We start from the raw sequence: 288,358 nt of genomic DNA, 5'->3' as shown, positions 1-288,358 counted from the left end.
CTGGGCAGAAAGTTAAGGAACCAGAGTCTGACTATTGGTCCAGAGAGACAAATTGCTTTGGAGTTAAAAAATTTTCTGTCAGGAGAAAACTCCACACACAGTGGAAAACAAGGACTTTGCAAGAACATGCACACACACATAAAAAAGCCCCAAACCAAACCAAACAAACCCTCAATGCCAATTTCTTATATGCTACAGTGGCATTCACCTTCCACTGTGAGAATAGGCAGCTCTTTAGTCCACAAAATCTCCCTTGAAATCTTTTGATCTTCGTGCATCTTTCATGGAAAAAAAAATACACAAGCGGAGTAGTTCCTGCCAAATTATTATCCTCTAGTGTTTGCTGTCTTAACCATGAAACATCAGAAAAGCAAAATCAGCAGCTGTAGGTGTTAAAAGACATATTTTAGGAACAGAATGCTACATTGAGGAAAGACATTGCCTTTCACTTCCAAAAGACACCTCATCATTACACAGGTACAATACTGCAAACACTTACCTGTAGGAATCAAAATTCAGCTACCAGCAGAAAAAGAACTGACAAGCTTAAACAGTAAGCCATAGTCAACACAGGTTGAGAGAAATTCCATCACCAAAGACCAGACAAAGCCTGGTGATATTCCACCATGAAGATTAATTAGCATGTCTCCAGCTCCAAGATAAAGATGGGCCTCGGAATAATGTTATCAATTCATGTTGAAACCCTTTGTTTACTTCCCCCCGTGTAAATCCCTGTTATAGAAAATATTAACTAATTGTACAACCCAGCTGAAACTTGTATAATCCCCTAGTTAACATATGTTACCATAATCCGTCCTCATTAGCATGTCCTGCCTACAAAACCCTTAAATTGCAAGTCACGTGTTCAATAAAGGATTCCAGTCTCTAACCCCAGACTGTAGTCTGTAGACTCCCACCTTACCCTGTCATACTCCCCTCCACTATGTACCTTGTATTGCCCTGTACTTTACCAAGCTCTTCAAATGAGCACTTGACCACTCACAAAATGCTAGTGAAGGGCTCTGTAGCACCAAGAGGAGCCAATATTTGTCCTTGCTTGCAGAAACAGCATAAGGCTTCTAACCAATTTAATTGGCACTTAAACTCTGAAAGATTCCCAGCTGCATTCTTATTTGTGGAAATTTAATATGTACATTTTTATATAATGACTGGAGGACCAAACTGATGCTTTGACTTCAAAGTCCTCCAGAAATGTGAGCCTCTCAAATCAAAAAAGTAGCTATAGAAGCAGGTTTCAGGAACACACTGAGATTGAACCCAACAAAGTCCATGAAAAGACTTAATTTTTTAATTAATGTATTTAGGATCAAACTTTGAATCAAGTTTGCTGATTTCACCCTGGGAATTTCTGATGTGATTAATTATATACAGGCAGATGTGAAACTTGATTTTTGTACAAGTTTCTGGGATAAGGAAGAATGAATTCACAGCTGAAAGCTGCAATCTTACTATCAGCTCTGAGGATACTAAAACAGCAGAGCCGATGGTTCCCTATCCTGTCCATGGCTTGCTTCTGGCTATATCTTGATTTATATCAACATTTGTGAAGCATTATTAATGTCACAAGAGGCAGACCTGTCAAATAGAATAACACTCTTGGCAAATTTGCTCCCACCTACTTTCCTTTTCAGGTTCATCAGATCTGGCATTTGTGTCTGTCATTACCCAACCATAGATACAAAACATAAGAAAAACACATTGTCATTAATTACAGAGGCAAACAAGAATATTTAAGCAGAAGGAGGTTGGGTAAAAGCACAAATACTTTATATGAGCCCACTGAACTCATCTTTTAACTCCCATCACAGCTGAAAGCAGAATGCAGTGCTTTTGTATTACATTGAAAAGGCAAGGTAAGTAGCAGAAAATGGTTTGTATCCTAATATTATTCCCTCTGCAAATCAATACTCCCATATATGGTTTCAGACACTATCCAGGGGAGATGCAGGGAGTCCCCCAGGGGAAGCTACACACATGCAGTAATGTTTGCAAGGTCAAGACCCCGTTCTTTTAACATATTCCACCAAGGTTAATGTGCTATTCAACAAGGTCCAACACAAGGCCTGTGAGTCACTGGAGTAGTCCTCAAACTCCAGCTGCACAGAAAAACACATTTAAGACTACAGATGCACTAACTTGTTATAGCAATATATGTCTATTAGCACAAAAAATATAACGTTCCCTTTCTTAGGGAGGGTGGGGGTTTAGTGAAAAACTCAGATTCGTAACTTCAAGTAACCTGTAAGTACTACATTTGCAAAAAAAGCTGGAAGATCTGAACTTATATGGATAATTATCTGGGATATTTTTAGAGGCACAGCCATGTGCTAGAATGTTGAATTCTGGGCCACCTTGAACTTGTATAAACCTGTTTTGCTGGGGGTGTTTCATCATGGCAGAGATGGTGCTTTCTATTCTTAGTAGTTCCCTTCCTATAAGAACTTCAAAAACAAATTTATCAATTGATTTTAACTGCACTGCAATTAGATATTGATTTATTGGCACACAAGGGTAGTTATAGACCTGAAATAAAGAAAATACCTTTCCATGCAACTAAGCTGAAGCAGGAAATCTGTGACCAGATACCATAACATGGAAACCTATGCTCTGCTTTTTCATGTTTAGACAGCAACAAGATAGAAGCTCTAGATTAAAAAAAAAATTATTATTTTGCTATAGAGAGACGTCAGATACAGTTCCCTCAAAGAGAAAAAAAATTGAGACAAAGTAAATGAGTCATAAGGCCATGATTTCATTTGGAAGAGGTCACGCAAGATTAGTACCCTGGGTTGCTCAAAGCTAAAATTTAACTATCATAACTGTGAGTAGCAGATTTGAAAAGGATGAATGGGTGAGAAAGCGCAGGAGGGGGTTCCTTTCATTTTCTCTGCTTTTGGGAAGAAGAATATGTGAGAAGAATACAAATCTCCTGATTCATACCTATCTATTTAGTCATACCTCTGTTGTGCTGGTTACCTATTCTGCAGACATTCTCTGTTGTATAAATAAGGTGCATTGCCTCAGGGCTTAATATAGTATGTCTTTATACCTTTGTTTTTCTAGTTTTGTTTCTAATCCCTGATCATTCTGCACTTTCCTTCACATACTTTATAATGCAGCTAAAAAATTTTGCAACACAAAAACTTTATGCTATTCACCAGGACTTTCCAACCAAGAATTGCTGGATTTTTAACCAGTGGATGGCATCCATTTCCTAGACAAAAATACTCATCTCTTTATCTTTTATCATGTTTTAGAGCAAAAATATTTTCACTAAATGAAATCTAAGAAGAAATACAGAGATAAAGATACTTTCTAAAATATATATATTGTGTGGACAGAGGCTTATTTCCAAAACTACTTCACAAAACGATCATTTGAAATTTCTCAATGCACACCTGGGTTTTCTTTGGGGGGAAAAAAAAGTAGGAAAGAAGGCAGCATTGCATCTTGACTAATATAGAACAGTATGTTTTTAAACAAAAAATTTTAACAGTTTTTCTCATTTGAACAACCAGTTTAACTAGATGTATTGGCCTGGCTACAGTTTTTGATGTAAAAGCACCATTTTGAAATAGACTAAAATATATACAATGCTATAAATTGAAGCAAGCTTCAAAGAAAATATTGGGGAGGGCCATACAGAAAAAAAAGTCACAACTTCCTTGCAGGGATTTCTAATCTCTTTGCATACATTATTTAAAGCTTTGCAAAACACTAGTCTGCAGTGCTGAATAATAATTTTGCATGTACTACTTCAAATATTCCTTCTTCTATTTGCTTTTGTTTTAATTTTTGATTTGCTGGCAGTTCTAAGTAAAAAGGAAAATTATATACATTTATTTAACCTAAAGTGCAGAAGTTACCATAACATTGGTATTTTTACCCTTCTACCTATTCATACTGCAGGAATGCAGAAGAAATCTGACAATTTACATTCTCAGACTCTCAGTCAAGAACTCATTAGTGATATGTGATTTGACAAGGAAGTGGTTTAACAGTGTTAAGTGATTGCATGTGCATTAACTTTTACATTTCAAGTCAAGGGTACAATAACCTTATCTGATGTGGGTTTGAACTTATTAGTTGTGATTGGTGCAGAAGGGCAACGCTGGTGTACTTCACCTCACACAGATACCAAGGTTTCTTTACTCCAGTGTGCTCTATTCTTTTAACCTTGACCAGAAAATAGTTTAAAAAGCCATAATAATTTGCTTCTGGAAAATACAGCTTTTTTTTTCCTCTAGTAAAAACATGGGGGAAAGGTATTGCTTTTATTTTTCACATTTTAATGGTACCTCAAAATGGCTATTGTATAAATATTATCAACCCATACTTTTCCAAAGCAAACAGACAAAATTCAGAAGCAGTTATTGAAGGGAAATTTCCCCTAGCTTCATTGGGATATTTGTCCAAGTACAAGTAAACAAGCATTATTTAGAATTTAGCTCAGTAAACATTCACCCAATAACTAGACAGACCTGTTTCCAGTGCCAGGTTTATGGAGCACAATAACACGCTGATAAATAGTATCATCATGTTCTTGGTTCTACCCAGTTAAAAGGAAAAATTAATACAGTACTAATCTGAAGATGAGTTCCTTGGCTGGGAGACAGACATAAATCCTCCTGTCTCCTACGAGTCCTGCACAGTTACAGTCTGCTAGAAATGGAAGCAAGAGTAGCCCTCTAAACATCTGTGGTAGTCAACACAGACCCTTACAGTGATTACCTGACTTCAGATGGAGTAGCTCTGAAACCAATGAAGCTTCCAACATTATCCCTTAGAGAGGCACATGTCAAAAACTTGGCCAGACTGTTACAGCATCATCAGCATTCAAGGGAATGGATGCTTTTCCACTGAGTGAAAACCAAAATCTCAGACTTAAAGAAACACTCCTCTCTCTTCATCTGGTCACTTATCCGTCTAACCCTTTGCTAGCTGCCAAGCTGCTATTTCCAGATGCTCTTCATGGAAAAACAAACAAACAAAAAACACCAAAACACCTCTGTTGTGTTTGTCTGGCTTCTTGGATGTGCTTAATGATGTCTACAGAAACTGCCTATGCACTAGGCATAGGCACTCATCACACCTCAGTCTGTTTATGTCCATTACATGCAAACCTAGTCATCTTTTACTGCATTTCTGATTCTTGAGGGAGAAGGATAAACACCGTTTTTAGTTGAGGATTTTTTGCATTATTTATATTTTTTTCCCAAACAAATTGCTCTCCCTCATGGCTAGCACACTTGATCTTTGGGTCTATCTCAAAGAACATTCTTTGATATATCATCTTGGTTAGAGGCATTCATCTCTCTGCCTGTTTTGCATCCTGATTTTAAAAATAAAAGGCTTGTCTATTCTTTTAATTCTCTTAACATTAATTCAAGTCTGTGTCAAACATGAATCATTGACAGATTAAAGTAAATCTGTCACAGCGAGATTACCATGAGCATAAAACGTTGCTCAGCAGGTGCTGTTTTCCTTTGCTGTGGGCTCAGATGAAACTACAGGATTACAAAGATAGGTTTGGCTTGGTACAAGATGCAGAGCCACTTTCATTTGTTCAATGCAAACTACTGGGGAAAAACATGAAGTCATATTTAATGTTTCTCATAATTCATTTAAATTCTATATAAAAATCCTATGTCTTTCTGAGGTTTGAGAAGCTTTGTTGAAGATTGTAGGGCATAGGGTAGAAAGGCCTACAGAGGGTTTCTGTAATATTGAAATGAAACTGAAATATACCAATTCACTCTGACCTGCAGTATCACCCAGGAAATATTTTAGCTTAATGAAAGAGTAGCAATATCTTTAATTTATTTGACAGAATAAAAGAACAAAATTTCAATAAAATAAAAATATGAGTGACATTAAGTAAAATTTAACCAGGCATTAAGTATTAAGGAAACTTGAAGTTTAAGGCTTTCAGCAAAAAAGTTATGAAATAAATTTTGAACCACAAAAAGGAAACAATTATGAGATACCCTACCATATTTTTTGTTTAATAAACACCAAAGTTCCCTATTTAGTCTTTTCAAACAACATGAATCCTTCTTTGTGCAGGTTTTGGTGTGGGGTTTGGGGTTTTTTTAATTACTTCTAGGTAAGATTGTTGAAATCAGCAGAAATAGACTCAACAATGAGTTGAAAATTAATTCAATCTGCTGGGATTTCAAAGTAAACTAATCAAGAAAGCTCTGAAAATGGTACTCTAGTGCACTGGAACAGCCTCATCTCTTATATCCCATTATACATCTACTCTCAAACTGCCTCTGACAAAATCATTTACATTCACAGGAATTATTAATATAGTCAGATCAAGAAACTTCACAGGCCAGCAGCAATCTTCATTATCAGCCGATCTATTTCATGCTTCCAGCAACATGTCAGGTCATTTTGACGCTAACTGTAAACTACCAGTCCAGGGCTAACAGCTTTTGACACTGGAGCTGAGTCAGGATTAAAGGGCTTTTGGTGGCACTCATTTGCATCTGCAATTTGCTCTATGGTAGCTTCTTTTCACAGAGAAAATATCATTGGATACATTTAACCTTCCTCCACTCCTGATGCAAAGAAAAGAAATCAGAGATGTTATAACTCAGTTTAACTCTAATCCATACAAAATAAGGAGAAAAAAAATCCATTCTAAATACAACCTATACAAAGTTTCCTTTGCTCTGAATTTGCAGAGTGTAATACGATAAAAGCCAATTCTTATCATCATCAAACCATACATTGATAAGAAATGTACCATTGGACAAAGATATTAGACTTGTGACTGAACTCTGCCATTTACATGATTGTTTCCTTGCACTTTTTTAACTGACTCTGGTACAGGACAAGACCGTTTTCAGAAAGAATGGCCTCGTGTCACAATAAACTGTGACTGTTCATTAATTGCTTGGGTCATTATGAAGGATTCCCTGTGCTGCTAAAAGACAAACCTGCATAGACTGACCTGATTTTGTCAGCTGACTATAAGAAAAAAGAAATTCAAGTTAACAACTTATTTTGAAACGTTACCTTCATTTAAAAATGTGTTTTCCCCTATTTTATTTGTGCCAAGGAATGGAGAACATGTCTAATTTATGTTTATCAAAAAAATACAGATAGTTATTTTTTACAGCTGCTTAATGTGTTTAGGATAATTATGTATTGTAGTACCAATACCATTTAATACCAAGGGAATTGAAAGAACTACTAAGAACATCAAAAGATAAACTGTAATCATTGGCTATAAACAAAGACCTTTTCCCCTCATACCCTTAGAGACTATTCTAGTTTCGTGAGCTTTTTCTTTCCATTTTCTCACATCATAATTTTCTACTTTTCTAAATACATATAAATTTTCAAAGATGTTGAGTCTCAGCATGACACTTCTCAAAATACAGAAGTTTTGTGGAAACTATCAGGCAGGGAGCAAAGGTCTTATTTTTTCTGATCAAACTCAGTAGCAGACCTCTCACTAACTTCTCAAATGATCAAGCTCTATTTTCTTACTTTTTTGTCAATCTGAGTGGTAGACTGATCCAAGCAGCAGAGTTGTTAGCACCATATGGTTCCTTGAATAATACAGCACATTCACTTTAAAGTTATTATTTTCAGCAACATATTTAGACCCAAATTCTTAAACAAATATGCATAGACTGTCCTCATCCTGCTATTGTGTCCATTTTCTTACTTATTTTTTCACTAAGGACTTATAACACAAATTTTTGCAAGACTTATTTCTCTAGATGAAAATCTGAATCCATTAAACCCCAAGTCTTTAGGATTTGGAATTCTCAATTTGTGAGAATGTGTTCTGATGAAAAAATATGCTGAGTTACACTTATAGAAGTGGGAAACAAATATATCAAGTCACATTTATACTTAATCAAAATAGACATATTTTGGTTTCTAAATGGCAAATACTAAGAGTATTCTCTACTCCACTTTATTTTATAGCCCATTCCATCCCATATGAATATAAAACTCAGTACTCAAACTAATGTAAAATATGAACAAAGGACATGCAATGGAAAATGAGAGCAATAGCATACTTAGTTTTTCTTGCACAATATTTGATTAAGTAAAAATTTCCTAGATAATTTTGATATTTTGTAATCACTTAATATACTCTGATTTATTCCATTGTTCCAAAATTTATATATCTAGAAACTTTTAGATTGTAAAAATAGCATGCTACCTAAATCAAACAATGATATTTGCTAATTTGACTTGTCTTAATAGCATTTCTCTGCCCTAACTTTGGAGGAATGCTGGACCTTCATAAGGCAATTCCTCTAAGAGAGAACATGTTTCCATAGGGGATCAGGGAAAGAGAAGATATTCTTTGGACCTTCTCAACTGATCAAATCAGTAATTTGGTGACCCAGATAACACTCTATATAAATGTGTCACCTATTAAGTGTGTCACCTAGTTGCATCAGAACTGTATTGACTGTAGTGAATACTGTCACAGTCAACAAAAAACAAGTAAAAACACCCAGGAAACGTCACATTAATCTGGTCTTACTTTAGGCTACTTTGAAAAAAAGGAATTGACACAAAGAAATATTCTTCTAGACAAATTCAAACCACCACTGCTTGAAAACATGGAAGACACAGAAGGTCAAAGAAGGGCAACAAAGTGTGACTATATAATTACAACATAATTCTGTTCTTGCTTTGTGTTAGATAAGATCAAATGCTACCTTGAATTAGACATGAAAGGTGTCACATGCAGGTGACAACAAACAGAGATGCTTTGTCATATAGACCAATAATACTTATCATAATTTTGGCTCTTAAAGTTGCTTATTTAAAGTCCAAATGTAGCCAAAAGACAGCCCTCACCTGAGGTGGCCACAGGGGCCCTGGCTCTGTGCTAACTCCCAAACGAAGCCTCACTGTTGGGTGAGTGTCTCATTTGCCATAGGAAATTACAGCTGCCCTGGGGTTCACTGGGATTGTGTGGCATAAGAAGGGGACTGGTTAGCAAAGAGCACCCAGATTCCACTGTTTCCTTAGCTGCAGGAAGGGCACTTCAAGCCTGAGAGACAGAAACCTGACACCAACGTGGATAATTTCTTTCGCAGTCAAAAGTTTTGATGGAAAGTAGAGGATAACAAATTCATAGGAATTAATAATTTAAAACCTAGGATGCTGTGAATTCTCTTCTTCAGCTGCTGGATGCTATAGCTTTCTGTATACTCAGAGCATTTCTTTTTAAATTCAGATTACATATTTCCACTAGGGTCCAGATTCTGAAGTGCTTATTCAGAAATTGGTTTAGGTAAAAGTCCTATTCAAGCTGCTGGGAATTTTATTTCAATTGAGACTGCATAAATATTGAGTGCAGACCTCTGCATTTCACCCTCTAGAGTAATAGACTGTGTAAACTAGAAAAAAAAATAATTGGAGGGTCTAGTAAGGAACTCTGCTCTTTTAAGTAACTAATATTATTTTTATGAAAACAGTAATCATTGGGATACTTATGACAATTACTGTCAGAGAAAAATATTAGAGAATACCTTTTTAATTTCTAAATACCTTGAAATTGAAATCTTAACTCATAAGACTGTCTTGCTGTTGTATCAACACTGTCCACTCTATAGCCTTATACTATCATATTTGTGGATAATCCAGTTCAGTATTGCTGTATTTCTGAAATTCACATAAAAACATTGATAGACTATAGTGCTAAAAATTTCAGCCTCAGATACATATGCAAACAGCTACACCAGTGATGAAATGTAATGTGCCAAGTCCATTTGATTTCCTTGAAAAATAATCTGTGGCTGGAACAGTACCTGCATCCAAAGCTGCTGAGCCCCAGCATAACACAGACATTAAAAAAAAATTCTCAGTTTACCTACAGACTGACTTATAATACTCATTGTTATGCACAGATTGTTATATATTCAGGATTAGTTCAGCAGAAAAAGTCCACAAATTTTGGGTCTTTAATCTCATTTATCCCTTTGTGGTAAAACAGAAAATCAAAATGTCCTTAAGTTCCCATCCATCTGCATCCAGGAAGAGAGTAACCACACACTCACGAGCAGGTGTGGACTGGGAGGTGTTGCTGCAGTCATCCTCTCTCCAGGTCACTGGAAGAGATTTAGATTCTCTTCCCAGCTCTGCCAGAGATTGCTGTGACACCTTGGGCAAGTCACATAGGACTCATTCCTGCCTGCTCGAACTTTTTCACATATCTCCAGATGTTCCCTTATCCATAAAGCACAGTAATATTGGGTGCCATAGACCAGGGCTGTGAGGCTTCACTGACTTGATCTTTGTAAAGTCTCTTCAATATTTTCATTTATGCCTTCAAGAGACATTATAGAAATACACATTATGGAGTCACAGATTAGTATGAATTAATATTCAAAATAAAGTCTTTCAGGAAATAGTAATGTGGCCTCCTGGTACTCCGACATGTTCCATGCTATGTGCACAAGTGTTAGAAAAATGGCCAAGTTATACACAAGTTACTCACATGGGTAGCAACTTCTTGTCTTTAGCAGAGTTATTAGTACAAGATACTTATCAAGGCTATAAAATATCAGTCTGACTCTCCATGTACTAGCACACAGTAAGTTATTCAAATTGAAAGTAAAGTATAATACAAAGTTTTCTACTTACATAAAGCATAGTACCTCTGGCAAACTGTTCAGAAGTAGGTGGAGGATGATTGTTCTAGATATATAAAGGGTATGAAACTCAGGGACATATGTTGCCCCACGCTTTAATAACACATAGCACTTTAGAGAACAAGACCTTGAATATGAAGATTTCTCCTTAATGTTCAAAATTCTCATCAATAACTTTTTCTCCATTCATTTTTTCTTATAAATTATGATCTTGTCTCTCTTTATAGAAATTTTTAGAAAGCTTCTGCAGACATAGAAAATTGAAATTAAAAGAGAAGTTGTTTCCATTGATTTCCATAAAAGAATGACAACATTCATTTCAAATTAACTTGAATTTAATATTTGCTTATCAACTACAGAAATATTGTTGAAATGTATAAATTACTTTTATATTAAGCCAGTTCAAAGCTTTAAATTTAATCATGGAGTAATATACTTTACCTCCATACTAGCTATCTAAAAATTCTACAGAAAAACTTGCCCCAAGAGGAGAACAAGGGAACAGCATGAACAAGAAGCTCACAGTTTGGCCTGGAGCCTCTTAGTTCTCTGATAGTCCATCTTACCAAATCCTCAGTTGCATCACACACAATCTGTATACTCTCCATTCTGCTTCGTATCTACCCAGCCCAGAGCAGAGAAGCAGCATTCCTCCCATCTCAAAGGGGATTTCTACTCTCACAGAGACCTGTGCTGCTCCTGACCTAGACATGTCTGATGGAAGTTGTGTTTGAATTAAGCAACTCTGCTTACCATAAGCAAAGCTGAACTTCCTTCTACACATGCTCATTCTTTAAATGTTAAATCAGGGAACATTTTCCAAACTCATTGCGAGGCTTTTTGGTTCCCACATATAATTTATCTTGAAATTAGTCAAAATATAAATAAATGTCAGCATAAGGGCAGGGATGTAAACATTCATAGGACTGCTGTCACAGTGTCCTCTCAGCAGTTGTTTAACTGTCTGCAGTCACTAATCAGGCTGAGTGAGTGGGGGTGCCCTAAGGAGCTTGGTGTGATTGTTCAAAGGGTTGAGAAACTTGTCAAACAGCATTACATCATCAGAAAAAAATAAGTAAGCAGTCAGTGCAATTTTACAAGGCAAAACCCATAATTCCCAGATCTCAGATGTAAGACTGTGCCTCTTTTATCCTCAAGATTTGGGAATACAGACAAGCACAGATTTTGAATGGTATCTCATTACACAGTTAAATCTGGGATCAGACATTAACAAGAGGATTGCTTTGTGTAAATCTTTGAACTAAATTAGTCTTTTTTCCTCAGATCCAAATATTATAAACTATTCAAAGATTTTTATTAACATATAAACACAAGTTGCTAGCACAGTGCCACATCATATTTTAAAGATCATTTCATAGCTATTGCAATTGTAAGAAATGTTGCTTGTTTGCTTTGTGGAAAGGATGAGCTTGAAAAACCTTCCTGCTGTAAGTACAATAGCTGTAATTTTTTTCTGTATCTTTCATTGATCCATGGGGACAAGTAAAAGAAAGCTATTTTAAAAAGACAATGTGACCAAACATATGTTTGCTTTTTTAATTCCATCAATAAGTCAGAAATTTCAATAATTTTCCTTAACAAGAAATGCCTACTTTCCAGCTGGAAAGTACTTTTACCATTCAGATTGTTCGGTTCCAATAACTACATATTTTTCAGGCCTGCATATTCCTTCACAGACATGTTTACCCAAACAATATTGAGGCTACCTGTGCATGCACATTTGAGACTGAAACCACTAACTGTTAAGGAACAGAACCAAAACCAAATTTTCTCAGGTCTTCATAAAGGATGTATATGGTAAAGCAGTAGTCAAAATCATTTCCACTCAACAGGATTCTTTAAAACTCATTCAAAAAATATTCACGCAAATAACTGCTTAGTAAAATATTCTCCCCACTGTTGAGATCACCACAGCATAGAAAGCAGAACCATCACAAAGATGTTCACAATGACATCAGCTGTGTTCTGGGAGAAGCTGGGCATGGGCTGGAGAGCACCAGAATATCATTTTGTTCAGTCATCCCTTTTCTGCTCCTCCCCAGTTCACTATGCTGTAGGCCATCACAAAATTTTGTACTACTTTTGTGACCTGAGACAAAAAGTATAATGTTATCAGAATCAATGAATGAAGAAATACCAGCAGATTTGATTATTGAGCTAAGTATTTTGAAGCATTAGTATTTTACAAGATGTCAGAACATTGCTGACATGAGGTGGAACAAAGGGAGCAATCTATTGTAACAAGCACTTGTTTGGATGTTCTTGCTTATTTTTCAGCAGTACTCTAGTTCACCTTCCCTTGAAAGCATTGCAAGTGTTTGAAGGAATGTTAGCATTCAAAAATACAGCACAAAGATGTCTGATTCTAAAGCAAATGGTAATTCCCTAAAATCATAGCCTTGAAGCATTTCAACTCCAACTCTTCCTCAGGCAATTACATAATTTTTATTTAGTTTAACAATAACTCCATTATGCCTTTTTCTGGTTCATTAAGCAGAAAAAGACTAATCACAGGCTGTATAGACCTGAACTAAAGTTTCCCCAGATATGGACTCCGTCTCAAAAACAGAACACGAAACCTATTTGACAAGAGATTTCCTTCAGGCTACTCAGCACTAGCCTCCCCTAAACATTTAATGACTGACATCATCACCTTGGCTCATTTTAACAGTCTGAACGCTTAAGGACCTGACAGTTTGTGACAGGACCTCAAGTTGGCCTTAGGTTTCAATTAGACCTGCCTGTACTTTCTAACTTAACAGCAGATAGCGAAAAAGCTTCTAAATTCTGAATAGCAAGATGTTTTTAAAATATATTTTCAGGTCCACAAAAGCCAAGGTGATTGGGCTGGACAGAGCAAGGCTAAAGTGACTAGGGACCAGAAGAAGAAGAGATTTATCTGCAGGCATTTTGTGTCTCTGGGCTGGTTCCAGGCACTCTCCCCCTTTACAGCAAACTGCCCAGACCCTCATGCATCCCCTCCAGAGCTGCAGTTCCCATCTCCTGTCAGCTCCTTGCTGACACCTCCCTGCTGATAACAGTGGGCCAAGTGCTTCCCCTACCCAAGGCCATTCCTCAGCCACCCATATCTCCTGAAACTAAGGCAACAGCTGGGAGAAAAAATGCATAACATGGTGATGTGCACTTGCCCACTGAACTGGCCCCCAGAAGGGAAGCAGCAGCTGCAAGGGCTGCTCAGCTCCACATCCCAGGTCATCACCAAGGCTCCCTTGGCACCAGGTTCTCCAGGAGAGGGAATCACTCAGCAGCCCTCTGCTCTAAAGCTCACCTTTCTAACTGTATTGAGGCAATCCCAAAACTTAATGCAGAATCAAAGTGATACTAAAGTCTTTCACAGCAATACACTTTTTTTTCTCTTATTCACTCTGCAGTGCACCCACATGTTTTCCAGCAGCATAAAGCAGATAAAAAGCATAATCTTTTTATCCTTCAAATAAAGCTAGTTGTTGCCATCTAATTGCAATAATAAAAGTCTGAAGGTTTCAGACCAGACCACACTACACAGATGGATGATCTTTCTTTACTGTATATTTTCAAGCATTAATAGTATCATTTGCATGCAAAAGAAATCAAATTTTGATTTTGCAGAGGCCACTAAGGATTAATTTAATGATTTGGATAGAGTTTAGGCTGCTTTGCAAGGGGAGTGAAGGTTAAAAGGTACATCTTGTTAAATATTTAAAATCTTCAGCATTTTTGGTGCAGAGCCAACTGATTTGAAATCCACTGTTCTGTTACTTATACAGCAAAGTTTTAGCTTGCTTAAAATTTATACTTCTGATCTATAAATTCTGAGGAGTTGTACATGACTGACTTTTTATGTAGTGATTTATAGTAACATTTTAAACCTTCACTTGATGCATTTTTAACATCCTTATCAAATGCCCCAAGACTTCATATTCCCATTGAGAAGACTCTCTCTCCAGTAATATCTTTTCCTTTTCAGTTCAAGATAGAGCCACAGCCATAACAAAATGGAACTGTTTTACAGCTCATTCCAGCAGTTCACATTAAAAAAATGCATAACTTCTTATTGGTAAATAAGCATTTTTGGAGTGCTGTATACATTGATTAGTTGACATGTGGTATTCCCCTCACACACTGTCAAAACACAGAGCCAGTCCATATGCACAAAGTTTTTGGCAGCAAAACATGCTTTGCACTGCATCAACTTTCTTTTCCTATCAGATGAATTCTCCTTTGACTCTAAATGATACATTACAGAGAATCTGTCAAAACAAAATTAAACTGAGTCATCTGTGTAAATATCTCTGTAGGACATCTTTAGTTTAAAAGGAATGTAAAAGTTATACACACAAGCTATAAGTACAAGCAAAACCATGCAACGATTGCATAAAAGGAATATCAAGAATATTTGGTCATTCAAGAAAATCATTGAAAGGACAACAGCCCAAAAAGAAAAGCTGCCTGCTACAGCTGCTTTGCACCACAGACAGGCATTGCCTTAATGCCCACTATCGATGCTCATGTACTCCAGGTGCATACATCTGCTTTTTGCTCAGTAAGTCTTAACTGTTTTCAAGTGGCACCTTTCTTTTTCCTTTATATCTCAGGGAATTTTTTAGACCTTGAGGTTTTCATGACTTTGTATTTAGAGGGTGGAGGTTTGAAATAAGCTAAAAATTCTATGATTTAGTCTACTATGCTTTCATCTTTGTGCAGAGGCTCAAGATAGTTCTCTTCTGACAACATGTAGCTCTGTGATGCACTTGGGAGTTCTCCCTTCTCCATTCAATAGGTGAACAACGCAGAGCACCATTCTGAGTTCTGATGAACTACTTGTGGGGGAATGTGTCTCTTCTGCAAAAACATCATAAACACACAAACAGAATCTGTCCCTTAGAACATATTACTCTATGTAATTTAAAACAAATGAAGAGTTTCAAATTTTTCACAATTCCAAGGTAAGATTTCACTCTCAGATATTTCAGAGAATCCATCTGGGTGCATACCTACCTCTTCTAAAAGTAGCTCTCTGGTCTTTCCACCCCCAAAGCAGCATAAAAATATACTGTCATATGAAACTGAAGTATGAGTACATAGGATTGTATATATTATGGTGAATATTCTATGTGTAACACTATATATTTAATATATAATAATAATAAATTAATGCTAGCGTGATCTTAAACATTGATCAAGATCAACAGAGCATTTGAAATTTACTATTAAATTCTGTGGCACCATAAGTCCATGTAAAATCTCAAATACTGACTTCCATAAATTTCTGCTCACAGCAGCAATCAAACATCAAGGGGAGCAACCATCCCTCTATGGCTGAAACACACTGGGAGCCATGTCTGTGGCATATACTGAAATGGAAGAACAACAATTCTTTGGAGTAATCTTTAAAATCCATCAGCAATTAAGATCATTGAACTTTAATATTTTCTTCTGACTATAACTTCAGTTTTACTTCTGGTAATATATTCTGGGGAGACTTTTACAAAAAAGGTTTTGATTATGAAGTTTATCATAACAAGGAAATTCAGGACACAACTACAGTAATTAATTAATAAAATTAATTTTAAATAGTTTTCAGTTCTTTGTTGAAAAGATACTGTTATACTATATGTTTCCTCCTTCTAAAGCAATTGATTTTGATTCTGTCTGTTCATTACAAGGCATATTTCTAGAATTATTACTCAAAAAATTAAAATCAAGATTCTTACAAAACCAAGCACCCAAATTATTGCCAGAATTTGAATCAGCTACAATATGCTGTATGTTATAACTTGATGAAATCCATGAGCCAGAAACTGCAACAAATAGAATCACAAGTTGAGTCACAAGAGAAGGCTGAAGTAAGTGGTTTCAGAATCATTTGCTTTCAAAAAAAGTTAAGCCTACTTCTAATTTCCTGACTGAAGTCATTGTGATTTGTAGATGGATAGCAGAGTTGGCTTGTAAAGCCATGGTGATTTGTAGATAGATGGCAGATCTGGCTTGATATTAAATACATCAGGGAGGAAATTAGGTTGGAAAAATCAGTGACTGGTTATGAATACTAAAAATCAAAATAAAACTTTTGGGGAATAGAGACATGAGACAAGTTTCCAAAACTGAACTATTATGAACTTCTGGACCTAGAGTTGTTTTCACTTAAACGGCCAGAGAAATATGTCTGCTCCTTTCTTTGGCAGAGGCAGCTGCAATGCCCACTGCTTGTTTAAATTCATTTCAACTCTACAATTCCTTTAAAATATAAATTCACTTTAAAGAATAAACAGATTTAAATAAATTAGATCTGACAGTCATTGTAGCAATGGACAGCAGGAGCAGTCTTGTTCATAACAAGTAGAGTTTAGCAGATGCAGTAAAACTTACTATCAGATCAGTAGCATCAGAAAAATATGAAACAAGCAGAACCCCAAAATACCCATCAAACTACTTCATGTACACAAAAGCAAAGTATTACTGCGTTGTGTTGAGACTGCCAGAAACATGTCAGCACACCTAGAAATGTTTTGTACTACTTGTTCTAGTCTAAGTTTGGTTATCACTACCTTGATTTTTAAGTGCCATTTGTGGTCAGCAACAAGTAGAGCTGCACTCACCTGATCCTACAAGGCACACACAGTGAACCAGAGTTTGTACTCAGGAGCTAAAACTGTGACTGGCTCCAGGAGCATAAGTCCTACCTTTACTCTGAATTGTCCTTGCCTGCTTTAGAAAATGTAGTAAAACCATCTTAACCACTGGTAACAAATACTTGAGACATAAGGATGTGATTAAGCCTCTAGCAGCAAATTAGACTCAAAATTAGTGGGGGAAAACCCTTCACTTCCTCCCTCACCAAGTGTTTTTCACATAAGCTGAAGCTTCTCTCTTTTAAACTCAGTATTCTGAATATTCATTCCCTCCTCCAAAGTTTAAAACTCTTGCTGCTTCAAAATCTGCTGAATTGAGAGAACTCCAAATTTAAACAACTTCAGATCACTTCCAGTAATTAAAAATCATAAAAGGAATCAAAATTACATCTCTCAATTCTGCGTTACTCAACTTCTCTAAATGTAGAAGCTCATTGCAAAAATTGTACACACCGTGACAAGGATTCAGAATCACTGAGAGTTCAGTTACATGTGAAAACGCATAACAATGTTAGCAACTGAGAAGGAAAAGAGAAATCTGTCACATTTTTAATATTGTGTCTATATTCAGCATTTGCATTTCATTTCAGTTGCAAAACAATGTTTTGCAAATTTGTTTTTAAGTAACTGTATTCTGTTAAAAAATGCTCAAAAGTCTGTATCAATTATCATGAATGCAATTCTGCCTCCATGAGAACACAGAAGCATCTATGATGGGAATGACTAAAAATACTCAAAAATATTTACCAAGTTCAATTAAATGTTGATTTGAAAAGCATAATATAATAAAATGTCATAAAGATCAAGACCTGCTGCTTCTATAAAATAATCCTTCCATAAAAATGTGGTTTTACTGTTCTGCAAGACATAGATCAGTGTCTCCATGCCAGATAACAGCTGCCCATTTAACATCACTTGTTTATATAAAAAGATTTTGTCACACTTTCGAATTCCTTTGATAATGTCCAAGGATATTTTCTTCAACAGAAATTGATTAGCAAATCTGTCCGATTCATACAATCACATCATCAGCTCAGGAGATCAGTGTTTTTTATAGTCTTCTACCATAATGTTCAAAAAAAAAAGTAGCTAAGCCAGAAGTGGACCAGACATGGTAGAACTTCATGTTCGTCAGTAACTTCCAGAAACTCTAAGTCTTAAGAAAACCAAGTAGATACACAGGTAAATCCCATACAATTAAGCTGCACAATAGTTAATATCCCACACTTATGTGATAAATTCTCTTGGTCCTGCTCCTGAATCTATGTATAAAAAGAAGTATAGAAAGACAGCAGAGTAAATTCAAACTTCCTGATTCCAACATTCCTTGTGTAAATAAAAGTAGTCATCAAAGGGAAACTGACTCAAGTCTAATATGACAAAAATATAAGAGATTCCATTTCCACCACTAACAGCTTCAGCATTAACTCAATAAAATCAGATTACCAGATAACTTAGTACCTAAGAGGCTGGAACACTGAGAAGCAATGAATCAGGATAGCTTGGGCCTTGCTAAACCTCTTCTTTTTTTATGTTTTCTTTATAGAATGATGAAAATGATAAAGAAATGCTTTAAAACACTTGCCTGGAAGACATCTCAAGCACTGTTGGGCCCCACTGTCAGTCCTGGCAGGTTTCTGTTCTGTGAGTCTCCATCACTGCCATTCCACAACCTACAAAGGCAATCATTTCCCGTGTCAAAACTGTCTGGTTTTGTACACTAACAGGATTTACCCCCACTCCATGTCAGCTTTTCTTGCAGCAATTCAAGATGATTATTTCCTGTCCTTTTCACTATGACAATGGAGAATGGCTCGTTCCCTTCTGCTTTTCAGAAGCATTTTGTCTTTGAAGACATGTCCCACTTGAGTCTTTCCCAATTCATTTAGTTTTTATTTGTAAGGCTTTTATTTCTATATACCAAATAGTTCTCTATGCTTGTCTTTTCTGTAGTATCTCCCCTTTTGACTGTATCTGTCTGGTATTGCAGTGTGCAAACAGCATCACCGCAGCTGAGACTGCTCAGTCCCTCAGAAAGGTCACCTGCACATCTGGCAGGGTGCCTTTCTGCTCCCAGTCTCACAGCCTTATCTGGATCATGTTTCCCTAGGCTACCTGTGATAACTCCTTCCAGACACGGCAAAACTAGCAAGTTTGCCTTTTCAGACAAACTAGAGCCATGTTCAGGTCATGATCCATTGGAAGCCCACCACTGTCTCCTGCAGAACTTGGTAGCCAGCTGTTCCTTCTTTCCATCCCACAGAGCATAACCATCAGACTTCATTCATCACCTTCACAGTATTTCTCCAATATTTCAGCATAATTTTTGGACCCTATTTCCATCCTCCAACACATCCAAATTCTGTCCCAGATGTGCTCCAGATTTAAAAACTATCCTCTAGCTCATTCATTTAAAAAATAAACAAATGCACACAGAAAATAATCAGACTCGAGACAAATAACTGAACAGCATTGTTCACTATTGCCTTCTATTTTGATTCTGAATCACCAAGCATCTCTGTGAATGTGAATCTCCAAGCAGGTTTACACCTGCCTGCCGTAACTTCAACTACATTGTGCTTCCCTAGGGTATTCTGAAATTATTTTTCTAACAAGATCCGCTACATCATTCAAACTGGTTGGTTTTTTTATTTTTTCAATTGGGCCAGTCTTTCACAAATAGTATTTTAGGAGTTTTTTGTAACAGTTGAAAACTATCTTTGTGAACTACCCTGATTCCTTTACTACACATTTTGAAGTCTTTTGTCTGTCTCTGAAGATAAGGTTGTTTCCACTCTGAAAGAGAAGAACCTTTCCAGAGATCACAGACTATCATTTCTTGGCTGTTCTCATTCAAACTACTTCTGACTTTAACACTAATCGGCCAAAATTTATCTAGTAGGTACAATCAAGTCTACAAATGTATCTTTCCCCAAATCTTTCTTCTCTATTATAAAGTTAAACAAGAGGCACCATTTGACTTAAAGAATCAGATTGATTTCCTCATTTCGCAGCTCAGCCACTTAAACCTCCCCCTCATGACAATCACATGACTTGGGGTTACCCTCTCCACTGCTTCCCAACAGCTTAACCCTGGTCTTAACATTTTGGCAGTTCACAGCAAACCATCACACCAATCACAACATCCCTCTTCTTTTTGGCTGTCACCCAAAGCTCATTATCTTAGGTTTTGTGTCTTCCTTGACTTCTGCCTTGGAATTAAAAATTTTAAGATTTGATACACAAAGCAGTGCCTCTTTCCTTGCAGGACTCTTCCTTGTTTTCAAGATTTGCCTTTGTTGATTAAGTTCTTCAAGTATTAGTATACTAGTCATATAAATTCAGAAAACTGAAAATTCTCTACTTTCTATAGGCCTAACAAAGCCATCAAAGGTGATCTGAAAATGAAACTGCTGTCATTCTGTGTCACTTCTTTGAGCTTGTCATAAAAAAATATATAAGATTTCTGATTTTTGACTCTGGTCAAGAGGCAACATCACTTTCAGATTCTTATTAACGTTGCCCCATGGCCCTTAATTTCAAGCTCTGCACTGATGTAAGGAAGCTTATGTATGTTGGTGTAAATTCCAAGATGAACCAAGGGATGTTGCTCCACCAGAAGAGCAAACAAAAACAAGGGTATAAGATGAAGCACTATCGCGTTACCTGGTTCTTTGCTACTTCTTTCTGCTTGCCTTATGAATGAAAGAAAAATGGAATAACACACAGAAAGGGGACAAAATTACAAGAAACTCAGTGGTCACAACCCCCAAATATCACATACATTATAATATTCCACTGAAACTTACACCCTCATGATGCTATTTATACCACTTCTGCATTTAGTCAATCACTGTAGGAATTCATTAAATTCCTTTCTTGTTAAAAACAGGAAGGATAAAAAATTTTATATTCAAGAATTATTTATTTTGTGAAACACTAATAGATATTTACTAGATATTAGGTTACTCACTTAAAAAAAGAAAAATGTATTTTCATAATACTTTCATATTAAAGGCATATAAAAAGATCTATTGACAGTAAGTAGTTAGGACAAAAATATTGATTCTGCACACCATGAGCAAGTTTACCCTCCTACTGCATTACACTTCCACAAGGCCTGTGAAGGCATATGCCATAGGCTCTGGGCAAAAACTCTTGGCAAGTAATTTTTCTTTTGTTTATTTTTAAGAAAAGATAATGAAACAGTTATACTATTGGTTGAAATAACACTTTCACCTGGTTCAGAGACCCTACAGATGGAGCTAAGATGGATGTCAGACTTTTACTAGAAACTCATGGACAGAAAACCCCAAAAGGTTGAGAGCAGAAAGTTTTCTTTTCAGAAATTGTTAAGTTCAAGACAGGAGTACCACCCCCACACATTTCCAGATCTGAAAAGCCTTAAATAAACTTATGTGTCAGCCTTCGTATCTTGCAATAGAAATACTTTAAAGTAAAATTCTTGTCCTTCATTGACTTGACTCAAATAAAATTTTGAAGAGTCACAGCTTTTTTAAATTTAGCTTCTGCCACAAAATTCTCTACAATATTTCTAAGTCCATTAATTCTATAGGAAAGAACCACAGTATATGCAAATATATAGCAAAACAACAGCATTTGAAATAAAATGCAGATGAAAAAAGAAGAATAAAAAAGAATAATTTTGAAGCAAAATAACCCTGAAAGTCTGCAGATAGATAGGGCAAATGAAAAATGAGGCCAAACTTTCTCCATACTTGTATTTCCATTCAAGTCAGAGGGGGTTTTTTTTGTTGTTTTTTTTTTATAATAGGATCATTATTTCCTCATGTATGGCTTTTGACTTACACAGGAAACTGGCCTGGGGCTGATAGAGAATATTTAAGCATGAGGCTGAAGAGCAAAGGCTCCAGTTGCCCCAGGAAGGCCCCTGAACAGGCCCTGCCTGGCAGAAACACCTCAGAAATACCCCCAAAGCCCAGACACAGCACAGCCCCCTCAGTGCTGGGCAAAAGCACTTTGAGAAGTTTTCAAATTCTGTTTCTCATGGCATTATATTTGCTTCTCAACCAGGAGAGAAGGCCACCATCATCCTTTTCACATTGCTTTACTGGGGGGTTTGTGAGTTGTTTTTTTAAGTAATCATATAAAAAGATAGTACACAGGTTATTTAACAAAAGAAGCAGCTCTATTACAGTGACCGCTCAGCAGCTAAAGAGTGCAGAGTCCACATTACCTTTCTGCTTCTTGTCCTGCTTTGATTAAAAGCTACAACTCCTAAATCTGCTCATGAAAACCAGAGTAAACCAACACTGCTAACTTGAGCTAATTAAGCCAATCTAATTTTCACCAGCTGCGGGTATAGCCTCAATAATTTTTACTCCTTTAAATAATCAGAGAAATAACTCTTGTATATACATATATTTATCACCCACTGTGTCTATATTCCATGGCATCAAGTTGTTTTATGAAATCCATATTTTTGTATTATTCTGTTACCATCACTAAAAATGAAAAGTATGATCACTATTTCCCTGTCTGCTTAAAAGCCCATTTAGACAGGTAGACTTCCTGAGCAGAAAGATAATTCATCTAGTAAAACTATTAATTTATTTTCATCTTGCTCTACCCCATGAAAGACAATGTGTGAATCCTATGTACAAACTGATATTTTTTCAGCACCATCACAGCTGGCACTGTGCTATTTTAACCACACCCCTCATGGGGTAGAGTTGTTTCCCAGCGTGCCATTATGAAACAAAACAAGATTATGTTACTGAAATCAGTTTCTGTGAAACAGAAAACATTTTGTATTCAGTGATCTGAAGAACGTGGCAGTTTATGAGCACTACAGCCTGCTGTGGCTTGTTCTATCACTGCTTCAAAATTACAATTACTGCCCATCAAAACAGAAACCTGCAGGAGCCTGGAATCTCTACAATGTCTCATGTCAAGTACTTTATGGAGCACTTTGCAGTACTTTGGGGTTTTGATATTTTCCAAGTCAGGTGTTTATGTCAATAGTTTTGCCTCCTAATTACTCAACATTTCCCTTACCTGGGTAGGTCATAAGGGTTAGCGGCTTTATCTGACCTGATTACGGGATCAGTAACACGTTTCTGAAACTGAGTCAGGATGACCTTTACAAAGAACCTTGGTATTTCACAAGTGGATTTCTCCAGTTCAGAGGCCCACAGCAGCATCTAGAATAGAAGAAAATTGAGAAGCTGTCATTCTTTTGAAGTTTCACAGAAAACCTACTTCCTTGATTTCCTACTACAACAACTCAGTGGGGTGACTTGTCTTCCTGTCACCAGCCTGTTCCATTCTTGCCCCTCTTCTATCTCACAATTGCAGTGCGTCCTCAATTCTTCCAACAGCAGCACTGCTGTCCCCAGCAGTCAGGCAGCTTTCAGTACACCACGCACTCTGGCACAAGATCCAAGACTCACAAGAAAAGGACGCAGCAAAGGAAGGAGGTGAGGGTTCTTCTCAAAGACAAGCAGAACTGAAGTGTCACACTGTGGCTGGAAAAGAAACATCTCAAAGTTCTGCAAATCACTGTATGGAAGGACCAGGGACAATAAGCTGAAGCAGTGCTTTAACAAAAGGTTGCACTCAGGAAGAATTTCGTGCCTTTTTTAGGTAGGAGGTGTAACTTCCTTGTGACCAGGTGAGCCATAGATAGGGCAAATTACACCTTTCATCTCTGAATTTGTTACTTTCTTTTCCACTTACGTCAGCTCACCGCTCCTGCTTCTGCATATTTGCATTTAAATCCTATGGTTTTCAAGCTTTCAGTTTTATAACATTCAGTATTTCATAACTGAGAAAATGTCTATATGTCAAAATGTGAGGATTTTGTGAGTAGGTCAGCTTTTAGTTTACATGAAAAAGGAAAAAGCCTACAGAGAAAAGCTGAAAAGAAAAAGCCCTAAAAAGCTCAAAAACTCCATTAGAAATAACAGGCTTCTTGAACATCCTATAAGTTACAGGCTTGATTTTGTGATATTTAGTAATTTTGTTTGTCAGTGGGTACAGTTTCCCTGCATAGTCTTCTGCCTCATTTCTAGCTCACCCAGCTGCATGACAAAAGGCAGATTCAATGCAGCAAAACCACAAATTGTTTGCAGTTTCTTTCCTGTCCTACCCTCCTTTCTATTTTTGAGCCTTAACTGCTTCAGATGCAAGCTTGTGATACTTTTACACGCTCTTCCTAGTACCATGAAAATAGTGTTATAAGTCACAAATAATTGGCACTTTGATCAGAAACAAACAAGATACAGTCATACCCCCATGTTCTTCCAGAATGAGAAAATAACAAATAAATATTTAAACAAATATTTAAATAAAGACTTTGCAATCATAATAAATGTTCTGTTGTTTCTGTGATGAGAACACATACTTGACGGGATATTCACTTCATGAAGAGTAGAGGGTATGTCCTGCCCAGGACTGAAGGACCTGCTGGACTTTCCCTGCCAGCTTTCATTTTACGACCTTTACAGAACAGAGGCTCCTGAGTGTTTCAGGAAGTTTCAGCTACTAAAACTATGAAACATTTTCTCCCATTCCCCTAGATACAAGGATATACCAATGATATTGCTTGTTAAAGCCACTGGAATCCTCTCTTTATATGAGAAATGTTAATTCTTCTCAAAATTATACTTTACATGCAAATGAGTTTTCACAGCAGAGCTCATTAATGAGGATGCTCTTTTCTTTTTTTTCCTTCAGCAGTTACTGTCAATTGCAAAGTTTCTGAAATTACAGTTGACAGTAATTTTGTGGTTTTATTCCTAAAATTTTATATTGGCTATACGCTGTTTTGGCAGTCATAAAGTATGGGTTCAGGTTTTATAATCTCTTTGTAATCACTGACTATTAAAGTCATGATAGTTGTATTCAAAACAAGTCTATCCACACGTGCACTGCATGCATGATTCTGCAAATTCTCCTTTGATAAATCTTGGTCCACCTGTGTGTGGAATAACTACTGCTTTGGAAGAGGTATGCTCAGTTCTCCAGAAATGTCATCACCTCTGTAATGATTCGGAGGATCAGCTCTGTAATGTCGTTCTGCACCCTGGTCCATCACAGCACTAATGGGCTCCACCTGATAATTGCTGGGTCTTCAGGCTAAAGGCTCCTTATTGCTTTCCTTTCAGCTCATTCCTTTCCTATGCCTGGATCCACTTTTGTGCAGAATAGAATCATTTATGTTTGGAGCTCATTCCCCTATGTTTTATTACCTACCACCTTGATAGCACCCAGGTCATTCTTGGTGCCACAAAACAAGAGATAATAATGCATCATATTAATTTTCTTTGGTAAAACACAAAATTGATCTCACTCAGAGATACAATGATGTGTCCCTGAACAGTGGAAATCATGTGGCTTTGGTTAGGTAAATTCTACCAAAGACAGCCAATTAGTTCAAGATCTATTTGTGGGAAGAATGCTTTTAATCACAGCTTTTAGAAGCCTAAACTATGGTGTTAAATAATACAGAGAGACAAAGCAATATCGATTGCAGCAGTGCTGCATTTAAGAAAACATTAATCCATTTGAGCATCTGAAGGTCATTTTACATTGTTCTGTACTATGCTACTGTATTCATGTTGGTTTGCCTGTTCAGAATTTCCCTTCCCAGTGCCTGACAATAACTACTCTTCCTTTAGTCAGTGGGATGAGACATGTTAACATCCAGCTCAGATTGTCTGCACTATGGGTGGAATTCACAGACATTCTTCTTTCATCATTTGATGAGGTCTTGGTATGATCCATGGGGTTTCAGTAACAACAAAATAGAGGATAAAAAAAGAAAACAAGAAAGCAAACCACTTTCACATGGTGAAAATCAGCAGCAGCTTTGATTCAGTGAAGTTCAGCAGTGCTGTTACAGACCAGCAGTAGGGAAGATCAGAGCAGGAAAAGAGTCGCTTAGTAAAATATACCTATTTTCAAAACAGCTAAGCTTTATAAATTCTGTTACAAATAGACACAAACTTAATTGAAGTTTTCTCCAAATCCTAACTAAGTCTAGTCAAAAATTAGAGGATTTCTTCTAGAATGTCATCTGAGATTTGGGTCTGTAATCAACTGACTCACGAAGATAGAAGACATTTGTCACTTTAGGTTTTTCAAAATACTTAATTTAGATGTGACCACTTTGGTATTTAATACCAAAATAAAAAGAGCTGAAAGAACCCTAAGAAGACATCCCATTTATGCCCCAAAACTTGATACAAGGTCAAGCATAACTATGCTATCCATGCAAGATATTTGTCTAACCTCTAATTAAAATTCTGCAGTTAAGAACATTTCATAGCCTCCACATGGAGCCTTTTTTTGTTCTTAAATATCCATATAATTAACACATTTTTACTTAATCTAAATCAGCTTTTCTTAAAATTAAGGTAATCGTTCCCTTTTTCATAGCCTTTTAATTCTTAGAAACTATGGAAACTTCCTCCACCAGCCTCTCTTTCTGTGCTAAACAAATACAGTACCTTAACTCTGTCTTGTCAAGCACTTTGTAAACTTGAATGTATTGTGTGGTGTGTTTTATATGTATATTTAGTATCAATCCTGAAATTATCAGTCCAGTAGTGTGTTATGATCTTGCTGAAACAAAACATCATAATATTCAATGGAAATTTTTATTACTTAGCTATGTTGCTGCAAAAACCTGCAAATAACTGGCATTTCTGAGTCAGTATTTTCCAGCTGAAAAAAAAAAAAGGACCAGAAGAAAATAAAATCCACAGGGTTTTCTCTCTATTGGCAAGATTTGAAAGGCCCAAGCCTATCCTCAGATATAGATTATTTACTAAAATTAGGTATTATTTGTTGCAAGCATTAGAAGTTTGGCCTTGTATCAGGCAATAATCAATTTAGATTCATATGTTGCCAAAATTGTTTGCACTAACAGTCCTAGATCCTGGTTTCACTAGTACTAAACCACAGTGCTTTCTGGAAGAAATTACCTTTTTTTTTCCTAACCAAACTCTTACAAAAGACTGCATTGCTTCAAAAACAGTTTGTAGGATTGCCCTCCATTTCAAATTATTTAGTCATTTCTTTTACCTAAACCAAAGGGGTTTTGACCAAAACAAAGGCCTGTCCTCAAAGAGTTTCTTTCACCAACCTGAATTCTGACTACTAGAATTTTACCAAGACAAAGCCCACCTTCTGGTCTATTATGCCACAAACCCTACATTTATTTGTTACCCTCTTTTTTTGTGGATTCTGAGAGAAAAACAGAGGAACTCAACAATTTCAGTTGAATTGGCTCAATGTACAGAAAAATCTGGAACACTTTTTATAAATTATTTGCAAACCCTTTTCGAGTAGCAAGGAGGTTAACAGCAGTCAGTGTGTTGGTCAAGAACAAACATCAAATCAATCCAGTTTCCTTTCAAGACAGACTGTGTGAACAGGAAGGAAGCAGTAGGTGTCATGTTCCTTGGTTTTAGTAAAGCTTTTGACAGTTTTGCACGACATTCTCATAGGGAAGCTTTAGAAATATGATGCAAGTGAAATTACTATTAGAAGGATGTAAAATAAAGTAGATAAGTGACACAGAGCCAAGAGGGACTGCAAGTAACATTGACAAGCAGGATTAGGGTTTGAAATAATCTTGACAGAGGAAAAAAGATGACAGAATTGCAAAGTGACAAATACAAGTTGCTATATGTGGGCAAGGGAGGTGATCTGTGAGAATCTGAGGGCCTGCCTAGGCAACCGTGTTGCAGGGAATAGTCTGGGAGCTGCTGCAAGTTCATAAACCGAAGGGAAGTCAATAACACCACAAGGAAGTATCAAAATAAACAAAATCTTCAAAACACATGACCTGGGATTCCTCCCACCTAACCTGACAAAATTAATAGTTGGCTGTCTACACTACTCATGAAAGTTCTCATCATTTTAAAGACCCTACGGAGATCTTACAAAAAAAGTGATGATGCCTTTCTTTACCTGAAGCAGCAGTTTCAATGGGGCAATCCTGTTTCTTTTCCCTGACTTTGAGAGTTCTTCAATCACTTGGAAATGTATCACTTGTACAAGTGACAGAAACTCTTTCAATATTTATTTAGGCATCCCCATTTTTATCATCATTATCAAGTTCGGAGTAATAAAAAAATGGATCACAGAGCTAATAAAATAAAATGGCTTTGTTGTTTGTCTAAGTTGGTCATAAAACCTGACCAAGTAAATTAGGCCCTAGATATGAAGTAATTAAGTAAAAAACTTGATGTCCTGTTTGCCATTAAAAGTGATCAAGGTAAAAAAGAAACCTTGTGTCTTGTCAGGTTAGGAGACAAAGGTTAAAATTCACACTTTTCTTGCAAAGATTATGTAGCTCCTTTGACCTATTATGTAAAGTGAACCAATTTAAGTGAAAAAGCACTTAAAAATTTAGTATGGGTCAGACTCTCAGATCTTTTTTGCTCCTCATTTGCCATATTTCAGTCACCTTCCTTTTAAATCTGATCTTCTCAAGTGGGTCAGATAAAATATATATGTTACACTCAAGTTTCTGTGGGCTGATCCAGCATGACTCTAAATCAACAAGTCTGAGTCACTGTCTATGCAATCCCTTTCAACATTTCTTTACAGGGCCAGGAAAGTAGTGCAGAAAGCCAGAAACTGGAGTTTTGAACTCCAGAGGTAATGCCTTTATTCTTAGCTTCTTCTGAAGAAGAAAGGGGCATCCCTAAGGGTGCTCAGGGGGGAATGCACGTGGCTCTGGTCACGTTTGCCTGAAGTCACAAAAATCTGCTGATGGCCTACGGCTCAGATTCCCTGCTTATTCTTTTCTAGCTCCCCCTGATTTATCAGAGCATGACTTCAACTTGGCTGTCCACTAAGGCAGGGAGCAGGAACACTTTTAGAGGTGGGGCTCAAATATGTGATCGCTAAAGGAAAAAATTGAAATGATATCTGAAGAGTGAGGTTCAGCAGGACAATCCTTCATTCACACCCACTGAGCTGGAGTAACCAGAGTTTCACAAAACCAAAACCCCTGCCCAGGGCACCATGGGCTGTTGGACTAAGACACTTGAACAATGCGAGGTTGCCGCTCGTCAGTCATCCCAACAAACCTTTGCAGCCCACTTAGCTTTTTTAATAGATTTGCAAGTATGATTTGGCTCTTTGCTGAATATTCCCAATACAGAGAAAAAGTAAAATCTCTTTTTTTTTTCTTTCAAATTACAGCCTGTTTTTTCTTGATACAGAAATGAATGGCTCATATTGTATGGCATGACTGTACCATCTCTCCATGCTAAGTGGTGTCTCACTCTTGAAACACTGTTGAACTCACAGTATCAGTACCTTGGCAAAGAAGCAGAATTTAGCTCTTAATCAAGATATTTTCAAAAACACCAGGCCAAAAAAACAGTCCCCACATAGACAATGGATAAGTACTATCCTGTTCATAGCTACTTTGATCTCTGGAAGCCACATAAATTGTCAGGTGGTGTAACTTGGTTAAATAATTATATCTAAGTGACTTGGCCTAAAACTCAAATAATAGCAGTTCCACAGTTATTTTCAGCTGCTAGAAAAACTGACTGTCAATGACAGTTGTCTTACTCTACTGCATTTGAATGAAGCCCCCAGTAAGTAAAAAAAAAAAATACAAAAAATAAAAATTTACTCCATTATTTCCTCCAGAAAGCTCTGGGGTTTTAATGTTTGCTGATGCTACACATTTAATCAAATAGAATTTGGTGATGGAAAGGATGAAAAATTTTGTAAACTCTGTTGACATTTTGCAGTTGGTGGGGAGGATACTTCAATAAAATCAGATTCAAGCACTGGAAATCAATGAAGAATGCGAGCAGAATGAAAATGCTACATTGCAGTGAAGTACCTCTGATTTCTATTGAAAGTAGAAGAGGGATCATTATTCTGAGCATGATACTGTTATACCACAACTTCATCCACCACGGTCTCCTCAAGGTGGCCTTTGACTTGCTTTCAATTTGTGCAGGTGAAATATTTCCCTGCAAGGACCAAATGAATGTCACAGAAGACCTCAGAAGTACAGAGCGGAAACATTTTTTAGGTTAGAACAGAATAGTGAAAGGTAAAAGAACTTTCAAAAAAATTCCAGTGCTCAACACAAAAACACAGTATATATTTCTCCAAGCAAGATTTTTATGCTGTGACAATCTTGCGGTCTCAGTAGGGCAACCGGATGTAGTCACAATACCAGGGCAAAAAGTACCACCTCAAGTCTTCCATACCCTGCAAGAGTAGTTTCCACTGTCTGGGACAGGGTCATACACACTTGGTTACAATGGAAGAAGCGTGACAATTGCCTAGTTCCTAACATGATTTCTGGTGATCAACCTGCATGCAGCAACAAGAGCACAAACTTCTGCTCCCTTTGTTGGTGAAGGGCAGGGTACCACTAAGGCAGCAGTTGTTATTACTGGAATCAAACTGAAAGAGAAAAAAAATGGAATGCTAACAAATAAAAATATTTACATCAAACAAAAATGAGGCAAAAAGAGACAATTTCCTTCTACTTTATGATGCCCCAGAGGCTGACAAAGTGGATAGTTCTCCATGCCACAAGAGGATGTATTGGCAGCAAAAGTCAGCTTGTAAGTATGAAACATCAAAAGGAACAACAGTTTCCTGTTAAAACTGCCAGGAAGAATTTCATCCTTTTAGTATTTCACATTGAACAAACAAAATTAATAAAAGAATCAGAAAACCAAAATCTTTTTATTCTGTAAAAAAGACTGCAGCCACCATTGTTTTGCTGTGCCTTAATGTTTTGCTCCCACTTTTTTAAAAGGTACATTTTATTGAAATAATAATTGAAATAGAAATAATAGACATATCTCTGCTGATGGACTATGCAAGAAGGAGCACCTTTCCCTGTACTTTATTATTTTTGACACGTTATTGTATGAGGTTTGTAAAAGGATCTTCATCCTTTTGCACTACTTTCAAAGCTGGGCTATATTTCAGGTGTCATACCAGGTTTCAAGTGAGCTACTTAAATGTTTAATAACAGAAAAAAGTTTCATCTACTTTGAATAAAAAAAGAATCAGATTCACAGCAATACATAAAATACTGAGTTTGCAAGCATAAATAAACTAAAATATGTACCCAAAAGCTAACAAGATCTTCCTTTAATTCAAGCATGCAAGAACTTGCATGTGAACCATACTATTTCACTCTTACCTAAAAGAAAGGCCTCCCAACAATATTCAATTGCCATTTAATCTACACTAGAATGATCAAAAATCAAACAGGGCTATCATACAATCAAGTATGAAAAAGTAATATTTTTGTTTCTATGAGCAAGTTTAAGCCACCTACCTTGTGGCTTCGTCCAGAGCTGTCTCACCTTTTCTGCAGAGCACTAACAATTTTTCCCAAATTCCACTATTCTGTATTTCCTTAGAAGTTTATTAACCCATTGGAAGGTTGAATACCTCTTTTTTACAAAGGAAACACCCAACACTGCCTGTTACACAAATTCTTGTGAAATTTAAAGTGTCAGTCATACTCAGGCAGCTGGAGAACACACGTACAGAGATCAGCCATGCCAGTGACTTTGTGGTGATAAAGGTGTCATGCAAATGAGCCTCTCAATCCCAGGCTCATGAACCAAACAGCAGTTAAATGGTCTATGTTGTAAATACTGTAGTATATAATATTCTTCCTATGACTGACAAGGGGTTTAAAATGTAAGGGTTATTCAGTTTTCATTTCAGTGGAATCCAGCTAGTACCAAAATAACTGTACTAAACCTTCCTTGTTGAAACTGCACTCTCTTTAAAACAGTCTTACATAAGAACCTCTGAAAACAATCCATTGAAGCATGAGCCATGACCCAGCACCATGTGCTTCCCTCCACTTCTATTATATTTCCAGCTTACATCAATGAGAAAACTAAGTCTGATACCAGTCATTTAAAAAATACACACCACTTGGTGATACTTGACTGAGTCAGGTTCTTCTAACAGTAATTTTTGTGCAAGTTCACATAGACTTTACTAACTGAAGCAGTTATTCTGGATTTCTAACTGTTCAGCTGAGAGCTAAATTTGACCAAATTCTCAGCAGGACTCTTAATAGAATTGCACCCTTTTTGCTAGATGCAGGATCAAAACCAAATGTGTTAGAACATAACCCTGGAGATGGAAAATCTTTCCCTTCAAAATTAAGTAAATACTGTAGTATTTCCCCTATATCCACTATAAATCATGGATACTTTGTGTCCCTTAAGAAAGATTGGATAGATTCAAATCTGCTAACAGTGCATCAGACACCATTCTTACCATATTGTTGTTCTCAAAGGACCTGTCAAATGATTCTTAGAGAATATTTTCTAAAGCCAAATTTACCTCAGGGACTATAGTTTTCTGTCAACACATTACATAATTTGTTTTCAGAACTATCCTATTCAAGGGCAGAACCAGAGCATATGCTGTAGCACACCTCCCCCATGTACTGCTTCTACTGCTCCTTCCAGTCGGTGGCTTTCACAGAAATTAATTTAGCAAGTATATAGTAAAAATCTGGATAAAATAAGATTTTACTGGATTTGGGCCAAATTACTAGATATAGCACTGCTTTATCCCTATTCAGTAACTTACACATACTTGACAGTCAGTATTATACTTTCACCTGTCTAGAATTTATGAAAGCCAAAACTTAAAAAGTTTTTACATGTGAAGTGTCTGAGGTCTGCCTGATTCCTGCCCCAAACACATTTCTAAGTATTACAGTTACAAATACCTGTCTGTTAGTTTACATGAAAGGGAAGGAAAAAAACACTTCATAATTGCAATATTTTTTTCTTGCATTCTAGAAAACCAATATGCAAATTTTACATTGAAAATGTAAGTCTTGAAATTCAAATAGCTATACATGAAAACATGGTCTTTGTCCATGTCATCAAATGGCATGTTGTCTTGTATTTGACCATTCTCATGCCCACATATTCTCATTGTACAATACCTTGTCCATGCAGAAAAAGCACAAATGTCCAGTCCTGGGCACATCTATTAGTCCAACAGAAAGCTTGGTAGATGTCATAGCATGTCCTGATGAACTTACACTTAATTGCCTGCTTCCTTTCCTCCCTCACAATTTCCATCATACAGATAAAACCCTCTAATCCTTGTACTTCAGTCGTACCTGTCATAGTAGAACAAATGTATTTCCTAAACAGCTGGTTACCAGCTTGCAATGGTGATAAACAACTGAAGAACACACCAAAACTTTCTGAGTACTACTGAGGGCACTTGCTGTCACACCATTTCTGTAGTCAAAACTTTTTTCTTCTTCTTTGAGATGACTCTTCCACATCAAGCATCCCAACAAGTCCCCCAGGTTATGAGGACCACAACCCTGGATCCCTTCACAGGAGAACCAACATGGGCGCTGCTGCACACAGGGAGGAGCCAGGGGCTGCCAAAGCCCTCAATCCTCTCTCCTTAAAACCTGCCTATTGCATTCCATCACTTACACATTCTCTACACGACATACCTGTGTACAAAATTGAAGTCATCACAATCAAGTGCATTGCATAATTAAGCTACAAACCATAAAAACCACTTACAGCATTTACAGTAATACTTTGGGTCTCAAAAATTGACCAGCAATGATTTACTGGAGTTGTCACCACCCTACCCATCTCCCTGTAAGCTGCCTCTTTTGCAAGCTTATTATTGAAATATCACCAGTTTCTTACTCTAACCTATGCAACAGGTTTATCTCATTATAACTTTCTACAGCTGGCTTCAGAGCCAATGTTTCTGTCAGAAAAGGCACTGACAGAAACAGTCTCTTGGTTAGAGAAAAAAAAATCTTTATTCAGTATTTCTTCACAAATAAGATGACTTTCTATCTTACTCATTCTGTTTTCTCACTGAGGAAGCCTAGGGAAAGCACTTGTAAACATTACTGACATATGGAAACTTTGGTTTCTGTTTTGGGGATTCTTTTGCTTTGGAGAAGGTGTTGTTTGGGAGGTTATTTTGTTTTGAAGCGAGGCACATTTGGTTTTTAATTTTTAGGCTGATAGCCTTTGTCACTGCTTTTCATAGTTAAATGTTTAATTTGATCATAGTAATAGGAGAAAATGGCCAGTTGCAGCTGAGTGTTGGGCTGTCACAAATGTTGGTTTCTAACATGGCAGTGAGCATGATGACTGCTTTCCATTCCTCAACAGAAATTTGACTTGAACATGCCTTAGTCCCATTATAAGAACTTGTTTATAAACTACTGAGAGTTCGTAATTATTGGGATTTTATTTGGGTTTTTCTGTGAAGCAGTCCTTCCTTTGAGATAACAGGATGCTCAAAAAGAATTTAATTCTCCACAGCTCAATAGGTGCAGCAGAGGGAACTTTGTTCTGCTGTAGCTTTGCATTTTGAACCACACAGTGTGAAGCAAACTTAATTACCAGCTTACATGCCCTCTGCTTGGATTTCTTTTACAAATGGACAAAGGCTGGGGGGCAGTTGTCCTTGCCATCCTACAAGGAAGGAGAAAGGCTGGGGGGCAGTTGTCCTTGCCATCCCACAAGTCAAAAAAAAAGGTAATCTTTTGGTTCACTTATTGGAAACTAAAGTGTATTTACTCTTAACTTTTTAGTTCTCTTTTCCCCCCTTCCCCTAATATGAAAAAACACCTTAAATCATGCCATACATGTAATGTATTTTATTTATTCATTTAGTAAAAAAAAAAAAATACATCAGCTGTTCTTTAAATTTTAGAAAGGAAAAAAAAGAAAAATGTCTAGGCCAGTTTTGAAAATATTGTTATATTCAGAGATATTATTACCACACTCCTCTTCAGATCCTTAATCCATCAAAACTCTCATTGTGTTGGGACACACATAGCTTGATTGCATAATTTACATACCCATCATGACCATTTCTAACCAATTCTTTAGTCTCATTCCCAGTTTGGTGTGTCTGTCATGGTTAGGTGCTGGTAATGACAGCCAACCTGAATGGATACAAGGCACCATTTCCTGCTTTTACATCCCCTTAGGGGTAATTCTGATCAGAGTGAATTAAATAATGACTTGTATTATAACACCTATACTTCAGAAGGGAAAAGTGCAACACAACAAAAATGTCCTAACTATTTAATGTGAAGTTCTAACATGGAAACATTTTGCAGTGATCTGTTACTCTGCATTAACAGATTCCTTTACTGTGACCACTTATACTGGTTAGAGTTCCAGTCATACTGCTAAGTTTGCCTTTCTATCACATTATTATCGTTCTTCTATTTCTAGGAAAATTTTAATGCTGGATATGGGGGGTTAGGGATAGGTTTTGGGATTTATGTGCAACAACAAAATCCTTTACATAGCCACCCTTTTTCAGTTTTTCATGTTCTGATTTAAAGAGACTGTACCTGAGTTATTTTACAGTTTGGGGTGAAAAGGAGTTAATTCGCTTCTTGCATTTTAAATTTAACCATTGAATCCATTTACACTACGAGCATTGCATCATCATTTGAGACATTTTTTTAAAAATAGCTCTTAAATTTTGCCAGTTTTCTAGCATCCCTTACTCTGCTTATCTTTGCATATTTAAATCTGCAGAGTCATGTATTGGCTATTGCCATACCCATCAATCTCAGGATTCATGGGGCCCCTGAGAGCGTTGGCTATTTATTCCACACAAGGATTTTTTTTCAGGTCTTACGGGGAATTACTATCAATAGTACTAGGGGATTCAAGATGATTCCATGGAAGTGGCATAAATATGATATGTCAAAGGTGGGCTCGGCTTTATAAACATTCTGAGACTGGTATGTACACATTTCACAGTCTGAAGAATTTATAATTTTCAGTTTTCTTCTGCCAACATGAATTTTCAAGGTCGCAGTTATGACAGCACCTTTGAAAGAAATAGGTGGTGGACCATTTACCTTCAGAAGAATATAAAACATCCAGAACATTCAGTGCAGAAGAGATGAAAGGGTCTTTCAGCACTGGAACAAACTCCTCTGGGAAGTGGTCATGGTCCCAAGCCTATTAGCACTCAATGAGCATTTAGACAATGCTCTTAATACATTGTTTATTATGTTGCCCTGTGTAGACTCAGTGATCCTCATGGGCCCCTTACAACCAAGGATATTCTGTGATTCTATGAATAGATCACTGCTACTTTGGGCTTTATATGCAAATAAAGTAACATAAACTGAAAGTTAATATTCTGTTTCTGGATAACTTGTCAGATTGCACAAACCAGACAGTCAGAAAGGAAAAAACCAAAACAATAAAAAAGCCAAAGCAATCAAAAAACATCCCACACAAATCATGAAACCACACCAAAGCAGAAATTACTCAGAGATTTTCCTAAATTATTAAAGAGTAAACCTGTAAATAGTCTAGTTATGCATTGTTCATGGCAGAAGTACCTCAGCATATTTGAAAGATGCAATCCTACGTGGCTATGGACTCACAGTGGTGTTTCTGTTGGGTTATTTGGTTAGGGGTTTTTTTAATCCTTTCTTAAAGGTTTTGTTTCCTGGTTCAAACACAAGTCATTTTTTGAAATTGAGTTTATGGATAGCAGCTCAATGACTAGGCATGGCTAGGAAGTATTTTGGCATATATAAGCAGCAAGAGTAGGCAAAAAAATAGCATTGACATAAATGTGACATATGACACAAGTATAAATTGGATCAAACGAAAAATATGATAAAAATAGCTGAATACCTGACAGTGTCCTGAGATACAGGGTAAAGAGATCATCTAGACCCTCTGCATAAAACTAGACAAACTCAAGAAAAATCTAGGGATAGCAGGGAAGAGATAAATTAATCAACTTCTTAGACCCTCTTTTCATGTCTAGTATTTTTAATTCAGCCTTTTCCCCAGAAACAATCTGAAAATGGGTTTCCTGTTTCCAATCAGTTATAATTATTTGATTATACTATATTTCTACTTAAATGAACTATTTGGAGTGAAGCTGATGTAATGCCAGTCAGAATAGGATGGGATTCCTAGAGCTGAAAACATGTAATGCTGTATTTCTCTAATGCCACATTTCAGGATTCGTGACTTGGGCTCAGGAAAAAAAAACAAACAACAAATAAACAAAACCACCCTCAGAATTAATACTTTTAAGTCAAATGAAAGCATTCTTAAATGTTAAAGCATTAGATTTAATGAACTTCTTAAGCTACTTAAAATTTCTTTTATGACATTCTCTTCAGAGCTACAGACAAATGCCAAATAATGAACTATAGCATTGGAGAAAGGGATTAGTTGGGAATGACTTGAAACAGTTCAAATTCTATTCAGATAAAGACTTAGGGAAGGAAAGTATGACTTTATAAGCATATGGTGAAGAACTATTTAATAGGGGTACTTGCTTATAGGTGTACACAGATGAACCTGGAAAAACTTCCTGAAAACTTTTCACCATATTTTAGAAAAAAAAAAAAAGAAGAACATTCTGTAGTTGCACAGGCAAAGCCTTTTTGAATGCAATTGCTCATCATCCTTCCAAGGCATGGTTTTCAGGAAAGGATAAGCAATCAGTAACTACCAGCAACTTTCTGGAAGCCCCAACATAGAGATTCTCTGGGAGCTATGTAATACTGCCAGAAATTCTAACAGTCTGGCAAGAAAATCTAATTAGTAGAGCAGTATTGCAGTAGATCATAGTGCTATATATTTGGCCAGAAACATAACATAGAAGGCAAGAACTCAAAATGGATCTCAATAGGAGTAAGCAAAACTTTTTGTTTAGATTTCCAAAGGGTAAGTGCAGAAATATAAGCCTTGTGATTAACTCTTTTGAGTGACAATATCATATGAGAGAACACTATATTTCAATACTATAACTTGCAAATACCCATATTATATGAGTGAATATTTTAAAATACAAACATTCCCAAATTTTAGTCCTTAAATATATCACAAATACACTTAAATAATTTCAGAATTTGAAAAAATAATTCTCATTATTAATAGGATGGTCTAAATCTAATGTTCACCAACCTTTTACATTCATTACTTCAGAAAGAACTTTAAAAACAGATTATGTGGTCTCTGCCTTGTAACAGTTTCTGCATAATGCCCTTGTTCTGCAGGGAATTTCATTAGCATGTGCCCTGATCTTGTCCTCCAAACCCTCATTGCTTTAGACAAGCATGGATTTAATTGAGAGAAAACCAAGCTGTGACTTTGGCTCAGGTGTGAAGACTGTTTCCCTCAGCAAATTAAATTCAATGTAATGATTGAGCTTTCTTTTCCTTACTGCCTGTTTATGAGAGATTTAATACTGCATATTAATTAATATGTTGGGCTGTCTTACTACGATGCTGTTTTCCCATCATTTTGTGAGAGATTGATGCACAGATAAAACTGACTGTTTAATGTACTGTAGGATGACTAACACCTTGAGGATGGATCACAAGGTTATTGCATCAATTTTCACATGACTTCTACTTTAAACCATGGCAACAAATGGTAACCCCTGCTGATACTACACTGCATCAGGCCAAGCCCTAAGGCATTACAGCAGAGGTTTCTGCAGAAGGGCCTAACTGTCTCCTGTCCTCCACACTGGTGGGGAGTCTGAAAGCACCATCTTCCTACACATATCCATTCACACCCAACAAGTAATGCCTATTTGTCAGCAGTACCTACCCAAAGATTTAGAGGTTACAGACTCAAAGAAAACTCAATTTGTGGTACCTCCAACCCCAGAATAAAGTAAACAGGTACAAAGCAGCTCTCCCCCTTTGAAAAACTGAGAAAGAATACAGCCCACTGGAGATATTGCCCCAGTGGAAAGGATGTGAGAAGCCTGAAAAACAGGGGGACACTTCCTCTATGGAAAAAGTTTCAGTAGCATAGAATCTGAACTTCCAAGCCTGACCTACCCAAGATACACTTTACAGTCACTAAATGTAAACAACTCCAATATGATGATTCCATACATGTACAGACACACATACAACCCCCCCAAATTCATGACTCAAAGGTAGAGTGCTGTTTTTCATTTCCAATCACGTGGAGTGAAGCAGTATAATCTTTCTGCTGGAAATGCAAGCAGCAGTTATGCCTGCATGCAAATCCTGTTTATCATTACTGGCATCAAGATTATGGGCACATAAATTTCCTTTAATAATACTTTTTCATCAAAGATCAATAAGCAGCCAGTAGCAAATCACCAAAAAAGAACAAATTTATATAATTGACTTGCTATATTACATTCAGGAAATCATTCTAAAATTTCCTGTGCAGCATACAAAGTCTCAATTCTAAGGAATTTAGTAAATGACAAGAATTTAAACACAATTAGCTGTAGTAAATTTACTGAACCTTTTATCTCTGAAGACTGAACCCAACACATTATTTATATTTTAAGATTTTCAGTCCATAGACCATATTGTTAAGCATGTTAGAGTCAAGAAGGTAGAGCCGGCTATTGATAAGATCACTATACATTAAATGGATTTATAATGCTATGAAATTATACCCCAGAATAGAGATTTGTACTAAATGGTAAGAAAAAAAGAAAATTCATTAAGCAGCCTGTTTTGCCACCCACTGGGTCATAAATTCACAATCTAAGGGACATATTGTTAACTGGTGTCTGGGAAAAGCATCTCCTATTCTGTCCTGTGTGCTCACTTTGCATCAATTATTGATAAACAATCAGTGGTGTCAGAAATACTGCTACGTGTGTCATACCTTTTGTGAAGAATAGTCTTATAAAAAGAAGGGGGACTGAAAAGCACTAAGTTCTAGAGAGAATGGAAATGGCAACCTGGAAAAGCCTCAGGCTGGGTTGCTGCAAACCAAGCCCTCAAAACTGTGCCTTGCCCTGAGGGACTCAGAATAACCCACACAGGTCACAGATGTGCTGTTAAAGACTGAGGCTTAAATGTACCCAGCCAGTTTTAATGCAAGTCTTCAAATTGTTTGTTTTGTAGGGTTAATTTAAACCAAATGTTAAATTTAAAAGTCTACATATTTCTGGTCCAGAAACCTGTAGTAAAATAGAAGTCTTCCAGGAGAAACTGAAAGACGCTAAGAATGAAACAAATTCAGTGTATCAAATAAAATAATGTATCTTCTCTTCTGAGCCAACACCAAGAAGCAAACATAAACTGTATAGTCTTAAGTGCTTGAAGTGATAGTAAATCTGATCATAACAAGAAAGACTGCTAAAAAACTCAAGTACGTTTCTTCCCCATTCCTCCCTGCACTTTTGATATACGCATTTTGCTTTTGCTATTTTGTAACTCTGTCCTTCAGAAACAGGGATGGGGGGGGGGAGGGAGAAAGTCAGGTTTTTATTTAGTTTGGGGGGCTTGTTTGCAGTTTTGGATTTTTGGGGGGAGCAGCAGGGGAGAAAAGGCTTTTTGCATTTGATTTGCCTCATTTTTCTCAATTCCCAAAAAGATGTTTGTGTCCATCAAATGATGTTCCTAAGAAGCTTTCCAAGAGCTACAGCTCTCACTGCCCTCAGTGAACAAAATCCTCATTGAATAGAACTGTCCTTAAAAATCCCAAAGACAACCAATCCACACAAAAACACTAACCCAAATACCCCTGCCCCCAAAAAACCCTCCAAACAAAACAACAAATACCAACAAGCTAACAAAGACACGCCACAACTAAGAGGCCCTTGGCCATGGGCAGCAGCAGCCATATTAATCTGGTATTTCTTCATGAAAACTGACTTGAATTATTCTGCCAATACCAGTAGCTCATTCACAGCTTTCTAAATTAAAAATACTAGTTTGCCTTAGATGAAAATCTACCTTTATGCTTCAGCCAAAGTTGGTAGGAGCTCCTTACAAGACAACAGTACTCCTGCACATTCGAGTCCAACTGCTCCTCCTCTCAGGTTAATGCCCTACACTATGCAAAAGGCTGTTTGCAGTCCTAGAAACAGGAACAGCACAGAAGTTGTCTGGAGTGACCTTAACCATGCACCTCCATTATTCAGAATTCTCGAGTTTCATTGACACTCAGCCTTGATGATGCATTGGAATGCATTTTAAACTTTGTGAGACTGCTGCAGGGCTTTAAATGTATTTTTAGACATGTATCAATAAACACAAAAATCATACTCACTGTATATACAATTGCATACAATATTTTTTAGTGCTCTACATCCTTAAATTAATAATCTTTCTCAAACTTCTTAGCCCTTGAACAAGGTATTCTATCTGGGAATAATGGAAATTACAAAGCAAGAGATCAGATACTTTCTCTCTGAGATTTCCTGAAAAGCCCCAAATGACTGAACTGAAGGACAGCAGAGGAAACTAAAGACAAGGAAAGCAAGAAAGTCTGTGAATCAATAATAGACTGTTTCACTCAGAAGTACACTGAAGAGACTGCTCTTAGGTCATAAGCCTGGGCAGATTTTTGAACACCCTACTCTTTGGAGAATTTAGCCTTTTGGCTTTCCCCGTTCTGTGTAAAAGTTATCCAGCTGCCAAGACTGTGAGATGGTACCTCAATCAATATGTGCTTTAAATATTTCTGGCAGGCACTCAGCACTCTGCTCTGGTTGACAATCTAATTTAATTTTTTTTCCAGAATTTTCTTGCTATTGAATGTTTTATAGGCAAAAATATTTATGGAAGGTTAGTATTCTGGTATGAGGCTCATTTTTTAAAACATTTCCAAAACATTTCACATTTCCACGTCATTTTCACAATCTAGAAATTACTTAGGAACAAGTTACTTTTTTTCCTCCATTGCTGTTAGGAAGAATTAATACTTTTTCAAATGCAAGTTTTATTTACATATAAAATGTACTAAACTGTTTTACAATAAATAAAAATAGCATACTTTTGAGAAATTAAAGATTTTTTTTATCATTAAGAGCCCAGAAGAGATATCAGCCCTTGTTCAAGCCCGCAAAATGTAAAATTTAGTCTGGTCTTAAATAGCTAAGGATCCTTTTTGTTTTCTCCAGAGTGGACGAACACCTGTGTATTTATAAAAGGCAAAGGGAGGTGTTTAACAGGTTCCATTAAGCAGCACAAGTTTACACTTCATTTGGAAGAGGTGAATGACAACCAAAGCTCATGTAATTCCCCTCTGGATTAACCAATGGATGACCAAGGCCAGTGGTGTTTCACTAATCCCAGGAACATAACCAGTATCAACGCTTTGTTTTAAAGTATTTATCTTATTAAACACATTTTTTTTTACTCTTTAGGTAGGTGGAAAGCTTCAGGTCATGATTTAGTAAAGCATTTAAATGGGTATGTGATTCCTAAGATATTCAGTGTAACTGATAAAACACCCTTAAAATGAAACATACTTTCACATACCAGAAGGCTTTCCTGCCTCTGTTCTCAGTGCTCTTTACATATCAAGTTTCTGGTTTGCAATATTTTCAAGGAATTGTATGGCAGTTATCAATGCACACTAGTTTAATGGCACGTTCTATGATAACAGATAATGTTGGATGCTTAAACGTTTACATCTCTATATATTTTCAATCTTTTCTCCCCTTTTTTGTCAATATTGTTTCTGTATACCATTTTCATGGCAGAGAACTGCTGAGCCACAAGAAACTGATGGGAACAAATAATTACTACAGGAAAAAATGAGGGTAAGTGCCTAAAATGGGAAGACTGTAAGCATTTGAGTTTTAATAGAGCTAGGAGCATTTCAAAAATACTTGTCAGGATTTGGAGCTTAGTGTGCTGCTGTCCAAGGAAAGCAAGCTGCTCCAGGGAGTCTGGGACCAGCCATTTCTTTTAGGCCACAGGCAACCACCTTCTTCAAAAACATCCTTTCTGCAGAATTATAGCTTTGGTTTAAAACCTCAGTCACAAAAGTATCTGAGTACAAGTCACGTTTACATTTTTAAGAAGGATCCAATGCAGGACAGTTTCAAAAAGTGCTATTAAAACTGAAGGCACACAGGATGCAGGTTTTGCTGACTGACTGTACTTCATTACCACTGAAAATTGCATATCAGCTTCCTCACCCTATTTTGGGACCTGTAGGAACAACGGAGATGCACAGGCAGGTGGGATTTCTCTTCCTTTATTATAAACCTGACTTTATCATCCTGTTTAACTGGTGCTCTCAGCTAGTGTTTATTGCTCAAATTCCTAATTTTATATAACCTCAGGGATGCTGGTTAAAAGTGTTTCCACCAAAGGCTTAAAAATCATGCCAGTGGACAGTTAGTGAAATGAGTAACTACTTTAGTGTTAAAAAAACTCAAAACGTAACTTACTTAAAACACAGGATTAGATTCCCTGTTCAGTCATTGAACCCTCCTCTTAGGACAAAAAACACAACTATACTGAAGCCTCTCCATCACAAAGAGGCCAACATCACCTCGAGGAAAGGACAGTGCTGGTATAGAAGCAGATGGCTCCTGTTTGACCAACAGAGACATGATTCAGCACCTGTCCCTGGGCAGAAGAAACTCATTTGGCAGAGTGCTGCAGTAGAGCCTTGAACAGGCTTGTAAAGCCACCCTCCCCATCAGAGAGCAGCTCCTCTGCAATGCAGCTGCTCTCCAAGGGTGCAAACTGGTGCCAAATTGCCTAAGGCCAGATTCATAGCTAAGATTCAGTGTGCATTTGTTTGATTTATTTCGTTTTCCATTACTTGCTGCTCTTTTTTCCAGACAGCAACCTATGATGTTAATAGGAAATGCCTTGTTAAATGCTGTTTAACACTATGAATGCACCCATAGGATCTATTTTGCCTATTGTAAAGTGGTGCTGTAAACCTTCTAAATATATACCTTGGCTATTAAAAAAACTTTCTTAATAGATTACAGATGAACTAGTCTGCCCAGGTTCCAGAAGGAAGTATAGGGAAATAGTGAATATGCATTTATGAACATTTTCTACAAAGGAGCAGCTAATTCCATGTAGTTCAATGCCTCCAAAATGGAAGTGCTTAAAACAAAGAAGTACAAGAGTCTTTATGATGCTGAAGTCCTTGAGGAATGTGGAGTTGGAAATAGATGGTGTTTAAGGTCCCTTGCAATGCTAGACATTCTATGGACCAGGTTGAGACAGACCATTCCACAAGCTGCTCAGTACCCAACAGCATGCGCAGCATGGCTTATGTAGATGTGACAAGGATTCATGTCTATAAACACTCTGTTGCACGTTAAAGCACTTGCAGAGGTACACCCTATCTGTCATTATTGGAGGATATCTATAGTTCTTGTCTAGTTCACTGCAGGATTTGTCTTCTATGCAAAAGGACTTCGTGTGGCTGCTAATTTTGAGTATCTGAGAAATACTAAGTGTTGCTGCAGGTGTTCACAAGACTCATTCCTCAAACCTGCTCTCCAGAAAAGGAATAACTGCAGACATAACTATTTCCCCTCTCTCTTTTCTTGCCAACAGCAAAAGCAAATAAGAGCACACTTGCCTCAAGCATTTGTCAGTGTTATCTGAAATTCTTTAGTTGAAACTGAATTTGCTTCAAAAATTTTATGTAGTAACATTGACTATTTTATTGATAATCAACTAAAATAATAATGCTGTAAGTAAAAAAAACACTCTCTAAAAATTAACACAGATGCTTTTCCAACCTAATTGTAACCATTTAGAATAAAAATATGTCTTTTACTACAGAATTACTACAGAATTACTACACAAAGAATGAGAAAGTATTTTAGTAACATTTTTGCACATCAGATGTCAAAATCACATGTAAAACAGTGGCAAGGAAAACTTATATTTTGCATTTGAAGTCAAACACTGCAACAAGAACAGGAGACCTTGGGATTAGTTGCTGTTGTTTCAAGGCTGACTGTGAGTCAAATCATGGCTTTGTTTCTTGCCTGTCAGAAACACTTTTGTTTCTGTTTTCAGTGATATTTTGGTTTCTTTCACTTCTTGTTTTCTTTGTCCACTGTGTGTACATAGACTTAATACCTATTCTGTACTTGGTCAGTAAAAGCCTGAATCTACATTGCACTCCAGGAGTTTCACTGCCTTCTGCAAGTGCCCCTTGGTTAGGTCAGCATTAAAACCACAACAGGATTTGAATCTCTTTTCTCTGTGAAAGACCAGCTCCAAACTGTTATTTTTACTTTTTGCTCATTATATTTTACTGCTGAAAACTAAGATGAAATCTATCATTCTTCTACTAAACCCACAAGAATGGGATTTTAGCAACTGCTACCCCGTAATAATAGCCTATCAAAAAAGCAAAACCAAACAAAACCAACCCTTCTAAATAGCTATCTACATAGACTAGTCCAAGACCTAGAAATACAGAAGGTGCATGCAAGACCATAAAACTCTATGGGATTTCCTGGCAGAGGACATTTTTTTCCATCACAACAAAACGGAGCCATCCCAACACCAGAAGCTACTTTTTCAAATAAAAAACATAAATAACATGTCTTTCATGTTCCCCTGTGTAAAATATTGTTAATGGCACCCTTGCAAACAGTCTGAGATTCAGAAGGAAAAAGCCCTGCCCAGTGCCAATCAGGACCAGGAATGCTGCTAAGTAACCAAGTCATCCACCATTTACTGCACATTCTTATTTAAAAAGAGAGATGGGGCCATAAACTTATTTCACTGAAAGTCTTCCCTTTTCACTAAGGAGATACAGAAAAGGGGAGCAATGTGATTTCTCTACTCTACAACAAAAGCAATTCATGAAACAGGAGAGGCTACCTGTAACTTTCATACAACTCAGGCTATCCATGAGATGTACAGAAGTTGAGTGCTGTCTGCCCTACAGGGCTACAGGTTACAAGTAAAGGGGATCTTTAATGGCTGGCAGGTTATCACTGGTTAAGCTGGGTGACCTAAATCTCAAACCCCAAGCATCAAGAAGAATGTTATTTACCAGAGTGATATCATTCTCTCAATACTCCTGTTTCTCCAGTTATTAAAAGGTTCACCATAGGACAAATTCAGGATATTCCCTTAGATTAATGAATATCCACAGGAAAAAAATATGATAATTTTAATGCACATCTCTGTAGCAAGGATGATATTCTCCATCAGGATAAATGCAGTGAGGTTAAAGCTGTGCCAGAAGGGAATCGACACTCCCAGTGTCTATCTTACTGCAAATCAGAGATTGTGTAGAAGCAAGTTCTGCTCAATTACTGTACTGGTTGTATTCTGGCAAATTACTCAACAATCCAATAAAACTGAAAAGCAATGCACACCACAAGCTATACATGACAGCTTATACTCAAATTGTTTATCAACAATTATAAGAATCTACAGAACAAAACAAAAAGTTTTTAAAGATTACAGCTGAAGTCTTGAAAGCACATACTGAAAATGTTATGGTTTGCAATGAGTCAAAACAATGTTTTAGCAAAACCACAAATTATTTATAACAATGGGTAAAGTGTATCATTAATAATAACCACAGTTCCACATATGGATTGAACTCTCTCAGCCAGAGGATCACAGCCTTTTACTGTCTGTATTCATGGCACAAACCCACTGACTGCATAAGTGGGCTTCCATTCTAGAAAACCCTGAACAAATAATTGATTGCAAGGCTCATGTTTGTCCTCAGCTGTACCAATTACTTTTGTGCATGACATCAGCTAAGCTGTTAGCTTGTCTGCATTCTCCTCAGTACAGGCATGTGCTCTTAGGAACTTGTTACAACATCCCAGAATTTTTGAATTGTTACAAAGGAAATAATGAACTAAGTTAAAAATAATAAACCAGGTAAAGGTAGACCACAGTCTGCCACAGAGAATCCTTAGGCCCTGTGGTGACCTGACATGTTGAATCCCAAAGAGTTTTGCACAGAGCTCTTTCATTGACATCACCAGGAAGTAAAACCAAAAACTGGGGAAAAGAAAAAAAAATTAAAAATGCTTCCAGATGTAATTTACTCCTAATTCTTTCTTAAACTTAGTTGTCTAAAACTAGACAAAGTGAAAAGTGTGGAACAACCAGTGTCTCAGTAAAGGTTGCTCCACTGACAGGGCGCAAAGTTTCTCCCTACATTTAATTATGAACTATAATTGCTCGAAAAAATACATGCTTCAAACAAAACAGAAAATAATGCAAAATAGGCCAAAGATATTTGTAATATTGTATTAACAAATTAATAGTAGTTTTCTTCCTCCCCCCAATGTATTTATGCTTCTAACAGCATAATTACAAAATGTGATAACCAGTTCAAAAGTAATTGAACAAGGAATGTTAATCTGCATAGTAAGAGCTCTCTCCCAGCACTTCTAGATCAAACAGATGCAGGACCACACTTCCATAAGAGTCCAGGGGGTTATATTCAAAGGCTCAGCACCCCCAGCTGTGGACAGACAGATTTTCAATATGCCAAGGTCATATTTAGACACTCATTGCCAGATGCACAAGAAGCAGCTGCCCCCCTTTGCCCTGGCAGTGCCACAGAGATCAGGACACTGTGCACACAAAACACTGAGCTCTTGAATACGGTCACTTTGTTTTGGTGCCTAAAATGGGGATAAGCTTCTGAAGGAAGTCTGGCTCACATTGTGGATAATGACTTTTCTTTTAAAAATCTGGTCCATAGAGCATTTTTTGGATTTCTGACAAGAACGTCCTTTCTCATCTAAATCCAGACAGACCAAGCGGGCGACCTGCTGTGCATAGTTACATGGAAGCTGAAAGCTTATTGCTCTATCTGAAGTGTGTACTGGCCAAGAATTCTAACTATAAATGAATACCTAGTTTTTCCTCTTCAGTATATTTGTAAAATTCTCAGGTCTCTCTGTCATTCTAGAAGGGGTTATGTGGCACTACAGAAACACCTGACAGCCTTTACAAATGAGCTGTGATATCACATTACTGCATTACTACCAGTACCAAAGACTCCAGCTGATATTGAGTCCTAGTACACTAATTGCAGCTCATCGAATATTGAGACAGACTCACATGCACAAACATTTATTAGTAAGGTCTATAGCTAATGACATACATTTTCTCTAATGATTCCAGTTATTTCGGTGAAAAAAATTTACAAGAAAATGACAAATTAAAATTGGATCTCTGTCCAGTAGTCAGTTGGGGGGATGTAAGTATCCGACCCTAGGCATCCTCACCAGTGCAGCAGGTTGTGCGCCACAGTAGTTATCTCGTTTTCATTAGGACCTGATCAAATTCCCAACAGGTTGCTCTTGCTTATGATGCTGCTTGCACTGACTGGAGCACACATTAATCAGGGGCAGGAGCTGCAGTGAATCTGTAACCTTTACACATGTGTAAAATTGAGTCGCCTGCTGCAAACCAAGTGCTACCACCAACTGCCAGGCAAAAGGGGTGGGCAAGGGAGAGAAATCTCTTGCTGGCAGTGATTACTTCCCGTGAGAATCATACCTTGTGTTGTTGTGTAGACACACCTGAAGCGCCATTTAGAGCAAAGATTAGGCAAAATGGACCTTTTGCTCATCTTCTCCCTGTACCAGAAGCTATGGAAAAGGCAACACTGAATGGCTATCACTTGTATTGTCAGAATTAATAGTGCATACTAATGTTTTCTTCATCAAGAAATTCACCTTTTTGGAATAACTGTGCATAAATTTAGGGATCTGTAACAAAGAACAAACATCACTGATCCTCAGAGAACGTTTGACTCAGTTATTTGCTGTGAAATCACAGGAACTTCAGATAAGCCCGAAGGGTAATTCACTTTGAAAAAAGGTGCTGAGCCCCTGGGCAACACATGGTGCACACGTTTAGAGAGATCAGGGAAAATGAGGTACCACTTGCAAAACTTTTGAAGCAGGCACTTGTTCCTGATTTTTATGGAAATGGTTCTTGACTTGCAGGAAAGGCAGCTTGCCAGAGCATAAAGCAAGGGGTCTGTACTCCCCGGCTTAGACAGACAGCCTCTATCCAAGGAGTTTACAGGGGGGTTGCTGTGTTTGTACAGTACCTGGCTACAATAGAGTGCAAGTCAATAACTTATGCTCCTTGGCAATATTGAAAAATGGGGAGTACATTTCTCTGCCATGTCACAGAGTATGTCATGTACTTTCCTCACTCCTCCACTCATCTCCTGAGAGTGGTAAAACTCAGAGATTAAACAGTATTCACTCCCACTCTCCTGTAAGGATGGTTTAACTTTTCAATAGGCTACTACTGTTTCTCCTTCTTCGTTACTCCCCATGTTGGTGTGAAAATGTTCTTGCAGACATCCACTCCCTCAGAGGGAAACAGCACCCCAGGCACCAGCATCCTTCAAGGGTTCCTACCTTGGTCCTACACAAAAGGACAGGCAAAGCCAACCACCCCCTTGCCCTCCCAAGACATCCAGGGGTCAAGAGCTTTGAGCCTGCTGACTGGGTTAAATCCTCAGGCACAAGGACACTGGCATTATGCAAGAGACAGGCATTCAATGAGGAAGGAGCAGTTAGTCCTCGGTAAGGAAGCATTGGTTCAGGAACAGCTCACTTCTGAGGACGTCCCCTGCAACTCCCTAAAACCCTTACTTCAGTCTCTTGACCCTTTCTGCTCTCCCTGTCACATGGCCAACACCATCCTTCTCTTCTGGAAAATGGAATCAAGGCAGAGGCGGCTCCACAAACCACCCTGTACTGAAAGAACATCTGAACTGATCATCCCCTGTGGTTCAGCAGCTTCTGTGGTGATGAGGTCTTCTGTCTTCTAGGCTGGAATGGGGGAACCTGAAGGCACAGCCTTATGTGCCATCTCAGCATCCCAGGGCAATCCCACAGCAACCTCTCCCTTTCAGCCAGCTACAACCTTCCTTCTATACTTGCCACGCTTTTTAAAATCACTGAAAAAAAAAAAAAAAGGAAGTGAAAAAGTGACATTTTCTTCTTTTCATTTCAAAGCAAACATGTCTTCCTGCCCACACAGACAGGAAGGAGAGAAAAGGAGAACCAGGCCCTGGAAAGGCAGGGACAACAAGGCACAAGGTGAGGGAGACACTGTCTCACCCAGGATGCACACCAGAAGCTGCTTCGGCAGCCTCAGCAGAGCCCAGGCTCTCTGGCACAGATTCCTATGTTATTTGGAGCAAAATACCTTTAATCTCTTTGCCTTCAGTCCTCTTCAGTAAAATAAGGGAGCACAGTGCTGTGCAGCATTAGACAGGTCAGATTCTGGTCTCAGCAGAGGGGGCTCAGCCATGAATATCCCAATAACAGGAATTACACTGGGCTCCTTTTTTCAAGTTTCCCAATCACCTTCCAAAAAGCCCATCATATATTATTTGAGAAGCAGCGAGGCAGGTGTAACAGCAGGCCTGCTACACTAACAGTGATAAAACCCCAGGCTTCCCCTGCGAGTAAGTCAGCCATCATCAGCATAAGAGATTTTTTTTCCTCATCTTGTTGTAATGTTTTCAAATTACCTTAACACACCAACTGGCATGACAATGTTCTAAAATTACCATAACTGTTACTATAAAAATGCTAGAAGATATTACTCCTCTTTTTCATCTTTTTTTTTTTAGCCCAAATAGAATGGAAAAGGAGTAATAGCATTAGAAAAAAGGGGCAAACAAACAATTGGAGACTGACAAAAAGAATGTTAATATCTTAAATTACTAAATCCTATTTTCATTTCTGTAATTTTGTAAAACACTTATTTCTTTGATTTGGTGATGTTCTGTAAATATAATCTATGTATTTGGCCTGGGACAGCTCTAATTGTGACACAGAGAAGTCCATTTTGATTTCAAAGCCATACCAACAACTGACTTCTATGGTGCTCCTCTCTGTTTACCCCAGTGTGACCGACTCTAGACCCTGACTTTTGAATTGTTTGTGGAGAATCAAATGTAGCCCTTATTACTCTTGAGAATAGACATGATAGTAAAGTGGGTACTCAAATGATGCAAAGTGTCTCTTCGATAATGCTGTTTATGAGGCTGCATTGTGTTCGGTTCATAATGGATCGCTTCAACCCTGGTTCAGCACTGGGCAAGAGTTCCTGGAGAATGCAACAAAGGTGATGCATAGAATAGCTATGCTACTGAAACAAAATCACTTTGAAGAGGAGAAAACATCCAGGTGGAGAAGATGAAACGGCAACAATTACACAGTGTTTTTGTGAAAGATATCCAAAACAGACAGGGATCTCTAGAAAACAGAAGGAACTTATGTCAACAATGCTTTTAAGAAAAGCTAGCAGAAGTAAACCTTTGTTCTAGGACCAAGATGTTTTGCAGGACCATTACCTCTGCCAGGCTCCTCACCCCCTTCATTTTTAATTAGCTCTTTTCTTAGCTATGCTCAGTTCCATTTCCTCTGTAATAGCTGTCTTTACTGCTGTCCTCATACCAGAAACGTTAGCAGGCAATCAGTGCTCTTGGAACAGGGACTTGGATGACAAAGGCACAAAGAAGCAGATTTACCGGCCAGGCTTCTCTTGCCTTTGGGCAGTAAACTGATCTGGTAAGCGGGGTCTGGTCAAAATAGATCAACAGACACATCTACCTGTTACTAAGTATCTGTCTACAGGTAAAGGCAGAACCAGCTCAGAGTAACAGGGCAAAATGCTTGAACATGTATTGTTTTAAAAGCAAATGTAATTCCACAAGCAGAACTCAAGTTACCAGAGCCACAAGATTAGGTTTTGGTATAGTTCCATAACAGTTTTCATTTTCATAAAGTAATTCATAGCTTCCAGCACTACCTCTCGGTCCAGAACCTAAGCTCTAGTTTCTTTCTATCTGAATAAATAAATCAACCCTCTTCCTTATCTTCTTTTCATTGTACTCCAAAACTGTTCAATTTCTCAAAGGGTTGATCCTAGGGATTTTGTTTCCATTTCCTCAAGTTCCCTGAAATATTCCATAATGCTGTAGTTTTATCTCCCCAGCTAAGATTGTCTGCCCTCTCCCAAAGAAATTTTTAGCTAGTAGCAAGAATTCTGTAGTAGCCAAGAAGAGTATGCCAATATGATAGAAGCAGACAGTAATTAGCATGCAGACATTTTTGCTCTTCTCATTCCATTGAGGAGATACTTGTTACAAGTTACAGATTTTGTGGTGTTCTTTTTCACAGATCACTCACTTCCACTGTTGCTTCTCATAAGGATCATGGGAGAGGGAGTTAAGAACCACCACCTTCTTTTTACCTCTAACAAAGTGCACCATTTCTGAATGCAGTCACATGCACAAGCAACTGGACCCATTTCTTTCTCTTCGAGCTGTTCTTCCATACGGTTCCCTACCGTGGTTATCTATAAATACTGTAGCAGACACGGTCATGAAAAAAAGCACACAGAAATTCCCAAATACTTAAGCTTAGATCACTAAGCCATTTCTCCAGGATTACCTTATTTATGACATATTTCTTTGCTTTCTGGCCCCTACTAATCCCAGGAGTTACTAAAATATGCAAAAATTATTACCAATTTCTCAGCATTCAGTATTTTTGAATATTAACTATAGGTTCAGTTTAATTCTATTTTTATCTGCACTAGTCTGCCCATATCTAATGGCTTGGTTATACTCCAAAAAAACTCTTTCTAATTTTAGCATAGGGATTGCAGCTCACTCTTCTCATTTATAAGTGTTTTGAGGTCTCAACAGTACAGTTTTTTCTCTCTTCCATCTTAGTAAGGAAAGGTATATTTTGCTTTAAACTGTTTAATTAATAAACGTTTTGTAATATATTTGGCAGTAACAACTTCCCCAAAATTATGATCTTCCAATTATGCACCTTAAGTTGTAATGACAGAAGACCAATTCAGTTGCTGCAAAATTAACAACACCAACATCAAAAGGCTGTCTCCCTGAGCCTGTTTACTCTTGTCTACTGATTTAGAATTCTTATCAAGAGCATGATAAATTATTAAGATGTATGACAACAAAGACTCCTCCTTGAGTGATGCCACAAAGGCATTCTTCTAATGCTAGAGTTCTTCTCACCAAAGCAATTGAAGGAAGATGAAGCAGGGTGCCATATCAGATTCCTTTCCAGAAGAAGTGTGCTCAAGGCCTTCCAAGGAAAGAGGAGAGCCAGTCAAGAGAGAACACTGAATCTATGGCATTTCACCCCACCACACTCACCAACTTGCATTCAAATAGTGATTGTGGAAACTGATGAAGACAAAAGTTATAGTCCAATATTCTGTTGGCAAAGTACAGTCACTGCCATTTACTTTGTCTTCATGATAGTCCCTGGCAGGCTGTCCTTCCCAGCAACACCACAAGCAATTTAAATGCCTTTTCAGGTAAGTTTGGAGAGCAGTGCAAAAATAAACCACAAGCAAGCCGTTTCAAACCAAGAGTTAAAGCAACAGTAACTATACTTAATTCCTATTCATTGACAGCTCCCCTTGTGGCAGCAGGAAGTAGCCAGTAGGGATTCACTGCTCAGATACAGGGACACACAAAACAGATTAGCTGCTTAGTTGTCAGCTGAGATCCTAGAATGGTTTGCATTGGAAAGGACCTCAAAAATTATCTATTTGCAAAACCCCTGCAATGGGTAGGGATGCCACCCCCTAGATCAGGTTGCTCAAAGCCCCATCAAGCCTTGTCTTGAACACTTCCAGAAACAAGGAGCGCACAACCTCTCTGTACAAGCTGTTCCAATGCCTCACCACCCTCATAGTAAAGAGTTTCTTCTTAGTATCTATCTAAACCTACCTCCTTTCAGTTTAAAGCCATTCCTCTATATCCTACCACCACACACCTTTGTAAAAAGTCCCTGGTTTGGCCTACTTTAGGTACTCAAAGGCCATAAGGTCTCCGCAAAATCTTCTCTTCTCCAGGCTGAACAACCCCAGCTCCCTCAGTCTCCTTAGTAAAGGTGCCTCAGCCCCCTGATCAGCTTCATGCTTTCTCTGGATTCACCCCATCAGGTCTATGTCCTTTTTTCAAACCCCAGACCTGGGCACATGACTCCAGATGGGGTCTCATCAGAGCAGAGTAGAGGGACAGAAGCCCCTCCCTTGACCTACTGGCCATTCTGCTTTTGATGCAGCCCAAGATACAGCTGGCTTTCTGGGCTGCAAGTGCACAATGATAACAAATTTCACTGAAGGGTTGGATTTGCTTACTGGAATAGAGCTGATAAACCTTTAGGATGAGGACATGGACACAGTGACTGAACTTGAATAGTAATTTGCTAATGAAGAGACCTACAGAATGTAAGCAAACAAAAGTTTCAGACCACTGAACTAGTCTGTACTGAACTTGCACTAACAGCAAGTTTTCAGCCCACAGGACTTTCTTAATTTTCTTTTTGTCCTTCAGACTTCGATCCTCTTCTAGATTACTGTATATATTTGATCATTTTTATGCATGTTCCAGTCATACCTTTTCCAACAATATTTTGAAATTGTTTATACTGGGGAGGCAGACCTTGGTGCTGACTGCAGGAAAAGTGAAAATTCAAAATCTACTTCTAAATCAGTCTAAACATTCACAATTTATTCATTTCTTCATTTTCTTATCTCTCAATATACACAATGCTCATGTATTTGGGATTCTCTATTACATTCCCCTCCATATCCTTTTAAATGGTACCCTTCCAAATATTTTTCTGCTAACCAAAAGTATAAAATTTAGTGCATTCCCTTTGTCTGTCCCCTTGCCAATGTACAATACTGCTTTCACCTACCATTGGTGACCTAATTCTGATTGTATACTATTTATTTTCCTTCTCCCATCATGTACCACTTGTTTTTTCATTTTAAGTTTTGTTCAAGAATTACAAGCCATTTCAGAGTCAGACAGAGAAGGCTGTGCTAGTTAAGTGACTAAATACTGTACTTTTCTAAAATGACTAATTTATTTAACTTGCATTAAGTACCTGTTCTGTGCTGCAGTTAAATAAACACCCTGAATGACAATCTGGTTATCAGAGTTAAAAACCTTTCAGATTTCACTCCTGCAAATCTCTCTTCTGATCTTACTAGAGGAATGATTGGACTGCTTGAGAGCATGCCCCACAAGCCTCGATCTTGCAAAGTGATGACTCATTAATTTCCCCAATTTAATGAGAGTTCAAATTTTTGGATGGTTACAGACCCAAGCTCAAAACCAAAAATTTGGGTGATAAGTGTCCAGTGAATATCCACTGAACAGAGGAGCCATAGAGAACAGGAAGGTTGAAGAGTTTACAGAAGAATAGGTAAAAGGACAGGAAAACTGGAGAAAAATAACTTGGACATAAATCTTTAAACATCTAAAAATCCAAACCAGCAGCCATTGCATATGTTGAATAAATGAGCCATTTTTCTTACTCAAATAATCACAGCAGCATGCATTTTGGTTCCTGTTTGAAGAGATTAAAGCAGCAATCATAATATTAGACTCAGTAAACAACTGGTGAACCTGTATTAGTATTCTGCATCTTTTATTACTTAACTCTTTGGAATAGCAATTAGCTTTCAGTTTAATTGACCAAATAAAGTTGGTAGAATGACAAAACTGAGGCACTTTATTGATCATAGTTTTTAATGCAAACTGAGGACTGCTGAGGTAGCAGAACTGTCTACAATAGGTTACAGCATACAGCGATAAACTTCCCATCTCCTATCAAGCCTTCAGCGTGCTGTTCACTACACAGTCTTTATCTTCACATGCTGACACATGTAATCTAACATTCTCACTTTGCCACAGTAGAAGCAATTGCTTGACAATTTGATTATGGTTTCCTGTCAGCTCATACACAAAATATTCTTGGAGCTTTCAAGAATTGCAAAATATTTTGATTTTACAATGATAATAATCTTGTGGGGAAAACATCATTTAAGATATTGATTTCTGATAGGAAACCTGCTCCAGATCTGCATGCTGAAACTGCTCTGAACATCTAGAAGCAGATATGCTGCACACGAGAAGAGAGGCAGAAATGACAGTAAGGTGCAAATAACAGAGGGAGAGGGTCAATGAAATGAAAGCAGTTACTGTCTGACAGCTGTACTCCTCCCTGTGTGAAACGAGTGGATGGTCCCTCTCTGGACTGTGGGAGACAGGCATCCTCCCTACAAAATTCCAGACAGCCTGAGTACAGAGGCCAAATCCTAAAAGGACATCTTTATGTCTGAAAATGGCTTTGGCAAATCCTGAGTGAGCTTCATGGGCAGAGGGAACATCAGAAGACATGGTTGGTTGGTGCCTTTTTAGTTACATCATTGAGGCAATTGACAACTCCACAGCAAATGCTGTCAGTTTAGTGCACTGGGTTTGTTTTTCCGGACAATGTGTTAAACAGCTCTTCTTATGCAGGTTGCAGTCAAAGAGCTCATGCCTAAGTGAGGTGTTGGGGCCAAACCTGAACTGATGCCACCTCTGCATTCCCCCTGACCTGCGGTGGTTTGATATTAAATTGGCCCTCTTCACAGATTTATATTAAACACCAAATGCCAGTGCATCAAGGTGATACCTAACACTAGGCAGCAAAGTCTCAGTCAAGCTACTTTGGCCCTGGCCACGTCCTAAAAGCTCAGTGTTCCCACAGACCTCTTGGAAGAAGCCAGAGATGCCATGTGGGCTGTGATAACAAAGCCACCAGAGCAGCTGCACCACACTTGGTAAACTAAACCCATGCAGTTCAGTTTGTTGTCTTCAAATAAAATTTCAAGAAACATTTTTGCAACAAAAGAACACACGATTTCAAGTGATACCGAGGCCTACATACTGAGGAAAAAATTGTGTGAAAGTTTTAAAGACCAGCTTCTTTCACCATATGGCTTGGATTCCTACCTCAATGTGAAGCAAATGGAAGACAGACATCCAAAGAGTTGATGGCTGTTGAGCATATGTGAAAGCATTATCCTAAAAGCCAAATTGGCTTATCACAACAAAATCAGAAGAGATCTTTTACTTCCTTAAAATATAAAGTGCCATGGTTTTGTTTTGGGGTTTTTTTTTGGTTTAAATTGCTACTTTCATCCAGATATCAAAATACATTTTCTTTTCATTTTTCTTGCTGCCGTTGTCCCTGAGGTATGACAGTTACATGAAAGAGAACAAGGGAATAACTACAAAGGGAGTGACACAAGACAGGGCAGTCTCAGATATCTAGAATCAGACTGAAAAGCAAGGACATTAAAATGGAAGAGACATCACTGGAAATAATCCTATTAGTGAAACTGCATGACTAACAGTAAGTTATACACACCCAGGAACATATGTGCATCTCCAGAACACAATCAATCACTTCACCTGGAATTCAGCCACTCAGCACTACAATATTCACACATACAAGCTGTTAGCTATCATTAATCAAAAACCTTTTAACTAATTACTTAAACTTTTAAACAATGATTTTATGAATTTACACTAAATTACCAAATCGTAATCATATCTTATTTTATCAAAAGATACTCAGCTAATATTTTACACTCTGACAAATGCCAGACAATTTTGATATGTCACAAGAGGCAAATATGTCAAATTAGACACCCAGTACTGTGAATACACTCGTGTGTGTGTGAAGAGCTGTGACAAGATAGGGAAGTCTCAGAAGAGACTGAGAGCCACATGGACTTCAGCAGACTGACTGTAATTCCCTTACATCTAAGGGCATCACCAGAAGTCTCCAGATAGAAAACCAAACATAAGGCAATCTTTACTTACTTTACAGTACCACTGAAGTCAGTTAACTGTTGAACAGGAGGAAGAACTTAGGAAATTATACTTGATGATTTCCTTCTTCCACCAAATAGAAAGGTATAGAAAACTTCTCTCAACCTTGCTAAAAGATACTGTTTAACCTATGGTAGTACAATTTAAAAAGAAATTTCGTTTTAACCAGTTGATTCCACTGTTGTGCTGTAGTCAGTCTTGCCAAGAGTGTTAAAATACCATTACTATTTTCAGATAAAATTTTGGCAAAAAAAACCCAAAAAATATGACAGCCTGCTTGAGAAGAGAGTATGAACTAGTAAAGCCAAGTACTTTGACAAAGGGAGTCAGGTTAGATTAGTCAAACTTATGGTTCTTTACAAAAAAATAGTAATTATGTATACATTTGATAACTAATGCTGACTTACACATACAAAAAGAATGAAAATTGAAATGAAATGCTCAGCAAAACACAGCTCAGCTTTTTTAAATTACATAAAATTTTTCGACCTTAAAGTGATCAAAATTTAAGCTGAAGTGCTTTTAGATGGTGTCTAAAGGCTGAGGAGACTCCTTTTCTTTCCTAGCTTAAGTTTTTGGTGACCAATATAGCATTTCTTACAACCTTTTCAGAAAAGATACAATAGCTGATGCTGCCCTGCCCAGCATTGTAGATATGAAGCTGTAATAAAACACCTCTGGAATATTTTTCTTCCAGAATTCTGTTTCCATTACTATGCAGGTACCATTGCCAGAAACTGCAAGGAAGCCGTGAACTGAGAGGCATGGAAACCACATTGTTGGTCCTTTGTGGTCCAATCTAATAAAGATTGACAACATATAGAGCCTTGTCTTTTTGGTTGAGTCCCTGAAGCACATAATTTGTTTTATAAATGAAGAAAATAAATTTTTATAATTGCAGCAGGCATGGAATATAGATGCCTCTTTTTCTGTGCTAATAATTAAAAATAAAATTATCAAGGATGTGGTAGGCCTGACATTAAGTCACTTTAATGACACATGAAATATAAAATAAGTCTTCAATAAAGGTCTCCAAAGAGAAAAGGGCAACACCAGTAAATAAAGAAGGATTATCATGCTGGGACGAACTTAAAATGAGATTGTATTCATATACAATGCAATTTACTTTGACAGTAATTTTCTGTATTTTCCCTGCTATTGAAGATAAGTTTTTGAGCAAGAACTTTTCTCTTTGCAAAGCCATTCTCTTTGATCTAAAGTCATATAATCCCATTAAGTCATGTGTTAATGGCTTCACCATTTATTACATAAGAAAAGTTTTCATGATGTCATTGACTTGTAATTTAGATCCCCACTGCAGGGTCAGGTAACTGAAAGTGTTTTAAGGAACTGAACTGCAGTGTGCCTTGACAAAAGTCATTGCTTTCCAAATTTTGGAGGATATTTTGTTTAAATAGAGAACAAAAAAAATGTGAGGAAAGGCACAAGCAATTCAACAGGTGTATATGCTTTTATGTGGATGCTATAGAGACTTATTTCAAATGCCCATTTTTAGTCTCTGCAAGGCTGTGTAACTTTAAGTCAGGATTGGTTCTCTTTTTCCTGCCTCATTATTCAGAGTAGTTAAGCACAGTTATGAAAGTATTCACAGTGTTTTAATTCAAAAAAGTTTGAGGAAATACTTGGTTCTTGGCATTCACTATATATCAGAGTTCTTTTTCTGCTAAGGAGCTCTGTTCCTTTGTGGTGGGTATTATCTGGCTTACTGTCATGTCAACAGCATGTGCAAGTACAGTTCTGCCTAAAAAACCCTCAATGTGAGCAGGCAGGGGGAGGATGTGTCCTTCTCCTGACTGCTGTGCAAGGACAGACCCTATGAACAAGGGAGAGAATTGATCTTCCTCAGAAGGGGCAGGGGTTGCTCCAGGCCACAATACCCCCAGGTGAGATGTGAGTCCAGGCAACGTTGTGCCATCAGCCCCAACTGCTGCACCAAGAAAGTGACCTGACCCCAAACCATAGACAAGGTGCTTCTTCCCCACCTGCCACAGGAAAGGGATGTGCTAATATTGCTCCTCATGTTCCTGAGGAACACTAAGACAGGTGGGTGACCTACAGCAGGAGAAGAACACCCATGTTCATTGAGTCCTACAGACAGATGAGTGCTGGCAGGAATCCTAAGGTTCTCAATCTCAGGAGAACCACATTCCTTCAAGGAACATTTCTGGTCCCAAAGTTTTGGATGCTATTGGAAATCAAATATAATTTCATAAAGACTAATAAAAAAAGAGAAACTAACAATATAGAAAGGTCAATAATAATGAGACAGTGGAATGACAATACAGAACATATCAGGTTGAAGAACCATTCCAACAGATTCACCGCTCCAGAAGAGATGCTCACAGTTAGGTGTTTGAGTATATTTAAAGATAGAAAAGTTACTTATGGTGATTGAAACACTACAGCTCTTAGCACAATTTTATAAAAACCATGCATTGTTCCATAAGGTCAGAATATTTTGTTTTCCTTCCCAGTTACCACACTCAAAGCCGCACTTAATTGATTGTTGCTATATGCAGGTTGTCTTTTGCCTTCCAGATGTTATCCAATATAGATATAAACCAGCTCCAAGACACAAATAGCTTGACACCATTATTTCTCCTTTTTACAGGGTCATAAAATATACCTATCAAACTCTCTTGCTAGAACATGAGTGTGCAGAGCTCTTATCCTGACCTCTTATGATTAGACCCCATGACTTGTTTTATAAGTACATACAGCTATAAAACCATTCTTTGTTTGTACATTAGTTGTAGCATTTCATGTCCTCTCCTACTACACATCTGCAGCTGAAACCAATTAAAGCACTGGACCAAATTAGTTGTCTTCATTGCCAGTGTTGTGGCATTGAAAAAATTCAGCTGTGAAGCTGCATAGATTACAATTCAGTCCCTTCTCAGTCAGTTCTCTGCACAGACAAACTAATGCTCAGCTTCTGAGCACAGTTATGCTGAACACCTCCTATGAGCAGGGCTAACTGATGCTGCGGAGAAATGAACCACAAAGCTCTAACTGAATTTTTGATTGCCATCATTGAAATTCTTGAACTGATTTCAAACAAGCAGCCTTAAGTGTGAGCAAGAGTTGACTCCATTAACTACCTTATCTTTGGATTCTATACATCCTCAATAGAGCAGATTAGAGTTCACTTTAAACTTCTGCCCAAAATAAAAGTCCATAAAAACATATGCAATTAAAATCAATTATTTCAATCTCATAGAACTTAAATGTGAATGATGGACACAATTTCAGAATTCTTATTCTATCCCAAAAAAATTAATACGGTGAAGGCAGAGAGTTAACAAAAACATTTCCAGAGATTGTTTCTGAATTGCCATGAATGGTTATTAATTTTAGTTCCTGTCCTTTGACCTTCAGGGAACTCAAATCACTCCAAAAAGAATAACGAAGTACAGGTGTGAAACTAGTCAGGCATCACTGAGACCCCTGGCCAGAAAACACAGACACTATTTGGCACTCTAGGAAGACCTTGTTTACAGCACTGTAGGAAGGCAGACGTCAATGTACACTCAGGCTCTAATCTGAAACCTTTGGATATACTTAAGGGAAGTCAATAGAGCCTAAAAAAACCAATTATCATATTTTCACAAAGTTATGATGCACTAGTTAAAGAAGAAGACGCTGTGAATCTGTATGCTCCTGCCTTATAACAGCCTCAGAGAAAAGGTAAAAGCCCTGCACAAACCAAGGTCAGAGGTTTTACCTCCTTGGCTGCCCAGCTCTCCAGAAGGCCAGCCCATTCCTACATCTACCAGCTTCAAGCCTTGCTAGCAGCAGTCTCTGGCCTTTACAGCACTAGTGCTCTGCGTTCATTTACACACACCCTTTTCTCACTCTAAAACCTGTTAGTGCAGTCTTCTGGAATAAGTTCGTCTTTATTATTTTTCCCCTTACTATTGTCATTTACAAACCATGCAGATGCAGAACAGCCCTTTTGAGGAGGGCTGTTTTAGCAATTGCATTGGCTCATGGTGTGCATACATAAAAATCAGGAGAAGCAGGAGCACGTCTATCTTTATTTTAATGTTATTATTCTCTGTATAGTTTTACAAATTGCTTCCCTCTATTGGCAACAATTTATGCCAAAAAAAAAAAGGCAGCATCTCTCAAATCATAGCAACACTGACTTTTCCACTTTACCAGTGTGCTCTCATATTCTTATAAGGTAAAATTAGTATAAGTGGCAGCATATTTCCACAAGGCACAGCAATGAAGCTGTCATATCAGGAAAGCTGGTTTGTCTCACTAAAAAAAAAAATTAAAAAAAAAATTGCAGAGAATACAAGCCACAGAAGGCTTTTGCTGAGAAACCATCTGCTTTAACTATCAGACCGTTTCTTGCTCACTATCTTATGTTAGTGCAGGGTAAGGACTATGAAGGATTTCTCCCCTTGTCAAGCAATCTCCTTGCACAAAAGCCTGAGCTTGAGAAAGCTTAGGTATCCTTGCTTACAGCACCCATGATTTACAAAACAATCTTAAAGACAGAAAAGTCCCAGAAAAGTGATGATGAGAAATCTTCCCCTTGGCACTGAAAGCAGGAGTGACTAGTTGGAGGGGCAGAGACCAAGTGCCATCACCTGAGGTCAGAACCACCTCTGCAATTCAGGAGTCCAGAATTTCTCACAACTTATCCAGCCTGATAGTGCTCCTGTGTCAGGGGACTACCAATTTGAAAATAGTTATTGACCCACTATTCTTTCTGAGTCCAAGTGAAAAAACAAAGCAGACAAGCAAGGAATAGCAGAAATTGCTATTTAATAGTCACAGTCCTATCAAGAACTGTTCACCTACTCCTTTTGCTCTCTCCTTGCTGCTGTGCATTTCCCTACCACTTACAAACCCTGCTGCAATAACTGTCCTCCTATAAGAAATTCCCCTGGGGCCTTGCACTGTCTTCCACTAGCCTCCTTCAGTAGCCTGCATTTCATTTGTTTTATTTCTCCATGGCAACAAAATGGATTTTTTTTTTAAATCCCAAACCAAGTTTATGCCATTCTATTCAGTTGGTGTCTGTCCAGCAGCCAGTGTGAAGTGAGTTGGTGACCACTTCCAGTTTGCAACAATAAATACATTATCCAGTTGGCATCCATGCTTGTCACATCACTCTAAGTAATTCAGCTAAACTCTAGTAAACACCAGATATTAAAGGCTGCTCTGTGAGGTTATTGCGGCAGTGAGGAAGAGCTCAACCAAATAATACTTGTTTCCTGAATGCAGCATCTACATCTATCTTTCAGGCTTCAGCTTGCCTGGATATATCAAGAAATGGTTGGGGAAGGGGCATCTGACCTTCTATTGACTACATCTTCAGTGCAGAAGGCCCTGGTGTAAAGGCAGCAATCTTGCACACTTACCACAACTGCTAATATTGCCTGATGGAGCCACTCAGTTTATTTTTGGTAAGGCAGCAAGACCAGAACTGTACTTAAATAACAATGTGCTGGGAGGGTGCTGGTATTTCCCTGCTGCTGAATGGTACTGACGCAAAAAGAGCTGAGCAACCTGTGTCAGTCCCACCCTGCCATGTGGCCACTTCCACTAGTGGTGATATCTGCACACCAACTGTCAAATCCCCCCCTTTCCACAGGGAGCATAGAAAGGGATTTCATACTGTGTTTCCATTAAATACAAAAGCTCAGGAGTAACTCAAACTGTCAGGACTTATTCTGAATCAATTTTCCTTGTAATAAATAGAAGTACAGTTTTCTCATGGTTGAACAAAATGACATGCACACAGTGAAAAAGAAATTAAAGCTGCTGAGCCATTAGATGTCTCAATTATATGCATAAATATTCAGATTTTAGTGGTGAAAGGTGTGAGCATTAGTAATTAATATTAGATGTTGCCAGTAAAGATTGAGCTTAGTTTCGAAAAACTGGTTGACCTCCTCATGCTTCATATCATTGCATATGAGACCATTTTTGCATTACACATTTAAGTGTTCACATACAGCATCCTGTTTCTGATGAATACAGCAGACAGAAGGGGTATTTCTTACAGTGATTTCCATACAGGTTTGAGAAGTCTGGAGCAGGGAAGAAGGAATTTAAACAACTAGCTGCTGACAAGTTGGCTTATACCATAATTACTATCATAAATTATTTTTACCTGAATATTCTGCTCTGTATTTCAGTTGTGAAAGGATGACAGTTTTAACTTTTTTTGATTAAACATTTGAACTAGTTAGCATATAATTTACATATCAGGCAGTGTAATTCCTAATCCAGTTTCCACTATGGCTTCTGGAGAATTAGGGAAAAAATACTTAACATCTGTTCCCCAAGTGACAACTTTTGGCTGCTAAGCATGTAGCCCACAGTAGCAGATCATGTGCTGGACAACTTCTGGGGGAAAGGCGGTGGTATCCTCTCCTACTAACTGCTGCTAATGCTAACAGTAGTAACCATGTTATTCTCTTGCATACTGCTTGTTTCTATTTCCAGCAGAAAGCAGTAGACCTGTTTAATGTAATGTTTGATTCATCCCAGGTGCTGGTGGGTGGATAGCCATATCCTTCCTTATCTTCTCCATGACACAACCTGCTGTGGAGCCCACAGCAGCACATATCAACCCTTCATGGCCTCTGTACCAGTGACCAGAGCAACTATGGACTCTTCCTCTTTTACGCAGCTCATGGTCTCAGCACATTGAAGGAGCACCATTTGGGAAGAAGGAAAAAGCAGCAGGCCGGGAGAATTCCATAACAGCCACAGATGTGTCTAGCTGTCAGTGCACTAGTACCAGGAATCACCCCGACCCCATAGAAGAGAAAGAGCAGCAAAGGAGTAGGTCCCAGTCCGTTGAATGCTGCAGCATTCCTGTGTCCAAGTGGGGCAGGCAAAGCAAGAGCAGACTGCTTCCCCAGCTGTCCTCACACCTCCCTGGCACTTCCAGACCTACCTAGTGCCTGTTTTTCCACAGCACTGTTGCCAAGTCTTCTTCAGGTAAAGGTGATGGTGACACACAGGGCACTTACGAATATGCAAGCTATGAAAAGCAGTTAATTTGCATCGGCCATTCAAAGCTGACACCAATGCTTTAGCAACCTGGCTGCTCAAGCCTTTCCTCTCCCCCCTTTCCTGAAACATCAGATCATCCTTAAGTGGGGGGGGAAATGAGATTCTTTTCATGAAAGCACAAATAAAAGTGATTTTTCTTTGATATATGAAAACATTTTAAATATGAGAAAATTGCATTAAACACACTTGACTATATTTACTAAATTATTAATCTAACAAAAGCCAAGCAAAAAAAACATACATTCTGGAGATACTGCATTTTTTATTAATTAGCTGAAAAGAAAGAAATCTCCTTGTAACTTTCTCTAAGACCAACTATTGCTTAGGAATGAGGAGCTCTAAAAAAAGAAAGACAAATTGCTTTACAATTAGAATAACTTGTAATTCATCAGGTATGTGAGCTAACAAATATATTAATATTACTGTTTCTACTCATATTCCTTGTAAAAGCCTACCCATGGTGCATTCTACAAAGGAATCACACTAGGCTTTATGCCACACAAAACAGGCCCCACAGCTGAACTAGATCCTAAGGTTCAGAAAATTTAGAGGTTGTACTTGGGAATACAATAGTTCCTTACAGAAAGGCTGTTTCTAACTGCTTGCCTCAGAAATACAGTGCCAAAATAAGGCTTGCTTTACCTCTTGAATAAGGCCATGGTTTCACTAGCTGACAGGCAGTCATTCAGCATACTACACCACCCAGCACTCGGCACTGGCCTCCAGTCTGGCTCAGGCCCTTTGGCTGGGCAAAAGGCTTGGCTGTTTCTCTCTTCAGCTGTGACACACCCACAGAATCTGCCTGGGGAGGCAGGCATGGCCTTTCCCAAGTGGTGAGGCAATACTCATCAGGATGTGTAACTGGGCCATGAGCCTTCATCCTTGTACAGAGTTTCCAGTGAAAGGAAGCGTTGACCCAAAAGGAAGGCCAGTCACCCTACAGGTCTCTAGCAATTCCTCTGACTCCTGCCATGAAGCCACAGGTAGGAACTAGGTTTATAACTCTGTCCCATTCCTGGTTTACAAAGAGGTTTACTACAGTTTCTTACATAGCGGCCTACCAAATACCACTGCTAAAAGCAACTAATAACAGACAAGGCCCTTCTATTCCTTCCCAAAAGAAAAGTCACATTCAAGAGTCCAGTAGTCCTGGAACATAACTCTTTTTTTGGCTTCTTTTTTTTTGTAGAATGTTGAAAAAAGTACGGTAGAAGCTCATTTAATTTCTGTAATACATAGATGCTTACCTCCCATCATTCAAGTCCCTCTTGGAGAGGGATCCCAAGCTGGCCCTGCTCTGAACTAGTGGTTTGAATAGCATTGCCACATTCGCAGCATTAGCTATGGAAGCCATGTTAAACTCAGAATGTCCTGCAATATTCTTAGGATCTGTTTTCTGGTAACACTATAATATTACTGAGCCAGTTATTATGTGTCAGTCAAAAAAACACAGCTAACATTACATGACTTGGTAAACAGATTCAAAACCAGGAATCTGTTTGCACACAAAAGTCTATAGACAATAGATGACCTGATTGTCCTGTAAGATTTTGCTTGCTTCTGAAGTTGTCTACTAGAAATGTTATTTATACATTTTTTGCTTCTTTCCTTTTGCCTTTGTCATTAGCTAAACCTTTTTCAGCTCAAAAGTATAAACAAGACTTTTTGACAGAGACAACTGCCAATGGCAGGTGATAGTTGGTATGATTCAAACCCAGCTCACTCCCAGCTGACAGGCATGGCAGCAGATCCACAGCTCGGGACAAGGAGGCAGCAGCATTCCCTCCCCAGTTGTTTCCTGCCTGTGTGCAGAGCAGCTTTGCAGGTTGCCAGGGCCTGCCCATGTTCTCATACTGCTATTCCACCCAACTACAGACAGGAACAAGGGCTGATGCTGCAACTCAGAGGATGGGCTGTATCACCCCTGCAGTAGAAGCAAGTCAAACCTGTCCTTTTAATATCAACACTGTTGTACTAACTTGTACCAGTCAGAGATGGGCCTTGCCTTCATTTCCACAAAAATACTTTGGAGAAATTTTTATGAAAAATTTTGTTGCTGGTATAATAATAAATAACAGGCTTCTCCCTGAACAACACCTCTATAGCATATGCAAGTGGTATTTGTTTGCCTACAACACAAACCAAACACTAGCTGAAGACCAAACTCCCCATTGCTTAAGGAAGGGAGGGAAAAGGCAAGTTTGACTTTAGCTTTTAGAATTAATACCAGTTCTGAAGTGCCACTTAGCAAGATATAAGTTTCCTCTAAACTTATTGTCAGCTCTTTCCTTCTATAATTCTTATATCCATAAGGGTATAAGCTTGGACACTTCCACATTAAGCCTGGAAACTTATCTGTTCAGTCTTTTCTTTTTTGACCTTTATGGGCATAGCTACATAAATGATATAATAGAAGTCTTTATTTTAAAAGCTTTTTCTCATTAGTGTCTGCTCTCAGTTCTATAAATCACTGCGCTATACATATGATTGTGCCCTGCCATAAAACTCCTAGTACAGAATGGACAAATGAAGCTGTTACAAACCAATAATAAGTGACATTTCTAACCCATACATTTTGAGAACTTTTTAATTACATATTTGCTAAGATTTCTGATTAAACGAAAATTGCTTTCAACAGCACACAATAAATCACATCACAGAATTATTCACATTGTACCCAAATGTAGACAAATGATTTGTTTGCCACCTTTGGGACTGAAGTCCATCTTCCATTAAGAAAGTAGTAAATTAAAAGAAAGTACTTCTAGATACTCTAATAACTCCAAATCTTTCCTATGTCTTGGACACAGGACTGAAAGGGATACTAAGCAAGTTTGTAGATTACACAAAACTCAGCGGAGCTGTTGACTCCATAGGAGACAGGGAGGTCCTGCACAGAGACCTCAACAAATTAGAGGACTGGGCAATCACCAACTATATGAAGTTAAGCAAGTGGAAGTGAGATATTCTGCACCTGGGATGGGGCAACTCTGGATGTACAGACAGACTGGGGAATGAGATGCTGGAAAGAACTGGGGATTCTGGTTGATGGCAAGTTGAACATGAGTCAGCAGTGCCATGGCAACCAGGAGGGCCAGCTGGGGTATGCCAGGCAAAGAATCACCAGCCCATTGATGAAGGAGATTGTCCCACTCTTCTCTACACTGGGGTAACCTCACCTTGAGTACTACATGCAGTTTTGGTCACTGCAATATAAAAAAGATATTAAGCCATTAGAGAACATCCAAAAGAGGTCAATGAAGATTGTGAAGGGCCTTGAGAGGAAGCATGTGAGGGCTGAGGGCACTTGGTCTGTTCAGCCTGGAGAAGAGGAAACTGAAGGGAGACCTCATTGCAGTTACAACTTCCTCAGGAGGGGAAGAGCAGGGGCAAGTACTGACCTCTTCTCTGTGGTGACCAGTAACAGGAACCAAGAGAACAGCCTGACGTTGTGTCAGAGGAGGTTTAGGTTGGATACTATACTAGAAAAAGATTCTTCACCCAGAAGACGGTTGGCACTGAAACAGGCTCCCCAGAGCAGTGGTCACAGCACCAAGGCTGACAGTTCAAGACAGTGCTCTCAGGCACGGTCCTGCACAGGCCCAGGAGCTGGACTCTGTCCTTGTGGGTCCCTTCCAACTCTGCACATTCTGGGACTCTTACTTGTTGTTCTATTTCTCACTTATGCAGCAAGGGAGTTTTGCTGCAATTTCTTTAGGTAAAAGATGACTCCCCAGCAGGTCTATGCATAGCACTACCTGCCACTGACAGTGCTCTAGCTGGGGCTTGGTATCAGAGCACCTGTACAGTTAGAAAGACTGCAGTTTGTGGTCAAATTTTCTCCTAATGAAAGTATTACAACAAAATAATCAGAAATTATCCTGTTAAAGAACACAGATAATTAAGAAATAAAGTATCCAGTGACTTATTTTCTTCATCTGTCCAGGCTTTGTTTCTGTAAGAAGTGACTTTTTGACTTTTCTCACTGTCTCAAGCCATACAAGTCCTATTTCCCACCTATTTCCAATAAACATTTCAATGACTCTGAAACCAGTTTCTAGAAATATCTAGACATGAAGAAAAATTGCTTGATTTACAAGTATTTTATGGAAAATCCAGAATTAATGAACACAACATTGAAATATCCTTTTGTACTGATCTAAAATAAGTCACATTTTATCCTTTTATCACCTGGAACATGCAAATACCTGTATTAAGTGTAGTTCCGGCCACTTTTGCACTCGTGGGTCTTTATATTTCATCGCAATAAAAAGATATGGTCATTGCCAACTAAAGAATAGGAACTAGTAACTCATGGGGGAAAGTCAACTGTCTTTAGTGCTTTTTATATATACAACAGCTCCTTCTGTGAGGGTCCTGTGGCTGTATCTCAGTACTTTGGAATATAATGTTGCTCAACTGTTCTGCAATTCCTCAAGACACAATTTAGAGTTTTCTTCTAGGACAAGGAGTTCTCTACTGTCTAACAGATTACAAGAAGAACAATAGACTTATAAAATATAAAAAGTAGTGCTTGCTCAGCATTAATTTACACTTTAAAAGCCCTCTTAGTACCACACTTTTGAGATTTTACTATCCCTGTGACAGCCTAGTTAGCCTAACACTTCCTTTGGGAGATAGGAAATCTGGGAAACAGTGTAACTCTTCGAGTAACAGAGGAGGAGACATCTGCAAAACAGAGAACATTGGGTTTAGAGAGGTTATTGGACAAAAAATGACTATCAGTACAATGGGAGCAACCACAAAGCTGAGCTATAGCATGCTGACTTGCTGGAATGGAAGAGTTTCAATGTTCATTAACATTTCACAAATGCCACTGTTCATACAATTGCTGTGTGCAAAACAGCTGTTTTCCTGCATCATGGCCTATACCCTTCAGACAGCTAAGCTCCCTTCTACTCTTAAGTTTATGCATGAATTCTAGGGAAGAAAAGATGCCGTAAACAACTCAAATTCACTTCTCCAGCCAAAACCAGAGTAAATTCCTGGTTTATCTTCGCTCTATTGAGTGAAGGTTCAGTTTGCCATAGCTCTACCCTGGCAAGTTGCCATTGGAAAATATAAAGCCAAAAAGAAAACAGAGATATTTGCCTGACTTGAAACTTCAGAGGACAGCTACACCAAGGCAACTACATTTCAGGACAAAACCCCAGAATGAAGTTGCTAAATTGATCATGCTAAACAGGTACTTTGAAATCGTGGAAACCATTATTTTTAAACTCTCCTGCTGTTGGTTTCATGTCTTCCTAGGGGAATCACACCACAAAGGAATTTTAATTAGACACTTGTCCTTTACTCAACACCCTGTCTTCAAGCTGAATGGCAGGAAACAATCAATGCTTTGATGAATAAACTGTCAATCAAACCATATTGCTATGGTTTTTTATTCCCATATTTGGTTTCCCCGAGCTTCCTCAGCCAGAGGAGCACTGTGAAAGAATACTCCTGTTATTAACCCTTTCTGCCCTGCACTGTCAGGAATGGGATGATTAATCCATTTTCCATCTACCCTTAGCACCACTGATCAAAATTGATTCTCACAACAGTAATCTTTTGTTTTAGTCCCTAGCTCTGCCCCTGAAGACACCCTGTCAAAAACATTTTTCAAATAATTCTTTTTCTACTGAGCTATTTCAAGCATGAAAAGTGCTAATCATACAGACCCATTTTGCAATATAAAACATTCAATTAAGCTGCACCAACATTAATGATGATTACTAAAGATCAAATTGAAGGCCAACCAGAAATGACTTATCTATGCTCAGGTCTGGTGACCCCTCCATTCTTTGCTTGGAAATGTGAATGAAGAGATAATCAAACACAACAGACATATGTTTACTTTTTTTTTTTTAAGCAATCAGACTGTCACAGGCAGAAAAGCCCTGACAAGTTGTTGCATGACTTTCTCAGCATCCATGGCTCAAAAAATCTTGTGTTTGTAATCAAACCAGTGCATAGAGCTGTAGCTCTACCTGTCATCATGGCTCAAAGAAAAGTAATGAGCAGCATGCAACTGTTACTCCCAGGATGTATTCCACAGATGCTGGAAAACCCTCTGACTGACACACTCTGATTTACAGTTGTTGGACTCCTCACAGGGCAGAAAGACAAATGTATAAGTAAGACATCAGAGAACTACTTTAATGTTTGTCTTATATTTTCATAGAAAAACCACTATGACATTCTTAAGACTTTAGCCTGAAATATTTCTATCACTTATTATAAGATGCATAACTTGAAAATTATTTTTCCTCCCCTCATAGGTTTTGTTGGAGGGGCAGATGGAAAAGGATAAATACACTGATGAGAAGAATCTCATTTTAATGGATTGACAAAGACAGTTTTGCAGATGATGGTATGACTAAACTTATTCATTTTTAATCATAATATATTAACCTGTGGTGGAGAAGGCCAAAGTTAGCAATGCATTTAAGGAAGTCTTTAAATCAAAACAGACAAACAGCCACACTACTGGCAACTGCCATCAGATCATTAGGATGCTTGGAACTAAGCATTTTTAGACTGTATTCTTAACATCTTCAGAGCAGAAAAGCAAGAAATCCAGAATATATAACATATCATACAAATACATTCTATCATCTCAGAATTCTGAACTCCTCGGGGGGGGGGGGGGGGGGGGGGGGGCGGGAGAAAAGAAAGAAAATTCTACATTCCTCTGGAGTGAAGGCTGTGGGTTTAAATTTAGGATTTTCACTTGTAGTGAGTGTTATTTGAGTGGGATGGTCACACAGTGTGGCTTACAGGAAAACATCCCAGCCTGAACAGCTACCATTGAGTCCCAGCACAGTACGCAGAACAAGGATTTTGACCCAGTTCTGGCACAATTGTTGTTTATAGCTCAACCTTTCCTGGTTTTACCTCTTTCTCTTCCCAATGCATTTATCTTTTTTAGGGTTTTTTTGTTTTCATTAACAATTCTGTTCTAGACATGCTGCAAGGGACTCTTCCTGATGAAGTGAATGATTTTACCCACACTGGGTGCATTTTAAACCCTGGAAGAGTCAGATAGTAAAGAGACAGATCTCCTGCAAATGCCATCATAGCAACAAAAGCAGTGCTGCTGCAGACAGAAACTGTCCCTTGAGAAGAGAAAGCAGGAGAGAGGATAGTAGATTTGGTTTGTTTTTCCTAAGGGTCAGGTACTGGAAACCTGCACACTGTGCCACACAGCACACACAGACAGGAACCAGGAGGTACGCAAATAAGTGCGCCTATTCACAATCCAACTGCTGAACTGTCAAAGGATTGCCTCCAAAGCCGTATTATCCAGCAGCACAAACAACAGGTGGTTTTGTGGAGCTTCAGGATTACCCACTTAATCTTCTTAAAGAATGAAATAGAACAGCCATAGAGGGCTCTGTAGAGGAAGATCACAAAGTTCATCAGCTGAGATGTGATTATAAGAGAGCTAATCAGTTTAGCCACAAAATAGATCATACGACTTGTTCTTTGGAAAGCTCCTCAGCTTCTTCAGAGATCCTTTTTCTCCCCTTTCCCTGTCCTTGTCCCCCTTCTGTTTACTCCCTTTTGTCCATATATACAGATCAATATGCTGTGTTAAATATTTCATTTCAACCTAGGAAAAACAAGTATTTATTAAAAAAAAATACTTCCTACATACCAGTAGCTTTCCAATGCAATACAGCAAGAGCCTTAAAAATCTAGGAAAGTATCACTCCAAAATTGTAAATTTTATTTGTATTTCTCAAACGTATTTGCATCTCTGTTCACTGCGTTGCTCTACTCAGTTTTCAAAAGAAAGCAGCTCCAGGATTTACACAGCAGCCAGTGTCATGAAAGCATCAAGATGCCACACATCTGCATGCCTAGTCCAGCCAGAACTCAGTCCAAAGAAAGCAGGTACAGTACTCGTACTATTAATAGGCAAAGCACTGTTAACAACTTCTCTCCTTGTCAAGATTTCTGCAGGAGCTCCACTCTCCTACCAGGGAATAACTTGACACATTGCCAGAAGCTAATTTCAGATCCTCAAGGCCACCCAGTAGTATGCTCCTCCACAGAAAGCCATTTCTTTTGCTATGCTATAAGCAACCTTTAGCTATAAACAGAATCACACCTAGTGGACAAATGAAAGTGAAAACCTTCTTGACTTCTATTTTCTGTATTTCAGCCTCAATCCCAAACTGCAGTTCCAGCGAACTTTCTCTTAAGATTACCAAAACAGAAATAGTAATAGCTGCAGGATTTATTCTCTGAACACACACTTGTGTGGGGTATAGATTAAAACCACAAGTTCATTTCACTTACCAGTCAGCAAACAATCAGCTTTCAGTAACTCCTCCAGCTAGTCAGGCTTCACAGCTATATCCAGAAGTTAAAACAGTTTAGACTCCAAAAACTACATAACTTGACCCCTGAAAAACTTCTTTACTTTCTAAAGCCTATTCTTAAAATCTTTAACTCAGCCTTGAAGGTTCCCTGATATTACTTGGGAAATGGCCTGATTGGCCACAGCACGATCACCTCCACCTGCACATTGAGTGAGTCAACCAGCTGCCAGACTTTGGGTCTTGTTATTTCCTGAGCTAAATGTCTTTGACACCTGGGCTTGTTTCCATGTCAAAGTATGTACATACATTAAGTCCCTACTTTAGAGGAAATGCTAATAATTCGTTTGTTGCCCTATGCTTATTTTCTGTTCTTTTCACACTTGCATTCACTGACTCAATATAATGAAGATCTGTAAGAAAGCGGTAAAACTGATGAGATATATTGGTGAGCACTCTGGACTCTGATCACAAGGTCATGAGTTCGAGTCTAAGTGGAGACTGTACCAGGCAGTTAAAGCCTCCCTGCCATCTGATCTGGTCAGATCTCGGATGCTCAGCAGGGTCAGCCCCGGTTAGTACCGGGTGCTGTAGACAGTCCTGAGGACTTCACTGTCACTGTCCAAGCTCGCTCGGCCATGGCAGATGAACCTTGGGACTTAAATGGTGGGGCCAGTTCTGCGCACGCTGAGCCTCACCTAAAAAATGCACTGTGCAGGCTCGAAGGGCACACCCCCACCCGGGGAGAGCCCTTCCCCAAATCTTTGTTTGCGAAGTTTGGCCATACATACATACATACATATTGATAAGTCTGTGTAAATCCAAATATCACAGAGGATAGCAAGGAATATAAATACTTTTAACTTGCAGAGTAAAAGTTTAACTTTCATTTATTTTTATTTTATTTTTAGCCATCTCTGAGTTTGGTTTAAGTTTAAAGTTGTAGAAGGCTTCTCTATTTGCTACTTCATAAAATTTATCTTATAAAAACATTTTAAATAGTTAATAAAATTTAACCATTGGGACCAATTTAAGATAATCCACCAAACTGTTCAGCTGCTTTCCCTGGATCTACGTTTTTCCCAGCAGCTGGTCCTCTGGTTCCAGGATCATGAAGGAGCATCACAATGGTGTCAGTGTGCTCTGTGTGCAATCAGATTTTGCATGTGAAGGTTAAGAAATTATCTGATAGAGATCTTCAATAACACTTCTACACACAAGGGAAAAACCTGTGTGGAAACCACCTCTTTAATAACTCAAAGTAATTTTTTTAAAAGTGCAACATTTAAAGTGCACCATGGTACTTTTCTTTACACAGATCTAGCAACAACTTGACTCTGGACCACTACACTATAACAACTATGTCTGGCAGGTCTTTTTAGGTTTCCTAACTTTTCCCATTCTAAGAAGATTTACAAACAGTACTGCATGCATTTTCTTCTGTCCTAGTTCAAGAAAGTACTTGCACAGGTTCTTCAGCCCATCTACCCCCAGGAAAGCATGCAAACATGTGTATTGTGTATTAGTGCTCTCCCAAAAATATTTCCTTGAGTCAGGACTTCATCGAGGTTCATAGCAGATGGCTTTCAATCATATATTTTTATACATATATTTCTTATACATATATTTATTTATGACTGAGATGACATAACTCTATATTAGGTCCCATTAACAGGCTCTTTGTCACCTCAGAGTGGCATTAGCCTGAGAAAAGCTGCAACATCAACTCATTCTCCTAATGTCATTGAGAAATTCAAAGGAACTCTAAATATGAGAATATTGTTTATGTGGTTATGCAGAGTATTCTACTTGCTGGATATTATTTCTGAGATTAAATTAAAACCATAAAAACTTTGTCATGCATTCCTATAGTCTCCTTAGGCAGGGCTTTATGACCTGCTCCGATGGTATTTTACTTGCATAGAAAAAAAAAGCAAGTAAACTTGCCTAACTAGGCAGCCAGACTTATGCTATTTTTTTTCAGTGAGCTGTTCAATAAAAAGCCATAAGAGAAACTGAATCTGTAGTCTTTATTGAAAAACAAAACCAGTAGCTGTCTAAAAATGTTCAGTGTTACAGGAATTGTATGAAGGGAACTAAAAACTGTGTTCAAAACTACTTCTCTTTAATATACACCATATTCTAGATTGCCTGTCAATTTGAGGAACACTGCAGATATGGATGCAGCCAGTGCATATGCCAGCTTTCTAAATAAAACCTGTCAACTTCATTTTCAAGGGTCTGTTTTCCATGTCTGCCTTCTCAAGCTAACCTCTCTCAGCACTCTACTGTAAATTAAAAAACAAAGTTTAAGGAATGTTGCTGTTGCTAAAGAGTGAAGAAAATGATACAGATTTTTAATGACTTTCACTGCCACAGGCATGGACTTAGGAAGAGTTGTGGGGATGTGCCACACTCTGCAGCTCCTGGGCCTGGGTAGTGGTGTGCTCTGCACCTCACTGCTCCATAAACCAACCACGTCACATTGCAGCTATTTCAGCCCTGACACCTACATTATTTCAGCTCCCATCACTGGCCTCAAACTGTGCTTTGGCAATGGCCCCCACTATAAATTTTCTCTTATAGCTGAAATTATGAATTCTTTGAAACCAATGACAAAAATCATTATGAATTTTTAGGATTTTTCCACTCAGCTACAAGGGGTCAGTTTGCATTTGTGAGTCATGTTTTCTACTGATTAGTTGAAAAGTCTCTTTTCTCCTTCTGTAGAGACCTACAAAGAAAGTTCTGGAATAGATAAAGTAGCTAGCTAATAGTAAAGTAGTTGGTTCATTTACTTCAAAGCCCATTTGAGTTCCTACTGTTCTCACAGTAATGTCGATACAAATTAATACAGATTCGCTACTTCTCTGAGCTCCTCCACCTATCTCCATTGGCTCCTCACTGATGTAGTTTCAGAAGTTGCTTAGGACAAGGTTTACCTTTCTGACCCATGGGTGCCTAACACATGGACACCCCTCTGTGTTAGGAACTCCAGTTACAGCAATAATTCCACTTGGAAGTAGTAAGTCTGAAAGTGTACAGGCTAATGGGCCATTTTCACCTCACGTCTGTGAGATCCACCAGCTCAGTGGCAATAAAGGACCATACCAGCCATTCTCTGCCAGTTAATGTGTTCTTGGTTTGGTATATTAGAGTGACAATCTCACAGGTAACTGCAGGATTTATGCAGAGGGCTTTGGATCTAATACAGAAGTCATGAACTCAACCTTACTCGGGTGGAACCCAGCAAACAGTGTAGCCCAGGGTGATGTGTTGATGGTAATCTGCATTACTAAGCCAGTAAGTGGCTTGCAGCAGTTAGAAGGTTTTCACAGTATTTATCTTAAGACCTTGATGTAATGAATTGCAATACTGGAAGTTAATAAGCTTAGGTACTTGGATCATGATTTCTAGACCTTTCTAAGTAAAGGAGGGTCAATCTTCAATCTGATCAGTGGCAAATAGAAATATGTGTGCCTTAAATACAACAGTAGAACATCAAGATAAGACTGCTGGATCATTCCTTGACAGAGATGCTGTGCAAATAAGGCTTAAATTCATACCACAAGAAGCTAAACAGTTAAATTACAGTATTAGCTTCTTAAATTAAATACTTTGTTAAAGGAATAAAACAGGATAGAATCAATTTTTATTGCTCTATCATGCCACTAAACCAATTGCAGTTGTAATAAAATTAGGGATCCCATTTCATTTAAAGCAAGGAAAGTAATTTTATTTACTTTTTTCAGTCACACCCCCACACAAATGCATGCACAGAGCAATCAGCTGCTGCACCTGTTAGCTTGCTGATTAAATACTTTGCCACTTAACGCTGCACTAATTAAAGAGAATTGAAGCTGCTTGTGCATCAGCTAACATGGCATTAACTTTAACTGAAATCCCTGTGCTCCACTCATTCCTCGTCTGCCGAGCTGGGAGGAGGAATACCCTTTTTGCTTTTCTCAGCCAGTAATTCTAACTGATCATGCTCAGCTGTTGAGGTTTTTTTGGACAATAACTTTTGATAGTTGTACTAAGATAATAAAATTTCCTTGTATTTGCAGTCTTGGTAGCTTTGTGACCCACAAGTGCTCAACATGTGCACAGTGGAAGTGCAGCAGTGAAAATGGGGAACAGTTCAACACCACAGGTCAAGCTACTGTCTGATACCCATCAGTGGTGTTGGAGGGCAGGACCTGATTTTCTAACTGTTCAAAGTGTTTGCTTGTCAAAATAATGATTAATTGTTAGAACTTGCTCAAAGTCCCAGCAACTGTATGTCTGTTAATTTGTGAAAACCAGAGCTATGTTTTCAAGGGGTTTTTTTTGTTTGTTTGTCTTATTTGGTTTTAAGACACAAATTCTATAGCCTAAAATTTTAGAGACTAATTAAAAAGTTTTCCAAGTCTTTACAATTGAAAAGTCCTTATTTCTAAGCCAATATCAGAATTCTGCAGAGTTTGACTTACTAATTTCAAATTTTGTTACCAAAGCAGAATTATAGCCCAGGGAAAACATGTAGACCAGGAAAAGCCTTCTCATTCCAAAGCTGACTATGCTAAACATATGCAGTTGTTCTCTCCTCTCCAAATGCAATGCCTTGTACTGACAAATGAGGTCTAGATTGATTAGCTGTGTAGGTGTGTGTCTGTGTTTGTAGTTCATGAAGCAGATAAATTAATCTAAACTGACACTTAGACTATACATGTTTCACCATCACGTTTTTTGGAATATAATCAAACAGATGGTGCATGATCATCACAATATAGTCACAGGTTCCCAGAAGGAGTTAACAATTCCTTTTTTACAATGGCAACTCAACATATATCGTAACTAAGGCTGTATCACCCTTTTCCCTATAAATTATGATTTTGGAGGGTTTATGAAGTAACCATAAAAATTCATACGAGCTAGAAAATTTGTCTGAAACCAAGAACTCCATGTTTGTTGAGAAATGTCCAGCAAGTTATCCCATCATCATAAAACTTTCAATTTTTAAATTCTCCCCATGCACTCTGTAAACTGGGGGGGGAGGAAAGGGAGCGCTCCTAAAAGTAAATAATTTCTTTAAAGAAGGTAAATACTCCATATTTTTATGCCAAATTTCAAAGCATTTTGGTATATGCCAAACAGGTTTTTATTATACTTCAGCATGTTATAACTTAACAAAAGCTGAAAAGCTCAAAATCATGAAAAATACTCTTTCCTGGTCAAAGCATGTTTTAAGTGTCTCAGAGAGAATTTAGACTCCAGATACCAGTCTTTTAAAATATCCACACAGACTGTGCACCCCAAAGTTTGGGTTCTTCATGCTATTTGTTAGTTTCAAATATTTTGGTCTCTGGCAATTGAATAATTAAAATCATCAATAATAAAAACAATGGGAGTTCATAAGCACACACCTTTGCAGATGCTGTCATGCTGTAGAAGCATAATCTTGCTTCCACTACAAGATGAGTTTACTCCCCTTTTGTTTCACCTCCCTTTCACAGACGTAAACAGAAGCAAAACAAGGTCTAGAGAAGGAAAGTAGGAGTCTTTCCTTGAGCTTGAAATTTCTGATCACTCTTGCAAAATTCTGTTTGGAGTTTTTTGAGGGGTTAGAGCAAGAAAGTACATACAGAAACATATACACATGCCTTTTGTTACTATACTTTGTTTTTAAAATATCAGTCATGCCCTTCTCAACATCTTTCCATGCCCCCCTCTGTACTTCACTCCAGTTCATCAACCCATAGCATACACTGTTATCTCTAGAATTTTGGGCCCTATGCAAGGCAAGATGTATAGGGCCAAAACTAACTCAAAACTTGCTCTCCTTACTTCCATAAGCTAAGCTGTATTTTATTTCTTTCCAGAAGAGCTGCAGGTTAGACAGCAGATGAGAGAGAAAACAAAACCACGCAGCATTTCAGAACTGCCTCCCCTATCACTGCACTTTCTGCTATCTCTCCAGTTTTCATCTCCTTCCTGTTCCTTGTCATTTTTCTTATGGTTGGGTGTGGGTTTTATCTGCCTGAGTCTGTAAAATGCGGCTTCTCTGTAAAATTCTTCAGTCATCCATGTGAACAATTCTCTGTGTACATTGTGTACATAGGCCTTTGGTAGAAAGGCACACAATGGCATGGCTGCACTAGCATCGTGCCAGTCCCAGGCAAGCACAGCCCAAACAGGTCCCCTGAACTGCTCAGGAGCAGTGCTGCCAATGCCAACCTCGGAGTGCCCGCACAGCGGCTCAGCTTAGGGACCTGGGGCAGCAGCAGGAAATCACTGAGGGCGGGTGAATTGTAGCAAATTCTCTTGACTGCAGAACAAAATTACCTGCAGTGGGAGGCCTGGGACACGTCACTAGCTCTACTGAGACACAGCTCAACACTGCCATGCAGCCTACAGCTGACTCACTGTGCTTTGCCTGGATAAAATACAGGCTTGCCACCAACAGCCTCTCTGCAGGCAGCGATCAGGAACGCAAGTGGCACAAAAGCCATAGGAATGTAGAGGCAGAACTAACTGGTCCATAAATGGACAAAATTGAGGTAAAACAATCACCACGGTCTTATGGCCTTGGCCTCCTGCTGTCCTAAGACCCCAGGAGGCCACAGAGCTAAATTAGTGCAGCAGAGGCAAGTGACCGGCTGTGCCCTGGATCGTGTATTACATACCCACAGCAGCCCCGGGACTCAGCGCTGCTCCCTGCTCTGACTTCTGCACACCTGAACATCAAGGTGATCCACGACTGTTCCTCTATGGCAAGTTATGGTTGGGCTGTACTAAAACAGAGGTCAAAAGGAGGATTCTGAGGATGTGTTTAATACAAAATAAAAGTTATAGGCACCTCAGTCTAGAAAAAAAGCCTGACATCTGTTGCAAAATAACATTAATTAGATATTACTTTAAATGATGGATTCTGGCCCATTCCCATGTGAACAGCTGGCAAATGTACTATTATAATCAGATTGGATTTGGAGGGTTAGGGGTGTTGGGGGGTTTTGATCAAGATACTTTATTATAATTATAGTCTATTAAGACTGTTGCTTGTTGTCTGCATGAACTATACCGAATGTCTCATGTTCCCTTGAATAGTACTTCTCTTGAATATAAAACAGTGGCGTTAGAGGTAAAAAAAGTCCCCAAATACTTTAATAAAGCCATTTGAAAATGCAGGTTTAATTTGCACTCTTTGTGATCATTTAAGTGATGAAAGACATTTGTCCACAACATTCTTGTTTATTCAGACGGTTGATTTCTACATGATCACGATTTCTTTTGTTTTCCTCACTCAGCATATGTTCCATGTCTTCTAAACTGTATACCTGTAAGTAGCATCCCAGGTTGTTTAGATTAGAGAGTTTCGTACATACTGTGCTCTTTTTCTGAACAAATTTGCCTGGAACGCTTTCGGGCTGACATTAATGAGATAAGGCAATATACAACAGAGACATGCTATACTACTTAGAATCATCTTTCAGCTTAAATATATGCAAGTCTGGATTGATTTTTCTTCATTTAATATGGGTCCATACCTATCTATGATGTTAGTGATGGTCACTGATTATTTTACTCACAAATTTTAAACAAAGTTTTCCCTTGATTTTTCCCATGGCAAAGAAAGAAAAATCTGTTTCCTTCGCATACAGAGGGAAAAGCTTGGTTCAGCAGATCCTAAATGTTAATATTGCAAGTATACTGCAGGTCTTGGTGGTTCCTTGCATACATGGCTGTAGGATAGAATCAGAAAATTCAGGGTAAATGTTTCTAAAACCAGACCAGAAATAGTTCACTTTATATGCTCAGTGCTTTTCCAGTGAAATCAAGAGAAACTATTTGCACCATTGGCAGTAGAATTTATTCTTAAATATAATATTCCAGAAAAAAATAGAATTTAAAATCAGGGTAAGATTGATTTTGATTACAAACCCTTTGTGGGCAAAGACTGCCTTTTTACAGAGTACCCAAGAATGCACTGAACTCAGTCACTGCTCCAAGTTTTAGGCACAAAGGGGAATAAGACAACAACGCCTATTACATGATATCTAGCAATGTCCTTGCTGGCACCTTGAATATGGACTACATATTGCTTGAACCCCTTAAAAGAGGTGAAACACCAAGAGGCCTGGTTTTGTGGGTCTATCATGCATGTCATTTATTTATTTTTAAGATTCTTACTTTGACAATTGTGATTTGTCACTGTGTAAAATACAGGAAATGTCATTTATTTAAAAAGGCTATATTTAACACTCAGAGAAACTGCATTCAAATGCAAGTAAGATTGTGACAAGCCACGAAATTGTTAAATTACAAATAATGCCAAATGAACTTCTTAGTCAGAGAAATTAAAGGTTTCAAAGCGAATGAAACCTTTGCCTCCTTCCCATGTAGCACAGCAGTATAGATCTGGTGGCAGGCTGAACAGCTGGTAGTTTGCTATGCCATTAGTAAAGACAGAAATGTTTCTTTTTACTCTCTCTTTCTATGGAAATTATCTTCAATTTTATTATAATACAGTGCAAGTACCCAGTTTATTCTTAGCAGAATGTCTCTTCAGTCATATTGTGAAAGTAATTGTATCAAAGGGAATCTGAAGTCTCACTAGTAAGAATAATATCTTACTTTTACGCAGATCATTTTGGCCAGAAGGGTTCTGGTCACTCTTGCAAACCATTGCCAGGATCCTGTTTTCAGACAATTAAGGCAGTTCTCAGGCCCAGCACTTGGCTTGCTTGTATGTCCAGAGCCTGGACAGAAGCATCCTGGCAGGTCAGCACAGATGAAGAAACCATTGTGATGAAAGTCACATCCTGTCCATGAATCTGAGATCTGAAATTCACTTTTATCTTTGCAAAATGCTTACTTCTCATTGTACCCATCTCCCAGTGTCTCCTGGAAAAACATCTCAGCTTCTTGTTATTTCTGTGGAAATCTTTGGTTTTCTTGTGGAACTGGGATGGTTTCAGCCTCTGCAAGCTTCTTCTCTGTGTGTGGCTGTTAAACCTATGAAAGGACACTGGAGAAGACAGAAGGATAGACTCTTGGCTCAGGGAAGGCAAGCTTTCTTAGGACAATTTGTACCCAAAGTTCATGGATCCTTTTTCTGATTTGAGTCAAGTATGTCTGGATCTGTTGTCTTTCAGCAGCAGAGGGAAATTTGGGCACCCTGGTGTGGCAGTAAAACTCCCTCAGGTGCATTCCTTTAGGCTTTATCACTTCCATTTTATACAACTGTAGTCTGCTAAATGCAAGTATTTCTGTCTGGCTCTGATAACTCTAAACCTTAATAAAATGCACTATTATGTGGCAATTTTGCTTACTTCCACAGAGTATTCTACTATGCTAAAATACTTGCTGCTGTCACCAGTGAAGCAGTATAATGACCTTAGAATCTTAGGATGATGCTTAGAGTCTTTGAAAGGGAAAAATATAAATTAGTAAATTGTGATGTAATTATAATTTTCTGTATATTAAAAGAATGGTAGCTTCAGCAGGCTGCAACTCTGTTTTAGTAGCAAGTAATTATTAAAGGTATTCTGATATTAACTGTAAGACTCTGAGAATATTTTTCAAAAGCAGGACTTGGGATTTCAAAGAACTCTGCCCTATGGAGCAAGGTACACCTTTCAGTCTGGGAAAGGAACAGGAAATATATAGAAGGGCCAAGAACTGAGATGTAAAGTTGCATGATGTAAAGATGCGAGATGGGCCATCAGACCAAACACTGACAAAATGTTCCAAACTGGCCTGAAGTAAAACAGAAAGGGCAGAGAGAAAACAGACTTTTGAGGAAACAAACAAACAAACAAACAAACAAGTTAGAAGAGCAAAAATGTAAACAAGCAAGTTCTAAGGTAAAGGATGCACATGAAAAACAAGGCAATAGGTGTGTGTCTGCACACACACGTGGGTAGGCACGCAACCTCCTTTGCAGCCAGCATCACTGAGGGGAAAAGTAAGCCCCTTCTATGAAGAAAAACATCTCTCTTCCACCAGGTTGGCTTTGATCATTTATTCAATTTTCTGGCTAGAAACAAATAATTTGGCCACAATATACTGTCAAGAGAAGTAACATCTGTTATGGAAGACAAATTGGCAAGGACTACATAAAAGTGGGATTTAAATAATGGTTGTTTTCCTCAAAATTTAGACTATTTCTAATTTTTTTCTAACTACAGATGTAATTAAATAGTTCATATAAATTCAGGCCGCACTCTGCTTTTATTCCTGGGCTTGAACTTTAGCTATAAACAGTTATATCTGAACATACATTCTGATGAGAATTAGGCCTAAATTGCACTCTGCAAAATTCTCCTCCAGACTGGTGAGATTCAGAGTTGGAGCTTTGTTTGTCTTAATTTTATATTTGTTTTTCACCCTGATAAATTCTGTGGACTTGCTTTACATTTTTCTTTACATCCTTACAAAGAAAACCCTTGTACAAAGTTTAATCCCAGATAGCAGCTTATTTTCTTGTTCTAAATTTACTTGTCACATTGCCCTGTATTCACAGTCCTATTTCTATTCCTAATTTTCACCAGAAGTATATAAGCCAAAAGTGTGATAAATACACTTACATATGCTGTATTTCTCTTGATTGTGCCATGGAAAAATACTTTACAGTGTAATAAAAACAAGTGCATATATGGTAGGAAGCATTAAAATGTAGGATCAGTCACTATGTTTTGAAGAAGCACTTCCCATTCCATCCTGTGTGGGCCTATATTTATTCTAATAACTAACACATCAGGAAAGTGGTTCCAGTTCTGTATATTCCTGATCTTGACACCTTTACTGCAGCAGTGTAGTGTGAACAACATAGGCAGCAACACAAATTATCTTTTGTATGCATTCTATTAATATATGAAAGGGATTTTGGTGCAGGCAGCAACCCTGGTATTGATGTTCATGAATGTCCAAAACTTTAGTTTATGTTACCAAACCTCAAAGATGAAATTAAAGTCACAGCATATATGTGTACTGGTGGAAATAATTTATGTCCTTCCCTTAGTTTTTCTCTTGGCCTCCTCCCTATTTTATAAACTTCAACAATGAACTGACACAATGAATCTTTCTTTTTTCTTTTTTTTTTTCTTTTTTTTTTTTTTGGTAAGCTACAACTGTTTTGAATTCAGCTCATTGTATTATTACCCAGAGGAGTAGCCATCTTCCTGTCCCTTCATATTCCTCAAGTGAGATTTTCATCCAAGGGAACCTTACCACTTGCTATAGTGTAATTTAGAATTTTTGTCACAAGTGGGCATGTTGGTGGTGCTTCTAGTAAGCCAAGACATAGCAATGTCAATCAGTGCACTCTGTAGCTTTACAAGAGGTTTTGCTTACCACAATTTGTTGGTAAATAAGTAGGAAGCATAAAAAATGTACCAACACATTTTGGCAACTAAAGAAAGCCAAGGTTTGCCAGGTCATATTCATTCTTCCCCATGGGAAACTCACACTGAGTGGGACACACTAGACAGTGGGCTCACATCTGAGGGCAGAGCCACATAAACAAGTCCCTCTAGCTCTGCCTGCACGAGAAGCTGAAGCTGGGCAGCTTTCTCAGTTCCAGGGGTCCTCCAGAATGGGTGCCACCAGCAGAGACATAGGAGCCTTTCACCACTATCACTTGAAGGAGCACTGTTGAGATTTCATTTGATGTGAAATTGCCCCTGACTGATGGAGAGGTAAGCACCTCCTGCTTTGGTATTTCTCATCTAAAAGTTTTTGCAACTTTTTTGTCTTGCAGAACTGTTGAAAGTATCAGGTTTCATCCTAATTTGAAGGTGAGGTACTACCAAATTATAACTATGTTTCCATGGAAGTTTCAGTTTCAGACACAGGGGAGGAGCAGAGAGGGAACGGTAAATTGCTGCAGCGAACGAGCACAAGAACTGCCTGTGCTTTTCTGTTTTGCCTCTTACTGCCATATATATATGCATCTCATGTTTTACTAAAGCAGACCACCTTTTTTAATGAGAATTATATACACAGTTTATTCCAGTGCCAGACTAATGCAGATTTTACACTCAGTGTTGAAAGACAAAGGTTTCCATTTTGCATGTAATTAATTTAGAGAAATAAAGCAGAAGAGTCAGGAATGTCCTACAATGCCTGCAAGGGGGCACTTGCCCAGCCTGGCTACGAACCCTGTTATGTTCGAGGCACATCCAACCAAGAGTGTTGCAAGCATTACTAGAAAACAAGGGCTGGCAAAGCCCACTCAAAGCTCTCTGCAGTTCACTGATTCACAAGGCAGAAAGGAGACCGTATAAACAGCTCCTGGAAACTGTGCCACTGAGCCACCAGGAAAGGCAGCCTCTTCTGAGACAGGATCTGCCACAGCATGACTGTTTCATCAGGAACATGGCTAGAGCCTGGGGAAGAGAGAAGGGGTGGGCAGCTGGCACACGGCATCACTCCAACTTCCTCCTCACTAAGCTTCAGGAAGGCAGTACTGGTCAAACAGGGCCCTCCAAGGGCTGATTAGTAAGTATTCGCCTGCCAAGAGAGCAGCACAGCATTTATAAAAGCAAAGCTGCCAGCCGGGTAGGCAATGAGCAAGAACCTTGGGGGGCACCCAGGCCAAGAAAGGGGGCTGCCCCAGCCCCTCTACCAGACAGAGACCCTATTTGGCAAGCCATGAACAAAAGTCATGCCAAGATCACAGAATCACTGAATCAATTAGGTTGGAAAAGACCTCTGAGGTCATAGAGTCCAACCTTTGACCCAACACTACCTCCTCTACTAGACTATCACACCAAGTGCCACATCCAGTCTCTTCTTAAGCACCTCTGGGGACAGTGACTCTACAACCTCCCTTGGCTGCCCATTCCAGTGTTTCAGCTCCAGCAGGGACACTCCTGCTACTTTCTCCCAGTAAAGAAGTCTATGAGAAGAAGTCTCAGAGTCCCAAGAGAATCTTTCAGGAGCAATCTCAGAGTCTGTGTGGGGAGGTGGTGGCTGTGCTGCTGGGCACAGCCCAACTTCTGGAGGAAACAAAGCCAAGGTCCCAGGGACAGTGGGAGCTCATGGCATTGTCTGCAAGTGTGGGACTGTTAAACATAACAGTATCCAGGTGAAATTTCAATTCAGATAAATTAAATTATCGCTGGATTTACACTCAGATACAGAATTAACTTTTCTTTCTCTGCCAAATTGTTCTGTGATATTTGTGAGTTGTTGTGGCCCAGACCAGAAGCAGATGAAATGATTTCTGCCTTGGAAAGGAGAGTGGGTTTTTTTCATTCTCTCTCTCTTTTTTTTTTTCTTTTTAGCTCACAAAGCAGCTAAAATTGAAATCTAGAAGTAGTGATTTAACATTATTAACTACTTTGTACACAATTAAAGCAATAATTTATAAGACTGAAGTGCTGTTATGGTATCCTCCATTGTTTCTAACAGTGCTTGTAGAGGGGTGACCATCAGCTCAGGGCTGGGATGAGTAAATTTATTATGAATCTATTATACTCTAAAAGAAAGAGCAGGGGGATTATTCTCCAGCTGGAGACTTTTGTTTCTCTTGTTGAAGGATTTTTGCCTTCTTTATTGTTTCTTTTCTTGTAGATTTGCTGCTGTAACCCTTGGTATTCAATGGATCACATTGAGCAGGTAACATAAAGGGCATGCTTCTATTTATTTTTAAAGACAGTAAGCTATGTACTGTCTACATGAAATTGCTAGATACTATGTTATTGAAAACATTTTAAAAGTGTGTGCTTAATTTCTTTATAGAAAAAACCAAATCAGATAAAATTATTAGAAAAGAAAAATGCTGTGCACCAAGCTTCTGTTTGTAACCTGCAAAATGTGGGTAGTTTGTTCTACCTTGTGATTTTCTTTTAGGATAAGTGGGCAGCTGTTAAATTGAATAGGCCTTTTCAGACACCATTTATACATTGGACCAAAGTCTTTAAAAAAAAAAAAAAAAACAAAACTGTTTCACTAGATATACCAATACAAATAGAATAAAAATAAAGAAAACCTGGAACTATAATTAAGCATTGTAAAGATTTCTGAATTTCTCCTATGAACACCTCCATGGAAGAAAAAGAAAAAATGTTTGATGCAGGAATACTAAATTACAGACTACCCTTTTCTCTGATGGAAAACAAGAGAGTGTGACTGCCTGAGTTGTGCTTCTTACTGGCTCTCATAGCATTGATTCCTTTTGGCACTGTCTATCTAGAACACAATTAAGTTGTTCAATCTTCATCATTATGCTACCTGCCAAGCTTTGTACTGCCTGAATTGCACAACTTTATTTGGAAAGAATTAAAAATTTTCTACTATAAAGGGTGCAAGTGTTTGATGCCCAGGTTTCAGAGTATGTGGCTGTTCTGTCATTTATCAGAGTATAAAGAAGACATTGTTGTTCCATGTGCTGTGTATAAGAACTCATGAAAACATGTGAGAGGCATAACAAAGTGTAGATTGTGATTTTTTGCTTTTAAAGTCTGCACTCATGTTCAGATAAATTTTTCATTAATATGGCTCCAACCATCCAATTTTTCTCTTAGTCCTCAGATAGTTATTAAGACAGAAGTTAGCATATGGATGTGGAAGAGTCCTAGCTCCTTTACTTCATAACATCTTGCAGATATCAAAGCCAACAGGAGATTTTAGCCATGTCTGTTTTAAAAATTACTCAGAATTAGGTTACTTGCACTCTCAGCAGATGAAGTCATTGCTCACCGATGGAGGTACACGGACAGTAACAAACAGGTGCGCCTCTAACAGAGAGCAGATAAGCTGGTGATATGAAACACTGGCTGGGATTTACAGCATTTGCTGCTGTCTTGATCCTATTGCACGAGTTATGAGATAAGGAGTACTCTGCAATTCAATTTTAAGAAAAGAGCAGTATGCCTGAAGAATAATCGAGGAGACTGGACAACTATAAATAGGAAATCTCTAAGTGACATATACTGCAAGCATGCCCCTGGCTAGAGCAGTCACTGTCAGAACTTTATTTCCACAGATAACTACAGAAGGTGCAATGTAAAGCAACAAAAATGTGCTTTTAATTGATCCTGATTAGAGGAGGGAACCAAGCTCCAGTGTAAGTAATGATGACAGTGTGAGCATTGCAGTAAAGAGGAAGTATTTTTGCAAGGCTGATAGAGAACTGAGACCAGCATTTACCAGTGTTTCCCAACTGACACTGTTGATCCAATGATCTGAGACAGTATCTTTCTAAAAACCCTGCCCATTTAAATCCTTAGAACATCCACACTAGAACAACACTACTAGCCTTTTGCATATACATATATAAATATACAAATAACTCCATTTTAAAGGCTTGTATTGACAAGCAGATTTTTAGTATATTTCTTAAGGCTTTTAGCACAGTAATGATCATGACATTAGAGAGGAGGGGTATGACAGAAAGGAGATATTTTCTAGCTCACTTACCATGAATAATGATCAATCGTTATTTATGACCACTCAAGGAGCATGTTTAAGTTAGACCTACCTTTTAGCAAGGATAGATGTGACTATCAAACTGTTCCATTTACTCGCAGTTAAAACTACAGGAACATCACCTAAAATGAAGGTACTTAGTGTTCAAAACCAACCCAAAGAATGAAGGCAGCTTAAGAAATTATCCGTAGACTGCATTCATATCACATTTCTCAATTTCTGAAAACCTTCATAACCCCCAAAAGCCACAGCCAAAAACAAAGTACCCCATTTGGAAGATTACTGTGCATGTTCCCCAAAACACAAATTGCAAAATTTAAGGTGAGGAGTGAGGTGGGCTTGTACAGCCTTGAGAAAACATACCTCCCCACAAGGAATAAGCTTTCACAAGGCACAAGTTCAACCTGCACTAAATCCCAACACTGTGTTTGGCAAGACATGCCTGCACTGAGAACAGGCACCCACATGGCAGCAAAGAACTTCCCAAAGGTGTCCCAGCTTCCCACCCCAGGCCAGATTCACCTTCCTCACTCAACAGGGCCCATGACTTCTGGAAGGACAAAGAACATGCCCGGCCCTGCAGCAACAGAGGGCTTCTGCCAGCCAGGATTTAGGAGCAGGACTGGAGAGGGAAACAGTGTTGCTGCTGACTCAGCACTCGCCGGTGCCATAGGCCACTCCAGCACAGAAGGCAGCAGTGACCGCGGGCAGCAGAATTAGGATCTGGCAGAGGAAGAATAAGGGTCATTAAAACACTTGCAGGAAAAAAAATCAGCCTTGCAAGTTTCAAAACTGCTGTAGTAAGTAGAAATGCATAAAATAAATGTTATTGTAAAATATATCATTCTGGGTTTTCTTTTTATAACAAGCTTTATTTTTGCAAAATTGATACTCAGTTTTATGAGATATTTACAGCTCTTATGAGCAATATTCCTGCTTTCCTTACTGCTTTGGTGTTAGAACTTGACAAACACCTTCAGATGTGCCGATCTTTATCATCAACTGCAGCTACATTAAAAAATTAGAGGAAAAAGGTGTTGGCTCACCTGTTTGTAAGAGCCATCCATTACAATATGTGGAGAATTGGGCTGCGCACAAACTCTAATCACAATAAGTAAGAGATAAAAATATTTACCATTGCCAAAACCAAACAAAAGAAAAACATCAAATCAGGGACTCTCCTTTTTATTATTTATTTATTTGTTGTAAAACAGCTGTGGTGATTCTACTCTGCAGGCACCAAACTCCATACCCATGAAACCAATTAGCATAGTCACTGTTCATTATTCAAACCTATGCCCTCCAATTTACACTATCCATATGCTGGGCTTATTTTGCATAGCATAAGATGCCAGAGAAAGGTGCCAGATCACTAATACATAAAAATTACAGATACTGCAGTGGCTCAGCTGACAGGCAGGACTGCTTCCAGGATGGAGCTCTGGACCAGTCTGTCACAAAATTCACCCTGCCCATATGAATACTTTAAATCACTTTTTTTCCCAGGCTGAAATTTGATTTGAGTAATGTGAAGGGGCAGAAGGGGAAGGATTTTCCATAACTGATTTTGGTTGTGACAGTGCAGATTTGTAGGGGAGGTATTAAAAGAGATCACTCTAACAGTCTGAAGGGAATGTGTGTGTGTGCAAACATGCATCTATCACAGAAATAACTCTTATAATAAGACATAAAATACTTTTCCACACCAATCCTCTACTCTGTGCTACAAACCCACAGTATATAACATATGAGAGACATATGATTTCGTCTACACATCAAGGCATTGCAGAGGTGCTGCTGAGGCTCAGTCTGACAAGAGAAATCCAGGTTTCCCCCAAGAGCTGAGGAGGGAAAGCATCTCCCTGTTTTAAGACTCTTAGACACTGATGCATGAGAAACTTCACCAGCATCAGTAAGGACATGGATCATTTCAAGGCTGATACAGGAGGCAGCAGTGAGACTTTTTAGTGTTTGGAGGAAGGAACATGTCTTCCCTGTTTAAGCTCTTAGTGGCTTACAGAAACTCTCTCCATGAGAAGAGAAAGTCATCAAAAACGTTCCAGCCACACACAGAGTGTCTTAGTCTGGATGAATGCCCAGCCTCTTCTCCACCAGGACACAGCCTGCTGCAAGGCAAAATAGGGCTTTAGGAGCCTCTACTTTCCCCACCCCAGGTGAATTTGAGGCTCTGACAGTTCTCTGCCCCAGTCTTTCCAGCTGAGCTTGCCTCCTCTCCTCTACCGCAACACTGGGTGCTTTCTGCACACCCTCATATACAGACACGACAGTACTATCTAAGGAAAAGCTCACTTCTGCCTATGACAGCAGAAAAATTCAGCAAAAGTTTAAATTCCCAGGATGAGTGGAACATAGAGAGAAATTTCTGAAAACAAAAGCAAAAGTGGTTCCTACTAAGGAAGAAAAAGTAATGGTGCAGGGGCTATATGAACTGCTCACCATGCTTTGGAGTTCATTACAGAGCCCATCCAGCAGGGAACATCCATCAAACAGGTTATGTGAAAGGTGGAAGCATGATTAGCACCTGAACAGCTATAAGGGAGAGATGGTCCTCTGTGAGGGCAGGAATTCAGGTGTGCAGCCTCCTTCATCTTCATTATCCCATAACAACCACATGGAGCTATAAAAGGAAGATCCTCCTGCCGAGACCAACCATGGATGCAAACATAACTGTCTACAGAAATTAGCAAGGCAAATAGATCAGCAGAGTCTTATTGAAGCTTTTGCCTGCCACAGCTTTCCTAGTAGAAATCAAACACTGAGTGAAAGAGAAGAAAAAAAACCTGTTGCACCTTCCCTGTCAGTGAGTCATGTGCAATTCAGCCTGTAAATAGTTGAGCTAATTCACAACTGTTGCATTTATAAATGCCACTGAAGTGCCAAAGGGAATGCAGAAATCCAGAGCCATGCATTGCCCTGATCGGTAAGAACAATGTTACCAGCCCCTGCTCCTCCTCTGCCAGAGGCTGCTGGGCTAATACAGCTGATAAGTGTAATTCAGAAGGCCAGCTGTCAAAACAGATGAAGTGCATGTTTTCTTTCCAGCCTTACAATGCAAATCAGTACATCCTGTCAAAAAATTTCAGGTTTTCTTCTTGTACCTGAATGAAAAATGTGCCGGTTCTTAAGACTTGCAAAGTCATATTCTCTTTATGCACAGGCCAGTGAGGGCAGCTAGCTACACTCTGAGCCTTGCCATCGTGCTCCATGCCAGATCCAGAGCACGCAGGCAGAGGCTGCATCAGACACAGTTTTGTTGAACAGACATGTCTGCCACGAACTGCACAAATAGCATAAGTTCCTTTTGTGTACATTGCTGAATTCCAGAGAAAAATGGAAAACTCTTGCTTGTTACTAATTGGGAAAGTATTAAGACTGTATTCAGAAGGAATAAAAAAAAAAACCACATGTATTTTTACATCTTGTGACCTTGTCGAAAAGCCATTGTCATCTGCTTTAGTGCACCCACAAAAACATCCCTCATGTCTTGCCCCTGGCATGAGAATCGCATCACTTCAGAAAATATATTTAACATTATAGGAGTTTAAGCCTATGCTGAAACCTTTTAAAAATGTCACATACAGCTCTTCAAAGTTCCAATCCCAGAGCCTTCCTGAGGATAATGGAGAAGTTAAATCAACTTTACTCTGGGATTACCTTGCCCCTGAAAGTCTTCCCTTGGTCAGAAGTAATTTATTAGAAGATTACCTCCATTAAAAACAATTCTCTATCCTCTTCAGAAGCATTTCCTTCTAAAGAGTAAAGAGCTTATGCTAGACTTGGTAAAGCTGGTTAATCAGAAGGACATCTCTGTTAATTTCTCAAATGTTCTTTACAAAGTGCTGGCAATGCAGGCAGTTTGCTCAGGTGTGTGGCCAACCATCCTGTCCATTTTTCCTCCACTTATTTCAGACACAAATTCAGTCTCCACCAAAGCTGTGCACATCATACTGCTTTTAATAATGTCTCTGACATGTTAGTGGTAGGTGACCTATCTCATTAACAGCAACTGCTCTCAGTCTGTGTATTACTGATTTACAGTACAACAGCTGGAGCAATCTTTACATAGCTGTATTGCACAGTCAACAATGCAACATAGAAAAGTGTTAATGAGTTTGTAAAGTATGGTAGCACACAGGGTCAATGACATATGTATTATCTTTAAAAGCAGATTAATCTGACCTTGCTATAACAGGTGGCTCTGTCAGTAGAAATATGTAAAATCCCTATCTGTTAGCCTAGCCTATGATATAGAGTAAGCAAAAAGAGTTTAAGTACTAAGTTTTCTGTTCCAAGAAAACTGCTTTAGAGAATGCATATTTGAGTCTGAAAGGGTGGAGATACATTTCAATCTGTTTAAATTATATCTGTTTCTTGCTCAAGAACAAAAAATTGTGAAAACAGCATTGGTCTTAGCTCAAGGGGAAGCTTGCCAAGGAAAGGTTTGTCAGGCATATACGTAGCTGTGCTCTATTTCTGGGTACCCTGTGCACTCTACTGCTGCTCTGTGCAACTGGCTCTCTAGGCTCCTCTGGGAGCTGGAGAGTAATGCCTGCACATGGGCAGAAAGGGAATACCCCCCAGTGGGAGAAGGATCAGGCTCCCTGCCCAAACCCACAGGTCCCCACAAACTCTTACTCCAACAAGAACCCCTTAGACGATGAGAAATCAGCCAAGAATGTAAAATGTTAATTCAAATAATTTGATGGTAAGCAGACTGGATTTTAGCTGCATTGCTTTAAAAAAATAACAAATAAAAAGGGATCATAAAAGTGTCACTTCAGATTTCACATGCAGAAGTAGAGCTGGGTTTCATCAATGATGCCCTGAGATAAGGAGCACTAGAATAGAGGTTTTCCTCTTTTCTGACATCCCTTCTGCTATCTGGTGTTATGAGCTATATCACTGCAAAATCTCTCTGGCATTTCAGAAGCACGTTGTACCTGCCCTCCTCTCTCCCCACCCTCTCAATACCCTGTCATTTACAAAAAGAAGGATTTTGATTAATGAGTTCTTCCTGCCAAAAAGATAGCCTCACAAGAAGCAGAACAAAAATAGGTTAAATTGTATGGAGCCCTTAAATATAATCCTTCTGCACAAAAATCTCCAATTAGTAGCCAGGCATACTTGCTTATGAGTCATTAATGAATACTTCTATATGCTGAACATTCATCTTTCCGTTTGTGACACCGCCTCCAAGGCTGACCCCCTGTCATCTCATCAAAAGGATCAAGGTTTTAAATGAGGTATTAGCAATTTCTTAAATAGCTTTTCTTAACAGCAGGGTAAAACTATTGAACCATGACTACTCAGTCATAGACAACTATTGAAATCCCAACACATCATCTCCACCATCCTTCAGCAGCTGAAGGCAGGAATGCCACGTGTTTCACCATATATAGCATTCCTGTATAAGACTGCAGGATTTATGTTTATTTAGACCACTCAGCAAAGCCTCTGTGGGCAGTTCGTGCACTCACGTGGAGATTTGCTGGTACAAACAGAAGAAAAGCAAAGTTCTGTACAACAGCACCAGGAGGAACTCACATGGAATTCACTTCATCTTTTAAAATTCAGGTTGATTCTACCAGGTAAACAGAAACTTAATTGGTATATCCTTTACGCTGCTATTATTTTAACTAGCCCTAAAACTGCCTTTTTAATTATCTACAATTTACTCTGTATTTTAAAGTGAGGTAGTTACAAAATTGGGGCAAATCATTTTTTTAAACTTACTGAAGCATGCTGATAGCAAATGCAAATGCTGATAACATTTGGTTCTTGGACAACATCATTACCAACAATAGCAGTGAGTATCACAAGAGTAGTGAGCAAGGGGTTTGAATAACATTTGCAAGTGGTGAAGCAGTTTCTGCTCTCAGCCCTTCCCTGCACAGACAGGATAAACCTTCCTTTTTCCCCACCCCCAAGGCAGCAGTACCAGCACTACTCATCTGACTTGCCTTCCTCCCCAAGGCCCTGTGCATCCACAATATGTTTGCTACTGCTTGGTATCAGATAAGCTTAAAAGCACCAAATCACAGAATCACAGAATCTGCCGGGTTGGAAGGAACCTGCTCCCAGATTTGGCATGGCAAGGCCACCCATGGCATGGTCCATCCCTGGCCTTGTTCTGGTGCTGGACACAATTCCTATCCCCTCCACAAGGCTTCCAGGTTTAAGTCCAACACATCAGGAGCTGTGACATGACAAGGTGGCTTCTCCTGGGGACATGAGCCACTGTTCACCTTCCCCTCTGAATAATCAGGATTTTACTGCAATCTGGTTCACCCAAAAATGAAGCACTAAGATTCAGGTACATTCAGCTGCCCTTGCTGTCTAACAAATGAATGCTGTCAAAAGAAATCCAGTTCTTGTTATTTTGAGGCATGGATGAGGTCATTGTATGACGATTGTTCCTTAGGGGGGCAGGGGGAAAGAGGAAATTTTTGTGGTAGATTGCTCCTTTTAGATATAAGAAGCTATGTAAGGCAGAGGATGTTAAAAAAAAAGAATTGAAGAATGTGCAGAAGAGGCTCACAGACATTATTTTAGGCTGGAGGAAATACCTCACAGTGAGAAATCTGAACAGCTCGATCTGTTTATCTTATCAAGAAGAAGACTGAGTGCTGAGTTGATTACAACAGATAAGCACCTTGTGGGGAGAAAACACCAGGCACTAAAGGGACATTTAATCTAGCAGAAAAAAGCGTAACAAGGACTGAAGGTTGAAAGCTGAAGGCAGATTAATTCAAACTAAAAATCAAGTACATATTTTTAATAATTAATTCAGTGAGCTATTGAGCCTGATAGCAAACAGGGAGAAATGGAATGCTGAAATAGAAAGAAAAGGTTTGACTGAACAATCTCATTCTGGCCTGGCACTCCAAATTTCAGAGTAGGATGGAAAACTGGGAAGCATTCTGGTTAAAAAAAAAAAAAGTGAAATTCATACCTCTTGTCAAAATCAGACAACTTCATTCACCTGCGCTTTTTTCCTTTCTTCCACTGGTCAGTGAAAGGGGTATTGCAAATTTTGTTAATTCAGAATATTTCAACAGCTAAATCATTCATGTATTTCAGTGCACATTTGTACTATAACTCATATCCAGAAGTCACATCCAGATAACATATTAAAAAGGACTGGGAAGTACAATTCTTTTCATATACTTCGTCAGGGAATATATTTATATTTATATATACACACACAACTATTTCATAGCAACAGAAGAATAAAGCCAAAGAACTAGAAGCAACCAGACAAAGGAAGGTTTTAAGAGTCATTAGACATGACAGCTCAAAGGAGCAAGCAGAGAGGCAGCGTTCTCCTCTGGAGCACTCTGAGATGCACCCCTTTGGCCCTTCCCACCTGCCACAGGGACCCAGCCCATCTCACATTGTGGACACGACATCTTGGCTGGGGTGAGCAAGGAGTCTTACACCAAAGTGTCACACAAAGGTGCAAAGGGAGCCTGATCTCAGCCAGGTCAATACAGCTTGGGGATTTCTTACTCGTCTCACTGGCCGTTTCTTCAGCAGGCAATTGGACAAGACTTCTGGAGGAAACATTTTGGTTATGTGAAAGCAATATTTCTGTGCATTTTTAGTTCCAAATTGCTATAACTGCTGAAAAAACAGCACTGAAAAATAAAGCCTGTATAAAAATTGACTGTTTTTCTGTAGCAATCCCTGTTGTGCTATGGGGAGCTATAAAGCTACCAATATTTACCCTGGGGTTTATTCTTCTATTTACTGTAGATTTCAGTTAAAGCTATTGCTCTGGTAACCCTCATGCCAGTTAGTGTGATCTCAATATATCACTGTACATTTCTTTAAAACACATACATCCTACAAAGAATGCAAAGAGTATCATAGAAACTACTGTTTTTAACTAGGAATTGCATTTACTTGAATAAAATATAATAAATTAAATTCTGCTCAGTTTTAACAACATAATCCAATAGACATTAGTACTATTACATTCATGTAAAGGATTACAGGATTTCACAAAGTATGAAAAAGTCTTAATATTTACTAAAGAAACAAGATAATTATCTACATTGTGATCATCCATCACTTCTTCAACAAATAAAACAGGTAGTTTAGATACTAGCTACAACTTTGCCCAGTTGGACAACCGGGTGGGTGAAGAAGCCTTATTTTGGGGAACAAAACACTGCAATCTCCCAACTCTCTATTGGGATTCCTGATCATTTTCAAGAAGGAAATTGTGTACCATGCACCAGAAATACATATTGGGTCACTGCTCTAAATAACAGCCAGAAATCTTCAGGAATCACCAGAAAACATTTGATTAACACTGGGTGAGCACTGAATTATAAGACATATGATTATCTCAGAAGAAAACTGCAAACAGTGTAGGTACTGTAAAATAGTCTATGCAGTGCAAAGATCTTTTAAGTGTTTGGGCTTTTAGTACCTACACTAAATGCTCTTTACTAATCAGCTTAAACAATGATTTGAAATTCCTATGGACAACAAGTCCTTTGAGGTCACAGAGGACCAGGGAACTTGCACTGATGGGCTACCTCAGCTGAAAGACACCCACAGAAGAAGAGAAGCTTCTACACCCATTCTGTAACATAACAAAATTTAATCTGAAAAACAAGATTTAAAGTAAACAGAAAATCAGATATTTAGGCAATTAAGCGCATATAGGGTGAACACACGGAGCAGGCTAAAATAGAGCAAGCCATTCCGCTGGCCACTGTGTTATGGGAGCAAAAAGCACATACTGAAGACAGCTCAACTTGTCTGCAATACCATCTCATGTATTTAATACAAAAATTATGAGCTAGTTAAGAGAAGTCCAGAGATGCAGCAAGTGTAGGATTGCAGGCAGAGAAACCAGCAGGTCTCAGTAAAGAGTTGGGCAGGGAAGTAGATGTTTCTATTCTACAGGCTTGGTCTCATTTGATAAGATAGGTGAAAAGGCGAGACAAGAAAGGGTTGCATCAATGATAAATTACCCACAGAAAAATCATTACCAGCTTTCAGATATGCAAAACATAGGTAGAAGTCTGGCATAATGAATTCCAGCATTACTCAGTTCAATTCCATCTGTAGTTCTGCCTGTCATCTCATTTCCATAGAATGGAAAATACAAGAGAAAATAGACCTAAAAGAAAAAAAAAAGACAGAATAAACTGCCTTGAGCTGAGGAAGAGTGAATGGAGGAAGCAAATAGCAGTACCTTGAGAGGTGGAAGCTCCCAGGAACCCGAGCATCACTCAGAAATGCTTTTCAGGGTAACAGTTCACATGAAAGATAGGTATTAATCATGGACTCAGAAAGCAGCATGAAAAAAGATCATGAAGGTGCAAAAGAAGAGTTTTAGGACGAGTAGTTTTGGCCAGTGAAAGCAGTTGTGCAGCATGGGTGCTGCCTGCAGCCTAGTGGTAGGGTAAGCAGGATGGCTTGGGGCATCCCGGGACCCTGCAGAAGGGAGGGCACAGGATGGGGACCAGGACAGCCTCTTGTAGCCCTGCCTGCTGTGATTCACCACTTCTGCTGAGGCACAGTTGCTCCAAGGAGCAGAGGGAAAGCAAAACAAGCAGGCTAGTGCTCAAGTCTGTGGAATCATTCTCTTAACCGTCACTTAGGTGACTTCCTAATCACTGCATAAGCAGCTTTTTTTTATCAGACCACTATTCTGACAGGTGGCAGTTAAATGTCTCCCTAACACCCAATCCTGTCAGATCTCGGGAGCTCAGCAGGGTCAGCCCCGGTTAGTACTTGGATGGGAATACCGGGGACTGTAGGATCTAGTCCTGAGGACTTCCCTGTCACCGTCCAGGCTCACTCAGCCGTGGCAGATGAACCTGAGGAGCAAAGGGTGGGGCCAGTTCTGCGCACGCTCTGTCTCACCTAAAAAATCCACGGTGCAGGCTCAAAGGGTTCACCCATATGGAGAGAGCCCTTCCCAAATCTTCAGTCACGAAGCCAAGCCATGATGATTCTAACAGGTGGTTTGCTTATCTCCTCTCAACTTCAACTTAATCTGTAAAAAAAACTCATGATGCTGAAGTCTCGATAGTCATTGCAAACACAGTTGGGTTTTGCCTATCTATACTATTAATACATTGCTGATGGGTAAGATTGAGTCAGATTTATGATTAAGATAATTGGTCATGCAATTAATGATGAAATTATCTGACACATGCATCAGTAGTGCAGCAAGGTTCCTGTGGAGGCTGATGGGAGTTATACTTTTGACTTCAGTGACCACAGAGCGAGACTAATGCTGACCAATTCAGAGTTTTCTACCTTAAGGCTTTTTTAATGCCATGAACAGCATGCTGTATTCTTGGTAGCATATCTTGGAGGCTACCTGTTGGCATGGCTTAATTATCCAGTATCAGTTTTCAACTATGAGCATATGAATTCTGACATGGCTGTTGGAAGTGTAACAGCTCTTTTCCCAAAATGTACATGCATTCTCTGGAGTCCTTAGGCACAATTTTTCTTCTCCATCATGGTAAAATGAGACCTCTTTACTGGCTTTAGTAGTGACATTGTAATTCATAAACTATCCTTTCAGTTGGGGCTGAAAGGCATTGTAATGATGAAAAATACTTCCCTGAAAAAACAGATTCTGCTTGCTGAGGCACTGCCTGACAGCTTCAACACTCAAGAATCAAAATGTTAAAGATATTCCAAGTCAAAGAAAGTTTATGGTAATAATGTATAGCCTGGTATATACAGAGAGAAGTCATTGTCTTTAGTGTGATAAAAGGACTCTCAGACTTCATTTTCTTTTAGTCTTTTCATGCATCTTATTACATCTGCCCTGCATCTACAGTGACAGAAGACTGTTTTTCAGCAAGCCTCCCTGGCTGCAGTCCTGGACCTCAGAGCATATCCCAGTGTTCCCAAAGCCAGTACTCTCCTCTGCTTATAATGAGAAAGATGGTATTGGTAGTAGCAGGCTATGGAGAAAACTGCTCTTCTAGAGAATAGCTTCCTAATTCTATTAGATTTTCATTATGTTTCCATTTTAAAATGTCCAAATGATAAACTCATAAAAATACATAATGAAAACAGTCAGACCATTAACTACAGTCAAGTGCAATGCCACTATAATAAAACTTGCAGGTGCTTCTGCAATCAGCAAATCGACATGATCCAGATTAACCCAGGAAGAAGCGATTCTTTGAAACCTTTTACTCTTGCTTCCAAATATTTAGAAAATATGTGTTTAATGCAGCAAATTATGTTTCTTTATGTTGTTGTTTTCCAGAACTGGAAGCTGTGACAGCAGTCTGCATTTCATAAGGCATGGCTTCCAACTTGCAAAACCTATTTGCAACAGGAAATATGCTCTACGTAGTCCAAATGTTCTGAGGACATCAAACATATTTGTATAAACATGCTGTATCATAATTGAGAGACTTGCTAGTGCTTGGGATTTAGACAGCACTTTACAGCTTCAAGGTGCTGTATAAACATTTAACTTATTTATTAATTAAATTTTCTAACTAGGGACATAACCTAGATTTAGTTAGAAGAAAGCCGTGGATGAGAGGAGGTTGGGTAAACAAGTTTATCATATTTATGTAAAAGACCATACAGAGTCTTCTTAGAAGTCCTTCCTCACTAAAACAAAAAGGTAAAACATCTCAAGAGCTTCTAATCCCTTTGGGGAAATGAATGGGCAGCTCAATGATGGCCAGCTTGGACCATGAGGCTGAGGGTTTCAAATGTATTCGTCATGGATTTCCCCACATTCTCACAGACAGGAAACGACACTTTGCATTGGATTCAGTAGAACCTCAATGAATATTTTTTTAAAAACTCTTCCTGTAACTCAGCCATGTCCTTCCCTAGTCCATAAACTAGAGCACTGTGAACAAGCAGCCTTAGTAGCCCTGCTCTGGCTTCTGGGTTTTATTACCACACTAGGGTATCTTTTCCAAGACTCAGTAGTTATGACCTAGATTTACAAAAATATTTAGATTCGTAATTCCTATTAGCTGCTTAACATTCTGTGACATCAACAGCCTCATTGTCCATCTCCAGAAGGGTTTTTGGTAAGAACCACTTACTTCTCAACTGATCTTTGCCCAAATTTCAAAATTACTCTGAGTCAAACTCAGTGCAACTAAAACCATCTGTCCTCTATGAGCTTATATTCTGACAACAGAGGAGAGTAAAACTCTCTCATGTGATATAGGAGTGTTTCTGCAACTTATTACTCTTTCATTGGCACATAGTAAATTGAGCTCTGGCAATAGTAATACTACTGGGAAATAAAGATAATTAAGAAACATAAAGCATGCCACTCTTCTTGAACCCAGTTGGAATCTTGGTTTTCTGTGTCTCATTGTAGGATTATGAGCCTAGTTTTAAGTTTGTATTCTCATAATTTTACATAATTGACCATTTGCAATCTTTTATAATCTAAAATGTCTAATAACTATGCACAGAAAGTGAGCCCTTTCCATAATATTTATAAATATTTCATATGAACTGGAGTTAATACAATTTATTTATAATGCATGGGAGTCTGCAGTGGGTTTATAAAAATAATGTGTGTTAACATGCAGTCATGATTTAATAATCAGAGACTAATTTCTAAAATACATATGGAGAGTAGCTGGTTCCAGTAATCGGCAATAGAATTGAGAAGTGCAGATACAGACAGATGATTGAGGTATGTTAGCACACCATACAGGGTGGAGCAAAGATGACCTTGACACAGACTTCATCTTATATGTCCCTTTTTGTTTTTCAGTATTTCCAGTGTCCTCCAGGACAAAACTGGAATAGCTTCTCCAGGCTGCTGGAGTAATTCCATAGTTCTGCTAACAATCACTATGCTAGAGGATGACATCAGATATACTATGTAACCACGGTGCAATAACACCATCCAAGGATTCCCACCTTCTCTGAAAGCTGCCAAGAAGCCATAAAGCTACAGGAACCAATAACCATCTATTAACTAAATGATTCAAAACTGTTAAAAGGGAAGAGAAGTTCTCTGTCTGTTCAGCAGTGAATGCATCTCTCATCTGATACACCAAAGTAGCTTAAGCAATTCCCACAACACTTTAGAGATCTCCATGGCAGATGGAAGTGAAGAAGACTGTCTGCAGAAAACTGGTGAAGTTATTGCATTGACTGGAGAACACACATACACCTGAATGGACCTTCTGGTTTTGATGTGTGGTGAATAAAGGATGCATAAATAAGCAAGTGGATGCATGTGATGGTGCTAGTAAGACCACAGCTGCAACAAAATAACTACACACAAGTTATCCTAGAGAGCCCCACAAGAAGTAAAGAGACTTTCCTTGTTAATGTCATTTTTGACACACATCTCTAGTCATTTCCCATGCTCTTTTAGAAGACTGTGGATGAAAAACCACAGAACAGCAATTGTTTGGGCGGCTAGATATTCATTTCTTCATTTTGGGGAGGGGAGAGGACTTAACACCCACAGCCCATGAGACTTCTACTGCAGTCATGCACATGCTTCCTCCCTGCAGTTCCAGCTGCGCATTGTTTGTTATTCTTTATGAGACTAATCATTCTTTCTATGATGGCCCAGTGACAAAATTACTCTAAAGGTATTTCTCCATATTTTTTCCACTAGTCAGCATCAATAAACTGTGAAATGGATTAAAAAGCAATATTTCTAATTGTTTTCTTTTAAAATAAATGCCATGTTGTTCATGTTAAGAAATCCTTATCTTTTGAATTCTCAGACTGCTCAGCTGAGCAAAATGGGGTCTTAAAACTTTAAAAAACCAACCAAACAACAACCACAAACAGAAAAAAAAAAACAAAAACAAAAACAAACAAAACCCCCTAGTTCAGATCCCTACCTTAAATAGAATTTTTTAAACAAGAATCTGAATGGAGTAAGCAGCTGTTTTAGGGCAACTGGACCAAGTTTCTCAGAAGTAAATGAATGTTCAGACAGCAACTTATGACATGACTAAATATTTCAATTTCCAATTGTAAAAGACTTTGTATTATCTGCCTGATAACTTACATGTTTATTTACGCAAGAATGCAATTACAAAGACAAAAGAACCCTTAAGAACTAATAAGACATTATTCCCCTAAGCAAAGTTACTTACAAGCTTTAACAGCTGCAGTTCTAAGTTGTACTGCCTTGACTCTCCCAGGAGTATTTAGCACACCCTTCCTGCTGGCTTCCCTGCCCCAGTTTGCCTGCTGCTGATGCCCATTATGGAAGGGTCCAGCAGGGTTATTGAAGACTCCAATCAGGGCAGCACATTTATATTTCCTGTAAAAATATCACTTAGATCCATGCCAATAAATAACTACAAATATAAATAATATATCATGATTCTCTATAAAAACACATTTTTTAAAAGTTTCAATGTGTTGAGCACACAATGTTTCTCCTGGATATAATCCATGATTTCAGCAATCAGGTGAGGAATATGAAAAATGAGAACAAGTATTTTAGTTTATAACCTTGCATAAGTGACTTGACTATACTCTTTGTGCTCTACTGCTTCAACCTCTGACTGCACGTTCCCCATATAATTTTAATTACCTTCTGTTTAGGAAAAAATAGGGAGGCACTGCAAACTGGAAAGTCAGAAGGATATACATAGCCAGTATTCCAGTTACAGCTTTAGCTGATGTTGACTCTGATCTGCATGAAATGCTGGGCAGGACTGGAAACCGATGGCCAGATTCCTTAGTGGGGCAGATGCTAATCTCAAAACTTGCTTTCCCAGCTCTCAGTCCTCAAGAACCCAGCCCCAGATCTGCAAACAAAGCTTCTGAAATCAAAGAGCAAAAGAGGGTAGATGGTCCAAAGGACGCAAGACAGGCATCTTTGAAAGACTCAAATCTGAACTCTGAACCGGCTGAAAGCAGTTTTAGCTTTAGCATGAACTACAATATGGATGCTGGATGCATCCTCTTGGCATTTAACTTCTGAGTTCGAAAACTTTTCTTTCTAATCCCTTTTATGTGTTTGTGCATAAGTCTGAAAAAATTAATTCTGTAAAAATAGTTTATTTCAGAGATACTTTGTACCTTCTCTTTTATCAGTAGACCATCTTCATTGCCCAGCTTTCTGCTTTTAACAAACCCCTGGTTCAGCTTGATCCAGTTTTGCTTTTCTGGAATTACTTGTCTATTGTTCAGAGTCTTTTTTAAGATCTATTTTATAAGAGAAACCTCCAGGTTCACATCTTTTTCTCTCTGTACATGCCTTTTTGGCATAGTACAGTGAGTTCCCATGCCCTCAAGTCCTGAAATCAGTCCTTGGACCCCTCAAAATGTTCAGACTCAGAGGAGGGCATGTGTGATGTTTAATATAATGCCTTTTCAGATCATGTGTAAAGGAAATGAGGAAAAGGGGATTAGGAAAAGAACTGCTTACTTTCAGGAACCTTATTCTTAAAAGCCCTAGAGAAACAGAGCTTTAAAAACAAGCAAAATCTCCCGAGATGCTCTGCCCTGCGGTCTGAGCTCACAAGCCTGACAGGGGTCCATCTTTTAGATGGGTCTGATCTCCCTCTGCCTTCTCTCTTCTTCATCTCTTACTCATGCCCATTGCCAGACACTTGCATTCGTTGCTCTATGGCCTTCTCCACTTTTCTTGCCCAGAAAGACAACCCTGTCCCAATGGAAGAGGCACTGCTGAGAGCCCCAGACAGTTCTCCCTCCCTCTCTAACCACAGACACCGTGGACCCAGCAGAAGCCCCACCAGCTCTCCTCAGACTGCTTTCAACACACAGAACACACCACCACTAAGAGAAATGATGCATCCATATGATAATAATTTCACCTGGGAGAAGCATTTTCCCTCCTGCTCTTTTTTTAAACCCCTTTCAGGTGGAAACCTTACCAATGCATGGAAAACAGAGCTCCCCAAGGTGTCTGAGCAGCTGCAGCAGCCTGGGTAATCAGTGTTCAGGATGAAGTGCCAGGGCCCTACTCAGGTAACCTACCACACTTTTAATGCCATAGAATACAATCATAATGATGTATATGTGAATAAATTTGTAAGTATTACTGATCAAACTTCAGATCAATAGATGTTTTACATACCAGAGTAAACATAAACTTCAGAGCCAGCTTAAGCTTTTAATCATTTGATTCATTTGTTGACTCATTCGTCTTTCTATAATCTGATCTATTGGTCTGGTTCTCCAACATAAAAACCATTACTGCAGCAAATGTCGCCATTTTAATTTGTAACCGGTGTTCCAGACACCTCGCATAAAATATTATTTTAATCCCTTAAAAGGAGAAGAGGAATTTTTCCATAATTAATTGGACAGTCTTGCACATTAAATATAGCAATAAATGTTGTGCAATGCAGGTGAAATTTAAAATATAAATAAATAGTGTTGGCTACAGGAATGTGAATATCCTGATATTTATGTTTAGTCAGTACACAAGTCTGCTAAAGAAAGCTAACAACTAGCATCATCCTGGCCCTGACGTGTCCCTCCACTACTGCGAGGCTGAAGGAGTTATACATCTGTGTGAAAAAGAGAACTAGGAAATAAAGCCAACACCTCTTTCAAATGTGGCTTAAGAGCCGTAGTGGAGCCCAACTCTAAGCCATAAGGCTCCCAACTGCATTCTCGCTGACTCAGGTCTCTTACATGCAATGAATCCTTGTCTATCTAATCCCCTCAGACCAGGGAGCCCTGATAACTTGCTCAGACCAAGCACCTACTTTTCTGTGTTTGAACCATCATGGTGAAATTCCTACTCTGTTACACAAGAGCTGGACTTTTTTTTTTTTTTTTTTTTGGCAAAAAGGCCAGCTGTATGCCAGAAAGACTTAGACATCTTTAAAAAACCTAAAGCATTCACATCATGTTAAACATTGTAAGGACACAGTGTCACGACCTGAATTCACTTTACTACTTCAAATATTCAGAGTGGATAAAAAAACAAAAATAATTCCAGATACAGTAAAAGGAGTTCTGCTAACTCTAGTGACTATGAGAAACCTTCCTCACAAGCTTAGGCTTGTTTTTTTTACAGCTGATGCACACGCAATGATTACTCGTACATTCATCACACTCCAAACTTTCTGAGGTTAACATAGAGGCTTCTGGATTAACAGGTGAGGGCTTGCCCAATGGCTGGGCTTTACACTAATCTTCATCACTTCTAAAAAGCTAATCAGCAGTGTATGGCCACAGTGTCAGTGGGAGGCACTCCACTTGGAATGCTCCTGGAGACCCCAGACACATTTCTCCACCTCCCTTCAGCCTTGGGGACCTCCTTGGGTATGCACAACCCTGCTGCAAAACAGGTGGGTGGCCAGAGGCTGCAGCAGGCAGCGTGGATGGGAAGAACTCAGTAAGGCTGAATGAGCACACACCTGCATTTATCAGCTGAGTCAAGGATATGTAGTTTTTAGCAGTAAAATACTCCTATGATTAAAATAATTATTTTCCCTGTAAAAAGGATTAAGACTGCAAATTAATACTTTTGACTGCTATTTGAATATACATGGAGAGACCTTTCTCTAGTACAACATCACAGGGAAGATCTTCACTTACAAGGTATTCAGTTACTCATCTGACAGGACCAATTCATCTGTTTTTCGCTGCCATGACTAGTGCTTCAAGTTAAGAATGATGTTTAGCTTTGTTTTACAAGTAAATAGCTGAACTATTGTTAGCATGAGCTTGTACCATAACAGCTTCCTCTGGAAAGTCAAGGTATTATTTTCAGGGTAAAAACCATAAGGCTCTTAAAGTAGTTTTAAAATGTGCACATGGGCTTAGAACATCTAAAATCATACTAAATAAGACAGTACTTTGAAAGAATTTTTATAAGTTTACAACTAGATTTTCAGACATGAAGAAAAAATAAAATTATCAATGAAAGCTCTTTCCAATACCCTGCTATACTGAATATAAATATATCAGACACACAAATAATTATTTCCTATTTAAAATAAGCTGAGGGAAACTTCAGAAATAAAAGAACTAATCTCATCTACCAATTTGTGTAGAAAAGCATGCCTTCTTTTTGTTCTGAACTGCAAAAATATCTGTGTTATTGTTTACATATTTTTGATACAAACCACAATTCAATCTACTAAAAATCTGTTTTGATATGTAGACCCTATGCTGTAACCTAATAAAGCAATTGAACTGACCATACTCTTAGCAAGAGATTCAACTTTTCAATAAATGAAATGCCTTTCCTAAAATCCATTACAAGGAAGCTGTTAATTTGTAGCTGCAGAATTCTGCTGACAATTGCAAAATGCTTTTGCAGCAACACAACAACACAACAATTTTCATAGAAAATCCAGTCAAACACCTAATGTTTCCATCACTGCAAATTTGAAAACACAATTGGTGATCTATCTAGTTACCTAAAACAGTTGAATAGTGCTGCCCTTCACTGGTTCATAAAGGTATACCACAAATCAAAACTAATGGCTATGTGACAAAAGCGTGGCTCAGTCACTGAGTTTTTCCTACTTCTCCTTCCAGGACTTCTACACTCCTACCAGTGAACACCCAGAACTGCCTCTTCACTATCCAAGCTTTCATGTAGCAAATGCTTGACACTTATTTATCCCTTTCATTGGGAGGGATAAGATAGTTGCAAATACTATCCCTGCCCTTTGTTCTTGTGTTTTTTATCCGGTGGCAGAGCACTACTGTAATGCCCTCCTCGATGTTAAATTATGCTTTTCCTCCATGAAAAAAATCCATCAACAACAGAACAATGAAAATTAGTCCTGGAATGTTTCAATTCAATATTAAAATATTGGACCAATTTAAATGGTACTATGTTCATATTTGTATAGGAACACGTGGGATTGGGCAAATAACCAGTAGTTCTCAATGCATGCATTTTGCCCTGCTGAGGGAACGGAATTTAGCTGGTTCGTTAACACAGTAAATATATTAGTCATTGTGTCCAAATATTCGGTTCTGTTTGGGAACTGAACTCAGATTATCCAGTTGTTTCATCTAGTTATCATACACATATTATGAGACCTATATGTCTTTTAAAAAGCTGTTTCTAAAAGGAAATACATTTAGGATTTAGCTAGAAGGTATCTGAAGACAGACAATGAAATACTGTTAATTATTTTATGTAATATATGCAGCAAGACCAACTACCTTAGATGCAGAACTCAGATGAAACTACCTTAGATGCAGAACTCAGATGAGAGCAGTGTTAGGTTCTGTACACAAATATAAGCCATAGTCCCTGACTCCAAGTCCTCATAAGTCTATCTGCTAAAAACAAACCAAGTACATGGAATATTTTCAAATGTATCTTTTGAGATAGAACCTGCTTTTCAAAAACAGGTTCAATATTTTTTGACAAATAATCTATTTCTATTTATAATATATTGTGTTTACTATTATATTTGAATAACGGCTGAAGCTTGCATTGGTGCTGGCCATTTCTATAGAATATTTTGCTCTTAAAAGCCTTTTTGGAAGTGCAAAAAACCCTTTCTGTGCACATTTTGGATCAATTGTATTGACAGCTGTACCCTATGGTTACCCATGCAGGAAAGTAGACTCCCCCAGAACTCAGTTCAGTTACAGCATCGTGAGCCTCAATGAAACTCTACGTGCCTGTGTGTTTCCAGCAGAAACAGTGCCTAGGCAGAATATGAACTGAGCAGAGAGAAATTCAGAAAATAGGAAATGTTGAAAACTTTCCTCCAAAGTCCCTTGGACAGTACCATTCAGGGAGTTTGTCACTGTAAAGACGACTGAGTCATCCCAGCCCAGTTACTCAGAACACATCCTTATTAGAGCATGCTATTTTAATTTGATTAATAAGTATTGGCTCATGAACAACACCTAGACTTTTATTACCTTTGTCTCCTACAGAATGCATAATGATAGCCTGAAAACACTTCAGATAGATCTCTTCCATCACCTCTCTTATTTCATGGTGGAATATTAAGATTTACTTTTTCTGAAAGGTTTGATCAATTTCTGACAACCCTCATGTCATCCCCACGACTAATCACCATCAATGAACTGAATAGTTAAGCCATGAACACAGACAAGAGTTAACAGTTGGTTTGAATAGTATAAATAAAAGCTGAACAGACATATATAAATGAGAGGACTTTACAAAACAGACTAATAGAACATTTCATGCTTTCTTAAGCCTATGGGGTTATCATATCCCTACTTCTCCCAAAAAGTCAGCTCAGCCTCCTCTGAAAAGACAGCTGTTTCCTGTGCAGTTTAGCAAATCACATTTACATGTGGCTTCACTGAAGATGAGACACTACATTCCATCTTGTACCAGAAATCAGTGTTAAAATATGATCCAATGTGTTAAGCAGGGGTCATGAGAACAGCAACAGCTTCCAGCCCAGCAGCTGCTGCCAGCTATGCCCACCCCATAAGGAAACACAGTCACACCACAACTGGGAACAGCCACACTGCTGGCCACCAGATAGGACAGCCATTAACAGCAATACAACCCCAAGGCTTTTCCAGGAGGTTTCTCAGTTGCTGGTTTCTAGGAAATTATGAAACCTGAAAACATGGGGCTTTGAAGGGAGGAATCAATATGTGAAAGAAGGGTGCACCTATATCTGCTACCCCACACTACTCCAGGGTCTTGTTCTGGACCATGTTCTGTCCAACTCCTGAAGTGACTTTGACCCCCAGTAGGTCATTTCCTTCTTTCCTCTGTAGAGATGAGGACTGATACTCTCATAACTGACATTCCCTTCCCTGCATTGGTTGGATTTTCCACATTTCTCTATATATTTTGCTTAGGATACAGCTGCAAAGACTTTTATATTGCTGTTTCTCTTTTACTAATAATTATTAACTATTTTTCTTTTTTAAAAAATAAATGTGTGAAGTGGTTTTTATTTCAAAAAGAAAACATTTAATTTAATGACATATCTGTTCACAAAACAAAACACCAGTGACTGAAAATAGAATGTATGCCACCACTTTATGAAAGTCATTTACAGCACAGAAAGACCACTTTGGCAGACACATTGATGTCTATACAAGATTAGATTTTGCATTTATTATGGGCATGTGGCATATTATTAATTATTAACACCAAAAATAAATGTTTATGTTTGCAGAAAAACAAACTGCTAAATTCTGAAAAAATATTGTTGAGGATTTACACTTTGTGTCATGTGTGTTATGTAAATGGGAACAGCAGAGATTCAGTATTTATTATTAGAACAAAACATTTTTAATGTTTGCAAGTGGAAATCCAGGTTATAATTTACGTACATCTCCGAATCAATGAGTCCAATACTTAACAACAAGACTTTGTATAAAAAATAACTGATTTTGGCTTCTCAATGGAAGTACACCTTGTGGAAGTCCTTTCCTGCATTCCCTGGGGAACTGCATGGGAATTACAAAAATAGTGCTTCCAGGAGACTTGAAATGGCTCATTTTTTATCCTGGACCTGAGGAAGCATTAACGGGGTCCCACACCCTGTCAGCAGGAAACAGTCACAGCCAAATGAAAACCCTGCTGATGAGGTAGTTGTCCTCCCAGATTTCATACATACCCTATTTCAAGATTTCAGACCATGATGTCCCTGTCAGAGAAGCTCTCAGTCCTGAAATATGATTGGGAAAGATCTTCTTACACTCTAAGGAGAAAAAGTCATTATCAAGCTGTATGGAAATGGAGGCAGGAGTCAGACTCGCCTTTCTCTTTATGTAGTGTGCATCACTGTAACATCATACTCCCAGCTGGCTGTCCAGATTACCTTACTCAGGGGTGTACCTCCACTGGTCTTTTCCATTAAAACTTCCTATTGCTGCTAGCTGGGTCTGCTCAGCACAGAGTGCTATGATGGAAGCCCTGGTCTGGACAAGGCACTTGTAGCTGCCAGCAATTTTCTATTCTGTCATCCATCCTGCTCAGAGAAAACCTCTTGCCAGCTGTACTGTGACTGAGATTTCAGAGCAAGGGGTGACACTTTTTTCAGTAGCCTCCCTTTCCCATGCCCTTGAGCTGTGTTGAAGCTCAAGCAGTGTCAAAATACTGCTCAAGGATGTCTGTGTTTTCACTGCTTCACTGAACAGAGTCAAGGTTTGTCCCTCTGCTTGCACGAAACATAGAATCACAGAACAGCCTAGGTTGGAAGGGACCTTAAAGATCATGTAGTTCCAATCACTCTGCAATGGGCAGGAATACCTTCCACTAAACCAGGCTGGTACAAAGCCACATCCAAGCCTGCTGTGAACACTTCCAGGAATGGGGCATCCACCATTTTGATCAACCTGTACCAGTGCCTTACCATCCTCACGATAAAGGATTTCTTCCTAATACCTAATTTAAACTTATTTCAGTTTAAAGCCATTCCCCTTTGTCCTATTACTAAATGCCCTGACAAAAAGTCAGTCTCCCACTCTCTTACTGGCTTCCATTAGGTACTGGAAGGTATCTCCAGAGCCTTCTCTTCTCCAGGTTGAACTCCAATTCTAATGCAGAAACCTTTGGATTTTGTCATTTATCTCAATACAGTTTTCCAATCATTCTTCTGTAAATGACACACTGGAGGCACTAAAGGTGCAAGCCTAGACCAAAATTCAAATTCCAGCCAACCAATTGACTTTACAGAAAGTTAAACTACTGTGGGCAATGCAGTAATAAAGTGGACAGACAAGCTCTGCCTCCAGGAGAATTTGCTGTTTCTTGGCATTTCTACCCCTGACTCAGCTCAGCAGGGGAAGGCAGGGGCAAATTAGCACTACTCTGCTCTAGTATCCTATACCTTTTGCCTGCTGCTTCACAAAGCCTCCTTCAGCTGACAGCAAAAGAAGTCAGAAATATGTGTGCAGTGTGATGGAGGAGCAGAGCAGCACACATAGCAGACAGCAGCTCCACAGTGCAGAGATGCACAGGAGCATCGATCCACCCTCTGCACAGCAGGACCTTCCCAGCCACCACTCAGCCCCTACCAGCTGCATTCACTGTCTCCTGTCCTCTGCCCTGACAGGGCACCAGCCCCACATGGCTAGTCTCTCATTTCAGAGATCAGGCCTCAGCCTGATCACATCACATCTGCCTGTTTCACTGTGGGCCTCAGACACCACTATGCTGAAACACTGGACTTCAGGCAAGGAAGATCCCAGTGTCTTTGGATTAATTTTCTAAGGACACCTACTACTTCAGGCAAAGGCAGGTACTCTTCTACTGCCCAGCACAGCAGTCCTCTGCTGTGGGAAAATGCATTAATAAAGTAATTCTGCTGTATCATTAGAGGTCAGCTTGGACTGGAGCAGATAATAAAAGATTCATAGTGGTACATGAGGGGATGGACTAAATAGCCAGGCCACAGCTTGAAATCATGCAAAGCTTGTTTAGATTTAGGGCTTGGTTAAAAACTTGCAGTTCAGATGCTGTTTCCAAGAAAAGTTTGCAATCAACGATATCACTTCTGTACTAGCACTTTATCTTGCTTCCAGTATAAATTATGCCTTGTAGCAAGGAGTGTCCTAATAGGCATAGGTGCTCCTATGCTCAGGCCAGTCATCAAAAATTAATCCTTTTGCCTGATTCTGTTAGGGGTCAATGCCAGCTATTACTAAGAAGGCATAAGAAATACTGCTGGAGGAACTTTAAGGATAACACTTTCCCAGTGTTGTGACTTTCCATCCTTTGGTATTTAACGACTGGCTAAATCCTCATCTTAGTCAATTTCCAATCCTGTAAGGCAGGCAGTGGGACCTGCAGTGGTCTGCATGTTTTTATATATTCCTTTCAAACTTTAGTTAATCTTATCTTCCATCTAGGTATCAAAACTGCTTTAGGAATCCTGCTAAAGTCCAGCCTCAAGGTGTTGTGACAGCAAGTTACCCAGTCCATTTACATGTGAACAATCATTACTCACTACTAAAGGAGTTGTCAGAAATTCAATACAGGCATTGGTACAATATTTTCAGTTTCGTTATAAAAGCATCATCCTTTCCTCATTTAACTCCAGCTTAGGACTCTAACAAGAACAAAAACAATATAGGCAAGTTTCTAGCCACTGAATTCCATCTGCTTTTCCATCCTTTCAACAGCCTTTGACAAAGAATTTAAATCAGATCCCTTTTTTACTGATGAGCTTAAAATTTGAGTGAGATTTGGCCACATTCTGGTACTGGATCTGATTTTTGGCCATCATTTTTACCAGCAAGACATATCTAACCTCAAACTTTGTGACACTTCACTCAAACCAGCTGCTCTAGCTTTGATACAGAAGAGGCTAATTATCATTAGCATGAAGGACTTAATGATGTTTGACGTCAGATGACATAGTTTTGCCTTTAATCTTTGTGGCCAGCCAGTCCCACCAGCCAAGTAATGGTATCAGCAGAGAGGCCAAAGACTCTGTGTGGAGGAAAGAGAACATCCAGCAGTCCCATAGGTGAGGTTTAGGGCACATGCACTGAGCAGCACAAGGTGCAGGGTAGGTGCATATGGCACACTCAGCTCTGCACTCTGCCAAGTACACCACTGCCACTGGCACTAGTGGACATGAAGAGCTACATTCTCCACATGTGGAAAGGAAGCATCCTCTCCCAGCGCAAGTCTAAAGCAAGAGGCACTCCTTGAGCACTCCCAAACTATTCACCTTGCTGCACCCTCAAACAACCCATCTGGCCACAGCCAGACAAAGCCACCACATGTGGAGCATGTCTGAGGCAGAGAAACCCCACAGCTGTCATGGGCAGCAGAGCTGGTCTATCAGCACGTGCCACTGCAGGGACTTGGCTCAGTGTGAACGGTCTTTTGCACTTTGCTGTACAGCCCTCCATCTGTCTTGTAATTAGGGAAACAACCTTCTTCCAATGGCAGTGAAATTCTGCCCCTGTTCTTTACAAAAGGCCCTATGGAGTCTCGATGCCTGACACATTTGTAGTTCAAGTGAAATGAAAAAAATTACTGACTTCCATCTTCTTTTGTACCACCTCAAGGACTAGGAGGCTGCAAACAAAACAAGATCTACTTGGGGACTGAAAAATCCCTGATCTGAATTTTCCCATCCCTTTGATCATTCCTGGCTTTCCCACACAAAGAATTTTTCCATGTATGTAGTACCTGCAATAACACAGCCACGGAGATTCCAATGAATGAAAAGGGCAAAACAACACCACTTCCCACACAAGGAAACAAAAGCTAAGGAACAAGGAGGTGTCTTTTTTAGTTTGACGATTTAGCTGGTATACGGGAAAGAAATAAAACATCCTTCCTAATGGCTTCTGCCAGTTATTTGCACAACGTGCCAAACTCCACGGATCAGATGGAGAACAAATTTCTTACTCTACCAAAAATCCCCTGCCTCATTTCAGCTGGTTATCTACTGGCACTGCAAAACGTCTATTTTAACAAAATACGATGGCACTGTTGCCTACATAAACACATTTAACACCTCTTAACATGCAAAACACGCAAACAAACGATAAACACAGCTCCTGAGCGTTCACAATGCAGCCAGTGTCCCTCTACCCAGCACTCCTGGGCACCTGCAGACGGTCAAATTCGGTAACCAGGTAGTTGTCAGGAATAAGCATAATTCCTACACGGGATTCACTAGTCATTATTAGTTTTAGATACTATTCTGTAGTTTGGAGAAATAGGAAAGGGAGAAGCGTGTGCGTCTCTCGTTTAAGCGACAGAAGTAAAGAACGTGCAGAAGGGAACCGGGCAGCACAGCAGAACGCGGGGCCGGAGTTTTCGCGTCTTTCAGGAGCCCGGAAGGGCTGGTACGGGGCGGTCACAGCAGCACCAGAACAGCCCATGTCGCGCTCTCTCCCTGTTTCGGGGGCACTTCGGTGCTGTGGGCACAGAAGGAACCGGCGCTTCTCCGGCGCGCCCAGCATTGCAGAGGGACCCCCCGGCGGCGCGGGCGGGACGCTGCCCAGTTCCCGCGGCCGAGCGCGGGTGCGGTGCGGTCAGCCCGCCGGGCTTGGGGCTCGGACGGTAACAGCAGTGAGAGCATCCCCGCCTGTGCGTTACCAGGCTGAGGCCGGTATAAAATTAAGGAAAATAGAGGCTCGTCCAGCGCGAAGGCAGCAGCCGCAGCCCTGCCGGTTCCTGGGCGGCTTCCGCTCGTTCCGGGGCGGCGGGTCCCGTCCCGGTGTCCCCCCCGCTGCGGGGCAGGCGGCGCCGGCGGTCCACCCGCGGGGGCGGCGGGGCGGGGAGCGCGGCGGCGGGGGGGCGGGCGCGGCGGCAGCGCTAGGGCCGCGCGTAGCGCGGGCCCGGAGGTGGGGTAGCTGCCGCCGCCCCGCTTGCCGGCAGTCGTGGGGAGGTCGCTCCGAAGTGAGGAGGCGCTGCCGCCGCCACCCCCCGAAGTTTGGTCGCGTCGCCGGAGACCTCCGCCCCGCAACCCCGGCCAGGGGCACGCTCCGCGCGCCCTGCCCCTCATGCTGCGGCCGTCGGCGCCCCGAGCGGGGCCGCCCCCGCCCTGAGAGGCGGAGGCGGGCGGGGAGCTCCGGCGGGCAGCGCCCGCCCGCCGCCCCGCCGTGCGCCGGAGGAGTGCGGCCGCCCGACCGCCCGCGCCCCGCCGAACTTCGACGCCGACAAGTGCCCGGGGCCAGCGGCGGCCCTGCCGCGACCCGCTGGCAACTTTCCCCGGGAGGAGCACCGCGCCCCGCCCGCCCCGCTGCCCCTCATGCCGCCGCCGAGGGAGCCCCAGCGCGTCCCGGCGCCGCGGCGGCTCCGCGCCGCCCCGCGGTGAGGCTTGGGCAGCCCGAGCCCGCAGGGTGAGTACCGCTCTCCCACCGCCCCGGAGCGGGATGGGGCACAGGGGCAGCGCAGCGCGAAGGGTCCGGTGTGTGTGCCTGGGGCTCTGCGGGGGCCCCCGCCGGGATCGGGCCGCCGGCTGAGGGCGGATCGGCGCGGGGCGCGCGCCCCCTGCCGCCCGCGCGGAGCGGAACGCGGCGGGGCTGGGGCCGGTGCGGGGCGGTACCTGCGCGGTGCCTCCTCCGCCGGAGCTCGGACCGGGCTGGGCTGCGCCGCGCCGGGCTTTGAAGGGGCGCGGGCCCTGAGGGAGGGGCGCATCCCACGCGCTGCACCCGCTTCGCAGCGCGGATTTACCCGCGCGGGGACCGAGGGAGAGCGACGGTCTCGGTGGGCAGAAGGCGGGGGCGGCGGCGCAGGGCATTGCCCCACTGGCAAGGAGCGGCGGGCAGGTCGCTGGTACCCAGGCTGGAAACAGTTTATCCCTCGCATCGGAAATTGCAGGCGGCTTTCCTAAACATTCACACGCACACAGAACCCCCAAAGAACTCCCTCATGGCGGTGAGCAGCGCAGATCGGCTGAACCCGATAAAACAGATGCTTTTGTACTCTCAAAGTTGGTGCGCTTGCGTTTTTGGCCTCTGCTGAATATACTTTTATTGTTCTGCAATCAACTTTTCAATATTCGCATCTGATGTGGTAGGAACCAGCCTTCTACAGAGATGTTATCGGAGACAGTGAGTGGAACAAGCTGTGGAGGTGCTTTTAAAGAGGGAATAAATCACTGTCTTGCCTAGGGACAATGCGGTTGAGGATGAGCAGCTGTGGCCTGGGAAACCCGTCAAAAGAAATAAAACCACAGCAGAACTTCCCCTGGCTTTTTTTTTTTTTGTTGTTTTGGTGTGAGGTTGTTTGTTTTGGGTTTTTTTTGGATTTCTATGTGGAAAAAAATAAACTTTGATTTCTGACATGTTTTTGGACCTTGAAAGAATGATCACCAGAGAGTTTCCAGCAGTTAGCGGCAATAGTCGGATGGAGCTGTGAACTTTGCCATCGACCCTCAGTCCTCTGACACTGATAAGAAGCGGCACCACCTTTCTAGCTACGTATGTAAAATATAGCAATAGTGCAGAACAAACTCAGTGACTGATAGGCATTCATTTTTGAGACTAAAAACTTTCAGTTAGAAAGTCACCAGCTTACACCCTAACTTGAGAGCTTGGCAGCCCTTATAACCTGGATACACTGTGCAAGGAGTGTGTATTACCTTATTGAGGGTGAAAAATAGTAATAATAATAATAAATAATAATAATAAAAATAATAATAATGATAAAACTGCTCCAAATGCTAACTTAAATTCCCTGAGGAAATACTTGCAGAATTAGATTGATGCTAGGTACAGGGATATTTAAGGCAATAAGTCGCAATTATAAAGATTCTTAAGGAAAAAAAAAACCTGCTACATACTATGGCTCTGAAATTTAAATAGTTGGTGTGCTTTTTACTCCATATGCTGACAGCTGATGATACCTGGCAAGTAATGGTAGTATGATGTGTCACTCAGCAAAAAATAATGCGGGAAATTTTATTGTATGCATGTGGGAAATTTTTTTGTATATTGCCACATCCCAGGTTTTTGGTAGCAGAATGCTGTATTTTATTTTCTTCAGCCAATAGGTATTGACATTTTAAATTTCTCCCAAGGCAAAGAAATCTTTTTCTGCTAAATAGTTAAATAAGCTGGATAAGAACAGAACATAAACTTTGTTTGGAACAGCATCTGAGTCCAAAGACACTAAAGTAATTGTTTTATTATGCTGCATTTCATACAAGTATTGACAGAAATAATCTGTACTACATTGTGAAATAGAGGTTCTCTTTTTCTTTGCATAGATGAATAATTTTGCATTTATAAAGGGGCGTAGATTTGAGTATGTACCAGTTTCTCGAGTTGCCTAGATGTAGCATGGTATAAAACACTTGAGGTTTATTAAATGTAAGTTGCATGAGGGTTAGCTCTGTTTTTTAACACGCATTCTTTCCTATGGTCTAAACTGCTTTAAATTATTAATAACGAGTGGTCACAAAGGAGATTTTTACTTGGGCTTGATTGGATACATTCATCTGCTGAAGCCATTAGAGATACAAATTGAAACATGTTTCCATTTGCAAAAATCTGTTCTGTAGCTGCTGGTTTGGGAGGTGACAGTCAGCCCTCCTTGCCTTTCTTCGCAATTTTAGCCAGTTCTCCTCAGGCTGCCGTGCACTGTAATAACTGGTTTTTGGCTCTCGTTCCTACTCGTGCGTGGCAGCAGGGTGCACTTGATCCAGTGCATGATCAGTGTGAGAGGTGATCTCTTACTATTTTATTACCTCCTCCATGTACCTCTGGTTTGCCAAGGAGGGAGGCCCAGAGCCCACTGCTATGGATTGCACAGTGACTTCCTGGCAGGGAGCTCGTGCAGGGCGTCCAGCTGATGTGGTTTGTGTGGAGGGAGTTATTTGGGGAAGGGGGTGGATTTTCACAGTGATGGAAGGAGGCAGAGGAGGAGTGTTTGCCAACAACTCCTGATGAGATCTGAAGTTCTTTCACTGACACTGATTCTGCCGGGATACATTGTATCCGTTCTGTGAAAGGGGGTATCTGCTCCATCTGCAGAATTAACATGTCGTGTGAGGTGTGACTTCCCCAAGTGGAAAGGGATGTATGTGCTCAGGGCATCCTCACAGCTGATTATAGTCTGGGGGTCAGCTGCATGCCGTGCTTCTCAAACGCTGTAACATACTTACTGTGGCCAGAACGCCCAGCACTTCGCAGACGGAGTAGCGCTTGGAGGGGAAGGCAGAGGCAGCAGATATGGCCTTCTGCACCAGAGCCTCCCAGGTGCCTCACAGTGTTTTCCACATTGCACATGGGAATGTTTAAGCCCCAAAACGTCCTGCAGTTCATACTGCTGTTGCCCTACAAAGGAGATCTTCGGGAGTGTTGTGCTCTGGAGGCTTTGCATACATTAGCTAAAGTCCTTCCAGCAGTTTGCCGCTCACTGGCTCTCAGATAGCAAGGAAGTTGATCCCTCTCTCTGTCACCTCCATGACCCTCCAACGACCAGGGGTGTGCAACTAGCAAAGCACCACAGGCTGGAGGAGATCAGGGCATTAGTTATTCTTGGTTTGTTTGATTACCTTTTTGGAAGGTCAAATGCATAGGCATTACTGGGGACAAAAAGCACCCATTGCTTTGTGTTGCCCACAGCTAGAGGTTTAGGTATGGCTGTAAACTTCAGAAATGTTATTATAAACATTTTTTACAGAATAATTCAAATAGATATGTCCTTAGCAATAGAGCACTGAAATGTAGAATGCATATTATGAGTGACTCTGCAGGAATAAATATAAGCAAGACAAATTGTATAGCTCCATCAGACTGAAACCCAGCAGCGCTCAGCACATGATCCTTAATGTTCTTTGGTCAATATCTTTCTCTGTATCAATGGAAGCTCATTAGAAGAAGATATTGCAGAGTAACTGAGCCATGCCATACTAGTTCTTGCCAAAGCTTGACATTTTTAATACATTAATAATATGTCTGTAATGTAATGGAAAACTATTAATCAGTCCTGGTTATATGCCAGAAATTTAAGCTATAATTGGCTGCTTCTTGTCAGGAATGTCTTTCGTACACTGCTACAGCTGCCTAATGCTCACATGTCTTGCACTTCTCTGCACTTTTTCCTTGTCAGTGCACTAAATTCAATCGATGTTATAGTCTATAATTCTGTGTAACGACCATCATTATGACTGGCTTACTTTAATGAGAATTCGTTACATGGGAAGTATTTTAGCACAGTGTGTTAAGGTAGTGCCTTGCTTCACATTATTTAGTCCTATCCAGTTCTGTTTATTAGTGGATCTGAGTTTCAGTAGTTATAAAAGCTTACAGGTAACTGAAGAGCTAGCAAGGAAGATATTAAAGAAAACAAACCTTTTTTTGGGGTTTGTTTTTTTTTTTTGGCTGAATATACAAGCTTGTAGTCTAAGGATAACTAAATTCAGTAACTTACATCTTATATCTTCACAGAAATGTTATATTTACTTACTGTTTATTCCAGCTATAACTGAGCCTTCTCCAATAAAGAGTATTTGATTTGCCGTAAATTTAAAACAATATGGTTCCTTTCCTAGCAGAGTAGTTGTTTCCCTTTTTTATGACTGTTCTAAGGTATGAGGTCTTGGGGAATTTTTTTCCCCTTCAGAATAGTAAAATACATGGGAAAGGACCAGAGGGGAAGAGTATGAAGTGTCTTTAGAATGATGTGAAAAGTGTTCTCTGAATTACTGAATTCCAAAATAATAAGTAAACATTCCCACTGAAAACAAACAAACAAAAAAAACCCCACACATCAGTGTAAGGTTGCTACAAAACCAATGGTACTACACAGTGTTCTTCTTAAAAAGATTTAGTTTTAATTTGATCTTAGATATTTCTGCTTTTATGTCAAATTCAGATTTGAAGCTTAAATATGTTTGAACTAATTGAGAATTGTTATTGCATGAAAATCCAGATATTTACTGCATATTCTGATAAAATACATGAGGGTTGTATGATAACACTTGATAAAATGAATATAATGGAAAATTGCATTTACGTCCATACGGCAATTATTGTAAATTACTTTGCTATGGAAACACAATTCAACCATCTGTTGGCATTTCATGGTGTCTGTAGTTTAGCTCAGTTTAAGATGAAGCATTATTTAAATATAGGGAGGCTGTTTGTGAATAGCTTTGAAGAGAAGTTTTGAAAATGCATATTACCAACATGACATGCTAAGGAGCTTACCAGGTCACAAACTGCTTCCTGTGCTTGTGGGGTATACGAGGGTTCATGGCACTGGGCATAATTTAAAACTGGGAAGTAAAGCAGGCTACAGAAAGTGGCAACTTACAGTTGTTGCTTAACATCTGTTTGGATTTGCTTAGATTTTAGCATCCAGTCAAAGGAAGTGTGGAGGTGCTGCCGTAGTTGGCTGAAATCCTCCTCCTGTGAGAGCTCAGCGCCCTGGCTGCCATCCTCGGGTGGCACCAGCTGACTTCAGGCACAGACTGAGAGAAACACATTGGAGTTCCTAGCCCTGGTTTTCCTTGCCCATTTTCCCTTACTCTGTCTGTGTAGTTTCCCTAGTACATAAAATTTGTATTTTTACCTGTGTTTTTTAGCAAATACATAATTTAAGTTGTCATGATAACATTCTAGCATTTTATGGCTCTAGTAGTATGAATGAGGTGCTACAAACTGAGGGAATTTCTGGTTGCTTTCTGAAGATACCTGCTACGAAATAAATGCTGAGTTCTCAGGTACAGCCACACTCAGTTTCCAAGAAAATAAGAGGGGGAAGCATCCTCATAATAAGTTACAAATAAACCATTATCTTTATCAGTGTGGTCAGTAAATCACAGTTCAAAGGAAAAACAAAGTAGCAAAGCTCTGCCAATGCTAATGAGAAATTTCAAGGAAATCAAATTGTGCTTTCTGTCTTTGTTACTCCTAAAAAAAAACCAAATAATCTAAGTAATGCATAAGGCTTTTGGAGCTTGCTGAGTTCCGCTTACCAAGAAACTACCAGCATGTGGTAGTCCTGATACCCCTCTCTGTGTCACTTTAAAAAAAGAACTTTCCTGTTGCTGCCCCGCGGTGCTGGGCTGCCTGCTCCCCTGCCTGCCTGCACCATCTGAGCAATGCTTGAGTTCACTAGTTCGCTTTCCAGTTTTGCTAGGGTGAAAATACAGTTTTGGAAGCAGGAACTTCTAACTCACCTGGAACATTATAAATCTGTCTTTGTTATAGAAGAGTTAAATCTTTCATGTCAAAATACTTCTTACCGTGAATGATTTTGGTAGTTTGTTCATTCTAGCACAGCACCCATGGTAAAGGTTATCCATAGTATACCAATTTGCTTTATATTGCATCAAACCTTCAAAATGTCAACATATCATATATTTTGCCATGCATTGATTCTTGGACAATAACACTAATTTTTATTGTTTCTAAAAGGGTGCTGGTGGCAGAAGAAAAGAATGATTGATGGGAAACAGACACCAGCCTGTAGACACTCATCCTTTTGCTTCGGATACTGATTTATCAGTGTGTCTGGGCATCCCCCCTGCGAGCCCTGAACACGAAGGATCACTCAGGGTTATCGACAGTGTAGCTGAAGACCTGCAACTTCGCAAATTATTATCTGCTATTGGACATCTTTTACAAGAAGCCCTGACAGATAAGTTATAAGACAAAGAACAAGTGCTGCATTGCTGTGAAAGGCTGTCATCAGGGCCTGGGTGCTTCTACCAAAGTCTTTAACATAGTGAAACAAACATCCTATCCTATTGCTTCACATTTGAATTGGAACCTGTTTTATAAATATATACATGTATACGTACGTATAATCTATACACTGCACATTACGCCAGCACTAAGCATCCTTGCGAAGGTGACATAAAAGGATTTAGAAATGTATTTGTCAAGATTCCTGTCACTTCACACCCTCTGGGTTACTGTATCCTCCATGATGCAGCACTACCCTTCTGTGTGGGGACACTATGACGTGTGTAAGACTCAGATTTACACAGAAGAAGGAAAAGTATGGGATTACATGGCCTGCCAGCCAGAAGCCAGAGACATGATCAAATATGTAAAAGTGACTCTGGATCCCCCAGACATAACATGTGGCGATCCTCCTGAGACTTTCTGTGCAATGGTAAGGCAAGCTTTTCATTTTGCATAATTAGTGGGTATATATTTGTGATAAATGGCTTCAAAATGTAAACCCTGAAGCACACATGAAATTCTCTAAGAAAATCTGCATCATATTCCAAAATGTGAAAAGTTCTGCTGAGCAAAATTCTGAGCAGTACATTGAGCTGGGCAATGAAATGTTCTACTTATGAGGACCTAACTTGGGTTTGTCTGAATTCGGTGTCTCTTGAGGTCAATTTTTAATGTATCAAAAGAAAGCAGCACAAAACTCCTAGTGCACTAACCTGTAACTGGGGTTGTCTTTGCGTGGATCAAGAAAGGCTTGAGTGAACTGATTCCAATACAATCAGTTTAAAGCATCATAGCATGGTAGAATTAAGATCAATTTCCAAACAATGAGACAAATTGAACTCAAACTGTTGAAGCTTAAAAAGTGGTGGAAGGATCTAAACTGGTGAAGTTTTCCCAGCTAGCCTGTGCAGCCGCAGGCATCATTGCTGGAGCCTCGCTACTGCACACAGCCAGTCCAGACCTGTGCATGTGGACACTGCAGCAAAAAACACCTGCAAGTGGGGACCAGCTCTACCAGCTGCTCACAGCCTTCTTAACTGAACCTGTAGGCATTAAAGCAAACTGAAAGTCAAGCTTCTTAATTTAGATGGTCCTAAATTTAGAGACAAAGTTTGGAAATGTTTGGCTTAGTAAATAATTGTACAGGTATGAAAAAACAGCCAGGCACTATATATGTATGTATATCAATCTTTTACAGCTGTGCTGCTTCCAAGTGTTTGATAAATCATGCTGTGAGAGGTCATTTGAGTTCAAGGAGATCTTTAACTTCTTTCTCCTCACAAACAAAGTATTCATTTTATTTGTCAGTGAATATTTCTATTAAATACTGAGTGGAAAATACAGTGTTCCTCAACTAGAAAATACAAGTTTGAGATACAAAACATATATACTTATATCTGTTAATACAGCACCGGAGACATACATCACATTACCTACATAATTTAGATTTGAAAAACCAATGAGTTCTGGTAATTGAGGTTATGATAACTGAGAAGTCTACAAGATATTTATTTGCCTGTGTACAAATCATCATTGCTGGGTGACAGCATCCCCACAGGAAGGAAATTTGCTTTTAAATGCCTTGTGGCATCATTTTCCACCACTATGGTTCTGTAAGGAGTTCAGATCCAACCACACATACATTTAGGGCATTATTTGCACACATGCAGCTGCTTCCCACATACGTTGTGGTAATAGCCACGTGATAAATTGCAGAGATACATGAATAAATTACATTCACTATGAACCTTTGACTGCACCACTTGCGCTCTGCCCACTAATCCATCTCTGCTGACATGGCTTTGACACTGTAAACCTACGAGCAGTTTCAAGCAGCCACTGTTTAAAAACAAATAAAAGCCATGTGCCCTACATAATATGGTCTTATTCTTCTGAATTGTGATAACTGTGATTTAGCTCTCAGTAATGTTTACTAAACTCATCATGTAATATGAAAATTTGTACTCTCAATGAAAAAAACCCCAAAACTACCCAGCAAAACTTGTTTCTTTCTTTTAGTGCAGATAAACATTGCAGCAGTTCCCCTTTTAATTCTTTTAAGTTTCTGAAGGCCTTTGTTATCAGTCCGTTCTCTACTTTGAATAATAATTTCAAACTTAAAACAATCAACCAGACAAAAAACATTTTGATTAAGTCTAAGCATTAAAAAGGGTGCCAGAACTCCTGAAAACATTTGACTTTGAGAGGTCATTAATGCTGTGATGTGGGATGAAAGTGTGCTTGGGGAACAACATAAGGCTACAGCTGCAGCTGCCTTACAGATTAAGCCTATAAGATGCAGAAGAACACGAGAATCCTCACGTGAGAAGTAAAGGAGGAACAACGGGGGAGAGAGAGAGAGCGCACACAATGAGGGTGTGTATTTAGTGACGCAAGTGTAGAGTGACTGCCTCCTACATGAGAAACCATTGCATTTGTTTTCAATATAGATATATATTGTACATATACACTATATTTAGATACACAGTGGTAATGGCTTGGCTTTCATGAAACACTTAGAAAAATGACAAAAATATTAGATATTCCTGAGGTACTGTCCACGGCCCACAGCAGAGCACTCTCATCCCTGAAAGTGCTTCATATCTGTCTGTATTATAGCTGCATGTAGAAATGGGACATTTTCTTCAAAATGAGCCTTTACATATGCCTTTGGCATTTTTGAGGAGATCTTTTATTTTTTTGTTCATTTTTAGCTTTAGAAAATAAGTTAAGAAGATAGCACTGACATACTTGGAGAAGGTGGGCAGTGGAAAAAAGAGTGCTTTCCTGTTAGGCATGTTCTTGTTCTAAAAAATCCCAAATCTGAAGTGACAGAGATGCAAAGGTTTCTTTTCAGCATGGTGAAGTGCCAACTGACTCACACAAATGCTTGGTTTTCTTCTTGTGAGTACTGGATATTTGCCTGCTAAACCTGAACCACTGTTTTGTTATTGAAATCAGGTTAACACTGAACCGGAGAAGATCAGGGTCCTTTCACATAATTCTAACAATAAGCAAGGGTACTAAACAGCCAAGTCTGCTTCTGCAGAATGAGAAGGAGGGTGAAGCAGCCTCCTGTTTTCTTTCCACATCAGTTCCATGATGGGCCTTAGTTATTTTCTGTTCACCAAGACTGTATGGATCAAGATACTAGCTATTGAGTCTGTCATCTTTCTGTATAATATAGATTCTACCCTCGAAACAAAGTAAACTGAGAGGTTCATCCAAGTCCTGCTGGAGATTATGGTAGAATCTAAGGCAGTCTGTGAGATGGAAACTATAATAATCTGCAATAACATACAACGCAGTTATGTGTTGTAACACGTACAAGCACACAATACAGAGGAAATGGGCAGGTAAATTGGCCCCCTACTTATTTCTGCATATTCCCCATGGAATTACATGTTCTTATGAATCCATTAGGAATTTTTACTTAGTGAGCTTGTTTAGTTGACAGACTGACTAACAGGGTTTTGCATATGTAGATTTGTTGCAAAATGCAACACTTTAGTTGGCAGCTAAACGCAATACACCAGTTGCAGATACCTTTGGGTTGTCCCTCCAGAATAGCATTTGTAGGTATTATGGGGAGCATGCAGCAGAAAAACTATCCCACAGTTGCTTTTATGCATCTATTCTGAGAATAACATTATAGTTTCTGATGACATTCAGTACTGACAGCTCATGAGATTATTCTGAAACTTCAAACCCCTGGAGTCCTATGATTATGTGAGATTCTCAGCTTTCATTTAAAACATCATCTTTATTTTCTTAGTCCTTCTGGTTAAAGGGAAAAGTTTCAAAATAAAACCAAGAAGCTCAAAAAGCAGAAGCCAAATAAATAGCCCTCCAAATTGTTATTTGTTTAAAATCTCATCATATTTAAAGTCACTCAGGGTTTTTATGGCTTGGAAAGGATTTTGCTCAACTGAAGAGATGCATGAAACAAACTTACAATCAAGTAGGTGGTTCACTTCTAAGAGCAGTGAACACTTACAGTATATATATTGGAGTTGCATGTGTCTAAGGAGGATGTCACAGCATCCTTCTGCTGTAAGTAGTACTCCTGCCAGGACAACCAGCACCCTGTGGAAAGGGTTGACTGCTCATCTCTGGCTTCCATGTACATTTTAAAGCAATCTTTAGCTGCTTAGAGTGAGGCACAAATGATGGCAGACAATGCAAGTCTGCTTTCTGTGGTATTCCTTCGAGGAAATTTGGCCATCCTTTGTCAGTCACAGAACTGGACTGAAGAGCCTCAGTGTTTGAGCCAGTGTGACCATTCCTGCAGGTCTGTAATTCATGAACTTTGAGCACTTGGCATTGCTAAGAGTGTGTCTGGCACCATATGCGTATGCTTAGTTGACCTGAGAGGAGAGGGAAGAAAAGGGAAGGAGAAGAGAAAGAAGCTATTTACGTTTTCAGAACTGCAGGATTCACTTTGCAGAGATACTGTAAGCAAATTTTTAAATACCTGGTGGTGCTAGTTCTTGTGGCCTGCAGCATTTGTTTACAAAACAAATCTGCTTTAAATCCCTGGGAGTAACTAACAGTTGCTGAAATCTAGCTCCCTCTTTGTAAACTCTTGTTACAATTCTACAATACTCTGTCCAGTTGTAAAAAGAAACAAATCTGACTACTCATGACTGTCATCATCTTTGGTCTACAAGAACAGCATGTAGATGGCCTCTGGTTTCTTTATTTCTAAAACATTTGTTGTCTGTACCCCTGGTAAAAGCATCAGGAACCCCATGATGCTACTCATAGCTCAGGGGTTTCATCACCCCAGTCATGCCTGCCCTGCACATGGACTTGACCCCCTTTGCTGAAATCCAGCCTTTAGCAAGGAGCTTGCATTCAAACCTTAGCCAGGATTAGTGCGCAAATTCATCACGAATTTAACCAGGAGACTCCTAGTGGCTAGTGCTGTAATTTGCAAACTAGAGATGAATTCATGTTACCGACCTGTGTTTGCAGCTCAAATAGCAACACAAAAATACAGTTTTCCATTTGGGTTTAGACCTGGCTGTTGTAACACCATCCCTCATCCCAACGGCTAAGATATGATTAAATTATCATCAATTATAGTTGCCTACAGCAAATTTCCTTCATAGGTTAAATAGAAGCTTGAAAAGAAACCTGCAGATGGGAGTCCTGTGCATTTGTACAATTTATAGTGCAGAAATGCTGATGACAGTAGAAATTTGAGCCCTTGAATGCTACTGTGTATTTCATAGCCAATCAAAACTAAATTAAGAAGCAAAGATTATTAAAAAGTCTTCTGCGCATGTAATTCTGGAATCATATTATGAGGTGGACATTAAATTTTTCCCTCTGAGACTTTCAGTGTCATTAATATAGCATTCCTTTAATTACAACTAGGCTCATATTCCTTAAAAAAGGGAAAATACTGTGTAGCATAGTTAGTGATACCATTTTTATGTTTACTGAAATAATTAAATGAACAGATATTCTTCTGAGTAACATATAAATCAAAATGTGAAATAAAAATTATTTTGGAAGCATTTTGGCATGCATACAGGCATTCTTAAGAAAGATATTTTAATACAGTGTTGAGCAAAATCATTAAGAGATGCTGTTAAGAAAAAAGCTTTTTTCTTTTATGGGCTAAATAAGAATATACAATCCTTCATTTTTATTCCATCTCTGTAATCTTATCAGATAGTACAGAGTAGAATGGGAACAGTGAGTTAAAGATGAGTCTATTGCTACTGCCTTGTTTAAAGTGGATTTTCATAGTTGTATATTGTAGAAGTATGTACAGCTCAAAGGTATTGCAGACTTTATTTTTGACACCAGCATTCATCAGATTTGAACTCTTTTTGAGTACATTTAATTATTACAAGTGTTGCTTTGCCATTGCAGAGAAGAACCTTAGCCTTCAGAGAGCAGTTTTTATTTTGATGTTTTGTCTTAAATTACTGAATATTTAATTTCATTTCTAATACCCTGAGACCTGTATGTCGAGCTACAACCCCATATCCTGTCCCCTGTGTAGGACTGGACACCTCAGCCACTCCACTGATATGACTGTTCCCATCAGAGCACCACTGAGCTCTGTAGGTACCAGGCTCGGAGCTGCTGGCAGGAGCAGAGCAAAACGAGAAGCGCAGACCGTGCCCTTTGCTCCTGCCGTCTCCCCCGGCTCCCTCCCGCCGGTCGGTTCGCCGGTCAGTGCAGAAACCACAGCCTACCTGAGTCTTTGGTGGCAGCTGCTGCAGACACTTCAAAGGTGCCTGGGTCCTCACGGGAAGGAATCTCTTCATTTCATAAAAGATAAAAAAAAGAATATACTTAATGATAGCAGGAAAAAAAATAGTTTGGTAAAATCTCTATTTTCTTCCAGCTAGAAGCAACCTAAAAATTAATAATTGCTCCAAAATCAAAACTTAGGATTGTCAGTAAAACAGATTTGCGTTTTATTCATTATCACTCATCAAGATTCTCCAGTAAATCATTAACAACACTCTGGCTAGTTGCCTTTTTTTTTCCTCAGTTACACTTTGGGTACTGGAATGTTTTCAAGCCTTAAACAAAGCAAAAGCATGTTCACAAAGTTGTTAAAAATATTTGGGATTCAAACAGGGTTCCTAAACAAAGCCAAGGGCATGTACATATTTTCATTTGCAGAGTTTTAAAGCACATGTCACTAGTATGTGTAAAGTGCATCCTTTTGAGGAGACGTATATTTTATAAATACACTTTGTAAAAGCAGCTGTTAAGCATTTTCTAACATTGCCTTTATTCCATTTGGTACTTGATCTTCTATTTTGGTTTTATGCCCCCTGAATTTAGCTGGGAATAGTAGATATTTTTAGACTATTATTTTAATAACAGTTCATCATAAAAAGCAAGAACAACTCTACGGGTGATTGTGGCTCTGTGGATGAGCTTCTCACAAATACTAAGCTAGTGACCCTCCTGTTCCACTCCTTCTCAAGCCCCCCAAAGCACCCAGGTGGGTATTTGGGGGGAGCTGCCCAAGTACTCTGTGGGAACTTAGGTTTTTGGCCTTGTTTGGATGTGGAACCAGCAGTAAACAACTTCCACTATAAAATATATACCCAGACATCCATGGGGAATCTGAATGGCTTGCCGTCAGTGCAGCTGGACCAGAAATATCCCCTCAGCAGCACCTTTAGTGCCATCTTCTGCAGTAAAACAATACCACTTTGTAAATAAAATCTTTACTGGCAGTTCAAATTACACTAGGTTGCTTCTGGGGAGGCAGAGGTGATCTCAAGCCTGTGGCTCAGTGCAGGGAGACTCCTAACGAGATTTGCTGGGTTGCAGAGAGCCAGTGCAGTAAGGCAACATATCCCGACTGGCGCTCCTCAGCTAGAGTAGGACAGCACATCTCTGCTGGGCTCAGGGAGGTGGCCCTGAGTGATCCCATTTCTTCTCTGCTAGGAACCCTAAACTGAGAATTTTTTCCAGGGCGGGAAATCCTCCTTTCAGCAGAGCGACCTTTGCTTTCTGACCTGCTGGTCTCATGCAGTCAGCCTGGAGGAGCAGTGGTGCAGGATCACCCCCCTCACAGGAATCAGTCAGTTTGCTTTCACACATTTTGGTCAGGGGCACAATGCCCTGCGGCCCCGAGTGAGCTGTGCAGCGTTAGGCTTTCCAGGCTGCTGTCTCATTTTGAGGGCAGCATACAAGGAGCATGATATTATATTTCTTCCTGCTGTGATGGATGAGTTTCAGAGTGAATGTTGGATTTACTTGGCACAACTGAGCAGAGATAGTTTTATGCTGCTCAGGTTTGTCCAGATTATCTGGATAAACATTTTTCCTTCTTCATTTAGTACCTGTATGTCTCTAAACCCCAGAGTTTGAGGTTTCTTTTTGCAGAGCTTGTACCCTGTAACATCTAAAAATCACTGAAAACCAAATGCAGTTCCTGAGGCACTTCCATATATTAAAATTTCCATGTGTAAGCATCTTAGTTGAAACTAAGCCAGGTGAACTCAGCCAACAGTTGTACAAGCCTAGCATACATCAGGACAACCATTCTGGTTAGTGGGCTCCCCAGAGTCCTTTGAGAAGGCAGAAATCAGTAAGTTGACTCTCAAGTAATGATTTTAACATTTAGAGATTTATGTTACTTATAAAGCATCCAGTTTCATATATAGCTCAAATCACCTTCATTCATTTAGGAGAAAAAAAGGCACAAACGGACATAATTACACTCTTTCCTTCCTTTTGCTCCATGCTGGGGAGCAGAGGGGAAGAAATACTGACAAGCAGCATCAGTCCCCAGTGACAAAGTATGGAAATTACCCATCTCCTCATACAAGGATGAAAACCTGTCATTTGTTTTTATCCACAGAGTTTAGAAAGGTCTGAATTTGCAGGAGCTGGACAATTTTAGTATGAGTACCACTGAAGCTTTTTTTTTAAATACAATACCAATGCTGTTTTGCCAAAGATGCCATTTCTGACACATAAGACAACGTAACTATTTAAGAGTAGCTAAAATCAGGCAAGGGAGCTGTTAAACCAAATATTTCTTGATTTTTTTCAAGGCCTATGAGTACTAGCTGAAAAGTAAAAAATAATCCCAGATACCATTAAGGTCATTGACTGATGAGATGCAGATCCCTGTGTACACTGGAATGCTAATCTCCCTAGCTAAAAAGTGGGAAGCAGCTCTGTATCCAATTTACTTGTAGAAACAATGACTGTTGATACACATTTTAGGAATAGAAGTTTATGTTTTCACAGGTCACTTGCAATGACATCATCTTGATCTACAAGTACAAATATAGCTACAGACATGAAAATCCTTGACATTGAGATGGCTTGGCAACATGCATAAGTGATTTCATGTAGCTTTGATGTTTGCTGTGTTGTATTTTCTGGAAAATGGTTTTATTTCTTATCTTCTAGTTCTTTATTTCAGATTGTTTATATGGAATTTAAGAATAAAAAGGGGGAGGAAAGAAAAGGGTGCAAATGAATTTTAATTGTATTTACCACAAGCAAGAAATTATACTATATCAAGGATATTTTATGTCAGACTTCAACCCAGAGAGAATTTTTATACCTAAGTAGTTGTAAAACCTTTAAAAAAGGACACCATTATGATGAAAGGAGCATTTCACATGTACGTACTCTGTCTTTTCAACATCTTGGTGCATTTTAGATCTTTACCTGTAAAACTTTAAAGAGCCCCATTTTAACTCCTCAATTTGATTTTTACCAGATACACCTGCTCATAAGAAACTTTCCTCCAGTGAAACTTAGAGACAGAGTTACTTGTGGGGGACATTTGCAGTTGACTGGGGAGGGGGGAAGGTAAAAAATAAATAAATAAAAAGGAATAGCAAACAACTACCCCAAAGCTGTCCTCTTTTTAAAACAGCCATGTGCATAGCTATAGAAGAACAGAATGCAATTTTATAACTGCTAAAACAACTTTTTCTACACGTGCTATTTTCCCTATCTATTTTTGTCACAGGCTTCCAGACTCTGACAAGCCTCTTGGCTCCCTTGACCATATGGATCTGACAAGTGGTATGAATACTCTAGGGATAGCCTGCAGGGTGCCTCACTTTGCAGGAATTGACTCAGACTTCCAGACATGTTAAGTAATGGGTTTAAGAGGTTCAAGCATTGGTAGCTTTCCTCACAAAATTTGAGGGGGTAAATTTTTGCCAGTAGTTTGCAGCTGAAAACTCCTTTTTCCTGAAAAAGAAATGAGATAAGCTTTTTGGGAAAAAAATAAAGGTTAAGAACACAGAGGCTTTTTATTATCTGAAGCACTGGCCTTGATTTTTTAAAAAAGGTATCCTTCAATAACTAAAAGACAGGTAGAAGTGAATCAGCATGCATATTTCCTGCCTAACACTGGTGTTTGACTTTCCATAAACAGGACTTAAAATATGATCTTCTACTGAAGTTATTGGGTCCTGTTTCAGCCAACAGAGGGACTTCTGACAGCAATGGATGGTAACAAAATACAGCTTCCTTAGTGTGGTGCATGTTATCCTCTGTACTGTACTGGTTTGAAAGTCTCACCTGGAAACCTTAAAACTGTCTTAAGTAAAGGCAAGTAAAGTAAGTTCCAGTGCAAGGCAGATTGTCTCTAGTGACAAGACAGGATTTGGATAAATAGCATTATCCATATTTTCTTGGGTACAGATTTGGGGTATACAAGAACACATTGAAAGCATATATTAGACCATCTAGCTGGAAAGTGCCAGCTAGAATACATAACAGGGTTTGCATATACTATTTTAGCTTTATGCATCTCATGGCTAATTTGTAAATAATTGAAAAGGACAGAAGACAATATTATTGACTAATATTCCCATAATTCTCCATAATTGCACCATCATTGCTTGCAACACTTGAACATTAGCAAAGCATCATCATTTATGAACTTCAAGTTTTATAGGTTTAAAAACAAGTCTCCAAAAACACTACAACATTTGCAGTTTTTTGTTACTCAGAAAAGGTAGGGTTTTCAGAAAAACAGGTTGGGAGATATTAAGCCTAACAGAGAATATGCCATTTTTCAATGTTAAACCATGGACTGATGTCTGAAATTCCTGTGGGGTTTGTTTGGGTTTCTTGAAGCCATATACACTTTGTTTCCTCTCCTACAAGTTGTTTCTTCAAGTCCTCAGCGGGTGTAAAGAGGTGTATGTGCATTTAATTGCATGGTGGAGAAGATAGCTCCCATACATCTGCCCCTTGTGCTGTCCATGCACCCCTCCTGGGTGCCAGTCCCTCTCTCCGTTTTCCCCAAAATGGAAGATCCTGGAAGTAGTGGAGAAAAGAAAGACTGAAGAGAGAAATGGGGAGTTGTTCCAAAGACCGGAAGAGCCTGCCTTCCTCCTGATTGTGTCCCTGTCTTGTCATACCTTAAATGGTCTGCACCTTGAGAAGCCACCAGAGCTGATGGGTTTGTTCTTGCTTTGACCTCTACCTTTTTTGGCTAACAGTCTCTTTGAAAAAGGCACAGACCCATACAGACCTCATCTGGGGACTTTAGATAGGTACAGGTAAAGTGTTATCTAAATGTTTTCTAAGTTTAAAGATTTTTCAGCAGTAGGATGGGAGAAGTGTGGGCTGAACTGTGAATCTGTTGATGAGGACCCCCTCTTTGTGGTGCTTTTCCTAGGTGCATGCTCTCTGAGACAGCAAATACATTGCAGAAGCTCAAAGAAAGCAGGCACAGTCTTTTTACAGGCAGTGTTAACTCTCCTGATCAATGATAATCTGGCTAAGAATTTGGAGTAAATGTCATTCTGGTGATTGCATCTTGTCAAGGCCCTCATAGTGCTAAGTGATGGGTTTGGAATGATACGCTTGTGCTTAAGATCAGAAACAAAAATTCAGAAAGCAGCAGGGCCCCACTGAATTTAGCCATAGCCTCATGGTTTTTTCAGTTCCCATCACCAAGGTCATTGCACCTCTACTAATGCAACCATCAACATCCTCCTCCTGTCAGGCCAGTTCTTTCTCATACTCTGAAAGAAGACTTACAGGAATTGACCAAGAAAAAATAATGTTCTTCTCAAATGACTACAGAGATGAATGGCACCTGTGCCTGTAATGACCGGTTTTAACACTGTTTTTTAATGACACCACCTTATGTGAGCTTTTCTCAGCCCCTGTCACATAAGCCACAGTTGGGTTTTCTTGTCTTTCATCCTAACCAACAACCAAGGCCTCAGAAAGTCAATACAAGGGCAATGCTGAGCAAGTCTTTGCTGTCACTAACTTTATTCTGCATTAGTAATTGTCTTGTTTATAATTACAAGCTGTATGAAGCCTTGCAGGAAGAGCTGAACAAGTTTACTTTTACAGTGATGAAGTATATCATAAATTGCAAACACCTTTGGAATTCAAAAATATCTCTCTGAACCAAGGATCAGATGCACAGCGTTTTGCTGGAAAATGTGTATGAACATCAGTAGTGCAGCTATAGCAAAGGGCTGCAGATGAAGATGAGGGCAATAAACCTCATTTGAGCTCAGAAGGCAGACTACAAGGTAATGCTGGTCTCAGTGGCACACCCCACCCTGTATCTTACACACACCCAGAGTGTCCCAGGAGGTGTTGCAGCCCCAAAGCAACCCCTGCACATGCAGAGAAGCATCGTGAGAACTTAATGATATTCTAACGGTGCCGTCACACAGACTTTGTTAGAAGACATTATCCATGTACACATGAAGCAGAAAAACTTATACCTGAGCCTACAATATCACTGTACTGGACAACACAGTATTTATTTCAACCTTGCACTTCATAGATCTCCACATGCTGGGTAGTTGAGTTCAATTATTATCGACTTTAAGCATTTATCATTTTCTGACCTAAATACCTTAATGCTTTATGCAGAAAAGCAGTATAGAAGGTAAGCACAACACAAAATACAAGCACACTTTACATGTGATTTACAGAACATGAAGCTAATGAGAAAGTACATTTTTCTACAGTATCTGTGGCTTCACATATTATTCTGCAATCAGTGAACCTTGCAGGCTTTGATCAGATCTACAGCCATAGAAAAGAGCTATTTTTTGACTTGGTTTGGGTTTTTGGTGGAATATTTTTAGCTCTTCTCAGTTTGAGTCACATTCCAACTATTTTACTTTTTTTTATAATTTTCTTTGTTAATTGTATGTGCAAGGGTCACAGAACTAAAGTTGTAAAAAAATCTAATTTTAACATGCGGTTGATTTATGAAATGATACTCAGTTCCCTGAGTTTGGGAAAATAACATATACCACTAATAATCTCTTGGAACTGATTTAACACTGTATTCTATTGCAGTGCTAGGAAGAAGCCAAGGACTTGTAACAATCTGTCATTTGCAGTGACATTTTTATTACTCTTTCAGAAATGCTGTGCTTTAATTGTCTTCCTGCTTCAAATCAAGTGCTTAGTTTGCTTTAACAGTATTTTTTTTCTCTATAGTTATCATGGCCCTTGCTGTAAGAAACCTGCACTCTCTGTATATTCCTGGCATGGTAACTGCCAACAGGAACAGGAGCAGAAAAGCTGCCCATGTCCTTCTAATTTAAGAGAGTGAAAATGCTATTGATTGCAAGTCATAGTTTTGTGGAGTTCACACCAAACTCCTTGTAGACCTACATTCCAGGCATTGCCCCCTTGATTCACTAGAACTGACCTGAGAGAAAATCCATCAAAATAATATACCTTTTTTTTTGATATTATGAAATTTGCAACAAGCTGCCCAATAGAGAAATAGCTTTGCTTTCAACTATTAAAAAGAAGCTGCGAGCTCTTAATTTAGTAGCAATGTCGCTAGTGCTTTAGCATCTTCTGCAGTGTGCCTCCAACTGATGAACTGAAGCACAACTATAAATAACAGTGATGTCTTTGTCAGCTTGTGAGAAAAAGGGGTTGGATTTAGGTTTTGGTTTTTTTCACCTTTCCTCAAGGGACTTGTAGTAAGATAGCTCTAATCTCTTCTTTTACTTAATACATACATTTATCTATTTGATGGATTACTGAGTCAAAACACTGGTTTGTCACCTGCTAGTTCACAACATAGCTTAGTGAACAACAGGAACATGATGCTAAGGTTGTATTGCATACAGTTGGCATCCCAAAGTTTAATGATTGCATTGTCAGCTTTACAGTTCAGGACTTTGAGGTGTTCTTTTCTTTTCAAGTCAGAGGCAATTTCTCTCCACCTCAAAATGGACTGAATCTGGCCAAATCATTCTCAGACTTGTAGTTCTCTGGGTATCCCCTGTACCTCTCAGTGATGAGGGATCCTTTCCAGGCATCCCAAATCCTTTGAATATCCCTTTCACAGTTGGGCTGCTTTTTCACCACTCTGTGTCTGATAACTAAGAAGTTGTCTGAGGAGCAAATGGCTTTGTTCAGTTGGGTCTGCCTGCTCTGTATTGTAAGAGAGCACTTGTCAGAAAAGCATCAAGTTTCACAAGTCCCCAGATTGGGGACTCAATGCAATGAAAAAGAGGAGGGACTTGGTGACGGCTGTGGGAGTGTGGCTGGTCTGCGTGCTAAGAGGTTTTAATGGAGGAGACAAAATCTGTCCTGGATTCTAAATCACAAATGCATTCAGGCAAAATAACGATTGGGAAGAAAAAGAGTTAATTTTCAGGGCTTGCATGCCTTCAGGTTTGTTTGCTTGAGAGTATTTTTGGAGGGTAACATTAGATGCTAAGAAAAAGTTACAGCAAGACTTGTGACTAATGGATAAGATGCAGTATGCTCTGTGATGCTGCAAGAAAAATGCTGATGCAGTTAACTGTTATCAGATATATAAAATAGCACCAGCATAAACAAACAAACAAAAACACAAAATAACCTAACCCTAGAAGATTTTGTCAAGTTTTTGAGACTCTACCTCAGTATCATTTTAGAGGATGTTTCTAACTAGTAGTCACACAAATAATTGCAGATTAAAGTGTCATACAACTCAATTAACTAAGTGAAGGAAAAATAGCAACATTTTCTTTTTAATGAGATGTCTGCTCTCTCCTCTGTACTATGCATCTTAATGTACCTTGCTGTCTGCACTGACTTGGGGCTCCAAGGCTTTGTCATTTCTTGGCAATTCAATTCTCTAATTTCTTTTGACACATGGTGCTTAAATCCACATGAAATGAGAGGTGAGGCAGAGAGGATTCCTGCAGACTACCATGCTAAAAGAGAAGTGTTCATTTGCATTATTCATTAGATAAATGCACTGATTTGCATCTCATTCTGGTTGTCTCCATTTCCAGGCAGAGGATGTAGAGAATTCGCTGAATTGCTGAGTTTTTATGATATTAATAGTGTTCATTTGGGATTAAGTCTCAATTGTTTGCTGCCCTGTATTTTGTTCTGCATTTACCTTAAATACCTACAAAAATTACATTCTTTTGTTCTTTTAATAGTGAACTGTGGCTATTTATTGCATAGTAAAAGGATGCTAATTTGTTTATTATTACAATTTTGAAAGTGTTTATCAAAACCATAATTCAGTACTTGATCACTATTTGTAACTGGATTACTATGGTCTTTTTCCCTGTTGGTCTGAGGTTATGGTTCAAAAGCAAAAGCTTGTAAAGCAGCTGCAATAAGTAGACAGTATCTATAATTTGGTTTTTGCCATTCAGTATTCTTGAGCAATAAGCTTTAAGAAATACATGTCTTCTGTTAACTAACATTCTAAACTAACTAACAGTAAAGTTGAGAAATAGTATAGCCATAGATCACAACATTATTTCATTCTTTCCTAAGCTTTATGAACCAATTTACATTATGCTTAGCATTAATATTTGATTCAGAAATCTATACTGTAAAAAGGAGGGATTATAACTGTTCTGTCTGCAGGATGTTATGGGGGGGAAGCTTAATATTGGAGTGGTGAGTTTAGCACTACTGAGCTCTTTCATACTGTTACTACACACAGGAAACTGTCTAGGGGAATTGGGAATTTTAAAAGACTTGAACAAGTATAATTATTTCATCAATGTTTTTTGAGAAAATGTACATGATAAACACCTTTGAAAGTGCTGCTGAAACCCAGAGCCATTCCCTGAGCCGTCATTTACCTCCTCGGACAGCAAATTGCAAAAACAAATAGTGGCTTTTTCTGACTCTCAATGCCCTTAGTTATGCCTGGTGCTGCATTGGGCTTGATATTGTACAAAAATAAGGGAAGACATGGTCTCCATTTTAAACAGCTTACAGTATAATTCAAACACAAATGTAAAAAGCAATAAAAAACCAGGACTCTGAAGGATAATTTAAGCATGATAAAGTGTTAAGGCTGATGACTAGGCATTTTTTAAATTGTAATTATGGCATGGCTCTATAGCTGATGCTGTAGCTGTCTGATTTCTTGGGGGTGCCACACTAGACAAATTCATGTTGGGCTCTTGAATTAGAAGGTGGGAAAGGCAATGACCCTGAGGAACAAGCTGGTCAGGGCACTTCATCTGTAAGCAGGGTTACAGCAGCAAATACAATTGAAATGGCATACGAAAATGAAACCAGTTTATGCTAGTACCCTGTTTAATACACAACTTAATTTATAATTGAGTTTGCCACAAGTTAGTGACAACTGAATCTAAACAAATCACCCAGGTAATGTGCTGATTGCACTAACAGCAGTTGTTGTCAGGGGCAGAAGATGCCATATGGCTCCTCTTCTATACCCAGGTCAAAATATCATTAGAAAGAAGCTTAACTGCATCAACACAAATGAGGAATTAGCCAGTTTGGCTTTCCTCCAGCCTGCAGTGTGCATATGCATCCCAGGATCTGGCCATTCCCAGGCACAGTGGGTGGCTACCCAGATTTTTCCAGTACGTACTGAGTGGAGGAGCATCATGGTACTTGAGGACAAACAAAGGCAGCTGGTGCTCAGTTGCATTGCTCAGGCACATCTTAGCTCTCCAAGATATGCCCAGATTATGTCTGCGCAATTTTTGAAAAGAAAATAAAGTGTAAGTGACCCCAAATGCAAGCCAGGGCAGGGGAACAGGAGGGATGAATGACATGAGCCAGTCCTGCATAAGGCAAAGTTGGGTTCAGCCACAGGGAGGGCTTTTTATGTGAATGAGGACACAAGTTGAACTCCACGTAGTGAATTTGGTTCAAGCCTTCTAAAGTTTGTACAGCCTTTTTCTTTTGTGAACAGACAAAATTATAGTGTAAATTTTGCAGTGCCATGACCATGATGACATCCCTGACATTCCTATATGATTTCAGAATCTCGTCCATTTACAACAAGTATCAAATGCTAAAACCAGTCACTAATGATAATGCACAAGCTACTGCTCATGAAAGAGCAGCAGAGGCTGGTTGCATTACTGCTTTGAAATGAACTTTTAGCATGTCTATTCTAAATGGTGTGATGCTTTTCTAGGTTGCATCAGGCTGAAGTGCAGCAGAAGTACAGTTTATGCTATATTAAATTGTTATTAACTATGAAATGTCATCCAAAGTATAATATTCTGCCAGTTTGAATTATATATTTTTGTTATGCTTTTTGCTTTGGAAAATACACGTTTGAATTTTTTAAGCATGCCAAGTAGGCCAGATGCTGCCCTTCAGAAATAAAAATTGCCCTAACTGATTCTGTGATGATTTGGCTTGTAGAAGAGCCGTAAAATTTCTGCCAGACTTAAAATATCATTCCCTGAACACTGGTCCCGCTGTGGTGATCTTGCTGTCAGCAAGGGTTTGCAGCTCCTCAGTTATGAAACACCTTGTCACCACTCACTCAGCAGCTTGCTCCTGCTTTGCTGTGAAGTTTGTTAAAGCACTTTGTTCAGATTTCAAAATATAGAGTATTTCCTAATATATTTTTAGGGAAAATGTTGTGAACAGTCCTTTATACAGCTCAGGGTAGCTATTCTGAAGTGTGGTATGGAAAAGGTGGATAATCCATTGTGCAGAAGCCTTTAGATTGTTCTAAACAATATTCACCCTTAAAAATGTCCTTGTCTAATGCAAACTGAGGAGAGCATCTGTTCAAAATTTATTTTTATCATCATTCTTCAATGTATATTAGACCTCTTTCTCTTTTGGGGCTTGCTACAGTGTCCCTGATGAATTTACTGCACAGCTCTGCCTCATTCATTACCAACCACCTATTTCATCTGCCATGTGCTTCTCTGCACCCACGGGAGCACCCGTGAGAGTTTGGAGCAAGCCCACTGAAGTCCCTGTGGAAGCACCTAGACCCTGATTTGGTTTCTCCATACTGTCTTCACCATGTCAATTAGCTAAAAAAGCAGGCTTTAGGCTGGAGCAGAGGATTTTTACTGGCATAGTAAAATTTCCTCCAGTGGTAGAGGATTGGCAAAATAAGCTCAATGCCCATCTGCTCTTTCATCTTTCTCCTATTTCAGGAGTATATTCAGGAGATGGACCATGCCAGCCACTGGAGGACTTGGAGCAGACCTGAAAAAAACCGTTCCTGTCAGAATACTGGGACTTGTGTAACCAATACAAACTGGAGCAGCCTTTGGGATGCTCTGAATTATGCCTAGAGTTGTTCCAAGTCTGAATCAGGAGCATACACTTTCTAGGATTACTTTTCTCCCTCTTCATTTTTAATGAGCATAAACTGAAAATGAAATACAGGAATTCACTGCACACTGTGGGTAATACTTCCTACAGAATGTTCATAAATTTAAAAAGCGAAGCTGTTTCAAGACAGTTTCAAGAATAAGTTTCAAGAATGACAACTGAAATAAAATTTTCATTGTAGTGGGTCATGTCAAGAGCAGGTAGAATAGAATCACAGAATCATTAAGGTTGGAAAAGACCTGCAAGATCATCAAGTCTAGCCGAACATCACCTTGTCAACTAAACCATTGCTCCAAGTGCCTCATCCAGTCATTTCTTGACCTCCAAGGATGGTGACTCCACCACCTCCCTGGGCAGCCCATTCCAATGTTTAACCACCCTTTCAGTTAAGAAATCCTACCTGATATTCAGCCTGAACCTGCTGTGCCACAGCCCTCTTGTCCTGTCACTAGGTGCCTGCGAGAGAGGCCAGCCTCCAACAGTCTAGAACCTCCTTTTGGGTAGTTTTAGACAGTAATAAGCTCTGCCCTGAACCTCCTTTTCTTCAAGCTAAACAACCCCACCTTCCTCAGCCACTCCTCATAGAACTTAGTCTCTACACCTTTCACCAGCTCCATTGTCCTTCTCTGGACATGCTCCAGCACCATAATGTCTTTCTTGAAGTGGGGGGTCCAGAGCTGTACACAGATCTTAGGTGCTTCTTGACACCACAAAACCACTTCATTTGCAGCACAGATTTTGCAGGATCCAGTGCTTCCAAAATGCCTCACTAATTACAGAAAGCTGATCTTCATTTGTTCATCCCTCACATGCAAGATTATGAAAGATGAATCAAATTAAGTTCCAAGTAGATTTTCAGTTTATGTTGAGTGATGCTGCTATCTCAATAAAAGAGAAAAGGAATATTGCTTTCCTTCAAGCAGTATGAACAACACTGGAAGATTACATCTGTTACAAGAGGAAAATGCTATCTTTATGCTCTTTTGTAAAGCAGCCAATGGCTAATGGACAGGAAGTCTTTCTGAAAGTTCTGCAAATCTACATAATGTTCCTGAGTACTGCAGTGTGAATTCGAGTCACAGATTTAACGGAGAGAAGAAAAGCAGGGGGATTTGTGCAGCCAGATAACTCACTGTTAGCTATGTATCTGAGGAGGATCGAAACTACAAGTCTTGCCAGGCAAGAATAGCATTATCTTAAGTTTAAAATACTCCCTTTATTTTCTTTCTTTTCAGTTTGTAGCATGCAAATTAGTGCTGCTTCCTGCCCTTCACAGAAGACTGAAGTGTTTGTAGGTGTTCTGCTGTGATAAATGTGGATATCTGTGAGTGGATGGAGTTGGTCCCTTCTCCAGAGCATGACTCACATGTAACCAGGGTGTCTGACAGAAATCCTGGAGAGGCATGAACTAATCTAAATTACAAGGGCCAGAAAAAAACACTTACAGTGGTAGCTGATTACCATACAATTTCTTACCATGAGCTAAAGCACAGAGCACAGTTGCAAGACTGCTTATGAGAAATGCAGATGTGCAGTCTCTGATGAACTTCCATTGCACTTAATATTTGTGTAGTGAATTTGCATGATGGAGTACTCTCTAAAACTTGAAGACCTCTGACTCAAATAACATGATTATACCATGATTTTCTAGTTCATCTGCAGTGCCTGTGACAATCCATGTATTTTCAGGAATGTGCAGTGAACAGAGTTAACACCTGCACCTTATCTCACACCGGTTCCATGGATGAGCTGGCAACTTCCCACAGTACCACATTGCTTCTAAATGCTTTAGCATGCAAGCTCCTAATGAAGAGTGTGATTAAGGATTTTCCCAGAGGAAAATTATTATAAGAAAATTAGGGATAAACCGTACTTCATATTTCCTTTACTGTCTCACTGTTCACTCTAGGTACCTTCAAAAGAATTACGTATATTTTTTTAGTGCTTTAGAGACTATATTGGAGGTCAGTGAGCTTTAAAGTTCCTGCATTTGTATAGAATTCTTGAAAGTCATTCACTGTGGTAGCTTTCAAGGAATAGTGTTTGTTTGCCATGCCAGATAAATTTAGAAGATTACTGTGATAACTCAGGCATTCCAAGTAGCTACTTTAAAAAGTTGGTGATGCTATTGTAACAACTTAATCTACTTGCTGTATATCATTTCTCTGTACGTCTCCTTCTGCAGCTAAGCAGTCCACTCTTTTCAGATTTTCTTCATCTAAAAATCTTTCCATGCCTCTCACCCTTTCTTTGTCACAAGGTAATCAGAATTCACTGAACGTCAAAATACCATGAGAATAACAGCAGTAATAATGTCTAAAAAGTTGTGGGAGTCTGCCAGTTTAAGTCAGGCAGAGAGTAATATTACACTCTGCGTTGGCAATTAATGATGCATCATTTCCATAAACTCAGTGAAGATGGGGGTTTAACTGGTTGATTCCCAAGTGAGCAGTTTCTGTAGTACCACTGTAAAAATTATTTATACAACAATTATTTAGGGCAACATCTATTTATGAACCCTTCTTGTGCTAACTACGTGCTGTCCAAGCATCTTCATGATCCCTTGCCCCACATGAAAGCTCTTTTTTTAAGAAGACAAGAAGTATGGACAAGTTGTAAAACAGAAGGAAGTAAGGAGTCAACACTAGCCAGCATGACAAATACTAGTTGTAACAGCACAAGATTAATATTTAGTGTCATATTTCCACTGGGCATCACTGCAAAAGAGAGGCTCTTTTAAGGAGATTCATGATCTCATTTCAGTGATGTTTATGGAGAATTCCTCCGAAGTGTGAAAAACAGCAAAAGTGAAAGTACAAGGGTGCCTGTGTAATAAATAAGTAAAAATCAGAAAGGTAAGGAGTGAAGGCTATCACCAGGCAGTGATATGGGGACAGAACTGGCTTTCTTAGACTGAAACGATGAGTCAGGCAGAAATAGGCTGTAAAGGGTTTTGAAAGTGAGGGCAAACAGCTAATGCTTGATGAGATGGAGAAGGAGTACCTGGTGCTGGAGTGCATCAAGAGCACGCAATGAGCTAGAGAAATGATCTTTGCAGATGCATTCTGGATTTCGGGATGGTTATCAGCAGGGCAAGATTGCATTTGTCAAGGCCAGGGAAAAGGTTGTTGCTGTAGTCAAAACATGATGTAGCAAGAGCCTGAATGAGAGTTTAACTGGGAAGATGGATAGGAAAGACCGTATCATAGTGATATGATAGTGATGTAGCATGGAAGCCATAAATCATCTGGCAGAGCCTGTGCACTGTCAGCAAGGCCAATTAGCCCATGATGAGCACTGCGTGCCAAAGCTAGGCTGCTGCTACCCAAGCTATCAGGTTTGTGACTATCACAAGAACATCTAAACAACAGATTTATAGCTAGCTGAGTTCTCTGCTCTGTGCAACTAAATACAGTGGAAACATATTTAGCCTAAGTGTGACTTTCCAAATTAATCCACCTGACAGGCAGGAGGTACAGCAGATCCTGCTCGATTTAAGTCATTCTTTACAAAATGTTTTCTGCAATTCCAGTTTTCCTTCTTTGCAGTCCTGCTTTTGACTCACTGTTCTCAATTTCTGTCACTTAGAGCCTGTCTCCTCTTGCTGATCAATTGCCCTGCAGCAACCCCATTTCCTCCCCCAGAACCTCATTTTTAAAACTGAGGGTCTAGTTCTACTTTGTCTTCCACATCAGTGCAAACAATGTTTTGTCATGACAAAAATGGCTGCTCAGGGATGACATGCACTGGAAACAGTGACATACTCAAAGGAACAGACATGTCTTTTGAATCTGTAATTTTTCTGTATTTCTCATAAGCAGCATATTGGCTTTTCTCTTGCCTCAGCATGTCAGGTTTTCCATGGCTTTTTTCAGGGCAATTAAACATATGAGGTTTTCAGATACCTACTTCCCAAAGCATATACTGAGACGTCATTCTGAGATGTGCCTGTTTTGGAGTTGTTTGGCAGTTCCAGTCTGCATTGATACAGGTTCCTCATGTTCTATCATAGGCCCAAACCATTCAATACCTTCATGATAAAGAATGTTATATGCATGATAATATTTGAGACCTTTCCCATGATGCTAATTGTTAAACACAGGCAACTGGATAGGAGAAAACTTGGAATCCAAAATGCTTCTAAAAATGGTGTCAAAAAACTTGCAATTTCATACTATGGTACTTTGCATCTGACTGCCATCAATATGCTGATCTTTTTTCTGAATGGCCAGGATACAATATTATCTTAAAAAGTATTTCATATACTTTCATGACATTTCCACAGAATTATTAATTCTGTAAGTTCCAGATGGTAAGCCTTTGAAGCAAAAAATTGTAACAAGTGTAGTGTGCTTGATTGCATCAAATAAGACCTAGCTAAATGCCTGTATGAATTTGCTAAACAACATCAGTCAGTGAATTTTTGGGAAACTGGAGCTACATTTACTATGAGGTATCTGTCCACTGAATGGGAGACTTAATGACTGAGAAAAATAATACTGAGTTGCTAACTTTAAACCATTCCTCACCAGTTCAGGAGGTTTGTGTTTTTATGGCTGGGACCCATGGAAAATGTTCTGGTCAGCACTAGCCAAGCCAGAGGCCTGCAGTGCATCCATCAGCAGTGCTGTGGAACACCAAATATCCTGGCTGGTGCCTGAGTGCTGATCCTATACCAACCCAAATTCCCAAGCTACAGAGGTTGACGTTTGATAGAAACATCAATACTACATTGCTGTGACTGCATTATTAATGCACATTTTGGATTCTGCTTCCCCCAGTATTTATCCTGCTTCCTTAATTTCTCCTGATTTCATCCACATGGGTTTCTACCTCTAAAGCTCTTTCTTTACAAGATGCATGACAAATTCACAGACTAATATAAGAACAGAATGAAAGATTTCAGCTGCAGGAGGGTTACATATTGTGACTGACTATTGTGTTAGAGAACATTGGATTTCTATCTATAACTTGTATTCAGGGTTTTATCTCAATTTTATCTGCTTTAGACCAGTGGGAGCATGACTTCCCTAGAGTGATGTGAAAGGGGGAATACACAAGGTGTCTTTTCTTAAGCTTCAGCACAAACTCGGCCTGTGTTTGACAAGACAGCAGCTCCTACCCAGTGTCCCCAAAGAACACAAGTAAACCTGTTCCTGCCTCCCCCCAGAAATAAACTAAAAATAAAAAATAATAAAATACTACTTTTTATAAAGGTGGTGAGAAAGACCTCTGCTCCTTTCATTTTTCTGCAGAGTTGGCACTTCAGGATGCTGAACAATTAGTGTATGTTTATAAAAGTCATTATAAAAAGTGTTGTTTTCAGCAGAATAAATTCAAGGGTCTCACTCATTAATTTTAAATGAGAGTTACATGACTGCAAGGTCAAAGGTATGAGCTTAAGCTATTGCTGCTTTGAAAATGCCAAGAGGGATTTTCACCATAACTCCACTTCACCGCAGGGAAAAGCCTACTCCATTATCATTTTAAATTAAAATGGACACCAAAAAGCAACGTATATGAATTAAGAGAATGCTCTTTACACTGTGGTTTGATTTGGAATAATTATAATTGTAGGAAAGTATTTTTCCAAGTACACTTTCTGTCCCTAATTAAATTCATGGAAATGCCTCATTTTCTGGTTCTTGCCAAAGTGTGTTTCAAATTCTTGTAGAAATGCTCAATTGTAATTTCATTAGAATTCCATTTCTCCAGGCTATACAGGTGCAATGAAAGAAGAGGTAAAATTAATTAAAACTGTGGACATGTTTATACCCACCAGGTGTCATAAAAGGTAGCGGCTGAGACATTTTTCAAGTAATTAAGCAGACAGTTCTGCTTTTTCTGATGAGTTATTGCCCTTCCCTCTTTAATCTGTGTAAGAGATTTCATCACAGAGCTATTGTCAGGTGATGGGATTGCTCTTTACAATCACCATCCCCTTTGCACTGCCGCACGTTAATCGAAATCACATCATCAAATCACATCACAAAGAGGCAGCGACATGCGATCGGCACGTTTCCAAAGTCAGGCTTCGTCTGCCAAGGTCTGCACATAATTTAGGCTAAAAAGGGGATAACACAATTTTCAGTTTAACCTTTCTTGGATTAAATAGCTTGAGTGTTCATTCAGGCCGTAGCACAGCTTCTGCATGTAAAGCTCAGTTCTCCTCACTGAGGATGGCATTTTATCAGAATCGTATGTGTTGGTGGTGTTTATGTTACTCATTTTTTCTCATTCTGTTTATGTTTCGTCAGGAGTTTTTCTTCTGGCCATGTTGAAATAATCACTAGTTTTCCTGAGGATGTGCAAATTGCCATGGTTGCATCCTCAGGCAATATTGTACATCAGACTGTAATGATGGCATTTTCTAAGTTTTCAGTGGAAGTTGAGAGCCAGAATTTGGTATGTTTTCTTTTTCTGCCTTGGCGGATATAAGTACATGTCTTTGCTCTTCTTTTTGGGTTTTCGGTACCATAAGCACACACTCCATGCATGTGCTGTATCATATATGCACAGTTCTGCCTGGGGAGGAATGGCTGCTTACTGGGCTCAGATGTGACAATGCACATCTTTGGTACTGAGAGCAGGGCCAGCCTGGTTCTATCAGTGTATACAGAGAAGATGGTGAGCCTGTTTGTGCTCCTGAGACAAGACAGCCATGCCACTGGCCCTCCTGCAGGACTTGTGCAAGAGCCGTGCTAACCCTGTGCTCCTGACAGCTCTGCTCAGCATTATTGATAACAGCAGTTGCTTGCTCTGTACCTCCAGTAGTGTCAGTGGCATGTGGAAGTTGTTTTCCATCCCACATCCAAGGGAAAGGGCTAAAGCCTGCATTGTAGAGCAAGCTGTGCATTTTAGGGTTTTATGTCTCTCACAGCCCTGTGGCACTGATGTAAATAGGTAACCAAGCCCACCATGCTTTCTTTGGAAAAGTAGTAATTCTTTATTTTATTTCCTATTTCAGTTGGCCTGTATTTTGCAATCACTATTGATTAAATATTTCCAATAAGCAGCTTTTAGATTTTTTCATTTACTATTGCAAGGAAAGGAGTCAGTGTAAAGTAAATTGCTGTGTATTTAACAAAGTGAAACATGCTAGCTGTATTCAGCTGCAAATGACCATAATAATGAATATACTTAGAGTAAAAATAATTCAGAATGACAATATTCACTGTATACTTCCATTTAGAGTTAGTGGCCTCCCTGGGCATATTTTTCTTGGTTTTTATTTAATGCTCTGTCTTTGTTAACTTACATAATTTTAATTAGATTTCCTTTAATAATGTTGTAATGTTCTCCTACTTTCAAAGTTATCCCTTACAAGGTCATCTCTGATACATGACTAATGCATTTGACTAAAATGCACAAATAAAATACGATAGTCACATTAAAGCATATGGGACTGTGCTGAAAATAACAACTCAGTCCAAGCTTTTACCAAAAATTTTAAAAAAAAAATCAGTAAAACCTTGGAGATGAAGGATTAAGTCATACACTTCTAGAACCATATTTCAGCTTGTGTGTACTTTGTGCCTGCTGTTCTAAGGCTAAATTTGACCTTTTGAGGGGTGAAAAAAGGATTTCAAAATGGAGTTGTTACTTTTTGTTTTATTCAAGTTTAAAATGGCAATTTTATTCTCGTTCAGTACTAAATTCTGCCTTCTGCAACAACCAACATAAATTCGTAATCTACCTTGAGCAAAATGGTGCTCTCTTGCATTTCTGCTTTACATGTTTGTTACCTTTTTTTTTGCAATGCCCAGGTTTTCAGTTAAATATCATAGGGTTAAACTCCATCAATAACACATTTTAAGTATATTGCTGTTTTACTGATTTGCCTCATTTCTTTAGGTAAAATAACAAATATAGCACTTCATTTACTGGTTTTATGCAAGTCACACTGTAGTGCTGTATTTATTCCTAAACAATACCAAGCTCTCATTTTTCCTCCTGTAGACATCAGACCAAGCATCTAATCATTTCTATCATATGATTTTGAGTCTTTTCTATTTCTGCAATGTCCTATGGCAGGTGAAGAAAGGAAAAACATATTTTAAGAAGGGTACAACAATGATTTATGGAGTGACATCTCAGTATTTGCAATGTCTCTATCCTATTCTTTTTGCATCCTAGTATTATGGGATTTTTTCCCCCCATGGAAGTTTCTGCTCCATATGCATTCTGTTCACTTAGGCTCTTTTATAGACTTGAAAAAACTTTGGTTTACTATAGAAAATACTTTAAAAGTCATTTAGTAGGCAATGAACTTCTCAAAGTTTAAACTAAGATACTTGAGAATGAGCTTTAAGCAAAATACACTATGGACATTGTTAAATTTATCTAGGAAGAAGCTTTTCTAAGAAAGTTTGGCAATTGCATGGCTTAATGGAAGAGTTGTATGCTTGTAATGTCTTGGAAAACAGTCTGTACAGCAGCCGGGTGCTTTTAGAGTATCTGATGCCAAGTGCAGTCTCTTACTAATTTTTTATGAAGTGGGGTAACCTTTGTTTGAGATAGAATTCTTTATTACTTAAACTTATTTTTAAGTGCCTCATTAACAAATTATTAAAACACATATTCTTCAAAGGTCTTTTTCTTTCATATAACATGTCAAATATTAGATCAGAAAATGAGAAATTCTGGTGGTGATACTTCACCACTTCAGCCACACTGCGCCAGCTGCCCTATATGCCAGGCTTACTTTTTGGTAACTCAACATCAAACAATTTCCATCCTCCCAACATTCTCCTTTGACCTGTCCATTGCCACTTGCTGAGAGCACTTCCAGCAGGAATATACACACCAACACACAGAGCAGAGTTTAACATGCAGCAATTTCAACAGGTAGCCACAGCATTAGACATGAACATACTGGTTACTCATAAAATGCTAATCATAAATTAATAGACACAAAATTCTAGGTGAAAAGAAAAACCCATCCAAGTCCTCGTAAAGTAATTTGAAACTTACCTCTCTCAGAACTAACTAGAAGGCATTAGACCCTTCCAAATACTTAGTAACACCAACAGACTAACCTTCTTAAGCTCCTACTTAACAATCAGCATTACCAACCTTAACTAGGTGCATTTGTGGAGGTTCTCAAACGCAAGGCTCATCCACACCTAATTATCACCTCATTTCTGAAAGCTGGGTCCACAGTGAGGCAAAGCATGGCTCTCAAAAGAAGTGAACCTAAAAATATGGCCTTGAAAAAAAAATGTGTGTTACAATACTCACACTTTATAAATCAGAAATGGAGATGAAAAATATATTAGTGCATTGCATTTTTAGACACATTTTTAGAAGTAACAGTCTAGTGTGAAGATTACATAGGACTTGAAAAATGTCTCTTTTTAGAAGGATAATACTCCTTTTAAAATATGAAAATGGAAGCAGAATGGTAGCAGCTGAGAAAGATATAGGTGGATAAAACTTCAATAAATAAATCAAGCAAAGGAAATCCACTGTCATCCTTGAATATCTGGAGCAGTATTTTTGATGCTTTCTCAATAGAGGATACTTTAACTTTATAAAAGTACATATTTTATATAGTAAAAATCCAAACCTATTTTAAAAAAAAAATTTAATAAATAGGTATCTTAGAATAACACACAGAAGGTTAACACTGAGTCAAGCTAACTAAATCATGGTGTTTGTACCTGTCCTCAGCCCACTCTTTCCCTAGCCCACATACATGTGTTTTTCTAGGTATGGGATCACTGAATTTTTATACAGCATGTAGGCAGCTATGTATGTAATTACCAGTGTGGCAGAAACAAGTTAGTTCTGATTAACTAGACTTTTCCAGTGCAATTCACTAAGTGAAAAAAAAAAGAAAAGAGAGAAAATAATTGTAACTTGTCAATGGCTAAATATGACAAAGCTGAGCTATGCCAGCAGGGACCCAAATATAGCAGTAATCTGCATGTCTGTACATGTCCTGTCTTCTCTTATCTTGGGATCACAGTCTTCCTTCGTTGTTAATGAAGTTCAGACTGACTTCATCACTTCCAGGAATGGAGGCTGAAGCTAAATACACATTTCAATAAAGCAGAAGCTGATCTAGTGAGTCATCTGGAAGAGAGGTCGTAATCTTTGTCACTATTGCCCTCTTTACTGGCCACCACTTCTGGAGGTTTTCTAGTTTCCCAGAACCTGATGTTTCAAGAGTCTTTTAAACTTTGATATGTTTGCTACATGGGTCAGGATAGCTTGTCCTTTGCTGCCGTCTCCTCCTCTCCATCCTTGCTGTGGTTATAGCCAGCAGGGGCCACAGAGCTCTGAACCAGAGCTCCCAGGGCAGTCAGCTAAACTGATGAATTTTGCACTGACGTGAACAGCCAGTCCAGTCTGCCCACTGCTGTGGGCCTCTGACCTCCAGGGAGGGGCCATGAACTCATCCCTCCAGACAGTCACTGGGGACTAGATGTCATAGACCTTCGTGGGCTCAAAAGTGTCATCATGTCTGAGTCCAGCAGCGCTTCATGTCTGTTGGTCTTGGATGGGTGACTTTATCTAAACAAAACTCCTCTGGTTTTTGGTGGACTTTTTGTTTGTTTTCTTATTGATTTAGCATTTACAGAGACAGGGATCAGATTCCATCAGTACCAGTTTTCCTCTCTATCCAATACTAGCTACAAACTGACTAACCATGGAATAGTAAACTTGTGCTTTCTCATACCAAGTTCTCACCCTCACTTGTTTTATTTTGGCCTTCTGAGAACATCCCAGCTGTTCCCCTCAGATATGTGCACATGAAACCATAATGAGAACATTTTGTTTCCCTTCCCCGGTTCCTTCAGCAGCTGTGTTGATTTAAATCCAAGTGCAGCTTTAAATTGCTGCAAGCTGTAGCCCTGCCTGTCCCACCCATGGCAGAATATAGTGTCTCACTAGCTGCAGAAACAACTCCCCATCTTTCTTCTGGACATCTTGCAAACCACTGTCAAAGTTTTTTTCTGGCCTGGTCTTTTGCCAAATCTCTTTAACATTCGGGCAGTGAATGTTGTTTATTCTGAGAGGGGACCAAAGGCTACCCTTGAGTCCTTGTTTTCTGCAGCACTGTAAGCTTCCTGAGGAAGCTTGGGAAGTCCTTGAAGATGTCCTGGCCATGGACTGTAGGCACCCTTCATCCTGGGTTCTGTCAGGTGGGGTCTGAGACACGTGGGGTCTGGGACACATGGTGTCTGTTGGAGACATTCAGAGGAACACCTTTCTTATGGCCCACCTGTGTAACTTCCAGTTGTACACTCAGCACTGCAGCCAGTAGTTTTGTGCTTTATCTAAAGCATAAAGTTGCATTTTCAAGGAATACAGTAAAAAGCCTTTTCACTTTAAGACAAAGTGATCACATTTCTTCTCTACCTGCTTGGTCTTTTCCCATTTTTCTCATAAAATCCAAGTTTGTAATGGAGGCGATAGAGGCTTGTGCTCACAGGAAGCCCAGTGTCACTGCCTCGGGGAGGCTGAGCCAACGCTCCCTGTGCCAACCTCACTGCACCGTTGTTAACTTGAGACAGGCAACAAAAGGAAATGGTTCCTTCCTCATTTTCAAAACTTCTATCTAGAAGAAATTTTTGTAGTAAAGGATTCCTGGCTTTGTTGGTATACAGTATACTGATACAGCTATTTTAGGATTGTGCTACTAGGTATTTCAGAAATTCTGCCTTAGTCTGACAGCTTTCCATGAAGTTCATTCGTTAACAGGCTAGAAGTCTGACCTACGGGGGTTCTATATTCAATTTTATTAAGGCCATAAGTATTTGGGCAACTCAGAATTACTGTGATTGGAAGTTCAAAAATACAATGATCTTTTGTGTCTAGTGCATGTTATGCAGGAGAATATTTTAATCAATAACAATGCTATCAGAGCTGGAAATCAAATGCAAAATAATTCCCTGGGCTTCCCATGTATAATGACATTTGCTCTTTTGATGAATTGCTAATGATTCTTGGACAGAAGAGCTGGCAGCCCAGTCAGCTTCACTATAAATGGCAGAACAGAGAGAGCAGGATTGTATTTACTACCATTTACTGCTAACAAACTACGCACCTTTCAACATGTTGTCTCTCTGCTATAAATTATTCCAATTCTGAAAAAGCAACATCTTTAAGACTAGTCTTCTAAGAAATTACTATTTTCTTCAGGGAAATGTTAGTTTGCTTTGTTTGTTTTGAAGTGACAGTAACAAACTGAAACATCATCTTTTTAAAAAGGCAAAAATTATTTCAGCTGTGATGCCTGCCTCATTCTCCCAGCAATTTCCATGGTTGTAACTGTAAAGCAGTTTTTTCTTCTGTGTTCATTTCTCTCATGTTTGTTTCTGACAGCCTGTGCAAGAGAAACAGCCTGACTAACCAGCGGGCAAACCAGCACTGGCAGCAGTGAAATGGGCTATACAGAAAGTACTGTCCTATGTACAGAAGATGAAGGGGTCAGAAAAGAGAGAAAAAAATCCTCTATTATTTTAATTTTATGCTGGTAGTAATTCGGTGGATTTTCTCTTCCACAGAAATTGGCTAAAACTCACTCAGATAACCAAATAAAAATAAATTTGAGTGCTGTTTTACTTGTTTGTTTAATAATGTCACCATAAGGACAAAATAAAAGTGCAATGATTTTGAATTTTATTACCCTGAATTATTAATTTTGTCAGTATTTAAAATGAATAGTTGCTTGGAGATATTTTCCTAGGCACAGTGCTGTGCTATGATTTCTTTTCATAGTGGATTCATAAAGATTTTAAAAGCATAAAGTATTTCTGATTCCCCAAGGACTGTAGCTTTGCAGGAAGATGACAGTTATAGGATTGTACAGAAAATATGGTATTAGTATGGACTCTAGTAATTTTTAGCAGATGCATCCTTTTATCTTGAGATTGGTTGATGCTCTGTAGTTGTAATATTAAGGTGTTTTATTAAGGTGTTAGTGCAATTGTGTAACTAATATTTGCAGTCCAAGACAATGTACATTACTCTTCTAGTTACCGTTGGTGTGTCTGTTGACTGTCACCATAGTCCACAAACCACACTTAAAAAATCTTAACTGTGTGATACACGGTTTCTAAAACATCTCTCAAAAGATATGTTAGATTGTCAGAGAAGAACAAGAAGTGCAAGTTTTCTTCTTCACAATGATCAGAGTCTTTTACTTGACCAGCAAGCATAAAGGCTGAGTGGCAGTGCCCTGGCAAGCCCCTTGAGCCAGCCATCTGGCTGGTGACAAACACAGCCAATTTAGCTTCCAGTCATTTCTTTTTGACACTGAGTCAGGGGGATGCATGGAAGTTAGGGGATTCCTTCCTTTGCTTCCCTGTTTTCTCCAGTGCTCCAGAGTCCTGCATGTACAGGACTAGGCTCTTCACTTACGTAAATTGCTGAGCTCAAAATATCCCCAGTTGTGTGTCCTCACTAAAGACTGCAGTGCGCACTAGGGCTGGCTATCATTCTGTGGTGGGAGAGCAATTTATTCCCTAATAGAGCAAGTGCAAATTTTATCAGGGTGATGGGTTATTTAAGAAAATATATTTCACCCCATTGATTCATTGTTTCAAATGACCCATTATCTCTTCCATTTTCTGTAGCATTCCCCTAAAGGTCATATCGCTGTTGCTTGAACTTTCCGAGAAAAAAATAAAACTGTGATTTTTTTTTTTTCAGATCTGAAAAAAGAATAATTTCACAGCTGCTGGCAAGAAGGTTAAGAGTGTGCCAGCAGCTCTGATGTTTAGCACAGGCTGCTTCGGTAGGCTTGTTTGCAGAGAGCTTTTATGCCATCCTGCATGTTTCTCCAGTTCTCATTGCAGAGCCTAGAGAACCCAGGAAAACTCTCCAGAAGAAAAGGAGCTTGGTGTCAAAGCAGTTTTGCTGATAAGATTCAATCTAGTTTGCCACTGGTACTGATAGGACTTTAGGTGGCTACTAAAGAATAGATATATTTGTACTGCATGCATTAGCTTCTGTTACCCTTATTTGTAAAGAACACAATCATCCTGGCTTTTGGGGTTTTGTAATGAAGTGTGTCTTAAAAACAACTTATGTACTAGAAAAGCTTCATTAGCCACCATTTCAGGTATCTAAATGTTATATGAGCTATTCGTTTAAAAGAATATCTAAATACCTCAAGGTTTAGAGTATCAACAGGTCTATGACACGCATTTGCCTTCACATCTTCAGGGCATTAAGCCCCTTTAGATATAGCTCTGAACAGAGGTGCTTAAGAGAATGGGGGTGGAGAGCAGCCCCACTCACTGTGCTCCTGCCACCTCATGCTCCTGTGCCAGGGCAGGGGACAGGTTGTGGGAACAGGCTCTTCCTGCCTGTGCAAGTGTGTGTGCAGCCCCACAGGCCCCATTGTCTCTATGGGTTGCCATGCCACAGGAGATTTAACCTATTTCTGAGCAGTCACTTCAACTGCATAAAAAACATTTCTTTCTTTTCACGTCTGACGTGGTGCTTTTGCTGAATGTTTCTTCCACAACCATCAGTGTCATTCTCCATGGCAGGTTCTGTGCAAGATTTAAACATGAAACCGAACCCTGGTGTAAAGCGGGTGCTCTCCTGAGAGGGAGATGAAGAATCTGCCAACTGTTTGGTGCCAACTGCTATGGGCATCAAGCCGCTCATTGTGTCTTCCCCAGAACTGCAGGCGTGCACTTGAAGTACCCAGCCATTCTCACTGGAGACTGAATCATTCAAACATCAGATATTCATCTTTCATTCCTGCCTATTACTAATGGATAGCAGAGGTCTTTAGCATGCATCATATCTCATTGCACATGATAGCTGTAACCAAGTTGAAAATACAAAGACCCCTTAGAGCTAAAGATTTGAATGAAGAGACTTTATAGATCTTAGGTTTGCACACTGCTGCCTTTTCACAGTGATTACTATTCTTCAACTGTTCAAGTCCATGGAGTGCTCTGATTTGCATGAGTTAAATCCAGACTACATCAGTGGCTTTAGCAGAATTAGTACAGGTTTGCTCTCATTTTCTTTATCAACGTTAAAATTTTTCAGGCCCCACCATGGTTAAGGTTTACTGAAGCATTTAGACAAAATCTGTTCTTCAAGAGGACAGAGATGTGAGAGTAGGGAGTGAGATCCTTGCCCCTAGCCCAGGATTGGTACCAGAGTTCTTCCTTGATGCCAAGGCTAGGGAAAGCAAGTCATTTTTCAGGAAGGAAGACTGTTAGCTAGTGGGGTTTCTCACTGATTTCCACTAGTTCATACACCATTTCTAACTGAGAAATTTACAGAAGGAAAAAAATCTGGACTATCTGAATCTCTCTTCCATTAAGCTGAACTTCAGAGAGGACTGCATGCCCAAAGTAAGCTTGACAGCTTTCTCCCAGTTTTATTACCTTCTTTCTTACCTTTCTTTCTGAAAACCCTGAAGAAAATTCACTTGAAATGCTGATGCATCTGAACTTTTAAGTTGACATCTGCATGAACTTGTTACCTGAAGTTTTGGGTCAGCTTCCTGGCTGCTGAATATACTTTAACATTTTTAATCTTTTATTTTTCTAGCCTTTTTGCCTTTGCCAGATTTAAGCAGTTTTGCAGTAGAGGCACCATTTTTTTCCATTATCAATCAAGGGAAAGCAGAAAATGAAAATGAGAAGATAAAACTAAAAAAAAAAAAAGTTTTGTGTCAACATTTTTAAAAACTTATACATGCTAGATACAAAAATCATTGTTGGTGGAAATTTTCTTTCAAATGACATTTTAAAATTTTTAATTTTTCCATTTAATGTTCAGCTCAGAGCCCAGACTTTGCAACCTCAAACTCTTTCACGATCTACAACTTCTGTCCTAAGCAAAGCACGACTGGAAAATGTTTGACCCCCACTCCCCTTTCACAGTTTGTTCCCATTCACTTTTTACAAGGGATGCTTCTGCACATCCTGTGCCTCGCTGTCCCTGTCACCATCTGAGAGCCCATCTGCCTGCCTTATGCCTCGGAGCGTGGAGGAGCAGATCCCAGAGGCTGTCTGAGGACAGTGTGGCTGCTGCACTGCCTGGGGCAACAGGACCAGGATGTGAACCCTGTCTGAAGGAGACAGGATGCAGAAGAAGCTCTTGCTGGTACTAACAGATAAGAGCAGCCATAGAGAAATCCAAAGGAAATGGCCAAGCGTAGGGAGACGGCGGGAAGAAGGCTTTCTTTCTACAAATTGCACCTTTTGTGCAATGGAGAGCAAAAAAAAATTGATTTGGGGATTTGCCAATTCATTCTGTGGTTAAGAGCAAGAAAGTGTGGGCCACTGTGGAAATGGTAACCGGTGCCCTTTCAACAGCTGAGAAATTAGAAGAATAATTCTTTTACTTTCACACTGTATGGAGAAAGAATGTGTGTTGAACCACAGCAGAGGAAGTGAAAACAGGAGCTGTCTGTTGTGACACCACAGAGAAGGGCAGAAAATGATTATTGAAGAGAAAAAATCCTCAATAAATCGTATTTTACATTTTATTAGTTATGCTAGGGTGTTTTTTGAATTGTCATTAGTGTGTTCCTATTCTTGTATTCCACTCCTCCCTTCAGCCCCATTCATTTTCTGTTTTTTCCCCTTATCTTTCCGTTGCTCCTCATCCTCTTTCTTTGTGACTCAGCAAGGTTATATTAACAATTTTCTTCTCAGAGTGTAACTGTTCAAGAGTTCCCTGTAAGACTTTTCCATTCTTGGCTAGCCCCACCTTTCCTTGTACCTGGTATAATGTGGACTTAAATTTAAGCGATGGATCTAATTACTCACCAAACAATTTCAGTGTCATTTGAGAAAAATATCATGATGAGCATTTCTTGACAGTCCCTAGGGATTATTCACCTAATCTCAACTAGTTTGAACTACCACCAGAAAAAGTACAAGGAATTGCTTTTTCTCTTTTTTCTCCACGTCATTTTGAAATGACAGATGAGCTAATTAAATAAGCATATTAATAAATCCCATCTGTATATGTTTGGTAGTGAAAGTCAATAAGAGTCACCTGTATTCATCCAAAGAGGAGCGAGTCACATTTAGGCATTTCCAACATTAATTTTAGTAGATAGATTTGTAAAAAGAATACCTTTGTAAAAGAAAAGATTGCTAAAATTGTGTCCATTAGAAGGCACATTATTTTAATCCTTAGGGAAAATACTTCTGCTCCTATTTAAAAACACCTCTGCAATGCTGCCCTGTAAATATTGCTGTGCACAGCAGCCTCTAGCTGGCCTACTGGGGAGTGAAACCTGCCCACCTGCTTTTATTGCCCAACACAGATGCCAAGTGAAGAAGAAATTCACTCTGTAAATTTTTTAAGTGTTACTAATTCAGAAAAAAATACTTATTATTTGTCTCCCAAAAATTGCATTACCATCTTCAGCTGGACTAAATGAGTAAAATGGCACTAGGCTGACTTATATTGGCTGGAGATCAGCCTGCAGTTTTTAAATTACATGCCCCCTAATTAATAAAGGAGAACTTAACACTGCCTAATTTGAACCTGTGCCCAAACATGTCTCTTTCTCTGTCACTTAATGTGCACAGACCGTGCTCGTTTATCTGAGGCTTTGTGGTTAGAGGACCGGGTTTGCTGTGTGGTTAGTGTTAGGTTTGGTGGCTTGGGTTTTTTTAGTTTTTGAGTGTATATATCCTTTTTGTTCTACTGTGACATTGACGCTTTAGTCTGAACATGTAAGAACAGACAACCTGATCTGCATACAATATTTGTGTCACATTTCCCTCCCAAAATCAGTATTCTTCAAAACAAACCAGTATGTTTGCATTGCATATAACAGACTAACTGTGACAGCCCAAGAAATGAGTACAGTATGCACACCATTTGAAGCTGATTATATTCATTGCAATTCAGGTCATAGCTTAGATTAATTATTGTGTTCATGTAGGATGTTTGTTAGAAAGTTTCCTGATTGCTCTTCAGGAGATTGATTACTTGTTACATTTACCTTGTGGTTTCTGTGGGCAGGACATATTTTAGGCTTAAACATTTGCTAACATACTGAGGCCAGGCAGGGCACTGAGAAGTGAGGATCCCTACACCTGCCACATCAAGAAACCATGACATATGTCTGCATTAATACCAAGCTAGAAAGTAGAAGATGTATAAAATACACATTTTTTCTAAAGTGTCTGAGTCCAAAGATAGTAATGTAGCCTTAGACACTGATGTACCTCTCATAATTAATATAAGGGAAAAGAAATTAAAAGACTTGCAGAAAAATGCCAATTGGCAGATTTAGGTAGATGAGACAAATGATTTACAAAAGCATCCAACTGATTTCTGGCTGTACCTGATTTGCAAAAATCCAAGTTTCCAGGCCTTGAACCTGATCATTTCACAAGAGTGACCCAGTCTTCACGGGCATATAGAATGAATTCTTTGATGTTTCTCCTAGAAATTGTCTGGTTTGAGGCAGAAATGGGAATATGAAGCTTCCTGTGGAAAAAAGTACAATGTTCCAATTAGTATATAGGAGATTTTACAGATATTTTTAGGAACATTAGCTTTAAAGGAATTCAATAATAAATTCAAGTTAAATTAGGAGACATCCTTGAACCTGGTGAAGGATGGAGTCAAATTTGAACCATTAGATTTTCCTTTATCTCCAGTAGCCCTCTTGAAATATGTTAAATAACCACTAACCAGACAGACTCGCAATCCATATTTCCTGACGTGCTCTTCATCTTTTCTGTCCAAACACATGATCGTAAACAGCTGTTTACAACAATAAAAGTATGAGGTACTGAAAAGAAGACAAAAAAGTAAAACAAATCAGCAATCATACGTGCTCTAAATATGGTTTTAAATTGACTTACAATACAGTGCTTAGATAGCAATAGGAATAAGGTATAAGGCTATGTATTACTTTGCAATAGACACTTAGTTTGTTCATTCATATAATTCACTTTACTTCAATGGGGGGGGGGAGGGTGTGGTCTAATAAAGCAGAAAAAAATAATCACTAGAGCCTGATAAAAGATCTTAGCAAGCATTCAAGATGATAGTATTATCAACAGGAGCTCTGTTTCCTATAGGTTTTCCTAGTGGAGCCAGAAATAACTCCAGTCAAAAATGGTTTAGAGAATATGAGGACCTTTTTCTTTATAGTAATTACACTGAGATAAACTGTCAGATAGAGGGTACTAGATGTGGTGGCGATGGATGTGACACAATAGCACTAAGCAGGTAGTGTACAGGTTTGTTTTGACTTGCTCCTAAATCTTTGCATCCAGCAAACAAAATGTTGTACAGTGATACCACTGTTAATGTGCTGATTAGTGTAAACCCTCACACTGGTCCATCCAATAAGAATTAAACTGTGAGAACTTTCCCTCATCTGAAAAAAATATTTTAGTGGCATCAGGTATACTTATTTGTCAAACTCTATAAGAGACTTACCTGCTAGAGTTGCCTAATACTGGAGAAATGCAGTGACAGTGAACCAGACCATCAGTTTATTTCTCAGTGGATCTGTGTAAATGTTCCTTAGTGCATTTGCTGTGTCTCATACTTTTTTTGTCTCATGCATTTAGGTTTAAAAATGGCATCTAAGTAAAATTACTTAACATTTCAAGCCATAAAGATAGATTATGGTCAAGTTCCATTAAGAGCCCACTTCTGGTAACAAACACATACTCTTTATAAAAGCATCTGTAGAGTTTTGGGGAAGGAAGGCAGGAAGGAAAATAGGGCTTACAAAGTTGTACTTCTGGCTGTTTTGCATGAGAAGATCTTGTCCTGGTCTTTACCATTTGTTTTGTCATTTAGCCTGTCTACTAAGATGGAGGAGTGAAAGAAAAGTAGGCAGTAGGGAAAATGACTGAATGGTAAGTCACTTTTTGTAATCTAGCACTTTTACATCCCATTCTCTTTACCCATCTTAAGACAGTGACCTTTTATTTCCTTTCGCTTTTCTTCTTGTGTGCAAAATTCCTCATTGTAAATAGGCTGCTGCCTGCAGACTGGACACTCAATTTTTGACTCTCACACAGTAAAATGAAGGTGTGATTTTATGTGCATGAACCTAGTCATGCAATTTGGACTATGCTAGTACAGATTTAAAAAGAAAAAAAGAAAAACAAGGTAGGAATTAGGAGCCAAGACCTCTGGAAACTTCACATAATACATGATCTTACCACCCTGCACTTTCAGTTAATGTCACCAAGACAGGATTGTCTCACTGGCATAGATGGGTATTGTTATTTTGTAGTTATTCCTTGGTTTTCCCATGTAAGCTTATCCAATGGGCTAGAACTAAGGAAGGGTGAAATGCTGTGCATTTTTTTGCTGATTATAATAGTTGCCTTTCTGAGGGTGTTAGGTCCTGGAATAAAGAAGTTGGGACTATAACTGAAATAGTGACTAAGGACATGATTGGTCAGGAGCAGAGTTATGAAGAAAAACTGACACAAGTACTCTGCTATAATATAATTTTCTAAGAAGAGGAAAGGAACTGTAGCCAAATAACCAAGAACACTAGGAAGAGGCCTGAAAGGGAGATGAGGGGGAAAGGTATTTTGGGGCAAAATCCTGACTGGAAAGGGGCTTGGTTCAGTAAACTAGCTCTGGGCAGTTCACCCATAAAGCCTGGGAAGTGGCACCTTCTGTGTACTCACGGGAAATAATTAGGAGAGCATTATCAACATACCTTCTCCATGGTCAGTTTTAAGAGGAACCAGCAGGACTCCCAGTAGCACCTTACCACTTAGGAAAGAAAGACCTGGCTGTGGCTTCCGGGCATATATATTGTGCTGGTTTTGGCTAGGGTAAAGTTAATCATCTTCATAGTTGCTAGTACGGGGCCATGCTTTGGATTTGTGCTGAACACAGAGATGACAACAGAGATGTTTTTGTTATTGCTGAGCAGGGCTTACACAGAGCCAAGGCCTTTCCTGCTCTCTGTACTGCCATGTTGGTGAGGAAGGTGGGGGTGCTTCGGAAGTTGGGAGGAGACACAGCTGGGACAGCTGACCCCAACTGACCAAGGGGTAGTTCAGTACCATATGACATCATGCTCAGTATATAAATCTGGGGAAAAAGGAGGAAGAGGGAGGACGTTTAGGGAGGTGGCCTTTGTACCCATTATGTGTGATGGGGCCTGCTCTCCTGGAGATCACTGTGCACCTGCCTGTCCAGGGGAAGCAGTGATTTAATTCCTTGTTTTGCTTTGCTTGTGTGTGTGGCTTTTGCTTTCCCTATTAAACTCTCTTTATCTCAACCCATGAGTTTTTTGGCTTTTACTCTCCCAATTCTCTTCCCAGTCCTGCTGGTGGGGCAGTGAGCAGCTGCATGGGGCTGGGTGGCTGGCTGGAGTTGAACCATGACATCTATTCAGGGAACGACCTGAAGTAATGAGGACTAAGGAGGAGGAAAACAGTAACAAAAAGAAGGCGTTTTTATAAACTTCAATTGTTTTTTGCCTTTTTTTCCCTGATGGCCTCAGTTCTTCACACTCCTCCCTTCCTCTTTCATACCAGCATCACTTCTCTGTTACAGTTTTATCCCATGTTCTCAACAGTTGTCACTAACTCGTTTTAAAATTTAGTTGCATTCTTCCACCCCTCCTATCCCTCGCAATGGCTTCGTTTTCAGACTACCTTCTCAACCAAGGGCACACCCCAAAGTCTACCTGTAGAAATGCAGGAGTAAGGACTGCAGTGCCACAGAGCTGGATTCCTGTAAGCAGGGACTCCCACGACACTCTGGTCACTGATTCCACTTATACAGCATCACATGCGGTTCACACAATCAGCAGCTTCAGGGAGGGTCCTTTGGGGAGTAAAGGCTCTCAGCTGTGAATAAAGAATTCACATTTTATTCTCCAGAAGAATAAGACTTATAACAGCAATGCTTCAGTAAATGCTACCTGTGGAAAGCGTAGCCTGAGTCTGCTCTGTCTGTGAAACTTTCCACTTCTGCAGCAATTAACCACTTTGTGGCCCTTTGAAAAGTAAAATTGCCAACAATGATGCCAACACCAGTTGCAATTCGTCAGGGGTCCAAAAGATAATTTTGTTCATATATTTGAGTATCAAAATACTCAGCTTCTGCAGTCTTAATGTATTTTTCAGAGAAAACTGATTTTGATTAAAGATACTTCAGGAGAACATAATACATGTTTGAAGATTTAATTTCCTAATTTTTTTGTCTACTGCAGTTTTAACAAAATCACAAAAGATATGCCCACCTTACCCTAATTAACACAAATTTCCCATAACATTTCATTAAAGATGAGGAAGTAAGCAATATAATCCAGTTTTAACTGGATTTTCACAGCACTAAGGAGTAAAAGTGTATTTTTCCAGATATTTTATTTAGACACTATTCAGACATCCAGGAGGCTAGGGATGATCTTCCCTCAAACTCTGGAGTAGTTTAGGAATGTAGCACAGAATCTCCTATGTACATAACAACTTCTGCATTATGTCATGGAGGAGTAGAAAAAAACATGAGTTGTTTTCTCTAAAACTGAAAAAGCAACTATACTGACTGAGGGGAATTGCATTCTTCTTACAAGTACTTCCCTTCTTACTCATCTGCTCTACTACAGATTCAAAACAAAAAATAAATCCTTCCTGCAGCCTTCTAACCCTTGACTTGGCTTATACTGCAGCTGCCCTCTAAAAAAGTATGTTAAAAATATGAAACATGAAACCACTAAGGAGACTGCAGTCTGGGGTGCTGCCTTTATGGGAAAAAGGTACATTTTCTTACAAGATCCCTATCACAGTTATTATTCTTGATATTTCACTGGTTAAAAAAAGTTTCATTTCCAAAGTCTAGCACACACATGCATCGTTACTCCCAGTTTGGCTAATGCCATGCAGGCAGCTTGCTGCAGCCTGCTTTCAGAGCAGCAGTTCTATTTGCAGAGCATTCTATTTGGAAGTTAATTAAACTCACTTGGTGAATTATTTTAAAGGTCATAATTCATAATTGTTGTTTGGGGCTTTTTAATGCAGATATATTAAGGAATAATTAATTTTACAGGAAGTCCAGTAATAAAATAACTCCAAACAATAAAACACAGTGGGAGATCAGTCCTCATCTGAAATGACTGGAGGGGTGCATTGTTGCAATAATGTCATTCTTCTAACCTTTACAATTAGTCATCATTAAAAGATTGATTTTACTCACAGTGTCCCACATCAAACACAGTGTGTCCATTTTTTTCTACTATTGTGAGAAAATTTTGTCAGACATTTTTGCTGCTGTTTATATAATTGGAACATCTAGGAGCAAGCCTGTTTCAACTTAAATCAGTGCAAAGATTCCCACAGTCTTTAGTGGGAAACTTGAAGGACTTGTCCATCACAAATGCCTGAGTAACAGCACCAAATACATATATAATGTATATATATATATACACACATTTACATGTAATTTTTATACTTTGTGCTGTTTCCTGGAGTTTTCCTACTTGGATTTACTTAGGAGTGTAGGATATGGCTGTTCTGCATCCGCTTCCCCAAGGCACACCAACAATGGAACACCTGCGCCTTGCTAAGACCAGTGCATGCTTGACAGCATGTCATTGTAATGGTGACAAAAGAGCAGCTGGCCATCAACAAAATAGTAAAACTGACAATGAGATATATCAAAATGCTGTCAAGATGGGGAATGCCTCCAGGCAGAGGTTGTCTTCATCCCTGTTTGGGCAATGCCCTTCAGCAAGTTGTGAGCTTAGACTACTGCATGACATGCCACTGCAATACCAATGTGTAAACAAATAGCAATAATTAAGATATTCAACAACCCAGCAGGAAGCCTTTTACTTTCTCTCTTTAGCTTCAACTATTACATAAATCTTGTCCGTGTAACTGAACTATAAACATTCTACACATACCTACATAATCAGAATGTGAACACCATTACGACATAACTTAAGCTAAACTCTCCTGCAGGGTGATGAGATCCATTATTATATAAAACCTAGTCAGAACCTCAACAAATCTGCCTTTTCAGTCTGTCTCTTGTAGTTACATCATCCCATGCCTTAGTCCAGCTAGCCTAGACTCAAAATAATATAGCCTGCATTTCTAGGTGTAGGTATTGGAAAAAAATCAAAATCCCATTCATGATGGTGACTGACAGACATTGAGTATCTTAAGTGAAGATGCCCTGAAAGACTTAGAGCCTGCAGTATAATTTCATTAGGATATCAAAGTAATATCATTACATCATCCATGACAGCTATTCTATTATAAAGCATTTCTTTAATTTACAAAGGTGATACCTGAGAAGGCAAGCACTGGTATGGAACATACTTGCCTTACACTCAGAGAAACACAATTACTCTTCAGCCTCAGGATGCTACAGGGGGATCTTGTCCTAAGCCCTGCCACATCTGCAAGCTCCAGGAAGCAGATCAGTGATTTGTGCTTTCACCTCACTCAAAAACTTCCTCCTCATATTCCTCCACTGACACTGGGGGAGAGCTGCTGATGGCAAAGCAGGCCAGCCTCAGAGAAGCGCAATGTATGCAGAGTTAAAAGCTGTTGGGAAGTGACAGGATGATCTGGGACTTCATAAGCACTGGGATACCTCCTGTAGCTTTTATTCAATTGCTATTCAGGCTTTATTCAGTAAGAACATCTGTTGGTTTCAGTGAATTCTTGCGCAGGAATTAAAGTAATTGAATCTCAGGACAGGATTTGCTTCATTGAAAGGAACTTTAGAGAATTTAAATAAACCATAAAGTCCTAATAAAATATTTTCTGTGGCATAAAGTTACTTTATAACAGAATATTTAAATATCTTCATATATACGACATACAGTTTAAACTGCTTTTCTTATGTGCTTGCAGATTAAAAAAAAAAGTCAGAAGTTTGTATTTTTGAGCATCATATCCAAAGTTTTGGCATCAGCCAAGTCCAGTCATCTACATGTATGCAGACAGTTTACCCAAGTTTGGTGGGTACAGGATCCTACAAAAAAAAGCTAAGTCAGAGTTCAAGCTATTTGCTAATTTTTACATAAATAGATGTGTGTATTTATATATTTGAATAGTTGTGATTCCAAGTTTCCAACTCTTACATCTGCAAAATACTATTTACAAAATTAAGTCTAGGAAAGCAGTCTAAGAAATATGAAGTTTTGGAAAGGAACTTGACAAGGCATAATATCAGATGGAGGAACACATTTCATAATTTAAAATTAGTCAGTGCTGTGTTGAAGAATATATACCGATAGAGAGATAAAGAGTCACAAATGTTTGCAATGAGGCAAGAGATAAACAGCAGACTTTTTTTCTTTAATATCTTCTGTGACAAAGACAAGTACCTCTCCAGTTTCCTGAATAAGTTACTAATATATAATTTCCATAACCTTACTATGTCACTGTGAGTTATTAAAATCAAAGATACCTTAACAGGTTTGCTTTCTTCTTATATATGTTTTCATTATTGACCTACTTCTTGAATTTTCAAGTGCCCACAAAGTATTATTTAACTAGTATATTCAAATGCTATGTAACAGAATTCACAAAAATAATCTCAAATCCATTTAAAATTTTGTACAGCCCTATTTTTGCTGCAGTTATAAGCTAACATTAAGAGTTGTTTTCCATTGATCTCACTGCAGCACTTTCAGTAAATGCCCACTGAAAAATTAGGAGGAATGAAAACTAAAAAAATCTAAGGGCATATCTTTTGAAGTTGTTTTTTTCTTTTTTTATTTTTGCATGAACATATCACACATAGCCATGTGGAACAAGGTGATCTTGTATGCTTCTAAAGACATTATTAGAAGCAGAGCTGTGCCACTTCTTACCCTTAAAACATTTTATTAGGGCCTGAAAATACACAGATGGTATATGCAAAGGTTTTTTTAGATAAAATATATAAATGTTGCATACCTTGAAAGAAAATGGCATATGGCTTTGGTTAGTAGCATAGCGCAGCCCTAAATTCTGTGTCGAAGGAAAGAATACCTCATCTTCTCTTCTCCTCTGAGGTCTTTTCCTTTTGTGCCCTCACAAGTACTGATTCATTTTATAATCAGATATTTTCCATTCTAGTAAGTGCACTTCATGTAGCACCTTTGGTAGAAAGTGGAACCTAAAATTCCATTTAAAGATAAATGCTGAACATCACTAGATTGTTTAAATCACAGAGTACTTATAGAGAGACATGGAGTCATATCTATCATTGTGGCAGGGCAACTTCAGCCCTTTCTGGCTTCAGGTCCCTTGTCCAGCTACCATCAGACACCAGAAGCACAGCCAAGTTCAGGGATGTCATATCGCTGTCGTGCCTCTTGTAGAGGCAGCTGAAAATGGAGCTGGGCTCTCCTGGTACACCCCTGTCACTGAGCATCCCTGACCTCTGGGCTGCACAGCTGCTACTGCAGGGGTTTGACCTTTCTTATAACTACTGCAAGAAGCAGAGTCTTTTGGAGAGTAGCCTACAGTCAACCAGCAAGTCATTAAAGAGCATTTTTGCTCAGAAATAGTTGAATGGCTAGACAGGTTGGGATATGAAAATGTAATTTTTCACATTTTAAATGGCAACAGTTAATTGCATTACTCTATCCAAGGTGTTTCTCTTTATCACGTCTTCTGTAAGACATGTGATGGGTAGAACTGATAGAGAATATAATACGCTGTAATTTATTACTTCCCAGGGTGGTACAATGGAAAGAAGCATACTTAGAGCTTCTCTTATCAACTGACTCTGTAATAGATTGAAATGTATTAGGATAAAAGGAATCCCTGTCCTTAAACTTTACCTTCAGGCATCCCAGCAGGCAATTGTAGAAAGCCTATTTTTAAAACTTTAGAAAAATTGTATTCAGTCTCTTCTTATAAGAAACTTCTCTACCTAATGTTTACAAAAAGTCAAATACTTCTTAGGATATATTCATTCTACAATGTTCATAAGTTACAGTTGTCTCATCCTGACATACATGCCCAGATTTAGGGGTTGATAGCATGGAAAAAGAATTGGAAGCACAACATCCATGTAGGCAAACAGCACTGAAATGCTGAGCACCACCACATGGCCCAGGCTGCCCTGGTCTTACTAATGAGGTTGCCTGAGGAAGCTCAATAATGTGCCAATGACTACTGCTGGTTACAGTGGAGGCATGCAGAGGTTCAAAGGGAAACGTCACCTTGCAGAAGTCTTGCCACAGCCTCTACATCTCCAGATTTGAATTACTTTACAAGCATCTCAGGAAGCAAGATTGCCTCAGCTCAAGAGAGTTGGTTGCATACTACACAGATGATGAGTTAATTCAACTATTACATACCTTATCATAAGCCTTTCTTGCACTTAGATGTGCTCTTGCTTTATTTCAGGTAGAAGATTCTCATTCAGATTTGAGTGGTTCTCTGTGACATTTGGGACAGTACCTGAGCCTATGAAACATTCTCAGGGACTGGTTTCAGCCCCAACTGCCATCGCTCTGAGTCTCCCACCTGAGACAGCAGAGTCTAAGAGGCAGCAGCAGGGATCACGCATGCATTACATGGGATAGGAGCAGCTGCTTTCCTTTCCTTTTAGCAGCACTGCTATCCAGCCAGTTGGACTTCTCCATATTTCAGCATGCTATGATGAAGTAAGTTTTAAAAATGACAGGTTGTTAGAAGATAGTGCAACCACATACTATATCCGAAGTATAATTTGCAGATAAGAGTCTTAGTATTAATTATTTTAGAAAGTGGTTATCTAGTTTTCAGAGCTGTACAGTTATTTATTATTATGGACATATGTAATAAAGCAAATTACATGACGATCTCCAGCACAAAACTGAACAAATTACCAGTTTATCACAAAGTTTGCAACTCTTCTTCTAAAGATACTGTATGGGGTTTTTTTGATTGAATTACTTATATTGGTGCAGTATCCTAATGTGGATTTGATGAGCGTCTTCATTCTCTTTCAAAGCACTATGTGCTATAATTTGAATGTGGAGAGAAATCACACAATTCATTGTGAATACTAATAAGACATCTCTTCACTGTATAATGAAATTCAACATTTAAATTTGTTTCTGTAACAATTCCATGTTATGTAGATATACACTGTGATTCATTAAAAATATTTACTTTATCATCCTGACAAACACAAATGAAGGGCAAACAGTGCAGATCACCTTTTAAGAGAAATGAGGTGAAATTGGATTTCACTTACAATTGTCATTATTGTTTATGTTCCTTTTCATTCTTCCTTTAAGTGGTTCCCATACACACAAGAGTCCTCTGAGCCTGGAAATTCTGTAACAAAACATTATCAAATACAACAGAAATAAGTGCAGATTCTGTAGCAATAATAAGATAGATTTGAGAGAGAGAGAGCGAGCGCGCATCAGCAGTGATTCTGCATAACATCAGCAATTCTAACTGTGGTGTTTGACATTCAGTGTTAATCCATTGGCTCTACAACTTATTAAAAATGGCAATAGACATATTGGTAATACAGGAGCAGGTCCAAAAATGTCAAAAATAATACTGACATTAAGAATCAGAAATAAAATGACAGTTATTGTAGAAATACAATCTTGCATGAGCTCCATGAGCATAGAATCAATAACACTCTGGAGTAGGACGAACAGTGCCTACAGATGCAGACAGTCCCAAAAGCACAGCTGAGATACCCCCAAAAAGAAAAGAATTTCTTCTCTCTTTGATTGCTTTTTTTTGTTGTCTGGCTCTTTTCTCTGTGGCATTAGCCATAGAATTAGTACAAAGACAAAAAAATTCTCTTTGAAAAGAAAGCCTGTGGGGCAAAGGAAAAGGGTCTGGCTTAGTCACCACTTGTTTGAGCACAAATTACTTCATCTCTCTGATCTCCCCCAGCTGTAACTTTGTGGGCAGCTGAACACAGCTGCTACTAAGTCATTTGGAGATTTAGAGCTAAAAAGTAATATGGGAAACATTACATGAACACAGATTGAAAGGTTTTTTTACAGCTTTATGTGACACTGTTTTGCTGTCCTTATTCGTAGCTAGTACAGTACTACATGGGTAGCCTATTGAAACTGGTGTGATAGCATGCAAAATAAAGGATTGCCAGAGCTGGGGAAGGCAACCTGCCTTGGCTTAGCAAAGCTGTCTAATCTCAATGATAACAAAGTAAAAAGTTGTTCAGCTTTGGGAAATTAACTGTTTATTGAATGGAACTCCATGTTTTTCTCACTGGGATGATTAGTAAAACATCAACTTACTGTTTTGGTAATGCTCTTGTCAATATACACATTACTTATTCCAGGTTGTATAGGTATTTGATTAGGCCATCTGTTCTAAGAAGATTACTTTCTTTAGAAAGAAATAAAATGAAATTAAAGATGTTTTTCCGAACTATGTTTTGCATTCAGTTTGACCCAAGTTATGTAACTATTGGTGCTACTTAGGAACACCTCTTTAGCAATCTTAAAAGTCACCCACAGAGGAAGCAGGAAGCTGACAGTGGTTTGTCACAGGCAACCATTAATGAATACCATGGAGGATTTGGTATACTGCTCATTGGCCATAATTCATAGTCAATATCCCACAGATTTTGCAGAATGGCTGTCTATGTAGCTGCTCATTTAGGCAAGCAAATAGCATCTTCAAAGATGGTTGGTGGAAATATAAATGGGAAATACGTGGTAAGATCTTGTTTCTGAGGGTGCATACTTAAACAAGGACTCTGTCTTTACAAAACTAGTTAAGGTTTGGGATTTGGTTTTGTTAGTTTCCCTTTTAACTTCCTAGTACAGGAGTTGTGTGTTTCCATGCATGAAAATAATTTTGTGTAAAATGTTCGTCAATCAGAATATTGTGATACAGTCCATTTGGCTATCTCAATCTTCATTAATGCAGTCTTCAAGTATTGAGAATAAAACATAAAATCTACAGTCACAAGGACACAATATGACATACCTTCCATCACACTCTGCTGTACTTCCCAGGTGTAGCATATTCTACAGTTGCACTTCTAGGAAAGAATAAAAGTATCAGATAAAGCAAATTAAAAATATAAAGCATGCTTGCATGGATATGTACATACAGATAAAAAATACTGCCAGTAGGAAAAACAGAATTCTTCATACCCAAATTTAGATTTTAGAGAGTGCAAAAGCAATACCCTCAGTGGAGACCTGGGTAGAATTTGCAGATGCTATATTTACATCTGTCAGAAAGGAAATAATCTGAATTTGTTGTCCCAAATCCTGCTGCTTTTTGTAAGAATAAAATTGTAATGATGCCTTGGGGGATACATGTAGTGAACTGCATTTTGTGGGGACAGAAACGGTTGTGCCTAAGCCCAATACATACACACATTCACCCAGAGTAGTCTTTTACAGCATGAGTAACATTTCCACGTGCAAGTAGCTATTTTTATATGTAAATGATCTTTTAAAAGATAAGCATGAGTAGGACAACCCAGTCGTAATTTAGCTCTTTGTTCACTATTTAGGGTGCATTTTCACGTTGCCCTTAAGCCAGTCAATCTATCTGCACTGCTTCGCTTCATTCCCAGCTGTTGCATCCCTTCTGGCAGTATCAGCACTCATCTGGCCAAGCCATCACGTCAGGGACTCAATTCAGTGCAAATATTAAGACTGGGGGAAAAAGGGCTTGCTTTCCAGACACTTCCAGCTCACCATAATTGCTTGGCACAAAGATGGGATCTCCCAAGTCTGCAGGAGATTTGTCCTTAGAGGGAAGCTGCCAGCTCAGAGACCATCAGGTCCCCGGCAGGAGTACAGGGGGAGGCGAACAGAAGAGGGCTGAGCCAGCAGCACATTCCAAGATTTCAGGCTGATGCCCACTTGAGGCAGGGCTGAGCCCTGAAGGAAGGAGATCCACTGGAAGTTGCTGGACTAGAAAAATAGCACAACAGGATTTTTTAAATTGTTTTTCTATTTTTTCAAGGTCTGCCCTTCGAACCCACAAGAATTAAGTTTGTGCTATTTTAGATAGTAGCCACATTTTAATTAGCACAAAATCACCTTCAGTGATTGGAAGCCCTTGTTCTGGTTTGCTGTGCTATTAGGAAGAGAGCAAGTGAGCAGCTGTGAGGCCCTGGCAGATGGGAACCCTCTTTATCCCTCTTCATACATGTAACCTCATACCCACCCTTATCAATGTGGCCTCTAAACCACCCATTTGAAACTATATGTTACGGCTTTGCAACTATAATTTGAGCTTCACTGAATCTGAAAATTCACAAATTATTAAACACTAATTATAAAGCATATTACCTGCCATTGTTCAATCAGCCAAGCCTAACAAGTAACTTGAGTTATTGTATGAACTACATATATAAGACCTGAAGTAATTTTTACTTAATGCTAGAGGGATATTAGCATTTCAGACTCCTACTACCTAGTTTGAACCTGCACAGAAATCACTAATATAGAGGTTAAGTGGACATAATTTAAAAAAAAAAAATTCTTCATACTAGTTGCTCTATAGTAACTGCCTGTAATAGTGTGGGGTTTTCTTATTTCTCCATACTTAAATACAGCAGGAATAGACAAAAAGCTTTGCTTGTTTAGAAATAGTTTGTTGGTTTGCACTTCACATTTTTATATGTGCTTATGTAAAATACTTTTGAAGTTTAAATCAGATTCAGCAATTCTACTCTATAAGATTTGAACACTGTAGAATTTCTGCATGCAATTAAAAAGTTATGACAGTCTGCTTTGGTGAACAGTCACATAGTTATTAAAGCCATGTTCATGAGCTACATAGCATTTTAGAAAGCTTCTGGATTGAAAAATACCATGACTAAGAGAAAAAAGAATAAGGGGCTTTGTACATCTTTCTCAAAAAGTAAATAATGCATTTAGCATTATACTTAAGCTTATTAAGTGGCAATTTGATGATGGAGAGGTTTAGTCCAGATATATAATGAACAGAAGATTTTTAAACAGCAGTATAAATCCATTCTGTTATATTCAACATCTTATCATAATAAGATACAAGTAGCCAGGAACTGCTTGATAAAAAAGTTTTCACTCTAATTCCCTTTAAATTATATACACAAAAATCCTACCTCTGTCCTTTAATGAAGAGATCCAAAGCCATATAGTTTTCATTTAAGTAATTACCAGAATGTACATTTATTTTTCATTAACTATATTTTTTTTGTTTCTGTACTGCTCATTTTTAACCTCACGTGAGAGTTGTTACATGCATGACTCTTAGGGCTGTGATAAATTCTCTGCATAAAGAGCTGTCCAAGTAAAATCCATTTACTGAAATTAGCACAGGATAGAATTGCTCTGAATGCTATTGTAGCTCCTCAGTTAAACACCACATCGTTGCTCTGTTCTGTTCACTTTATTTGATTTACTCAGTAATTAGATGGAAATTCTTGGCCTGTACCTGAAGCTACTCAGTGGCCAGAACTTGTGGCATCAATACTTTTCCCAAGCCTCCATGTTACTTCTCCAGAGTTGTCCACCAGGAAGGCAAGGAAACCCTTACCACAGGAGTGGGGGCCACAGTGGAACCCATCAGAAAGCTACAAAGAACCTTTCTCAGAAGCCACAGCCATGACAACACACCTGTCTCCAGCACTACTGCATTTCTTCATTTTGCCTGTGGGCAATAAGAAACACAGAACTAGTTACATTTACTTATTTATTCAATTCTGTCATGTACCAGAAGAGACCCTCCTGCCACTCATGCCCAACTCACCTACTGAGAGGGAGCACTAGCCAAGCCCAGCTCAGAGGAGCCCCTGTGCCCTGCACAGAAGGGCCAGGGGCCCACCCAGGCTGTGGTGTTCCCTTCTCACACCATGAGTCTTCTCAAAATTTTTCCTAATGCAGCATGTCCCTGCTCCCATGATTTGTTAACCCATGACCTGATTTCAGAGTCAGCTACCATAAAGCAGCTCCACTACTCCTTAGAGCAAGCTGCAGAGCTTTGCATTTCTGCTATGGCCAACCCCTCATTCACTGCGTATCCCTTAGTAAGTGTCAGGGAGCAGCAGAGCAGAGTCACCAAGCACAAGGGTGAATGTGGAGGCATCTCCCATATGTGGGAAACCCACCCTAGCACCAACTGTGCCCTCACTAACAGGTGCCATCCCACATGGCCATAGTACAGCTAGGGGACAGCAATGACCCATTGGCAGCCCCAAGTACAACAAGTGATCAAAGCTGGGTGATCAAGGGAGACCCATCAGAAGGAGACCAGACTACAACAGAGCCCCAAAACCCACCAAGGAAAAAGTGCTAAGAGACCCTTCAGCCTGAGCTTATATATAACCTAGGCCTGGGGCCCAGGTGAGGCTGGTCAGGGACATCCAGCCCTGCTGCCCAGGTGGGGCTGACCAGAGGCATTAACGCCTGCCTGGGTCCCCCATAGTCTCAAAATATGTTTCTCAGAATTCTCACTATCCACAATTTTCTTTTTTGGACCAAAAATCTGAATATAATCATTTATAACTACAAATAATTTTTTTAAAGAAAAATATTTATTTAATTTTAGTGTTCCCAGTACCCTGATTCATCTTGTTGCCAACAAGGTGATTTAATTCCCCCCCATGATCTCTGCCATCACTGCCATGTCTTCATGATAATGGATCTGCTTTCCTTTATGCTGGCTTTTCGTTGCCCAGGGACAATACCTTTCAGTAGTAGTGTTTTAGACATCTCGGTTTTTTCTATCCTCTCAATGGCTCCCATTCTAATTGATGGATAGTCCAAAATAATCAGAAAGTGAGCAAGATGAAAACTGTAGCAGAACACAAAATCTAAGGTAGAGACACCTGAGGTTGTTGTTACTGACCGAATAAGCTATTCCCAGTTGAGGACACCCCCTGCATCTCCTGCACAACTTCCTTGCCAGGGCTCCCACCAGGTGGCAGAATGGCTGGAAAGTGGCTCAGATGAACATGCACTGATGAGCTCAGCGCCGTGCTGGGGATGATACCCTCTGCTGCCTTGTCCAAGCAGTGCTCTCGTGTGGACTGAGACAAGGGGATGCTACATACCTGGGATTTCAGGTTCTTAAATCCAGACATGCGTCTGGTGTAAAAGAAACTCAGGTTTTCTTGGAACATTTGCCATATTGTTCAGCCAGACCTCAGCACAGTGGGGTCCCAGCATTACACGTCATGACACTGCATAAGTTATATATAGGAAAGTGATAATATTGCCAGATACCTGCTGATAAAGAGGAGGGCACCAATATCAAGTTTCTGAAATAACAAAACCACACTTGGGCCATTACCAGTACATCTGCCTTAAGGCTATGCCAGAATGATCAAGTGATCAAAATAACATCAGTAAGGTTGCCACGTCAAAGACTGTCTGAGAAGCATAAAGCTACCAACTAGAAGTAGGGGTTTTCACCCTCCAGAAGTGGGTACACATATTTCAGAGGAAACAAAACTCCATTTGCCTCATAAAGTAAATTGAAAAGCATTTCCAAAAAGTAACTAAAGTATCTAAAAAGAGAATGTTCTACTAGGAATTAAATGCCTTTGGCAAGTACACCAAATTTGTGCTGCAAATATTAAAATGTTTTCCTATGATACATTTTCAGTTCACAGTATTGAAGAGAGGCAATAACCTGAGAACTACTCTGAGTGCCAAGAATGCCTTCACAAGATCTACAAAAGGCTTTGGAAGAAACAGTACAATATAACCAGGGACTACAAAGTTCATCATGCAAAAGCATTTCTCTCTAATGTTGCTTCTATATGTAAATGTGGGGTAGGATTTCATACCTCATGGAGGTCATGAAGATTAATTAGCAAAGTTTGTGTTCCACAAGGCAAATTGCCAGATCTTTAGAGGCTTAAATATCTTTTTAAAATCTGAATTTTAAGGGCCTTCTTGCACTGTGTTTGTTGCAGGATCAGGACCATAATCTACAATGTACTTTCAAACTTAAAAGTGCATGAAATTGTTACGCATTATTATCTATTTTTGGCCACTCACATCCTCCCTGGTTTAATCTTTTTAAGTGTCTCCAGAAGTTATTGATTTAAATATGCTTTTATTTTCTTTTTTTGCTTGTTTTGAAGAATGTATATTATTCAGCCTGTAGCTCAGAGTTCTAAGTGCTTGTCTGGCCATCCAGATGCCTCTCACTTGGGAGCTCTGTGAAAAAGCATCAAATCTTCCACTGAGATTTTAGCATTTTTTCTTTCTTAACTTAAATCAAATCTCTTTAACTTAAAATGCTGTTGCTGCAGTGATGAAAGGCTATTGAAGGTAAAATGTTCTTGTCTATAGCCATTCCTGTCTTCATCACAACAATAATTCTGAAGACATTGACTGAGAAGCTCTCAAATCAGCTAATGGATGTAGTGAGTTTGATGACATCACTTATCATGCAACAGATCCTATTCCTTGCCAATCCTGCACCGCACTGTTTGCCCTTAGTAGGACAACACCTAATGAGTGGTATCCCACAATTAATGGTTTCATAATCTGACTCTGTCATGGTAAACAAGTAATTCGTGGTTAGAAACCACATGCAAAATGTAAGCATTAGGGAAATTGCTGTTATTAGCTATTACTCTCTAATTAGTCATCTACAATGTACAGCATGACACCAAGTGAACTAATTGTGTGATCTTTTGAAAAGGAAAACAGAAATACTCTATTATTTCCAAAAGTGTGACTTGAATGCAGTAATTTACCACACCACCTCACTCCAAATGCAAGTCAGGCTGCATTTATTTCTTGTCTTGTGCATCTGAGCTAATTACCTTGAGGCAGCAGTATAAAAATCAGTTGCTGTAATTCACTTCTTGAAAATGTATTTTGCTTCTTTTTAAAATCTTGGCCTGCTTGACCTTAGCAACCTTTACCAGTTTGAAAATACAAGTTATAATCCTCTGTAGGGATTTAGCCAGGTGTCTATTACAGCCTGTAATCTATGATACAGCTTGCAATATTCATGCTACAGAAAGGTTAAGCCCCTCTGTCTTTGTTCCTGAGTTAAAAAGTCCATGAGGTCTTAGTGTGGACAGGGAACAGATTGAAAGAAGCAACATCTTCAATCAAACCCTAAGCCTGTGTGGGTGTCACTGAGGAGGTGTACTGGTGACAGACCAGAGGCTTCACCTGAGCTGCAGCACTCAAACTTTAACCCTTGAACGGCAGCTGCAGCACTGCTGCCGGCTCCCCTGCTGCTATCCAGAGATCACACTACTGCTAGACCTCTGATTTGAACCAAAATCCTCCCTCTGGGATCACTGTCCTGTCCATCACCAAGCTGTTCCTGCAGAGGCCAGACCCAGTACCCCATTCCAGGCAGTGACACTTGCAGAGCACCTCAGACACTACTATAAAAGTTCAAGCTGACTGGCACAAACAGACATTGCTGTGTGCTAAAACAAACTATATCCAGCTAATTGAGGGGAAACCCTACTGGGACCAGGCATCCCTACACAGCAGCTTCTCAGGTAACTGCGTTTTCCAGCCAGGGCTGAGAATGATCAAATCATGTGATAGAGCCACATGCCCTCACTGCCTGCAAAACACATGCCCTCACTGCCAAAAGCCAAAACTTTTAGACTATGTCAGTAGTTTTCGTAACATTTTTAATTCCATGAGCAGCCAAAAACGAAATAAATAGAAACTTCCTTTGCCTGCCTGCAATGAGCTATTTAATATCAATTACTGTACAGGAAAATAGTGGCTTTCTTTTAAATGGTTGTGATATTGGGAAAGACTCAGCTACCTTTTATGCTAATTGGAATTAAAGTGTTCAGAAGTATTTATCAGTGTTTAATTATTTAGAACTCTCCTAAAGGCTTAAATATCATTTTAAAATCTTGTAAATATTTTCCATCTTGTCCTGCTGAAGAGCTGCTCCATTGAAGGTTTAAATGAAGATGTATTTATGGCTGCCTGCTAGTCACAAAATTACTTAGAGTTGCTAATGCTCTGGTCCTTTAGATGTTTCCAATACGGACTGAGCTGAGTGTTCACAAATGGGGGAAGGTTTATCAATGTTGTATTTGTTTTACTGAGACACAATTCTTAAGGAGGATTATCATAGAGATCAAGACAATAAAATATGTAGCTAATCACATTTAAATTAATTGTTTTCATAATAATGTGTACTAAGAGACATTCAGGTAGAGTAAGACCCTTTTACACTGTTTTGGTAGTGTCAGTAGTACCTACCATGCAAATTGCATTTAAGATTAATTAGAAGCAGTTTAAAGCCAAGTTGCTGGTAAAGACAATAGGAATCTGACACCAAGCCTCTAAAGCAATAATTATGTTAAATATTTCAAAATTACATCAGCAATTGTCATGTCAATAGACAGGGGTAACTTACTTAAACTCATAATTTCTCTCCCTATCCCAGTGTTAGAACTCAGGACATTTATTTTGTTGGCTTATATCAGCTGAGATTTTTTTCTCCTAATTTTCTCTTTAGAGTACTTGCACTCCACACAGGTTATTTTGGTGTCATCAAATCATACACATCTTAAAAAAGAATTGTGTGTCATAAAATTAAAATAATAATTCAGTTTATTTGGAAGGATATGCCTAAAGCTTTTTGTTAGGATTCTCATTTGCAGTGATGCCCTTATTCCAGTGTTTCAGTGGCAGTTGTGCTGACAGTGTTACCACTGGTAAGAGTTTCAGGGGTAGGACAGCACTGAGATTCTGACCCATTTCTCACAATACTCAGTCAATAATTGGAATAGTCTCATATTTCCCCAAAAGCTTTGTGCACATAGAGATGTAGACTACCATCCAGTTGCAAGCTAGGACTGATTTTTAGCATTCACTCTGCTACTCTTTTAAGTAACTTATTGCTACCAGTTTTTATGATCTTACTGTATTCAACCTGGCTTGGTGCTTTCTTAGAGCCCCCTCTCCCATTTATTCTCTGATTCTGTTGGCACCTCAGCTTTTGATAAAAAGCAAAGGATAAAAGGCAAAGGGAGCAAAGTAAATCAACTAATACATAGAACGGAAGACTACATCCCATACAGTCTGGGTTACCTGCTGGAAGTCATAACACATGCTTCCTCCAGCATCCAGGGACTAGTGGATCAGAGCAGCTTCAGTTTTTAACACGGAGGAATCACAACAGACTCAGTGGTTGTTTGTGGAGCAGGAAAACAAAGCCATCCCTCAGCAGTGCTTAATGCACCTGTCTGGCTACACAGAAGCATTTATTTGCTAAGTTTCAATACCCACGATCTCCCAGTGAGATTGCTTTTACAAAAGCAAAGGTAGGAGCATATAGGTTAGAGATACACAGGCAGCTTTGTGGTGTTGGGTACAGAGGTGCCCAGATTTTTCTAGGAAACCTCAGACAGGTGTGATTTACACAACTCTCAGCATTTTCTGAAAAACTAATAATTGCATATAGCAAAAGGGTCTGGAACCTTATAGATTTCACAATATATATATTTTCCCTGAGGAAAAGAAAAGGCCTGTGTAAGTTAGCAAATTCTGGAATTTATATCTGATACATTAAATGGAGCTTAAATATTAAAATATTCTGTGTTTTCTCTATTCTTTTTGAAACTTATTTCTAATTTTCACTGTTTTATTCAGAGGGAAAGCATAGAAATAGCAACCATGAGTTTGAAATCAGAGCTGTAACAGAGACTTATTATAGACAATATTTTGCCAAGTATTTCCAGTTACAACTGCATGCTTTGAAGCTGTCAGCAGCATGCTGGTTTTCAAATAACCCTTTTTGTTGTCTTGTAGCTTTCTTTGTTAACTTCCAGCCCCAGTGAATCACTGTCAGTTTTAGCATTCACCTTTATTATCAAGAAAGAGAGAGAGTAAGAAAATAGTATTTTCCAGCCCAGGTAAGAGGAATTTGCCAGTGGGGAGGTCAAAGTGAGTGCAGAAGTTCTTTTGCTTGTGTTTTGTGGGAGTATGTCAAGAAGCAGAGCAGTCACCAAGGTGGAAACTGATGTTTGAAACCCATTTCCCACAGTGGATCACATTGAATCGCTTCATTGCCCTGAGGCTTTGAGATGGAGAGAAGCGTAACTGTAATTATAAGAAAAGAAAGGGTTGATCACCATACCAGGACTTGTTCTGTTTTCAGGGTAGGTGCAGGGAGCTCTGATTAAAGACAATAACAGCTACACTTATGACCTCATTAAGCTCTGCTAGGTATAGGCATGAGCATATTTTTCCCCAACAGTGCTGACCATCAGTGAATAGAGCCATGGCTTCTTCCACAATCTGTATGTCAGGTGCAGGGAAGGACATAGAGCAGCCATTGCTCTCTGGAACAAATGCAGAATGAACAAGTAGCAAAATAGTGTGGAAAGGTGAAATTAGGCATACGTGATTCAGAGCAGCCTACAGGGTCTGATATCTTGGCAACTGCTGCAAGATATCCTGATCTGCAGACAAAAGAGCCTTTGTGAAGAAGTAGAAGATTGTAGTGTGCAAGTTAATGCAACAAAAGGCCTGAAAGAGAATAATTCACTTTCACCTTGCTACAGAGGACAAGCAGCAGTAAAAGCTGTGCACTACTGGCAAGCTTTTTTTGTTGCTGTTTTTAACTCAACCCTCAGTTCAAAGCTCCAGCCACCTTGGCAGTATTCCAGCTGGAGCTGCTGACATCTCCCACCTAATCAAGTGCTGGATTATTTTGTCCTGATAAATTGAAGCTGGTGCCTCATGAAAAATCTTTCCTGAAGTACTTTGGTACCCTGTAATAAGATGGCAGATATCTGAATCAAGATCCAGAGCTGCCAGAGCACTGTTTTTCTACTGGCTTTTGCTGCCAGGTGTAAATGTTTTAAGGCAAGGCAGTGTTGAGCTGGGAGCAGAGTTAAGCGTGATAAATTCCACACCTGGATGAAAGGAAACTCGAAGGTGTACTGAATAGTCATTCATACTGAATACACACAAGCTGCACTGCTAATCAAAAAACACTTGCCCTAAAAATTACTTCTTTTGTGGGTGGAGCTCTGAGGAGCATATTTGTTTTGAAAAGAAATTGTCCTTGGCTGTTGCATCTTTCTAAGACGAGTTGAAGTTACTGAACTATTAGAGACTTGCATACTGTTCTGTCTTTTGTGACTCAATCTCTGGTCAGGGTAAATAAGATTTTTTCTTTCATTAACATATACTAAGAGAAATGTTAATATTACAGAAGCAAGGATCCTCTCTGTGCTCTCTTTGTGTATTTACTTTAACAGGTGAAACAGCCAGGATAAATTTCATTAAGATAAAGGTATTACTTGCAAGCATTTATTTTTTCTTTCTTGGTTTAACTCCTGCAGAAAAAGCAGCAGTTCTCAGTCAAGAAACATCTTTATGTGTCACAGTCACCTGTACTGTGCCGCTTGTAATCTTGTTTTGCTCTTTTTCAGGGGAATCCCTACATGTGCAATAATGAATGTGACGCGAGTACCCAAGAACTGGCTCATCCTCCAGAACTGATGTTTGATCTGGAAGGAAGACATCCCTCCACATTTTGGCAGTCCACAACTTGGAAGGATTATCCAAAGCCTCTTCATGTTAATATTACACTCTCCTGGAACAAAACCATTGAGCTCACAGATAACATAGTTATCACTTTTGAATCTGGCCGTCCAGACCAAATGATACTGGAGAAATCACTTGACTATGGACGAACATGGCAGCCCTACCAATACTATGCCACAGACTGCTTAGATGCTTTTCACATGGATCCAAAATCAGTGAGGGATTTATCACAGCACACAGTTCTAGAAATCATTTGCACAGAGGAATATTCTACTGGGTACATGACAAATAGTAAAATAATCCATTTTGAAATTAAAGATAGGTTTGCTTTTTTTGCTGGACCTCGGCTTCATAACATGGCTTCTCTTTATGGCCAGCTTGACACAACCAAGAAGTTAAGAGATTTCTTTACCATCACGGATCTGAGGATAAGACTGCTTAGGCCAGCAACTGGTGAAATATATGTAGATGAGCAACACCTGGCACGCTACTTTTATGCAATTTCAGACATAAGGGTATATGGAAGGTAAGTGAATATGTAACTTTAGAAACAGGCATGTGTGTTTGATTCTAGAAGTTATTAAAAACCATTTATTTCCCTAAGCAAAATGACATTTTCTGTGAACACATGTTCACTGAACACCTTGCTCAGCTGAAGGCCATTTCTGGTCATATTAGAAGTTTCTGACTCAGACAGGACAGAGTCCTGGGTGTTCACTGGCACTAGCTCTGGATCTCCTGTACTAGGTCTCACAAGCAGGCTACCATTGTTTCATATGTTGGCTCAGGCTTTCACTATGGCATTGGGACACTTCCTTCTTTTATGTAGTTGGAGCCTGCTCCAATAGCAGTTAACTGAAAACAGAGATTCTGTTTTATCATTTGACTTTTCCAGGCCTTTAATGTAAGCTGTGATTGATACGGCAGCCCTTGTGTGAACCCTTCCCACTAGGTCTGGCTGTGAACAAGGAGGGCGGCAGAGAGTCCATTCCTTTTAGGTTAATTAGCTCTGAAATGCAGTGAAGCTGATTTAAAATGGAAAAAAAAACCTGATAGACCAACAGTGTTTTAGGAACACTGATGTGAATATAACAAAAATTATTATTCAGCTGGATTCAAGACATATAGTTCCCCCTAGAGCAAGCAGTGGTCAGTATCAGGTGCTCTAGTTCCTAAAATAATAACTGTGCAATGACATTTCTATTGGGAAATTTTTTTCCCAACTCAAACTAGCAATTGTCTGCTTCCCTCAGCAAGAAAGTGGTCCTTTTACATGTGTCTTGGATGCCAGTTTGTTCAGAAGAAATAAATGGGATCATCTTTTTAGCAATTCACTCACCTAATATACCTTTTCTTTGTCTTCTGTTTCTTCTATAGAGAATTTAAGTCTTCCTTTTTAAAAATATTTTTTCTTTTTTTTTAAGAGAAGCTAAGTGTCAAAACAAATGGAAAACCTAATGCATCTTGGAAGGTCAGGGATTTTTTTTTTGCAGACACAGAACTGAGTGAAGAAGGGTAGCAACGTGAGTATATAAAACACAGACACATATTTTTATTATTCCTGTAGTGAAAATCAAAATCATCAAAATACACTTATTAGGACCATAGATTTAGCACATATCTACAGTCTTCTGTGTCTGCACCACATACATACCCATGCCTGCAGAATCACTAATTTAGCATTTGAAAGTATAAGATACATGTTGCTGGTTTAAGAATTCTTCTTGTAATGCTCATTAGTTACATTGTAAATTATTTTTCAGAAGTGTTTTGAGAGGGCTAAATGGATCATAAACAGCTTAAGATACTGTTTGAAATAGTTTGGTAAAATTATCCTCAGTATATTAAAAATATAACACCTATATTATATTTAATGTGTATCCTTTCTCCATTGGGCTCCTCATAGGTTAGCTCTACTGAGACATCATATCAAAGCTCAGGATTTGAATATTCTTAGGCTTAAAGAAAAGCCTGCTCCCCATCTGAAAACCCATTTGGAACTTAGTCTGACTTCAATTAGACTATCAGTACTTTATCAAAGAAAGCATCTGAAGGATTAAAAAAGAGTGCATTGCATGCAAATTAGAAACAGAAACCTTCTGAGCACATCTGGGCCTCAGCAATCTTGTGAAAAATTATCTGTAGAAATGAAGCATGACTGTACAGAGAACTTATCTGATGCTGATGCTTGTTGTCTAAATGCTGCAGTAATTGGACACATGCTTTAAAAGAAATATCTGATGTGTAATAGTACCTCACTAGATTACATTCATGTGAATTCTTATCACTTTTCTGCTAATGAGAAGAACAGCTCTTTGGGGATTTGGTGCCATTTCCTTCAGTATCTTGTGAACCCTCCTTGTTAAATACTTTATGTCTTGCTTACTGCTAAGTAGCTGTTGGGCTGCAATACACAGCCCCTGGTTGTTTAGGTGCACCAAATGTAACTTGCAATAAGCTGTCGCAGGTTTGGCCTAGCTGTTGCCAACCCTGGACTGGCCCCCCCTTCCCCCTCCCAGAACCTTCCCAGCAAAGGAAAGGGAAAAAAAACTGAAAAGAAACGCACTCTAAAGAAACTGAACTGAATAAAAAGAATAAATTATATTTACTAACATTTACAAACCACACTGTATACACAACACATAGGATCCCACCTCCCAGGGGAGAGGGGAAGGGAGAAAAGGGGATTGATTAGCTGGGAAATAGGGAAGACACCAACCCAACCCAAAGAAACCGAATAAATCAAAAGAAACACAATTAAAAACCTCAAGGAAGGGGAACAAGAATGAAACAATCTCACCCAGGACAGGAGAAACACCAGGCACCGGAGGGACCAGGCTTCAACCACCTCCCTCCAGCTCCTCAGCCAAGGAAGGCAAGAAGCCACAACCACTCCCCCACTGCTACGTGGAAGACACGTGTGGAATACTTGTAACTTCCTTAGATACAATGGTTACTGGGGAAGCCATGGGTCAAACCATTACATTCTCCACCCCTTATTCCACACTGGTCTTTCCACGCAATCTTTGTATTATTGCATTTGCTTATATCCCATACATATATATATATATATATATATAGTCCATATGCAGTCCTTCAAGGCAGATGTCTTGTCATCAAGGATCAACACCAGCATCAGTTCAGCTTTAGTCCATTGCCTTTTGGTTAGAGTCACAGTTCCAAGTTGAGGCCTAGTCCACAGGGCTGCCTTATCGTTGGACATCATGGGATACCAGTACCGGCTTTGTTTGGGTTTTTCTCATCTCGTGTCTGGTTTCCTGCAAAACACAACTCAAAGCACAACATTAGTTCTTCCCCAAGGCTAGATTGCCTTGGGGCACACACTGGATCTCACCATCTTTCCTCATTACCCACCAGGTGTTTCCGGACCCTTGGGCAAAAACAATCCCACGAATGGGTTTGTCTTGGCCCGAGGGAGGGGTAATCCAGACAGATTTCCCTAACATGCCTCTCAAGTGAATCGCTGGAACTTTGTCTCCATCTACCGTGTGGAGGGATTCTGCTTGGGCAGGACCAGCTCGATTGACAGAGCCTCTGGTGTTAACCAGCCAGGTGGCCTTGGCTAAATGCTTATCCCAGTTCTTGAAGGTTCCTCCACCTAGTGCCTTCAGAGTTGTTTTTAACAGTCCATTGCACCTTTCAACCTTTCCAGCAGCAGGTGCATGATATGGAATGTGATATACCCATTCAATACCATGCTCCCGTGCCCAAGTGGCCACTAGATTGTTCTTGAAATGAGTCCCATTATCTGACTCAATGCGATCTGGAGTGCCATGCCTCCACAAGACCTGTTTCTCAAGGCCCAAGATAGTATTCCGGGCTGTTGCATGTGGTACTGAATATGTCTCCAACCATCCGGTGGTCGCTTCAACCATGGTAAGCACATAGCGCTTACCTTGGCTAGTCTGTGGCAATGTGATGTAGTCAACCTGCCAGGCCTCTCCGTATTTATACTTGTCCCAGCGTCCACCATACCAAAGGGGCTTCAACCTTTTTGCCTGCTTAATGGCAGCACAGGTTTCACAATCGCGGATAACCTGGGAGATAGTGTCCATAGTTAAATCCACCCCTCGGTCTCGCGCCCATTTATAGGTTGCATCCCGGCCTTGATGGCCTGAAGCATCATGGGCCCATTGAGCTAGGAACAATTCTCCCCTTTGCTGCCAATCGAGGTCTACTTGTGACACCTCAATCTGTGCAGCTCGGTCTGCCTGTCTGTTATTATCTTGTTCCTCATTAGCTCGACTTTTGGGCACATGGGCATCTACATGGCGGACTCTCACGTTCAATTTCTTTACTCTGGCAGCAATGTCTTGCCACAGATCTGCAGCCCAGATGGGCTTCCCTCTACGCCTCCAATTCATCTTCTCCCACCGATCTAGCCATCCCCAGAGAGCATTTGTTATCATCCATGAGTCGGTGTACAAGTAAAGCCTTGGCCATCCTTCTCTTTCTGCAATGTCTAGGGCCAATTGGACAGCTTTGAGTTCTGCGAACTGACTCGATTCGCCTTTCCCCTCAGTGGCTTCTGCCACCCGCTGGGTGGGATTCCACACAGCTGCTCTCCACTTCCGGCTCCTCCCTACGATACGGCAAGAACCATCAGTGAAAAGGGCATAACGTGTTTCTTCATCTGGCAGCTGATTATATGGTGGAGCTTCTTCAGCTCGACTCACTGACTCTTCCTCTTCTTCATCTGCCAGGCTGAAGTTCCCACCTTCAGGCCAATTGGTTATAATTTCTAGAATTCCAGGGCGATTCGAGCTCCCAATTCGAACACGTTGTGTAATCAAAGCAATCCACTTGCTCCACGTGGCATCGGTGGCATGGTGTGTAGGGGGCACTTTTCCTTTGAACATCCAGCTTAGCACTGGTAGTCGAGGTGCCAGGAAAAGCTGGGCTTCAGTACCAATTACCTCTGAGGCTGCTCGTATGCCTTCATATGCCGCTAGGATTTCCTTCTCCATAGGGGTGTAATTGGCCTCAGAGCCTCTGTAGCTTCGGCTCCAGAAACCAAGTGGTCGCCCTCGTGTCTCACCAGGCACCTTTTGCCAGAGGCTCCAGGAGGGACCTTTATCTCCAGCTGTGGAATAAAGTACATTCTTCACATCTGGTCCCGTCCTGACTGGTCCAAGAGCCACGGCATGTGCGATTTCTTGTTTGATCTGCTTGAAAGCCTGTTGTTGTTCAGGACCCCATTGGAAAATGTTCTTTTTACGGGTCACAAAATAGAGAGGGCTCACGATCTGGCTGTACTCTGGGATGTGCATTCGCCAGAAGCCTATGGCTCCCAGAAACGCTTGGGTCTCTTTCTTGTTAGTCGGTGGAGCCATTGCTACAATCTTATTGATGACGTCGGTTGGAATCTGGCGACGTCCATCTTGCCATTTCACCCCAAGGAACTGAATCTCTCTGGCAGGTCCCTTGACTTTGCTCTTTTTGATGGCAAAACCGGCTTTGAGGAGAATCTGAATAATCTTTCGTCCTTTTCCGAAAACTTCTTCTGCTGTGTCTCCCCATACAATGACATCATCAATATACTGGATGTGTTCTGGGGCCTCACCCTTCTCCAATGTGGCCTGGATCAGCCCATGACAAATGGTTGGACTGTGTTTCCACCCCTGGGGCAATCGGTTCCAGGTGTACTGCACGCCCCTCCAGGTGAAAGCAAACTGTGGCCTGCACTCTGGAGCCAGAGGAATGGAGAAGAATGCATTAGCAATGTCAATAGTGGCATACCACTTTGCTGCTTTGGACTCCAACTCATACTGGAGCTCCAACATATCTGGCACAGCAGGACTCAACGGTGGCGTAACTTCATTCAAGCCACGATAGTCCACAGTCAGTCTCCATTCTCCATCTGATTTACGTACAGGCCAGATAGGGCTGTTGAAGGGTGAGTGTGTTCTGCTGACCACCCCTTGGCTCTCCAGCTTCCTGATCATTTTATGGATGGGAATCACAGCATCTCGGTTTGTACGATACTGTCGCCTATGTACAGTTGCAGTGGCCATCGGTACTTCTTGATCTTTGACTTGGAGTAATCCCACAACAGAAGGGTCTTCTGAGAGACCAGGAAGAGCAGACAACTGTTTGGACTCTCCTTCAATCACTGTGGCTACACCAAAAGCCCACCGGTACCCCTTCGGGTCCTTAAAATGTCCTCTTTTTAAATAGTCCATACCAAGAATGCTAGGGGCTTCTGGTCCTGTCACAATGGAATGCTTTTCCCATTGGTCTCCTGTTAGGCTCATGTCAGCCTCTACCACCGACAGGTCCTGAGACCCTCCGGTAACTCCAGAAATAGACACAGTCTCTGTACTCTCATGTTCTGATGGCATTAATGTACATTGGGCACCAGTATCTACCAAAGCTCGATATTTCTGAGGATCCGATGTGCCAGGCCATCGAACCCACACAGCCCAGTAAACCCGATTATCATCCTCGTCCCTCTCCTCCTCCTGGCAGGAGGCAGGGCCCCTCTATTGTTGTTCCTGGTCGGAGCATTCTCCATCTGACGTGTGCGATGCTCTGTCAGAAGCTCCTTCATCAGCATGGGGGGAGTTGTTTCTTTTGCGTCTCGGAGATCGATGTTTCTTTTCCGGGGTCTTTGCTTCAACTATGTGGACAGCTTTCTTGCCAGCTACTTTCCGTTTTAATTCTTGCACTCGGGCTTTAAGTTTAGAGGTGGGTTCACCATGCCATTTTTTCATGTTTTCCCCTAGTTCGCGCAGAAGGGCCCACAAGAAACCACGCTCACTTTGTGTCTTACTCCTGGGGCTTCCAGTTTTCTCTCGTGCTGCATGAGATGACCGAGAACGGGAGCGGGAATGAGAACGAGAACTGGAACGAGAATAAGAACGAGACCTTTCTTTGCGACCTCTAGAACGTCTGTGTCTAGGTTCTTCTTCATACACAGAGCGTCTAGTATTCCTCTGGTGGCCTCTAGTTCTCCCTCGTGCTGCATGAGGTGACCAAGAACGGGAACGGGACCGAGAACGGGAACAGGAACTTGAATGAGAATGAGAACGAGACCTTTCTTTGTGACCTCTGGAACCTTTGCCTCTAGGTTCTTCTTCATACACAGAGCGTCTAGGATTCCTCCCTACCCTTTCCCCACTGTAGAGGGACGAATGCTGGTAGTTAGAGGGGACTCTCATGGTTTCTGATATTCTCCGTATCCAGTGACACATTCTGTCAACGTGTATCTCATTCTCGTCCATACTTAGAGGGTATGCAGATATCAGACATGGCATATAAGACTTAGGGGCCCCATTCATCACCTTATCCCACATCGGCTGGGTGCATGGCATCTTCTCTGGGACCAAGATGTCATAGTAATTTGGATCGGAGTATATAATCTCCAACATGGCCAGTTCCCGCAGATACTGGATGCCTTCTTCTGCAGTATTCCACTCTCTTGGAGCACTCACCAAATACTCTTTAAATGGGTATCTTGCCCTCACGGCACGGAGGATTCGGGTCCAGAGACTGGATGCCATCTCCCCCTGTCCCATTTCCTGTTCTATTTCACGGTCTCGGGCAAGAGATCCCAATTGTTGTGCTTCATGACCTTCCAGCACATGACTACTGGCCCCCTGGTCCCAACATCGCACCAGCCAGGTGAGGATGCGTTCATCGGGCCACCGACTGTAATCCCTTCGTATATCTCGAATCTCCTTTGGGGTCAATGATCGTATAATTTCACTTTCCCTCATTATTTCCTGTCCATCTCTCCCACGTACTATTCTTTCTACCTGTGTTTTTACTCTTCCACTCCTTCGTGGAACCTCTCTCACTTCCTTTCTGACCCTCTCACGCGAAGATGGGGATTGTTCAGGCCGTGAAGATGAGCTTCTATGGTGTTCACTCCGGGAGGATGGGCTCCTACGTCGCCCACGCTGTGGAGAGAGACTTCTACTTCGTTCGAGCTGTGGGGAAAGACTCCTAGCTCGTGCACCCCGTGAAAGGGAGCTCCTGCGTTGTTCATCAGGTCTGATGAATGGAGGTAGCACATAGTCCTTGGAAGGCCGGGGTAAGGGCCTTCCCCGGTCATCTATTCCCTCAAATGTAGGTCTAGTATGGGGAGGTGGAATCATACTTCCAAGAGAGGGTTGCCTTAGGAGAGGCTGAAACGGTCCTTCCTCAGGCTGACGGAAGCGCGTTGACCTCCTCTCTTCCTCCACTGGGTACTTGCGTATGTAGTCAGAGCACCAATCGTCGAATGTTCTTCTATCCCAGGATGCTCGCACCGTCCCTTTCCTTTCTCCAGGCATGCCTCTGGTCTCTTTTGGGCGTGCCCCCAGTCCCATTAGGTGTGCCCCATCCCTTGTGACCACTCCTCCCTCTCTGGCGGCTGCTCCCTCTTCTACTGTGACTATTCTTTCCTCTTGTGCCGTCGCTCCTTCCATTGTCACAGTAGTTTCTTCCTCTCTCGCAGCTGCTTCTTCGTCTACTTCTTCTTCTTCTTCTTTTTCTTCTTCTTCTTGTTCCTCTTCTTCTTCTTCTTGTTCCAATTGCGGAGGTGGCTCTATGGGTTTTGTAGTCTCCTTTGTCCTCGTTGTTTTCTTCTTTATGGGGGCAATGATAATCTTCCGGTCCATAACTTCAGTTTGAGTTCCCACAGAGCGAATAGGAACTGTATCCGCGTCGGCTTGAGTTTGAGCTTCAACTGTGGTCTTGGTGGGTTTAGTAGGAATGGCTGCTTCCAGATCTGCAGCTTCAGTCTGAGTTTCCACAGAGCGAATAGAAACTGTATCGACGTCGGCCTGAGTCTGAGCTTCAACTGTGGTCTTAGCAGGCTTAATAGAGATGGCAACCTCCAGATCTACGGCTTGAGTCTGAATTTCTACGGAACAACTGGAAGCTGTATTAGCTTCAGCTTGCGTCTGGGTTTCAGCCGTGGTTGTAGCGGGGACAGCAGAAATAGCCTTGTCCAGATTTGCAGCCTGAGTTTGGGTTTCTGTCGAGCAAACAGAGACTGTATTTGCTTCAGCCTGCGTCTGAGTTTCAGCTGTGGTTGTAGAAGGGACAGCAGAAATGGCCTTGTCCAGATTTGAAACCTGAGTTTGGGTTTCTACTGAGCAAACAGAGGCTGAAACTTGAGTTTGGGTCCCTACAGAGTGAATGGGGGCTTTGTTGGCCTCTGTTTGAGTCTGAGTTTCAACTGTAGTTTTAGCAGGGACAGCGGAGGTAGCCATGTCCGGGTCTGCAGCTTGAGTTTGGGTTTCTACAGATGGGACGGAGGCTGTATTAGTTTCAGCTGCTTGAGTTTGGGTCTCTACAGAAACAGCCTTCACCTCATGCTGTGTTTGGACTCCGCTTTCGGTAGTCTGAACAGGGACTGCACGGGTCTCGGATGGCATATCTCCATATTCTATCCTGTCCTCAAGCCATTGACAGTAGTCTATGGCACATCGATAAGCACTAGCCAGGCCCCAACACAAAGCAGAGACGCGCGTATACGGGTCCTCATAGGAAAAACACTCTTCTGATAAACAGCGGGCCACCTCAGCAGAGTCACACACTTGTTCTGACGTGAACTTCCAAAAAACGGAGGGTGAGATACGCCCTAGCACTTTACCGAGATCCGTCCAAGGCCCATCCCACCCTGGGACTGGCCTGTCCGAAGCCCCTTCCAAAGTTCCAGCGAGTCCCCCAGAGGCATAGCCTTTCTTAGGTCTAAAACAAGGGAAGCAACAAAGTGCCAGCATTCTTCCAATCTTATACAACAGTTCCATTACCCTCATAAACACTAGTGCTGTCACAATACAATTTAGGTAATAACTGGGACCAATTGTAACAGTAGGGATCTCCCTCAATAGTCCATTAATGTCATAATTTAACAGGCCTTTAATGTCAAGATTCAGGAGGGCCTTACATGGATGACAATTATCAGGCAGACCTAGGTATGTCCCTAGGAGACCTCTCAGAGTGGGAGTAAGCATTAGCACCATCAGTATGTAAAGGAATAGAAAGACACTTAACAGGAGGCCTTTCACTACAAGAGACTGCCAGGCCATGCCAGCATGGTTGGACTGACCTCCTCTGGTACCTCTCAGGTATTTGCTAAAAAGGGTGAAAACCATTCTTTCTATTGTTTACCTTATGCCTGAGTCCTCTGTTCCCAAACAAAAACCTTGTTTATAACAAAAAGATACTCTTTTGATAATACCACTTCAGTTGGCAGTTCTCCCGGCCACTGTTCTCTAAACAGAGAATTATTTACAAAACAGCTCAAGGTCAGTATCTCGGTGGAACCTCCAATAATGTCGCAGGTTTGGCCTAGCTGTTGCCAACCCTGGACTGGCCCCCCCTTCCCCCTCCCAGAACCTTCCCAGCAAAGGAAAGGGAAAAAAAACTGAAAAGAAACGCACTCTAAAGAAACTGAACTGAATAAAAAGAATAAATTATATTTACTAACATTTACAAACCACACTGTATACACAACACATAGGATCCCACCTCCCAGGGGAGAGGGGAAGGGAGAAAAGGGGATTGATTAGCTGGGAAATAGGGAAGACACCAACCCAACCCAAAGAAACCGAATAAATCAAAAGAAACACAATTAAAAACCTCAAGGAAGGGGAACAAGAATGAAACAATCTCACCCAGGACAGGAGAAACACCAGGCACCGGAGGGACCAGGCTTCAACCACCTCCCTCCAGCTCCTCAGCCAAGGAAGGCAAGAAGCCACAACCACTCCCCCACTGCTACGTGGAAGACACGTGTGGAATACTTGTAACTTCCTTAGATACAATGGTTACTGGGGAAGCCATGGGTCAAACCATTACATAAGCCCACTGTCACCTGGCTTTAGGTATTTTGTGTTTCTACCAGGAACTTTATAACCCTGCTCAGAGTCTCCCAATCAGCATCCCAGGCATGTGTCCTGGGCAGCCCTGAGTGTGGGAGCCAGTGGAGGGAAGCAAGGGTTACCAGGGTGGTTGTACTGCTGCTTCCTGTTCAGCCCAGCTTTCCAGCTGTTGAGCCTTAATTTGGGATGGTAAATGTAAAATAAGTTACAATGTATTTTATTTTGCTACAATGTTTCATCGTACAGGCTTTCCGACTCAGATATTTATATACATTAGGTAAACCTAGACTAGCCTATTCTATGAAGATGGGATACAAAGGGACATTACTAAGGAGCTTGACATGTTGTGGATGAGTGATGATAGCAGACATGCTTTAAAGCTAGTCCTTTTTCTGGAAAACATAACCTGTAGGTTAAGTATAGTTAAAATCAAAAAAGCTCATAATAGCATATTTCTAAAGGCAACATAAAATGTAAATTGTTTCACACTGTGTTTTAAGGAATAATGACAGTTAAAGGCATTTAACTTAAAGCCACCATGTTAAATATACAGAATACTCATGTGGTTAATACTTCACAATTAATTATCGATAGGAGATTTGTCCACTTAGTATAGGGTTTGTTTTGCCATTGCTTTGCATTTTGGTGTGAAATAAGCCGGATGTATGTTGCATTAGAGATGGAAACCTATGTGCTCTCGATGAATGCCTTACCTCCTCTATTACCACCTGTTTATTCATCTTCAATTTACTACTTCCACTGTGTATTTATTAAGGTGATGAAAGAAAGGAAACATGGCTGTTAGCAATTTCAGCAACCCCATTGTGCTCACATTATTCAAGAAACCTAATAATCCACATGAACTAATTCTGACTTACTGATGGTCTGCTTCACTAAATCAGGGTGATTTTTTCTAGTGAATAATGGATGATGTAGTGTGCCAGTACCTTAATTAAAGAAAGACTCTCTTAGTCTTGATCTTATTTTAATTTACAGGGTAATACTACAATAATATCACTAATGTAAGGTACATTAAAGGGCATAAAGTAGCATTAACTGTATTAAATTATGGCACTTGTGTTAATTAACTGCCTGAGCAAGATGGTCCTAACGGCTAGAAAGGTCGACTAATGCATAAATAAAGTCTTCTGCAATGGGAAGCTAAGCAAGAGCAGACATTTTTCCCCTCGTCTGGCCTTGCTGCAGAGGATCAGAGGGTGTCCTGTGTGGTAACCTCAGGAAGATTTCTGCCACTTTGCTGCCTGCAGAGGTGGCCTGAGCTGTCTGCAAGCTCTGCCCATCTTTGACTCCATGTGAAGGACAGTCCTGGCAGTGAGCCATGAGGTACAGCTCCCATTTTTAAACACTTTCTTTGTAGGAGAAGTTCACTAAAATGCTGATAATAATTCCTTTGAAGTCAAGCAAAAGGTTCCTAGCAGATTTTGGATCAGACTGCTAAATGTTTAACCATGTTCATTTTAAAGTATTTTTGCTCTAACTGTTATATCAACAGTGACATGTACATTTATACACTGTAAATTAACTGTAATTTGGGATGCTAGTGAAAAAACATTGTCCCAGTGTGTAACAGAATGACTAGCTGGCTAAAACAAAGGCTCTTATTGCTTTGGAATGATCAGGTTTTGATCTAAGAGCCACCAGTTTCTTTCTGACACCAGAATATCCAGCCTCTGTACAATGTTATTAAGCCCTTTGGAATTTATTTTTATACTCTTCTCGCCTTGAAGCTTCTGTATTTAAGCCCCAGGGTTTTCTGACCCCATCTCAGCTACAGTTGCTGTTCCATCAGCAATAGAAACCTCTAGCTCACAGTAAAGTAACTTCAGTTTTAACACTTTCTTGCTCTCATTTCTTCTAAATTTAAATCCATCTCAGCATCTGAATAAATTACTCTGAAGGAAAATACGTGTGTTCCTTAGGGGTTTGGGGCTTTTTTGTCTTCTTTGTTAGCCTTCCCCTTCTGCCAGTTGTGACCCTGAACCACTCAGTGAGGCTGTGGTGGATTTGGGGTGGGTGAGGGAGCTTGCGCTGCAACCTTCAACAGTCCCAGTGGGGAGTCTTGGCTGTACTGGGTTTCATGCCCCGGCTTATTCTCCAGATCCAGCCTATGGATGGATTAATTGGATTAAATTTGTGTCTTACTCTGTCATACTCTTGGCATAATATTCCTCTGTAATTTGTCCAAAACCAGAAATTTGCTCTAGGGAAGTGAGAACATACAGAAATGTTGTAGTTTTATTTATAATAAAAAATGTTTTCATTGATGTTTAGGTCAGAACCAGACCATCAACAATAAGATACATAGGCTTCAAGCTTTTAAGGAGACAACTGAGTATCATTCTTGCTTCTAGTCTTTATTTACTATACTTGAATACCCTTTATTTTCCAAGAAGACTTGCATAAGCAGCTTGTTCTCCTTTGAGATTTCCACTAGTATTTGGAGGGAATCTAGCAGTTTCTCTGATTAAATTATGAGCTCATTAGAGTACAGGAAAGAAAAAGAAATGTATGTATTTAAGAGCATGTCAATTTATCTTTAACTCCCAAGTGAAATTTGCTTTTAATATATCTACTTTAATATGTCACTAAAGAAAATGGTCCTTCATTTTCTGTAAACAAATCTAGGATCATCAGGAACTGAAATAATTAAATGGTCACAGTGTTTATTCTCACATGAGCAGTCTTCAATGGTTTATTCAGTACAGGTGTCCTGGGTGGGTTTTACTCCTGCCTGTGTCCAGATAACACTGGTTTCCACCCTCTATCCTGGTGACACAAGTCCTGTCCATCAGCTCAGTGTGGTCTCAGTCATAATGACTGGAAGGGGAGCAGAGCAGCAGAATCTGAATGCTGTCTAGGACTTTCATTGTGCTAAATGCTTTTGAAACTAGTGGGTTTAAATCACTAGATTTCACTCACCAGCTTTGCTCACTAGCATTTGATCATCCTTTCTTGGCCTGTTTTGCTAGATGTCAAGTATTTCCATACTGATTTCCCCCAGCTGTCTTTCAAGGAAGCTCAGTATCATTTAGGATCAGGGTGTTTGAGGAGAGGCACCAAGCCTTTTTGTAGTATAATTCATTTTGCCATCGAATATTAAAGGAGTAGACATAAAACTCCTGATGAAAGAAATGAGAATTTTTTTCTTTCTGTATTGCTTTGTATGCTGAAAAGCTATCCAAAGAGCCTTTCTGAATAAATTCAGTGATTCCAATAGCTTGCAGAAACTTTCATTCCTTTATGCTTTCCATTTGAAAAGAGTTCAATTTAATGCAAACACTGAAATAAGCTTAAAGATCTCCTGGATCACATATACAAATGATTCCTGGCACAGAGATGTCCTTCAGGTTGAAGCTAAAGCTGCAGTGGTACAAGACATTATCACAGTAAAAGTTTAAAATTTCCAACTATTTCACAAGTAATAGGAACTGCCAACTTTTAGGTATGGGTTTGCTTGGGGTTTTTTTTTTTTTAAGTTTATATTCTGATCCTTTCCATGGGTGCCAGCATAGTGGTATTGCTTGCCATTAATTTTATCCATCTAATTACACGTGCTTAGGAGCTGATTTTTCCTGGACACTTCTCACTCTGTGAAATGCCTCAGAAGGTAGTAGTTGAAACCAAAATATCTACATGCCTTCTCTTGACACAGGTGATGTTTCTATCTCTCTGTTAATCATTTTTGTTAGCTATAATAAATAAGCCATCATTCAGCTTTCCCTGATTTATGGAAATACTTGAAACTTAGAGTGAACTTTGCTGCCTTTCCTCTTATTTCCCTTTAGAACAGTGCCATAATATGTTCCATATCACTCCCTATATGTTATGAGAAGTACTGAAACGGAAGACCAGTCTGAGACTTGTTTCAGAAGCAATCCTGTAAATCAGCAGTAATGTTAGTGAAGTTACCCTTATTGACCCAGAGAGCTTCAAATGCATGGAGGAGGAATAAGGGAAACAAGTGATGGAAAGGAAGGGAGGACAGAAGGAAGGAAAGAAAAGAGGGAGTACAGAAGTGAGAAGGTTATCCCAGCTTCTGTTTAAAAGAAATTAATGAAAAGAACACACACCTCCTGGTCTTTTCATTCTCTGTCATCTCTGTATAAAGCTGACATAAAGTGTGACAGTTCTGCTAAGTCCTGTGAAACAGTCACATGGAAAGACCTGTTCAGAAACTGGAAAGGGTATTAATAAAGGTTAAGGTCTAATAGTATCATTGTGGGGGGTCTGTAAAAACCCTTCCTCCCATACACTCTTGAGTCTATCTCTGGGATTAATGTGCCTCAGCAGTACTAGTGACCCATGCACAAAGGGAATCATCATGGTCCCTACTTGATCACAGCTGGCAGTGGTGCAAAAATCCTTGGTAAAACACACATTTAACATCTTGTTAACTGGACTGAACAACAGGGCAAGTTTTCAACACTGCTGTAATTGTTTTCAAAGAACATAATCTTGTTCGTGGAAAATTAAGGAAAGAGCTACAGAAACAAATGGCAATGCTTTGAACTTAACAGGCAGCAATATGGTCAGGGAAAAGGAGATGAGGAGTTATGCTGCAGGTAGTATTCCCAAGAGAAACTCTGGCTGCTGACACATTCAGGAAAACATAATGTTAACTGCAACCCTTTGCAAGGGAACGGGCTATGTGTGGGACACGGTAGAAGTGAAAGGATACTGAATAGCAAGAGGTGTCCTAATGACACTAGGAGAGAGCAGGAACTGGGGAACTTCTTGACATACTACCACTCCTGAATGAGACCACCTTTAATTTTTGCAGCACACTGAGTCCTTGGAGCCTTAGAATCTGCCTGTGAACAGCATCTAGTTGCTCACACAACAGTTCATCCAGACTTTTATGCTGGAAATGCTGACATACTCTGGAGTGATGTAGCTGTACTTCACTGATGATTATTCTGACATTTCTGGGGTGACAGACACCATTTTAAAATAAGTCAAAACCAAATAAAAACATTTCAGGAAGAGGCTGATAATTCATAGCTTTATACTATAGGTTAAGTCTGATCAGGTCTTGGGACATACCATGGATAATGTAACACATGGTGCACACACATGCCCCTGTTACAGTGCTGGAGGGCAGTTTTCTAAAATTATGTTCTTTCTTTGAACCCTTGAGTCTATCTTCTGGCTTTGATGTTTGTGCAAATGGCAATAGTTGTCTGCTTCTTCCTTGTAAAGTCCCTGGAAGACTTGTGATTCTTTTCATTTTCTCCTTAAATCCATTTCTGTCTTTGAGGTAGCTATGCAGAGGGGTTTTCCTCTGTGCCATGCAGCATCCCTACTCCAGATGTGTGGAGTCCTGTAATATGAGCAAGTAACTGATATATTAAGATTTATAAAGTACTTTGAAATACACTTAAGAATTATTGGTGGAGAAGCACAGTGGATTATTAAAATCTGTCCTTTATGTCCCATCACTCATCAAACAGGCATATAAGGGAGTATTGGTACCAATGTTAATGATAGTGATACTGTCCCAAACATAAAGTGAGGTGTTTCACATTTAACTGCCACCAGTATTTCTGTTACACTACACATTAAACCTACTAACTACCAAAAAGATAAAATTTTATTACAATAAGGATATATACACTGATACCCATCTTCACACTCAACTAATTAGTTACCATTGACTGTTTCACTTTGTTCAGTGGCATGTGGTATATAAATCATTACAATATGTTACATGCAAACGGTTGGTAATAGGGTAACCATCTGCTCCCTGTTGGAAAGTTAGCAGAGGAATATAGTAAGCTGTACTTCTAGTAGCAATGCTAAACTCACATCCCTGAAATACCAAATATCTAAAAGGAGCTGCCTCCACTAATGCCAACATTATTAATACATCTCTTACCCTTTTCATTTTCAGAAGTAAACCACATATTCTAAGAGGTAATTTTGTTCTTCAACTTGAACTTGATTTCAAGGCTAGAGTCTGTAACAGCAACATGAACCACCATAACACAAAGTCTGACCTTTTTCTTATATTGTGTTGAGTGCTTTTGAACAGCCAATAAATAATCATGCTGACCACTCTTCTCAGGACATCTTTTCATCGACAAGTTTAATTAAACTCTTTTCCTCCCCTAACCCCTGCTGCCAGGCCTTTTTGCAGGGATGACATTATTTTGTAAGTGATAGATAGTTGGCATGTTGCTGTCTGGTAACGTGCTACACTAGAGACCAGCAAAGGGTGCCTGCCATCTAATAACCTCCCATGCCCTATGAGCATTAAAGATCACCACTGCAAAGAGGGATCAATTATTTTGCCACAGACATGTATTATCAGAGGCTGTCACATACCTTCATAATGAGCTTTTCTGGATACCCAAGTGACAAAGTAATGCATTAGAAAATTAGTAGTGGGACAAGAGTGAAGGACTGCCTGACAAAGTTGAGGCTGTGCCTTCAAGCTAGAGCAGCTCCTCTTCCCTTACCCATTCAGTCATCTGTTGGTCAGGGTCACTATTACAGCGCTGACATGCTGGCTCCCCCATCTGTAATATATTGGACCATCCCCTATCAGAGAGATTAATATCTCCCTGTACTGAATTCCCAAGATGTGGCTCTCAGCATTAAAGATGCCAAGGAATTAATTTGGCTCCCACTGTCTGAATGGAAAAGAAGTTTGTGATTTCATCAAAGTCAGATGCTGCCCAGGCTGGCTCAAGCCATGTTGGGAGGAAGGGTTTGTGTTTGTTTGGGGGGTTACATCTGGCATGGCAGTGTCTGATTTAAGATTGTCCTTCCAGGGAAGTACCGGCAGGGGAAGAGGCTGCAGGAGACCTCATTAGCCTGGCAGTTTCTCATCCCCAGAATGGATTACAGAAGATGTTTGGTCTACAGGGTCTCGAAAACCTGGAGCTTTCTGTAGGTGTGCTGTCCTGCAAAGCTTTCCAAATTTAAAAAAATTGTTATAGGGAGAATTTTGTACTAACACATTTTGTTTTGTTGCCTTGCAAGAGAAGAAGTGCTGGTGGAAGGTTGCACATGTTTGGTGACACCATTTTGATTCACAGTGAACACTTGCCTGTTTCAAAATGGGGTGTTTGCCCTTAAAGTTATCTGGAGCATTTATAGAGATGTTGTGATGAGCAGCACTTTATAATACCTCAAAGGCATGGTGCCAGCAATGGGAATTTGATAAGCTCAGGTCCTGAATTGGATTCCAGCAATGGTCACAAGTTTTAGGAAGCTCTCATTTGAAATTGCAAGCGGAAGAAAAACAGGATTCTTTCTCTTTAATTGCATTAGTTTTATTGAACTGAAGCATTGCTTCAGTTCCCAGAACACTTTATATATATTTTAATGCAAGTTACCAGAGACAATGGTTGCAGGACTTTTATTGTTTCTGACTTTTATATTTGGTAAAACTGATTTTACTCATTTTCCCCTCTAACTCTCTTGTGCATTAAGAATCTTTAGACTTTGGGATGGTGTTTACTGAAGTTGTCATAAACACAGTAATTTAACTTCTTTGATTTGGTAATACTTCTATAGAGCTTTTGTTTAGGCCTGCTAAGAAAGTCAGTCCAAGCCCCACAAACATGAACTGGAGTCCAAGAGACTGGTAGCATTTTGTGCAGGAGAGGGAATATGAACTCATTCCCTCAGTAGCTGATCCTTTTTAATTAGCCTTAAATTTTCTCATTGTATTTATTGAACTGGGGACTGTTTCTTCTCTTGGTTAGAACTAAGGCTGTTGATTGTGTCATGTAAGCACGACCATGAATTGACTTGAAATTTCTTCTGCTCCACTGGTGGAGCAGAGATGGTGGGAGCAGGGTGCAGCAAGGGAAGTTGGGACAGGGGGACAGCACTGCAGTATGACAAGGCATCTGTTTTGTCAGTGACCCACTTTGGGAAATCCTCCTTCCCTCCTCCCACAGCCTGCATCCCTCCAGCTGCTCATTTCTCACTGTCTTTGTTTCTCTTTTTGGTGATCACTTCTTTAGTTGTAGTGCATGGGGAGTCGCTGCCCATGTGGCTTAAAAAAGGAATTGAAACCTTCAGCAGGAACATCTCAATTTACTATGAAAAAGTAAACCTATTATACTTTGTCAATGCAGAAAATTGCTTATCATTTAGCAAGCTTCATTACAGTTCCTGTGCTTGGAACCATGCCTCCCTTCCTTTGAATGCCCCTGAAATAATTCTTCCAGCAGGACAGCAACACAGCAAGGAGCCAGTTACATTTTTAATCACTTGTGTCCCACAGGAATTGCAGTCTGCCAGCAAGGGCAGCTATTTCCTCTCTGCAACACAGGAGAAGAATTAAAAAATGGGAAGCTGTGATTCCAGAATGGTGTATTATAGTTAATGAGGTAAAGATCAGACTGAGTGTCATTAATTGCTAATATTCTTCTACTGAAAATGTTTAACCCAATCCAGAAGCAAGTGGAGAGAAGGGATGGGGGGAAGTAAAGGGTTTCATTCCCCTTTTCCATTTGCTTTTTTCCTGAATGGTGAAGGGGGAGTGGAGAAACAGTTGAATGAATGGAAAATAAAAATAAGGTATAATTTCTCCTCTACTGTACAGATCTCAAAAGAAAATTTCAACAGTGTAGAATCCTTACACACCCAAACCAGTTTGCATCATTTTTCCTTCTCATCAGGTAGATCAGTTAGTCACTGCAGAAGTGACCCTCAATGTGGTGATTCTTTTCAACAGTAATCCTTTCAGGTAGATGACCGCAACAGCCTCCATTCTTACATGCACAAATATCTCATATTTTGGACTTGATTTCTTAAAATAAACATCTGAGCTTTTGGTTTTTTACAGATACTGGATCACTGTATTGAGAGATCAGATTCTGAAATGTCTCTTCTTTCCAGTGACTATTTTTGGAGACTAATGCAGGCTTTGGATTTTGTGGTCTATGTGTTTGTTTGTCTGGTAATGTTTCATAAAATATAGATACTTTTAACAGGAGAGATGCAAGACAGTGATAACACCAGAATGACAAAGGGTTATGTCTTTTGATTTCAAAAGCAGGTGAAGTATATATTCTTAACATAGTTCCTTGGTTTCCTCACTTTACAGTCATACTCAGGTGTTGACAAACAAATGCACAAATAGTGTATAGCTGACATTCAGTCTGCTCGTCAGTTGTGGAGAGGACATGCATATGCTCTAAAGGCTTTATCCAAAGAGCATCACATTAGATTTTTAGAGGCATTTGGCATTTAAAATTAAGTGACCTAAAGGTGGTTGAGTGCTGACTCTTGGAAAAAAAATAGGGGATTTTGTAAATTTTCATTGTGTTTTATTACGACAGGTCTTTTGAAGAATGTCTTGCACATATTAGGAACGCAAAAAGGGCTTACTCCCATAGAGAAAGGGTTTGCAATTTAAAATTGACTGAGTGTACGTTGTAACAGGAGAGAGACCTTTTGGAGGGTTATGTAAATATTACTGCAATGCAAACACAGTTAATACAACACAAAGTCCAGTCTCAGTGCCCTGTACACAGGAGCTTCCCTCTAATTCCTAACACATAAAAAGTGTAATTTTTTTATATCCTCATAAACTTTGCACATTTTAAAAGAAACCAGGTTTGAAAATTCAGCTGCTATAACTAGTGAAATTAGTCAAATAAGAAAGAGAAAGAATTGCCCTGAGACTTCATATTAAGAAATTTGCCAGCAGCAGCCCAGGGCACTTGTCCTGCCTTGTAATTGCAGCAGCTGGGGACAGTAATACCAAGAGAAGCAACTGTTTTGCCCTGGCTGTTTTCAGAGTTTACAGTCTGCAGAACATGCATCTAAAGAGAAGCCTGTTCCAGACTAAGACTTTTCCCCTTATTTTAAAAAGTTGTTTATCTTATCAGAGGGAGGTCACCATCTGAAAGCCCAGAGAATTACTTAAAGGACTAAAACTGAGTCAAAATGCAGGAGTGATTTGCATAGAAAAAGAACAAAAAATTAAAATGTTGTATTCTGAAAGCTACATTCAACTTCTGTTAGAAGCAGCTTGAACAGGTGCCAGAAGCTTGTGCCTTTTGTGATATGATTATATGGCCACTAAGTTATTTGGTTCAGTCAATTTGCTAAAGTATCATGATAAATCTGTATATAACAGAAAATCCACAGGTGCTGCCCTTTTCTTCTCCTGAGGTTTTTTGCCCAGTGTAAAAGGAGAGAACAGCTTCAGCAAGATGTGGGGGCAATTCATGTCCTGTGTAATGCTGCGCCCTCCTGGCTTGTGTAGGGCAACAGAAGGAAATGCTGAGCAAGCATGAGAATAGATGAGGAACGACAATGAACAGTAATGGTGGGAACAAGAGGTCATGACTGCTGTGGGCACCATCCTAAATCTCAGTGGAGCTGTCTCTCTCCTTCTCCTCTGTAACTCTGCATCCGAGAGAGAGAACACAGCTATAAAACACATCAGACACAAACACCAAGTCCTGCATCCCTAGAAGTATTACTTACACAAGTATGTTCTAATAAAGTGGCCACTATGTTTTTCTTCTTGATTTTTTATTTGCATAATTCAGGAGGTTTCTCATAATTATGACTAAGTTCATTAAAGATGAAGCTCTGTGTCATGCAAACATTCTTATAAGGATCCTCTTAGGGCACCTTGTCTCTTCCTACTCATCAGGTCTTCAGGACAAATACCTTTTCAGTTGATGGCAACACTCTGTCAGTGTGCAAACAGAAAACAATTCATTTTGAGCAGCACTCTCCTTATGCCCTGAAGAATGCTTTAATGCCAGGAAGCTCTTGTTTACCATCTGACTGTCTATGCCCCAAATCAGATCCTGCCCATCTTGCTAGATCTGTTCCTTGTAATAACCTGCTGCTAGAGAAATATATGCTGCTAGACATCCCTGTATTAAGGATTTTTTTTTCAGATCTAGGTTCTTTCTTTACCTGCATATATTAGTTCTCTATTATTTTTCATAGAGCTTTTTATTATATATATATATATATATACACATATATATACATATACATATATATGCATGCATTTTACTTCCAGATTAGCTCATTCTTTGAGAATAGAAGCAGCCTGTATATTTTCCAGTGGAGTCTGAGGCTGAGGAAACCAGCTTTACTTTTCAGGGAAAACTGAAAAGTTTGTATGGAATTTAAAAAACTGTGTTATGCAAGAAAGAATTGCTGAAGTTTGTTCTTCAGTATAAACATGTTCCGATTGTTTCTGTCAGCAGTATTTCACAATTTGCTTTCCCCTATGACAGCCTTACATTATTCATAACTTGCAATCTATTCCTTAAATTTCCAGTTATAAGAGTTTCCTGGTGGGGGTCACAGAATATAAAGGGAAGTATTGATTTGAAGCATTTAAAATATAAATGAAGTTGTTTAGTTCTTCTGGTACATGGAATATTATAGTCACTAGTTCACATTCGACCTCCCAGCATGTCTGTTTTCACAGACAACAAAACATGTTTCCAACCTCTCAGTGTACAGTGCAGCTTCTGTGTGAACATCCTTTGATTTACCCAGTAGTTGTTAAAACCAAACATGAATAATAAATACTTCAGTGCACTTGAAGGCCAAAAGCAATCATTATTTTATTCTCATTTGACATTGGGTCAGAATTTTGCTTTAAAACTACCAGCCTTTTGCCACTTAAACTTACCAAAGCAGTGTCATCAACCCCATTTTACTAAGACATAGGCAAAGCCTCTTGTCCCATGTCATGTGAGTTTGGGGCCAGGGCAAGTATTAACCCCAGTAGCAATTTTGGCACTGGGGGAGAACCAGTGTTGGGAGTCTACACATGTCTATACACATCACCTGCCCCAAGGCCAACGCCAGAAGCCAGGTCTCCTCTCCCTTTCACCATCTGAGGTCTAAGAGCTTCTTTCCAGCCGCTTCTGATAAGTGAATAGGACTGCCTAGCTTTGGCCACTCACCTCTGAGAAGACCAAGTCATCCATTCAGAGGCATTACCCACAGACCATTTATGATCCTTTTGGGTCCCCTCCGACTCAGAATATTCTGTGATTCTGTGATTAATTTATTACATTCATATTTTAGTTTGGTAAAAAGGCAGTAAAAATGCAACTATGATTATCATTCATCTCAAGTATTCTAATAATAAAAAGCCATCATAATTTTCCCATCTTTGTTTAATTCCACTTGCTTTAATATGGCATAATAAGATGTTTGCAGAATCTAGACAATTTAATGGCTTAAAGATAACAATAAATAGTCTCTATAATTAAACACTAGTCATATGGTATTTTTGAAAAAGAAAGTAAGCTTTCTCTACACAAAGTCAGCAACGGAAATACATTAGATGAAAGAAGAATTGTTTAACCAAAGTAAAAAAAAAAGATACCATTAGAACCTTATTTCCTGAACTGTTTAAAGTTACTCACAACAAATAATTTCATTGTGCTGTGTTGTTTTACCAACAGGGCTAGAGGTGAGGTGACCCAACAGCTCTTTTTTCAATACCTAAGGTGTAGGATGCTAAGTTGCTTTTGGCATACTTCAACAGCTCATTTTCATCTAGTTTTCTTCAATAGGAGAAAAGATTAGGTCTTTTGAAGGTATAAATTATTCACAAAAGAAAATTCTGTCTGGAATGCCGAAAAATATCAGAATTCAACCCACATTATTAAATAGTTTTGACTAATTTTTTTGAAAAACTCAAAAAGCATAATCTTTCCTTTGTAAAAATTTTTTTCAAAAATAATTTCTAAAATGTGATTTAAAATCTAAAAATAAAACTACACATTTCACTTGACACAAGTGATTTTTCCCTCACAGTTTTTTTCCATTCACTCAGTGAACTGAAAAATCAATCATTTACATGGCACTACTGGCAAATAATTGTTATCATAATAATTCCAGAGGGAATTATTCTGTGACAAGGGGCTTATATTGTATGGAATTTGAAAGTTAAAAAATTGATGCTAGCATGATAAACAATGAGAAATATTGTTTGATTTTTTCATTTTTCTCTTTGAATTTATGACCTCTAATTGAGATGAAAAACTAAAAGGAAAAAAAAAAGAGATAAAAAAGGAACAATAAAAATTTTATGTATTTTGAAATGGGTTGGGAGTGTCTGCTTTGGTAATAAGCAGCTACCAATTCCCAATTATTTCAGATGGAGCTGTGAGGCTTAAGCATTTTGAAAATCAACTCTAATGAAACACAAGAAAACACCAGAACAAAACCACTTTTGAAATATTTAGTCAGCTTCATTGGCTATGAACAGTTCATTATGCACTCTCAGCTTTCATAGTTTCATCATGAATACCTTGGAACACACTCCAGAAAAGAACAGAGCCGCCTTATGCCTTATAATTATCCTTAAAGTTCAAGCTCAGCACCATGATTTTTCAAAATGAGATCAATTACCATGCCCGCACAGTGAGCACGTTCCCCTTGGCCCGTGGGAGCAGCATCGGGCAGGGCTGGGGAGGACCCAGCAGGGCACAGTGTACGAGGCCAGCGCTCACACACAGCAGCTGCCCCCGCTCCTCAATCCCTGGAAGTGATGGCAGCACTGCAGAGGCAGAGAGCAGATTCCAAGGCCTCAATTCAGGAACACAAAGGGGTAATATCAGCCATAACCAGCAAAACTTTTAATGTCTGAATTCTCACAAGTCTCAAAAGACGAAAACCTGAATTACATTTTTGCTTATGTCCTCGTTTATCCCAGTGGTTTTCCTAAATGTCCAATTAGTGCCTACACATCACATGGTGGTATTGAAAATAAAAGGGTGTTTTATCAATACATCTTTACCTTTCCCCAACATATCCCCTATAAAACAAGACAGATTAAAGAAAGGAAATCAGATTCTGTCTATTTAAAGCACTTAAATCCTGGGCTTTTCTGGGACTGCTAGGTCGTATGTAACTATATTTATTTACAGAACTTACTGGAAGGAGAACTCAGCTTTTGTTCTTTATGTGTGCTTTATTGCTGTTTGTGTGTTTTGATGATACATCTGAAGCAAAGTGTGGCCAACATATGTAGCAAAAAAACCAAGGATATTTTCAATAGACCTTTTATCTTTGGAAAAATCTCTGGTTTCTTTCTGGCTGTTTTCAAAGTGAAGTGAGTTCTCCTGATCAACTGCCCAAAGGTTTCCTGCTGCCTCCTATCCCTTGCTCCAGCTCCATTTCCTTGCACATCCTGCATGTCTCCTGTGGCTGCAGGAGTGCGCCCAGCCAGGGGAATTGTAGGAGCTGCCATGAGTTGGAGCACCTCTGACAGGGTTAGGCAACCTCCACAAATGATTATGCTTGTGTTTGCTTTTCTCTCAATTACAATGTGTCTTCTTGGAAACAAATTTTTCCCTGGTCTTGGTGTTTGTTTGGAAAGGAGGTAGATGTCTGTTCAGAGCTCTGTTTGATTTGTAAAATCCCCTCGCCTACAGACATAAACATAACAGGGCTTAAAAGCAGAGCTGGTCACAGCAGATGCCCATCAGAGAATGAGCAGGGGAGAAGGTTCCTCACTGAGTTCTGATAATCAGCACCCACAGAAAAACTCCTGACTGAAGTAGGAACAGGACCTTGCTTCTCATTGCATTAAAGCTATCAGAGAGGTCTCACTTTTTCAAGGGATACCTGGTGTCCAAAAGTCGACGTACGTGGAGTGGGTTACTCTGCACCTCCTCTGTGCCTGCGTGCAGGAACGTGCCCTACCAGCTGCTGTGGGAGGCTGCTCCTTGTGGAGCGCACAGGGACACCCGCAGAGGACAGTAGCATGTCTGTGCCCTGAGCCAGGGCTTACACCCACTGCTTTTCCCAGGAGTATTCTCTGAGTAGCACAAGGCATATTGTCTCTCCCTTGGAGGCAACCAGTTACAGCCCATACCCCATTCTTCCATATATACCATCTCTACAGCAGCGTGTAGGGGCACATTTTAACTTTTAAATGAGTCCACAGGAGGTCTCTTAAACAGAAATGCTTTAAAATCTTTCGAAAAGAGCAGCAGATGTACTGCTTCACAGAACTGGCTTCCCTGGTGTCAAATTCTGCGCGCACCATGGATATTTTTATGCTGTTTTTCTCTATTATAGTCCTCAAAAAGTTACCAAAATCAGTATGAAATTAACCTTGCTTTTTTGGCGTGTAGCAGAAACACTGCTCTCCTGACAATGTCTTATGAAAATACTTTATTCCCTCCTGTGACACAATAGGTGCTATGCCCTGAGTCATTCTCTAAGCTGAAAGATATTTCTGCTTCAGCCATGTCTGTCTAACATGGGTTGTGGACACAGATTTGTAGCAGCTCACTTGGGGTATGTTACATGCAAGAATAAAATTACTCCCATTACAGATAGTTAAATAACATTTTTGAATGGTATTGTAAGCATGTCCACTTGAATAATAATTTAATGACCACAATTCTAGACCTCCCACACAACAAATTGTTCCTTTTCATGTTGTGCTGGGAAAAAGGATTCAGGATACCAGCTGGCAGCTGATGCTGTGAAATACTACTTTCAAATAAAGACAGGAAGTTTGGAGTAATCACTAGCATCTTAGAGCAGCTTTCTTGGGATTGCTGCTGAGCAGATGTAAGACTGGTATATATTAATTAAATTAAATCCAGGAAAATTGGTTTCTCAATAAACTTAAAAGTGGTGATGCACATTAGCACAATGCTGGGAGTCTCAAATCTAATGTTCGGATTTGTATCAGGAGAAAAGAGAATGAACAGTGACTCCTAAAGACTTCTTAAATTCTATTTTTAAATTTGTAAGCTATAAAATTCTGCAATGATATATTGATGCACCTCTCATCAGAGGTTTGTGTGCCACATTCTTAACAATCTAGCAGGTTGTGGTACAGACTTTTACAACTGCTGTAATATAGTGTTAAGTTCTGCCAGATGGTATTGTAGCAATTAAAATAGGTGTGTTTTGGCTATCTGTTCATGTCTGTTGACTTGTTGATGATGACTTACTGCCTAATGATGGATTGCAAACTAAATCTGGCTAAGCAGGACATTAGACACCATAAAAAATTTTAAATAACAAAAACTTTTCTTCCTTAATATTCTGATGGCAATGAGCAGCTGTCAAATCTCAGATACTGTGCTCCTTAACCTCTTTGCACCATCAGATGGATAAGGGCAGGGTACTGCCAAGCAGACTTTGTTATTCCAGCTGGTGGGGAGAGAGATGCATTCTTGTCTCAGTAGCTCCTGTCTCTCTGATCCATAGCAGTATGGGAAGCTGAGGTTACTCAGGATTTTAGCATCTCCTAACTTTTCTTGATATTTACAGCAAACCAAGGAAAACAGGAGATACATCATGACAATTCAGAACACCTTAGCTGTGTGGTACCTCTGCAACACATGTGCTTCCCCCTCTGCCATCTCATCGTATCCCCGTACCAAGACATTATTTACTGTGTGAAGTACAGCAACTTAGGTGACATCAAAGGGATGCCAGTGAGACAATAGGAAATTTTCAAGTGAGAGAGAAGGAAAAGGAAAAACTATTTGTGACACTGATGTACTTGGAGTTTAGGCTTGCTGCTTTTTCTCAATCCTTCACTGGTAGTCTGGGAGCCCATCAACCAACTACTAGTGTTAAATGATCACTTGGTAGCACTAGAAGGAACTGACATTACTGGTCTTCATCTTAGCAAGAGATTTTGCTTCCACTCTGTGAGAGACATGACTACCATTGTTCCCATTCAGCAACCTTCATGTAGATAAGAAAAGCTTCCTGTTGCTGAAGTTAAGGATTAGAGCAAAATAGAATGGAAACAATGTAAAGTACCAGCATCCTACCTTTTCAGCAGTCCTGTCCCTAAGCACATCACACCTGGGCTCCTTATCATCCACTGATTTCCATTTTCCATCCCATGCTTATTCAAGATCTTGTACCTGCTGTTGAAAATTATAAAAAGATTATCTGACATTATCTAAAAATACAGGCATCAAGCCTAGGATAATATGAATGAAAGCTGGAAACAAATTAGGCCTCATTTCAGGCAGTGCGAACTAACATAAATTCACTGAATCTACGGGAGCCAGATGGATTTACATCAGCTAAGAATCTGGCAAACTGTATTCATGAGTGAAATTATTTGCAGAACATGCTGCTGGCAAACCCTAGCAGATTTTATAGCCACTCTCTTTATTGACACATTTCCATGAAAACTAATGTATCTGAAGAAAAAAAAAAGCAAAAATGAATGTTTAAAAAGGCAATGGAAGTTGGTTCTCTACAGCAGCTACATGTTCAGACATTTATTTCTGCTTTAACACTCAGAGAATATGAAATCAAAGTCAGAAAAAGCATGTGCCCATTCACTTGGCTAGGTTTATCTAAGTATTGAACATTAAGGATATTTTTTAATGTGGTAAACTGAAATTACTCAGACTCAGAATTAGCTGATCTGTTCTACTAGACATAAGCAACAGTGGATTATTTTTAGACTTTGGATCTAAGAGACTGAAGAAAGTCTGAATATTTTCATGTATAATGATCTGTCACATTTTTTTATCTAGCCACAAAATCAGAACACTTTCATATGCTTAAATACTAAGGAGTTTGCTCAGGTTACTTCCTCCTCCTTTCTACAGGTTGAGATATGAATTGATCAGTAGTGATCCTGTAGTTCTTGTTTGTATTGGCCAACATTTACTTGACAGTATATAGAAATGTTTACTAATGTACAAACACAGTAAATTTTATACTAAATTTAGCACTTGCATACCCTTATTTTTTGGCTGGCTTAGTGCAAAGAATGGGCAATTCCATGCCCCGCATGCTTTCTGTGAGCCTTGGGACTGTGGGAAAGGGAATTATGCTGCCCTTTTGGACTTTGTTTTCTTTTTTAATTTCAAGCTCTCCAAACTGCTTGGAAGTAGGCCACTGAGAAAGCAAAGCAAACATGCTCTGTGCCTGGGCTTTGCTGTTCCCCACTAGATATATTATATTCAGCTGAGGGAGAATAAGAAGCTATTTTCCCCAATTTTCCATACTGCCTGTGGGAATCTAATTCAATTTCCTCCCAAATTTAGCAGTGAAAATGAAACAGTGAAGAATAAAGTTGAAGAGGCTTCTGTAAATCTCTGGATTCTAAGGTACTAAGGTGCAGCAGGATTACCAAGCACAGGTTAAACTTCTTTTCTAGCCCCAAAGCTACTTACAGATTTAAGAAGCTTAAAAACCTGATCCAACATTAGTCCTTGCTTTGCAAATGAAAGAATAATATATATACCTATACAAAGTTATATTTGTTATTATTGAATTTGTTTATCCTTTATTATAGATGTAGCCCTATTCCACAAAGGAATTTTTTTTCAGTGGGAGATTATGATGTATTAGGTAAATTCAGGGAAGAGGACAGAAAAAGACTGGTGACCAAATGCTTTTCCAGAAATAAACAAGTGAAAAAAAGGACTCACATTTCACTACTCTCACTGCAATGGCTACATTTCAGCAGCAGACCACAGGGATCTTATTCCTAAATTTCAGAAAAAGATGTAGTGTCTTCTTTGGCCTTTGATTCCAACATGGACCTGAGACATTCCTATAAGTCAAAAAAAAAAAAAAAAAAAGATGGAAACCAGAAATTACTTTTCTGTTTCACATAAGCAGCAATATTTGTTCAGCAGAGCTACTTCCAGCTCATGCCAATTTCTGATTGTCAACTGTCCTTAGGTTTTCTCCACCCCTTTAGCTCAGAACTCCTTCAGACGGGTAGTCCCTACAGCCAGCAATGGTAGCAGAGATTGCAGTAATTATCTTGTTATCTCTTTTGTGGAAGTGTGTTCTCACTGTCTGTTGCATCCTCACAGAAATAAATTGGTCAGCAGTCATTTTATTTCTTCATGACAGTATCCCTTATACTTGTTTTCATTACCACAAAATCTATTAAGCTTTAGAAATTAGGATAAGGACCAGCATACTTCAGGGGTTTTACATAACATGGAAAAAACTTACAATATAATGAATAATAATATTCAGCCGATGTGATGTTTCTGAGACTGTGAGCCTCAATGAAAACATTTTCCACTTGTTAGAGAAAATTAAATAAAAACCAGACTTATCTAAGTATTTTCATGTTGTTTACCTTGTACACTCAGTGGTCCAAGCGTTTTGTAATTTATCTGTCCAGAAAGTTCCTCAATTTGTGATGAATTTGCCTCATAAAGAGTCAAAAAAAAAATTTCAAACATGAAAAATAATGAGCCAGCAAAGCTGGATTTACCCCTAAGACTTCATGGTATATTTTAAAGGTGCTTATATTTTGACTTTCACTTTCTCAGCCTACTTCACTTCCTCCTTCCTGACTGAGGTATCACTTCCAATGTGTTTGTAATATAGAATTTTCATCTTTGTCTACACTATATTAGAAAACTAAATCTCACTGGTGAAGCTGCCTCAAGGTCATAAGCCTGAGAGGCATAATTAACACATTTGATGTCATGATACACATGGCCAAGTCCTTTAGGACAACTGTAACAAGGTGCTGGAAGTAATTGCCAGCACTGGAGATCTGACTAAGGCTCCTAATATTGCTAACAGTGTTTTAAAATGCCCAATTAACTCTATATGGGGATGGTATTTTATGTTGTGTGGGCAGTAATGTGAAGAGCAAACACGCCAACTCCTCTGCAAGTTCAGGCTTCGTTTACCTGGGAGCAGGGAGCCAACTCATAGCATGTAAAAGCAAAGAGTCTGGGCAGAAGGCTCCCAAGTTGGTTTTAAGTTGCTTTTCTAAACTTTGGCAATGACCTAGAATGATTCAAAGATGCATCTAAGTGAGGAACATATGGCTAGTAGTTAAAAATGTATCAAAGAGTTTCTCTTGTCTTTCTCATGAATGATCCCTTCAACATCAACGATCCCCTCACGTGCCCCCAGTCTGTTGGTTGGCACTCCCTTGCAAGAGCGGCAGCACGTTATTAGCAATTACCTTAGTGATATTTGCAGCATTTTAATGTCAGTTGTCTGTATGTAAATAGAGTCTGTGAGGAACGCGGCGCACCCAGGGCTCCCACTACAACAGCACTGCTCCTTCGGCGTGCCAGAGCGCTTCCTGCACCTTATGTAACTGCCAAAAATATCATTTCAATTGTTTTATGACAAAATAATGAGTCTGTCAGAGATGAGTGGTCAGAAAAACAAATTTGTTCTCCCACACAATTAGAGTTTATAGTGTTGGACAGCAATATCAATCTCCACCGATTCAAAATTGAATTTGCACATTGAAGGAGATGTGTTCTTGCGTGTGCTGTATCCAGGCTGCTTAGCAGGGAGAGTTCTTGCAGGTTGAATTGGAAAGATGGATATCAGCTGTGCTGTGGAAACATCATGGTGGAAGTTTGCAAATGCAGGCAAGTATTGTGGGCCATGGCATTCAATTCCACAAGCTCAACATTGACAGAGCTGCTCCCAGCAGAAGCAATAAAAAAAAAAGCCTGGAAAAACTGTCACAAGATATAATAGGCAGACAACTTTTCCCTTCAGGTAGAAAACCATTTTGAAGCCTGTGCCTTCCTGTATGTGACCTAATTGTCCATGGAGTTGTTGATATTTATAATCATGGACTTGAGACATTCTCTGTAAAGTCATACAAGCATTAGTCCTCAGCAGTGCCATTTGTGGTGAGCATGTACTGTATCTCAGAACTGCACTTTGCCCTTAACATTTGCTGTGTCCTTACATGAGATTCTGCCCTTAGGCTGTTTGCCAGTGCAGTGCAAAGGCTGCAGAATACATCCTTTCATGTTCCCAGACCTTAACCTGTATTCTCAAACCTGCTGAACTCATCACGGCTCCCTCTGTTGTCCCCTGTCCATGCACAGGCAAACCTACTTGGCATGTCAAGCAGCTGCTACCTACCCACTACTACCCAGTAATTGCATTTCCGGGCATGTGTATGTAATACCTTGTACAGGACTTGGACTTTTTTCTTTGGAATTCAAGAACTATATAGGCATGAAAAATAATGTCATCTGGAACTCAGTACACAGGATGTAGAATCAGTTTTTCAGGTTTTCAGAACTCCTCCATTCTTATACGTGCAGCCAAAAAATTCGCATTCTGCTAATGGAAGGATCAAAAAAGACTATACAAAATTTTGTGTTGAATGTGCTTTGTATGTAAATCTCATTAAACCTTTTGTTACTACCTCAGATTTAAAGCAATAACGGCTAGGAACAGCCTTCAAAGCAAGTGTTTAATGAAATTACAAATGGCGCCTAGGATTTTCAGTAATATTTTATCATCATGGATATTCTATAAGGTAACAAAATATTTCCTTACCTCTGGAGTAGAAAAAGAAAGGTAATCTTCCTCAAAAAGAGGTGAACTTGGGCAGTCTTCCATAAGAAGCTGATGTCCTCATCCTGACAGTGATCTGCTTGGAGCCCAAGTCAGCTACCAGATCAGCGGTGCTCAGCTGACTGACACCTGAAATGCCAAGGTCCAGACTGCTGCTCTGTTTTCACACTGCTCACAATCCAATATATCTCACTGCAAGAGTGATTCTCCCATGGTCCATCTGGATGGTACTTTTACCAAAATAGTCTTCTTTTTGTAACCTTAAATGTTTCTGTCTTCCTGACTGCTTATCTTGCAAATAGAAGTAGCTTTTTGTTGTACTCTAGTCACATCTCAGCTCCACTATCCACGTTTACCTCTTTCCATCATCCAGAGAAGTCTGTCCCTCAAGCACAACAGGCATTTCTCTTTGTAGAAGTCTCTGAGACTGTGCATATGTATATTCTGATGAGGTCCCTGGGACAGATTGCCCCATTCCTAGTGCAGCCTTCCTAAAAAAGATCAGAAGTATACAAAATATTATTTCCCTCTTTGTCTCTCCACATACATCACAGAATTTGATACTGGCTCAGTTTTGCCCAGATGTGGTACCCTCCAGTTTGCTTTCTACAGATACTTTCTCTTCTCTTTCAGTTTTATCACTGTCCACATGTTATACACATCCACTCTTCAGCTACATCTTTGGTTTGCTGTGGAAATCATGATTAATCTCTCCAAGATCTGTCAAGTTGCCTCAACAAAAAATTGGTACAAGAAGAGGATCAGAGCCTCTCTGGTTGAGTCTTCTGAACGTCTTGTTTTTGCTTATGCTTCTACTCTTTTACTGCTTGTTTATAGTTACTGACACCAATAAGACCTCCAGTTTAATCTCTTTAGACTTCATTAATCTACAGATTTTTTCAGTCTCGCATAACACTAATGATCATAAGCCAAAACCAACTTTTATATTGTCTATACACTAAGAAAACAAAGTTAATTTTTTTACCACACATTAACTGACCTTATGTGGTTTGGGTTTTTTAAAAAAAGTTTCTTTCTGTGCCTACTATAACTAACCTTCATTAACCCTATTTGGTCATTTTTAATACAAATGTATTTTTACCTTGATTTTTGTTCTTTAGCTAGCCTTGTAGAAAAACACAGTCACCATATTTGTTCCTTACTTTCTTCTCCTTAGAAAAGAGAACACAGCTAAGTTTGAAGTATTCTGAGGGTTCCTAATGTCAGCTTTTGACTATCCTCTGCCCATAAAAGTTTTAGATCAGTCCTTTATTTTTTTCACTTTTCTATAATTCACTTTAAATCGTACTCCTAGAAGGCTACATTACTCCCCATTGTTTTGGTTGAGGTTTTTTTCTGAGTGGGGGAAGGGATGGGAAGGCATGATTTGGTGTTTGTTTGAGAAGGGGGTTTGGTTTTACTTGGAATTTTCTCTTAAGACAGGATGCAGCATTCTGGGGAATTTTGCTGGGAAAGCTTTCAAAAATACATATAAAACATACGAATAAGTCGATTTGCATAAAGGCATTGATTGAATTAATCTGTGATTATTCTACCAGTTTAGGGAAGAAAAGCCATTTAGCAGTCCCTCCATTTAGGAAGCTTAGTGGCTAAAATGTCTCTGCTTTGCCTGTTTTGCATGTTTTTATTCTGAATGGCTCTATGGGGGCTGATGGTTTTAAATCTCAGATATTAGGGGGTTTAAATTTGACAGAAGGTTGCCAACTAGTTCTGGAAAAAAACCCTTTTGTTGTTTTCATGCAAACCTGCCTGTATTTGCTACAAACATAGCCCTCCAAGATGTCTGATTCTTCTCTGTCTGTTGGAGCTTGGTGGTTAAATTGTACAAGATGCCTGAGCAGAAACCGTGCCCCTTGCTGGACTGTCTGGGCACTGCTTTGGGCACCACGGAACAGCTGCCTCTGGGGTGAGCAGCACTTCTTCTGCAGCAATCTTGCCCTAAGAAATTAAAAGAACTGAGCACCAGTACTGACAACAGAGTTATGCTGTCCATGCTCCCTTGCTTGGGAAATAAGGAAAAGAAGAAGGCAGCCCATGAAGAGGTGGAACGCAATGGGATTAGGGAAAGTGGGTAATAAAAGGAAATCATGAGAATTTATGGGAGTTCTTTGTGTATGCGTGTATATATCCGTACATATAAATACATGCTTATGATTTGTATATATATGAAGCAGCATGGCACAGGACTGAATAGAAGCAGAGGAGGATGGAGAAGGCCAGAGTCTGTCCAAGACATTTACCCATGCAAGCAAAACCAAGGAAGGGCCAGTCTGTCTCTCCAGGAACACATGACAAGCACAGCAATTAAGTGCAGAGATTTTCCACAAGGTTTTCTGACACAACCATTCTTTATTTTCAGATGCTTATTGAAATAGCTGTGCACATTTATACCCATTAGCAGATGGACATAGATTTATTTTTCCCCCACCTCAGTTCCCCTACCACTCTGCAGCAACCTTTCAGAGCACTAGGAACTACAGCTTTTCCTCAGAATAAGCTCAAGGGGTTTGTTTCTTGCCTGGATCAGTTTGCTGTCTCTGACACTGTTAAGTCCCTACAATAAAACAGAAATGTCCTCCTAAAAGAACTCCAGTCTCTTCCTTTCTCTCATTTGTTCTAGCGTCTCCAGAGTCTCTCCTGCTTTTCTCCTCTGACTCTATTTTTTGGTCTTGTTATTACCGTATATCTCTCCTGTTGGGAGTCTTCCATTTTCATATTCATGTGGATGGTAAAATCACCCCTTACTTTTCTTAATAGTGGTACCATCTACCAAAATCTTCAGTGTCTATGTCAATAGGCATGTCTCATCCACTGACACCCAGACAGGCATATTTCATTCTGCAGTGGCTAGTCATTGAAAATTCACAACTGATTTAGTCTTCAAGTTCCAATGTTGTGGAAACTGTATAAAAATAACTCACTCTTTCTCTTGTCTGGCATATTCAATACATTTTTGTAATTTCAAACATGCTAAACCTGTTTTTCTTTACAATTAACATTGTTCAAATAACAGCAGTTTCATCTGCCTCATTTCCAGGATTGAGGAGAATGATCCACCATCTACTGTATTACATATTCTTATGGATTTTCTCTAGCACCCACTTAGGACAACTTCAAGCTTGTTTTACCCTGGGGTTATATATGCATGTGGCCAATTGCTTCAGGTCATATTCCTTCCAAATGGAAGTCAGCTTGACAGCTGTTCATTTGCACTTGTCCATTCCATGTGTTGTTTTGCTCTAATTATTGGTCACTGTATGGAACAGGTGACAAATGCCCACATGAGAACCCTTTAATTCACTAGATGTACAATCATGAGGAAAACAAACAGGAAAGGTCATCAAATACTAGTTTTCTCTCCAGCCCCAAACAGAAACAGATTTTAGCTCGTTTTGACATCTGTTAGAAAGGAATGGAGAGGCGACAATGCCTTACTGTTTATGAAACTAACTTCTCATTCTTTAAGTGTCCTAGTTTCAAGGAAAGAGGTGAATTTAAGGAAAATACAATGCAGAACCTGGTTTATGTAATGATTTTGTCATAAGGTTCAATTAGGTGTTCTTTCCCAAGTAAAACTAAATGTGCCTACCAAAATATTTCCTCTGACCTTCAGCTACTACAGCTATATCAAATTAAAACAGGATTTTTTTTTCCTTTCTGAACAAGACAGTACTTGCTGAACAAGAATAGCAAGACAGTACTTTAGGAACAAGAATGGCAAGACACCACTACAGCAAGCTTAACTTCGACCAAAGTGTGGCATTGCAGAGGATATTTAACTGAAGTCTGTTTTCTCAGGCTCCCAGGGCCTAATCTGAATGTTTATTTGGGCCAGATTCTCTAAGGACATAAACAGAGCACTTGTTTTGTTCCTGAGAATAGTGACCAACTCTTGAATTTTTGCAAGACTATAGACCTGTCTCTAATAAAGATTATGAATAATTTAGTTGCTCTCAGTGGAGCTACTTTAGTGAAAACAAGAAAAGATTCAGCATCTTGGAGTCTTGGTGAAACTTCTAGTTTTAGACCTGTGCAAGCTGAAGATACTGCAACTTGCTATTTACAGTGATGTCTTGTAAAGCATGGCCAAACAATACTACAGGCACAACACAGAAATCAAGTGATTGCCACAGGACATGCTTTTCTAAGACTTGATCTGAACTCAAACTCCCCTCACCCCTAAATAATATCCCACTTTGTTTTATTTTTGCCTTTTAAAAATAGGTGTAAGTGCAACCTTCATGCTACTGGCTGTAAAGAAGAAAACAAAAGACTACTTTGTGAATGTGAGCATAATACAACTGGCCCAGATTGTGGAAAATGCAAGAAGAATTACCAGGGCCGACCATGGAGCCCTGGTTCTTATCTGCCTATACCTAAGGGCACTGCTAATATCTGTAAGTAGTTTTGCATAATAAGGATATTTCATTATTATAATTCTGCCCCATATCATGACTCTAAAGGAAGATTAATGCTGGCAAAAGTTTGTCATTTCTTTATAACTCAGTATATATAATTGAACAAGGTGTCAATTTGCAAGCATTAAGTCTTAGTATGCATCATCTGTGCTCTCACATGGTTGTGAATAACTTGCATGAGAACCGCATGTTTGTATCCGTAGACACATCCCTGGACACTGCACAGAAAAGTCTAATTAAGACTCTTCATATAAAAAATACCAGAGCAGAGTGAACAGTGAGAATATCTGTAGTGCTGCTCCAGCCATGGTGCCCTCAGCTCTCCATTTGTACGTCCTTATTGCCTTGAGATTGGAAACGCCCTCAGCTCAATATGTTCAATGAGCTCCTTGCTCATTTGTCTCTTTAAGAAAGTGGAAAAAAAAACTCAGATCAAATTTTTCAAATTAATAACTAGAGATCTAAAGATTGGGAAATATTTACCTGATGTTGATCTGCAGTCCAAATTCATTTACCTTCTTGTAGATCTTGTAGATCAACAGAGAAAGCGACAGCAAAACCTGAGGTTTTATTTCTGCTTGTTTCCAGCTACAACACACATACTCACTATTCCAGCACACTTTCATATTATCCAGAGGAAGAAATTATGCACAGCTGCATTTCCTGGTCCTGGAAAGGACTGGGTCAAAAAGAATATGATGGTGAAAGAGGGGGCACAAACACAAGTATGAGCATCAGTTCTCCCTTTTCTGCGCATATGAAATACACAATGATTCAGAATCTTCCTGAACTAACAGGCAAATTCCTTTGAAGAAAGGGTTGAAAATGAGGATAAACCTTTTGACAGAAGTTACTAGGTATTTTTAAGAAAGGAGTCCACAGTTTTGCCCTGATTAAAAGCAAAACATTCATTTTAGAATATTAGAATATTACATTTATTGAAAAGTTATTTGGGAGAAACAGCTATGAACTGCAGTTAAATCAAAAGTTTAAAACCAGGAGCAGTGTGCAATGCTGAGAATGTTATCTAAGACTTCAAAGCAGCAGCTGTGAAGAATCAAAACTCGGAAATGAAGATCATAGGAAGCAGGACCTTATCAAGTGAAATGTGAGAGTAATAGACCAAGTAACAAACCATGAAGTGTGGGGGCATGAAATTATGATAAAATTCTTTCTGAGCAGAAAAAAATAATGAACTTCCAAAAAGCAGAGGAAAAACATTTTTTAAGATTATTCACTTTTTCACATGTTATAAAAAGTGAGCATGGCTCACAGAATTAATACTTTAAAGTTATGTTGGGGAAAAATGGTGAGATTTACCAGTTTGATTTCATCTATATATTTTCACATATACATATACACACATTTATATACGTATGCACACACATACATATTTTTAACTATGTGTCTATATTAAAAATTGCAGTTGCTACCCCAGCAATCACCTAAACTAGTGACAAGATACATCTGAACATAAGAACAGGAATCTTGCTAAATGCAGCTTGCTGTGTCAGTTACCTCACTTCCAATCAGCTGAGCACACACCAGACAGCAGAGTGGAATTAGCACCCACCTAAAGGATGTCTGAAACTTGTTAAAACACCTTTATGTTAAAACCACATTAGTGAATTTCATCACTTATACAGTTCCAACAAAAATCAAAATGTTTTCCAAATAATAGACAGTCATTTCTGGGGGTTATTATTATTACTATTATGGTGATAGAATCATGAAAATGTAACCACAATAACCTGGCTTTCTGAGCTGGACCCTCCATCACACTTGCAGTGGTTGTTTGCTGCTGAGCAGGGGGAGAGATCCAGCTGCCATAAGATATCTTATGACAATACATGTCACATTATAATGAGACTATGAATGAAAGGTATTTTATTTTGTTTCCTTTAAATGTTTTTATGTGGTTAAGCCTGTACCTCCTTAGATAGGAAGGAACATAGACTAGTGAACCCCTCTTTACATCTGCTATACCATTTACCATTACATGGACTTGACATTATCCACTCCTCCAATTTTATAAGTGAAAAATCCTGATCTGTTGCATCTTATCATAAAACTATGCCACATCTCTGGTCATCTGTGCTTTCTTGGTCTCTTCTGGGTGTATGATATAATTTTTTATTTGGTCGTGATTTATATTTTGTTACTATAAGGATCAGTCCTTTCTTAAGACAGTACCACAGTTAAAACATTTCTTCTGACATCACGGTTGGCATAAGTGACAGGTTATATGCTACAGTAATTAGTTCAGAAATATCATAGTTGAGTTCCTTTAAAATACTTCTTGGGTTTACATCTCCTTATGGCAATTCTTCTTGTTAGATATCATTTACTTCAGATGATGACAGACATTAAGAAATTTCCTCAGAGTGTGAGAATCCATCTAACCTTCTCTGTTGTGAACATCAGTGCAAACAATTAATTTAATATTCAATATTAAATTAATTATTAATTGACCATAATATTCATTAATAATTTCTTGATTCCCTACCTTTCCAGTCATCTCTCTGATAGACCTCCTGCTTCTACTGTGGTTGTTTCAACAAAATAGAATTATTAACATCTGTGTTTGTAGGAAGTTGATTCTGAAAATACTGTCATTTATATTTAAATTGACAGATTTCATGCTTTTTTTCCCCCCATCTTTCTTCATTGAGAATACTTACACTTTTGAGGGGTGTCTTTCCAAAATCACCTACATTCTGCTGTTTTCAGTTTGGGGTTTGGGTTTTTTAGCTTATGAGAGTTGATTTCTATAATTTAAAAGAAAAAAAAGATATGAGTTATATGTGATTATTCTGAATCACTCATACAGTTGGTCTCCAGCCTGCCTCCATGCTGTTTGCATTATATCATTCTAGATGTTCTTTTCATTTTGATTTTAGCTAACTTCCTAATTTTAATCTGCTCACTCCTCACTCTCTCAAAGTTCTGTATTACTGCAGTGGATTCTTTTTTATCCTTTTCCTTCTCAACAAGCAAGTTAACTTTCAGTCCAGAACTTCAGTTTTATAACTACTTCTTGAATTGGGTCCTAGGTACCAACTTCAGAACTAATCAGCCTCACTTCTTGTGGGTTGTCTGATTGCTTGCTACAAGCAGCAGTTTTTTGTGATATGTAAAAGCTTCATGTCTTTTGTCCCTTCCTGATATGAAGTTTTGCATTATTTTGTAAATTCCCTGTGCAACTAATGGAATTTCACTTACCTTGTTGCCTTTATGTCACCATCTCCATCATGTGGTCAGCAATGCAGCCCTAACATTATACCTTCCCTAGTCAGCTGTGCATTCTGAAAATAGGTGCTGGAACATGTTGATACAAGTAACTCATCTGGTTTGAGCCTAAACTTCCCTTCATATATTACTTCAATTCCCTGAGGACACTTTGTATAATCCAGTAAATACAGTGTCCCTTTGAGACTCATCCTTTCTCCAATTTTCAAGGTCTGTCTTTTCCATCTAAGACCACAGTATTTTAAATTGTAAATATATTTGAAGTTTAAAGGGGTGTGCTCAAATAAGATACAGTTAAAAATACGTGTATAAATGAAGCAGTCAGAAACTACATTTTTCTTCTTTTCACAAAATGAAAAGATACTTCTTGAGATTCTCTGAATTTGGGAAATTTTCTCAGGTCCAACAGGAAGTGTTATGTTCATTCCCAACTATTTTCCACCTGAAACTGCTGTTATTTTCATTGTTCTGTTTCTGTCATTTTCTTGTGACCAATAAGACTTTATCATACCTTTTCAAGGTACAGCTCATGAAATACAAGACCATTCCAGATTATTCTGCAGGCAAAGCAAATCTTAATATAAAGCTGTTTTCTGTATCCTTCCTACATGAGTTTCTCAGGAAAATGCAAAACATTTTTCCATAATTTCCTATGAAAGACAGTGAGTACTCTGTTGTTTACTGACACTAACAGAATTTCTGCATCTGTCTCCACATAGCATTTATTTTCTATTTTCACTCTATCTCATTGACTATTTTGTGATTACATTCATTCCCTTTTGCTGCCACATTCTGTGGATAGTTTTTTCTGCAATATGTTTTGATACACAAAATGAGCTTACTGAATTTCTCTATACTTGGTGCTATAGGGTAGATTTTCTCCTCAGCAGTTGTATGTGTCTGACCCTTTTCTTCCTCCTGTTGTTTGGATCATCTTTAGCCCTTATGTTCTTTGCTCCATCACACCGTGCTCTCCTGGGCTGTGCTGAGCTGCCATGACCATGCACCAAAGCCTGCTCACTTTGTGTCAGTCCCTTCACAGCCAATAACTGGTTACCAGAAGTGCCCGACACTCAGGGAAAACCACCTCCCAGCTGCTACATGACTTTTCTAATTTGTAGTTCAACATGAAACAACAGATCAATCAGAACATGGGAAACATTGGTGATTCTTTTCAGTCAAGAATTAGGCAGTCAGTCAGTTTACAGAATTTCTCTTGCAGTGGCCCCACCCTGATAGTACAGCTTCTATCTCAGCAGCACAGCCTTAATCCTCCCCCAGTGCAAAAATACTTATGAGGCACCCCTGCAGCAGAGCTGCCACAGAAACAGTTTCTAGCAAAACTTATGGTGCTTAGAGAACTCTACTGGTTACCCTCATCTTTGTTTGCAGCTCCCTCGTAAATATTTGCTGACACAAAACCACCTTGAAAGACCAGCATAAATGAAGTTAGCCAAGAATTGCTTTCTATTCAGGAATCCAAGTAGCATGGATCCCTCTAACTGAAGGGATCACACATTCTGCTGTCCTGTCAAAGCAGATTCATAAAGTAGATAGAGTCCCATTTTCTAAGGGCCCCATTCTCCCAAACAACTGGAAGAAGCTTTCCAGTGCCTACCTGATGATTTGATTTGAAGAAATGGGACACATGCTTAAGATGTAAAATGTTGCTCCTTGATGCTTTTGATAAATCTTTCAAAGAGAAAAAGAAAGATATGAATCAATAATAAGTTGCAAAACAGTAAAAGCTTCTTATGGTTCATATTTTATATTACATATTAACTGTGGCCCAAGAGGTCTATAGGAGGTATAAAGCCACAGGATTATGTCTTTAAAAAGTTGTGTCAGGGTGGGAAACCTAGCATTGAGGGCAAAACTGCAGTGTATCAAGAGCAGACAGAGAGAAGTGTCAGGAAAAACTGCAAATGATAAAGTAACTGCCCTCCATAGATATCCAGTGCAATAGCCAGCAAAACATTGCAGGTGCATACCAAAAAACAATGCACTATAAATAACACTATTTTTTTTTTTTACATTAGGGCTTGAAAAATTATTCTTCAGCATTCTACCCTCCTGCATGACCCTGCTGAGTTGGTTGCTTGTGCTGGTTATGGTGGCATCTGTTGCTGAGAAATGAATTGTTTCCATACGTTACTGATTTCAAACTCTATTTTTGCCGTATTACAGTGAAGAAGTGAAATGAAAGAGAGTTCTAGTTCTTGAGCAGCAGCAGCATGGGAAGGCAAAGTGTCTGTTTTAAGATATTCAAAGTGTTATAAATAGTCTGAGTTTCAGGCTTTTCAAAGTTTCTAATATTCTATCAATAAATTACAATTACTTGAAAAAAACCAAACATAGATCTCACTAGGAGTTTCCTGGAGTTTTCAATACTGGTTTAGACTTACTAAAACATGACGAGAAAAAGTCCAAATTTTAAAATGTGCTACCCAGTAAAGCATTATCTAAGCATTTCCTCTGTCCCATTTATTTCTGATGATATTGCTTGAGAAAGCAGAGATGAGGGATAACAAACTTCATCTAAGCAACTTTTTCCGGGAATTGAAAAATTTTTGATCTTGGCAAAGAAAACAATTGCAAAATTAACAGTAGCAGGAGTTCCAAGGCTCTTGCAGTGAAACACATGAAATTTCCTAAGAATTCTCTTTCACCATGTGTGGTCCTTTGTCTGATAACAGGTTTTAGCAATACATGAAAAGTTTACTCCTGTGATCATGATGATCACTCCCTTTGAGGAATTACAATATGTCAGGACCATCTAGCTTTTCAGAGCTTGAAATTACTAGAGAATTCAGAACTTCTGAGTTGCTGCTGAGGATCTGATATTGCAATTATGCAGTGGAGGAGTTGCAGAGGGAAGAAAGACTCGCTCCAGGGAGTACTGTCATGCTGCAGCACTGATATTCTAACAAAAGATCAGATGTGGCATTAACTTCCCTGTTCTGACTCTTTGCTATGAAAGCCTCTATATTTTATTCCTGTTGAAGAGTTAAAATATGTGGTGTGGAGTGCAATTATGTGACTTTTGTCAGAAAAGCTCTCACACACCTTTGATCAGCAATTAATATGGATCCATAATTGGACTGTGTTATTTACTATCGCATGCAGCCATGCCTTCATAGGAGACAGTCTTAATTCTGGGTCTCTGCTATGCATTGACCTCACCTGGATAATTCACAGAGCTCCTGGGGACATCCTTTTCCTGAACATGAGCAAGTCGTGAGCTGGTGTAGTGTTCTGATAGCAGCAGGACCTGTCCCTGGCTCCCTGTCATATGCCAGGGGCACCTTAAACTTGTGATGGAGGAGGCAGACAAGCCAAAGGGAAAGTGGTAACCAAGGCTGAGTTTACAGACAATTCCTTCATTCCACATGCACTCCCTGCCCAGGAAGAGGTGCAGCCTGGCTACATTAATTGTGCTGCTGGCAAGCACTCACATGGGCATTGACAATGGAGGTGCTATGGCTCTGCAGGGTAAGAGACTGGAAGCAGCAGTGTGACCCTTCTCACCAAAAGTCTGATCCTCTTCCTTTGTGTTATGAATTTCACACTGGCACAAACTATCAAAAACTTGCTTTCTTTGCTAGCATCTGACTTGCTTTTTTCTTCATTCTCAATCATCAGCTCCATGGTAGCTCAGAGCTAAAACAACCCATTTCTGGAAGCATAGGAAACAAGAAAATTACAGGGCAGATGCAGAAGATTGTGTGAAAGGAAAACACCAGATTTTTTTTCCTCTCAAATAATGCATATATATTTAGATGCACTTACAGTGAACATGTAATATACCAAACCACCACTTTCAAGTCAAGTCAAAAATAATAAATAGTATTAGTGATTTTTTACTGCACTATTTGCCATTTGGGGGCCAGTAGCTACCCCTGAACTTTTTTTGCATGCTTCACTCACTGTATCCCTTCTATAAAACTATTACCATTAATAGCCATCCATTGATTTCAACTTGAAGATAATTTAGATTGAATATTGCTTTGGTTTAACAACTGAATATAGGTCAATTCAATCCCCTGGTTTAGTTACTCTTTGTGCCTGGCTGAATAGAGTTGTGCATCAAAGGAAAGTAATGGCCTGATCCTTCATCTCTGTAACCTGTTCACATCAGTTTATTGCTGCAAAGTCCTCACAGATTTCAATACAAAGCTGACAGGAAATGATCCATGTCACCTAATGTACTAGGTCTGTCCAAATGGCTGGCAGTGTGGGATGACTCCACAGTCTGTTGGTGTCCCCAGCAGCAGTGGCACGGGAGGAGCCACACACTGGGACCCTCGCCTGCCTCCACACTGACAGAAAGGGAGAAAGAGAGGGAGAGAATCACACCTCCTGTGCCTTGTTACCTAAGGACTTGCACCAAATACAGCTCAGCTGAATTCAAGAGCTAGCCTCAATATGTAACTCCAGATCTCACAAAAACACTCGTTCTAAGAATAATTTTCCCATCATATGTGCAGTTTTCACAGAGTGTTAATAGATCCTGCTTCATGGCCTAACATAACCAGTTCTTTTCCAGACAAACTCAGAAGTGTCATTCTCACTCTCTTTAGTAAGAAGGGCATAAAGTAGTGCACTGTCAAGGCCAGTTACCACACACAGGGATACCTGATATTACAAAAATCAGTCTAGTTACAGAAGACCACACCAACTCAGAAAGTCTGTACAGAAATAGCAAAAGAGCTTTTGAAACAGAACCTTTGCAAGGTTAATACACCTCAGACTATCAGGCATCTTGTATTCATTATTCTCTGCCCAGGAAGCATTTATCACTATGAATTCATTGAAAATTTTGAAATGCAGTAAAATGAAGAGAGCAGACTTGAAGGAAAACCTCTCCCTTTGCTACAATCTGTTCAGGAGAGAAAGGAAAGGATATTTGTATGTGTGTGTAGGAGACAGAGAGGTTGGAGGAGGGGGAGTATACCCAAAGGAAATACAAATGCCACTTCGCAGTGCAAGTGTGAGTGTGAGAACATAGTTTTTGTATTTTACCTAATATTTGTGTGGCTTCCATGCTGATTTAAACTGGCTACAATGACTTGCAAAAATTTAAATAAGCTGCAATTGAAACTTCAGGGAAAACTATTTGAACATTGATTGCCTTTTTGAAATTTAAGACAAAGAGATAGATGTTCTCTCACATTATCCTAAATGGAAAAAACACTTTTAGACCTATGACTGTATTGTTCTGTCATAATGATATTTCCATTTAGCTTTCATTAGTGAGCAGCAGGTGCCGTCTACAGTGTGGTGCCCTGTCCTCTGCCAGGCCACAGGTGCCACAGGATATGAAACCACTGAGCTGAAATTCTGATGTGCCTCAGGACTGATGTGGTGAAACATAAAAGATGTGTTTATGGTCCCCATTCTGCAGATTCTGTTACCTCAGTGTTCTTAGCCATGCCACGAGTTAGAAGTGTCCCCAACTTGACTATGACCTTGCTTACATTGAGTATCATTAATCTTCAAGACATTCCTTCACTCCAGTTTGCTTAATTGCAGAATTAAGTCCATGCCATGTCTGAGTAAGAGAGAACTTTAAGAGAGATGTTGAAAGAAGTATAGTGGATGTTTAATAGAGAGAGAGAGATTTCTGCAGAAAAATGCATGTCATCAAAAGTCAATTAAACTTAAAAAAGGCAAACTGTATTTAACCAGGGGGATGCAAATATCCAGGATTTAAATACTGATCTGCAGTTTCTGACTAACCCAAACGACTAGTTAACAATGGCATTTAATCTTTTTAAAAAATGGCATTTCAGGAAAGATTTCACATCCATATTTTTGTGCTACACACTTTTCAGGGCACACCTGACAAGACGCTACATTTTGGACTTGCATCATACCACCCAAGATCCCACATTGCTTATCCAGTAATGGAGTTTTACTCCTCCGCAATCCCACCTCTTATGGTAAATCTCACCTGCCTCTGGAATGATTTTCTTGCATTCATTCAGATTAGAAATGAAATGAACACAGCAAAAAAAACCACCAATGTGAGGCTTAGTCAATAAGGCCAACCTGCCTCATTATATTGTTTCACTCAATTACATTTCTTTTACACAGCTTAATTTAGAGAACCGTCAGGTAAAAGAAGAAAAAATAGCTGTATACAATTAATGCAACAGAAGGTATCAACTGACTTAAGCATCTGGCCAAAGCAGTTAGCAATGCATCTATCCCTTGGTTAAATTACTCTCCTAGATCTGCATAATACATGCATGACTGATATTTTTATCTAGAACATAAAACCTAATGGCTGGTTGGTGGAAATACAAAACTGTTCTGAACAAATTCATGAAGTACAGAGAGCTGGTGTAGGTCCCATCTGTCAATGCATTTTAGTGGTCCCTGCAGCCCCATACTGAAGAATCTAAAGACTCTGCATTTATAAAGGACTGGGTATATATTGGCTGTTGCCTGGATTTAACTATGTATTCTAAAATTGTTTTCAGACTCAGATGTGGTAGTTTGACCAACTGCAGCAAACAGCTAACGATACTTCTTTGTGTTTTCTTTCTCTACAGGTATACCCAGTATTTCCAGTATTGGTAGTAAGTAATAAAACCAGTATTGTTTTGCATTGTCATTCAGCTTCGTGGATCTAATTTCCCAACATCCCTTTCTGTTGTAGACAATATTTCTCTGACAATGTTTCCTATGGCACAGGGGCTGTTTACTGGCCTTCCTGTAGCATTAACATGGAACTGTTATTATGTGGTCAAAGACAATGTCACTTCTGACAGCACATCTGCATTGGACCACAGATTTTCTGATTGGTTCTTATCACCGGGGCAAAACTGAGCCTTACAAAACTGAGTGTTACACAAAAATTAAAGACACTGTTTCACAGAAAATACTTGTTGAGAATCTTGAAAAAAAAGTGTTTGCTAATAACAGAAGTATAGGACTGTTAATTTTCATGTATGTATATGTGTGTGTAAACTCAAAGAGCAAATGGAAGAGTTTATAAATGGAGCAGCTTTCATTTGTATGAAGTAGATTAGCAAATACAGCGTAGCTGCTGGTATCTGCATTAACTGTAGTGGTCTTTAAACTCGGCTTTACTCCACAAAATAAACAGAATTGTGCTCCTTCACAGAAAAAAATGCTTTCCTGTATGCAATTAAAGGACCAAAATATTAAGCTATAACAAAACCGTAACACTGTTATGTAAAGAGCCACTATATCTATGAAATAGATGGTTACTTAAATAAAACACTTGAAGGGACTAAGTGCAGAGTAACTCAGCTGTGAGTTTCAGGTAAGTTCCATAGCTGAGAAGGGCACACAGTCATGGCATGTTAGGTAGTTACAAATAAAGCAGGGAGGCAGAGATGGGATCCTGTTGTTGCTGACTGAAAGAACATTCCCTACAGACTCAGCTTTGCAGATACTTTAGACACAAATTGTATAATGCAGAACTATCACAATTATACAATATCACAGTTGTCAAATGCAATTTGCCATGCCCAGTATCCAACTGAAAAGTTTTCAATAATTTGGGTAAAATGGTCTCACTTCTTGTGATGCAGTCAGGTCTATCAGTTTATAAATCAACTCAGTTTACTTAAACTCATGAGTGGCACTGATTTGTTAAGCTCTAGACAGCAAGTTAAATGCCATCTAACTATCTCCCTTGCAAGTGAGAGCAGTGTTAAAGCTGAATACCATGGCACCTGTTCTGCACCTTTAAATAGTGAAACAACATAAATGACAATAACATGCAAATGAAAGCCTTTAATCTTAATAATGTCATTTTTCTCCTGTAGTGCCTTCTTTGGTATTTGCACAACTGCAGATTCATAGTACTATGCTGTTTTCAAAACTTTGTGTTCCTACATATATTTTATAACAAACAAGCAAACGAAAAGAGCTAAATGAAAGATAAATTTATGTCGCCATTCTCAGAAATGTTCCTGCCATTAATAACAGAAATGGGATGAATGGGAAAATAGCTCTTTGGAGTTTGGTTGTGCTATACATTCTTAGTACTGTATTGCATGGTCTCTATGGTTGTGTTTTCACTTCACACTCCATACAGCCTCTGTCACCACATCTACCATTTCTGAGCATCAGCAGATGTTGGCCTTTGAAAATTTAATAGGGAAACTCAAATACTTTTTGAACAATGGTGAGCTGAAAGGATGCATTGTTGACCTCTTTGTATTTTACACTGGAGTGATTAGTACGTTTATTACAAATGGAGAAAACTCTGATTAACGTCCCATAGGAAATACAAGAGTTTCTGCAAGCCTGTGCTTTATCTTTAGTCTGCTGTAGATGTCTTGAAATAATATGTGGTAGAATTCAACAAATTTCTTTGCCTTCCTGAAAAGGGTGAAGCATGAGCATCTCTTGAAGTAAATCCTGATACTCTGCTTGGTTTTGCCATGTTTTTTTTCCTTAAATAGCTCAGGGGGGAATACCTCTACTTGCACAATATTCTTTTCTATAATATAGAAATAGAAGAACTTTTGTTTAAAAAATGATAGAATCCATAAATTTATCCTAGTCTCAGAGAGAAGTCAACACACAAACCCAACCAAGATTAATTAGTTGTGGCTGCTTTAATGGATTCTGCATGATTTTTTCTTTTGTCTATGCTAATACAGTATTTGTGTTCATATCAGCAGAGTTTTTCCCTGTCTGGGAACAGGAAGTTAATCTCAGGAGATACGGTTTGGGTTTCATTTTGCCTGGCAGCAAACACCTATGGGGGGGTATTGGCTTTTGTGTGCTTCCAGCTTTTTCTGTTATATAAGGATGATGGGGTTGGGGCAGGGGGGTTAGAAAGACTAAACTGCCAACAGAAAAAGAAGATGCCAACTCAAGTAATGTTCATTTAAAACTTTTACAACTGCAGTGAAAGCAAGCAAAGAAAAATAAATATATCCCTATGTGCACATATATGTATTATTCTCTATTCCTTTTTCCTTTTTTACCTCAAAGGGTCTTGTATTAAAGCAGCTTATTACTGAAGTTTGAACACACAGAAAAAGTGGTCACTAGAAAACATCCTTTCTGATCATCTAGAAGGAAACAAAACAAACAAAAAAAATCAGAGCTTTCCCATTAAGGTCATTTGTACCTGCTGTTGTGTATCAGTTGAATAATAGGTTCTCTGATCATTTTCAGCATTCTTGATTACAATGCTGGCCCTTTCAGCATTTTTCAGCCATGTCTGGAAAAATACTGGTGAAAGTGATAGCAATTAATGAGTCCCAAAACCATGTCATATTTTTAAGCAATGCTTACATATAGTATGTAAATATTCTGAAAACTACATTATTTTACTTGCTAAAATAATGATTGTACAAATTTACACAGACCAGTGCAACAAAATGTTCATTATTGTGACCCAATACCAAAGTTACTATCTGTACATGTATGCCTTCAAAAAATTGAATCTTCTAAACTATGCCTCTATCTTTTTTTCCTGTAAAGCATAATTCCACTAATTATGCTAAACAGTTTGTTATAAAGGGTATAATTAGATACAGGATCGGATAGACATGATGTGCAAATAGCTCTGTGTGGGTGATTATCACCTTAATGCCTGCTGCTGGCAGATGAGTCAGAGTTTAGAGACAGACCCTGCACCCAAGTGCAAGATGCAATCACAGTAATCAAACGGTATTTTCTGCTTTGTTCTCTATGGTTTTGTTCTTCCTTATAGCCAATTTCAAATGAAGAGAACTTTATTTTATGATAATGAATGCCAAACACAGAAGTAAAAAAAAAATTAAGTAAAAGAAAAAAAAAATAGGCCACCTCGTTGTTTTATTGCTTTCTTAACCTTCAAAAATCTAGTAGACATTTTTCTGGAACTAAAATAGTGTCTGGATGACTAGCTTTATTTGTTTTACATATTTGTTATGAAATTTTAATGTGGCAGATACATATCTTAAAAGATTGTGAGAGCAAATACTAGCAGATTCTTTTTTTTCTTTTTTAGTAATAACACAAAGTATTTTGGACTTGATTTTTCCACCTCACAGTAACTGGGAAGTTCTCTCATTAAGACTGCAATCATGCAATCAAAGCTATTACAACACCAAGCTCTGGACTAGAGTATATACACAACACCCACTTATGTCAGTGGGATATAAACATGCATAACTAGGTTGGACATTACTTTTCTATTATTATTTGAAGTCAAGTTTTACAGAAAGCTGTATTGTTGAGAGACCATTAAGGTGTTTACCTCCATAGAACATCTAAGTATTGTCTACAGACTTTATTATTTGGGACATACAATCAAAATATTTTAATTTCTATTCAATTTTATCCAAATCTGACCTTTCAATAAATAATATTCTTAATCAGGCTCCTAGTCTTAGGCAATCACTTTATCTAAATATCTGATCATAATATCAAGCCAGTAACAATATCTGTTTTCCTTCCTTTAATACTTGGAAGCACTCCGAATCTTTTGTTTTAACAATCAGATTTTCCATTATATTAAAATATTACTGAGCTGGAAGAAAATGCAGATAGCCTTTGAACACTAGGTCTGAAAGGAATTTAACATTCCAAATAAGAGACATTACAGGTAGGATGCCACCCTTGAAGCTCAGGAAGCAAAAGTGGCCCCAGCACCAGGCAGAAACCACATCAGCAGTGATTGAGTGCAGGGTTAGAAAACACTGATGCTGCTCCAGACAGCACTGATAGGTTGGTGGGATGGGATTTGGGTAAGCCTTTGTTTCAGTTTTGGTTTTGCCAGATCCACCAATTTTAACAGATAAGAAGAGCTGTTCTCACCAGTCTCACAGAAACAGCCACTGACAGTTTAGAATTGTTTCTCATTCTTCATTCCAGTTTACCACCATCATCGTGGGTCAGTTAAAACAGTCTATCAGTCAAACAGTGTTTTCAATGCTTTTTGATATGCTGTGATATATGAAAAATTACTCACTTGACAGTTATCTTTGTTTTAACCATTAATAAACAATGGAATGATAGGACACTAGAAAATAAGATGTCAACATTTCAATCAGTACCATGGTGTGCAAAACACATCGCACTTACAATATGCAAGTTTCGCTCAGTTACTCAAGGAAGTTTATAGAGAGCAGACATGATTCACAAAGATATTTTGAAATCTAATTATCTATAAATCTTAGGGAGAAATTGGTGGGGAAAAAATGCACTTCTATGTATTACCCTCTCATCTTTGTCTTTCTGTCCCTTAGAGATGCAATGTTATTTCACAGAGTATAAGGAATGAATGAAGTTTCCAAATCAGCATAGCAATTTTTTTAAAAAATATCTTGATTTACTGTTCATCAGTTGTGAATTACTGTACAATAATCCCAAGTGACGAGACAATTTCAGCATTTCTGTGGGAAAAAACTAAAACAATCCAAATTAAAATGAACAACACCTGCAAACGATCAGCAAAATAATTTACTCTTTGTTTCACAAGATTGTACCTAAATATTTCATTCCAGAAATCATTTAATTCATTGTGCACTTCTGCAAACATTTTAGTGGAAATACATAAAATATGAGGAATTCCTTCAGCTGTCATTAGTTTGAGAATCAGCCAACAATTTGTTCAAGTCAATGGACATTTTTTCTGATATCTGACAGTTTCCAGAGCTGGATTTTTTTTAAGCCTCTAAAAAGATCACTTTCTTTTAGTCTATGACAACAAGTGGACACATAAAGGACTAATTGCATTTAAATTCCTCCAACAGTTATAAAAGCTGTTATGGCTGAGGAGCTGCCATAAAACAACCGCATCTTCACATTTATGCAGAATTCTCCTTTCTTCAAAGGAACAGGTATGAAACTTCCTACATTGCTCCAAGAAAGATTGCCTAATATTGGCAAGTATTTTTTTAAAACTTAATACAATTAAGGGGTCATTAAAAAAATCAGCATTTCTTCTCTTTCAATGTTTTTGATTTGGTAGTTTAATGAAAGTGGTGAAAGGCAAATTGTACATGAGGTAGCTTATCATGACTTCAAAAAACCCAAAGGAGGTAGAAATGCTGTAATAATGATAGTGTGATGCTTGCAAGAAGTGCTGGAATAGGATCTGATATAAACACACACAATTATTCTGGCAGTTACTAAATATACCACTAATTTTAGTGCATATTATTTTTTTTTCTGAATTTTTTGTTGAATATTAACACCTAAAACCATTGCCATAACTCCATTGGGCTCAGCAGACATCTATGTTTTAGAATAGCTATTTACTCTTGCCTATTCATGGTTCAAAACAGGCAGTGACAAGGCCAGCTTTCTGTGTCTGGAGACATGAACTTCTACTGAATCATTAAATTTACACTGACAATTTTTTTAATACTTTTTTCTGTTTTAAGTGGAATAGAAAACATCTGAATCAGAATATCTCACTGGGGTTCCTTATTGTTATTGAAAATTAAATTAATAATTATAGTTGCCAACACAGAGGCTCCCTGTCTGCCATTAGTGAGCATTATTTAAGACTTACTGATTTATTCATGGTGACTTTCAGCAAATGCCTTGTTTGTGGGCAGGGGCAGCAGGCACAGTTTGGTAGATGACAAGGCACTGCTCTGCTGCAGAGCGCAGGTGCCCAGGCAGCAGCCGAGTATTCATATGCTCCATCACCTGTGCCCTTCATCCCTGAGGAAGGAAAGCCCCTCTCAGTGGGAATACATTTTAATTTCGGTGCCAGCTCAGTACTTGGTTGGAGTGAGAAACCAACAAAGTGCCAATTAATTTCTGCCAAGATCATGACAGGTTTTTTTCATGTGCAGCTGTCTGGTTGGAACCGGGCTGAAACTACCCGTTCATTTCCTTTATTTCCCTGCTCTGAAAGCATGATGCAGCCCATGGTGCAGACTGCACTCCCAGGGAATAATATTTGAGACACATTTTCATCATTTAATATCAGTATTAATTCTGATACTGTATATATTAAAAAAAAATTGAGAGAAGAAAAATGAAATTATCATATATCTAATAAATACAATGCAATCAGTTTTTCCTTACTTCATGAAAGTAAGATTTTTTTTCCCCGAATAGTTATTTTCTTCATATAATTGGCTTTGGAACAATAGTAACTAAAAATGCAAAAATTTCCAATGCAAATTTAAAATGTCATATCTGATTTTCTGCTCAGTCGCCCAGCTTGCATACCTCCACCCTTAAAGGTGCCTACAGTAGCTTCATTTTTAAATAATAACACTGAAGCATACATTTAGAAACTCTCTTACATTTCTGTAGCCTTGTTTGCCCAGAATAACTGTCATGGAATATATTACAGTAGATTTACATAGCATCTCTTGTAGAACACCTACACCAAAATTCTTTAATTATTCTGGCAAATAATGACTCAAATTACAAAATAAAGTGTCCAGAAATGGAAGTGTTCTGGAAAACATGAGTTTATCTAGTCAACTTCTCAATAAATAAACCCCTTCATTATAATCTCCAAGGACTAGAAATATTTTCACAGATTGCTGTGAGAAGTAACTAGCTGCTAAAAGAGTCTTTCCAGTTCTGCCTGTTCAAAGGATGACTCATCTGCTCCAATATACTTATGGGAATGACAGTCAACATTCTTTTACTTGGACATCTCACACACCTTTTTAGATAAAGCATTTAAAGTCATCTCCATCCAGAAAAAATCAGTAAATTCAAAGAGGTGAAGAAATACCTTTATCAAGAAACCTGTAACCTTGATGATAATACAGTCCATGAATAAGTATATGAGAAAGAGATATCCTCTTTACCAAACATTGAAAAAAGCACATGATAGAAGCATTAAGTCTCATTAATCTCTCACATTACCGAAGTGCAGCTTGTCTCAGCTGGATGTGACCCTCAATAACCTCATCTAACTTTAGGGTTGACCCTGCCATGAGCAAACAGAAGGAAAAAATGACCTCCAGAAGTCCCATCTAAGATGGTTATAATTATCAGTAATAACTAGTAATAATTACTAATCTCCAGGCACTGTAAATATGCTCTTTATTGTTTTGGGTGTCCATTAGGAAATTCATCTCTGTATTATCTAATTTAAAGGGTCAGGGAATTTTTAATTATTTTGTGGTAAGTCACAACTTTCACTTTAAGTAAGTTTGCTAAAACAAGCACAGACCTATAGCATTTATAGGATCACTTAAAAACACGTAACACTGATTTTTTTCTACCTTACAAGGAGTGATTGTATTTGGACATGAAATTACCTGGAGAAATTATAATGAGAATCGATTATATATGAAATATTACTGATTATATGAGTCCAAGTATGTCAAGGACATTTATTTCCTATATAGGACCTACAGTTTATTAAATTTGACACTATTAGTTTTACCTCTGATAATATGCAGACCTTTTCAGTACAAATCACTATACATACAAATTTTTGTAGCGGGTGTGCACACAGTGCTTAACAACACGGGGAGGATATTGGAAGCTCCAGCCTGAAACATCAACAGTTTTCTGCAGCAACTCTGATGCTGCACAATGGCTAAAAGAGAAAAACACTCAGGGGACAGCACAACAATGTAGTCCATAAATACTGTGTTTCCTTTTTTACCTACTGATTTTTATATGTATTCTCTAATTTCCAGTCCCTTTAAAATGTTTCGGTCAAGCCCAAGTGTTTCTAAAGCTACCAGAATTTTAACAGTGAATTAATTGCAAGTAATTCGCCTGTGCATGCTTGAAACTTACCATAACCAGTCAGTCAGTGTTTCAGGAGGAGGAAGGTGGTCTCTCAGGTGCATGGTAATAGTCGTCCAGTGGAGTGGGCTGGGTTATCAGTGGACTGGTTACCTCAGTAAGTACAGCTCGTCATACACTCTGACTGTTGCGTTTGCACTTCCTATGTGTGGGAATTGGTGGATCTGACCTGTAGAGGCAGGTTATTTTTAATCAATACATAGACTTTTTTAATCAATACGTAGCCTGTTGGAGAATCTACCAAACTGACTCAGTTTTATTTTCTTCTGTTTTCTTGAGTGATAAGTAAAAAGCAAAACAATGCAAGAATCTGATGTAATTATGTGATTATATTATACCTTGACCCATTCAGTTGCAGAAGACTACCTAACAGTAAATGGCCACTGCAGTTCACCAGCCTTTCCTTGAATTGTCCTCTGTGTGGGAGGACTCTTGAGACAGACAGCCCCATCCAGCCAATTTCTCTTTATCCTTTACAAATGGATCGGGAGATATTTTGGGATGTCCTCTTTCCATACCAGATGACTGAAGCCCCAGTCTTCTTGTCACAGCTTCATGGCAGGTCTTCCTAAGATGGACATAACAGTGAAACACATCTTCTTCATAAAGACATCTTCTTCATAAAGACATATGTCTAAACCCTTGATGCCAAGTTGTGATAACTGCCAACTACTCAATGCCCAACTGAATTCCTCCTAGACAGAAGTGAAGGAATAGCTCTTTCTCTACTAATATCACCACTATGTAGGTTGATAGGAGCATTAAGAAAAATTCTGTTTGGCTCAAAGAAAACACAACCATTGCAGTACTCAGAGAAGATGTTAAAAACATGGTCCAAATCTGATATTCAAAGCTAGGCAGATGGAAACAGAAAAGAAAAAAAATTTTCTTTTCTTCCCCCACACCCCCCCTCCCCCCAGTCTCCTTCACTTATTCTCGGCTCGAACACCCAGCACTGTTCCACTGATTGTCACTCCCCACCACCATAACACGTTAACCAGAGGAGATAAAGTTCTAAAGGGACACAGCTAAATTCTTTTGCTGAGACACAAATTGCTTCATGCAAGTAACACATTATGTAGGACTTCTGAGAAATATAGACATTTAATGTTTTGACAAAAAAAAATCAAGCTGTAAAATATATCAGCAGAGGTGATAGGAAATAGATGAAACACACAAAAGTGTGAGTGCCAAAGAAAAGGCCCACTCTACTGGTAAATATATTTCTTCTGATAACAGATATGTAATTCACTCAAAAGGTCCTAAAACAGGATGTTACGGTAAGATATGTGTCTTTGGTAAGAAATCCATATTTGTCTGATACTGTCATTTTATCTCTGCAGAGCAGATTTAACAGAATATGTTCCTGTTTTGTTCCTGGTGTTAGAGCCATATATATTGCCCTAGGATATCTTCTCATCCTGAAAAATTATATTTTAAACCACAGAAGATAAATTGTTATGCACAGTATTTTATGTCCATTTGGTGTTTTGGGAATCATCAATTGCTTGTTTTCTTGTTCAGTGTGGAGTCATGTACTGTTCAAGTGCAACTTAGATTAGTCCAGTAGTAGATGTTTGTAACCTATGTCTTTGTCCATATGCTTGCCTGTTTAGAACAATATCACAGATGTAAATAACAAAACCTGATTTTTCCTAATGCATGCAGATCCTTCAAAGTTTGATAGGATATGGCCGAATATTTCTTCCCTTGAGGTTTCTAAACCAAACCAAGGTAGGATGCTGCGAAATTCCTAGTGGTCTAAAGTTACTGAAATTGCTTTCAATGAGTCCCACATGGTGGCAAAAGTAGTAACAATGATAATCCAACTCATTTTTCTCCAGTGCTAAGTAATGTTATTCTCTGAGAAAATAACTAAACAAACCTTACCTAAAAAAGGAGTCTTCCAACACTCAGGTTGTATCCATTACTGCAAAGAGTCTGGAAAAGTAGATACAGATCAGAAGTAATGATATACAGAAAGCCCTAGAAAATGTTGGACTTGTTTAGGTAGAACAGTCTATATTTTGAATAAGCTTTGAGATTTTTGAGTGAAAGAGATTGTCATTGTCTACATCAGACCCATGTTTAATGTCCTGTTTCCACTTTTTTTCCCAAGTGACCTGAGAAGCACTTTCAGCTTTCATGCCATCCACAGTACAAGCAAGTTCTCTGCAGGACAGGCTCATGGTTTTTTTACAATTTGAGTGCCACAGTTACTCACAGACCGTGGCATGATGATTAGCATTGAAAGACATAAAATTACTTTTTATGACTAATAAAAGTAACATTCTTTGTTGTTTGAAGAAGTATTCAGCTATACTTCACCTTTCAGAATGACTGTTCATTATAAAAATAATGCCTTTTTGTTCTTCTTACTTACTGCCCTTTTCTCTCCAAAAAATCCCTGCAGAAATCTGGCCTGTGGCTCATTTTCACTGTTCAAAGGGTGTCCTTTATGTGCTATAACACAAAGAAGTGCAGAATAAAATTAATGAAAAGGCAATCTAGAAAAGCTGCCAAACCAAACAAGATGTGTTGGGAATTTCACTGGAAGGGCTGTAATTAAATCTATGGATCACAATGACCCAATCAAACATATGCATGTGAAATCTACCATGTTATATGTGCAAGTTTCTATGTGAAAAAAAAAAATAGGAAATACTAATTGAACTGTGCTCTAAGGATTAACAGTGTACTATAATTTGGATTATTCACATATATTTTAAACTAACTATCCCTGATAAAGTGATACTTAGCATTCCAGTAACTTCATTTAGCACATGTTATATTTTCCCAGCTTTTGCATGTATTTCTTAAACAAACAAACAAACAAACCCCAGACTGATCTCTGTTCCTCTACTCTCTGTAAGGATTAGCCTACATTATTCACAGGAATTTTAAATCAAAACATTCCAAATTAAATTATACTTAGCATTTCTAATGGATTTCATAGCTTAATTATACTCTGTGTGATCTAAGACTTAACTTTGTTGCAAAATACATCTTGAACAGCACAAGTAAGAGTTTAAAAAAATTTGGTTTTGATGTTTTGTTAGGGAACATAAAACACGAAAATTTACAAGCATTTCTATCATTTTTTGTGTGTTTGCAACATCTTGTTGCAGTGTTTAACATTTATTGTAGATTAAATTCGTCAGTTAAGCATAGTGCATGAAAAGAACAACTACAGAAATCTGCTGATTTATCATAGGGTTTATCTTTATACTATTTGGCAAAAAAAGTATGCATACAAATTCAATAAAACCCGTTTCAGACCACTCTGGTTCCCATATTTGTCATAGATTGGGAGAAATCACAAAATAACCTCTAACATAAAACTGCCAAACTGTGTAGACATGAATTACATTCCCTGTCTGATCTTGGATGTTACAGCTCAAATGATTCAACAGGTGATTAGTATATGGCTCATTTTCTCTTTCATTCTTTCCTTACAAAACAATAACCATTGTTAAATTTAATTTAAAAGTTAGAAAATAAGACATTTATTTTAATCTCATGATTTGTTCCTATGTGATACCTTTTCTAATTTGCTGTTCATTTTATTACCTATCCAGTTGTTCCCAAATTAGCCATGTCAACTGTTTCTTCTGTTCAAGTTGCAAACCACAAGAGAGGTAGGAATTCTAGGATTCATACAGTGTTTCCATAGCTCTCTGTATGAATCTGGAATATTTGTGAAGTGTAAAGTGTACCCATTAGTTTACTGGTGAGGCATCTTCATTGAATACAACAGAAGCATTAAGTTACATAAACATAAGCCATAAAAAGAAAAATAAATATGCTTCTTAGACAGTTGTTGCTGACAAATAAAGTGACATGGCATTTATTTTTAAAGGAGTAAAATGTATGAATATGACCATTCAGATCCTTGCCTAGAAAGCAAATGTTTACTGGAGTCTTGTGTTCCTCATTGATATGCATAAATTGTAAAAGAGGAAACATAAGCAGATTAGTTGAGAGCAAACAATACAGAAACTGTCCATGTCCTCAAAAAGTATCTGTAAATGCCATGGAGTGTAATGCATTGTTATGTCTTTTAATGCATTTTAAGTATGTCTTACATCTTCATTTTTTTCTAAGTGTGCAAATTCAGAGTGTAGGCATTACATTTTGAACTGTTGTTTCAGTGTTTTATCAAAATAATGGTATTATATGGGCATAATAAAGGATGCCATTATTCTCTCTGATTTATGGGCAACCTGTTTCATTTGCTTATCTGTCATTCACAGTCTGAACCCTGAGATCTTTTCATTGTTTTCCCTCATCAATTTATCTGTAAAGAGTATGTATGAATATGTTTTGTCTTTCTGTAGCTACTGTGAATATCTCATTATTCATGAAATACGTATTAACAAGGAATAGGGTTATTAACAAATATTTGAACTTTGACTCATTTGATGAGATCATGGCAATAAGCCATACTGTTTGTTACGAAGAAGGTAATTTCTAAGGTTACCATGAAATCTCTTTTGTTTGCCTTAGTGTATGGAGGAGGAACACAGAGTTACTGAAAAATGAAAAAGAAAAAATAATTTACTGATCTCTGAATGCACTTTTCTTGAAATATGCTTTGTGCTTTTAATTAGAAAGTCACACTGATAGCTGTCTCATGCATTACCTGTCTTAGTTTAAAAATTATGAGATCCTTCCATGTGTGTTTATCATTGTTTAATGTGATGACATTTCATGTTTTAATGGCTGCAGTGGAAGCTTCAGCTGAACCTCAGCAATAGTGTGTCCTGTCAAAAATGTAAATGCATAGCATTGTAATGGGGTTAAAAGTGTTCAATTTATAGAAACAAAACAATGAGATCATCAAGCTCTTAAGGATCCTCCTTCAATGGGTAATTTTATCATGCTTTCTGCAATAGGATCAAGACTGTTGCAATAGACTCATTGCATTGGAAAACAGTATTTAAAGGCTGACCAAGTCAATCCTTCTGTGAGTGTGCAAGGGATTTGACAATTCCTGAATCATCCAAAGACAATGATCATATGTAACATGGCAATCTCTTCTCCCTTTTTTCCTTTACATTAAACCTCCCTTTTTCCTTTACATTAAACCTATCTAGCTATCATTACCTCTCCTCTGTGACTTTAGTTTCTGAACCATTTACTCCTTATTGTTATTCAGCTTATCTGTGTATTTCCTGACATGGGGTACTCAGAACTGAAAGCAGCATTTTCCAGCACTGTAAAACACTCATGTCATTTCACTGTTGGGAAACCATGCACATCCTGATTTGGGTACTTGTCCCCCATGTCTTTCAGTGATTGCTTGACTATTCCAGTGCATGGAAGTGAGTAGGCTGCCAAACCAGAGATATTTGCCTAAACACCTAAGCTGTGCTTCTGATAATTCTAACAAGCAGGCTGCTTTCTGCTTCAGGTGAATCACATGATAAGCTAGACAGGCCACGTGACATTGAGAGGTATTAACTTCCCAGCTGGTGTGATGTTGAATGCAATTCTATGTGCTATGTTTGAGGAGTTTAGCACCTCATCTAGCCAGGAGATAAAATAATTCCATTTCAATCATGTGAAGACTCTTTATATAGCTTATTGTTGTAAACACAGAGGGATGTAAAAATAATTCACTAATCAGGCCAACAGCAACAAATTTTTGCATTAGCAACATGGTGGGGAGGCAGAGGAGAAGCAAACATTACCATAAAATTGATTTAATCATTACTTGGCATACCCCTTTTTTCCTTTTGCCGTTATTTATGTTTGATCAGATGTTTGACTGTTTTCAAGTTTACTGTGGTTTTTTCTACACCAGGTTGCATTTACCTGTCAGATCATGACTCCCAGAGCCCTCCTGTACCTTATCATACGTTAACTTTCAGACAAAGACTTTCTTTCACACAGCACAGTTGTTACAGGAGCAGTACTCATATAAACGCAACCAAGTACAAGAACTGGTCTCATTGTTTACCTTTAATATCAATGACGCACATCTGAACACCTTCTACATATGTGTGTATATCCAAGTCCTTCGTAACTATTAGATGCTTCCTCACTCCATAACTTGGAGCAAGCCTTGTTACAGAGTGAATTACTTAATGTGCAGTTTGTCTCTTATCCTTTTGTAATGGCTAATTATGTGTAGTAGTAATATTAATGAAGGTCCTATCACAATTTCAGAGTGGAAGTAGTGCAGTCATTCATTCACAGACTATTCTCAATTTCTTTCTGCTACTTTAAACAGAAAAATGATGTAGTATAGCCTGAGTTCTTTATAGTCTGCATATTTTGGAAACATAAGAATGGGTTGCCTCTTCTGGATTCAAAAAACAAGGTAAATTTTTTCCTCTAAATTCACCTACAGTATGAAAATATTTAGTAACAAGTCTGACAAACATACCAATACAGTATCATCTCACCAAAATACATTGTCTAATGATAGTAGAAGACAGGTCTTCTGTCAAACAGAGAGACTAAAACAGCCTTGCTTCTAAATCCAAAATTCAGAAAGATCAGATTGCTTGTCTTTCTTTTTTAAATATCAAACACAAACTCTTACAATAACACTTTTCTGTGAGGCCTGTTTGCTAGTATTAGTTTCCACTTTGACATATCTTTTCTCTGCCATACACAACCAGTTTTCACTTGAGCAAGATCAATATGCTAGGGGAGAAATACTGCTGGGTGGCTGGCTGAGATGCTGAATCACACTGACCAACTCCAAAAGACAACAAACATTAATATATTTTTCATCCCTACTCACTTGTGTCAGATGGTATCATACTGAGCCTGATATACCCAATGTTTTCCTGTACTCACTCATTTATAGGCATCCAAAAATTAGCAGACTGACATAAACCACAAAACATTGGTTTAGCAGTACAGCATCAAAGAGAACAAGAAATATGTGTTAACAAAATGCATATATGTGTATATGAAAAATTAATTAATGTTTTCTGGCAGGAGAAAGGCAGCTCTCAAGATTTAAACATATGTTGTGCCAAGTATCTAAGAATAAATGCAATCTATTACAGTCCACTACATCAGACAAAAGCCAGAGAAATATGTATGTATTAGGTGGGCATAGCATACTCAGAAACATATGCCAGAACTGTTATTTTTTTATAAAAATACAGTCAGGAAGAAAGTCTGATGCCCACTTCCAACAATCAGTGGGCTCATGAGATGCTCCAGTGTAATCAGGGGGATATCAGAGGAAGGGCGGCACAGGGCGCTTGGCCTCTGTCTTGTATGGAAACATTTTACATGCTGTGCTACAGCTTTTTACAAGATAAGTTAAATTCAAGACCTTGAAGTCCTTCCAAGTCACTGCATCCAGTGCTCCATTACTGAAGAAAACATACTATAATTTCTTCCACAAGTTAATAGACTACATCTCTAAAGCATCCGTGTGTTTTGCCACAAATTGGAAGTGTTCAAGAACCTCAGTGCCCTAATGGCTAGATACCATCTCTTAATTTCCAGTTGAAATTTCTCAACTGCCAGTTAATACGCATTTGTTCCTGTGCCAGTGTTGCCCATTAGATTAGCACAGTGTTGTCCACTAGGATGGCAGAAGGCTATCTCCTTGATGTATTTATAGCTCAGTGTTATCTTGTATCATCAGTTTCCTGGACTAAACAAGCCAAATTATCCTAGTCTTCTCTTTTTAAATAGACTCTACTTCTCCGATCATCCTAATAACCTTTCCTGCATTCATTGTGAGCTCAGTGATCAGGCCTTAAAACCAGCTTTCTATGCAGAGCATAGCTGTGCCTTCTATAATGTTATTGATACATTTCTAATTTCTGCTTCGTTCTGCATAAAACCAGCTGAGCATTGCTTGTGATCAAAGACTAAAAAGCACTGGCATTCTATGTTTAATGGAGAATGGTTTTAAAAGCTGCTATCGTGCCAGCTGCATTTCAAATGGCTGCAATAAGCATGCTTTCTAGTCAGTACACATTTCAGAATTCTCATGATCTTTTTTGGCCCAATTGTTTTTCATCTCAGAGTACAAAAATGGGTTCATGCTTACCTCAAAAGTACAGTGGAAGTAGCTCTCAAATAACAATTCTCTTCCTTCCTTTTCTTCTCTGTTTATTGTTTTAGGAGCTGCTGGCCAAAATTGTCAAACTAAAGATTTGTTTGGTCTTGAAATAGAACAATTTGGTTCCTGAGGTGCCAATCAATTATAGCACCCAAAGCTCAGTAGCATTTTTTAATACTCAACATTTTTGTCAGAAGAAAAAAAACTTTTACTTACAGTTGTGGATTTAAGCATAACAAAGTTTGACAATTTTGTCCACTGAAATGAACATTTTTAATACGAGGAAGTTTTTTCTGGGTCTTGATTTATACTCATCTCAAATGTGCAAAAATATGTACTTTTCTATCAGTAGAAACTATAGAGCCTCCAGTAACCCGGAAAGGTTTACAACTGCAAATGCTTCAGTTCCATCAGGTCTGCCAACAACAGCCAGCCTGCGCCATCATGCCATGGTTGTCAGGTCACGCTAACCTGCCTGAAACAAACTTCCACTCTCATTGCAGATAAACGTCTGCTGTTGTCCATGTTACATTGATTAACATGTTATGTGCTATTCATTCATATTTCTGCTCATGGTTCATTTTTACTAAGCATGTAATGTGCTATTACTCTGCTGCTGTATACATTTTGTATACATTTCTGTTCTTCCTTGAAAGACTGTCAATGCTTCGGGCACTCCAACCGGTGCAGTTACATCGAGCTGCTCAATACGGTCATTTGCGTGAGCTGTAAGCACAACACTAGAGGTCAGCACTGTGAGTTATGCAGGCTGGGCTACTTCAGAAATGCTTCTGCAGAGCTGGACGATGAAAATGTGTGCATAGGTCAGTCCCGGGATAACTGCGGCTTTTCTTCTGTGCCTTTTCAGTGACTGGCAGCTGTAGGGACCACTGCTGCTTACTTGCCAGTTAAGCCAAAATGAGCTTTTTCAATGGATAAGAACATCTGTGTAGACTTATCGCCTCATTTCCATTGTCCTGGTAGCCCCAAGGAGGCATTTTGATTCCGTGTGTGATGATGAAACTCTCTGGCTAAGCATCCTGGATAGACTTAACCCAGAAGCCCCTGAGAAACTGGTTGTGCTGTCCTTACACAGAAGGAAGCCATGCTGGGGTCACAGATGTGAAAATTAAAGGGTTGAATCTTAAAATCCTCTTCCCAGCCTAATTTTTCCAGCTCCTAGTACAGACTCTTGTATACTTGCCTGGAGACCTACAAAAGTTGCCAGTTGCCCATGTCAATAGGACATGGGTAGGGATGTTTATTAGCCCCTTTCATTCACTAAATTTCACAAAAACATATTGCAGTTAATTCTGCTTCCAGGCATAGGGCTGTAAATGCAGTGTTTCCTCACCTCTCCTTAGAGAAGAAACTGAAATTATGCACATGAGGTTAGGAAAAGTATTTGTCAAATCAGTTTGACATGATATCAATTTAGAAAAGGGATTCCAAGGTGAAAACAGTGCTTTAGAAAGAGCATCTGCTATAAATATTCAAATTGCAGAATTAGAGAAAATGTCAGAACCCAGTAAGAGAAGCATATTAGGAAAGAAATTAAGATCTTTATCAAACTAGGAGAATATGCATTGTTCTCATGTCACCACAGACAGTATACAGAAAAAGAACACTTCAGGTGACAACTGGACATAGTTAATAAAGCAAGCCTTGTACAATGGCCAGTAATTAACAGGTAGCCATGAAAATGCTGTTCTAATAGCAAACAGAGGTAGAGAATTTAATTATATAATGTTTCTTAGTAACATAAGCATCAATAGAACCTTTTTTTGTATTTTCAGTGTGATTTTTTACCTTTCTATTTTCCAGGTAACAAAAAGAGTAGTTAGCAGATATTGTGGTGCCAAAATAGACTATGGATGAATAAATTATGTTTTCATATTCTTTATAATCCATTGCCGAGATTCAAGCCAGAAACTATTTAGGTTGCTATTATTTGTTTCAGTTTGTAACTTGACAGATCAACATTTTACTTTCTGATTAAACACACAGATCCATCCACACACTGCATTTCATGTGTCCTTTTTTTAACTTTGCTTGCAACACATTCAGAAAATGCATGATCTCCTTTGACAGTAATTAGTCTGAGCTAATAAGAACTTTAGTAGACAAATCAGGATTTTGTATGACTGTGCTGAGGAGATTAACACAATCAAATATTCTTGGAAAAAAAACCACTGTCCCACGTATTTGTTTGATGTAGATGACAGACATCATTGGTATGACATCAGGGCTGTATAATTTCAGCTGCCTGAATAGGCCCAATAAATATGACTCTAAATTACTCTGTTTGGAATTTTTCATCTGCTCGTTCAGTACATTGTTTTCCCATGTACACTGAAATGCTGAGACAGCAGCTGTAGCTACATAAGACAAGGAACTTAGTGAGAAGTCAAAAGTAAGTAAATTTAAAATTAATTTACGAGTGATTATTTAGAATGTCTTAGTAAAACAACTATGCACTTAGAAATTCTCTAGACTCCACAGAAATAAAATTTAAAACTCTTTCATTTAACAAGAGTCTGGGGGGAAGGGGGAAGGGCAATGTAAAATATTTCCACCTGTCTTTCCACCTTAACGCAAGCAGAATTCTCTTGGGCTCCTGTGAGAATTGTATCACATGAAGTAACTATAGGCTCCAACCCTGGTTTGCTACATATTATGTCTTTCTTTTAAATAAATACCATTCTTGTTGCACTAAGACAATCTTCAGGATCACAGTGATCATACCACATACAAAATGTATGTATCCTAATATATGTATTGTGGCTGATTTACCACCTTCAAAAGTCTTTCATACTACTTCTTGTACAAAATCAGTGAAATAAAGAGAATACCTAAGCACTTTTCAGAAAACAGAGAAGTTTGTGCCTAAAACGCTTTCTTGAACTGGGGCTCCTAAGATTTAATCCTGCAAAATGTAGAGTATTTTCACCTCTAAGAGACTTGATGGATTCACCACCCTTCTAGGTCAAGCACAGTCTTGCTCTATTGGAAATGCTCATTTCACTTTTCTCTGAATTTAAAAGCAGTTTTTTGTGGTTTAAGTACGAGTGAAATGTTGACTTGAACATTTTAATAAGCAGATTTCCAGTGACATGTGCAAGTCTTATTCCCATATGATAGTCATTTTTCCAGGCTAATTCTTTCCTCTTCAGTCATATATGTAGAAAGGTAAAAAACATTTGGATAAGCTTATTTAATGGCAGATAACAGAGCTTTGGCTCTGATTTATCAAAACTGCTTCCACAGTTTTCATAAATATATATGGTAAGTACATGGATAGCAAATCTGTGAATCTCAGGTGATGCTAACTAAATGGAGAAAATGTAAATTGTTTGATTTTTAAAATTAAAGAATTCAAATAATGAGAAGGTTTTTACCAGTGAATCAAATGCAATGCATTATACAATGGGCTTAAATCTAAATTCTTGATGCCCTTAATTTCTTTAGCAGCAAAATAAATTTCATTTCTTAAAATGAAATGTCAAATATTTGTGGATTTGTAAGTTAACTGCAAAATTACCTCAGATGGGCAACTGCAATTTCTGAATAAATCAAGGTGCTCTGAAGTCAAAAATCATTACTTTGACATGAAAAAGAATGTAACAACTTGAAGAGCTTTTTATTTCTTGATAAAGCCCTAATAACTGTATCAGTGAATTCACACACTGGCAAGCATGGAAACCACCAAGTAGACCCAGAGTAATAAAACGTGGCCTATGCCTTACAACATAAACACTGACATGGTGATTGCTGTCATACCTTTAAGAAAGCCAGCCTTGCAATCAGTTATGCTTAAGTTTCAATCAATACCTGTGAGACCTTTAGATGCCCTAATGATACGTGGTGAAGGGAAACCTGAGGGTTGTCCTGTAGCCATTGCCAACCCAGACTGAAAGCAGCAAGCCTGCAGCCTTCCCACCTCCAATTTTACTCACTTTCATTGTGCTTTATTGGCAGCAGTGTTGAATCTTAGCAAACAGGTGACTACTTCTGTTATCTTCCCATCCTTTCAGTCACCAGATGGAGATTGGGAGGAAAATTCCTTCCAAGTTCAGATCTGCAGGGGCTTTTTCTCCCACACTGGAACCTGTGTATGTTCTGATTATTAGGATGATTTGAGAATGTTAGCTTAGTGTTATTTAAGCCCTGTTGTTCTAAAGGCAGTGGAGATACTCACTGCCTCCCTTGTGGCACACTGAAATTGTGACCTTTGAGTTTTTTAGTGTCTTAAGTGTTTGAAAGGTCTTGAGAAGTGTTCCACAGCCTGTGATACTGTGTTGGACAATAATCCAGGATGTTCTGTGGACCATTGTAGGTTATATTACTGAGGTGTTAATTGTGTATTGGGAAAGATGGAGGTTAGATTCAGTTACTAAAGGTTGTTGGGCCTGTTTGGTGTTTTAATTTGATTTGCTAATTTGGTAAAATAGTCTGGCTTGAAGCTTTGTTTCTACTATCTACTTTCCCTTAAACAGCACAATTTGAGGGTGGTACTTCCCACATGCTTATGTGGTGGAGGTCAGTAGGAAAGGTCTCACTGGTTCATGGTGAGGGTCTTGTTCTCTGGAAAATAAAACATCACATATCTATAACATTAAGTATCACAGGCTATACATTTCTTTCACAAATACTTGTTTTAATCTCTGTAACTCCCTTATGTCTAACAAAGCTATTTTTAACAAGAATTGGGCCCTATTTCTAATATAATGTCAAGCTTTTGTCTTTCAAGATTTTCTGGAAACACTCTTCAAGTAAATTTTATTTCCTGCATTCAAAATGTGTGTCTGTTCTATGCCTGTTTATAAAAGCATTTCATACATCTGATTAACATGAGAGTTCCCAGTTTTTCAAGTGGCACTCACTGTGCTATAATACTCAGCCTTGCACAGTATTTTTGCCATGTCAGTTTTCAACTTCATTAATGAGTGTTGCTAGACTTTATTATTGGTATGGAACCCTGTTCGCCAAAGGTAACAATTCTTCAGCATGCCAAATGTTCAAAGTGCCATCTGTAATTTATAGTTAATAAACAGTGAGACAACAGATGACAAATGTCTTTCTGGTAATTTTTTTTCTTGTTACAGTTTTTCCATTGGAGGGAGATAGATAGATAGATAGGTAGGTAGATAGATAGATAGATAGATAGATAGATAGATATATTTATTTTTATAAATAGATATATATATATATAACTTCCCAGTTCAACTCCATTTCATTATTCATAGTATCTATCACTGAGATTTAACCTAATGCTAGGGAACAATTGCCAAAGTAGCACTGATTCACAGACATACAAACCCAGACTCCCAGCAGGTTGCCCAGATTCAGGAAGCAGCAGAGATCAGATGTTGCCAAAAGGTGTCTGTGGTCTCAGTTGATAGTGAAGTTACTCTGGGTCTACATGGGTCTACATACACATAACATACAGCCCTTCATTTGAAGAAAAAAAAATAACCAAGCTGAAGAACAGGAGTGCCAAAAATGAGCTCTGCCAGCTATTGTCTTGCCTTTGTTCTGCTAGCTGAAAGCTGAACACGGATATTGTAATCACATTAAAGAAAGGGGCTGTGAATGAACAACACAGTAAGTGTTGTGGGAGGAAATGGGTTCCCTACTTATTCTTTAATTAGCTGAACACATGTGATAAATATACAGCAGGGAATGAGCCTCACTGCATTTTCCATCTGCACGCTGGGAGGTGAGAGAAATTAAAATGGCAGCACAGAGCCTGTTCTGATAAGTTTTGCGCTACATTAAGTGCTCACCTCGAGCTTTCCATTGTGGAATATGTAAAAGGTTTATTAATGTCACTGATAAATACAATCTCATCAACTTAATGGCAAATATCCACATAAATTATTATACTGCTCAAAACTATAAAGGAAGACTATCTTGGAAATAAGTAAAGTGCATTTATATAGCCCTGTAAAGACATTCAGCACTTCTGAAAATACTGAGTAACACAGACAAGCCTATTTTAATAATGTGAAACTTTTCACTGTGATGACACATTGATATATCCATACTATACCAAGCTTTCCTAATGTTCATTAAATTGTTAAAAATATTTTTGCCAAAAGAGAATCTGTTACAATCACTTATCCTCAAAGATCGTGGTGCCTTCTGCCTTTATATCTTTTCTCTTTACTTTTTCTCTTCACATCATAAAATGTCTCTTCCTGAAATGACATATGCAAACAATAAATGGACATGTAGTAGTTATATTCACTACTCTAGATATCCTTAATAGACAGTCTTCCTTTACCTTTAGCACTGGAAATGTACCCTTTATTGGTTTTGAATGAATTATCACCGCATGTAGACCTGAATCCAGTGTGTATGTGTTGTCTTGTTTCTGCAGACTGTTATTGTAACCCTTTTGGTTCAGTCCATGATCGCTGTAATGACAGAGGATTTTGTGAGTGTAAGGAGGGAACATCAGGGCCTAAATGTGATAAATGTCTGCCGGGATATATCTGGCACAGCTTGGGCTGCCAACGTAAGTAACTCTGAGAGTCGCCCCTCTCCTGCAACTTTGCTGCCTCTGGGTCTGTGTGCTATCATGTGCAGCTACTTAAGAGCAGAAAATGAGCAAAGTGCTCTGTGAGCTGTAAGAATGCCATAATGCCTGAACCTGTAGGGAGACTCCCAGCTGAGGACACTGACTGCCAGCTATTTATTTCAGTGCACTTTCAGTGTCCTCTCTCTCTGGCTAACACCTTGAGGAGCTCCCACTGAGATATGTAAACACATGAGTCTTGACAACTGAGAAATAAATTTTGTATACAAAACCATCAGCATATTAACTCCAAATTCAAAGCTCTTACTAAAAGTCAAAAAGTGATTTCTATGCACATTCACTTCTTTCCTGTCCTAAACCTCAGTTTTGTGAGTAACCTCTCATACCTTAAATCTGTCCCTGGACAATAACTGCAAAACACTGGCCCGTTACCTCTAATAACTAATGAAAACTAGAGGAAAGCTAAAGCTTGAAAAAAAATGGAGGTATACTAAACATCTTTGAAAATAAGAATTGATTCTTTTCTTAAATGGTCCTTAAACAGATGTTGTTTCAATGCTTAGTTATATATTTAGTATCTCTTCTGATTAGCAGGTCTTATAAACAAATTAGTGGAAATATCACTTCAGTACATACAGGAATAGACTTTTTTTGCAAATTTTGTTTGCAGTAAATTAAGATTTTTTCTTTATAACTGTTTTGATCATCTACTTCCAGAAACTGGAGGGACCTCTCATGCTTTTCTTTCACCTTTTCTCGCTCCCTCTCTGGATTCTTACACACACATTAAAGACATATTTCTCCAAGAGCTTACTTTTGATTCTTAAGACTGAGAAACATGAGAAGATGTAATTAATGACACTAATTAGCCATATATTACAAAACTGGTCAATAGTCATACAAATGCTCTTAATTTCAAATCTTATACCAGAAATTATAAAAACAAAACACCAAACCAAAAACCAACTAAATAAAGCTAGACCTTACCACGGTTTCTCCAAGTGATGAGTACCTCTGAAGTAGAAAAGCTGGACTTGTGACAAGTCAAGAAATATATCTGGGAAGAAAATCAATAAATAATTTCAGGAAAGGTTGTGATAGTTAACCAGTTAGCACTAAAAATATTATATGAAGAGAAAGAAAATTTGCATGGGTAACACTTTTCAGTGCTACCTGAGAAAATTTTACTTCCTCAGCTTCTGCCAGAAACCTCTTCTTTATGTTTGGCAGGTCATTTAAACCATACTTTTCACAAGTGGTTGTTAACTGTATTCTCATTTTCCAGGTGCTTGTACTCGAGTTTTGATTAACCAAAGTATTGGGCACTTAGAGTCACAGCAGAAAGCAGGTGAAGTAGTGTATCAAGTCTCAAAGTCCTCTAGAATTAATTTTTTGCCAAATTAGACCCTCAGTATCTCCCTAAGCACTCAGAAATCACAGGATCTCCCTCTGCCTCACATGGCTTATGCGGAAGGTTGTCACCACCCTATACCTTACCTTTGGTACTGGCAAAATAAGCATTAGAATTTGTGAAGCATTGAAATATTGCAGTGACAGGAACTACAGAGGGAAAAAATGAAAAAGGAAATCTATATGGTTTTCTGCAGTAGAATTTGAATGAAGTAAACACCATGTCCACACAGTGAGTCCAAAAAAGATACTAAATAACTGAGATATTGAACAAGTCTGGAAGGCTGTGGAGCAAAGTTTACAGACATAGGAGTAATTATGTACATATATATATATATATATACACACACACACACCAGTTTGTCAAAGGAATTGCTTATTAACTGCAGTAATTCCTATCTTTTTAGGTTTGGACATTATAACACAAATACGGTTCTTTTAATGAGGATTTTTTGAGCCCAACGTGTAATTAGCTTGATTTTAGCTGAATCAAGAGTAATTGTAGAAGCTTTGGATAGTTTCTGGAAATGCAAGATAGTGCCTTTATATTTGCTGACAAAACTAATTGAGTTTCCCTTACTGTGTTGTAATTTTCTGAACAAATCTGTCTGCTCGTGTAACTGTTAGATATTCTCTACATTTTGACCAAATTACCTGATCAAATGCAGAAGAAAAACAACTAGATGCCATTGTCAGTTTTATGGAACAGACATCAAGTTGCCATGTTTTACCAAGCACACACTGATTTAAATCTTTTTTCAAGTCTTATCATGGAGGAACAGAATTCCAATTAATTTAATTTTCTAGTATGTCTTACTGTTTTCCCATTGAAATCTAAACACATGACAAGCAGACCCCAATATACAAGAAAAATAAGAACTCATTCTGTTGCCATAGCAAACCTTAAAAAGATTACTTGTCTAGACACGTAACATGTGGGTTTGATCTGGTTTTCCTTGGGCCTGTGCTGTATAGAAATGTATATATACAAAGACAGATACACACACACTCTCAACAGACCAATGGGAGTTTGTTTATTTTCTTGTTATACATACCCTATTGGCACTATTACAAAAGTCTATTATTATGGAGCTTTGTTGCTAAAATCATTGACCTTTGGCAACCAGAGGCTTGACTTATAAATAAGTTAAATCTATACTATAGCAAGTTTAATTACTTGTATGATACTGTAAGTAAATGGAGTGTTGTAATCTTATATATTAGTAAAGCCATTAGGGAAAAAACAACACAAAAGTCCTGTTGGGTTTTCTAAGGCTCACAACATATCATTTGATAAATTACAGTTTGGAGTTTACTTTGTAGTACACATGGGTAGAAGACACAGACACTATTATCCCCAGAACTATTCATTTAGGTACCTCACTCCTACTGATTTAATCTAAAAGCTCTGAGGATCGAGGCAGAGCGCTCAGCACTCGGCGTCTCTGCGCACACAGAGGTCAGATGCAATGTTAGACCTCGCCTCCCAGATAAAAGGCACTGTGATAGCAGCTGTTATCTTCTTGCATTCAGGGTTTGTGCTGCATAGATGGAGCGGTCAGTAGGGTCTAGTTGGTACAGGAGGGTTTGTTGCCCTCAGAAAAAGAGGCACAACAGATGCAACTGTACCTTGTGCTCCTTCTCAGCCTCCCCCAGCACCGTGGATGCCGCGGGTACCGTGCATGGGGGACGTGCTGAGACCTCCCTGCCCGTGCCCACAACGGTCTCTCAGCAGCATGCACAGATCAAAGCACAGACAATGAATTAAGAACAGAACAGTCTGGTCCTGAAACCCTTTTAGAATTACTGGAACATGAGAAAATACATAGCTATATTTGATTTTTCTGTTTTATAGAAATGAAATTATTTCCTTTTAAAATGAACATAAAAAGAGAATTAAAAAGTCCAAGCCTGGCAAGAAATTTAACCAGCAACTACAGTTGTTTTAGACCAGTCTTAAATGGAACATAATGCTTTGTGATAAAAGGAACCTGTACCAAAACGTAGAAACATTTACACACAGAACCACCACTGGAGCTTTTAAAAACTGAATGAATCCAAAATATTAAACAGGAACATTCACTTGATTTTCTACATGTACTGCTGATAGTCTTACATATTTTGTATTTCTTGGCCATGACATTTCAGGTGACTAAATTCTGTTACATATTTACAGGAGCATTTTAAGGTAGTGCCTTTTAATTTCACTCAGAGGAGAACTGAGTCCAAAACCAGTTGAATATTTATCCAATCGGGCAAAGAAGAAGTGATTGTTTCACCGATATCAGTTTACCAGCATAGCTTTAATTTTCATTAGGCATGACCACCTCACAGGGCAAAAGTTGGGGGAAGGTTCAATGACTTACATCATTCACTATCTCCCTTCCTACTGTTAAAGACCAAATAAAGACATTGAATCCACAGCACTACAAAGGTCTAGAGCAAGTGAGAGCTCCCAATGGCAGCATTCACCTGACTGTGAAGCACTGCTTTAAATCAGCTTCATTCAATGCTGCAGATCCTAAACAATTAGCAAATGAGTTTTCACACAGATGACTTACATCAAGCTCTGAACAATTTGTCTTTTTACCCTTTTTTGTTGATTTTAAATAGAAGCAGGCAAAGGATTACACTCTTATCTACAATGCTGAAACTGCACTCAGTGCTCGTATCTGTCTTCCAGACTAAACTGGTGTTCCTCTGCAGGCTGTTAGATAATTCATGTTCTGTCACAGTGTGCCTTCAACTTACTATATGATTATTTAAATATGAGTATTTTTGGGGTGGATTTTATCATGTGTTACAAATGTTAGAAGCCAAGCCATTTGATGAAAATCATCATGCAGATTGAATTACCAAAGAAAATCAAACTTGAAATTGTAAACCTGGAACTTACACTAACATTTGGGTTTGCAAGGTTGTGTTTACCATTCTGCAAGAAAATAGGAAAATATATATACCATCTATTTGTTTAAAAATCTTCCTCAAAAAAATACATCATACACTTCTTTCTAGACAGATTAAATATATAAATGCAATTTTCTCCTCATTGAAGGTTAGTGATCTTTTATACATGTTTCTGTACAGATGAATTCAGTGAGTCCTTCAATGCCTACACATTGAACTTGTGCCTGGGGAATAATACAAAAATAGAACTGAAATTCACAGCCAGGACACCCTGCTTTCCAGTTCACCATTGCTACTCCCTGTGTGGGGAGCCATAAACAATCCATCTATATATTTTTATATCTTTTTACCAGTAGCAGTTTTAATGCTTTTAGCTGGTCAGGATACAGGGGGATTTCCCCTCTGCTCAGGTGCTGTATATACTTTCAATTCTGGTGTGTTTTGATGTCAGGACTGGTACTAGTAAGCACACTGCCGCAGTTGGAGCTGGAAGGAAGCAAAACAGAGAAAGAGTTTATTGAAAGGGATAAAGTTCTGTTGGGGCTGAACATTGTTGTCCCAGGGAACCATCTGCTGCCAGTGTTGATACATGAAATACTGATTTCACAATACCTATCTTACATGATATGCAGACTAAAGAAATTGTGTGTGTGTACAGGGGTTTGGATGAAAGAGTAACAGACACTCTTCAAATGGCTCCAAATTTAAGTCCAGAATAATTCTCCTTAAATCAATCCAAAATCCCACTGCTGCAACTCAAGGCAAAATATCCCTTACAGGTATAAGACAAGCAAGGCAAGACTACAAACAAAATTACAGTGTTATCAGGCCTGATCCTCAGAAGATGCAGAACAGTGACTCCAGTTGACTCAGGGGAAGCATGCTGATGACTTAGAGGTGTAATGCTGTCCTGATATCCTGGGTCTTTTAAAGCTGAGAAAAGACAATGTGAATGTGTTTATTAATGTGTTCCTTCTGAAATACACCACCCACAGAATAACCATACAAATACTGGGTTACATAGAAAATTGTTCACCAAAGTATGATTGCCATGGAATGGTATTATTTTTTAATGAGAGACTGGATTTGAAGGAGAATAAGAAGGTTGATATCTCTCTTGGGAGAGGATATTTTTTATTCAGAGGAAACATGTCGGAACACAAACATGGTATATTAACAGAAATTATTAAGTGAGGCACCTTCCCTCTATAAAGAGCACAGAGAAGAAGATGAATGCATAGGATGCTCTCTCTAGATAGTTATCATTCAGATCTACATAATTATGTAGCATGTCTAGGTTGGGGATCATGTCTCAATCTGCTCTTAGCACTGCTTCCTACAAAGTGTGTGAGATACCGTGGAAATGGAAGAAACTGCAGAAATAATAGAGTAGAGGGGCACTGGTGTGAGTTCAAGGACATTATCTCAGCATCTCTGTGCTAGAAGGCATCTATGAAGAGAACAGGGATTGTGAATTAGGTAATACCTGTGTGCAGAGAAGCCAAGGAAAATAACGGGTCATAAATCACGTTCAGAAAAGGGGGCTAGTTAGCGTAGTTACCATGTTATTGAGAGGCACCAGGCTCTTAAGAGACTGCAGCTCTTCAGGAGATTTACTCTGATAACCTGGTGATCAGACTTGCTTTTTCCAAAGTGAAAAGAAATGGTTCAGTAGCAACATTTATACACCTGACCTTTAATAGAACAATTTTTCCCCAGCAAGATGAGGGATTGGATTGGAGCAAAGAGGTTGTTCTCCTCTTGATCTTGCCCAGGTGTCAGCTTCAAAGCTGCTATTTCATGGCTGTCTAAACTGCTCTAATTGCAAGTGCTGCAATCCCTCTTCTCCCAATTCCCCCCTATTTAGTCCCACACCCCCAGCAATCTCTCAGGCACTTGTTTGACCTTTCATTGAACGATTTCAGATCTAACTCAGCAGGACACTAACCAAAAAGAAAAAAAAAAAGAATAGTTTTCTGCTATGTTAGTTCTGTGATATGAATCAGCAAAGGGTTGAACAAGCAGGAGCACCCTGGGAGAGCATAACCCCCCTCAGCTGGGGAGCGACACAGCCCTGGCAGTCAGGCTGGGCTGGGCTGCCCTGCAACTGCAGCATATCTGTGGGACAAATACCCTCCCCTTGCCAACTTAGGTCATGGGCATCACAGTCTAGGAAGCTGCTGTTATACCTAACAAAGTCACATCATTTCAGTTGGATGAGCGGGTGGATAATTAGGGAAACTTTCTACAAATATTTTCCTTGGGGGGGAAAAGTGTTCTGCACTAACCTATAGAAAAGCCAACAACTCTCTAACATTCTGTTGTACTGAGGCAGAATCATAACTTTTTACAGACGACAAAATTAGGAGTCTGCTTGCAGAGCCAAAATGGGCAGTGGTGATGGATGTGAGCAGAGTGCATTTCAAAACAGTCCAATTTTAAAAGAGTGAATACAATTATAGGGTCTTTGGTATTTTTGGTGCTATATCATGGGAGAGTTCTGAACAACTAAATATTAGAAAATTCATGAAAAGTTAACATTATTTGTTTTCTTTAGTCAGATGATTTAAAAATGGTTAATATTTGATGGCACAATGATAAATATTTTAATAGACTATATTGCATTCAGTTAGGAATAGATCAAAAAGATACAAAGTAAGCTCCACTAGATAAACTTTTATTAGGTACATGAAATAGAACATAAAGCTTGATAGCAATTACCATTTAATCTATTCACATTTGGAAGCGTATTGAAGGGGAAACTTATAACTCAGTTGCTATGAATTATTAAATGTTCATTTGAACAGTGATGAGCAGGACTGCTTTTCCTCTGAAAAATTTGTCACACTTTTCTTTTAAGCCTGCTCAGTGGCTATAACATCTATGTACTTTGCCTGCTCACTGTGTTTTTATGAGGACAGAATAGAGATCAGGAGCACCACAGACACACCCAGATGGGACGTTTTTATGGTGGGGCCTTAAAAAGACCATTTAGGAGTAAGTAAAGAAATCTTCATCCTATTTAACTGCAGAGAAAAACTACTGACCTGAGGCAAAGAAAAATAGCCAACATTTCCTACCTCTGCACTGATGCAACTGATGGCATTGCTGATACCAGCACATGCTATTAAGGCTTCAGTATTTATTGTTTTAATTTCCTTCACAAGTGTGCAAATACATCTCTCCCAAGAGATTTTGCTATTCACAATGATGGCAATATGGAAACCAAAGTCTGGTGTAGAAGAAGCTGATGGGTTTTAACTTGCAAGGTGCCAACTCCCTCCACTAAGAGAAGCTGAGCTTCCCCAGTGGTATTAAAAGTTTAAAAATGCCTTTTAACATACACATTAATAAATGGATGCCATGAAAGTAGGTATATTATGATTCAATCCACTCCCTTTTCTAAATGGTAAAGGCAAGTACCTGTAGGGCTACATTACTTTTGAATATATAATTTCTGTCACCCAATACCTTAGAAATTCTTCTGAATGTCTTCATAGCCACGATACCTTTGTAATCTGAGGAAACTTACATTACTCTTCACTTACTTTTCTAGCAGAATTCCATGTGTGTTAAGTCCTGCCACATCTCACTTTTAGACTGTTTAGTAGTTCCTGACATTTATTCTTAGCCTGTTTCTTACTATTCAATCTATGATTATTCCATTGAAAAAAAAAACATTTAAATAGAGCTTTTTTACTGGTTTCTTTGAAAACACTGTTGAAAGATCTTTGGTATCAACTCTTTAAAAATCTTTTACTAGGTTTGTACATCATTATTTCTCTCATACTTATCATGCTCACTCATCTAACTGCTAATTCTCTTTTTCATTACAATTTCCATTAACTTGCTTGCTATGGAAGTTTTACCTGCCAGTCTTGAGTTCCTCTCTATCTCCTTGGAACTCAATAACAATCACACCTGCCACAGGTCCTTCTTATACTTAATCAAGCCAATCTTGACAATTAATTTAGAAAAATCACAATAGTCAAAAATTTGTTTCTACATTTTTTCAAAATTTTTGGATCAATATTATTTGCTTCTGGTGATCTGGTGCAACACACTGTCTTCCATTTTTGTACTAGTGCTTTGTACAAACATTGAGACACACTTTTAGAACATGCCCCATCACCTTGGACAGTAGCCTGGTAACCTCCCAAAAGCTCTTTCAGAGTTAATAGATTTTTCCCTTCCCTACCTTAAACACCAGGCAGTTAAATGCCTCCCTAACATCCGATCCCGTCAGATCTCGGAAGCTAAGCAGGGTCAGCCCCGGATTAGTACTTGGATGGGAGACCTCCTGGGAAATGCCGGGTGCTGTAGGTTCTAGTCCTGAGGACTTCACTGGCACTGTCCAAGCTCGCTCAGCCGTGGCAGATGAACCTCAGGACTTAAACGGTGGGGCCAGTTCTGCGCATGCTGAGCCTCACCTAAAATGCACTGCGCAGGCTGGAAGGGCACACCCACATGGGGACAGCCCTGCCCAAATCTTTGTTCGCGAAGCCGAGCCACACATACACACACCTTAAACACCATCTGTTTGCCCTTGAGCCTTCCTAGAAAGTTCCAGCATCTGCTATCTTTAGAAGAAAAATTACTAATTTTTGTTACTTTAGTACATTGCTCAATCATTTCTGACCTTCCTTAGTACTTTAACATGTTCTTATAGTTCTGTTCTGAGAACATGTACTCTTTTTTTTTCTTAATTTCATCATAATTTCAACATTTTTCTTTACCATTTGTAACTACTTCTTATTAAGCTCTTTTACTTTGCTGTGAACAATGTAAGTTTTATAAGAATCCCTTTAAATAGTTGTCTTTTATGCTCACTCTACTCTGCATCTCTAATACAACCAGCTCACCAAATCATCCACAAGTATTCTGCCCCTTTACCTTCTCCTAGCATTTCTTTCTAATAAGTCTACATGATCACCTTCTCTTCCCCTAGATCCATACCCCTGAGACATGGACTAACCCCTCCAGCAATTTCAAATTCATCTTCAAGTCAAGCATGCAAGTACAGATTTTGACAAGGAGCATGAGTACGATAAAGTCAGGAACAAAAGCTTGATCTTATAATTGTCACTCTAGTTTTTGTCAGATCTTTGACTACTACCCTTTACAGCACAAATTTTAGTCAAGCTATTCTTATGAATAATAACAACTGTGAAACACAATACTTTCATATTCTGTGATATTTCAGTCAGTATAAATTTAGGCGGGACTGATAGCCTATACAAAAGTACCATGATGTTCTGTAAAATATGAACAGCATTGTTCTTTCAATTTCTTTCAACACTCCACAATTTTGAGATAGGTTTTGTTGATTACAAACTGTTCTTCTCTCACATTGAATATCAGTCAATGGCAAAATCATTAAAAGACACTTTGGACAGGAGCCAAGTCAAGCCCATTATAATTAACTTGGCTTCTAAATCTGAAATCTTTTCCAATGGACCCAAGAATCTATTCTTCCCTTTCAGAACTTCTATGTCATAGGGAACTCAGCCATGATCTCTTTGGAAGAGGAATTCTCCTTTTAATAGATGTTTAGTTTAGCCTTAAGCAGTAGCACCAAGCAGCTATAGATCAGGGGAACTGGGTCTAAAATAAAGAGCCAACAGTTTTGGTACCCACGTGCACTAACTAGTCCCCATATATTCTCACAAGTGCAGGAAGAGCAAACAACCCCAGAGTCCTCAGGACAAAAATAGCAGTCCATAGGAGACAGTTCAACAGGGTGTTCTCCTAATGAGATGCTACAGCACTGAGCTACAAATGCTACACATACTTTAAATGGGAATGAAGTTCCTTTTAAAGTCAAAAGATCCTTGAAATAGGACTCTTACTTTGAAGAGTTCAGAATTTCATTTCCAAGGAGAGTAAAGAGTTTCACCACATGTAGCTGTTCTTTAAAGAGCTGAAGCTGCATTTTGATCATGAGGCAATAAGCACTGAGTAGCACCAAGGAGAACAAGTAACTCTCACAAGGATCAAAAACCTGTCTTACTTCTTACTGATTTCAAGAACAGGAGAATCCCACAATAAGATTTAAACTGGTGCCATTTGGGCAAGGAAATTAATATTGAAGGCAAACATACCATCCTTAAATCAGCTCCATTGTGTTGACATTATGCAGCAAAGCACAGCTGTCTGCAAAGCTTCAGTTCTCAGAAAAAGCATCCTATTCCACATATATTTATAGACAGGCTACAACAGTGTACTGCAACACAAACATGTCAAAAACTGAGCCAGATATTTTGAAATGCCTCAAATCACATATGCACACATGCCATTTGGTACACAGCTGGGGAGAAATATGAAAGGCTACATGTACACCACATAACTCCAGCAAAGGTTTGAAAATTTGGGTCAAGATTTACACCACCTGTCAAAGTCAAGCCATATACTGCAAAAATTTTTTTGCAATGACCTGAAAGCTTTGCTAGTTCATGCAAAACCTTCACTGATTTAAAACACAACTAAAAAGATGCTTAAGAGAAGTGTACTCCAGTTATCCCTTCTTTATTCAGTGGCAATGTGACAACTTGGCGATGATGGTGCAGCCCACACTGCACTGCACCATCAGAAGACCTTGACTATTTTGCAAATACAAAACATGGAGCCAGCTAAGATGTGTTGAGCACCTCCCTCACCTCCTCCCACCCACCCTGGCTTTAGCCCAAATCCCTCTGTTCCAGTTCCAAACACTTCCCTTTAGCACTCCTCCTTCTGTTTTAGCTACACAGCTACTCTTGCAGTTTTCTTGCAGCCCTCAGAAAACCAGCATCCCACTCAGATCTGCCATGTTACCACTTCAGAAATGCTGTCTCACAAAGGCAGCATAAAACCTTTGCCTTTCACCCTCGTCTCATACTCTCCCTTCATTGGGCCTGTGTTTCAAACCTGAGCAGGAACTGGGCATAGGAACCATGCTGGAGTCACTGCTGCCCCAGACAGCACAGCTCAGAGCTTGGCCTTAAGTGCTGGCTGGCATTTACAGCCTGAATTACCACCTTTGCTTGTCCTCCCCTATCACATGCAGCCTCCATGAGCCAGCACTACCCAGGCAAACGCCGACCCCGGCCACAGGAGGCAATGGAAAGGAATACATACAGTTCTTGAGGAGCTGGGACCCCATAAGTCACATTTCCATTGCCATCACTGCCAAGGCTGCTGAAAGAGAAGCACAAGCATGTGAAGTAGGGAGTTGCCTGGGGCAGAGGACAGGGCTGGACTCAATGAGATAAACTTGGCAGGAAATACAGCTTAATCATTCCCATTCTATTTAGCAGGAGGTTGTTTAATTTTTTCCTGAAAGTTGTACAAAGAAATATAGTCAGACGCTATGTTTTAAAAGAACGTACAACATTCTAAGTGTACATTTTCATTATAATTGAGCATTTCTTGTGTTACCCTCCCTTCTCTAAGCCAGAGGTGAGTATAACAGTTTGTAACATCTCTATATGCACTGCTTCTCAGGAACATGAGAAAATTATCAAGGTCTTGGCTTCTCAGGCTTAAGTGCAAGTGGAAAACTTTTTGAGTAATACAATTACTTCTTTACATCATTAAATTTAAGGACATTGATACAATATGTGTTTAGAAATATATAACATACTGATTATAGAGTAATTTATTTAGTCTACATTAATGACATTTTTCAACTGTGGCATGACTCAAAAAACCTAAAAACTGGAGAAAATAATTTTAAATAAAATAAAGAATGTACTTTGAAGTGAAATCACATTTGGCAGTTATCTATTCCTCAAGGATCCCAGGTTATTTCAGTCTTCATTAATAATTAAATTTTAACACTTTTGTGCATCACAGTTGATAAACAGAAATGTAAGTACGTTAATCAGCATGTCAAAAGTAATGCAAGAACCATATACAGGTCAGAGAGAAACAGCTCTTACTCACTGGGGTCTTTTAATTCTGGACTTTTTAATATCCTGAATTATCTTAACACTTTGTCATAGCAAGCAATATGAACATCTATGGTTAGAGACATTATCTTTAATTCATATGCATGTAGAAAGAACTTCTCAGGCATTAACCTAAACAAACATATGCTGTGTGCTCTCTTTCTAAGTCTAAGCCAGGTCTATTGTTATTCAGATGTTTTTCTACATTATAGCAAAACTTTAAAGTTGATTAAATGAAATTAGTGCAATTCTGTTACTGTTGCAATAACTTAGTAGTAGCAGCCTGTAAATTAGTATTGTGAAAAATACGTAGGTTGCCTGTATGCATTCTTCATCTGTATAGGTCAGTGTGTAATAATGAATTATGAGTTCTGTGTCCTTATCAAAATGTCACTTTTGAAAAGATAAATTCTCCAAGTCTTTTAAATCTTGTTAAGAGGCACCATAATTAGACAAACAAAAGCAGTTATTTTGTGTTTTAGGACATTTATCTTGAATTGTGTGATATAAATCATTTTTAAAAGTGTTTTCAGGTAAAACACTGGCTAAGACTGCCACATAGGTTACACCTGGGTAGCACGTTGCAAAAAACCCAGTGTGCCTGAAGAGGATTGTGTTGGAAAGTGAGCATCCGTTATCTGAGTTTTCCCATCTAATGGCTGGTCTGTCATGAAGATAAATGCACAGTGATACCTGAAGCAGGTCTGTGTGTAGCAATAAATATTGCTGATGAAAACTGACATGAAGCAGTTAATAGCTTTAATTATTTGATACATTAATTTATTAGTTCTTATTTTAGCTGAGTGCTACATGTCAGCAGTTTGAATCATCTTAGTGGTATTCTGATGAAAAGAGTGGAAAAGTAAAGCATTGCACCAATTAAAATCCCAGTCACAGAAGAGGATATTATCATCCAGTATATCTCAAACAGGAATTGTGATATAAGAACTTGCCTGTTAGTGTCATTTTTTAATTTTAATAAAAGGTAGACAATAACAGGTCATATCTTTAAAGGGCAGATAAAGCAGAGGAGATAAACATTTGCAAACCTTTACCATGTTCCTTATGTATGAGTGCAATTCTCATGAAGTTCTGACTGGTAAGATTAGGAGATGCAATAGATGGCATTGGTAATTTTAATTGTCAGACTATTTAAACATCTTGTGGGATCACATATGACACTTGATGGGACAGTATTTCATAGTCTTTTTTTAAACTTCATAGTTTATAAACCTTTTTATATCTGAGTTGTCAGCAAACTCCCCTGGAAACAGTAATCAACTCTGCTATTGCATTTATCTAATCAACAGTGCAATCTAGTAAACAGAGCAGGAATTCACAGGACCCGCATCATTCTCTCCTTTTTTTAGCACAGGTAACTCATTTTTTTTCCTTGGCATCAGATTCTCTCTTGTTCACTGCCAATAACAACACTTACTCTGAAGAGCTCTGAGAGACCTACAGAGCAGTGGTTTTATCTCTGTTCTAGAACAAACTCAACAAAAGCACTTTAAAGCATTTCATCCACATTCAAAATGATAAATGAATGTAGATTCAGAAAGATCTCCTGATTCCCAACATTATTACTTCAACCAAAAAATTAAATTTAAAAAAAACCATCCCTCATTTCCTACGCTTTGTAGGAACTGTGTAAATGTTTTGCCTTTGCATTGTAACTAATCTTCACATAAATTCCAAACATTCATATCCTCAGAGACTCTACAAATGCTATTTTATGTAGTTTAGAAGTTTATCATAACGTATATTTCCAGGAGATTTTTTTTACTAATTGTTCAATATGTCCCATGTGATTAGCTTTAGACCAAAGTAGTGAGTAGGAATTTTGCAACGCTTAAATTACTTTAGATCACAAATAATTTTAGAATAGCAGTGATGGTAGAAGCCATCAACACATTCTGTCACACTCTTTTTTTCCCTTGCCTAAAAAATTTTCAGAAAATAATTATTAGAATAATTCTAATCCCCTTAATCATAAGGAAATATTTTCAGTTGTGATTACCTTGTCTGGTTTTGCTGCCAAATAAAGTAGTGTGTGGGACTATTTCATGGATTCTGAAATTCTTCAATGTAGTGTTCATTAGGAAGAATAGCAGGAAGAGAAACTTTTTTCTCCATAAACAAAGAGAAGTTATTTGCATTCTTTTTTGTCCATACCATTATTACAAGTCAAACAGCCTAGCTGCCAAGGATTCATTCAACCTTTTATAGCATTCATAATCATGTATTTGAATTGCTGAGCTTTGCATGATCCTGCTTTGGTTTGCTTTCCAGGCTTTCTCCTGCCTTTTTGTGCTCTGTAAAAGCAATACTTGTTGCAGGTCTGTTTAATAGTTCTTGGGAACTTTGAAGAAAGTAATGTTGTCATGCATGAAGCAGAAAATGCTGCTGTTCAGGCAAGGCCATCTTGGTAGCTTTCTGGACAGGACTGGACTGCCTGGCCAGAGGTGTCTAGTGCCACTGCCAGGGAGCAATGGCAGTTGGGGGTTCCACAAAGTGCCATCAAGCCAGGAGCAGAAGAGGAGTGGGAGGGAAAGAGGAATGGGGGACAGCAGGACAGGGAGCTTCCCCAGCACACAGTCCCTCCTGCAGCACCCAAACCAGGGGAGCAGAACATCTCTGATGGCAGTCACAGGGTCAGGCACAGCCTGCAGGCTGCCACACAAGCCTCCAGCGTCAAGGCAGGTCTAGGATCACACCAGGAAGTCTAATGCACAAGGCCAGAATGGACAGAGCCCATCAGGTCACTGGGGCAAGGACACAGGCAAGGGCCCAAGCCCAAATGCACTCCCAGACTGGTGGGCTTGGTGGAACCTCAGATGATGCTTTTCACAGCTCCTTCTCACTGCTTAGGGGCTTCCACAAGGGCCGTGCCCAGCAGTGCATAGCTGCTCTGGCTCGGAGCAGATGCCAAGTGCAGGCAGGGAAGCTGTGCCTCAGGTGGAGAGCCTGCCACAGCCAGAGCCTGCCAGCACACCAGGGCCCCAGGAGCTGCCTGAGATGGGACACCCCTTGCCAGGCCTCCCACCACTGCTCCCACAGCTCTTACAAAATACCTACCAGCTCCACATACATGCCTCAAATTCCCTCTGACACTGCTAATGGCAGTAGCTGCACATCTTTAGGAAACTGAATCCCGTCCTCCAACTGTTCACAGGGCCTTTTGATGACTTCCTCTGCTGTATCTGAGGACTATTTGTGCCTAGCCTGTTATTGATAGTGGCTAGATCCAACCCCCGACCTTGCTGTTGGCAATAGAAAAAAAAAAAAACTCTGTAGTTGCAATTGCTTCTCTTCCTAGTTAAGGAAAGAGAAGACAGATCATGTAGGAATGTTCATTTTTCTCCAGGAAGATAGAACTAATGGCACTGCAGCTTATAGCTTTTTAAGTGGAATATGAATGATAGGGGTATGTAGTCCCTTTTGAGCAAGTAAAGCTGCATTGTAGCTTATTGCTCTCCTGAGATTACCTTAAAATATGACAAGGATCATACCAATTCAGTGGTGCTCCTCCATAAGAAAAGCAATAAAAAGAATAGGGAATTCTGCCCCCCCTCCCTAGGAATCATCCTGTTGTGTAGAAGTATAAAATTGGAACCTCTAAAATCAGACATCTGAAAGGTTAATCAGTCATTTCCTGAAACTGAGGAAGATTGAAAGGTATTAGCTCAACTCTAAATTCTTAGATCACTACATCTGGATTTGTTTTCATCCATTATAACACGCAATCTCATGTAGCTTCTACCAAAGCTACTATGGCTTCTCCATCATGCAAGAGTATCATTTTCAAAACTCAGTTCTCCCTCTTGCCCTTCTGACAGATTTGATGTATTTCTTCTCATTATTTTTATTAATTTAATCCAAGAACTTTAGAGATGAAAAATGAGAAAGCACAGACACAACTTGTGAAAAACAGCAACTTTCTACTTCTGCCACCCTTGCACCATGGTTAAAAGAAAATTACTCTGTAGAGGATTTTGCACTTTCAGTAGCAAAACATTATCAACTAAGCCTACCCAGGTGGATGCCAGGATAAATTGGTACCTATTTACAGGAGAGAGGAATTGCCATCCATTCTGTGGCTGTGTACTGGGCAGAACTCTGAATAATAGCTGCATCTTCTTGTAGAAACTCTGAAGACTTCACCTGCAATTTGATTAAAACTGGCTTAGCTTTGAAGTGAGGGTTTTGCAGAAAGAACAGAAAGTATATATAGGCAAATAATTTAAAAATTCTACTGTAAATTTTCAATGAACACAGAATCTCCATTATCCCTCTATTCACTTACTCTCTGATAACTTAATGAAATCAGTTTGATAAAAAAAATGTGTCACTTCAATTGTACCTCTAAGACAAGGCATTTCTAAGACAAGTCAAGATGGAGATGTCTGCCTTTGAAAACTACTCTCACTTGGTCAGTGTTTATTTCCTAGTACTGCTGACAATTTAATAAATCATAACATTGTTTCAACTTTGCACCAGAGATCTTTATTGTTGTATTAATGTTTGTCATTTTATGACCATAATTTTGACACAGTAAGATATGCTTTAGGCTTGTACTTGTCCACAGTGACTTATTTCCTCTAAAGTATGTGCTTTAGTAGATAAGTGTAAACCAGATTTCTTTTCATGATATCAAAGCATCTGCCTTGTCTTGATTTGACAGTATTCTAAGGTAGTTTTACTACTTTGGCAAACATTGAATTAATGTCACTTCCAAACAAAGAAATTATTACGATATCTCATATAAAAGAGCAATAGCTGTTTTTCATATCAGGTACATTTGTGGATTAAAACCACAGAAGAAGACTGGTCAACACTGACACATGTATTCATGGTAGTAAAACATTTTAAAACCATTTGGCAGTAAAGTAAATGGTAACAATTAAGTTCTACTAATAATCCAACCTTACTTCTCCTTGGAAGACAAGCAAGGGAAGAAATCTCAGTGACAAAACCTTCAATCCAGTTATTACCCACTGGTTATTCAAATGATGTGATACTTAAGTTATAAAAACTTGATGTTCTGTCATGTGCTGTGCAACACTAACTGTAACAGCAATAGGTGTAATCTTTCAGAAGCAGCCTGAATACTTGTAAGTTTTCCCCATGCAGTTACATCTTCTGTCCTAACATGTACTTTATATGGGTGAAATTTCATGAGCCAGGGGAGCTCCACATAAAGATCTTCAACACGTAAAAAGTATATATTGTATTTTTAGGACTGTTTCCAAATAATGGAGATATTTTTTTGTTTTTAACTCTGGCATTTTGAAAATATTTTCATTGCGGTCACTTACCTTCAACGGACACATGTAGCTGGATACAAGTGAAAACAATTTTACACCTTTGCATTTGAATGAGATTATGTGTTTTGCATTCCCTGATTCCATTACTGTCTATTTGACAAACTGTGGGGAAACTATACTTTCACACAGGCAGATGTTTTCTTGCACATATATGCTAAATATATGTGTAGATGTTCATATTCTTTTTAGGCATACATACAACCTTCTTCATTCAGTGCAATTTCCTTTATATTCTGTGATTGTTTTTATCATTTATTGATTAAATGATCCCATTTTTGGAGAATAATGCATATTAGTTGCAGACTCTTCATAGTATTCATAGGAGCTAACTCTGCATTTGACAAGAAATCGCTTACGCTTGGCCTGAATTTACTGAGCTTATTTATGTAGTGAGATGAAGCCTCCCAATCTTGCCATGGCATTTCAATGTGCTGTTCACAGCTCTCTATATATAGACAACCACTGCATATATTGAACCTACCTATGAACATCATTACTGAAAACATGGGTTTCACTCTGCTTGGGTTTTTACTCACTTATGCAGAGGCAGAACATTCTGATAGTGTGTGTGCTGAAAAATTCCTCAGACAGGAGCTCAAGTAATTGTCTTTACTAAAGAGGTACCGAGGAAACAGATGCATTAGAGAAAAAAGCAGCCAAGAATAATTTCTTCACCCACAAGACCTGCACACTCCCAAAGTTATGAACAATGGGTTGAAATGAAGGTCAAAAAATTCTCATTACTTCAGTGGTACCAGTCACAAAACCCACCTACAAACAGTATGGAAAATTCACTGCAGCACAAGTAAGGTCAAAGCTTGCCATCAGTGCTTGTGTAATGTTGTGTAATATATCCAGAACTGTCAACCCACCAAACTGTCCAGGGACTATAATACTCATGATCTGGGAAACAAAAAGGAGAAAAGTGAAGGAATGGTTTTAAAAAGAGATAAAGGGAGAGAGAAAACTGTAACAAATGATGCCACAAAAAATGCCAGAACAAACTGAAGAAAAATAGTGATGGAAGAGAACATAGAAAACCTTGCTTGAAATGAAAAGTCTTCAGAATTCAAGAAAGGAAGCAAGGACCTCTAATAAAATTTTCTTTCTGTGACTTTGTCATTAATTATCTTTATGATGTTTGCACAATGAAATTTTCATCATAAATCCAGACTTCTATGCAGAAAGTGAATGCCACCTATCCCAGCTCAAAAAAAGTTATCCTTTTGAATATGTGCATTTCCTTTCCTTTTTTTAAGTCAATATCCTGTCCCACCTGAATCAGATATGACCATAGGCAAGGCATAAAAAAATTAAGGTAGCACAAAAGAAATGTACAAAATGTACTTTTTCCCTGCTTGGATGGCCTTTAGGAAAGAGAAGCCTAAATGAAACTGTATTGAGGTTGGTTTTCTGTGTGAGCAGCAGCAGACCAAAAGCCCTGTGCATCTGCTCTGAAGCTGCCCAAACACAGTACCCAGAAAGACCATAATCCAGGAGCACAATGCTGTGCCTGAGGTGCCCCTCCAGATCAAAGAGAACAATGCTTGCATTTGTGCTTCCCTGTCTGTATAGCTGCTTCAGAACTAACAGCAGCCACAGTTGTCTCTTTTCTTTGAAGACACTGCAAAGGTATTAAAGTTGAATTTTGGAGAGACTCTGAAGTTTTCATGTATTATTCAGATTTAAACATTTAAGAGGAAAGCAGAAAATTGTCAAACAACTGTCTTACTCTCTATATATTTCATTAAATACCAAATATAAATTCTGTGAAACACTAGCACATCATTTACCCCTTGAACCGCCTGAGCAGACTCAAAGACTGGTACTTTTCCCTTGTTTTCCCTTTTTATTCCATTTCCAAATGTATTAACATTGCAATTAAAAATCAAGAACATTTCGTGACTTGTGTCAAGACATCTTTCGTCATTCTCATAGAGGACTTATCCTAAAAAAGAAGTTTCAATATTTCATTAATATCTCTTACTAATTGCAGGAGTTTTCTGAGTGGGAAGGAGGAAAGAAGGGGTAGCCCCAAGGACAGAAAGGCTTCAAATAACCATCCAAATGGCAATCCATTTCTACATTTTCCTTTTTCCTGTCTCCTTTGTGCAGTGTTTTAAGGATCCCATAATCAGACCGTAGGAACATTGTAAATTGATGAATTATGAAAATAAGTTAAAAACAATTCCCCTTATTTTGCTTTAAATATTTCACTTCCCAGAGTAGTGCAGAGCTGGAGACTGTGCTCAGAAATATCCCCCCAAAAGGCCTGCAAAGCTCTCCAAAGCAAAGCAGATATCTCTGGTTTGGTTTTTAACTGGTTGGTTTGATATCCTGTCTTCTAATTAATGAAGATCTGTCAGCAAAATCACAGCTAATTCAGGCACACAGGTCATAATAGTCAGGTGTGTTGACTTCAGAATTAGATCTGATATTTGCCTCACTTTGCTGTGTTTCAGTCTGATCAGAACTTGATGCGTGATACCATTCAGATGACTTCAGACTCATTTTCATTTCTGTTACTTGTGATGAAGATAAGGCAGAGCTCATTCAACATGTCTACAGTGGAGGCAACACTTCACTGCTTGGGCAGGGAGGTGGCAGGTAGAAGTAGAAAGGGTACAATGGGCAGAAAAGCCCTGGATTGCCAGACTGGCTTCTCCTGCTCCTTGGGGAAACAAAAAAGCTGATGCCAGCCACATGCTGGGCCCCCCCAGCCCCACCTGCTGCTCCCCTTGGCGTTCAGCACAGAGCAAGAGGCCAGTGAGGCCCTGGCCCTTCCTGCCCTGCTCAGCAGCTCCCCCGTCACTGCCTTCTCTGCCTGGAGCCTCTGCTGAACTGAAATGCGTTAGAACATGTATTCTAGGAAAACACAGTGTCAACATTAGAAGCATTGTTAATTTCCATAACAAAAACTAATATATCTGCTTTGCTTTGGTCTCGGCGGGATGTTGACTACCTTTAGAGCATAAATTTTGTTTTAAATTCCAGTGAAAGTACTTCCCTTTGTGTTGCTGATGTGCTACACTCATTATCTATAGCTAATCCGATTCCTAAAATGAAAAAACATAATTAGTTAATAAGTTTTAAAAGTAATCCTGACCATGCTTTCAGGAAGGTGAAAATAGCATTAGATTTGGTCAAAATAAAATTAAAACAAAATTGGCAAAAGTAATAAATAATGGGATTTCATAACTATTTTCAGAATTGTTTCATTTAACTTCCAAACCACAGTTGCCATCTACTTGATACATATATGCTCACATATGTGTGTGTGTGCAAGAGAGATACAAGCACAAAATTAAGAAAAGGAAAGCTGTAACAATACAAGTTACAATCTGCCAATTCCAGATTTTTCAGCTACGCAGTAGTTTGCTGAGAACTGTAAAATCTACCTAATTTACTTTAATGTGTTTCTGAGGACAAACATTTAAAAGCATGTGAGAATAAAGATGAACCTTTTTATCCATCCCTTCATTAAGTACATTTTAAAAACTTTCTAATGAGAAAGAAATGCTCTGATTTAGAAATCAGTGTCTATAATGTTGCAACCAGAATTTTGTAGACAGCAATTTTTGGAGGCCTTTGCCAGCAGCCCACATCAGTGTGTCAGGCAGAACAGCCAGCATGGAGCAAAGCACCACCTCAGCACCCTGCAACTACAGATCCCATCTGGGCTGAGGGCCTCTCAGAATAACAGAGTATAGTCAGCAAAATAAGTTTTAAAATAGGGATGGTATTAGCTTTATAATAAAAAAATATTAAATTAATATTGTTTACTTAATACTTGGGAAATTTTGGATAAACTATTCCAGGCAAAAAATGTGAAATATCTGCTATTTAAGTGGGATTTAATGAACTATTGAATCCCACTCAGTCAATTGCCTGTGTTGCTGGGACAGATATTTCACCATTTTCATTGCCTGAACTGTTGGAAGCATCCCAGCAATGAATAGTCTAGAACATGCAGATTCAGTAGCTGCACCATCAGATAAAGTACTTGGATTTTGCATATTGAGACAGCTACATATATACAATATTAATAACAAAGTCAACATCAAAGATACATAGCCTCAGTTACAAGAGTTGCAATGCAAATATTGACTTCTAAAATATAGTTCATTTTTTCTGCCCATTAACCGTTACATTTTCTGGGTTGTTAATCTCATCACATTTATTTGGTGATGACTTACTCTTTCTTTTACATAAGATAAACACTATTTTTGTAGTGCCTACATGAAACATTAAAATTCAGGCATAGGGTCATCATGGTGTTGTTTATTGTACCTTAATATTCAAAGTTTTCCACTAGAATTCAGAAAATGGACAACAATATTAAATCCATAGATCTTAGTAAAAATTTTGATTGCTAAAGGAATCACTAAAAACCCAGTGATTTAACTGTTCTCTCTCAATTGCATCTACAGGTTTCTAACACATTGCATTATTATTTGTCCCACTTGGATGCCAAACATGAGAAAGCATTTGTCAGTCCTTCTAGAGTGTGAAAATTATTCTTCTGAAAGCAAGCCAGGACAGATAAGATTACCATTGAGGTTACTGGTGCACTGAAAGGGTCCAGATGTACGTAGAATTGTGTCACTTAAAAATCTGGACTATTTCAGTTGTAGTTCTTGGGATATTTGGGTTGCTTTAAAAAATAATTAATTAATATTTGTAAAACCGTATTTTTGGTAGCAATAAACAGTAATGTTTAAAGTAAAGTTAACAATATTTTCCCTATTTTGAATTATTTAGGATATTTCCAGACTAAGGTACACATAAACAGCATATAACGTTGAGTCTGTTTCTACACGAAATAATTTCCCTAATTTTCTGAGTTAAAATTTTCCTGTTACATTTTACCTAGATGATAGGTTTAAGGTCTTTATTAAAACTGCCTCTCAAAACTGCAGAGCTTAATCCAGCACATACTCTAGTGATATCACCTGGAATAAAACAGATTGATACATTTAATTAGTATGTTCCTCATACCTCTGCATTTTGACCTATTAAATACTTCAATTAAGTAATACAAAGTAAAGCTGTCAAGTTTTCAAATACTATAATATTATGCAGCTCTAAAACTTTAGTCTGTATTATTTTCTCTTAAATATTTTGTGAAATTTATATCTGAAGTTATCAGGCTAAAATATCTAAGACAATTTTAAGATGTCATGTGCCAAAGTGGCAAATCTAATTAAGATTAAATATTGCCTCTATAATGGAAATAACATTATCTTTTTTCCAGATGTATATGTAAAATAACCCCCATCCAATAGCATGCCGAATTTCCTTCCTGTGCTTGCCTTATAGTTTTGGCATAATTTTTTCAGATCATTAATACATACAACTCTTGGTTATAAAACCTTGCCTTCTCATGCAGATTTTTTTACTTCAGCAAAGTCATATTGCATTTTAACCACTGTTCATGGTTTCCAAAAGCTCTAGCTATGCTACCCCTTTCAAATAATAATACACCTACCTACAGTTCCAGTTTAGCAATAACTATAAAGATGCAGACATTAGCCCAAGGAATGTATTCATATTATTTTGTTATTAATCACTCATATAAAACAATTAATATCATAGCCAGTGTCTTAACTGGATGAGATGATTCTTCAACACTAGAGACTTAAAAAAAAAAAAAAAGGATGAGAAAATATCAAACCAAATAAAAAATTCAAACTTCCAGTGTTTGAAAAAGCATGCCCCCTGTTTATGTGTCACAGGAAGAGGAGGGAGGTAGAGCTTTAATTCTGGTTTTGGTGCAGTTTCTCCTGTAGATGAACTTCTATTTATTCTGCTTTTCTTTCCCTCCCTCCCCTGCTATTTTGCAGCAAACGTCTGTGACAATGAACTGCTGCACTGCCAGAACGGAGGAACGTGCATCAACAACGTGCGGTGCCAGTGCCCTCCGGCCTACACTGGCATCCTGTGTGAGAAGCTCAAGTGTGAAAGGGACCCAGGAGGCTGCAGCCAGAACTCGGGCCAGGGGGCAGTGGCACACGGGCTCCTCTTGTTGCTGGCTGCCCTTCTGGGAGCAGCAGGACTCTGCTCATTGTAGGCTCTGTGTGCTCGATGGCATCACACTCAGACTGCTCCAAATGAATGTGCCACCTGAAAACAGGACAACATCCAAGCGTTTGCTACTGAAACCTAAAAAGGAAAAAAGAGAGAAGAAAAATAACCACATACAAACTAAGAAGGCCTAACTGAACTAAGCCATATCAATCAGTTATGGACAGGGCTCTGAGTCAAGACTGTTCACCTCTGACTTGAGACACGTTGGCAGCTGCCTGTTCTGTCAAAACAATCAATGCTGGCTGCAAAGCTTCCACAGGACTGAAGTGGCTTTGAGAGCCTCCAGAATGGGAAGAGAATTCAAACACCATTTGCTACTCTCTCTGGTGAGCTGCTGAACCTCCGCCCGGTGTGTGGATCGACCAAATCAAGGCATTCTTTGCTGTCAGTGCATTGTGGGTATAAGGAAATCTGTAAAAGCTGCCATATTGGCCTGCTTCAGTCCCCAAATCCTTCCCAACCTGTGCTTTAGTGAACGTTGCTCTGTAACCCTTGTTGGTTGAAAGATTTCTTTGTCTGATGTTAGTGATGCACATGTGTAACAGCCCCCTCAATAAAACTCAAGCCAGTCATACCCTTGTATACCTTAGAAGCACTGCATCAGTAAGATGCTGTGTTCACCTATTGTACAAGAGTGGCTATAGGACAAAAAGTGTATTTATCCTTTTGTATTCAAATGAAGTTATTTTTCTTGAAATAATGTACAATGTAGATTTTTTGTATTATTGCCTATTTGTGTTACCAGACAATTTATTAATGTATTTAATTCTAATCAGATAAGAGAAAAATATTACTTTTTATTTAGTCCTTTTCTTTTTCCTTTCATTTAATTGTGCAGAGATTTCTCTGTATGGGCAACGTGCTGGCATCAAAGAATATCAGTTTACATATATAACAAGTGTAATAAGATTCCACCAAAGGACATTATAAATGTTTTCTTGTTGCTTTAACACTGGAAGATTTCAAAGAATAAAAATTCCTGCATAAACAGTTCCAGGATGACGTATTGGTATTTCTTAAGGCCTTTTTAGGAAAAAAAAAAACCAAACCAAAACAAACAAACAAAAAAAAGTTGTTGATTTTACCACCTAATATCCAGAAGAAACCCAGATTCAGAAGCAGAAATTACATCATAACAATCTAACCTGGCTTTATTGTTACTACTGTCATACTCTTGCAAGCAGCTTTAAATGTAAAGGACATCATTTACTTGAGGAAGCTTTCATCAAATCCCAAGCTTGAAAAAGGTATGAAAAGTTGAAAAGTACTCATTTTGTTCTCTCAGTTAATCATAGGCATTATTCCAAAACTAAATTACAAAGCATCTCAGAAGCTAGTCTTAATTCATACTATTTTTGTGGGTGTTATGGCAATAAACAAGTAGATATAACCACAGTTTATTTGTTTCTCCAAAAGCTTCATTAAAATAATATGTTTGTATATGTACCAGCCTGCTTAAGAAACTGCAAAAACGGCAGCAATCACAAAAAAATACCAAGATTTAACTTTTAATAAAGTCAAATTTAATATTTAGAAGTAATGTCAAAATATACAGCAGTGAGTAGATAAAAAGTGCTGCTCCAGCAAATAAAGTTTATTTCAAGTATTGCCCAAGGTGTAATAAATTCTTGTTTCTGCCTTTTATTAGCCCAATTACCGAGTGTGACAGAAAAGGATAGCAAGAATAGAGAAGCAAGCCAAAACCACAGCAGTGTTTCAAAGTCCTGGGAAAAAAAATAAAATCAAAAGGTAGCAAGACTGTGAGAATTTATTTCCTGGCAATTTTCATCATAATGGCTATAAATATTTTACCAACATAATAGCCTAGTGAGGAAAACAATTAATCAGCAAAAGAAAAATACCTGAGACAAATACATTCTACCTGGCTGCCTCTTCCAAATGGTGAACAGCCCAGAATTTAGGGCACTGCCTTCCTGGGTAACTTCTTTCTGCTGAGGAAGCAGGTTTTGCAGGACAGCCTCCAGAAGTGGGTAGGGAAACCAGGTCTTCCTTTCTAAAAAGAAAAAGGATTCTAAAAGAATCCTATGAAGAAACTGATGACAACAACCTGGTGCTTCTTCAGGCTGTCGTCTTGACCCTTCATCATGTAGAATGCTGGCTGTTCACTCTGCCACTCTCTTTTGTGGGCTACATAAGATAAGGCACAGATAAATTAAGTGCTTGGTTGGTTGGTCATGGCCTACATGAGATCACAGCCATGTTTTAGAAGTATGTTCACAACAATAAGTAGGAAATTATATTGAGCAGACTCAATGAGGAATATAAATGCTAATACAGGTGATATACAGAGCCACAGATTACCTATAATTAAGTGGAGTTTTTATATTAAAATGTGGAATTTAAGTTTTCTTAAAGCTTATTAGCACAGACCAAATTTAGATTGTGTAATTATTGGAAAAGATGCACTTTAATTGTCATTGTAAACTCAAGGCTTTGTGAAAGTGCTAAGGAAGCGCGTTACGCACACTTAGTTAGAAGGGATTCTGCCAGCAGTGCTGAAATATAATGAATATAAAATCACAATCAATTCAGCTGCATACCAATTTCATATAGTTATGATCTCCTAAACCAGGGCAGAGTATATGGCTTTCCACGTATTTAGCTACCATTTCGTGCATTTTATCCTCTTTCACCCATTAAAAAAATTACAATTTTATACAGGAGTACATTCAGTGGAAAGTCTTCCTATCAATCATCCTTTGCTTCAGCTTCATTATTTTTTCCTCTGAACTTCACAGAACTTTATTAATTGGAAATTTTGAGTAACAGTTTCTGTTACTGTATTCCAAGTATATTTTCTAAAATTACATGTGCATCTTTGAGAGAGATGTATATCACTCAGCATTGCTTTATCTGCATTTTTTATTTAATTCAGTGTAAAATAAAGGCACAACTTGTTCCCCATTTCAGAAGCTATAAAGAACAGATTCATTTTTATGAATGTCTTCATGGTAACATGTAGTTGCATTGTCTGTTTTATTTTTCACCTCTTCCAACATATTTAGGTGTCTCGGAGTGGGTATCCTTTTGTGTGAATGCCTGTAAAACAATAACACATTCATGACACTGAAAAAGGGCAGCACAATCACTAACCTTGGATTTTGGTTTTGTATCAAAACACAGCAAAAGAACCCTACTGCAGAATTATCATTTTCTGTCTGATATTTCTTTCCCGGAAGGTTTAGCATCCCAGAACTGACCAAGCTTCTTATTGCTTAGTTGTCCAGATTACAGCTCAGAGTACAGTGACCTTAAAACTAGCATTCATCATTTGATTGATTCAGTTAGGATAGATCCAATTGCATTGCTGCATCCATCAGTCCCAGTCAGCTTGCAATCCCTGTGTTCCTAACCAGAGAATTGCTTCTGATCAGGATCCACACATGCTTAACATCTGAAAATGAGGCAGCTTGCGGTAAGGTGCTGCTCCCCAACATGGTAGCTGCAGAAATTCTCACTCTAGTCATCTTCCTCACGGGGAAATTAAGAGAGGGGCATCTGTCTTAGTGGACAGAGAGGACCTGATTGTTTCAAAAACAAACTACCCAAATGGAGAAAAAAATCGAGCAGATGCAAATCGACCCCATATATTTCCTTCAAACAATAATTGATTATTACTGAGCCACAGGTGAGATGTTATTTCATGCAGTGAACAGAATAAAAAAATAATGTGCAAAAGACTCCTCAAATTCAGAGAGTTCTTCTGCTTACATATAATTTCTTACATCTTTCTCGTAACTCCAGACACCAGGGGGATTTGTTATAACCTCATTGGGATTCTAGGTTTATTAAACCATTGAATTAACTAGATTCATCCATGCATGTAGTTTATTCACCTGTGAGAAATGTGAGTAATACTTTTCACAGAATATGCAAGACTAGATTTTCAGGCAACCTTCAGCCTAGCCTTCATGTTTGTCCTTGCAAATGCAAAGTTAGAGATGTAAATATTAAAACAATCCATTCATTCCCAAGAAAAAAATCTAAGTTTAATTATTTATGGATGCAAATATTTATCCTCTAAAATGCATTCAGAAATTTTATATTAACCAACTTAATACCTTTCCCATCCCCATACAGTATCAGAAAGCAGAGGATGTATCTGCAAAACAAACTAGTAGACCAACAGCATTGGGCACCATATGGTGCATTTCATTTAACAAAATGAAAGTTCATCACCAGTGCAGTATGTTCACCAAGGCACCATTTTTGCCACCATATCCAATAGATAAAATTCCAGTGCAAAGCATATGTTTCCCTTTATTGTTTTTCTGGCCATCATTATCTATATAAATGTGTAGACAATGAAATACTGCTTGAGATGTTTTACAGCCTCCAAGAGTACAGAGAAGACTAATGTTACACAATCTAAACCTAAACAGATTGCAAAGGCTTCAGGCTTGAATTCCTGCATACATTGCTAGCTAACACTTATCTCTGAGAAGGTATGGGATAATGAAGACTCCCAGGAAGTACCCTGAATCAGAGTCCCACAGCAGTCAGACTGCTCAAGTGACAGCCTATGTACAGAAAGCACCATTTGCCCTGCAACTGTCAGCAGTGGCAACTACATCTCACTTGGGACATACCCAGGCATCGCTCCCCCATCAAAACCTTTGTTTTTGTCAAAACCATCTGTATTTAAAGATGTGCACATTCTATTTGCAGTTGATAAGACACCTGGTGCTTAGATGATGCTGCCCAATGGAGTTGCTGTACACATGTTCAAGTCTACTGTCATCAGTGGAAATACATTTTTTTGCACTAGAAGCAAGCCATTGCTGAGAAACTGAAGCAACAACAGTGTATTCTGGGAAAAGAAGGTCAGAGGTAGGTTTTGGGGTTATTCTTGTTTGCAATGAGAAAATGAGACTGGGTTTGGATGAGTATTTTGTGTTTCTCACATAATGCAATTTTCACGAGTACCCTGTGCAGGTATTTGTGGCATGCGAGAACAAATAACTAGTAAGTTAATTATAATATTTATACACATTAACATGGCCTCTCACCAATGACATCAGTTCAATCCTACATACTGGTAGCCTTTACAGTTCAAGGCCCATGACAGAGTACACTTCTTCAAAAAGAAGTAGTACTGGGGGCAATGACAGGGATGAAATGGACTTGAGAAGTCCTCCACCTAAGTGTAAAGACTAGATTACATACATATGTATGCAAGCACCAAAGCCAAAGTCCCCCTAAACTGGATGCCTCAGAATTCTAAATAGAAAGTGCCTGATTCTCACAAGCATTGTAAAGATCAGTGCTGATGTATGATTCAGCTCTGTTGCATGAATAGAGTTTTAAATAAATTTCTCTGTTTGGGATATCAGTTGTTTTCAGATTAATGCATTCTCTGCATTCAGAAGTGCAACACCACTTCCCCACAAAACTAGAAAAAACGCATTATGAGTTATAGATCATTCAGGCCCTAACTCTGACATTTTGTGCAACTCATATTCTAAGTTCCCTGATTTTAAGAAGGCTTTCACATCTCTCAATGGCTGTATTCAGTGTTACCTGAACATGTAAATGAAAACATTTCAAGCCTTGAACACCTACGGGGAACATGGCTCACTTTGCACCTGCAAACAATGGTAGATACAAAATTAGTGGCTGCTGCTTGTATTAGTTTTTTTGCTACCCAGAAATCTCCTTCAAAGGCTCTGTAACTAAATTCTGTAAACACAGTGAATGAAAAAAATGTATTTGCTTACACTAACTAAATAAAATACAAGACAAAGTCATTCTTATAAGTTTCTTATGACACTCAAAGTCAAACCACTTCAATTTATCACAACTGAGATATTTCAAAAACCCTCAAACAAACCCTCTACAGCCTATAACTGTTCAGATACTTCAGATATCTTTTAATAGAGGAAGAAACTCTGACCCAGAGAGGTAAATGGAGTTGCTTGAAACAACCTCAAAAGCAAAGGCAAGGAACAAGTTCAACATGCTCCAGCTCCACAGCACATTGAATATGAATAAAGTGTCACACTACAAGAATATTGAAAACTTTTTAGTAGTTTTGGTTATAACTACTGCTATGTATAGTATTACTATACATATTATATTATTATGCATAACCTGTATTACTAAGTGCTACTTCACTTTCTCATTTTACAATGAGAATCAAACCAAATTTGTTCTCACAAGTGACATGCAGGACAAACGGATGTATCCCTAATGATGTATTCCTTGCCTGAACAGGTAACTATTCTTACTTCATTCTTTCTTAACTTTATTAAGGGTTATGAACATGAAGGTCATAAAGAAGATAGTATTTGTACTTTAATGAGAATTAATAACATATAGTGGATGGTAAATTCAAGATGGCAATCATGCTTTTAACTATCATGGGATCTCAAATTATTTCCTAAAGCTTAATATTGATCATTATAATGGCAGGAGAATTGAATATATTCATAAAATGCACTAATAAATTTAGATGTCAAGCACTAAAATAACTTAGTTTATTGTTTACTTTTTGCTAGTTTTACTGACCTTATGCATAAGAAGTCTATTACATTCTTCCTGAGAAATAGGCCTCCTAAATACATGCCCATCTCAAAGCTGGCATACATGCCAAACCCCAGTAAGATAAAACACAATAGAAACGCAATTTGTACATTGACATTTGCTCCTCTAATAGAGATAAAAAGCATTCACAGGAAATGAAATTCAAATGTTAAAACAAAGTGTTCAGCTGTACAGTGTAGAAACTTAAAAGGTTAAGCACAGAAACGAAGGTTGGAGCCAACGCTGCAGGAGAAGAGGCTACTAAAGACATTGACCAGAAAAATCAAGATGAAGTAGAACTAAAAATTGTGGGTTTGCTAAAAATCAGACAAATTTTTTGTCAGTCCCAAACAGAAGTGTATGTGAAAGGTATTGAAATCCAAAGGGAAAAAAAATTAAAAGAAAAAAATTCACTTTTATCAAGACTTACAATACTTGGGCAAAACCCAACACCGAAAGAGTGAAAAGAAAGAGAAAACAAGCAGTCCCCAGGCTAAAAATATGCTAGGACCTCAGGAGAAAAGCCAGTCTAGGTACTACCTACATTCTCATAAAATCTGTAGGCACAGAATTTGGCATTATAATCTCTGATTTGGAAATTGCAGGATTTGAGCCTTGCACAGAGAGGACAATCTTTGTTTTAGGACTTCACCTCCTGTCTCAGTGAGACACTGCTCACTTACCTGCTGGAAGAGCCCAGGCCTGGCAGCACTACCTCTGCTTCATCCTTGGCTCCAGCTGTGCACTCTGCAGCACTAGTCTGGCCATCTAATCCAGATGTTCTGGAGCAGATGCTTTTCAGCACAGGCCAAAGCAGAGCAAGCGCAGTGCCAAGATGTGTGTGATGCCCACAATTACATCTGCTCTTCCCCACGTACCTCCAAAATCATTGCATGTAATTCTTCCAAGGACACGGACAACAAAATGTGTTCAGAAACAAATTTTTTCCCTTCAAGGCACTGGTTACTGGCATCTGCAGTCACCATGTTCCATAAGGGACTGAACTAGGCCATGGATGGCAACAATTTCATTCAATGTGTCTTATTAACAGCTCTTACCTCTAATTACTGTTGCTAGTAGGATGGGAGAACCAGCACGTAGAACACTCTGGTAGTTACATTTATTAAACTGCTTTCTTTTTCCCTACTACAGTTTGCTTTCTTCCCTCATGTCAGAGTTTTTTATATGCCCTCCTAAATTATATTACTCTGCTCTAGAGATCTCCCACAGGCAAAAATGTAGGTGGATTGGTACCCATGAATTAGTCTTGGCAGTGCTCTTTTGTCTCCCCAGATCTGGTAGAGAGTCACAACTACCTTTACCATTCTCTCATTGAGTAGGATGTAAGGAATGATGACTAAACTATGTAGATTTAGTGGTGAACAATTTTCTGACAGCTTTCTCATTTGTTGACAACATCCAGGCTCAGAGTATCTCCCAGACTCTACTGAGGTTAGCCTCATGACACTGCTGCAAAACAGGCAAGCATGCTATTTCCATTTTCTTCATGGAGACTGAAGCTTGAAGATGCGGAGACTTACAAAGTCAATTACAGAAAGAGAAATTACTTCTGACACCTCATCCACCACAGTAAGTACTGAGACCTACAGCTCCCTACTCCATCCAAATTACGCAAATCTGATGTTAAATAGTTTTCCATCTGCATGTATTTGTCACCCACTTACTTCAGATTATCTCATTCAAGTCTGTTTTACATTACACCTCCCAAAACATTGGAGTTTCAATGTTATGGTATTTAACTCACATGTGATTTTGCTGCTTTGGGTTTTTTCTCTGTCACCTCAGTTGAAGGCTAGAAGGAAAGCACAGCTACTGGTTTTGAAGGGATGTTATATATGAGTCAAAGTAACTGGAAGCATTTTAACGATCTCATAAATTAAGAAGAAAAAAAAACCAACAAAACCAAAACATTAGAGCACTAAAATTCTCTTCCAAAATAGAGAGATTGTTATGGGTTTTTTTCTCTTCCTCCTTGTCTGATTTTTTTTCTAACTGAATATATTAAAGCTCACATAATTATAACATTATTACTTTATAAATTAATATATATTATAGCTTGAAATACCTATAGCTTAGGCATTTAATTTCTTCTATAAATGTCTAGATACTGACACAAATACATTTTGATACATAGATATTTCTGCTTACTGGAAATCTGGTAGCAAAAAGACTCTACATTTTGAATAGACTCATAAATATATATTGAATTTAATTTTTTAATACACAAAACCCATTTTCCTATTGTTTAGTTAGTTTACTGGCTGCTTGGGAGAAGCATTTTCTCTAAATATTTTTGGTTTTTACAACTAATTGGTCCATAAATCACCACATTGTAATATGGCAGAGATTACCCTCAAGCCAATAGAGAACAACTGACTGAATGTACTTACCTGCTTCATAGTTCAACTATCTCCAATGTCTCTGTATTTTCTTCTAATGCTTTCAAAAATTGTCTTGCCACTTTCTTCTGTCTTCTATTCTTCAAATATATAAACTAGTTGGACCAAAAAGCATACTTTTTATAAAACATCAGATTTTTCCTGTATTTTGAATCAAGTCTAGTGGGCTGACAAAGTACATAAATAAACAATAACCAGATAATCATAGAGTAATCAGTTTGATTCTGTAGTAGGCATTTTTACATGCTTTCCATTTTCACATTAGGGTCATTTACTGATATTAAAAATGTGCCAACTCTCAAGCAAAAAAAAGTCTAACCAGGGAAACAAAAACTGTAAATGTAAAATTCCTGTAACAGATGTCAAAGACTAAATTAGAAATCTGTTCAGAATGGCAACCATGCTAAAAAAAAACAAAAAAAAAGGGTAAGCAAATGCTGAACTTGGAGTGTGTACTTTAATAACACCAAAGTCCCTGTTAATGTATTTTTGTCTTCCTAATCTATAATGTCAACTTTATATTCCTCAAATGGTTTACAATGGCTAGAAGAGGTAGGATTGCTCCGAGGCAGCATCACCTGTGAGCTGCATGCTCTTGGTCATCCAGCCCTCTACGACTTCAAAAACCAAACCACAAAACCCAAAGAAACAAATGGCGACAGGCATGACTTTATCATTATTTCTGCAGACTCAAGTTTCTGAGTGGTAACTCTTGTGTGGCAATCAGTCAGCAGTCTTAGAACAGCTGCTAATGGAGATCTGCACATTCATAAACAAAAAACTATGAGTGGTTTTTTTTCCCAGTTGTCAATCTTAGCAAAGAAAGCTAAGGGAAAGTGCAAAGAAGATGAGCTAGCCTTTCATATCTCAAAACCAGGCCTCAGAGAAGGAGCAGACAGACTTACAAAACAGTATGAGAAAACATAGAACTTCCAGGTAAAATGGTGCTTCTATTCTGTTGACAATTAGGATTCATTCTCCAAGGACTGACCAGTTTGCATTCATTAACAACCTGCTTCAGAATCCACTAAATGCAAAGCAAAGCCTCACCTTGATTTCAACAATACAGAATCAGGTTTTAAATTAGATTGAAAAATAATTTCAGGAAAGGAAAAAGTAATCCCTTAGGCATTATCTCTCTGATCCTACTATAATCTGCAGCATTTGTTCAGTTCCATGCACTATTTATTGTGCATTATTCTATTGCAGCACTTAAATTACTCTCATTTGAATGTATCCACAGACCCAGCAGTTCTAGTGACAAATGCCTTAATTTTAGGTGCTGGTCTGTATGGCAGGCACCATTTCTATCCAACAAAGAAAGGAACTCCCTAGCTGATGCTGTTTTCACCAACAATTTGTTTGCCAGCAGCATGTTTTCCTATTTAATCCGTGTTAACATTTTGTTCAGAGTTATCCTAACTGGCATGTATTCTATGTGATAAACATCTCCTCTTTTCCCCCACGGAAACATTATTTATTTATGACATTATTGTTACAGACAACTAAACAGCCAAGAGGGAAACACATTTGCTTTTCTACAAATACCTGCACATGCTGCTAAACCTGCAACATTTTCCTTATAGAAACATTTAAAACTTGGTAAAAGGCTTTCCAGCATGTCTTTGGTATCCACTGAGAACAAGGAAGACATGCAGCAGTACAAAACCAGCAAGGGTTCAGGAGAACACGAGGAAAATAATGACATTTCAGGTTGTCAGGCTGATAAACAAAACCTTCTCCTTTCCAGCCCAATTTGTCATGACTCCATGACTAAGTGAACTAAATGGACCTGAGATAAAATGACTCAAATAAAGAGCTGCTTTTGTTCATGTTCTCTGTATCTTTTCCAACACAGGAACTAACCATTGTATTATTGGGGAACCAGTACCCAGACACACACACTGTGAGCCAACACCAAACACTCTATGTTGGAGGTCACAGTGTCCCTCAAGGTGCTTCATGACTGATACTAAATTAAGAAGGAGGAAATAGTATAAAACAAAATTACCAAAGTGCTTGAGAAGCAGAGTTGCAAATTGCCCCTCACTTCCCCAGTTAGTACCACATGTAAGTCCTCAGTGACAAAAGCATATATTCATTTATAAAAGGATTCAAAGACCTGCACATCTGTTTCATAAATGACACTAAAAGTTGTAATGAGTCATCAGCTTGAGTCACTACCCTGCATCAGGTTGGGACTGACCATCTCCCACATGTTTGAAGTTCCTATTCCATCCAGGGTGTGTACTTAAACCAACATAGGAAGACTTGAGAGTATCTACCTGCAGTTTTCCCACTGTTCTTTCTGTATGACCTGTGTCTCAAATGCAAGCTTCACTACCACATGGGTGTCTTCAAACTATGTGACACAGTTCAAGACACAGCACAAATCCTCAATCACTTTTAACTGACATATCCTTGAATCTTGTCATACTGGGCTAGGAATTCTTCAGATACAGAAAGACTAGTCTCTGCAAAAAAGGCTCAAGTCAAAAAGCAAAATGACAAAACCTAGAAGAAATGGATCCATAAACTTTAGATGAGCAGGACAAAGGCTATCTTTAAAGCTGGACTCAGCTGTGAGTTAGGCATATTATTTAAATAATATACACGTACATACATTGGAATGTATATACATACTCACTCGTGTACTTACAGTATTTGCTAATCAAAGATTTTATAGGGCTTTCCAAATACTTCAGTTCTGATACACAGGAAAGTATATGCATATTACGTGACCATATACAAGTAATAACTGTGTTTAGGTAACTACCCACCTTCTCATTTGCAAATTACTTTCCAAGGTAAATCAATCTTATCCTCAGTACTTTTTTACAGCTAAAGGATGTTTTTCTGTTCATTATCTGCTTCTTAGTATAGAAGATTTAGAGAGATTCTGAAGTCCTCATCAACAGAATCTGTTTTGCTGGTATGGTCCTTTGCAGCAAAAAAAGAAATGTACCATGGAAATAGTAAATACAAGAGTCATCAAATACTCTTTTCCTCCCAAAATGATAGCTGCAGCACATAAAGGCATGATGGTGGCAAGTGCAAAATCTAAGTGCATACCCACAGCCTGTGACAGTTTTATGAACTGATGTCTCTGTCAGTCTGAGCCTGCACCTTGATCAGTTAGCCATACTAATTAAAACACAGAAAGAAAGGGGGGCCCATCTGTGCAATCAAATCTGCGCTGCTCAGAGTACAGTGCAGAGGAGCCACTGCATCCCCCATCAGCCAAGGGCCTCAGGGTTCACCAGCAGCAGCCTGGGGTGACAGGGAAGGCAAACACGTGCACAGAGGGCCAAAGAAAGGGTCAGTAATGTGGACAGCAGAAATGATGGTTATTAGCAAGTCAAAGGGGGAAATATATATTTTTAGAAAACATCACAAGCATCATTCACTAAGGAGACAATTTTTAGTTTACCCCCCAGTTAAAATTCTTTGCTGCACACCACTGCTCCCAAGAGCAGCTCAAGTTCTGATTACTGAGGCCTGCCTGCTTAATGTTTCTCTGCTAAATTAAAAGAGCTATGGAGCCAGTCTTAGAAAAACTCAAACCCAATAACCTAAAACCAAACAAACTACAACCTGCCCTCCCCCCTTGCAAAATCTAGAAAACAGCAAACCCTGTTTCTAACATACCCTAGAACTTTCTAAACTTCTTAGAATAGTGCTGAGCAAGTGGGGGGGGGTACTATTTATAAAGCCTTCTTAGAACCATGTATTGGTTGCATTTTCAGACTCATTATTCACATACCTCCACCCCTAGCTGACACCATTTGGGCCATTGACTCAAAGAACAGGACAAACTCCAAATCCTTGCATTCAGTGACAGAACTTGGCACTGTGCAGCCTTTCTTCCTAGTCACATCTTAGCACAGAACAGGAAGGGCTAAGAGTTTTAAATAATTATAGGTCAAGTGGGTACCAAAGTCTTTGGGCTTTAGAAAGAACCGATTGTCTGGCTTCTTTAGCTGCCTTCAAAAATCCAAGATTTAATTGTTACCGTCATCGTAACTTTTACTCATATAAATACATATACACAGACATGCACAGACACACACACGGTGCTCCAATCCGCAGGACTGCTCCTCAGCCTGACATCTCGTGGCTATGAGGAACATAACACTCTGCTGAACTAAACACCCCAACAGCATCAGGACATGCATAAGCATACTTATGTCTGCATAATTTAGTCAAATACAAAACAGCTCCTGAACAATGCAAGACAATTATTTTCCTTAATTAGATGTGATGTGGTGTCAGCATCATGTTCTGATATGATAAACTGGTACAGAATTGTAAAGGCAAATCACACTTACAAATAATGCAGATCTTGGTAAAGTGAACTACAACCAGATGACATTTCTCTCAAAACTATAAAACTATCTGATCTGAAACAAGAATTTCTGGGATATCTGCACTTTTTCTTCAAATATTATTATTATTATTACTTTGATTTTTGCCCCAGGAGCAAAACCACTTGTGCTGCAAGAGGAGAACATGAGTGCAGCAGAAAACGTAAGGAAAATAAATGTCTTCTCAGACAGGAAGAAAAATGACTAACACAGTGGTTTTCCCTATATACACAGGCATAGCATGGGCACATGCCTGGTGGGGGGGAAGAGGGGAAACACCCATTCTATGAAAAGTAACTGCTTTTTCTTTTCTTAAAAAAGTTGGTCTACTGGTTCATTTTCAAGAAAAATAACTTCAGTCTCAGAGGAAAAAAAATATTCTTCCTTTTAGAAAGATTTGCTGCACTGCCTGAAGAGGTTTGACACTCACCTCCTGTTCTCCTTTACTGGCATAGAGAACAACAATCAAACAATAATACAGAGAAAATAATTTGTGCAGTTTGATTAGTTTCCACACCAGATGTTCCCACATATATTCACATCTCCCCAACTCTCTTTCTCCAGCCAAGAGTGTATGCAGCTGGTACTTCTTTAGTCAACACCAAAGCTATTTAATAGAATTATTAGCAGGGGGATTTATATTATGGATCCCACCAATCTTTTCTAGAGGTGTGCTTCTGGTTCCATTGAAGTTAAAGTATCATCACACTCATTATCTTCAGATTGAGCCAGAAAACATTGCTGGAAAATTGTTTTCTACTCAATTACAAACCCGCACGTTCACGTCTTCCAGCCTAAGATTTCCATTTCATTTCCTTGCTGGTACCGTAAGGCTCTGCAGCCGTTCTCTGACCAGCTCTGGGGTTTCATTCTTTGAGAAACAGATTTCAATGGCAAACAATTTTAAGAACTGCAAAAAATAACAGCTTTTGCTTGTTTGTTATCAAGCTTTAATGACCACAGATTTCAAGAAATGGCAACTACAAAGTTGCATCCCATTAATGTATCATTGATTGAATAAACCTCAAAGGGGGACATGAGTGTTCCAGATAAAAACAAAAGTCACAGGTTCAGGAAAACTCCCCCAGGGCAAGGACTGGCTGGAAAGCCAGCCCCCAAGATTTCAAATGGTCTTCATTACAATAAATTACAGCTTCTGTTCATTTAAAAGGAAAGGTTCTTAGTTAATACTGACCAAAAAAACCTGCCACAGCCTTTGAGTTCTGGGGTTTGTTCTAAATTACTCTGGCTGCAAGTGAGAGGCTTCCTGTAAGATTCAGAATGAAAAAATTTACAACCCATTCAAACCTTATTAAGAAGAAAATTACACATATTTGCATTTCTAGAAACTCAGTATTTGTGCAAAGTTTGCAGTCAGCTTGTCTTCACAACTTGTGTCTTGTTGCAGAAGACATACACATGGGATTCTTTCATGAAGGATTTATGCTTTCTTGATGAAAATTAAAGGTGATCTGGGGTAGAAACACGCTGGTGGAAGCACTGCAGTAACAGCTGGGAATAAAGCATTCTGTATATCCACAGTGCTGTGCATGGGGATTTTTTTGCCACTAGGTTCTCAGTGTATACATCTGAGGACCAGTCTTTTCCAAGTGGATGATCACTTGGAAAATAGTGTTAAAGATGAACAAAGGACTCTGGTTATCACTGAAAGCAGCTACTCTCCAAAAGAGACGTTTTAGATGCCAGGTTAGCTAGATTACCAAAGCATAAATAAGGAACACTGCTTTTAGAAGGCAAGTGATTGCAGGAACTGATCAGCAATCATGTGATTTGAGAAGGAGGAATGGTCTGTACCTACTCCTGAAGTCCCTGCAGAGACAAGATGTGGTGCTGCACTGTATCCAACACAGTTAGCCTGGGTGAGTGCTGACACCAGACAGGACAGCATGGCCTGGACAGGTACTGTCAGGAATTAGGAAGGTAAATAAAAATACAACACATTATCAAGTAGTCAGAGGGGTCTGGGATGTGCCTTCTGCAGGCAGTACAGGGAGACGCCCAAAAGATTAGGAAATCCAACTCTATTACTTAGAAAGGCACAAGCTGAAACAAAGGATCTCTTCAGAACAAAGGGCAGTGTGCATTATATAAGTCCCCTG

At 39.0% G+C, this 288,358-nt stretch overlaps 1 protein-coding gene and 2 long non-coding RNA genes across 10 annotated transcripts; 1 reads left to right on the top strand and 2 right to left on the bottom strand.

Annotated features, from left to right (window-relative positions):
• The first annotated feature begins 114,808 nt into the window (after window positions 1–114,808).
• Window positions 114,809–272,986, top strand: NTNG1 (netrin G1). 8 transcript variants are annotated; one of them, XM_071564588.1, is made up of 10 exons: window positions 115,608–116,453; window positions 121,401–122,103; window positions 180,012–180,652; window positions 216,507–216,679; window positions 226,507–226,533; window positions 236,339–236,404; window positions 238,249–238,308; window positions 243,368–243,535; window positions 249,094–249,231; window positions 272,668–272,964. In XM_071564588.1, exons 2-10 carry the CDS (start codon window positions 121,858–121,860, stop codon window positions 272,892–272,894), a joined length of 1,746 nt encoding a protein of 581 aa, XP_071420689.1. In that variant the 5' UTR covers window positions 115,608–116,453; window positions 121,401–121,857; the 3' UTR covers window positions 272,895–272,964. The 8 variants fall into 8 exon arrangements, with proteins under 8 accessions (XP_071420681.1, XP_071420683.1, XP_071420685.1 ...); XM_071564580.1 differs by lacking the exons at window positions 115,608–116,453; window positions 236,339–236,404; window positions 238,249–238,308 and adding an exon at window positions 114,809–115,370 and having other exon boundaries at window positions 272,668–272,986; XM_071564582.1 differs by lacking the exons at window positions 115,608–116,453; window positions 238,249–238,308; window positions 243,368–243,535 and adding an exon at window positions 114,809–115,370 and having other exon boundaries at window positions 272,668–272,986.
• Window positions 161,448–169,657, bottom strand: LOC139676074 (uncharacterized). The gene is made up of 3 exons (XR_011698584.1): window positions 169,601–169,657; window positions 167,871–167,953; window positions 161,448–161,527 (listed from the first exon to the last, which is right to left on the bottom strand). It is a non-coding gene; the product is annotated as an uncharacterized lncRNA (long non-coding RNA).
• LOC139676075 (uncharacterized) lies at window positions 249,079–260,746 on the bottom strand. Its single transcript, XR_011698585.1, has 3 exons — window positions 260,686–260,746; window positions 250,240–250,309; window positions 249,079–249,130 (listed from the first exon to the last, which is right to left on the bottom strand). It is a non-coding gene; the product is annotated as an uncharacterized lncRNA (long non-coding RNA).
• Window positions 272,987–288,358: the final 15,372 nt, after the last annotated feature.

This window comes from Pithys albifrons, chromosome 10 (assembly GCF_047495875.1).
Source record: "Pithys albifrons albifrons isolate INPA30051 chromosome 10, PitAlb_v1, whole genome shotgun sequence".
Taxonomy (NCBI): Eukaryota; Metazoa; Chordata; class Aves; order Passeriformes; family Thamnophilidae; genus Pithys; species Pithys albifrons.
Note: the sequence above shows the minus strand (reverse complement) of the source record. Positions and strands in the feature narration are given on the sequence as shown.

Excerpts from the sequence above, each read along its gene's own strand:
- NTNG1 (XM_071564588.1), top strand. The coding sequence starts at position 121,858 with ATGTATTTGTCAAGATTCCTGTCACTTCACACCCTCTGGGTTACTGTA. Across the intron at positions 216,680-226,506 it reads TAAGGGCACTGCTAATATCT|GTATACCCAGTATTTCCAGT; the intron begins GTAAGTAGTTTT and ends CTTTCTCTACAG. Across the intron at positions 236,405-238,248 it reads GGTTTCTAAACCAAACCAAG|TTGTTCCCAAATTAGCCATG; the intron begins GTAGGATGCTGC and ends TTACCTATCCAG.